Raw genomic sequence first — 255558 nt, 5'->3', positions numbered from 1 at the left:
CAAACTCTATGGGATGTGGTAAGGCAGTCCAGGGCCTATTTCAAGAAATTAGAAAAAGCGCAAGTGCAAAATCTTGACAACTCACCCTGAAGGATCTGGTGGGAGTGCAATGAGACCACCCCAAATCCAGTAGGAGAAGAGAAATAATAAAAACCAGGGCAGAAATAAACAATATAGAAACCAAAGAAACAGTTGAACAGATCAATGAAAACAAGAGTTGGTTTTTGAAAAAATAAACAAAATTGACAAACCTCTAGCCAGGCTTCTCAACAGAAAAGAGAGAGAGCACTCAGACAAAATCATAAATGAAAATGGACTTACTACAACCAACCCCTCAGAAATACAAGCAATTATCAGGGAATACTGTGAAAAATTATATGCCAACAGATTGGACAACTTAGAAGAAATNCAGAAAAAGCATTTGACAAGATACAGCATCCCTTCTTAATAAAGACCCTCGAGAAAGTCGGGATAGAAGGAACGTACTTAAACATGATAAAAGCCATCTATGAGAAGCCCTCAGCTAACATCATCCTCCATGGGGAAAAACTGAGAGGTTTCCCCCTCAGATCAGGAACACGACAGGGATGTCCACTCTCACCACTGTTGTTTACCATAGTGCTGGAAGTCCTACCATCAGCCATCAGACAACAAAAAATAATTAAAGGCATCAGAATTGGCAAAGAAGTCAAACTCTCACTTTTCGCAGACAACATGATACTCTACATAGAAAAGCCGACACACTCCACCAGAAGCCTAGTAGAACTGATCCACGAATTCAGCAAAGTTGCAGGATACAAAATCAACGTACAGAAATTGGTTGCATTTTTATACACCAACAGAAAGAGAAATCAAGAAATGGATCCCATTCACAATTGCACAAAAAAACCATAAAATACCTAGGAATAAAACTAACCAAAGACATGAGATCTGTATATTGAAAACTATAGATAACTTATGAAGGAAATTGAAGAAGACACAAAGAAATGGAAAAACGTTCCATGCACATGGATTGGAATAATAAATATAGTTAAAATGTCATTACTACCCAAAGCAATCTACACATTCAATGCAATCCCAATCAAAATTGCACAGCATACTTCTCAAAACTAGAACAACCTATCTAAAATTTGTATGGAACCACAAAAGACCCCAAATAGCCAAAGTAACACTAAAGAGGAAAACCAAAATGGGAGGTATCACCATCCCATACTTTAGCCTCTACTACAAAGCTGTCATTATCAAGACAGTATGGTATTGGCACAAAAACAGACACATAGACCAGTGGAATAGAATAGAGAACTCAGATTTGGACCCAAAAGTGTACAGCCAACTAATCTTTGACAAAGCAGGAAAGAGTATCCAATGGAAAAAAGACAGCCTCTTTAACAGTTGGCACTGGGAGAACTGGACAGCAGCATGCAGAAGAATGAAACTAAATCACTGTCTCACACCATACACAAAAATAAACTCAAAATGGATAAAGGACCTGAATGTGTGACAGGAAACCATCAATATTCTAGAGGAGAAAGCCGGAAACAACCTCCTTGACCACCACCGCAGCAGTTTCTTACTTGACACATCCCCAAAGGCAAGGGAATCAAGAGCAAAAATGAACTATTGGGACCTCATCAAGATTAAAAGCTTCTTCACGGCAAAGGAAACAACCAATAAAACTAATAGGCAAGTGGTGGAATGGGAAAAGATAGTTGCAAATGACATATCATATAAAGGGCTAGTATCCGAAATCTGTAAGGAACTCACCAAACTCCACACCCGAAAAACAAACAATCCAGTGAAGAAATGGGCAGAAGGCATGAACAGACACTTCTCCAAAAAGGACATCCACATGGCCAACGGACACATGAAAGGATGCTCCGCACCCCTCAGCATCAGGGAAATACATATCAAAACCACACTGAGATACCACCTCACGCCAGTCAGACTGACTAAAATGAGCAAATCAGAGGACTCTAGATGCTGGCGAGGATGTGGAGAAATGGGCCCCCTCCTACACTGTTGGTGGGAATGTAAACTGGTGCAGCCCCTCTGGAAAACAGTGTGGAGGCTCCTCAAAAAATTAACAATAGAACTCCCCTAGGCCCCGGTAATAGCATAATAGCACTGTGAGGAATTTACCCAATGGATACAGGAGTGCTGATGATAGGGGCACATGGACCCCAGTGTTCATAGCAGCACTCTCAACAATAGCCAAAACATGGAAAGAGCCTAAGTGTCCATCAACAGACGAATGGATCAAGAAGATGTAGTTTATCTGTACAATGGAATACAGATGGAATACATGGCAATGAGAAACAACGAAATCTGGCCATGTGTAGCAACGTGGATGGACCTTGAGGGTGTTATGCTGAGCGAAATCAATCAGGCAGAGAAGGACAGATACCATATGTTTGCACATATAGGAGGATTTGGAGGAACTTAACGGAGGACCATGGGTGAGAAGAAGGGAAAAATAGTGGGTAGAGGGAGGGAGGCAAACCATGAGAGATTCTTGAATGGTGAGAACAAACTGAGGGCAGATGGGGTGGGGGGAGGGGAAGGGGGTTGATGGGCATGGAGGAGGGCACTTGTGGGGATGAGCACAGGGTGTTATATGGAAACCAACTTGACAATAAACTATTAAATAATTTTAAAAAGGTGGTGTATGTGTGAGGGTATATATATTATCTCACACACACACACACACACACCCACACACACACACACACCCNACTTGACAATAAACTATTAAATAATTTTAAAAAGGTGGTGTATGTGTGAGGGTATATATATTATCTCACACACACACACACACACACACATCCCACACACAGTAATATTATTCAGTCTTCAAAAAGAGTGAAAAATTGCCATTTGCAATGACATGGGTGACGTGGATGGAGCTACAGTGTATTATGCTATGTGAAATAAGTCAGTCAAAGACAAATACCATATGATTTCACTCATTGGTGGAAAGAAACAAAACAGATGACCATAGGGGAAAGGAGGAAAAATAGAGAAAGGGAGCCAAACCATAAGAGGCTCTTAACTATAGAGAGCAAACTGAGGGTTGCTGGATTTGAGGTGGATGGGTGGTGCACTAAATGGGTGATAGGTATTAGGAGGACACTTGTGATGAGCCCTGTGTGTTATATGTAAGTGATAAATCACTAACTTCTACTCCTGAAACTAATATAACAACTCCATTTTAAACTAACTAGACTTAAAATAAAAACTTGAAGTTTTTAAAAACAGAAAAGAAATCTGTGAGCCAGAATCTCTGATGATCCAAATTTGGTAAATCAAAAAAACAAAAACAAAAACCTTATAGTTAGAATTATACTTTAGAGGCTTAAATCTGTATCATTGGCGTTTAACATTTCCCCAGTGATGGGTATTCACATGTTCTCTCTAACAGTATGTATAGTGGTAATGTTACTTATGCTTAAAATTAGTGTGGCTTCATCTGTGGGACTAAATGAGAGGCAGTATGTAATATTCAACTAAACTTGGTGAGGCCTTGCTCTATTCTATATGTCTGTATAGAATAAATAATCAAGACTAAAAAATTAATTATAATGAAGACAAAACAGAATCTCTGACCTTTAACATTCTTATTTTTATGCCTGTACAAGTTTACAGTAGAAAATTTGCTAAAAAGAGAATGATAAGGAGTAAAGGTATTGATTATAATTCCTTTGCCTAATGATCAGTGCCAGTTTCAGAGTATTTTCTTTTTGGATGGTGACTTATATGTATACACACACACACACACACACACACACACACACACACACACATATGTATATATCATATGCATTGCATTGTTTTGTAAGTTGTTTTGAAGCTGTTTCTTCATTTAATGGTGTATTATGAATACTGCCTATGTGATTAATGATCTTCTGTACTATCATTTTGAGCAACTATAACATCATCATTTGCATAGATGTATAACATGATTTAACCTTTCATCTGTGTTAGATGTTAAGGTTACTTCCATTTTTCTTTTTTAACCATGAATACTATATGTAATCTTTTGCATAACTTTGTGTGTTTCTCAGATTCCTAAAAATTGTTAATTACTAAGTCAAAAGGAATGAACTTTTTTTTTTAGAGCTTATTTATTTTGAGAAAGGGAGACAGACAGGGAGGGAGGGAGGGATGGGGAGGGGCAGAGAGAGAGGGAGAGAGAAAGAATCCCAAGCAGGCTCTGTGCTGTTAAGGAGCCTGATGAGAGGCCATATCTCACAAACTGGAGATCATGACCTCAGCTAAAATCAGGAGCATATGCTTAACTGACTGAACCACCCAGCTGTCCCAAAAGGAATGAACATTCTTAAAACTTGATATATATTGTCAAACTACTTTAGGGAAAGGTAATTTCAGTTTACACCCTCATTAGAAATCCCAGCTTGCCTCATCTCTAGCAAAATGTGTCTCCCTGTAGGTCTCAACTTGAAATATTTCTTTTACCTTTGCTACTTTGATTGCTGGGACTGATACTCTTCTGAAAAGAAATGTGGATAACTAAGAAATGAGTAGAATTGTCTTGTTGAAAATTGTGGACTTTCTTATTTCATTCTGTACTCAGTTAAACACTAGTTGAATCTTAATAGAAAAATAATAACTGGTCAGTAAGTGACTTCAATAAATATTGTTGTCTATGTTTTGAAAATACAATAACCTTTTTTCTTATTTAGTTTAAGAAGCAGAGTGCCGAATGTTTAAATAAAAGCCCCAATGTGGATCACTTGCTGTCCATTAAAAAGACACTGAAAAACTTAAAAGCTCGACTGAGATGGAAATTGGTTGAAAAGAATAATTTGGAAGAAGTAAGGAAACAGTTGATTCTTGCTGAATTCTGTGTGTACCTCATTTTACTCTGCTTCATCCAAGTAATGTGTAGATATATTCTTTAAAATAGGAGAACCATTATTTACATTTTGTTTTATATATTTTATCTTTTTCTTTGTATGTAAATAAAATTACATCAATAGTGTAAACATTTTACCATGTCATTAAATGTTCTTTAGAAACATTTTACATACCTGCCTTGGTTTTTAGTAACCATAAATACTTGAGAATAATTAAAAAATTCTTTTGGTTTAGACTGTTATAATACCTGTTATCATATAAACCTATTAATGCAAAGTTGTTTTCATATGAGAGTAGAACTGGAAGAATTAAGACACTCTAATATGGACTAATAACCTTCTTTAGGTTTGAAACTGAATAAACTTGTAATTCCTTGGGTTCCCTTGAGGATTTGATTTATAGACAAAAAGAATCCTCATTATGTCTTAATCCAACTGGAACTGGCTCTCTTCCTCTTTGGACCACTTTATTGTACTTGAAGTGAAACCAATTTAATGGCTTAAGATTTTTCTAGCTTCTTATTCTCTTCTAGGCTGTGGGGAATAGGGTCTTTTTTAGTTGAAATTTTTTTTAACTTTTGGAGAAATGTTGAAAACATATGTACTTTTTAAGGTGGCTAATTTATTGTCATTGGAGTTTTGTTGAGTCTTTGTGACTCCTACATTATTTTTCCTTTAATAGACATACCATACATTTACTAATTTTTTTTAAACCAAATCTCATGTAGAAAACAATTCCAGGGAATTTAATTGTATTCTTGTTCCTATTCTTGACATTTACTTCATCATGGCAATTGGTCATCTTCTTAGAGAAAATGTACAGGATATTAAGAGACCAGTAAAATCTGTGTTGATTTATGTCTTTATTTTTTATTTCTTTTTGTTGGTTTGGGAAAAGTCAGTGGTAGAATAAAGTAATAATTATTAATTCAGCAGGTGTTATGAGGGTCTGTTATGTGCTAGATACAGAAGGATAATCACCGGAGTGATTTGCTGTAGAAGTTGTATTCTTGCTAGGAAGACTTGTTTTCAGTCTACTTTAATAAGCCTGTAAGGTCACTTTTTTCTTTCTGATTAAAGTCTGATGACCATGATGGATCTGAAATTGAGAAAATAAAACAAGAAATAACTCACTTGCGCAGTAGTGTCTTTCAGGAAGTTTATCGTGAGCAGGAGGAATATGTAAGTATTTAATTCTTTTAAGTTTTGAATTAGTTTTTACTCTAGAAATTGAATTCATGTATCCATTTTATGAAGTAGACTATAATGACAAGGCTGGAGATTATACTGGCTCAGTTATGTTTGCATAGCAATGTTTATGTGAATTTAGAAATTAATTTTTGATGAGAAAATAACTCATAACCATTGTACCAAATGTTGAACTTACAGAAAATTTTAAAGAGGAAAAAGCATCATCTGTAACTTTTCCATTCAGTTATAACAGTAGTAATCACTGTTTACTTTTTACTTCTTTTTAGTCTTCTTTTTCCCTGTTTTTACAAGATTCAAGATTATAGCACAAACATACTTTTACATACTGCATGTTTTCTGTTTCACACAAAGCTAAATATTTTTTCCTTTATTAAAATCTGAATAGAACACTCATAACGTAATGCTGCAAAGAAAACATGAGGCGACATCATTTAGTTGAAGAATATAACAAAATGCAACTACTTGTTTTTGGGGGGAAATTACATCTTTAAGTCTCTCTTCTTATGCTGATATTTTGTGACTTTAGGCGAGTCTCTCAGTGTATTTTCTATTTAAAATGGAAAGATATTTTCCATTTTTTTCTTAGTTTATTGTCAAGTTGGTTTCCATATAACACCCAGTGCTCGTCACAACAAGTGCCCTCCCCCATGCCCATCACCCCCCTTCCTCTCTCCCCTACCTCCATCAGCCCTCAGTTTGTTCTCAGCATTCAAGAGTCTCTCACGGTTTTCCTAGATGTTTTCCATTTTAAAATGGAAAGATACTTTTCCGTTTTAAAATGGAAATAATATTATGTTTCATGGATGTTATGGGGAACAAGTAAGGTAGACACTGCTTTGAACAGTAAAAATACAATGAAAATAATACACATTTTAAGTGTTACACTTTATAGTAAAATCATCTGACTATGTAATTACTCACCTTCTGAACCTTGGATAAATAGCTGCCTCCCAGTGACTTGACACGTTTCCAAAAGTTTTACTTAATAAATGTGACAAGTGACTTTTCTAGGGATCTTGTTTTTACATTTGCTTCACAGTGGCTTTTGTAGAGCTGCATTTTTGTTTCTTCTTTCAAGGCTTTTATGATTTTTTTCTCTCCTAAATAAAATAGCAGTTATTTTAAAATAGCTATGTGTGTGTCCTTAATATTTTGAGAAATAATAATTTTATGATACAAATTGATGGTATCAACACTCATTTTCATTTTAGCTTAGAAGTGATTGTGTACTTTGAATTTAGGCAAGATATTGTGCCTATGTATGTATACAAAAAGTGAAATTGGTAACTAAGTTTTTCTTCTGTTAGTAAGATGGTAATTTAGATCCAAGATGACTCCTGATTTTCATTTGATATTTCTTGTAGTAGAAGGCAAAATCAGTGATTTAATATCTTAGAAGGTTATCCAGATAGAATAGATAATGTATTTGTTAGAGATACAATAAAGGGGATACTGGTATGTTAATTTTTCCTGAAGACCAACATGTCACAATTGAATATATATGACTGTTATATATGAGCATATATACTGATCCATAATAAAAACATTTTTTAATTTTAGGCAAAGCTGAATAGCTTGGTACATAAATGGTTCCCTGAGCTGCCTCTCCTTTATCCTGAAATAGGATTACTTAAGTACATGGTAAGCTTTGGTCCCTGAGAATTACTGCTCTGTAGAGAGGGTTAAAAGTGATGTTAAAATTGTGTGTTAGTGTTAAATTTATCCTTACTATGAAAATGTTCCTGATGAATAGTTTCTGGGTCTTTTTAGAACTTTTCTTCAAGACTGTCTTTAGTATTGGCATATTGTATTTTAATGCTTATATTAACTTGTATGTTTGTTTTCTCTTTTCCTCATATCTATTTAATATATTGCATGGCACTTGTTTGAATGACAGGTGTTTACTTTTTGAAATGATAAAGCAGTTTTAGCTGTTGTTTCAAGAGTGGTGCCTAGTTGGCTCAGTGGGTTAAGCATCTGACTCTTGATTGTAGCCCAGGTCGTGGTCTCACAGTTCTTGAGATCGAGCCCTTCTCAGCTGTGCTGACAGCTGGTGCTGGCTTGGAATTCTCTCTTTCCCCTCTCTCTCTGCTCCTCCTCAACTCACATGCTCTCCCTTTCCCCCACTTTCTTTCTCTCTCAAAATAAATAAACTTAAAAAAAGGAGTTAGAATAAAAGCAGAACACTGCCAGTCATGAGAATTTAAGCAGAATACATTTTTTTAAACATTTACTTATTTTTGAGAGACAGAGAAAGACAAGAGTATGAGCAGAGGAAGGGCAGATAGAGAGGGAGCCACAGAATCTGAAGCAGGCTCCAGGCTCTGAGTTGTCAGCACAGAGCCCAGTGCGGGGCTCAGACTCACAAACTGTGAGATCATGAGCTGAGCCGAAGTTGGATGCTTAACCGACTGAGCCATCCAGGTGCCCCAGAGAATACATCTTTTAAATTAAAGCAGGTAGTAAAGAATTCTAGAGACTGGTTAAATAGAGATGTTGACATGGTCATAGTTTTTTTTTAGGTAGGCAGGATTCAAAGCCTGAGAGATCAATGTATTAGAAGGGCAGTATAGAGCAGGATAGCTAAACTCTGGCTCTTAGGGCAGAGTCTGTTAGCTCTGTGTTTTATATTGCCTGCTAAGGATAAGGGGCTAGACAAAATATCTATTCTATAAAACTGTCATTAAATTCATGATAGTAGCTTAAATGTAGTACAGAAAGGGTTGTACACATAGACTTATGAACTATGAATATGTAAAATTAAAGTCTCCTTAAATTGTTAAAGCAGTTACTATAACATTTTTCCAGACTAGACTTATTTTAAAATAATGTGGGGTTTTCCACACATTTGTTTAATTCTAGCTTAGACACTCTCTCATATAGGATGCATGGTGAGTGAGTATGTGGTGCTGTGTAAGACCTGAAAATTAGTTTTGAAAAATGTGTTGATCTCTTTATTGTGGAAGATTATAAAACATTTTAATCATAGCTGATGGACTCTTTTATTGATTTTAAGTTGTTTGTGATGTATGCCAAGGAAACCCATGTCAGTTTATTATGTTTTGTGGTTTATGTAAATATATTGACAACACATAAAAACCAGAAAACACTTGTGCAACCCTTCTTACTAAAAGAATTTGGGGCACCTGGGTGGCTCAGTCGGTTAAGCATCCGACTTCGGCTCAGGTCATGATCTCACGGTTTGTGGGTTCAAGCCCTGTGTCAGGCTCTGTGCTGACAGCTAGCTCAGACGCTAGAGCCTGTCTTCAGATTCTGTGTCTCCCTCTCTCTCTGACCCTCCCCTGCTCATGCTGTCTCTATCTCTCTCTCAAAAATAAATAAAACATTAAAAAATTTTAAAAAAAGAATTTAATTTTTAATTAAATTTACCTTGACCTAAAATGTTGGTCGTCTGGTTTTAGTGCAAAAGTTTTATTTCTTTTAAAAAGTGGCAGAAATATCTAATAGAATTAAAATATTTGAAAGCCATTTTCACTTTTGAGGATTCTACTTCAGAGGCAGAGATGTTAGAATTACTTCATAGGAATCATAATTTTTAGACTTCTCATTCTCATTCTTCAACCTTCTTTGTATTTGTCATCATTTTAATATTTTTAGGAAGGACAGGTTTTCCAAGTAAACACCAAGGTTTTTGGATGCATGTCTGATTAATCCAGTCATATTTAGAATTTTTTCAGGAACTGTAGCAACCATTAAGTGTATGTTGATTATATTTTGGGTGAGATGATATCAAGACCCAGGGAGTAGAAGAACTAGGAAGCTTTCAGTATTTTTATTTTATTGGTTTCTCCGGTAGGGTTGATGATGTTCAGACCATCTCATAGCATGTAGTTCATTATGTTGATGACTTAAAAGTAGTGGGATTGTTTGCATTCTTCAACTGGAACAAAAATTTGTGCCTAGAAATCTGGTGGTCTTCTTACTATGAGTTTGGAACGGGATCTTCTTGATGCTGAGCCCATGAAGGAACTTAGCAGCAAGCGCCCTTTGGTTTGTTCTGAGGTTAATGGACAGATAATTCTTTTAAAGGTAAGTTTAAGTTTTGACTTACGGGAGATTCAGACGTATAAAGGGGAGTGACGGTGTTACTTTTCAGGAAAGTGAAAGTCCACTGCTTGTTTTCTTAATTATATGAGTTGACTAGCGTGATGGTTATGCTTCCAGTTTGGCTGCCAGAACTAATTTTGAATTCAGAGTTTCCCTCATTTCCCTAAACAACATATGTCTTTAATTGGATATACTTGGTTTTGTTTTTTTTTGGGTGAGCTTATTACTTTCTGTCCAATTCTAGCCTTTTAAAGATCTTGTTTTTCTTATGCTTCTCTTAGAAATCTCAACAATTTTGCCAATACAGTCTTCTCTTCTTTGATTTCTTTATTGATCTGGGAAACTGTTTATCCTAATAGGATAATTAATATGACCATAGTGGCAATGTGTTATAGAATGTTTATTAAGGTATAGGTAGAATTGTTCTTTCCTTTCTAAATTATAAAGGAAAACATATATTCAAAGCAGATAGAAAAGGTACTGATATGATTAAATAAAATTAGATGTAATTTAACTCATACTCACTATGTTTAAGTTAGAATGATGTATTCTAGATGTAGAATAGGATTTTTAATGTTGAAATTACCATTGCCTCATTTTTTTTTCTTTTTTTTTTTTTTGGTACCAGGGCTATTCTGTAGATGTGGACACAGAAGCCGGGGTGATTCAGAGAGCAGCTGCTTATCACAGAGCTTGGAGAGAAGCTAAGGAAGAGTCTGGGTTACTACCACTGATATTCCTATTTTTGTGTAAGGTAAAGTTTTTATGCTAATCTCTTGCACAAAATATTTTATTTACAGTAAGTTTTAGCTCCAAGCTTTAAAGAGGTAGTTCATTCCTTTAACATAAAGAAAAAGTTATTTTGTATAGTCAATGTATACTGAAAATACATTGAAGAATTTTTCACTTTGAGTCTCACTCTGTTTTGCTTTTAGTCTGATCCTTTGGCTTATTTGATGGTCCCATACTATCCTCAGGCAAACCTGAGTGCTATTCAAGCCAGTGTGCCTTTAACTTCAGAAGTAAGTAGAAAACACTGTTTCTAGCAAATGAGAAAATAACACCTAATGTTAGAGGGCATACTATATATATGATTTATATATAATGTAAAAATTTGCCTGGTATTATGCTATTTCACTGTCATAAGAACCCTGTGATGCCATTATATACAGATGAGAAGNATATATAATGTAAAAATTTGCCTGGTATTATGCTATTTCACTGTCATAAGAACCCTGTGATGCCATATACAGATGAGAAAAATGAGGGTCACAGAGATTCAGTGACTTGCACAGGGTCCTCAGCAAGAGACAAAGATGAGAACTGAAATTAAGTCTTTTGGTACCAAAGCTCATGCTTATAACCTTTAAGCTGTGCTGTGTATAAACTGCATTGTATAGTGTATTTGATATTGTAAGTACTGAAGTTACAGCTTTAATTTCTATTGCAAATTTGAATTAGTAATAAAAATAGAGGATTTCCTGATTCTTCTTACCTGGTTATATTATTTAGTCTCTCTTTTCTAGGTGCTTTATGTGGTCATTATTTGTAATCTTAATCTTCTTAGAGACTGTAGTGGCTTAAATTATATGTGTATGATGTTACATAATCAGGGCTTTAGGTCTTTAGTTCTTTCTCTATGCTGTATTCTGTTCTTTCTCTATGCTGTATTCTTATTAAAGGTTCATTTGGTGGTATTCTCCTGGAAAAATCCTTTAATTAGAGAAAAGTTTCAGTATTAAAATGATTTGCCTATTTTCTGACTTTTGTGTGTGCTTATCTGTAGGAAGCTTTAAAGGTCATGAAAGGTGTTGCCCAGGGCCTGCATACATTGCACAAAGCTGACATAATTCATGGATCACTTCATCAGAACAATGTATTTGCTTTAAATCGTGAACAAGGAATTGTTGGAGATTTTGACTTCACCAAATCTGTGGTAAAATATTGTGGTTTTACAAATAGGTTTTAGACCTCATTTAATATCAGACATTAATTTAGCCTTTTACATAATATGGTAATATATTACAAGATCTTTGCCTTGGTTAAGGCATGTAGTGTCATGTAATGTAAACAATTAACTGTTACCAGCTAGGTGCTAGACCAAGAGTTTCTAAGTCTGTGCATTATATTTTTTAACTCTAAGTATTGGGAGCAACCTAACATTACATTCAGTGGCGTTGACAACACTAATTGGTAGTTATTTTTTCATCATCAAGAAATATTTAATTACTTGGAAATACACAAGGAAAATTTCTATCTCCCTTTTCTCCTGGTGCCTTCCCCGACAGTAGATTAAATGTAGTCATAGATACTTTGCTAGTTTTTGATTAATGGACATTTTTAGAAACGTGGGAACCTTGGACTTTTCTGTTTATTTTTTTGCTTATTTATTTAAAAGTCTTTATTTTAAAGTTTATTTATTTTATTTTGAGATTAAGAACATGTGCACAGGGGAGAGGCACAGAAAGGGAGAGAGAGAATCCGGGGCTGATAGCATGGAGCCCGACGCGGGGCTTGATCCCATGAACCGTGAGATCATGACCTGAGTTGAAATCAAGAGTTGGATGGTGAACTGACTGAGCCACCCAGGCACCCCTGGACTTTTCCATTTAGTTTAAGTGCTGGTTCAACTACGTTAGTTGCTAATTTGGTGTCATATTACTTCAGAACAGGCAGTTAGTAGAGATAGGAGATATCAGACAATTAAAGAGCATATTGTGATCTTTTTTTTTTTAATAGACTAGGTGGCCTCAAAATATATATGATCACAAGGGAGCAGGATTTTTTTTTTTTTTTTAAAGAGAGAGTGCACGTGCACATGAGCAGGGATGGGGGCAGAGAGAGAGAGAGAGGATCTTAAGCAGATTCCATGTTCAGCATGGAGCCCAATGCAGGGCTTGATCCCATGACCCTGGAATCATGCCCTGAGCTAAAATCAAGAGTTGGACACTCAATCAACTCAGTGACCTAGGTGCTCCAGTTTTCTTTTTTAAAACAACAGCTTTATTGAGATGTAATTCACATATTATAGTGTGTACAATTCAGTACTAGCTTTCAGTCTGTTGACAAAGTTGTGCATTGATCTCCTCTATATAATTCCAGAACACTTTTAACCTCCTTCAAAAGAAACCCCATACAAATTTGCAGTCACTCCCCATTTCCTCCTTTACTCAACCCCTTGGAAACTGCTAATTCACTTTCTGTCTCTGGATTTACTATTCTGGACATTTCCTATAAATGGAATCATTCCATACGTAGCCTTTGTGATTGGCTTATTTCATTTAGTGTAATGTTTGCAAGGTTCATGTGTCTTACAGCATGCATTTGAACTTCATTCTTTTTTAAAAATCCCCAAATAAAATTTTTTTGTGTGGATATACCATATTTTGATTTTACATTAATCATTTGATAGACATTTGGGTTGTTTTCACTTTTTGATTATTGTGAATAATGCTATGAATATTAGTATACAATTTATTGTTTGGACATATATTTTCATTTCTCTTGGGAGTGGAATTGTTTTGCTAGATAGTAACTCTTTCACTTTTTTAAAAAATTTTCTTTTAATGTTTGTTTTTAAGAGAGACAGAGACAGATCCATAAGCAGGGGAGGGACAGAGAGAGAGGGAGACACAGAGTCTGAAGTTGTCAGCACAGAGCCCCATTCTGGGCTCAAACTCACAAACCACAAGATCATGACCTGAGCTGAGGTTGGATGCTTAACTCACTGAGCCACATGGGTGCTCCTCCCTCCTCCCACCCCCCATCATTTTCTAAGTATACCATTTCTAATGATTTCTAATGTCAAAGGATGATCCATAACAAGAACATGAACCCTGGAGTCTGACAGACCTTGAGTGCATTTCTTTCTTTTTTTTTAAATTAATTNAAATAAATTAAAAAAAAAAAACAGCTCAGACAGTAAAATGTTAGCAAGAATGTAGAGAAATTGAAATCCTCATACATTGCTGATGAGAATGTGAAAAGATAGAGGAGTCACTTTGGAAAATAGTTTGGTTCCTCAGAAAAATGAAACACAGGGGTGCCTGGGTGGCTCAGTTAAGTGTCCAACTTCGGCTCACATCCTGATCTTGCGTTTGTGTGTTCAAGCCCTGTATTGGGCTCTGTGCTGACAGCTCGGAGCCTGGAATCTGCTTCACATTCTGTTTCTCCCTCTCTCACTGCCCCTCCCCCATCCCTTTCTGTCTCTCTCTCTCAAGAGTAAAAAAAAAAACATTAAAAAAGAAAGAAAGAAAGAAAATGATGAGTGTGCCTGTGTGGCTTAGTCAGTTGTGTCTGACTTTGGCTCAGGTCATGAGTTCACTGGTTTGAGCCCCTCTTCAGGTGCTGTGGTGACAGCTCAGAGCTTGGAGCCTGTTTCTGGTTCTCTTTCCCTCTCTCTCTGTCTGTCCCCCGCTCATTTTCTGTCTCTCTCTCAAAAATATACATTAAGACCAATAAATTAAAAAATAGTGATCAGTAAGGAAGGAAAGTACTTCCTTACTTCCAGGTTTTAAAGTTTAGAATTTTCAGAATTAGAAAAAGCACTCCTTCTTGCCCTAATGAACTTTATTTTTAAAAGAAGTACCAAATATTTAAATAATTGGTGTTTCTTGGTTTTGAATCTGTAATGTAAAATGTAACCAAAGTCTCACTATTAATTTTAGGAGATTAATTTTTAAGAGCAATTTATAATAGCAGAAATTGGGTAAAAATATTTTAAAGCAAGAGAGAATGAAATATTTCAAATGAATTTGTTTTTTCTGTTGTTTAAATGCACAATACTTAAGAGAAAGCCACCTCATCTGTATTGCCTCTAAAATTTTTAACCCATTGTTTTTGTAGAGTCAGCGAGCCTCAGTGAACATGATGGTTGGTGACTTGAGTTTGATATCACCTGAACTGAAAATGGGAAAGCCTCCTTCTCCAAGTTCTGACTTGTATGCTTATGGCTGCCTTTTATTATGGGTATGTAATTTTTTATTGTAATAGATTAGTTATATATATAAATATATACAAATATATTTTCTATATTAATCTGTAAGCAGTTCATCCATATGTGGAAAGTAAATGTTAAATGAGCCTTGAGTAAGTGTTCCTGTTTTCATTATAAACCAAATAGCTGTTTTTAATCCATGGCTTAAACCTATTCTTCCCTGCGAATTATGAGGGATTAAATATAACAAAGGAGGGATAACTGTTTTTACTCCTTTTTTTGCTTTTATTTTTATATTTTTATGTTTTTTTCTTTTGCTTAACATTGTTCTGGAGGTTCTAGCCCAGGGGTCAGCAAAATTTTCTATAAAGGGTCAGATGGTAAATATTTTAGGCTCTGTGACTCATATGGTCTGTGCTGCTCTAGAAGGTAGCCATAAAATATGTAAATGAATGAATGGCTCAGTTCCAATAAATAAGTAAGTAAAACTGTATTTATGGAATTGGAATTGGAATTTGATATAATTTTCATGTGTCCTGAAATAGTATTTTTTTTCTAAAAGTTTATTTTTGAGAGAGAGAGAGCAGGGGTTGGGGCAGAGAGAGAGAGAATCTCAAACAGGTTCTGCATTGCCAACACAGAGCCAGACACAGGGCTTGAACTCATGAACTGGGAAACCATGACCTGAGCCAAAATCAAGAGTTGGATGCTTAACTGACCGAGCCACCTAGGTGCCTCAAGATAGCATTCTTTTTATTTTCTTTTATTTTTTAAATGTTTATTTATTTTGAGAGAGAAAAAATGTGAAGCAAGGGAGGGTCAGAGAGAGAGAGAGAGAATCTCAAGCAGGCTCTGTGTTGTCAGTGCAGAGCCCAATGCGGGGCTTAATCTCATGACTGAGATCATGACCTAAGTTGAAATTGAATTGGATGCTTAACTGCCTGAGCCATTCAGGCACCCCTGATTTTCTTTTAAACATTTAAAAATGTGAAAAGCATTCCTGGCATGCAGGCCATACACAAATAAGCAGTGGTATAGGTTTGGCGTGTAGGCAAGAGTTTCCTGATCCTGGTTTTAACCAGTATAATAAGTCTACAAAAACAAATAAAATGCATACGGTTTAAAAATGAAGAAGTAAAGCTGTTTTTTTTCTAAGATGACATGATTAATTTTGTACAGTCTTGAAGAATATACTTAAGAGCTACTACAACTAACAAGTTTAGCAAGGTTGCAGTATGCAGTCAGTATAATAATTGTGTTTCTGTGTACTGGCAGCAAACAGTAGGAAATTAACATTAAAAAATCATTCATGAGTTACAAAAATATGGAGTTTTTACGGATAAATGTGACAAAAGATATGTAAGACCTATATCTTGAATACTGTGATATATTGTTGAGCAAAATTAAAGAAGACATAAATAAATGGAGAACTTAATCATCATCATGGACAGAAGACTCATTGTATGGATGTGAATTCTTTTTTTTTTTTTAATGTTTGTTTTTGTGAGAGGAGGGAGGGGGGCAGAGAGAGAGAGGGAAATACAGAATCTAAAGCAGGCTCTAGGCTGAGCTGTCAGCACAGAGCCTGACAGAGGCTTGAACTCATGGACTGTAAGATCATGACCTGAGCTGAAGTCAGATGCTCAACTGACTGAGCCACCCAGGTGCCCCCGGATGTGAGTTCTTAAATAGGTCTATGGATTCAATACAGTTCGAACAAAAATGCTTCTAGGTCTTCTCTTTTTTTGAAAAAAATTTTAATGTTTATTTTTGAGAAATACAGAGCATGAGCAGGGGAGGGGCAGAGAGAGGGAGACACAGAATCTAAAGCAGGCTCCAAGCTCTGAGCTGTCAGCAAAGAGTCCTACATGGGGCCTGAACTCACAAACGACAAGATCATGATCTAAGCGCCGACTGAGACACCCAGGTGCCTTTTTTTTTGAAACACTAATTGACAATCAGGTATAATTTATATAAAAATACATAGGATCTGGGGTATATAAAATTTTTGAAGAAGAATTTAACCTGATTTTAAGACTTAATAACATTACAATAAATCAAGACATTGTGATGTTGATGGAATTGATTTCATTATTACAGAGTTGGATGCAGGAGAATTAAGGGTACCAGACTGGATGGACCCACTAACATCTTTAGTGTTTTCCTCTGTACAGGAATTTCCTGTGTTTGTATGTAGTATGTTTGTAAAGCATGTAGACATGCTTTAGGACCCAGTCAATAACCTGAGACTTCTCATTCCTTTTGAAGGAGTTCACCTCTCAAAATGTGTTATTTTTGAGGATAGTCTATTCTATTTACCCATATATTTACTCTTTTTATTGTTCTTTTTTCATTCCTGACATTTAAGTATTTCTTCTTTGATCATTTATTTTATATCCTGCCACTCTTTTCTGACCTGCCAAGTTACTGTGGATCAGTCTGCTGCAAACCTGGTCTGTTTTCCCTTATAGGGAATTTGTTTCATAATTCTTTCCTTGTCTGTGTATTTTGTGAATTTGACTATTATACGCCTTGTTGATGGTCAGTTGTTTTTTCTTTTAATCTACTGGGAGTTCTCTGTGCTTCTTGAATTTTGATGTCTATGTCTTTCCCCAGGTTATGTAAGTTTTTCTGCTGTGATTTGTTCACATAAGCCTCTCCCTTTTGCTTTCTCTCGATCTTTTGGGACTTCTGTGATTCAGATGTTATTCATTTTCAGTGAGTCACTGAGTTCTCTAATGTTTATACCATGCTTCTTTCCTGCTTCATTATTCTCCATAATTTTGTCTTCTGTACCACTGATTTGTTGCTCTGCTTCATCCATGCTTGCCGCTGTGGCATCCATTCAGGATTGCATCTCAATTGTAGCGTTTTTAATTTCATCCTGACTAGATTTTACTTCTTTTATGTCTGCAGAAAGGGATTCTATACTTTCTGCAACCTCAGCTAGTATTCTTATTATCATGGTTCTAAATTCTGGTTTAGGTATCTTGCTTATATCTGTGTTGATTAAGTCCCTGCCTGTCATTTCTTCCTTTTCTTTCTTTTGGGGATGAATTCCTTCATTTTGTCATTTTGGAGGAAGACAAAGAATTAATAAAATAAAAAATAAAAATTAAAAAGATGAAAAACAACAGAAAAAAAATTAAATAAGGAAGCTACGTCCTATGTGTATTTTGCTCAGGTTGTTGAAAGAAGCTTGAAATCAGACTGAAATCTGAATGAAATTACATCCAGTTTCCCCTAGAAGTCAAACTGTGAAGCACTTTATAGCCTGTATACTAAGCAGACAGAGAAACTTGTGATTCTTTAGGGGTTGGTTGGCTTAGTTAGACCAGGCTTGGTGTAATGACTCCATTCTCCATTAGGTGGTACTGCTTAGCTTACTGAGGTGGATCGGTATGGCAAATGTGTGCAGGTGTGCACAGGCTTGGGAGAGGTAAAAATGGCATCACCCAGCTTCCCAGTAGCACCAGGACTCCGTGCTCTTGCCAGTGGACAATCAGGCACCTCCTTTGTCTCTGGCTTCCACCCACTCCCTACTTTTACACTGTCCGTGTCCGTGTCGTCAGCCTGCCAGGTGGCACCTGCCTCCCAAATTTTATCTCAGATGAGACTGTGTTTCCAAACCCCTCACTTCTGAATGTCCTGCAGCTTGGACCTGCATGGACCCTCTTGGGGAGGTCTCACCAAGCAATAGCCAGTTTCTGCTTGCCCTCGGGAATGTTCCTGTGATCGTGTTGCTGCAGATGCTAAGAGGTTGTGGCTAGGTGCTGCCTTGCCCCAAAATAAGTTTGTGCAATTTCATAGTGGCAGAGGTTCAGGGATTATGGTAAATCACAACACACAACCAGGTTTCACCACACCATGGTGTCTTTGTTCCAGTACCAGCAGTTGTGTGTTTTCTGGGGTCCACTGGGACCTTTGCCTATGGTGAGGCCATTTGGCCTTTACCAAACGCCCTCCTAGCAAGGAAACTGCTTCTCCCTGTGTGGCCCGCAGACCCTTCAGACCTCGCTGCCAGCTGCTGGGGATTCGTCCTTCCCACCAGAGTGCCAGGAATTTCCATCACTGCTCTCCCTTTTTACACAGTCTTAATGGTATTGAAACCCTTTCCTTTCTCCCTTCTCGCTTTCATGCTCAGTCGCTTTTAGGTGTTTCCACTCTTTCTCTTTCTCTCCAACTATTTTCAGGGGGAGTGCTTTTCCTGTACTTTTCCCTCTTTCTCTGTCCTCTTTTCACAAATACAGCTCCTACCCTCCACGTCGTCTCTCTCCCCCCAGTTCATCTCTCTGTGCTGTGTACCTACCAAGTTCTGTGGCTCAAGTTATGCAGATCATTGTGTTAATCCACAAATGAATCTTCTAGGTGTGCAGAATGGTTTGATGGTGATCTAGCTGCAGTTAAGGGGGCAAGAGAAGCAGAGAACTTTCATGTTATCTTATCGTTTGTTTTAAGAACTTCCTTTCACCATTCCTTAAAGATAAGTCTGCCAATGACAGATTCTTAATTTTTCTTCATTGGAGAGCATCTTGATTTCACCTTTATTTCTGAAGAATACTTTTTACTGTGTATAGAATTCTGGGTTTATATTTCTTTTAGCACTTGAAGAATGTTGTGCCTCCTTCTTTGAGCCTTCATGGTGTCTCATGAGAAGTGCACTATCATTTGAAACCTTATTCATCTCTAGATAATGTGATGTTTTTATCTAGTTGCTTTCACCATTTTTTCTTTTTTAAAAATTTTAAATGTTTATTTTTGAGAGAGAGAGTGAGAGACTGTGAGCTCAGGAGGGCCAGAGAGAGAGGGAGACACAGAATCCAAAACAGGGTATAGGCTTTCAGCTGTTAGCACAGAGCCCAACACAGGGCTGGAACCCACGAACTGTGAGATCATGACCTGAGCCGAAGTCGGATGCTGAATCGACTGAGCCACCCAGGTGCCCCACCATTTTTCTTTGTCTTTAGTTTTTTGCAGTTTGATTATGATGTGTCTTGACACAAACTTATTTGGGATTTCTGTCTTTGAGTCTTGCTCATTTTCCAATTTCTAGGTTTATGTTTTGCCCCAAATTAGTGAAATTTGGTTCAGCATTTATGTATTCACATATTTCGTTGGGCCTACACTCTGTCTCCTTTTTTTATGAAACTCTGATGACACAAATTTTGGATCTCTTTGTTATTGTCCCAATCCTGAAGCTCTGTCCATTTTTTTTTCAAATTCAGTATTTTGGGTTTTTTTTTCCTTTAACTTGTTTCTTTTATTGTATTCATTATGCTGTTGAGCCAATCCAATGACTTAAAAAATTTTTTTTTTCTGTTCTTTTTCACTTCTAACATTTCCTTTTGGTTTTCTCTATACCTTCTGTTTCTTCTTTGCTGAAGCTTTCTGTTATTTTATTTATTCCGTTTATGTCTATAATTGATCTGTAAACATTGTTATGATGACTTTTAAAATCTTTGTCAGAAAGGGGCACCTGGATAGCTCATTCAGTTGAGCATCTGACTTTGGCTCAGGTCATGATCTCGCGGTTTATGAGTTTGAGCTCCACATTGGGTTCTGTGCCGACAGCTCAGAGCCTGGACCCTGCTTCAGATTTTGTGTCTCCCTCTCTGCCCCTCATCCACTCACACTCTGTCTCTGTCTCTCAAAAAGTAAATAAACATTGAAAATAATTTTTAAAAATCTTTGTCAGATAATCCCTACATATGTATCATCTTGGTATCTGTTGATTTTCTCTTACTCAGGTTAAGATTTTTTTGGTTCTTAGTTTGATGTGTGATTTTTCATATCTTCAACATTTTTGGTATTATATTCTTAGACTCTGCATTCTGTTGAATCATTTTTGCAGACAGGCACCGTTAGGTGTAGTGTGCAGTTTCAGATACTGTTAGGTATTCATCTCCCCACTGGCCTCTGCTGATACCACTCCAGCAAAAGCAGAATGTTCACTTGCAGTGAGTCCTTGCGTCTTATCACTGCTGATGGGTTGGGTATGGAAATGCATCTCTATTGAGTCCTGTTGACACGGGGGAGCAGGAGCTAGACTGAAATTACTGCTTTACCACCACCACCTTATTCTACCTCCTTGTGCCTTGTTGCTGCCTGCTAAGTGTAGATGTCACAGTTACCACTGGGTCCTGCTGACACTTGGGGAGTGGGGAAGGAAAAATATAGAGCTCACTAACACTGCCTCACGTTGCTTGTTTCACTTTGTTGCTGCTGAGTGGGAGTGGAAGTTAGCTTCCCTGCTGGGTCCTACTGACAGAGTGCCACCTAGAGCAGCCTCACACAGCCTTGTTCTGCTTCTTCATTGATGAGGTTGGAAGTTCAGCTTCCCACTCAGCCCCACTGATACTGTGGATGAGATGGGGTCAGTTTTTCTTTTCGTATTTGTCTAGAATATTACCAAAAAGTTTTTTTCTACTGTAGAGTTAGACCACAGTTCTTTGGCTAGAGGGAAAAGGCTTTTCTAGGGGCATTTTTTGATCTGTGGCTTTCGGTGTTTTTGAGTTGTAGGTTTCTCTGGCATCAGGGATATAGGAGGAAAACCCAGGACATTTACTATTGTGTCATCCCTCAAGTCTCAAGGTCCTTAGCCACTTCACCTTCTCTTTCCACTTTTCACAGTCTTCCTATGTTTTTGTATGGTGTGATATTCATATTTTCTTTTTAAAAACTTTTTTTTAACATTTATTCATCATTGAGAGACAGAGCGTGAGTGGGGAGGGACAGAGAGAGAGGGAGACAGAATTGAAAGCAGGTTCTGGGCTCTGAGCGGTCAGCACAGAACCCAAGGCAGGGCTCGAACTCAGGAACTGCGAGATCATGACCTGAGCTAAAGTCAGATGAGGTGCCCCAGATTTTCTAAGACTGATGCTGAATAGGTCTACTCCATTTTGGCTGGAATCTTTTGGAAGCTGAATGCTTTTGTAGAATGTCACTCCCATGTCAGTTTAACTTCTTTTGTGTCCTTAGCTCTTTCTTTTAGTCCTTTTATCTGCCCACAGCCAGGTCATTCTCCTATTTCCCTCAGAGATTACTTGAAACCTTTTACCATTTTCCTCAAGTCCCTGCCTGAAATCATACCATCATTCTTTACAGTAGACCTGCCTTTTGTTTTCTTAAAAAAAAAAAAAGATTATATATGCTTTCTATCCAGTTTCAGTGCTTCTGTTTACAAACTAATCATCTCTTTACCAAGTCTTCTGTTAGTCCATTCTTAGAGAATTACAGTGCTCCTTCTTCAGTGTAAGCCATCCACATGGCCTTGACCCCATTCTATCTTATGCTATTCTGTTACATCACTTTTACCTCTGTTTTATCTTGGTTGTGTCCTCAGTGTATTTCTTTTTATTGTGCACCTCTCCTTCAGCCTAAAAGTATGGTTAAGTCTGGTGTATCAAAAAAATAAACTGGGTACCTGGGTGGCTCAGGCAGTTAAGCATTGGACTTTGGCTCAGGTCATGATCTTGCAGTTTGTGAGTTCTGCAGTTTATGAGTTCTCTCTGTGCTGACAGTTTAGGGCCTGGAGCCTGCTTCAGATTCTGTGCCTCCCTCTCTCTCTGCCCATCCCCTGCTCATTCTCTCTCTGTCTCTGTCTCTCTCTCTCTCTCTCAAAAATAAACATTAAAAATTTTCAAAACAAAAAATCCACAGTAATTTCTTCTTTTTTTTTTTTTTAATGTTTTANCTGAAACAGGCTCCAGGCTCTGAACTGGCAGTCAGCACAGAACCCGACGTGGGGCTCGAACCCACAAACCGCGAGATCGTGACCTGAGCAAAAGTCGGACGCTTAACTGACTAAGCCACCCAGGCGCCCCTTTCTTTTTTTTTTTTAATGTTTATTTTGAGAGAGAGACAGAACACAATCAGGGGAGTGGCAGAGAAAGAGGGAGACACAGAATATGAAGCAGGCTCNTTGTTGAGAGCGCTAGCAGGCTCTAGGTTTTGAGCTGTCAGTACAAAGCCCAACGTGGGGCTTGAACTCCCAAACGGTGAGATCATATGACCTGAGAGGAAGATGACCACTTAACTAACTGAGCCACCCAGGCACCCCCACAGTAGTTTCTTTACTCATTGTTTTCCATGGCACATCTTCTAAGTTCTTTTTATGTTTGTGACTGGGCCTTTGTTTTTTACTCTTCTTTAATGCCTGATAAGTGTTAGTGTCCCCACCAGTTTTGTTTACATTCTACTAAAATTTTCACTGTATAGCCTTTCCTTGTTTTTTTTTTTTCCCTCTCATAGTATCTGGTACCATTTATTTGTTAGTAGCTCTCACATTTGTGACAGTAACCCAGTCCTCTTGCCGAGTTTCCAGTGATGTGTACATTCCTGCTACCTAACTTCACCTTAATTTAATAGATACCTTATGTTGTTCCAGAAAGGACACAAGGCAATTAATTCACAGAAGTACTTTAAAATAGAACAAGACATGATGAATTGAAAGTAGATAAGAAGGAAAAAGAGGGTGTGAACATAAAGTCAAATCATGAATGAGAGTAGTACCAAATGTCCACCACAGAAACCTGTTTAGTACTGATAAAACACAGTTCATGTGTTGCCCTTCTTTCCTTATAGCAGACACTGCAAAATGATCATGGTCATGTTCGTTGAGCTCAGATACGGCCTCAAAGTAGCACCACAGTGCTGATTGAAGAACAGTACTGATTGAAAGAATAGTACTGATTGAAAAACAAGCCTATTTCCTATCCTTGATGAATACATTTTCGATAGATAAGCCACTAGGATAGCTCTAACCTTTCTTCTAGCACTTATAAGAAAGAAAATCTAGTCTGTCAAACCATTATCCCTAAGATCAAAGCAGGCCAGTTAGGACAAGCACAACTATTAATTTTTGTTTTGTTGTGGAAAATCTTACACAAAAACAAAGAATAAATAATGAAACCCTTTATAGTTTTCAACCAGATTCACCTGTTGTTAACATTTAATTACCAAACTATTCTTAGCGTTTAGATTAGAGGTCCTCAGAAAGATAGTGTTTCACATTGCTAACCCTATGTCCCAAGTTACCTGAAATTTAAAAAACAAAATAGGTAACACTTATTGAGTGTTTTCTATGTATCAGTTACTTTCCAACTATTTATCCAACTTAATTCTTGCTGTGGCCTTATGTAGCAGACTGTGGGTCTGGAGTTTCCTCTTGTCCAGCAAGAGAGTGGACACAGGATTGAAATGCAAGAGAGGCTAATGTCTGAGAGGAGACAAGAGTCCCAAGTAAGGGTCCTTGCTCCGTTTTTTTACTAGATTCAGAAGTGTTAACAAGTATGATGGAGGTGCACAAAAAGTGAAATCGTGAACATTAACTCATAGGTTTGAGGGAAAGGGGGTTTTGAAGATACGTGGTGTTAGGGTTTAGATCAATACAAAACGAAGTCCTGGTGCCAGGCGGATGGTTGTTTGGCAGGCATGAGGCACCATGTCTGTTTATCTTAGCTAGCCTATGGGAAAATATAGAGCATGCTCCCTCAGAGTCAGTAAGGCACTTCTCTTTTGCTAATTAGCTCCACTCTGGGCAGCTTCACCCTGCAGCAGTCTATAGCCCTGTTTACCTGTTTACCTATTTTGGTCCTTCCTTCCTGTGAAAGTAGCTTTCTGCTGTTGTACTAAATTGGAGGGCACTTCTGCCTTGAAAACCTAATCTTTACCTAATTTTAGATGTTTTCATCCTTAGATTTCCTATTCCTGTACCTTTATAGGCCTTTACTGGGGGCCTTTGCCCTATTTATGTAATCTTATTTATCTAATCTTGGATGCGTACATCCTCTGGCTTTCTATTTCTTCATGTCTTGTTAACCTTTTGGAGCAAGCTGAGGGAATTCCTAAGCTTATTCCCCACAGCCTTATAAGTGAGGAAACTGAGGCAAAGAGAAATTAGATGATTTGTCTAGTATCCCATGGCTGCAAAGAAGTGGAACCAAGATTCAAACCCAGTCAGTCTGGCTCCAGAATGTGCACTCTTTACCACTATCCCAGCTTTCCCCCAAACAGTCTTTTCTAGTCATTTGAGCCAACAACTTGTATTCTTTGATTCTTCCATCTCCCTCATCTTGCCTTCTAGTTAATCATGCTGGCATTTTTACCTGTTATGAATTCTCAGATTTTTCTAATTATCTCTTAACTCAGTATGCTAGTACAGGCTAATAAGTAAGAGGCTAATTATCTTGTTGGTAAGAGGCTTGTTAGAAGAAAAGTCTTTGTTAAATAACAAAAAGTCAGCTGAATAAATTTTTAAGATCTAATTAGCTTTATTAATCGATTCATGGGTCTGGTAGTGTCCCATCTAATAAGTAGAAAGGAGCTCCAAAGGACTATAGAAAAGGAAATGTTTTTAAAGGTAAAGGGGAAGTAGAATAAAAGAAATTATTTGCAAACAATCCATTGTTTTAGGCAAGATCGTTCTTCTAAGGGGAATAAAGGGGACTTGTCAGTAAATTTCCTAAGTGCTGACCTGGAAATTCCCATGGTGATTGGTTGGAGGTTACAATCCAGGGGGAAGTAATAAGTCTTGGTTTACTGACTTGGGACCTTAACCTGAGCAGTACCATTTTTGGGCCTATAGTTTTCTTTTTAATAACTTCTTATAATCTGCAATTTGTTTTGCTTTGATGCAGGATAGGATGTAATTTCGAGGACTCTGTTAGGGTTCAGTCAGGAAAACAGAACCCACACTTAACATATTTCACTTCTAAAGGGTTTTAATATAGGAATTTAAAGCTTTTGTTGGAAATTGTAGGGTAACAAAGATAAGGGAAGTAGTAATCTATTTCATTGTGTAGCACTTGAAGCAGATGGTTCTTAAGAGTTTGTCTGGAAGCTGCTGGGAATCTCAGGAATCAGTAAGAAAATCTTAACCTGCCATTTCATTTTGTTTTATGTATGTTTTAACTTTCTTTGAGATTTTCTTCTTGGCTCATGGATTATTTAGTAGTGATGTTTAGTTTCCATGTGCTTAGAGGTTTTCTTACTGTATTTCTCTATTTCTGCTTTTGTTTAATCATGGCCAAAGTGTGTAATACATGTGATATCATACTTGAACATTGGTTGAGGTTTGTTTTATTGCTAGGATATGGTCTGTGTTTGTGAATTTTTCATGAGATCTTGAAGAAAAATATGTATTCTGTTATTTGGTTGAATTTATTATATTTATATATATACTATAATATATAAATATAATATAATTTATTATATTATAATGTAAATTAGATTTGTTGATTAATCACGTTCTTCGTATCTTTTTATCCTTACTGTTTTTCTGTCTAGTAGTTTCATTAGTTATTGAGAGAGGGCTGCTGAAGCCTGCAACTCTGATTTGAATTCGTGTATTTGTCCTTTCAGCTTTACCATTTTTGCTTCCTGTGTCTTAAGAGCTTATTGTTTGGTGTGTACATGTTAGGATTGTCATGTCTTTCTGGTGTATTGATCCTTTAGTAATTATGTAATATCCTTCTGATTTTTCTTTGCTCTAATATCTACTTTGTCTTAGAATTAATATGGCCATGTCTGTGTGTTTAAAAACTAATTTTGCCAGCTGTTTTTTTTCTGCCATCCATTTATTTTAAAACTATGTTGAATTTGAAGTCAATTTCTTGTAAATATGGTTGTACATATTATGGCATTGTGTTTTATATTTGTTCTGCTAAGTCTTTGCTTTTTAATTGAGGTAGTAGATACTTATGGTGGTTTAAGACATAGTTTTAAAACATGGCAATTTTCTAGTTAACACTAGGAAATTTTATTATTATTTTTTATTGAAATATAATTGACTTACAATATTATATTAGTTTAGGGTGCACAGTATGATGATTCGGCATTTATATACATATACGTTATGAAGTGAATCTAGTTACCGTTGTCACCATATAAAGTTGCTGCATTATTACTAACTATATTCCCTATGCTTTTCATTGTATCCCAATATCTTGTTTATTTTATAACTGAAAATTTATGTCTTTTAATCCCTTTCTCCTTTTTGCCCATCTCCCCTAACTTCCACCCCTTTAGCAATCACCAGATTATTCTCTGTATCTGTGAGTCTGTTTTGTTTGTTTGTTGTTTAGATTCCACACTGAAGTGAAGTCATACGGTATTTGCCTTTCTCTGTTTGACTTTCCTTTAGTATAATACTCTCTAGGTCCATTTATGTTGTTGTAACACTTAAGGTAATTATTGATTTTTTGAGAGGTAAGTCTGTCATTTTTTTTTTTCTTCTGTTTGTTATTCATTGATTTTTCTTGCCTTCCTTTGGGTTACTTGAATATTTTTAAAGAGTTGACCTTAATTTACTTACGGTGTTTCTGAGTGTATTGCCTTCTATAGTTTTCTTAGTTCTTGGTATGGATGTTATATGTATGTGCTTATCGTGTTCTACTGGTATCAGTGTTTCAGCACTTTGAGTGAAGTGTAGAAGCCTTTTGTCTAGGTTCCTTTACCCTACCTACTTTTAACTATCATTGTCTTGAGTGTGAGATAGTGTGATAACTTTTGTTTTAGTCACTGTATATGATTTAGGAAACATGATGAGAAGGATATTCTTTGGCATTCCCTCATATTTCTGTTCTTTCTATTGTTATTCCTTTCTGGTGCCCCAATATTCTTTTTTCTTTTAAATGTTTATTCATTGAGAGAGAGAGACAGAGAGAGAGAGAGAGAATATATCCCAAGCAGGCTCTGCATTGCAGAGTGTAATGCAGGGCTCAGTTCCATGAACTGTGAGATCATGACCTGAGCCAAAACCACAAGTTGGATGCTCATCTGACTAAGCCACCCAGGTGCTGCACCCCATACGCTTTTCAAAATTCGTTTCCTTTTTGGTACTTCCAAGAGTACCAAAAGTACTTCCTTTAGCCAGTCTTTAAGAGTATGTCTTCTGGTGACATACTCTTTTAGTTTTCCTTTGTCAGAGAACATTTTGATTTCACCTATTTTTTTTCCTGATGGATAGTTTTGCTGGATATATAATTTGTGGTTGAAACTTCTTTTATCAGGTGAAAAGTTTTGTGCCACTTCCTTCTTGTTTCACATAAGAAATCTCTGTTATTCAAATTGATATTTCTCAGGTAATGTTTTTCTTTGGTTGCTTTCCAGGTTTTTTTGTTTTGTTTTTAGTTTTCAGAACTTTCATTAATGGAGTTTATCCTGTTTGAGTCACTTTCTCTTTCTTTCTTTCTTTCTTTCTTTCTTTTTTTTTTTTTTTAGAGTGGGGGTCTTAAGACTCTGTCACTCTCACTCCCCCAGTTTCAGAGTCTGTAATCAGTTTGTTTTCCTCTTTTGACCTTTCAGAGATCTCCTTTGGTTGTTATATTATGTGTGACATAGTTTTACTTAATGGTGAGGAGCAGGAATAAACCAGAAGTCCTTTTGCTCATTTTAAAAAGATATTTATTTATTTTTGAGAGAGAGAGAAAGAGAGAGAGGGGGGAGGGAAACAAACAAGTGAGGGAGGGGCAGAGGGACAGGAGGACAGAGGATCCATGCTTACAGCAGTGAGTCCAGTTGGGACCCTAACCCCTGAACCATGAGATCATGACCTCAAAGTTGGATGGTTAACTGACAGAGCCACATAGGCACCCTGTCTTTTTGCTCATTTTTAAATTACACTGTTTGGTACTTATTTGGGTATGGATTTAAATAAACTTTATAAAAATAATTTATGATATTTATGAGATGATTAAAAATTTGAAAACTAGGGGTGCCTGGCTGGCTCATTGGGTGGAACATGCAACTCTTGAATTGGGTTGTTAAGTTTCAGCCCCATATTGGGTGTAGAGATTACTCAAAAATAAAATCTTAAAAAAAATGGAAAATGATATTTTAAATAGGCATATCTAGTTTCATTGTGCTTTACTTTATTGCATTTTGCAGATGCTGGATTTTTTTTACAGATTGAAAGTTTGTAGCAGTCTTGTGTCAAGCAAGTTTGTTGGTGCCATTTTTCCAACAGCATTTGCCCACGTAGTGTCTGTGTCACATTTTGGTAATTCCTGTAATATTTCAGGCTTTTTGATTATTATTAAATTTATTATGGGGATCTGTGATCAGTGATTATGACTTACTGAAGCTTAGATGATGGTTAGCATTTGCTACCAGTAAGATATTTTTTAATTAAGAGAGGTATATATTGGGTTTTTTTAGGCATAATGGTATCATACACTTAATAAACTACACTATGATATAAATGTAACTTTTATATGTACTGGGAAACCAAAAGATTCATTTGACTTGCTTAATTGTGTTATTTGTTTTAATGCAGTGGTCTAGATCCAAACCCATAATATCTCTGAGGTATGCCTGTATTAATGAATTACTAAAAAACATTTACTGTTTTAATATGATAATATTGTGTGAAAATAAAAGATTTTGTCTTTTAGAAATATGTACTAAAATATTTACAGATAAAATTATAAGATACTAAAAAATAATATATATGGATTTCTGCATAGGACAGGAGTGATCATTGGTTGATGATTGTTGAAGCTGGGTGATGAATATATAGGATTCAGAATTCTTTGTGTATGAAAGAATTCTCCATATTTAAGAGTTTTAAAAGTTTAACACATTTCTTGATTTATGTAAGTTAAGTATTAGGGAGGAAAAACATGCTCACTTTATTTTCTTTGTACTTAATGTATACAACCAACATGATATAAGCTGCTGAGTTTTAATATATTTATTCAAAAGGTAAGGAAGTATTGAAATTGCTTGTAGTGTATTGATCAAATCTGATTGATACTTGAGGAAACCCAGGAACTGTTCAGTTATCTGTAAACAAGTAATTATTAACATGAAAGTGTTTTTATCCATTAAGAGCTAATATGTATTCATTGAGCCCTTCTCTTTTCTCCAAAATCTGAAGAGGTCCAGATTTGACTGTGCTGTAAGGATTGGTATTTTGTTACATTGAGAATTTATTTGTTCTCATTTTCTTTAATAGCTTTCTGTTCAAAATCAGAAATTTGAGACAAATGAAGATGGAATCCCAAAAGTGGATCAGTTTCATTTGGTATGTGACCTTTTTGTCATTTACTGGTTGGAAACATATGCTGTAGGTATAGCAGTAATGTAAATATAAATATTTGAAAATGTCCTCTACTTTTTGTTAAGAATGCAAAACGGCATTCATAGTAGAGAAATATTGAAAAATTTCAAATGCCTTACACCACTGCCAGAGAATTACTGCTAGAGAATACTACTGGATTGTCCATTTTCCACGCAGATTATATAAATAATATCAGTAATAATTAAAAATAGTCTTTGCTGTATCTTTCAAGATTGTATTATATTAAAATTAATGTTTTACTGCTTTTTACAATTATCTAGCTTTATCTTTTCTTTGTCATGTATCTGTCATTCATCTTGGTTTGTCATTTATGCTGTATGCAGCCAACGTATTTTGAGTATCTCTACCCTAGGAATTGAACTGGATGCTAGATTACCAGTATTGCCGCATTGAATAAATGGATAATTTAGAAATGTGAACAGGTAAACAACCAAGATCTCTAAGTAGGGTACTAAAAAAGTACTTTGGAGGAAGTTAATTTTTAATTCTTCAGAGAAAGGGGGAGGGAAGGGGTAGGTAGAAAATGCCACCAAGTGGTTTGACAAGAATCTTCAGTATTGAATTAGGAGTTCATAAGAGGTAAAATGAGACGATGGTAGTCTAGGTAAAGATAATAACCTGCATTAAGACATGAAAATATTAAATTCTTTTGAAATGAAATAGTCCAGTATGACTAGATATTAAGCACTTATAAATATGGCAGTAAATGAGTTTATGGAGGTCAAATAATCAAGCTCTAAAAGTTCCCATGCCATTTAAAAAAAAATTTAGAGCACAAAATTTATTTAAGAGAGAAAGAGAGCAAACAGAAGAGAGGGTGAGAAGAGAGGGAGAGAGAGGATCCCAAGCAATCTCCATGCTGTCAGTGCAGAGCCTGACATGGGGCTCAAATTCATGAGCTGTGAGATCATGACCAGAGCTGAAAAAATCAAGAGTTGGACGTTCAGCTGACTGAGCCACCCATGAACCCTTCTCATGCCATTAAAAATATGTATTTATTTTAAAATATTTTATACAACTATTTTTATGACTTTATTTTTTTTTTAAGAGCAGTTTTAGGTTCACAGCAAAATTGAGAGGAAGATACATAGATTTCCCATATACCCCCTACTCCCACAAATGCATGGTCTGTCCATTAACATCCCCCACCAGAGTGGTCCATTTGAATAACCTACATTGACAAACCATTATCACCTAAAGTCTGTAGTTTACGTTAGGGTTCCCTCTGGCATTGCATATCCCTTTGGGTTTGGACAAGTGTATAATGACACGTATTCACCATTATATTATCCTATAAAATATTACCATGCCCTAAAAATCCTCTGTGTTCTGCCTGCTTATCTCTGCCTGCTCTAAGCCCCTGCTACCATTGACCTTTTTACTCTCTCCATGGTTTTGTTTTTTAAAAAAATGTTACATACCTGGAATCACACAGTATAGAGCCTTTTCAGATTGGCTTTTTCCCCCTTAGGAATATGCATTTAAGGTTCTTCTAGGTCTTCTCATGGCTTAATAGCTCATTTATTTTTAGTGCTGAGTGATATTCCATTTTCTGAATGTACCATAGTTTATTTACCTGTTTAACTACTGAAGGTCATTTGGGTTGTGTGTAGGTTTTGGCAGTTATGAATAAATATCCACGTGCAGGTTTTTGTGTGAACATAAATTTTCATTCCCTATAGTCAGTACCAAGGAACACAGTTGTTGGACTGCATGGTAAGAGAATGTTTAGTTTTGTTAGAAAGTACCAAACTGTTTTCCAAGGTGGCTGTACCATTTTGCATTATCATTCCTGTTGCTCCACATCCGTGCTAGCATTTGGTATTGTCAGTATTCTAGGTATATAGTGGTATCTTGTTTTTATTTTACATTTACCTGAGACATGGTGTGGAACATTTTTTCATATGCTGATTTGCCATCTGTATATATCTTCTTTGGTGAGATGTCTGGCAAGGTCTTTGGCGTATTTTTAAGTCATGTTGTTTTCTTATTTTTGAGTGTTAAGAATTCTTTGTATATTTTGAAAAACAGTTCTTTACCTGAAATGTCTTTTGCAAATATTGTCTCACAATCTGTGGCTTATCTTTTAATTTTCTTGACAGTGTCTTTTGTAGAGCAGAAATTTTTAGTTTTAACAAAGTCCAGTTTATCAGTTTTTTCTTTCATGGCATTTGGCCTTGTATATAGAAAGTCATCACCAAACCCAACTTCATATAGGTTTTCTGCTATGTTATCTATTGTGAATTTTTTAGTTTTGCGTTTCACATTTGGATCTGTGATCTGTTTTGGGTTAATTTTTGTGAAGAGGAAAAGGTCTGTGTCTTGATGTATGTGGATGTCTAGTTTCATCGCCATTTGTTGAAAAGCCTATCTTCATTGTATTGCCTTTTCCCTTTTGTCAGAGATTAGTTGACTATAATTAACAGGTTCTGTTTTTATCCATTAATCTATTTGTTTATTCTTTAGCTAATACCACAAAGTCATCTTGATTAGTATAGCTTTATAGTAAGTCTTGAAGTTGCTAATGTCAGTCCTCCTACTTTGTTCTTCAGTTTTGTGTTGGCTATTCTGGGTCTTAACTGCCTCTCCATATAAGCTTCAGAATCAGTTTGTTCATATCCACAAAATAACTTTCTGCGAATTTGATTGAGATTGCATTGAATCTATAGATCAAGTTGGAGAGAATTGATACCTTGACAGTATTGAGTCTTCTTATCCATGAACTTGGAATATCTCTCCATTTATTTAGTTCTTTAATTTCTTTCTTCAGAGTTTTTCACTTTTCCTCATATAGATCTTAAACCTTTTTTGTTAGATTTATATGTAAATATTTTTTTTCTGTTGTGCTAATATAAATGGTATTGTGTTTTTAAATTCAAATTCCACTTGTTCATTGCTTTATATAGGAAAGTGACCTTTATATATTAACTTTATATGTGGCAGCCTTTCTATAATCACTTAATAGTTCCAGGAGTCTTTTTCTGGTGCTTTCAGATTTTCTAATATAGACAATTGTGTTATCTGTCTATGAACAAAAACAGGTTTATTTCTTCCTTTCAGATAACATGATCTCATGCCATTTTGACTGTGTGGACTGAAATGAAGGAACACATACAGTTTTATTTAACTCTGTAGTCCTTTAACTTATTTGGCCACAGAAATATTGCATTTTATAACATCTAATATCTCATGAAATTAGCTTTTAAAAAACACTCATTAGAAATGATCACTAAGGAGCTTTGCCACACTTCTTGGATAATAGTAAAAGTCACTGACGACAACTTTTAGGAGACTATGAAATATTTTATTACACTTACTGGCAGTAATATAGAAATGGATAACAAAGTTTATACTTTTTAAAAACCTATGATGCAAATTTCTTCCCATTAGAAAAATATCAGTACTGCTATGTTAGAGGTTACAGCTTCACCCAAAGTGAACACTTGAAACTCCTCTTTTAGGCTTAATATAAAAAGTACATTGCAACAAATTATCCTGAAATTTAATGATTTAGCGCAAACTTACTGTGTTATAGTTTATGAGTCAGGAATCTGGGCATGGCTTTTTTGGGTTCTCTGCTTCAGGGTCTTTCACAGGCTGCAGTCAAGTTATCTGCTAGGCCGACAGAAGAAGATCTGCTTATAAGCTCACATGATTGTTGATAGAATTCAGTTTCCCTCTAGTGGACCAGCAGTTGCCTTCAGTTCTTTGCCATATTCCCATCATGGCAGCTTGTTTCATCAAAGTGTATAAGCAGAGGAAGTAGTAGACAGAGTCTTTTAGCTAGACTGAAGTCATAGTTTTTCATAACCAACTCACTAGATCAATCCTACACCCAAGAGGAAGGGATTGTATAAGGACATGAATACCAAGAAGTAGAAATCATTGGGGAACATCTTAGAAGTTTATCAACCACAGGTTGTAATCTATTTGCTGTGTGCTAGGCACTCTGCTAGATGTATGCATAAAGAAGGTGAATAAATAGAAGTTTTTATTTAATGTGGGTAGCTACTTGTGGAGATCAAATTAGAAGAATACTTGGCTTGCGTAGTATTTGTTTGTGTGATCTGAGGCAAATGTTAGTGCTAATAATGAGGTTGTCTTTATCTATGTTTTCCAGTCACAGTAGTTATCAACCAAATGAGGGAACTGTAGTTTAGACCTTACAGGGGCCATATCACAAGTGGAGAGAAATCATGAAATTATGTAACTGACAGAGGTATTAGAGGATAATTAATTCACTAGTTCCCAACCCTCAGAAGAATTTCTTCAGTAATAGATCCAACAGAGGCCTTCAGCCTCTGCTTAAGTACTTTTAAGTTCAGAGAAATTCATTTTCTATTTGTACAGCTCTTCTGTTTATGCCGGGATAGATCTTAATATATCGTGTGTATGATAAAATATTCAAAAGTTACAAAAAGAAGCACATCTTTATCAATATGTGCTGCAGCTACCCACAAACACTATTGTTATTGCTAGTTTCTTATGAATCTTTCTAGAAAAGTGTATGTATGTATCTGTTTTCTTAAGAAATAGATTATTGTGGGGTGCCTCGGTGGCTCAGTCAGTTGAGTGTCTTGACTCTTGATTTCAGTCACAGTTTGTGAGTTTGAGCCCCGTGTTGGGAAGCCTCCTTGGGATTCTCTCTTTCCCTCTCTTTCTGCCCTTCCCTTGCTTGTGGTTGCTCCTTTCCTCTCAAAATAAGTAAACGTTAAAAAAATAAAAATAGATTATTGTTTCATTAGCTTTTTAAAAAATTATATTTGCTCTGTATGCTCAGTAAGGGCAGGGACTTTGTGTTATGCATCATTGTATTCTTAGTGTCAATAGCAGTGTTTGATATATAGTAAGACCTTACTAAATATATTTTGAATGAATGAATGAATCTTTACTATTGTGGTAAGTGTTCTTCATCTGCCATTTTTTGGACTCACTTTTTCCTCTGTTTCCCCTCTGTGTTTTTAATCTCTCTGGAATTCATTTTTTGTACATACTCAGTAAGGTTTAGTTGTATCTTTTTATATGTGGATAAATAATTGACCCAGCACCATTTATTCAATAGTCAGTCTATCCCTACTGATGAATGATGCCACTCAATGCTGTGCCAAATTTCCATGTACTCATGAATTCCGGGGCTCTGTTCTGTTCTTTGGCTTGTTTATTGATTCCTGTGCAGACACTATGCAGTTACATGTAACTAGTCAATTAATTATCCTCTGATACCTTTGTTAGTTACGCACTAACAGTTAAGAGTCTGTTTCTTGGCTTGTCTCTTTTTTTTGTGCTCATTTGTTTTGTTTCTTAAATTCCACATAGGGGTGAAATCATACGGTATTTGTTTTTCTCTAATTGACTTATTTCACTTAGCATTATATTCTCTAGGTCCATCCACATTGCTGCAAATGGCAGGATTTCATTCTTTTTTATGGCTGAATAATATTTGTGTGTGTATGTGTGTGTCTGTGTACTTACCACATTTTCTGTATCTATTGACCTATGGGTAGACACTTGGGCTGCTTCTATAATTTACACATTTTCTTCATTCATCTGTTGATGTATACTTAGGTTGTTTCTATATCTTGGCTATTACAAAACAATACTGCAGTGAACGTGGGGGTACATATATCTTTTTGGGTTAGTGTTTTTGTTTTCTTCCAATAAATACCCAGAAGTGGAATTTCTGGATCATATGGTAGTTTTATTTTAAATTTTTTGTGGAAGTTCATACTCTTTTCCACAGTGGCTGTACCAGCTTACCTTCCCAGCAATAATTTTTATTAAAATTTTTTTAACATTTATTTATTTTTGAGAGAGAGAGAGTGCGAGTGGGAGAGGGACAGAGAGAGAGGGAGACACAGAATCTGAAGCAGGCTCCAAACCCATAACTATGAGATCATGACCTGACCCGAAGGTAGACACTCAACAGACTGAAACACCCAGGCGTCCCCCACCCCAGAAATAATTTTTTAATGTCATGTTTTAGTTTCCTAAGTTTCTCAAATACATTTATATATATGTATTTTTTCTAATCAAGATCTTAGTAAGATCAACTTGTATTTGGTTAATATATCTATTAAATTTCTTGTGATCTGTAAAGTTCCCTCATACCTACATCCTTTTTTACATATCATTTATTTGGTGAAGAAACTTTAATTTCACATTTTGGAGTTGATTGATTATATCTGGTTGGTATTACTTCATATTTGCCCTTTCTCCAATTGAAATAAAATTTGTAGATATGGAGACATAATTAATTCAGATTCAGTTTTTACACCAAGTATGTATTATAGGTGATGCTTTCTACATCTGTTGTATCATGTGTGGGGTGTCATATGGTGTCTGGTGTCACAGTAAGATTGATCAGTGGGTTCAGGTGTTGTCAGCCTAATCCATGCGTTAATTCATTTTTCCATTTCCTGCTTAATAGTTTGATGATTTTTTATTTTATTGAAGAATGGTGATTTTTCAGTTCTGTTACTGCATCTATGTTTATTAATTGGAATCCTTCTCTAAAGATAAACTTTGCCTCAACACATATTTGGTTACCCTAAATTTTAGTTCATTCAGGGGAAGCAATTTTAACAAAAGTGTGTTAGTGTCTTTGTAGCCTCCAAAACGTATCAGTCAGATTTCAAAATTTTGTTTTTAATATTTTAAAATCTTAATGGATTTAAACATATTTTCATGTGTCTCAATTTAAAAAAGTCATTATTTTTGCTCAAATTGTCCCATTTTTTGGAGAACCTTATTTAAGATGCATCCTTTGACTTTTGTCACAGTTCTGTCTTTTAAAAATTGATTTTTTGCATGATACTGTATACCTAATTATCTTCTAAAATCCTTATCCAATAACTAGAATCAGTCAGTTTTCCAAGGAACCCTGAATCATTTTAGTTGGAAATTTGTAGACAAAGATACGGGTTTAAAGATTGCTCATTGTTATTGGGTCTTTTCAAAAGAAGATGTGTATTTTTTTAGAAAAATAAAAATGAGGGGCACCTGGCTCAGTTGGTTGAGTGTCCAACTTTGGCTTCAGGTCATGATCTCACAGTTTGTGAGTTCGAGCCCCACAGTGGGCTCTGAGCACAGAGCCTGCTTCAGATCCTCTGTCTCCTCTCTTTATGTCCTCCCCCTCCCAATACATAAACATTAAAAAAATTTGTTTAAAAAGAAAAGTAAAAATGAATACAGACATTGTGTAAGTATTTCAAGTCAAATTCAAGATTATAGACATTTTACTTAAATTTAAATATCCTCTTCCTTTTATACTAATGATCTTAATATCTATGATATAGCAGTTACATAATTGGCTTATCCTACAATAAATGTAATAATTTAATAATAACAATGATATTATTAGAAACACTTAATGTTCTTGAATATAGTTTTTAAAATTTTTTTTATGTCTTTATTTATTTTTTTTATTTTGAGAGACAGAGACAGAGAGTGAGCAGGGGAGGGGCAGAGAGAGAGGGAAACACAGAATCTGAAGCAGTTTCCAGGCTCTGAGCTGTCAGCACAGAGCCTGATGCGGGGCTCAAACCCACGGGCGGTGAGATCATGACCTGAGCCGAGGTCGGACGCTTAACAGACTGAGCCACCCAGGCGCCCCTTGAATATAATTTTTAACATTTCTTTGTAGGTTTTTCTATTTGACCTTAGGATAAATTTCATTAGAACTTTATCCCACTAAGATTCCACAGTCAAAATACATGTTTTAAAGTTACTTGAATTATTTTCAATGTGATTATATCATCAGATATATAGTTAATTTGTTTCATTTTGCTTTTGATTTTTTAAAATAATTTTTAATTTATTTTATTTTTGGAAGGGAGAGAGAGAACCAGTGGGGTATGGGCAAAGAGGGGGGACAGAGGATCTGAAGAGGGCTCTGTGCTGACATCAGAGAGTTGGATGCAGGGCTCAAACTCACAAACCAAACCATGAGATCTTGACCTGAGCGAATTTGGACACTTAACCAACTGAGCCACCCAGCCACTGGGTTTGAGTTTTAGAGACGGTTTTTCTACTTGTTCCTTAATTGTGTTTTAAGATTTTGTAAAATTTAGTAGTCTATGAGAGGGAAAAGCTTAAGGAAGAATTTTTTGTTTGTAATTACTTTTGGGAATTGAGTAATTAAATAATCTTTTCCAAGTACATATGGGATTTACTTTTTACTTTTAGATTTTTGATACATTTGGAATTATCCTTTTTTTGGTGTGAGGAATAGATCTGATCCTATCTTTTTCCATGGGATATCCCTTTGTCCCAGTGCTTTTTATTGAGAAAATCTCCTCCCTTCAAATCCCATTGTTTTGCATACTAAAATTTCATTTGTGCTGGAGTATATTTTTAGTTTCTCTATTTTGTTTCATTGTTGTTTTTTTTTTCATATTCCAGTGTCATATTCTTCTAATTAACAGATTTTTACCTTTTAACACTTGAGAGGGCTAATTTCTTCCTCACTGCTATCTTTTTATTAGAGCTTTCATGTCACTTTTTGCTTACTGTTTTTCTAAAAGATCTTTACCGTTAACTACATCTAGTTCTAAAAAAATGATTATATTTAAGTGTATAAATTAACTTAGGGAAAATTGACACATTTGTGATGAGAGTCTTTTTGTTCAAGAATATGATACGGCTTTCTACTTGTTTTAAATCTACTTTTGTGGTTTTCACAACTATGTGTTAATTTTTTTGCATTTAGATTTTGTAATTTTTAGTTGTTTATACCTACTGAAGGTGCTGTCTTTAAATGTTTTTAAAAACATATTGTGTAGAGTTCAGTGTGGGCATTGGTATTCATTAATTTAGCAGGTATTTACTGAATGTCTGCTATATCCCTGCCACTGTGCTAGGGGATGTGTTGGGGATGAAATGATAAACTAAAATTTCTTATCTTAAGGACCTTAGAGTCTAATGAGGACAGTAGCAATAAATAGGTGATTTTATTCAGTGTGAAATATGTTCTGTTAGGAGTCATTATAGAGAGGGAAAAAAAGTCACACCCACATGCTTTTGTCAGGTGGAAATAATGGAAGAGCACTATTATAGTGTTGTTTAAATGTGATAATACAAATAGCTTTGAAATAGTGGTACCTAATAAATTCTGGCTCCCATGATGATGATATAAAAATTGGAAAAGAATTGATAATAATGATAATGGTAGTGGTGGTAGAAAAGTTTCTAGAGGAGATCATGTCAAAGCTGAAACCAGAGTCATTTGACCAGTAAAGGAGATTACCCTTCCAGACAAAGGAGTTTCAGTGTAATATTTTCATAGTGTCAGACTCTAAGCAGAGCCCTAAAAAGAGGAAAAAGGAGTAGTCTTAAAGTGTTCTTTTTTGGAATTTCACTTTTTTTGCGAATCTCTCCTATTACAGTTTTTTCCTACAATTTAATGTCATTGTTTTATTATTGGAGTAATAATTCCTTTCCAGTAAAAGGTAGTTGAATTTTATAAAAATTGTAAAAACTCTAAATAGGATAAATTGATTTTAGCTCTGTATGTTGATTAAAGTATTTTCGGATGGATCCTCCTTCCTTACTAGAGGTTTGTCCTTTTGTTTTTATTTTATTTTATTTATTCTTTATTTTATTTTATATTACTTTTATTTTATTTTATTTATTTTGTTTTGTAACCTTTTTCTTTGCAGGATGATAATGTCAAATCCCTCCTCTGTAGCTTGATCTATTGTAGAAGTTCAATGACTGCTGAGCAAGTTTTGAATGCTGAATGTTTCTTGGTACCAAAGGGAAAATCACCTGCAAACCCAGAAAAAGATACTGAATATACCCAATATAAAGAGGAAGAAGAATTAAAGATGGAGAACTTGAATAAATATAAGGAAAAGACAAAAAATGGTGAAGCCAATTTTGATTAGTATTTTTTTGTTGTTGCAGATGTTCCTTTTGAAACTTTGTTTAGTTTGGTTAAATAAACAGAAAAATCTAGAAGTGTTCTGGAGCTAGTTGGGTTGTGTCTGGTATTCCAGTTGTGCAAAATAAAAGATGTTTGGCTGTGCAAAATATTGTATACTTTGAAATTTCATTTAACTGGAGTTGTTATGGAAAGATTTTTTTTGTCTGTAGCTATTTTTTGAAATTGCATAATTAGATTATGATACTTGTAATAGAAAAGTTTATTAGATTTTTGGACAAATCATATATAGATTTTCAGTTATATGAGCCAGCTGATGATGAAGGGTGATACATACAACAAATGATAATTGGTTTTGCACCCAGCTGTAGGGATATAAAGGTAATTACAACATTGTCCTTACACTTAGAAAGCACACAATCTATTGAGAAAGTCAGAGATGTAGATGAATCTTCATAATACAATGTAGAATATCCAGTGATAGCTCTGTACAGGGCTTTATGAGAGTGCACAGGAGGTATACTTATACTGTGAAGAGGGATGTCATGGAAGGCATTCTGGAAGAGGTGGTACCTGAGTGAAATGTAAAGAATGAGTGATAAAGTTGAGGGAGGGCTAAGAGTATCTTAATTGGCAGAGAAAGCATTATAAAAGCACTGAAGGGAGAAACAGTTTGTTGTGTTTAATAGTATAGGCAGGGAATAGTCCTATAGTCGGTGGGTGAAGGCTTTGTACAAAATAATAAAATACTCAGGCCTAATCATTTTATAGAAAATGTGGAGTCATTGAAGAATTTTAAATAGCTTTAGCTCCTTCAAAATCCATCTTCTACTTACTACCAAGATAAGAAGTAGGGAGGCTGTTAAAGTAGGTGAGAAATGATGAAAACAGTGTTTAGAGAAATAGAGATAGTGATGAAACACATGGGACAAATTTATGAAATAACTAGAAGACAGAGCAGTTGAACTTGGTGATTGAAGTGTATATGGCCTGAAGTAGTATGCTAGAGTGTCTAGTTGCCTATTTAAAACCCAGCCTTTCTTTCTTCATTACTAATAGATTCCAGTTTCATTTGGGATGGTAATGTATTTGCCTAAAAGACTACATTTATCACTTCCTACATTAGTTGACGCCTTTACAGAAGTTCTTGCTGTAAGAAGGAGCTGACTTAGCTAGGAGATGTGCCCTTTTGCCTTTACCACTTTTTTTTTTACTTTTTTTTTTTTTTTTCTAAGAGAGAGAGAGAGAGAGACAGCGTGAGCAGGGCAGGGTCAGAGAGAGAGGGAGTCACAGACTGAAACAGGATCCAGGCTCTGAGCTGACAGTCAACACAGAGCCCGACACGTGGCTCGAACCCACAAATCCGCAAGATCGTGACCTAAGTGAAAGTCAGACGCTTAACCGACTAAGCCACCTAGGCGCCCCGCCTTTACCACTTTTTTATTGCTTAGAAGTGTACCTGGTGGTTAGAATTTAGGCAGCCTCCTTAGATCATGAAGTGACTTTGAGGATGAAATCCTTACTGGGATGATGGAGCAGCAAGTTAGAAGGGGCTGATGTCCTTAACATTCTGGAGTCTCTATACTAGCCTCAAGCTTTCGTATTACTTGAGAGAATAAATCCTTACATCAAAGTGTGGTACCTGTACTACAAAGTGTGGTCTCAGCATCACCTGAGAACTTAATAGAAATGCAGATTCTTGGCTTCACTCCAGATTTACTGAGTATCCAGTGGTAGAGTCTGAAAATCTCTTTTAACAAGAAGCACTTTTAGTCATATTCTGATGCATACTAAAGAGAACCATTGCCACACAGTCAAGCCATTGCTACTTTTTGGGTTTCCTGTTTTATAGTAGAGCTTAATTTTAGCTGATTCAGTTATAAAGACACAGTAGTTAGGTTTAAAGTAAACTTGGATAATTAAAGAGAACAAAGAATAGATCACTTTACTTATACCCAATGTGTAAAGAATTAGACCAGCATTTTCCAAATGTGTTTTGCTGAACACTAGTCCCTTGGGATGTTCAGCACAAAAAGAATTCTGTGGTTAGTTGTTTGGAAGATAATACTAAATTGGAGATTGATTATGCACATTAGATGGTAGCATTTCTAAATGTCTAGAAAAGAAACCTGTTTAGTTTTAAGCCCAGTGTTTGCCAAAATTGATTAGATCCTTATTTTCACATAATGCCTAGCAATTTCTCTCTTGTGAAACTGGGGTGGCAATCCGATTTTGTGGGATACAAAGGTAGTATTTATTTTTATTGTTTTAAAATGACAAATAATGTGTGATGAAAGACAAAATCTTAAGTATCTTTTTAATGCCACATATGTTCCTTGAAATATGTGTGTATGTGTTTAAGGCAATGCAAAGGCAAGCAAATATGTTCACTGTCCTGTGGGCAGTTTGAGAATGATGCAGTATATAATGAGCTGTAAGGAAAGCAATAATATATGTCATTACAAGAAAGAAAGCAAGAGAAGAATGATAAGGTTGAGGAATAGACATTTGAACCATTTTAGAAGAATAGTGGAATTTCACTTGTTTATCAGTGGAGAAGGTATTTCAGGCAAAGGGGATTGAAAGAGCTCAAAGAGTAGATTTGGGAAAAGGCAAGAATTTGGCTGGAGTATAGGACATTAATGGGGGAGCTGAGAAATGGGCTTGGAAAAGTATTTTGCAGATAGATCATAAAAGGGTTGTGAGTTCTATAAGAGATGAAACCATTATAAACCTATGAGCAGCTGACTCACACAGTCCTTTAGAACAAAATAGCTAACCAGAGAGTACAATTTGGTCAGGGAAATAATGGACGTGAGGAAAAAGCCAAGGATGGCACATTTCACTAAAGTAATTGGCAAAGAAAATGTCCTGTATTAGATCGAGGTACTGAAAAGGAGAGAATTAAGAGTGTAAACTTTTTGTCAAAAGAAATTTATGGAAGCCTCTGGTTCATTTCATAGTGTCAGTGCTAAGTCATTTCGGGGTGTTTTTAAATGTCAACATCTGTTAACTCAGCAAATGACTTACTTTATCATTTCGTAGTTGTTGGTATAACATATCTTCTGCCATTAAAACTACATGTGGAAGCAGTTCTGGATTGGCCAGAGTCAGGACTTCTGGAAATATCCTCCATGAAAGCAATAAGAATACTGGCAGAATATTGTCAAAATCAACTTTTTCAGAACTCTGGGAATTAACCAAGGGCTTGCAACAAATTGAAGAACATTTGTTCAAGGAAAAACAGCTGACTCTTGGTAAGAATTGCAAGAATTGGTAAGAATTGGTAAGTTTTGTCATATTTTAACTTGCCCTGTTCCTATGCCCCTGCCCTCAGCTCTGCAGTAGCCTCATAAACCAGCAGCCTTACAGTAATGTTAGATGTGAAAGCCAATGGCTTAATAGCCATTCAAGATCTTAAAAAAGCACCATTGCCAGGAATTGCCACTATTTGACCTATTTGGGAGCTCTCTGGGAAAGCCCCATACACAGGACTGGTCTTTATTTGACCTGACTCAGAGTTTGCTCAGTAGACAAACTCTTTTCCCAGGCCATTTATTGAAAAAAATCATGGCATTCATGTTACCTCACAGCTGCTTGAGGTGATACCACCTGTTGAGGGAAAACAGTTTAATAGGAAAATCTGGGAATGATGTTCATAGGCTGCATTGAAAAATTCTAATGAATTCCTTGAGTTCTTCAGGCTGTGAACATGTTCAAGTCTGTGTGCATGTCCTGCAAAGACCTTGATCTTTCATCTCTGGCTGATCTTGAGGTTCTGGAAAACAGGACGTGAAGGCTAAGGCAGAGTTGTAAGCTGCCAGGGTGTTGAAAATGTGTTCCACAATAACAGCCTCTCAGCAAAGGTTCTGAGACTTATTTGCTTTAGGCATTTTAAGGAAATGTCTGTCCAATTATTAGCTGACCACTAAGCTAAACTGAACATGGAAAGAGTACACATTTCATAGAATTAGCCCAGGAAAGTCCCTAAGTAAACATCAATATCATTGTTAATAAAAACTGGTAGTAACGATAAACTCTGGATTGAGAGCGGAGAAGTCTGATTTCCAAAGTTGGAAGTTAAAATACCCAGTTTTGAACAACAGCAGCAACAACAAAAGTGAGCTGTGCAAAGAAATAGGAAAGTATGGTCTGCGTGTCAGAAAAAATAAGCCATCAAGAAAAACTGTCCAAAACAAGCCTGACTGTTGAACGTAGTACACAAAGAGTTTATATTGTCTATTATGAATATGTTCAAAGAGCTACAGGAAGCAATATATAAAGAATTAAAGGAAAGTATGAAAATATCTCCCCAAATAATATCAAAAGAGAAATTAAATGAAAGAATCAAATAGAAATTAGGAAGCTGAAAAGTACAGTAACTGGAATGAAAAATTCATTAGGCTCAAGAGCAGATTTGGACTGACAAAAGATCAGTGAATTTAAAGATGAGTCTATTGAGATTTATCTTGAATGAGGAACAGAAAGAAAAAGAATGAAAAAAACTGAAAAGACCAAGAGGCTTGTGGGGACACATTCAAGGATACCAACAGCATAATGGGAGTCCCAGAAAGGAAGGAAAGAGGTGGAAAGAATAAAGAAATGGCTGAAATTTTTCCAAATTTAATGAAAATAATGAATCTGCATATTTAAGTTTAGAAAACTCCTAGTAAGATAAGCTTGAAGAGATCTAACAACCAAACATGTCATAATCAAATTATTAAAAGATTCCCTAAAGAGGGAATCTTGAAAGTAGCAAGAGAAATGACTCATTGAGTATAAGATATCTTTAATAAGAGTAACAGCTGACTTTTCATCAGAAATAATAGAGGCTAGGGCTGCTTGGGTTGCTAAGTCAGTTAAGGCTCCAACTCTTGATTTCGGTTCAGGGCATGATCTCGTAGATTGTGAGTTTGAGCCCCGTATCAGGCTCTGTGCTGACAGTGTGGAACCTGCTTGGGATTCTCTCTCTCCCTCTCTCTGCCCCTCCCCCACTCTTGCTTGCTCATTCTCTCTCTCTCTCTCTCAAAATAAATAACCTTAAAAAATAGAGGCTAGAATTCATTTGGATGGCATATTCAAAGTGCTAGAAGAAAATAAAAGACCTCTCAACCAAAATTTTATATCTATCAAAAATGAAGGTGATTCTAAGACATTATAACGTTAAGACATTCTTACACAAAAATTGAGAGAATACCTGCCGTACAAAAAAAAAATTACAGGCCAAAGTGAAGGCACACTAGATAGTAAAGGTAACTACATAGGTAAATATAAATGACAGTATGTTTTTTTGTTTGTAGCTCTTCTATCTGATTTAAAAGAAAACTGCATAAAGCATTAATTATAAAACTGTATGAAGAGACTTACAATGTGTAAAGATACAATTTGTATGACAATTGTAGCACAAAGGAGAAGGGAGGAAATGGAGATATATTGGGGCAAAGCTTTTGTTTCTTATTGAACTTAAAACTAGCAAACTAGATTGCTTTAAGTGAGATTTTAATTGTAATTACTGGGGAAACCATTAAGTGAAAAAATGTAAAGGGGAAACAAGGGAATGGTATATTAGAAATATCTCACACTAAAGAAGACAGTAATGGGGATACAGACAGACAGAAAAGATATGAGACATAACCAAAAACTGCAAAATGTACCATAGGCAATACAGAATGTAAGAGAAAGCTTAATATATTTTGTGGTACATAAAATGATATGTAAAATGGTACATAAAATGTATTTTATGGTACATAAAGTATATTAGGCTTTCTAATCAAAAGCTACAAAACTGGAAAAGTATATGTAAAAATATCAAATTATGTGCTGTCTTTAGGAGACAAATTTAGAGTCACTACCACAGGGTAGTGTTGACAGCTTCAGATCAGTAAGAGGAAATGCCTTTCTGTTACCATTGGCAAAGCTGGTATTCAGATTGGGAGCACTTTCTGGGAACACAGTTGCCTGGAATATGGAATCCAGCCAGGTGACCTCATTCTTGACAATAAAAAGCATCAGTTGGAAAAATTAAAATGGAGATTATGAGTATCTTCTTTTGTGAGGCAAGAGTTGGGAAGAATTGTGCCCAAAGAACTCCTCCCAGACCAAGAACCAACTGTTATAGATGGGATTCTTACAGGGAAGTACCATTCACTCTTCCACCCAGAACAGCTTCTTAGCATAAAGGAGAGAAGATGCTGCAAACAACCACACCTGGGTTCACAACTGTGTGGGGTCAGAGATTGTCAGTCTTGAACTAGAGATGACCCAAAAGCTGGCAGAACACTGTAGAGGACTTAAGGGATTTCTAATTTTCTTAAGCTTTGTAGGAGGTGTTGAATTATGATTTATATCCCTCTTAATAGTGTAGCTTTTGATAGAATATAGCAGGAAGATTAAATTGGAGTTCTTTGTATATCCAGCCTTCAGGATCTCCACTGCTGCAGTAGAGCCTTACAGCTCTATCCTCACCACTCATAACCATCTATGACATGTGCCATCATGTACTTGGTGTAGAGTACCTCTCTTATTTCTGCATAAATAGGCTGATAAGTCTTCCATTATTTTCTCCCTCTGGTTTGAGGGGCTCTACTTGAGTTCCAGACTAACATTGTACCTTATCTGAGAATACATTTCCCCATGACAACCTTTGCCCTCTCTGTGTCAATCATACCACTGCTTTCTTTAAGTTCTCTAATCAGCCAGTGAAGTGTGATTTTCAGTTTGGCAAGTGTATGACCTACTGCTTACTATACAGAAGGGATGTGATCCCTAACGATGTGAATACTGCAGTTGCAGCCATAAGTCAAGGAACTCTGTTCAGTTTGTAGATTAGTTTCCAACTAATTTCAACAGCCATCCAGGCTTGATGCCAGGAGTCAATGTGACCAAAGTCCAGTGGGCTGTCTGCTTGATGAGCAACACCATGGAGGCCTGAGACTACTGGACAACAAGCTACTTGAAAAAGATGTCAGTCAATAACCTAACCTAACCTAATCTTAGTTTCTACCTAGTTCACAACTAGAAAGAGATGAGCAAACTAAAGCCAAAATGAGCAGAAGAAATAAGATGAGAACCCCAATAAAGAGAAAAACAATAAAATCTGTGAAACCAAAGTTGGTTCTTTGTAATCATTAACAAAATTGAGAAAACTTCAACTAGACCAAGAAAAAAAAGATTCCAGTTTTCAAAATCATAAATGAAAAAACTTCAGTATAGACCTTACAGAATTAAAAAGGGTGATAAGGGAGTACTATTAACAACTGTATGCCAACAAATTAGATAACCTAGCTGAAATGGACAAATTCCTGGAAAGTCACAAACCTGTAAACCTGTCACAAAACTGACACTAGAAGATGCAGAGAATTTGAATAGGTAATGAGGAAAGAGAGCAATTAGTAATTAGAAAATTCTTACAAAGGAAAGCTCAGGCTAAGATGACCTCATGGTGAACTGACCAAACATTTAAAGAAGGGGTTTCAGTTTTTTCCTTGTAATTGATTTCCAGTTTCATTGCATTGTGATTTCAATTTTCCTAAATTTAGCGAAGCTTGTTTTGTGACCTAAAATGATCTGTCTTGGAGAATGTTTCATGTGCACTTGAAACAAATATGTATTCTTTTTTTGGGGATAGAATGTTCTTTATCTGTTAGTCTATTTGGTCTAATGTATTGTTTAAAGACACTCTTTCCTTATCGATTTTCTGTGTGGGTGATCTATCCATTGATGTAAGTGGCATGTTAAAGTTTCCTACTATTACTATATGACTGTCAACTTCTCCCTTTATGTCTATTGATATTTACTTTTAAGTATTTAGGTGATTCTATGTTGGGTCTGTAGATCTTTACTACTGTTATCTCCTTTTATTGGATTAATCCCTATATTATTATGTTACATCCTTCTTTGTCTCTTGCTACAGTCTTTGTTTCTATCTCCTTGGTGAAGTTCTCATTGAGTTCGTCCAGTCTTCTTAAATCCAGTGTGTAGCTTTATGACCATTACTTTGAAGCTTTTATCAGGCATATTTATCTCCATTTCATTTAGTTCTTTTTCTGTTGATTTTGTCTTGTTCTTTCATTTAGGACACATTCCTTTGACTCCTCATTTTATCTAACTCTCTGTTTGTTTTATGTATTAGGTAGATCAGCTACATTTCCTGGTCTTGAAAGTAGTGGTCTTATGTAGAGGATGTCTTGTGGAACTCTGTAGTGCAACACCTGCCAATCAGCAGAACCAGGCACTCCAGGGGTGTCCCCTGTGTGGGCTCTTTGCACCCACCTGTTGTTTTTAAGCCATGATTGTTTTTGGCCCAGCTTGCTTCAATGACCTGCTTTGCCCTCTGTGGGTGCATCAGGCATGGTTTGCTCTCTCTATTGTTGAACGGCCTGGTGAAAGCTGCTACAGGCTCATTGGTAGGTGAGGCCAGCAGTCAGCATAGCCATCTGTAGTTAGCCTTTCTGTCATAGCTGCATGCCCACAGAAGGACAGGGCTTGTTCCCTGCACGGCCAGCTAAGAGGCCTGGCTGCAGAAACTGGGTGTATTGGTGTGTGTAGTTATCTCCTCTGCCTCCTCAGTGTGGAGTCACTTTGGAGTGGCACTGATACTGGTTGATGCTTCCAGCTCGGTGTAGTGGGGTAGGAACCGCTTTGGAGGAATACTGCTGAGGTGAGAGGCTTGGATGGGGTGGGGCCATAGGGGAACAATGGACGCTGCTATCAAGGTAGATGAAGAATTTTGGCACTGGTGCCTGCAAACATCTGGCTATCTAGGCTTGGGGAGAGGAGGAGAAGTGGTGCCCACTAGCACTTTTCTTCCAGTAGAAATCTGCAGGTCTTTGCCCCTCTGGCACACATTCTAATATTAGTCAGTAAGTGTCCCTTATGTATACCCCAGGTGCTGCTTTTGTGCTCTGTCTTGGGCTGAGTTATTTAGTATGCTGGGTTTTAAGGGCAGAAACTTGGTATCCTATTGTCCTTCAGCTCTCCTGGAGTTAAGCCCACTGATTTTTATTATTTTTTAATTTTTTAAAAGGAATTTTAGAGAGTATTCATGAGATGGGGACAGGGACAGAGGGAGAGAGAGAGAATCTGAGCATGGAGCTTGAACTGGGGGGTCGATTTTGATTCTGGGATCACGATCTGAGCCAAAATCAAGAGGACACTCAAATGACTGAGCCACCCAGGTGCCCCCAGCCCACTGAGTTTTAAATATCTGAATTAAGCACTGTTGGTTTTCTTTTCTTTTTTTTTAAAATTTTTTTTTTAATGTTTTATTTATTTCTAGGAGAGAGAGAGAGAGCGTGAGCAGGGGAGGGTCAGAGAGAGAGGGAGTCACAGACTGAAACAGGCTCCAGGCTCTGAGCTGGCAGTCAGCACAGAGCCCGATGCGGGGCTCAAACCCACGAATCGTGAGATCATGAACTAAGCGAAAGTCGGACTCTTAACCGACTAAGCCACCCAGGCGCCCCAAGCACTGTTGGTTTTCAAAGACAGACATTATGGGGGCTCATCTTCCCAGTTCAGTTCCCCAGTACTGGGAGTGCGTAGTGTGGACTTTGATTCCCTTGCTTCTCTTTGCTTGTGTTGTCCTTCCCATCTGTGGTTGGTCACTCAGGAGGTCTAGTTCCCAACTGTGTCTCTGCCTCACCTACCCTTTTTGATGTGGCATTTTCTCTGCAACCAGCTATGGAAGGTCTGTTCTGATAGTCTTCAAGTCATTTTCAGAGTTAGTTGCATAGAGGTAGCTGTTATTTCAGTGTCTCTTTGGGATAAGGCAAGCTCAGGATCCTTCTCCTTTGCCATCTTTCCTTTCTCCATATATAGCAACATTAAAAAAGGATTATACCCATGAACAACTAAGATTTATCTCAACAAAAAGCTGGTTTAATATTTGAAAATCAATATAATATACTATATTAACAGAATAAAGACAAAACTCCATGATCATGTTAATAAATACAGAAAGAGAATTTGACAAAATCCAGCACCCTTTTATAAAAACACTCTACAAACTAAGAATAATAAGGAACATCCTCAAGCTGATAAATAATATTTATAAATAACCCACAGCTAACATTATACTACATGGTAAAAGATTATGGATGCTTTCCAGTAACAAGACAAAGATGTCCACTCCTGCTACTTTCATTCAACACTGGACTATTTTGTTCTAACACAAGTCAGTTAGATAAGAAAAAGATATAAAAGACATTCAGATTGAAAAGGAAGATGTAAAACTGTCCCTACTTGCAGATGACATGATCTTGTACATAGATAACAAATCCATTAAAAGTCTTTTAAAATATGTTCAGCATGGCTGCAGATACAAGATCATTACACAGAAAATAAATTGCATTTCTATACCTTAGAAATGTCTAAACTGAAAGCAGAATTAAAACAATTCCATTTACAATAACATCAGAAAAAAAATAATTAGGAGTAAATTTAACAAAAGAAGTGTAAAACTTGTACACTAAAACTATGAAACATTGGTAAAAGAAAGTAAACAAGACCAAAATAAATTCAAAGTAATAATGGATTGGGAGACAATATTGTCAACTTGGTAATACTTCCCAATCATTTAACGATTCAACACAATCTCTATCAAAATCTCTGCTTCTGTTTTTTAATAGAAATTAACAAGCTGATCCTAAAATTCATATGGAAATAAAATGGGCTAAGAATAGCCAAAACAATGCTGAAAAAGGAGAACAATTTAATTTTTCTAGGAACATATTCTTGATTTTAAAACTTGTTATAAAGCAACAGTGATCAAGATGGTGTGGGTGCTGGTATAAGAGTAGACATATAGACCCATGAAATAGGATTGAGAAGTTTTTTTAAAAAATGTTTTAAAATTTATTTTTGAGAGGGAGAGAGAGAGTGTGTGCATGCACAAGCGAGCACCAAAGGGTGGGACAGAGAGAGGGAATCCCAAGCAGGCAGAGCCCACTGTGGGGCCTTATCTCATGACAGAGAGATCATTATCTGAGCTGATATCAAGAGTCAGATGCTTAGCTGACTGAGTCACCTAGTTGCCCCCAGGATTGATAGTTTCTTTTATAAATTTCATAATGGTCAGTTGATTTTTGAAAACTGTATCAGAACAATTCACTAAGGAAAGAAGTATTTTCAACAAATCATACTGAGACAACTGGATATGTAAAAGAATGAAGTTGGACCCCCTATCTCATACTGTATGCAAAAATTAAGTCAAAATGGTTCACAGACCTATTGTAGAGTGAATATTATAAACCTCTTAGAAGAAAACATAGTTGTAAATCTCTGTGGCCTTGGGTTAGGCAAAGTTTTCTGAGATATGATGCCAAAAGCACAAGTAAGACCAGAAAAATTAGATATATAGGAATTTATTAAATTATAAATTTTTGTGCTTCAAAGGACACTATTAAGAAAGTAAAAAAACAACCCACAGAATGGGAGAAACATTTTCAAGTCCTATATATCTCCTAGAGGACTTGTATTTAGTTTAAAGAACTCTTACAACTCAATAATATTAAAAACTTTAAAAATGGGCAAAGGATCTGAATAGACATTTCTCCAAAGAGATACATATGGCCAGTAAACACATGAGAAAATATTAAATATCATTAGTCATAAAGGAAATGCAAATCAAACTATAATGAGATCCTTCATACCCACTAGGACAGTTAGAATCAAAAAGTCAGATGACAAATGTTGGGGAGGACTGGTAGAAACTGGGAATGCTGGTGGAAATGTGTAATAATGCAGCTGCTTTGAAAAACAGTTTGACAATTCCCCTAAATGTTAAACATGGAGTTATCATATAGCCTGGCAGTTTAACTCTAGCTAATTACCCAATAGTCATGAAAACTTACATTCACACAAAAACCTCATACATGAACATTCATGGCAGGGCTTTTATAATAGCCAAAAAGTGAAAACAATCCAAACATCCATCTACTGATGAAAAGATAAATGTAATATGGTATATCCATACAATGGAATGTTATGGGGCAATGAAAAGGAATGAAATGCTAATACATGCCACAACATTGATGAACCTTAAAAACATTACACTCAGTGAAAGAAATCAGCCACAAAAAAACCTGTATACTGTCTGATTTCACTTATCTGAATATTTCATTTTGGGTATTATGAGATGTCCAGAATAGGTAAATTTGTCAAGACAGAAAACAGATTAGAGATTGCCTGAGGATGGGGAGTAGTAGGGAGAAGGTGTGACTACTAAGAGGTGTGAAATGCCTTTTTTGGTGTGATGGAAATGTTCTCTAGTTGATAGTGGTGATGGTTTCACAACTCTGGATATAATAAAACCACGGAATTGTTCACTTTTTTTAAAGAGTGAATTTTCTCTATCATATGAGGAAAAAAGTGCGTGTATTATTCATTCAGAACGTATTTGAGTGTCTTCTGATCGTCAGGTATCTTAATAACCCCACTGTGTGACTCACCTAGAATCTTACTCTTGGTTTATGATTTTGAACCTAAATCAGCATGAAAATCACTTGGTTATCTTTTTAAAAAATGAAAGTTACCCAGTGTCCATACCTAGAGATTCTACCTTAATATAACAGAGATGGGATTTGAGAATCTATGTTTATAACAAGTGCCCTTAAGTATCTCTGATGCAGCTTCTTGGGAGGACCACATTTAAAAACAGTTCTGGGGGCTCCTGGGTGGCTCAGTTAAGTGTCCAACTTTTGAAGTTGGCTCAGGTCATGATCTCACTTCTTGTGAGATTGAGCCCCATGTGGGGCTCCATGCTGACAGTATTGAGCCTGCTTGGGCTTCCCTCTCTCACTTGTTCTCTGCCCCTCACCAGCTTATGCACATGCACAAGTGCACACGCTCTCTCTCAAAATAAATGAATAAACTTAAAAAAAATAAAAGCAGTGATATGGTAGAATGAAGTCTCAGTTTTACCAGCTACATTTTTATTTCCTTCTTCTCTTCTTAAAGGGAAATTTACTTTTTTTTTTTAAATTTGAGAGAGAGAGAGACTCAAGCAACCTCTATGCTAAATGTGGAGACTCACATAGGGCTCGAGAACTTTACCTTCTGAATTGAATGTGTATAGATTAAAATTAAAACATTTTGTTTTTAAGGTTTATTTTGAGAGAGACAAAGTATGGGTAGGGGAAGGGCAGAGAGAGAAGAGAGAGAATCCCAAGCAGGCTCCGAGCTGTCAGCACAGTGCCCCACATGGGGCTCCACCCCACGAACCATGAGTTCATGACCTGAGCTGAAATCAAGAGTCCCAACGCTCAACCAACTGAGTCACCCAGGCACCCTGAAAACATTTTTTTTTCATGTTTCTCATTGACTTTGATCAGGTCTTTATTCAAAATTAGCTGTCCAAAATGGTTTGACATTTATGGAGTAAACAAAGTTTATGCAGTAGGCTTCGCTTCTTCCGTGGTGGGTTGCTTTTCTGCAGGCTTCTTCTCAGCTTCTGGTTTCTTGGTAGCTGCAGCGTTTTTCCCACCAAAGATTTCTTCTGCTTCTTCATACCAACAGCCTTCTTTCCTTTTTTCCTATAGGCTTCTTGGCTAGAAACCCTTCTTGTCTGTTTTGGCTTTTAAGGCTGCTCCTGCTTTATCCATCTGGAGTTTATGATTCCTGACCTGGTAAAGAATGGTTTTTCCAGCACATGGTCTTTGCATATGGGTTTATCTTCAACGTGATTCTTGGGTTGTTCAGTGGATTCTTTTTTAGGACTCTGTGTGATGACTCTTCTTGCATGGTGCTCAGAGAATTCTTTGGATCTCTGGGCTTTTCAGGCTTCTGCCAAGGTCTGTATTAAGCATCTTGTGCATGGGAAGGTTGTAGTCACTCTTGAGAGGCAGCCTTATGCCAAGTGCCATACAGATCGTCTAACTACAGAAAGCACTTTCAGTACAAACGGAGAAACATCCCACATGCCCACCAGGAGCAAGTTTCAAAATGTTCAGTTTGCTTAATTAATAAAGTAGATTAATTCCAGGGATGTTTCTGCAGGCTTTGATGATACCGTTGTCCTCATTATAGATAATATAGGATCCCCTGCATTGGGTACGACTTTTTTTTTTTTTTTTGCATTTTGCTCTTGCCATTTCTCATGTACAGAGAGGCATAGACCTTTTTGACGTCATTACTGGCTTTAAGTGTCTTAAGAAGCAAAACAGCCTCCTTGGTCTTTTGTAGCCTTCAACTTTTATCTTCAGCCACAAAGGTAGTTCAGGAACTTCCTCAGTAGGATGATCTTCAAGACATTAGCAGTGCTGGTAAGGCTAAGGAAGCCAGGACAGAGCAGATTACATATCACTTGTGTTGTGTTCACTCTGAGGTGCCAGTGGTTGGTGCAAGCATGTAGCTGCCATGACACATATTTCCAAAAACACCCTGGCCAGAAGAGTGAGTCCCACCACCTCAAACTCTGGGAATTCAAGCCACTGCCCTGCCAGTACTCCAAGACTCAGCATTGGTTTGATGACCGACTAATTCACTGACAACATAGTACTATCTGTTGTTTGTGTGCAAGTTGGTGTGAACAGAGTTCACAGGATCAGGTCAAATGGGAGCCTTGAACCCCGTAGGCAAAGTAACATTTTTGCCACATGACTCCCTCTTTTTTTTTTTCTTAATTTTTTTTAAATTTATTTATTTCTAGGAGAGAGAGAGATAGACCACGTGAACAGGGGTGGGTCAGAGAGAGAGGGAGACACAGACTGAAACAGGCTCCAGGCTCTGAGCTGGCAGTCAGCACAGAGCCGGTCGCGGGGCTCGAACCCACGAACCGCGAGATCATGACCTAAGCGAAAGTCGGACGTTTAACCGACTAAGCCACCCAGGCGCCCCGTGACTCCCTCTTTTTAAAGTACACTGATATCAATGGACAAGCATATGCACTGGCAGGGACAGGAGAAAGCCCTGCTCTTCTCAACTCCACAGCTCCTACTCGAAAAATATAACAAATACATTTTAGAATATTTATTATATTTCTGGAAAAATCGTCTATTTCTTAGTTCCAAATGGACTGAAGAAATCACAATAGATGAGACTGACAGATTAGAATATATAAGAATAAACCATGAAAACGGTAAAATGTGATAGCTGATGGGAAAAACTTGCCTGAGTTTAGGAGAAAGTGGGTCAATAGTTATAACAAAGTGGTTATTCAAATTTATAAGAAAATCATTAAGATTCCAGTAGATGAATGCAGAAATAAATATGTAAAAACTTTTCAAAAATAAAAGAAGTGCAAATTAACTTCTGGATTATATTTTTATGCTTAGTAAAGCCGCAAGATATTGAAATGGCTAGGGCCTATGGTTGTGGTTAAATTGGTGTGGGGTTTCACTTAGGAAAGCAGTGTGAAGGTATAAAGTAGTTTGATCATGTCTCTGAGCCATAAAAATAATTATCTCCTTTGATTCCAGTGATGTCATAAAAATTTGTGTAAGAAACATGATTTAACAGAAACAAAAACGTGAATTTATAGATATTCAGTTGGAAATTGAATAAATGTGGAACAAGTAAATTGATAATTCATTATACATCAGTATAATAGACTGTTACACAAGCATAAATTATATAGACATACATTATGCTCATACATAAGGGAAATAATACCTAAAAAGGTGTTTGTGCTAAACATAACAGTGGTGGAACATTTTTAAAAATCCTTAATTTTTTTGAACATTTTATTGTAAAGATTTCCCAACATACAACAAAGTTAAAAGAATTTTACAGTGACTATCCATATGTCATCACTTAATTGCTGCCACTCACATGTTGTTATACTTTATCATATAGTTATATATTGTAATCTTTTTATATTTTTCATTAAATTTTAAAATTTTCCCCAGTTTTGCATATTTTTGATTAACAGAGGCATAACTTATATGTTTCCATTAAAATACTTAGGACAGTTTCTTGTAAGTTTGTAAACTGGCCACCAGGTGTAGCTCTGGACCCACAGCATCCTGGGATAAGCATCTGCAAGGAAGGTTTTAGTAAAGGTAACTACCAAATGCAGTCAGACTTGTTCATTCAGTAAGGGTACAGTGAATCAATCTCTTTTTCATTAAGATCTAAAGTAATTTAGGTTATATGTTTATTTTATTGTTGATAAAGTCTTTGCCACAATTTCTTTGACCTGGAACTTAACTTTCTGACTTCACAGCATACAGGTCAAAAGTTTTGGGTTATATTATTTGAAATGATTATGTTAAGAAGGTTTAAATTAGTTATTGAAATGGAAATGTTCATATTTTTTTGCACAATGAAAACTCACCCTAAGTATAATTTTTCTTTAGTGTGATTTATGTCTTTATCTCTTTAAACATAAACTCCATAAGGTTTGGAACTATGCCTAGCATAATGACAGGCATTCAGTGAATATTTGATGAATAGATACACATAAAGAATAATTTGAAACATTTTTCTGAAGGCTGTTTTGAAGGAACTGGTAAATCTTTTCTTTTTAAACATTTTTTTAAATGTTTATTTATTTTTGAGAGACAGAGCACAAACAGGGGAGGAACAGAGAGAGAGGGAGACACAGACTCTAAAGCATGTTATAGGCTCTGAGCAGTCAGCACAGAGCCCGATGCAGGCTCAAACCCATGAACACTGAGATCATGACCTGAGCAGAAGTCAGGTGCTTAACCAACTGAGCCACCCAGGTGCCCTGGTAAATCTATTCTTTAAGAAATGTGATTGTTTCATTTTTATTTCCTTTTAATAAAGGAGAAAGGATTAATTTCAAATATTCTTCAGAGTTTAAAAATAGCTCCCAGATAAAAATATTTTTCTGTTTTTAATTGTAAAAAAGAACATTGTCACTTTTGAAGAAAAATAGAGCCCAACTACGCTGAAATCCATTTTAAACAAAAATGTTTTCTTCTTTTTCTTCCCTTTAAAGGAATCCACAATTTCTCTCTATGTTAGATGACATAACTATCAATTTGTTTCTACACACAGAAAATAAAATCATGAAGGCAAGAATCTAATGGTATGGTCAAATAAACTGTCTACTAGAATAACCAGGGGGAAGGATTTTCCAATTTAAAGCCCCCTCCCCTTTTTTAAAGAAGAGAATATTTGATAAGCAGTCTATGAAACATAGTAGCTTTTTTTCCCTATAAATTGAAGCCATTCAGAATAAAAGGTGTTGAGAAAATTTCAGTGTAAGTAAAGATGTCTTTCTCAAAGAATTTAATATCATGTTTTGGAATTTTTGATACCAAGATGGAAAAATTCATCATGAATAAATATTATAGTTGTTTTGGAGACCTGGGTGGCTCAGTTGGTTGTGTGTCTGACTTTGGCTCAGTTGATGATTTTGTGGTTCATGAGATCAAGACCTGCATGGGGCTGTGTTGACAGCTCAGAGCCTGGAGTCTGCCTGGAATTCTATGTCTCCCTCTCTCTCTGCCCATCCACCACTCATGCTCTGTCTCTCTCTCTCTCTCTCTCTCTCTCAAAAATAAATAAACATTAAGAAAATTAAACAACAACCCCCCCCAAAACATTATAGTTGTTTTCAGAAGTATTTTTGTTGTACAGAAAAAAAGGAATATTCTAAGAAATAGTACCACAAAATTACTTAGCTCAAGAATTAAATTACTAACAAACTTTATGTTTTATCACTGTATTCTGCTTTCACATGCATTCATTCTGTTAATTATACTTGACAAGGAAGAGTCATTTCATATATAGCCTGAAGGGCTGGATCTTTGATTGTTCTTCATTTCCTTGAAAAGTAAGTAGTGTCTATCTTGCATACCTGTCTTGCATACCTTCTCTCCCTTCCTTTGTGTTCTCTCTCCTCTTTCCCCTCTTTTCTCCTCTGTGAGTAGCTAACTCACACTTTTTTTTGTAACCATTACTTGTTTGTTTAGAGAAGTTTAGTTATTGCTGAAGAGTTTTACAACATATATTTTGTGAATATAAAATATTTCTGGGTTGTTTTTTTTTTTGTGGCGCAGAATTTATTTATTTATTTATTTTAATGCCAAAACATCACATAATTTTATTTTACTTTTTTTTTTTTACAAATAGTTTATTGTTAAGTTGGTTTCCATATAACACCCAGTGCTCATCCCCACAAGTGTCCTCCTCCATGCCTATCTCCCCCCTCCCACCCCGTCCCACCTCAATCAGCCCTCAGTTTGTTCTCAGCATTCAAGAGTCTCTCATGGTTTGCCTCCCTCCCTCTCCCCCACTATTGTTCCCTTTCTTCTCCCCTATGGTCCTCTGTTAAGTTCCTCCTAATCCTCCTATACCTGAAAACATATGGTATTTGCCCTTCTCTGCCTGATTTATTTCACTCAGCATAACACCCTCAAGGTCCATCCATGTTGCTACTCATGGCCAGATTTCATTCTTTCTCATTGCCATGTAGTATTCCATGCTATAGATAAACCACATCTTCTTGATCCATTTGTCCGTTGATGGACACTTAGGCTCTTTCCATGTTTTGGCTATTCTTGAGAGGGCTGCTATGAACATTGGGGTCCATGTGTCCCTCTGCATCAGCACTCCTGTTGCCTTGGGTAAATTCCTAGCAGTGCTATTGCTGGGTCATAGGGGAGTTCTAGAGTTAATTATTTGAGGAACCTCCACACTGTTTTCCAGAGGGGCTGTACCAGTTTACATTTCCACCAGCAGTGTAGGAGGGTGCCCGTTTCTCCACATCCTCGCCAGGATCTAGAATCCTCGGATTTGCTCATTTTAGCCACTCTGACTGGCGTGAGTTGGTATCTCAGTGTGGTTTTGATTTGTATTTCCCTGATGCTNAATAGTTCATTTTTGCTCTTGATTCCCTTGCCTTTGGGGATGTGTCAAATATGAAATTGCTGCGGTTGGGGTCAAGGAGTTTGTTTGCTGCTCTCTCCTCTAGGGTTTCGATGGTTTCCTGTCTTACATTCAGGTCCTTTATCCATTTTGAGTTTATTTTTGTGTATGGTGTGAGAAAATGATGTAGTTTCATTCTTCTGCATGTTGCTGTCCAGTTCTCCCAACACCATCTGTTAAAGAGGCTGTCTTTTTTCCATTGGATATTCTTTCCTGCTTTGTCAAATATCAGTTGGCTGTATACTTTTGGGTCCACTTCTGAGTTCTCAATTCTGTTCCATTGGTCTATGTGTCTGTTTTTGTGCCAATACCATACTGTCTTGATGATGACAGCTTTGTAGTAGAGGTTAAAGTCTGGGATGGTGATACCTCCCGTTTTGGTTTTATTTTTCAGTATTACTTTGGCTATTCGGGGTCTTTTGTGGTTCCATACAAATTTTAGGATAGTTTTTTCTATTTTTGAGAAGTATGCTGGTGCAATTTTGATTGGAATTGCATTGAATGTGTAGAGTGCTTTAGGTAGTAATGACATCTTAACTATATTTATTCTTCCTATCCATGAGCATGGAATGTTTTTCCATTTCTTTGTGTCTTCTTCAATTTCCTTCATAAGTTTTTTATATTTTTCATCATATAGATCTCTTATATCTTTGGTTAAGCATATTCCTAGGTACTTTATGGTTTTTTGTGCAATTGTGAATGGGATCAGTTTCTTGTTTTCTTTCTGTTGCTTCGTTGTTGGTGTATAAAAATGCAACCGATTACGTTGATTTTGTACGCTGCAACTTTGCTGAATTCATGGATCAGTTCTAGTAGGCTTCTGGTGGAGTCTGTCGGGTATTCTGTGTAGAGTATCATGTCGTCTGCGAAAAGTGAAAATTTGACTTCCTCTTGCCAATTATGATGCCTTTGATTTCCTTTTGTTGTCTGATGGCTGATGCTAGGACTTCCAGCACTATGGTAAACAACAGTGGTGAGAGTGGACATCCCTGTCGTGTTCCTGATCTCAGGGGGAAAGCTCTCAGTTTTTCCCCATTGAGGATGATGTTAGCTGAGAGCTTCTCATAGGTGACTTTTATGATGTTTAGGTAAGTTCCTTCTATCCCAACTTTCTCGAAGGCCTTTATTAAGAAGGGATGTGTATTTTGTCAAATGCTTTTTCTACATCTATCGACAACATCATATGGTGTTTATCTTTTCTTTTGTTGATGTGATGTATCACATTGATTGATTTGTGAATATTGAACCAGCCCTGTAACTGAGGAATGAATCCCACTTGATCATGGTGGATAATTCTTTTTATGTGCTGTTGCTTTCGATTTGCAAGTATCTTGTTGAAGATTTTATGCATCTGTATTCATCAAGGATATTGGCCTGTAGTTTTCTTTTTTTTTTTTTTTTTTTTTTTTGCTGGGTCTCTGTCTGGCTTGGGAATCAAAGTGATATTTGCTTCATAAAATGAGTCTGGAAGTTTTCTTTGATTTCTATTTTTTGGAATAGCTTGAGAAGAATGGGTATTAAGTCTGTTTTAAAAGTCTGGTAGAATTCCCCAGGGAAGCCATCTGGCATAGTGCTCTTATTTGTTGGGAGATTTTTGGTAACTGATTCCATTTCTTCACTAGTTAGGGTCTGTTCAGATTTTCTATCTCTTCCTGTGTGAATTTTGGTAGTGAGTGTGGGTTTAGGAATTTGTCCATTTCTTCTAAGTTGTCCAATTTGTTGGCATATGATTTTTCATAGTATTCCCTGATAATTGCTTGTATTTTTGAGGGGTTGCTTGTAATACGTCCATTTTCCTTCAAGATTTTGTCTATTTGGGGGTCGCCTGGGTAGCTTAGTCGGTTAAGCGTCCGACTTTCACTTAGGTCATGATCTTGCGGTTCGTGGGTTCGAGCCCCGCGTCGGGCTCTGTGCTGACTGCCAGCTCAGAGCCTGGAGCCTGTTTCAGTCTGTGATTCTCTCTCTCTCTGACCCTGCCCTGCTCACGTNTTAGTGATTTTCTGTCTAGTTGATCTATCCATTGCTGGAAGTGGAGTATTAAAAACTCCTGCTATTAGTGCACTATAACCTATAAGATTGTTTCTGTTTGTGATTGTTTTAAATATTTAGATGCTCTCATATTCGATGCGTAGACATTTATAACTGTTAGTTCTTCCTGATGGATAGACCCTGTAATTATTATATATGCCCTTCTTTATTCATCCCTTGTTACTGTCTTTAATTTATAGTCCAGTTTGTCTGATATAAGTATAGCTACTCTAGCTTTCTTTTGACTTCCAGTAGCATGATAGATATTTCTCCATCCCCTTACTTTTAATCTCAAGGTGTCCTCCAGTCTAAAATGCATTTTTTGTAGACAGCAAATAGGTGGGTTTTGGTTTTTTATCCATTCTGTTACCCTCTGTCTTTTGATTGGAGCATTCAGCCCATTTACATTCAGTGTTTTTATTGAAACATACGGGTTTAGAGTCATTGTGTCATTTGTGGGATTCATACTAAAGGTGGTGTCTCTAGCATCTTGCGTTCCTTGCAACATTTCCCTCAGAGAGTCCCCCTCAGGATTTCTTCTAGGCATGGCTTAGTGGTGACAAATTCTTTCAATTTTTGTTTATTTGGAAAGACTTTTATCTCTCCTTCTATTCTGAATGACAGGCTTGCTGGATAGAGGATTCTTGGCTGCATATTTTTTCTGTTCATTACATTGAAGATCTCCTGCCATTCCTTTCTGGCCTACCAAGTTTCAGTAGATAGGTCTGTCACCACTCTGTTAGGTTTCCCTTTGTATGATAGGGCCCTTTTCTCCTTACCTGCTTTCAAAATTCTCTCTTTGTCCTTATTTTTGCCAGTTTCACTATGATATGTCGTGCAGAATTTTGATTCATGTTACATCTGAGGGGAGTTCTCTGTGCCTCTTGCATTTCAACATCTACTTCTCTCCCAAGCTTGGGGAAGTTCTCTGCTATAATTTGTTCCAGGACTCCTTCAGCACCTTTCCCTCTCTCTTCATCTTCTGGGATTCCTATGATACGGATAGTGTTCCGTTTGATTGTGTCTCTGAGCTCTTGAAGTCTTCTTTCATATTCCTGGATCAGTTTATCTCTCTTTTTCTCAGCTTCCTCTTCTTCTATAATTGTGTCTTCTAAATCACTTATTCTCCTTTCTGCCTCTTCAAACCGTGCATTGGACGCCTCCATTTTATTATGAATCTCATTTATAGCATTTTTAAATTCATTGTAACTCTTTTTGAGCTTCATAGTCTTTGTAGCAATAGTTTGTCTGATGTCTTCCATGCTTTTTTCAAGCCCAGCAATTAATTTTATGACTATTGTTCCAATTTCTTGTTCAGTTATGTTGCTTATATCTTTTTTGAGCAGTTCTTTAGCTGTCATTTCTTCCTGGAATTTCTTTGGAGGAGAGTTCTTCTGTTTCATCATTTTGGTTAGTTTTCTATCTCCTGTTAATTTTAAAAGCTTGTTGTATGCTCTGCCCCTGCGATTTCTGCTGTATTAAAGAGGGCTCTCTGACTGTTCAGGGCCTGTCCATTCAGGAAGTGTTCTTTGAATGGTGTCTCTTGGTTTCACTTGTTTAGAGTTTGGCTATTTTGTTTCCCTACTCGTAGCGGTATTTGGGACTCTCCACCATGTGTACTTTGGCTTGTTTCTTGAGGTAGCCACACTTAAGAAGTTTCCTTCCCAGTGTATTCTGTCTCTTTCTCTTCCCAAACCTCTGTGGTTTAGTGTCCTATGGCTTCAGGCCTTCTCTGTTTGAAAGATGGGTGCAAGCCAAATGCACGGAGCTCCCTACTTCACCATCTTGCTTATGTCGAATATAAAATATTTCTTAAAGTTATACTAAGGTGCAGATTTAGGTCATTATCATCATGTTTTATAATTGTCCCAGAATATTATACAGATGAAGATTTTAACATTATTTGCTTTTAGTTGAACATCACAGTTCATTTTTATCTAGCATCAGCTCCACTTATGATAATCAGCAGATAACTACAAATTACAATTGCTATTGCAAAGTGTATATGAAAAATGCATGCATAATTTTGATCATGATTATTGACCTCGCCTGAGTCATGGGTTGCATCATCTTCTGCAATCTGATTTATGATTCAGAAAATTTTCCTTCCACTGTATCTTTTTAATCCCTATATAAGCATCAGTCATAGTGGGTAAAAATGTGATTACAGTTTGCTTTCGTAGAAAAATCTGGATAATTTCTTGTGGGCTGTTGTAAGAATTTTCAGCTTTTTCTTTAAACAATAAACTTTATGCCCTGCTAAATGACAATTTTTTTTTCTGTTTCTTAATTCTTAGAGGTTATTTTAAATTTGTTTTTTTACTAATTAATGAGCTTAACAAAATCATTATATTTTGCCAATTGGGAAGTGGTTTTGTTATATTCACAGTAAAAATCTGAGCCAGAGTAACCATAGATAACTTGAATTTCTAGAGGAAGAAAACTTTCCCCTTCTTTTCTTCTAGGCTCTTTGGCTGAACTAGTAATCACATTGAAATAAGACAGATTGACTAAAAAAACAAATTTAATTTTGTATGTATGGGAGCCTGACATAGGCATTAGTGGGTCAAAGCCAGTCACGCCATTGAAGCTTATATGCCATCTTAGGCTAAAGAGAAACAGGTAGGCATCTGGGCTCAAAGGGAAGGAAGACCATTCACAGGAAGACGCAAAGAGCAAAAGTTTGGTAAACAAATGCACATAAGTCTTTCTGATTAAAAAGTTATATCTGGTAATAGCTCTCTTCCTGATACGGGTCCCAGATCTGAAATTTTTTAGGTAGTTAAGGGGGAGGTAAAAAGCTCTTCTTGAGTCTGAAAGAGGCCTTGATTGCCTTCCACTCAAATAATCCATATGCCAAAGTGACACATTCTAGGGTGGCCTGTCCTGAACCCCATCAATATAATTAAATAAACCTTCAGACCCTGATATAACAATTGTTTTAAAAATATACTTTGGTTGTTAGTTTAATTTACTTGCTTTCAATTTTCACTTTCTTTTTGTGTTAAAAATTGACGAATATGGAATTGTTATTTTGTTTCATAAAGGCGATGTACAGTCAATGATCACAGTGCACAGGTGGGGTGGGTGCTAGGCATTATGTCCACATTATCTCACTGAATCTTTACAATAACCCTATAAAGTACACGTAGTTTTGCAGGATGTTTTACTGCAATACCTAGGATTCATTGTCTTCCCGCTTCGAAGAATGAAGAGAGGAACGAAACTGAGTAGGAGGCAAAAGTTTATTAGAGTATACAAGCAGAAAGAATAGTATGAAAGCTCCCTTTACAAAGAGGGAGCATTGGAAAGTGAATACCTGCGACTATAGGCAAGGGTACTTGTTTTATAAGGTTCTGGTCGCCCTCATTTCCCTTCCCCCTTGTTCCTTCTCAGGTTTTACCCTTACTGGCTGGATAACTCTAGGTGCTGTGTTTTCCATTCCTGTTTGGCTCATTTCCGTTATGTGAGTGGTGGTCTATGACCATACCCTTCCTTGTGGGTCATATGTTTTATGGTCTACTTATTTTTATTTAGGTTTTTTGTCAAATTTCTGGGGGGAAACTGAGGGGTAGTAGGTGGTACCTGTTACATTCTTTTTTTTTAATGTTTTATTTATTTCTGAGAGAGAGAGAGAGAGCCAGTGTGAGCAGGGGAGGAATCTGAAGCAGGCTCCAGGATCTGAGCTAGCGGTCAGCACAGAGCCCGACGTGGGGCTCAAACCTACAAACCGTGAGATCATGACCTGAGCTGAAGTAAGACGCTTAACAGACTGAGCCACTCAGGTGCCCCGGTATCTGTTACATTCTTAAGAGGAATTTTAAGCCTGAGGGAGTTTGCTGTGGTCAGACACGCACAGCCTTGTTCTAAAATAGTGTTTTTCCCCACCCAAGGACCTCAGGTCCTAGCCTTTCCCTACTGAATCCTATCTTTTCCTATCATAGTAGTAGTAGTCTTTTACAGAGGAGGAAGGAAAATGGGCACAGAAGCTAGGTTTTTAGCAAGGATCACATTCATCATCGTTGAAATTAATGTGTGGGGCACTAGGAGAGATACTGAAGACACTAAGAGGTATGGATTTTTATTCTAGAAAATCTTCAGTATGGTTGTTGAGACAAGGCATATCTGAAAAAAGGTGAGATAAGAATTTAATTTTTTTGGCAAGTGCCATAAATCCTACAGTAGTCTCTCCTAGGAGAAGTGAATCAATTTTGTGGTCGGCAAACTAATCCGAGACTATTCTTGAGAACAAAATGAAGTGCAACGCCCTGTTTTTGCATGAATCTGTTACTGCCCTTACATTTTTAAGAGCTAAAATGTATTTCCTCTTATTATTTTCTTGAAACAAGGTGGAAGGATAATTTCTGTATAGGAAATAAATTTTCTTTGCTAACAAGCCATATATTACTTCACTGCTTTGTAAATTAGAGGCTTATTATTCTTTCTTTCTTTCTTTGTCTTGTTAATTTTTGGTGTAAAGATAATTTTCTTGAATGGGTGGTAAAAAGATTCACTCTACCTGTAAAGAAATAAATTTTAATTTCTGTAGAGGTTTAATTTTTTAATCAAAATACTCTATTGTGGGAGATGTGATCCCTTTAATAGAAACAGTTTATAATTGGGGCGCCTGGGTGGCTCAGTCGGTTAAGTGTCCGACTTCGGCTCAGGTTATGATCTCACGGTTTGTGGGTTCGAGTCCCATGTCGGGCACTGTGCTGACAGCCAGCTCAGAGCCTGGAGCTTGTTTCAGATTCTGTGTTTCCCTCTCTCTCTCTGACCCTCCCCTGCTCGTGCTGTCTCTCTCTCCCTCACAAATAAACATTTAAAAAATTAAAAAAAAAAAGAAACAGTTTATAAAATTGAAGCTCATTTTTCAGGCCAAAGCCATTGCCAGGGACCATCTATGTAGAACAAATAAATAATTTAATATGGAATGCAAAACTGTCAGTTCTGGTTTGAGTAAGAGATTAAAGTGGATTTATTAACTCTCACACCATTTTGAGGGAAATGTCTCTCAATTTGGTGGAAATCAGACACAGGCTCAATAGTTTTTACTTTCATTCTTTATTATCTGTGTCTGAGAGAACGGGAACAGAGGCATTACATGTGGAGAGAATAGAAAGAAGTGTTACTATCTCAGTGTTCCCGAAGTATTTGTGTCCATTATACACTTTTGAAGAGTAGAAATTACAGCAGGTCATTGGAGAGATTCAGAAGATGGATGTCTTTTGTTTTCTTCCTAATAAAAGTTTTGGGAAGTTGAAAATGCATTTCATAGTTACTGTATTCTTTCTTCACCGTTACTGTTTAAGATTGTTGATGCTTTTGACTGTGCTCTCCTGCATATTGAGAGACAGATGTTCCCTCATGGCTCTTATCATGAATTTATGGCAAGTTGTATCTTCTCTGTACTAATCTTTCACATAGCCTATAAGTCTCCTACACATGTATCAGTGTATATCTTTATATTCTTATTTGTAGCAAAATAAATTTTGTATATATCCTTGCTCAGCTATGAAGGGTTTGTGGTACTGTACTCTGTGAGCTCTGGCTTACATTAAGTCAAGCCTACACAGCAAGAGGTGAAGAGACCAATTGGTGCTGGGACAGAAAAGACAACTGGCCTTTAGGAATTATGAATATTGGGGGGCGCCTGGGTGGCTTAGTCGGTTAAGCGTCCGACTTTCGCTTAGGTCATGATCTCCCGGTTCGTGGGTTCGAGCCCCGCATCGGACTCTGTGCTGACTGCCAGCTCAGAGCCTGTAGCCTATTTCAGAGCCTGTGTCTCCCTCTCTCTCTGACCCTCCCCTGCTCACGCTGTCTCTCTCTCTCTCTCCTAGAAATAAATAAAAATATTAAAAAAAAAAAAAAGGAATTATGAATATTGGGACCTTTGAAGAATGTGGCAGTCTAGAAGTTGAGAATCAACTCCTAGACAGAGCTTTTGACAATTTTAGGATTCTGGTTGAATTGACAAAGGAAAATTTGATTATTTATGTATTGCTTTTTAAAAATACATGAGAGGTATTAAACTAAACCTTAGACTTTTGTTGCTTCTTAAAGTTTTATTTTTTTCATAATGGTTATTTTTTTATTACTAAAAAATTACACACATGGGAAAACCCAGAAGAGTTCCAATATGAGGAAATAAAATACCACATTTCAATCATTAAATTTTTTTTTAATTTTAGTGTTTTCCATTACTTTTTTTTCTGCAGAAGTTAAAAAAATCTGTTATTTTAATGTTGTATGTGCAATAATTTTTTCAGTTTAAAATCTTATAACTTTTTCATGTAATTATAAAGTCTGCATAGACCTTTTAAAAATGGCTTTATAAAATATTCTTTTGGGATACCTGGCTGGTTCAGTTGGAAGAAGACAGAACGTGAGACTCTTGATCTCGGGGTTGTGAGTTCAGGCTCACATTGGGTGTAGAGATTACTTAAAAACATTAATTATTTTTTTTAAAGTATTATTTTAAGTAAATATATCACAGGTCACTTAACTTCATGTTTTTGTTTTTGTTTTTTCCAGTTCATTTTGGGAGGTAGGAGGAGATAGCGTTAAGTTAATTAGGTGGACTGGACTTAGAAGGTGTAACAGAAGCTGGATTCTGAAGTTAATGATTAAAGTTACTCCAATTAGAAAAAGCTTAAAGATCCAGGACAAGATTAACAAAAACTATAATGCTACCTTCCAGCTCCATGGTTGATCCTTTAGTAGATCATGGCATTCTTTTCCGTGAACCAAGTACTTTTGCCATCGCAAGCTAGAGATTTAAGATATTCGGTTTTAGGTAAAAGCCAAGGGTCGAGATTAGAGATTGCAACAACCAGGTCTAATTTGTGAAAGAGAAAATATAAAGATCCAGGAAACAGGATCAGAAAGTCATAGTAATCAGTATTCAGAACATAGGAATTTGAATTGGGAGTAAAGATAATTTTCCTACCAACTGTCTTACACTTATTTGCTAAATGCAGTTTCTCTAAATGTGTTCAAGAAGTTTCTGCATTGTGACGTAGTGTTAAAGGGAAGATAATAAGGTCATATGTTAGAATAATAATATTAGTAATTTTTTCTTTCTCTTAAATTTCTAAATTTTTTGTGGTATGATTATATTTATTGTTATAGTTAAAATATTTTAAAAGTATTCAAATAATTTAAAGACTATCAATTATCATAATAAATTCTAACCAAAAATTTCATGGCAGATAATATGTGTTTCAGATGCATGTGTATGAATTAGCACTGGACTTGGGGATTGAAGAAATTGGGTTTTAGGCCAAACTGTTCCATTACTATGTGTGCTTTTTATTCCAATTTTGATGTGTATTTTCCTCCCACACCATCAAGCACTTCTTGATCACCAGCTAGGTGTACTACAATTCCACTCATTTCTGATACTGTCTACATGGCAATAGTGTCAGACTCCACAAGTTAATTACTCAGTTCCATAAGACTGGCCCTACTTCAGATGCCAATCACAAGTTCAGGTTGTTATCTATGCTTCTGACCAACTGACTGTAATTTAGAGATTCCCAAGGCCCCCTCCTTAGGTTTAATTAATTTGCTAGCATGCCTCAAGACCTCCAGAATCTAGTTTACTTAATAGAATACCATTTCGCTGTAAAAGGATATAACTGAGGAATGGTCAGATGGAAAAGATGCACAGGATGAGGTATGTAGGAAAGTATGTGGCTACAGAGTTTCCATGGTCTCTCTGGGTGTACCACTGTCCTCAAATCTCCACATGATAACCAGCCTGAAGTTCCCCAAACCCAATCCCTAGGTGTGATTGATTAAATCATTGGCCGTTGACCATTAATTTAACCTCCAGTTTCTCTTCCCTTCTGAGGGATCAGGGTGGATGGGATCGAAAGTTCCAATCATCCAATTTAATGGTTGGTTCACCCGGCTTTTTAAAAAGTCACTACATTAACATAAACTCTGTTGTATTTAAAAGAGGTTTGTTGTGATATCAAAGCCCCATCAAGGTTCTTGTCACTTCAGAATTTCAAGGGTTTTAGGAGCTCTGGGACAGCAACAGGTACAAAGACCAAATGTATATAATTCTTATTATAATAACAATATTACACTGTGCAAGTCACTTTTCTATCTGGTTTTCTACTTTCTTTTCTGTAAAATTGAGATGAAATAGTATCTACCTTTTAGACTTATTGAAGAGATTATGATAATGTCTTTGAAAATGCTTCCTAATGTGCCTCGCAAATGTAAGGTATTGTGGAAGTTTTAGAAAGATAAAACAAAAGCAATTTCTTTTGAGTTTTGAAAATTATTTAAAAATACAAAGTGAAAGTTAAATGTTGTAATCAAGGTAGATGGCCTTTTTCTAAATGCTGCCTCTTCCTAAAAGTATTTGGAAGTATAGGTATAAAAAATCTAAATAGTTGGGATAATACTGTAGATGAAACAAGTAATGAGATATAGCTACAGAGTGAATTAATAAGTTGTAAGGAACACTCCTAGAAGGCACATTCCTAGAAGGAAAACTTGAGATATGGAAAATGAAAATGGTAGTGTCAATAATAGAAGTTTCAGAAACAGAGATAAAAATGGAGAGGAGGAAACAATTGAGGAATACAGGAGAAATATATTTCTGAGAATTAAAAAAAATTTTACCTCAGATCAAAAAGACACAAAGAACACCAATCAGGAGAAAGAAAAGGATTGCTGTATTATATGATATTTCTTAAAAAAAATTTTTTTAATGTTTGTTTATTTTTGAGAGAGGGAGGGAGAGAAATAGTGCTCACACGTAAGTGGGGGAGGGCCAGAGAGCTGGAGACAGACTCCAAAGCAGGCTCAAGATTCTGAGTGGTCAGCCCAGAGCCTGACATGTAGCTGTAACCCACAAACCGTGAGATTATGGCCTGAGCCAAAGTCAGACCTTTAACAGACTGAACCACCCAGGTGCCCCTGGTATTTCTATATTTAATGTTTTAAGGAACTTTCATGCTGTTTTCCACAGTGGCTAAACCAATTTACATTTCCACCAACAGTGTGTGAAGGCTCCTTTTTCTCCATATCTTTGCCAAAATTTGTTATTTCTTATCTTTTTGATATTAGTCTTGAGTGATAGCTCATTATGGTTTTGATTTGCATTTTCCTGATGATTTGTGATGTTGAACTTTTTTTTTTCTTTTCTGGCTTCTTTATTTTTTTCTTCCAAGATTTTATTTAAATTCAAATTAGTTAATGTATTCAGGAGTAGAATTTAGTGATTCATCACTTACATGTAGCACCCACTGGTCATCACAAGTGCCCTCCTTAATACACATCACCCATTTAGCCCATCCTTCCCTCCCCTTCCCTCTAGCAACTCTCAGTTTTTTCTCTATAGTTAAGAGTCTTTTATGGTCTGTGTCTGTTCACTATTTATGTCTTCTTTGGAAAAACGTCTGTTCACATCCTCTGCCCATTTTAAAATTAGTTTATTTGGGATTTTTTTGGTGTTGATTTGTATAAGTTCTTTACCATGTTCTGAATATTAACCTTATCAGATATATCATTAGCAAATGTCTTTTCTCATTCACTAGGTTGTCTTTTTGTTTTGTTGATGTTTTCCTTCACCATGTAAAAGTTTCTTATTTTGGTGTAGTCCCAATAGTTTAATTTTGCTTTTGTTTCCCTTGCCTGAGGAGACATATTCATAAATATGTTGCTAAGGCTGATGTCCAAGAGATTACTGCCTATGTTTTACTTAAAGAGTTTTATGGTCTCAGGTCTCATAATTAGGGCATTTATCCATTTTGAGTGTATTTTTGTATATGGTGTAAGAAAGTGGTCTTAGTTTCATTTTTCTGCATTGTAGCTTCCGGTTTCCCCCAAGCTATTTATTTAAAGAGACCATCTTTTCCCCACTGTGTATTCTTTCCTCTTTTGTTGAAGATTAATTAACCATACATGTGTGGGTTTACTTCTGGGCTCTCTATCCTGTTCCATTGATCTCAGTGTCTATTTTTATATCAGTACTATATTTTTCTAATTACTATGGCTTTGTAGTATAGCTTGAAATCTGAAATTGTGGTACTTGAAATCTGAATTTGTTGTTCTTTCTCAAGATTGCTTTGGCTATTTGAGGCCTTTTATTGTTCCATACAAATTTTAGGATTATTTGTCCTAGTTCTGTGTAAAATGCTATTGGAGGTAGTGCCTGGTGGCTCAATTGGTTAAGCATCTTATTCTTGATTTTTGGCTCAGGTCATGATCTCATGGTTTGTGGGTTCAAGCCTTGCATCGAAGGTTCATACCTCAAGGTTCGAGCCCTTCTTCTTTCTCCTGGTTTATTCCTAGGTATTTTAGTCTTTCTGGTGCAATTGTCAATGGGATTGTTCCCTTAATTTCTCTTTCTGCTTCTTCATTATTACTGTATGGAAATGCAATGGATTTCTGTATATTGGTTTAGTATCCTGTGACCTTACCTAATTCATTCATCAGTTATAGTCCTTTATTGGAGTCTTTAGGGTTTTCTATATATACTATCATGTCATATGCAAATAGTGACAGTTTTACTTCTTCCTTACCAGTTTGGATGCCTTTTATTTCTTTTTGTTGTCTGATCGCTGTGGCTAGGACTTCCAGTACTATATTGACTATGCGAGAGTGGATATCCTTATGTTGTTCCTGACCTTAGGAGAAAAGCTCTCAGTTTTCTCTCATTAAGGATGATGTTAGCTGTGGGTTTTTCATATATAGCCTTTATTATGTTGAGGTATGTTCCTTTTAAACCTACTTTGCTGAGGGTTTTCATTATGAATGTATGTGGTACTTTCTCAAATGCTTTTTTGCATCTATTAAAATGATCAGATGGTTTTTATCCTTTATGTTGTTGATGTGATATATCATGTTGATTGATTTGCAAATATCAAACTACCCTTGAATCCCAGGATTAAATCCCAGTAGGTCATGGTGAATGATTTTTTTTAATGTTTTATTGAATTCAATATGCTAATATTTTCTTGAGATTTTTGCACCTATGTTCATCAAAGATATTGGCCCATTGTTCTCTTTTTTGATAGGATCTTTATCTGGTTTTGGTATCATGGTAATGCAAGCCTTGAAGAATGAATCTGAATGTTTTCCTTCCTTTTCTGTGTTTTAGAATAATATGAGAATATGTATTAAATCTTCTTTAAAAAATTTTTTTTAAATGTTTTATTTATTTCTAGGAGAGAGAGAGAGAGAGAGAGACAGCATGAGCAGGGGAGGGTCAGAGAGAGAGGGAGTCACAGACTGAAACAGGCTCCAGGCTCTGAGCTGGCAGTCAGCACAGAGCCCGATGCGGGGCTCGAACCCACGAACCGCGAGATCATGACCTAAGCGAAAGTCGGACGCTTAACCGACTAAGCCACCCAGGCGCCCCTTATTAAATCTTCTTTAAATGTTTGATAGAATTCACCTGTGAAGCCATCTGGTCCTGGACTTTTGTTTGTTGAGAAGTTTTTGATTACTGATTCAATTTCATTGCTGATTCATTCATAAATACATAAAACAAATATTAAGAGACAAAAGGGAGAGATAGATAGTAATACAGTAATAGTAGGGGAATTTAACACCTCACTTGTATCAATGGATAGATCATCCACAGAGAAAAATCAATAAGGAAACAGTGTCTTTGAAAAATACATTAGACCAGAGAGACTTAACAGGTATATACAGAACATTCCATCCTGAAACAAAATCAAAACACAACACTCCAAAATCTTTAAGACACATCAACAGCAGTTCTATGAAGGAAATTTATAGCAATACAGACTTCAAGAAACAAGAAAAATCTAAAAAAAGAAATCCCAAAAAACAAAAAAAACAATCTAAACTTGCATCCAAAGGAACTAAAAGAAGAAGCACAGACAAAACCCAAAGTTAGTAGAGGGAAAGAAATAATAAAGATCAGAGCAGAGATAAATGAAAAAGACTTAAAAAAAAAAAAAAAAGGACTTCCAAGAAAGGTGGCAGAGGAGGAAGATTCTTTTCTCACTTTGTCCCACAGATACAACCAGATAACACCCACACCAATGTAAATTATGCAGAAAAATGGCCCAAAGACTAGCAGAACAGACTTTCCACAGCTAAATGCAGACAAGAGGTCATATCAAAGGAGGCAGGAAGGGTGGAGACACAGGAGTTATTTCATTGATTTTGCACCGAGCTTAGAGCCCTAGCTCACAAGCTTCGAGTGGGCAAGTCCTCAGGAGAACTCATGAACAGGACACACTGCTCGCAGGGTAGGTAGCAAGTTGTTTGGGCAGCACCATCTCCCTCACGTGGGTTCGTTGTTTATGCTGAGGGGGAGGAGAGGAAAATGGTTTTTTGCCAGCTTCTTTGTTCCCAGAGAAGTTCCCCAATACCCTCTAAAATCCTTATAAACAGATTTCCCTTCTGTGTTGCTCAGGCATTGTGCAAACTGTTGATTTTATGTTGCCTTTCTGTGGGCTGTTGTCTCTATAAGGGTTGGGACCTAGCTATCACTTGCTCTTCCTGCTCACCTAGTGCTGAGTCAGCAGACTTAAAAAAAAAAAAAGTTTATTTATTTATTTTTAGAGGGAGGAAGGGTGAGAGAGAGAAAGAAAGAGAGAGAGTCAGAGAGGGGTGAGGGAGAGAGAGAATTCCAAGCAGGCTTCACGCTGTCAGTACAGAGCCCAGTCTGGGGCTCATACTCACAGATCATGACCTGGGCTGAAATCAAGAGTTGAATGCTAAACCAACTGAGCCACCCAGGCACCCTGAGTCAGCAGACTTTTAAAGCTCCAGGCTCCAAGTATCACTGGTTGTACGAAGTCACAAAATTCAGCCTCTTTTCAAGCCCAGATTTGTTTTCTCTGTGTGGGCTCCCTGGTGCTTTTCCCTCTCTTTAAGAGTAGCTCCCTCCCTCTTGTGGGCAGCTCCCAACCACAGTTTCTGCCCTTCCCAACTTCTCCAGTGTGGCTCCTTCTCTGCATTTAGTTGTGGTATGTTCTGCTAGTCTTCCCATCACTCTCCCGTTTATTGAGTTGGATGGGAGTGATATCTAAACATGGGTTGGGATGAGTTTAGGGTCCTCCTACTCCACCATCTTTCTGGTACCACCGCTAGTACCTACACTGTGTCTTTTGAGTTGAGTATTTAGGCCACTTACACGTAAAGTAATTATTGATGGTTATGTACTTTTGTTACTCACCTTTATAATTTTAGGCAGGTCTTTTCTGTTCTTCCTTTTGGACTCTTTCCTGGAGATTGATGACTCTTTTTTGGCAGTGCAGAGGGGGAGGATATGCATGGTTTTCTTTCTCTTTATTTGTTTTGTATCTTTTATAGGCTTTTGGTTTGGGTTACCATGAAGTTCATATATAGCATCATAAGTATATAGCAGTCTATAGTAAGTTGATCACTTAAGTTTGAACACATTTTAAAATGAATTTTCCTCCACCTTTTATGTGTATGTTGTAATATTTAACATCTTTTTATTTATAATTTTCATGCTGCTAATTATGGCCTTTCTTTTCTACTTGAAGAAGTTGCTTTAAGATTTTTTCTAAGGCTAGTTTATTGATGATGAACTCCTTTGACTTGTTTATCGGGGAAACTCTTTATCTCTCTTTCAAATCTGAATATCCTTGCTGGGTAGAATATTTTTGGTTGTAGGTTATTTTTCCCCCTTCAGTTCTTTGAATACATAATACCGTTCCTGCCCAACCTGCAAAGTTTCTGCTGGAAAATCAGGTTGTAGCCTTATGGGACTTCTCTTGTATGTAACTATTTGCTTCTCTCTGGCTGCTTTTTAAATCTTCTCTCTCTCTCTTTAAGTTTATTATTTTTGAGGAGGAGAAAGAGGATGAGAGAGAGCATAAGCAGTAGAGGGGCAGGGAGAGAGGGAGACACAGCACCTGAAGCAGGCTTCAGGTTCTGAGCTGTCATCATGGAGTNTGAGAGACTCTTGAATGCTGACAAAAACTGAGGACTGATGGATGTGGGGGGAGGGGGGGGATGGGCATGGAGGAGGACACTTGTGGGGATGAGCACTGAGTGTTATGTGGAAACTAATTTGACAATAAACTATAAAAAAAAAAATAAAAGCTGACAAATAAGGTAAAAAAAAAAAAGAAAGAAATAAAACATTAAAACTTTCTTTGTTGAAGTTTTCACTGAAATTATCCACTCGTCTCTGAAGTCTGGTCATCAGATTTATGACCATTACTTTTAACTCTTCATTAGGTAGATTGCTTTATCCCTATTTTGTTTAGTTTTTTTTTTTTTTTTTTGGTCTCAAGTTTTTCCTTGTTCTTTCATTTGGAGTGTATTCCGCTGTCCCCTTCTTTTATTTGACTTTTTATGCTTGTTTCTATGAATTAAGTGAAACAGCTGCCTTTCCCAGTCTTGAAGGATTGGTCTTGTGTAGGAACTCCCACTCTATAGACTGTGTGTGGCTGGGGGCTTTGGCTAACTGGCTGGAGCTAGGGTGCGTGGGGTGACGTGTTCTGTGCAAGTAGTGTCCTAGTGAGATGGGTGGAACTGAAGTGGATCAGCTGGGGTGTTGCAGGGTGTTTCGTACCTGGGCTGCCTTGATGATATGGACTTTAGTGGGTGTGGGGTGTACGTTTCCTGGTGTGCACTGTGCTGGGACAGCCTTGGTGGGACAGCGGGAGCTGGGGTGGACGCTGGTAGGTGAGACACCTTGGGAGGACTATTGGACCCGGTTTGGGTTAGGTACCTGGGGCTCACTGAGATGCCAGGCCAACTGGAGCCCCTGACTGTGTTCTTATCTGTACTATGAAGATGGAGGGGGACTGTAAACCATGGTGTTGCCAGCAGCTATGACTCTGGAGGAGTTCCAACAGTTCCCTTATCATTTGGTGAATGCTCTAGGATTACTAAATGGATTTCCTTCACTTATAGTCTAGTTGCCCTTTAAATTGTTTTTAATGTTGTGCCTCCCACTGAGATTTTTAGTATGTCTTTGTATTTTACAGAAGTTTTCTCTTTGTTTATTATAGGAGTTGGTAATGCTTATTTAGTAAGTGCAACAAAAAGGTTGTTTTGTGCTCCCAAAGTTATTTGCATATCCCAGAACCTGGGTATCTCTTGTAATCTGAGATGTTCTGCTCCCTAACCTACCCAGGCTGAAAAACTAATGGGGATAGTCCTTAGAAATAGCCTGGAAAGTCTTTGAAGGATAGAGCAATTTCAGCATTTGCAGTCTTTGTTCTCTCTATGTAAAACCTTTGATTTTTACATAGTCTTAAAATGGATAGAATTTGTTATATCTCACAATTAATGTAGTTGAGTTAGTATAATTTTGACAGTTCTATCATGTTTTTCATAGTTACAAATTCTTCCCTTTGCACGGGAAATTAGGGATATACACTTATGGCCATTACTAATGAGATTTCCTGACATTTGGACTTAATGGTAATACGTGTCTCTAGATTATAGGTAACACAAAGATGAACATGAGTGGGTGTCAGAGAACCAAGGTCCTGAAGATGGGACCCAGGGAAGATGGCTCACAATTTTTCCACTACCATCAAAAAGGAGAGACATACCTTCATATTTCCTGTGGGACTTAAAGAAGCAGTATTGGAGCAGAAGTGGGTGAAAAAACTGAAGGCAGTAAAGATAGTAATTCCTGATATATATAGAGTGCCTTTTATTTTATTTTATTTTTATAGAGTGCCTTTTAAATATATTATCTCTAGAGGTGCCTGGGGGGTTGTCAGTCAATAGAGCATCTGGCTCTTGATTTTGGCTTAGGTCATGATCACAGGGTCATGGGATTGAACCCCATGTCGGTCTCCATACTGAGCATGGAGCCTACTTGAGATTCTCTCTCTCTTTCTCTCTACCCCTCTCACTCACAACCTCTCTGTAAAATTTTTAAAAAAATCATTTTCTCTATTAAGTTCACACAGTGATCCAGTGACATAATATAATAATCCACTTTTACAAACAAAGAAATAAAACTCAGAAATGTATCTCCCGTGGCCACATAACTGATAAACTAGTTTCAACACAAAAACTTAGAAATAAGGGAAAATATTGCCTTCTAAGATTAATGTTTAAGTTAAAAAATATATTGGAATACACACACACACACACACACACACACACACACACACATCTAGGGTTGCTTCTAGGTCTGGAATGGTTGACTATAATTTGTTTGACTGTTTTAATCTCCCTTAAGACCAGATGTGTGACATGGAAAGGGGCTTAATCAGCAAGTATGGGGAGAATCCTGCCTGGTTTGCTGCGTTGGAAGACCGTTGGCCTTTTGGGGGACACACTATTCCTGTGCATGCCTTGTGAGCTTTTTTCTTTAATTACTCCAATCTCCATTGCACTATGCTGCCTGTCCTCTTTGTCATCGTGTATATTTAAAATATAACCCCAAAATTTATGAGGCATCTCCCTATCATGTGCATAGCAGTAGACCAGACACTAGAGACATAGAATAGAACAGACTGTATGTAGTTCCTCCTTACATTAGAGAGGACAGACATTGTATTTATTCATTAGGTACATAAATGTATTGTAAGCGCAGTAGTATGCAAAACTAATACCTTATTTGGACTGAGATGAGAGAGGAAGGCAGGAAATTATCTTTTCCCACACCTAATTCATCACATTCCACCTCCACCCCTTTAGTCTGTGCTGTAATACTACTTGGAATTGCAAAATGAATATCTTTGCAGTAGGAAATAGCCACTGGGCTTTCATAGACCATCAGTGTTTTCTAGACTTTGGCTTTTAGGCAGCATAAAAGTATTTCATAATTGATTTTTGATCAGTTTATGATCAATTTTGGTCATGATGCCAAATTCCATTTTATGATATTCTGAATTCTGGTTCACCTTCAATCCCCCCCTTTTTTAAAATGTCTTTTTTCTTCCTTCTCTCTGTCTTGTCTTGTCCTCCGTACTCTCCCCTTTTCTCTCTCTCTCTCTCCTTTCTCTCTCTCTGTATCTGACTATCTCTGTTTCTATTAAAGACTAGAGAAAAGGTGATACAATTGGAACAGAGTATTTGTTGTGGAAGAAGCATTTACACATTTAAAAGATAGTGTTAAGAAGCAACAGTAATGAAAACAGCAACAACATGTGGAACATTTTGTTTCCTGACCCTTTGAAAATTACTTCACTCCTGAGGTTCCAGTAGCCTGGTTATGACAAACTGAAATATGAAGCTACACTTAAAATATAAAGACTATGGAGGAAAAAGATAGGTTGTAATATAGTAGTTAAGTCTTACTGCTTCTTTTAAACACTTTTTCCCTTTTTCCCTTGCATATTTAATTATGAAAAATTTAAATCATGGAATCAGGTTGCATTTTGCAGAAAACACCAAAATACACAGCTCTAAATTTTGTAATTGTCATGTTACCATACTTTTTTAAATCTATCAATCCTTTTAATCTACCTTTTTAAAAATACATTTCAAAGTAATTGTTTAAAAATACTTTTGCTATGATTTCATGGGAGTGACTAGAGAATTTTTAGTCTCCAGCGTTAAATGTCCTCTCTTTATTAATTCAGATCAACTCCCCACCCTTCTACTCTTTATGCCATGAAAGCTGTCTACATCAGTGGACTTCCCTAATCTCTGGTTTCTGGTTGGGTTCAGATTGTGGAAAATGCTGGTAGAAATCAGAGGAAGGAAGGAGTGTAAGGTTGGATTATTTAATCTCCCAGTCTCTCTCTCAGTATGGTTTCTGGTAACTGGCTATATTCTTTAGTCTGAAGGCCTTGACTCTTGACTATTGATTTGACTTCCTAATTAGTTCTTTAATTAAACTTTCCTCAAATTATCCTAATTCCAGTGTTTCATCTGTTTCCTGTTGGGACCTTGATAAGAGACTTTAGAGGATTAAGAGCTTACTTTGGTTCGGGTCATCCAGGATGATTCCACAAGTAAATTGTATTTTATTTTATTATTATTTTATTTTATTTTATTTTTTTCTGAGAGAGGGGGAGCACAAATTGGCAGGGAGGAGAGGGACAGAGAGAATCTCAGCAGGCTTTGCATTCTGAGTGCAGAGCCCTATGTGAGGCTTGAACTCCTGAATCAGGAGATCATGACCTGAGCTGAAATCAAGAGTCTGATGCTTAACTGACTGAGCCACTCAGGTGCCGCAGTAGATTGTATTTTAGATGGGTCTCCACAGAAGGGAGTAAGGTAGATAGATAGGAGTGGAAAGTGTTCAGACAGATGGAATGACAGGAACAGTATCACAATATGAAGGGGTGGAGAGTACCGAATATGTTTGGGGGTAATTTAAAAACCACTTTGATTAGGGGTGCCTGGGTGGCTCAGTTGGTTGGGCATCGGACTTTGACTCATGTCATGATCTCACCGTTAGTTCAAGGCTTGCTTTGGGCCCTGTGCTGACTGACAGCTCACAGCCTGGATCCTGCTTCAGATTCTCTGTCTCCTTCTCTCTCTTTACCCCTTCCCCCACTTGTGATCATTCTCTCTCTTTCAAAAATAAATAAATAAACTTAAAAAAACCACTTTGATTAAAGTAAAAGGTTTTTAAAGGAAGATTATTAGTTGGAATCAGATCATACATGACCTTGAATACCAGGCTAGGAAGCCTGATCTTTATCCTGCAGTCTTTGAGGTCCCATTTAAAAAGAGTTGCAACATAGTCAAAAAAACGTATTTTCTGATCCTTAACTTGGCCTTGGGTAGATTAGAATGGAGATGTTCTAGAAGTAAGGAAAAGACTCCAGAGGGAACAGTTGAGACTTGAGGTGATTAAGATGTAATATAATGATATCATAGAAATAAAAGGGAAGAGACAGATTCTAAAGGACAGAATGAGAGATCATGGTGCCTGGTTGATGGGAAGGAGGAATCAAAGAAGGTTTACTTTGGAAAACAGTAATACCATGGAGAGAAACAGTAAGATGATGAGGAAGTGATTTTGAGAGGACCATGGTCTTACCTTTAGGCAGGTTAAATATGTAATGTCATAACACCTGAAGGGAAATGACTGTCAGGCAGAGAGAAAGGCTAAACTTGAGTGTGGATAGAGAAATGAGAGCTAAAGGCCTCATCCTGGGTGTCATCTACTTAGAAAACGAAATTGGAGAGAGAAACATTATTATTTAAAAACACTTTTTTAATGTTTATTTAGTTTTGAGAGAGACACAGACAGTCAGAGAGTGAGCAGGGGAGGAGCAGGGAGAGAGGGAGACACAGAATCTGAAGCAGGCTCCAGGCTCTGAGCTGTCAGCCCAGAGTCCGATGTGGAGCTCAAACTCAACAAACAGCAAGATCATGACCTGAGCTGTAGTTGGATGCTTAAGTGACTGAGCACCCATGTGCTCCAAGAAACATTATTTATTACATGCTTACCATGTTCTAGGCTCAAATCATTGACTTACTCAGTAAAGTATATTTTATTGCTCCATTATATTGATGAGGAGACTACAGTCTCAGAGAGGTTAAATAAATTTGCTCAGGTGCTAATTAGCAGAGTTTGGGCTTAAAGTGGAGTCTAAAAGTTTCCAAATCTAACATCTTTCTAAACTAGTACCTCAGAGATAGAATTAAAGCTAAGAGCTAAGACAGTAGGTAAAATCTCTCAAAGTGTATAGCAAGAAGATCAATGGACTAAAAACTAGCCCATGGAGGGTTATCCAGGACTTTTTTTTTTTAAATTTTATTTCTAGGAGAGAGAGAGAGAGAGACAGCATGAGCAGGGGAGGGTCAGAGAGAGAGGGAGATACAGACTCTGAAATAGGCTCCAGGCTCTGAGCTGGCAGTCAGCACAGAGCCCGACGCGGGGCTCGAACCCACGAACCGTGAGATCATGACCTAAGCGAAAGCCGGACGCTTAACCGACTAAGCCACCCAGGCGCCCCTATCCAGGACTCTTTTGGTTGAAGGCTAAAGAAACCAAATGGAAGTAGTCTGAACAATTAAGTAAGTTTTATTGGTTCTTAAACAACTATGGGGAGGGCAAGAGGTCACAGAGATCAAAGGCAAGGATGATGGGAAAGACCACTGGATTTGGTGATTAGGATGGTGATTTTCATCTTTTGAGAATTTGATAACCTATCACCATAGCCAAACACCTAAAACTTCAGATGCAGTTAGGGTTTCATAGTCTCCAACTTAACTCTAGTATTAGGGCGACAGTTTATGTAGAGCTGAAGGAACAGAAATGAGATTTCATGGAAATAAGGGAGTAGAGTGTGCTGATTAATTTTATGTCAACATGGTACCCATATCATTGGTCAAACAGCATTCTAGAGGTTTCTGTGAAGGTATTTTTAGATAAGATTTACATAAAAACCTATAGACTTTACGTAATGCAGATTACTTTTGGCAGTGTTGGTGGGCCTTATCTAATTAGTAGAGGCCTTAATTAAAGAAAAAACAAAACCCTAACCATCCTCAGACGAAGAAAGAATTCTATTAGCCAACTGCCTTCAGACCCAAACTGCAGCCTCAACTCTTCCCTGGGTCTCGAGCCTGGCAGCCTACCCTGCAGATTTTGGGTATGTCAACCTCCATAATCATGTGAGCCAATTCCTTAAGCTCTCTTTCTTTCTGTATGTATATTACACACACACACACACACACACACACACACACACACAAGTATATTTGTAGATATATGTAAATATCTATTCTGCTTCTGTTTATCTGAGAAACCATAGCTAATACATCCTGGGAGAATTGAGGATATCATTTGTAGCTTGCTCTTTTGAGAAGTTTCATAGTGAAAGGAAAGAGAAAAACAGACCTATCACAAAAAGGGAGATGCTGTTTTCAGGAGTATGCTAAGGAAGAGAGAAATAAAAACACTATAAGAAGTTGTGACAGTAATTAAGTTTGGCATACACTTGTACTGTACTGATACGAAGTGGAAGTGCTGGGTCTGTTGAATAAGAGAGCCTTCTGAGTAATCTTAATGTTAAAGGATCTTATCAACAGAGGAGGATGTGTGATTGCTAGAGATGTCTGTAAAGGATGAGATGGTAAGCAAACCATTTCCTGGGAAGCTTGGAAGTGGGCTGATTGGGAAAAATCTGGTATAAGATGGCCCACAGAACGGATAGGGAAATTCCAGTCCCCTACCCAAGACTCCCCTTCTGGGTTCGTGTTCCTACCCTGCTTGCTGCACGTGCCAAATTACTACTAATGTGGAATGTGGAAGTAGCAGACTATAAATTGTTCCCTCTGCTTACACTCGGGGCTCCAACCTCTGGAGAGTGATCTCCTCTGCACCCACCAGTGTAAAATAAACCTCCTGCCTTCCAAGATTTCTGAGTGCCACTTGGTTCTTACGCTGAGTGACCCGGACCAGGTTCCATAATAGATCAGATAGTAGGTCAGGGGAGTTTTGGTGATGGTATATTACCTGGGGTCTAGTTCTGATTGCCATAATGTAGACCAGAATCACAATGACTTGAACAGGACAAAGTTTGTTTTCTTTTACATAGTCTGAGCATGAATAGCTTAGAGGTGGCATGGCAGTTACATGGCATTAGAGACTCAAACTCCTCTCTTGTTGCCTAGCTATCCCTGGGCCAAGCTTGTTCTTCAGCACATTCAAAGATGGCTCGCTACCCCCATGTCCACATCTGAGGAAGAAGGAAAAAAGAAAAGGGAAGGGTAAATCCTCTCCTTTTAAGAGGATGTTTTAGAAGTTGTACACTTAACCACTAGTCATAGGGCCATGCCTAGCTACAGTGGAAACTGAGATTATGTTCTTTTCCTAGTGATTAGGTGTCCAGCTAAAGCTAAGTACTCTATTAATAAAGGAGGTTACAGAAGGACAACTGACAGTATTCCCCAAGTCATGGTAAGCAGTGGCTGCAGTGATTTGATGAGGATGATATACAAGAATGACTTCTAAGCAAAGAGATCAGATATATGTGCCAATTGCATGGTTCCAAAATGGTGTTAAGAATGAGCATGAAACCAGCTCCCTTCTCTCACCCTTTTTCATTAACTTAGATCACATGGTACCTCTGTAGATAATGGTAGTGAGAAATGATAGTATCTTCATGGATAGCCAGGAAAGGAGTAGAAAAGATAGTCAGATGAGTAGTAGTGAATGAGTACCATAGGGCATATGTTCTACTCTTCCCCCAAAAAACTTTCCCGAGGGAATTTAAAACTTTGTGGTCACAATTAAAAGAATGGTCATGAAAAAGTGAAATCAAATATGTAAATGATAAAATATAAGTCATGGAACACCTACCAGAATGGTTACAATCAAAGTAACAATCACAAATATTGGCAGAGATGGTTGGCAGGGAAACTGGGACCTTCACACATTGCTGGTATGAATGTAAAATGATGTAGCCACCTTGGAAAATGATTTGGCAGTTTCTAAAAAGGTTCAACAGAGTTACCATATGACCCACTCTAGGTATATACCCAAGAGAGATAAAAACCTATGTCCACATAAAAACTTGTTCATAATGTTTATACCAGCATTATCCATGATAACTAGAAAGTAGAACACCCCAAATGTCTATCAACTGTTGAATGGATAAATAAAGTGTGGTATATCCAGGGGCACCTGGGTGGCTTAGTTGGTGAAGCACCTGACTCTTGATTTCAGCTCAGGTCATGATCTCATAGTTTGTGAGCTCAAGCCTTGAGTCAGGTTCTGTGCTGACAGTGTGGAGTCTGCTTCGGATTCTCTCCCTCTTCCTCTCTGCTCCTCTCCCATGGACACATGATTGTGTCTCTCTTTCTCTCTCTCTCAAAAATAAATAAGCGAGCATTTTAAAAACTGTGGTATATCCATAAAATAAAATATAATTTGGTAATTTGTCTATAAAAAGAAATGAAGTACTGATACATGTTACAATGTGGGCTAAACTTGAAAACATGCTAAGTGAAAGATGCCAGTTACAAAAGACCACATATTGCATGATTCTACTAATATTAAATATCTGGATTAGACAAATTCATAGACACAGAAAGTAGATTAGTGGTTGCCAAGGGCAAGAGCAGTTGTGGGACAATGGGGATAATCCATATGGAATTTCTTTTTGGATTGATGGGAATGGTTTAAAATTGACTGTGGTAATGGTTGTACATCTCTGTGAATATGCTGTAAGTGAATTATATACTTCAAATGGGTGAGTTTTGTGGTATATAAATTGTGTGTCAATCGGGGCGCCTGGGTGGCTCGATCGGTTGAGTGTCCAACTTCGGCTCAGGTCATGATCTCACAGTGTGTGAGTTCAAGCCCCACATTGGGCTCTGTGTGGACAGCTCAGCACCTAGAGCCTGCTTCAGATTCTGTGACCTCCTCTCTCTCTGTCTCCCACCCCTCATGCTCTGTCTCTCTGTCTCTCAAAAATTAATAAAACATTTTTAAAAATTGTATGTCAATAAAGTTTTATTTTTAACATTTATTTATTTTTTTGACAGAGAGAGAGAGACAGAGACAGAGACAGAGCATGAGTGGGGAGGAGCAGAGAGAGAGGGAAACAGAATATGAAGCAGCCTCCAGGCTCTGAGCTCTCGCACAGAGCCTGATGCAGGGCTCAAACCCACGAACTCTAAGACAATGACCTGAGTCAAAGTTAGATGCTCAACCAACTGAGTCATGCAGCCATCCCATAAAGATGTTAAAAGTAACTCATGGTTCATCTATTTGCAAATATTCTCATTATGATAAAAAGTAAAGGCAAAGAAGACACTATGAGCATTAGGATTGATTGGTCGAAGGTTACCAGTGAACCAAGGTACACTGGCTTGTAATGGCTATTGAAGAGCATAGACATCAATCAGCTCACTGTCCCACTTCAGTGACAATATACTTAATACTGTACAAATGCAAGTAAGCTAGAAGAAAAAAGAATGTGTTAAAAGAAAATATTTTTAAAAAGGTAAAATCATGGTTCTTGTACAGATTTAAAAATGAACATATGTTGAAGATTTTAGTTAATTCATTCATTGAGGGAACTAGACAGATGTTATAACCATTTCAAAAGAGAATTAAAAAAACTGACATATTTGTACAGAGTTGTAAAACAAAGACAACAAACAGGCCCAGAGCCAGATAACCTGGCTGATTGTGCTGTATGTGAAACTATTTAAAACTGAGGTGAAGACTCCACCAGAAGCCTACTAGANTAAAATAAATAAATAAATAAATAAATAAAAATGAGGTGATGCCTGGAAGGCTCAGTCGGTTAAGCATCTGACTCAGCTCACGTCTTGATCTCAGGGTCAGGATTCTGAGTCTTGTTTTGGGCTCCATGCTGGCCTCCTTTAAAAAGGAAAAAAAAGTGTTCAAAAATGAAAGGTTAGAATCGTATGATCTGGAGGGATATCCTCAAGACAATGCATCGTTGTCTATTGAAGCGTATTTTTTTTCTCAGTAACTGTTTACCTCCAATAGGCCATAGTGTGGATGGAAAGTTAGGGTAGAACTAGGGTGAGAAGAAATAAGAGTTGAAAGGACAAAAATATTCAACAGTTTGTGCTCAGAGCAGTAGACCTGTCAGGAATGATGGAGACATATACCAGAGATAAGAGAAAGGGAAATTTATTGTGACAGGAGGAATAGCTACAGGAGTAGAAGGACACATAAAAGCGAAGGGAAGGGTCACTTAGGTGAAGGAGGAGGAGAACTTAAATAGATGGACTTTGACATACGACTTGACCAGATGGACACTGCCACAGAGACAGTCCAGGCTAGATCCCTGGTTTTAAAATGCAAGGCTCAGTCATTGCTCAAAAAGTGCTTTAAAAACAATGACCAATCTTTTAAGTGACTAATTTATGTATAAAGTAGTTTGCCAACATCAACTTACCAAATGATTAATTTGTCAATCAATTCACCAATTTATTTCAGTTTTGCTGTATCATTGGCAAATTGCTCCTTCAATGAATTGATTTTAAGTGGATTGTTCTACTTCCAGATTCTCATCCCCTAGGCAAATGAGTTTGCCGAAATTGAGCTACCTTTTGTAAGCCATACTCTACATTCATTAATTTATACATCGATTTACTAGCAATTTCTTAAGTACCTACTGTGTGTCAGGCACTATTTTATTTTATTTTTGCANGATATGTTATTTGCAACTGTCTTTTCCCATTCTGTTGGTTGCCTATTAGTTTTCTGGGTTGTTTCCTTTGCTGTGTCTGGCACTATTTTAAAGAGAACTTTCTGCCAATAGAGCTATGGACAGAAATGCTTTCATTCACTGTTTATAATACATAATTGACAAAGATGTCATATTTCTGTAAAAAAATATTTTTACCAAATATTAGAAAATTACAAGGATTTACCAAAAGTAGGAGTCTAAATGTACAATATTAAGACACAGAACCTGATTGGGTCACCGGGGTGGCTCAGTTGGTTAAGCATCTGACTTTAACTCAGGTCATGATCTGATGTTTCAAGCATTCAAATCCCACATCAGGCTCTGTGCTGACAGCTCAGAGCCTGGAGTCTAATTTGGATTTTGTGTCTCACTCTTTCTCTGCCCCTCCTCCACTTGTGCTCTGCCTCTCTGTCTCCCAAAAATGAATAAGTGTTTAAAAAAAAAAACACCTTAAAAAGACATGAGAAACTGGTAAAAAACCCAACAGAAAGTTATGGAGTGTTTTCCTGCATTGTGCTAGCTAGGACATAAGGAGTAACAAATTTGCTGCAGGAAGAACCCAAGGAAAGACTATATTGGGTTTTTAAAATTAATGTGTAGGTTGCTTGACATAGGTCACCCTTTCTTTCCATAGAATTGATGTCATGAACAGGGATTATATTCCTGGGTTGGCACACAGCACTTTAATTCTCAGTGTAGCAGTGAGCATGGAAAAAGAGGCAGTGTGTGATACAGTGTTAAAAATAAGAAGTTTGGAATCTGTTAGACCTGAATATGAGTAACTGGGTAACCCTGGGTAAATTACTTAAGTTCTTTGAATCTCATTTGTAACATGAGAATGATAATGTCTACCAAAAGTGGTAATTAAATGAGATGATGTAATACAAAAATCTTTCTCAAGATATTCTTTACCTTTTTATATGTAAATAAACCCTTCCCCTTCCCTTTTTTCCCCTGCTTTCTTCTTCTTTTTTTTTTTTTGCTGTTATTGCGTATTATTTCACAGAATTCTCTTTTTTTCTGGTTTTTTTTTCTTTTTCTTTTTTTTATTTCCAAATTTCTTTTTTTTTTTTTTTTTACAAATAGTTTATTGTCAAATTAGTTTCCATATAACACTCAGTGCTCATCCCCACAAGTGTCCTCCTCCATGCCCATCCTCCCCTCCCCCCCACATCCATCAGTCCTCCGTTTTTGTCAACATTCAAGAGGCTCTCCTGGTTTGCCTCTCTCCCTTTCCCCCACCATTTCCCCCCTTCTTTTCCCCCTTGTTCCCTGCTTTCTTAAAAGAACAAAGTAACCATAATTTAGTCACTAAAGTGACTCTGGTTTATCAGCTACTTATGTTATGGTAAGTGGTGCCCTCAGGTACAGTTTACTTATATAGGTCTATTTCTCCTACATTAAATGGTTTTAGGGTGTTATTTTATGTTTTTATCATTTAGATGCCTCACCTTCACTGTAAAGCATCACTTCTGGCTGTTATTCTAGCTTTATTTTATACTACTCCAAATCTTCTGGGGAGAGAACCCAGAGGACTTTATTCATTAGAATTGCCTGTAAGCCAAACATAGATAGGCTCTGAGAATTTAGAAGCTTTGTCATGAAGAATGCATGTTTTTTTTGTTATTGTTGTAGAAACTCCTTTACTCATAGTTTTACCCAAAGTTATGGATCAGGAACAAAGCTACATTCCAGAGCCAAAACATGTCATCTCTGCCCTCCTTCAACAAAGATATGATGGCTACAGTGGTTGTGTGCAGTCACAACATGATTGCACACAGTCTTCTTCTGTGTTTGCATCTAGTTTTGAGATTGTACGTGAACATTATTAACCTCATGTTTCTTAAGTGCAAAACAAAGAATTTTGACAGTGCTAGTTAAAATGCGTGTGATTAGGATGGAAATGAAAGCAAAGAAGAAAAATAATAGAATATCAAGAAAATGGGCATCTGGGGAGAATTGTTTAACAGGATTAATTCTGAAGACCCAAGAGCAATTCTGCAAATGTTACATCTGTGCAATGGACAGAACTAGGTAAGTGTCAGAGTGCGTGGGTGGCTTAGTCGGTTGGGTGTATGACTTGATTTCAGTTCAGGTCATGATCTTACAGTTTGTGGGATTGAGCCCTATGTCTAGCTACATGCTGACAGTACAGAGCCTGCTTGGGATTCTTCCTCTCTCTCTGCCCCTCCCTGTGCTTTCTGTCTCTCAAAATAAATAAAAAATAAATAAATAAAAAAATAGGTAGATGTTGCATGTACAAAATGACTTAGCATAAGGCTATTCACTGCAGCTTTGTTTTGTAATAGAAAAAGCCTGCAAACAACCTAGTTGCACAACAAAAGGGGAGTGGGTAAATAATTATTATATACTCCTGCAATGGGAAACTATGACCAACTGAACAAATGAGGATACATATTGTTTATGTATTGATATAGAATGGCTTCAGTTTAAGTTAAAAAGCAGAAGAACATTTATAGTATACTACCATTTCTGGAAGGGAAAGAATGAAAATATATACTATATATATATACTATATACATATACTATTTTAAATGTGCAGAATATCTCTGTAAGAATATCTGTAATATTACAACTGACACCACAAAAATATAAGGGATTATAAGAGGCTACTATGAACAACTACATGCCAACAAGCGGAATAACTTAGAAGAAATGGAAATGTTTTTAGAAATATACAATCTACCAAGACGGAATCAGAAAGAATAGAAAATCTGAATGGATCAATTGCTGGTAAGGAGCTTGATTTAGTAATAAAAATATCACAACAAAGAAAAGCCTGGGACAAGATGGCTCAACAGATGAATTTTACAAAACATTAAAAAGAAGAATCAATACCAGTCCTCCCTAAATCCTTCCCAAAAAATCAAAGATGAAGGAATAATCCCAGTCTCCTTTTATGAGGCCATCATTACCCTGACATCAAAGCCAGACAAGGACACTACAAGAAAAGGAAACCATAGGCCGATATCCTGATGCAAAGATTCTCAAACAAACAGAACAGATTGAGTTCAGCAGCACATTAAAAGGATCATTCACCATGATCAAGTGTGATTTACCCCTGGAATGCAAAGGTCCATCATATGTAAATCAATAATTGTGACATATCATAGTAATAGAGTGAAAGAAAAAAATAATGTGATCACCTCAGTAGACACAGAAAAAGCAGTCAGAGAAAGACCAGTATCATATGACTTCACACATATGTGGAATTTAAGGTACAAAACAGATGAACATAAAGAAAGGGAAGCAAAAATAATGTAAAAAGAAAGAGGGTGACAAAACATAAGGGACTTTTAAATACAGAGAACAAATTGAGGGTTGCTGAAGCAGAGATGGATGGGTGATGTGCTAAATGAGTGATAGGTATTAGTAGGGCACTTGTTGGGATGAGCACTGGATATTACATGTTGGGGGATGAATCACTGGATTCTAATCCTGGAATCATTTTTGCACTACATGCTAACTAAAAAATATAAATTAAAAAATTAAAAAGAAAAAGCATTTGACAAAATTCAACATCTGTTCATGAAAAAGTTAGGGATAGAAGGAGCGTACCTCAGCATAATAAAGGCCATATATCACAAGCCCACAGCTAATATCATACTCAATGGTGAAAGGTTGAAAATTGTCTCTAAGATCAGGAACAAGACAAGGGTGTCCACTCTCACCACTTCTATTCAACATAGTACAGGAACTCCTAACCAGAGCAATCAGGAAAGAAAAAGAAATACAAGACATCAGAATTGGAAAGGAAGAATATATTGTTTTTATTTTCAGATGACATGATATTATATATAGAAAATCCTAAAGGCTTTAACAAAAACTGTTAGATGTAATCAGGAAATTCAGGAAAGTTTCAGCATACACAATTAACATACAGAAATCAGCTGTGTTTCTATATGCTAACAATGAATTATCTGATAAAGAAATAAAATAATCCCATAAAATAACATCAAGAACAATAAAATACTTAGGAACAAATTTAACCAAGGAGATGAGAGACCTCTACACTGAAAGCTGTAAAATAGGAGTGAAAAGAATTAAAGAAGACACAAATAAATGGAAAGGTATTCTGTGTTCATGAATTGAAAGAATTAATATTGTTAAAATGTCCACACTACGCAAAGCCACCTTTGTGCAACCTTGTCAAGATTCCAAGTGGCATTTTTTTTTTTTTTACAAAAGTAGGGGAAAAAATCCTAAAATCTATATGGAACTGCAAAAGACCCCATAGAGCCAAGCAATCCTGAGAAAGAAAAAGCTAAGCAGGAGACATTCTATTTCATTATTTCAAATTATATCATAAAGTTATAGTAATCAAAAACAGTATGGTACTGGCACAAAAACAGACACATAAACAAATGGAACAAAATTGAAAGCCTAGATGTAAACTCATGCATATATGGCCAACTCATATTTGACAAGGGAGCCAGGAATATTCAACTGGAAAAAGACAATCTCTTTTATAAATGGTACTGGGAAATTTAGATATTCACATGTAATATGTTACACTAATCTTACACTACTCACAAAAATTAACTCAAAATGTATTAAAGACTTAAATGCAAGACCTGAAACCATAAAACTAGAAGAAAACATGGGAAAAGCTCCTTGACATGGGAATTGGTGATGGTTTTTTGGATATGACACCTAAAGCATAAGCAACAAAAGCAAAAATAAGCAAATATTACTATATCACTCCAAAACACTTCTGCACAGCAAAAGAAATAGTGAAATGCAAAGGCAACCTCCAGAACAGGAGAAAAATATTTGTAAATAATTATCTGATAAGGGGTTAATATCCAAAATATATGAAGAACTCATACAACTCAATAGCAAAAAGACCAAATAATCCAAAGTTTCAAGGAGGAAATAAAGTGGATCTTGAGGGGTGAATAAGAATTATCCAGAAGGATGAGGAGAATATAAAATAAGGAGAAACTACATTTCTGGGGAGAGAGAATCTGATATAAAAGCATATTTTAGAATTAATTTGGTTAGGGTATGTGTTGGGAAGTGGTATGAGTGGTCAGAGAGGTAAGAATGGAAAAGTGGATTGGGGCTTTGTGCTGAGACTTATAAGCTCAGGAGTTTGGAGTTTATGCTCCTGTTTTATGTCTGTTCTGATTTCCCCTCATGATGCTGAAAACTCTAGGAGGCTGTATTTCTTTTTTTTTTTTTTAATGTTTTTATTTATTTCTAGGAGAGAGGTAGAGACAGCATGAGCAGGGGAGGGTCAGAGAGAGAGGGAGTCACAGACTGAAACAGGCTCCAGGCTCCGAGCTGGCAGCCAGCACAGAGCCCGACGCGGGGCTCGAACCCACGAACCGCGAGATCATGACCCAAGCGAAAGTCGGCCGCTTAACCGACTAAGCCACCCAGGCGCCCCTAGGAGGCTGTATTTCTTATTGACGGTTCAGAAGCCAATGGAGGTGTTTCAGGGAGAGTGAGGATCAGGGTTGCCTTTTGGAAATATCATGTCAGCAATAGAGTTGAGGGTGGACTAAAGGCTGCAACAGATGAGAGGAGAAATTATGAGGATTAGAGAAGGGTGAGGGGCTTACAGGAGATGTAGGGTGTCTTAGTCTGTGCAGGCTGCCATAATAAAATACCATAGACTGGGTGGCTCAGACAAAAATGTATTTTCTCACAGTTTTGGAGGCTAGCAGTCCATGATCAAAATTCCTGCCAATGGGGTTTCTGGTTAGTGTCTACTTTCTGACTTGCAGATGGCTGCCTTGTCACTGTGTGCTCACATGACCTCTTTTTTGTGCACCCTTAGTGGGGGGAGCTCTCTTGGTATCTCTACTTACAAGAACAGTAATCCTTTTGTTTTTGGGTTTTTTTAATTTATTTTTTTTATTAAAAAAAATTTTTTTTTAAGTTTTTATTTATTTCTAGGAGAGAAAGAGAGAGACAGCATTAGCAGGGAGGGTCAGAGAGAGAGGGAGTCACAGACTGAAACAGGCTCCAGGCTCTGAGCTGGCAGTCAGCACAGAGCCCGACGCGGGGCCCGAACCCATGAACCGCGAGACCATGACCTAAGCGAAAGTCGGACGCTTAACCGACTAAGCCACCCAGGCGCCCCAAGAACAGTAATCCTTTTGGATCAGGGCTCCACCAGTATGGCCTCATTTATTCTTACCTCCATAAAGGTCCTATCTGCAAATACAGTTACACTAGGATTGGGACCTCAACATAGAAGTTTTAGAGGGACACAATTCAGTCCACAGCACAGAGTGTCTTTTTATCCCCCAGTGCCTATGATGGCACCTGTTCTTCATGTTCACAGTTTAGAGGAACTGTGTTTAGAGTTTAGGAATCTACCAGAAGTGGGCGTTTATCATTTACCAACAAAGTGACTTTAAGTTGCTGATTTACTTAAACTCTCTAAGTTCTCTTACCTGTAAAATTAAGACAATACTGTGTTTTCACAATGTTGTGAGAATTACTTAAGACAGTATATGTAGAGACTTCTGGCTCTTGGTCCGATGAGTGTTCAGAAATGGATATTTTTGCATATTGGTATATACTTTACCTGCTGATTTATAATTTCTTTTTCTGTCATTGATTTCATGGTTTCCACTTATAACTGTAGGGTCATTATCTACCAGCAAAAAGAGAATAAATGTAGGATTCAGTGCAAAGGAGAATAAATTTGCTTTTTTTTCATGTGATTTCACAGAATACACTACATTGAAGCAGGGCTGGACTACCTACATGCACGTAAGTGTGGCGTATGTGAACCTTTACTGTTCAACTCTTCATTATTTTGTGGTCACCATTCTTGCTAGCCTAGTTCTTTATCTAATATTTATGAGATGTTTTAAGTAAACATTGGAATATAATACAGTGCAATGCACTGCTAATAGAAAACAGCAGGGGGAAAGAGAGAAGTCCTTTTTAATTTTAATTTTTGTTACCAATCTACTTCTATTAGAGTTCCCATCTGAGATTAAGGTTATCTGGGAGAAACACAGAGAGGAAACCTGAGCTAACAACATGAGCATTCTATACAGTAGATCTTCAACTGGGGCTTTTTGTTCTTTGAAGAATCTGTAGACACATCCTTTTTTGACTGCAATCATACATTTGTAAAACTCAAAATAGAAAATACAGTGCACATCAATAACAGCAGCACATCAGTCTCAGTCTTTTAAAAATTGAGGAGTTATATGGTTTTGGTGGTTTGTTTGTTTGTTTGTTTTTAAATATTCTAGACTTAAATGTAAGTAAGCATTTGCTAACTCCTAAGGAGAATTTTTTATTTAAGTGGAACTAGGTATTTTTTCAAATTCAAATTCAAAAGTTTCAATTTGCTTTCTGTTTTTGTCTTTTCACTAAATAAGATGAGTGCAGGTTGCCTCCAGTAGGATTCTTGGTGCTTTAATCAGAGACCTGGTAACATATGTCGGGGAGGGGATATGGAAAGCAATTGCTTCCCTGGTGGTTGGTAAGGTTTTGAATGGAAACAAGTATCATTTTCATTTGTGGGTTTCTGTTCAATCTGTATCAGAGATTGGTAAGGAAAGGTGACAATAGGGACTCTCAAATTAAAAAATAATGTTTAAGGTGGGTACTTTTATGAGAATCCCAGTACTGGAGAGGGACCTGAAGATCACTGAGTCCAGCTCCTTCCCTGTTAGGAGAAAGTAGGTGAAGTGACTTGATCAAAGTCCATCATAGTTTGTTATAGAGCTGGTATTAGTATCTACTATTCCTCATGGATTTTTCCATGAAATGTGAGTTTTGCCCCTGAGAATCAATCCTACCCTTCCCTTCCCTTCCCTTCCTTTCCCTACCTATCCACCCCTCCTTTCCCCTCTCCTCCTCTTCCCTGTCCTTCTCTTCCCTTCCTCTTTTTTTTTTTTTTTTTAAACAAACTAATCATTTAAGAAATGTCTCCTGGGGGCACCTGGGTGGCTCAGTCAGTTAAGCGCCCGACTTCGGCTCAGGTCATGATCTCACAGTTCGTGGGTTCGAGCCCCGTGTTGGGCTCTGTGCTGACAGCTAGCTCAGAGCCTGGAGCCTGTCTTCAGATTCGGGAACTCCCTCTCTCTCTGACCCTCTGCTGCTCACACTCTCTCTCTCTCTCTCGCTCTCTCTCTCTCTCTCAGAAATAAATTTTAAAGAAAAAAAGAAATATCTCCTGGAGCACCAGGGTGGGTCAGTTGGTTGAGCATCCAATTCTTGATTTTGGCTCAGGTTGTGATCTCACAGTTTGGGAGATTGAGCACCACATTGGTTTTACAATGAGAGCATGGAGCCTGCTTGGGATTCTCTCTCTCCCTCTCTCTCTGCCCTCCTTTGCTCTCTCAAAATATGTAAATAAACATTTAAAAATTATAAGAAAAATGAAAAATGAAAAGTATCTCCTGAAAACTTTTTGTTTGCCCTCTATTGGGTAAATTATGAAAGATTGTTGCTATTATGGATGGAATATTTGTGCCCTCCAAACCCCGATTCATATGCTGAAAACCTAACCCCCAATGTGATAATATTTGGAGATGGTGCCTTTGGGAGGTAATTAGGTTGAGGTAGTCATGAAAATGGGTCCCTCCATGATGGGATTAGTGTCCTTGTAAGAAGAGAAAGAAAGAATTATTTTTCTTTCTCTCCTCCCTTGTGAGGACAGAGCTAGAGGTAGCCATCTGCAAACCAGGAAGAGATCCCTCACTGGGGAACTGAATTGAGTGACACCTTAATCTTGGACTAATGTCCTTCAGAACTGTGAAAAATAAATTCCTGTTGTTTAAGCCACTCAGTCTATGGTATTTTGTTGTGGCAGTCTGAACAGACTAAGATAGTAGCCAATGAACTAGATATGTATTACGAGTAAACACAGTAATTTTTAAAAGTTAAAAAAAAAATAGTTAAACTATCCTGACTTCTCCTTTTCTTTTGAAAAAGTATAAATTTTTATAAAGTGTTGACATCAGTCACTCATTCATTTCATTCAACAGTTTTTTGTTTTTGTTTTGTTTTGTTTTTTGAACACCTATATGCCAAACTTGAAATGAAGAATATTTGGCTCTGACTCTGGAGTCTAATGGAAGAGGCGGCATATCTATAAATATATCATTAGTCCTTCAGGGCAGGGCTCATATCTGCTTTGCTCACCATTTTATCCACATTGCCTAGTAAGGACAAGAGGGCATCCAATTACTGTTTCTAAATGGCTTCAGAGAAGAGGTGATTTTTAGCTGGTTTTAATCACTCAAGTAGACTTTGTCTGAAAGTAAAGATACAGAATCTGAACAGGAATTTTCATCTGATTTTATGTTCTTTATTTCACATTGATTTTATCTGATTACAACATGCAATACCCAAATGGCCATATAGTAAGATGTTGAAGTCCAGGAACCAAGAAATGGAACTGGAAGCTGAGCTCTCTGCTCTCAGAATAAAAAACAAAACAAAACAAAGCCAAAAAACTACTTCTACTTTGATCAGAAAGAAGAAAAGAGAGTGAATTAAATAAAAAATCTTTCCATTTACATTTATTTCATTCCTTTATATTTATTGCCTTATTTAATACAACTCTGAAAAACAGATATTGTTATTTCCATTTTAGAGATGAGAAAAATGAGACTTAGAATGATTGAACTATTTGTCCAGAATTGTATAGCTATTAAGTGGTAGAGCCAGGATTAGAATCTAGATGTTTCTGACCCCCAAGTCCAGTAGCCTCCAAAGCTCATGCCTTCTACTATATATTTCCATACCAGTGGAGCTTGCTGCAATCCTTATGCAGTCAGTAAATTCCTACAATGTTACTATCTGCCATGTTTCCAACCTCATAAAAATCTGGGCTTTAATAAGCTCACTGGAAACACAAGAAATGTTAACTTCAAATTTCTTTTAACTCACTGGAAATCCATTTGGATGAAGCTTCACATGGTATGTTTGTCAATGTGATTCACCTGAATTTTGTCAAATAAAGGAGAGGAAGTTTAGGGAATGGGTGGTAGGAAGAAGAGAGGAAGAGAGAGAGGCAGAGAGCAAACATTTGTTACGGAGTGGCTGGAAGGAGAATGAAGCTTCCTAGGAGGGGCACTGTTGGTTTTAGATGGGAAATTGCTAGGAGCGAAAGGCCATTGATGAACAAGAACTGGCATTACAGAGCTGATGAGAGTTTAGCATTACATTTAAAGAAAAAATTTTAAAAGTTAGTGTTGCATATGAAGACACTTTCAGCTTTATCTCATGGAGCTCTGAATACCATGACAGACATGAGGACCTGGGCTGGACCAGGGATTTACTGAGTTGCATAGAAGTTCTAAGAGTTTTCTTATTCTTCCCTCTGCCAGATTCCCACATAGTCATCCAGCAGAGCTGACAAACTCAACTTCTGCACACTAATAATGCTTAGGTGTTCTCTATTCATGGAATTTTTATAAGGGTACATTTGACTATATTATATGCTAGAAATTATTTATTATGGTAGAGTTTAGGCTTTATGATAGGCTAGTTTGAGTTAACACAGCTGCATCCTTAAAATTCTATCACATACAACTACCAGTGTATTATGGGCAAAGACGGTCCTATGTGTGTTCTAAGATAACTGGTCCTTGGGGGAAATGCTGGGTTGCAGTAAGGTTTTTTAATACTGTCACCTACCTATAGTGCATTCTCTGTGAGAGGTGGGAAAGTGAACTAGGTAAAGGCATATAGGAAAAGAAACAAGAATACAACCGAGTGTCCCCTGAGAAGCAGTTATTAGTACAGGGAAAGCCACTTAGAGTATAAGGAGAGAGAAATGTAGGCCACATGCAGGCCCCTGGGGCAGAGTAAACAGCATGCAGAGAATTCATATTCACTGTAGTTCACGGGTGGATCTGACAGCACAGACTCATTTTTCCAGGGCCTTGACTGTTGAGAAGGATATATTTCACCTTCCAAGTAAGAAGCATTCCTAGAAATATAAGAATGGCCACCAGAGGGAAGATCAGAAGCTGCAACCTGTAGAGGACCTCCTTTCAGTGTCAGGAGAACTCTGCATCTGTGTTTCTTCTCTATCCACATCATAACACCTGAACAAGAAGGAAAATGGAATTTTTTTCCATTTTGACAGACTCTTCAGGGTTTGGGTGGAGAGCAGTTTTGTTTTGCTGAGGTTACAGGAGCAGTGATTAATTATACCTCAGAGCTCTGCACCTGTTTTTACCAGCAGTATTACCTCCCTGATGCCTTATGTATATGCCATTTATGTGTGTGCACATGTAGAACTCTTTTTCTCTCAATTTGCTTCCTGGAATGTTGCTGATACCTCTTATCTGAATGTTTCAGTCTGACTACTGATTCTCCCTTTTGACAGACACAAGGTTGAGGTTTTCTTTAATTGACAGTTCTTTATCAGTAGATAGAATATTAGAAATGGACTGGGAGATAGGCTATCCCTGTTATACTTTTAGTTCAGATAATCTTACCTGCCTCCAGCCCCTGGCATTCACTGCTTCCAAGAAACATAAATTGGTCTACTTGCTGGCTTTTTTTCCCACCTTAAATAAAATCCTTTTCCTTTGTGATAACCAGCTCCTGGAAAAAGGCAAGCAACTATGACTGAATCCACCAGCGCTTTGATGTGGCAGCCACAGAAAAAAGGAATAGATGAGGTCTGAGTTACTGATTTTTTCTTCTTTGACTTCTAATAGGTCTAAATGAGTATTTGGTGAAACCATATGGATTTTGAAAAGGACCTTACAGAAGCAGAGCGGAAATCAAAGAGGGGTTGGAATTTAGCTTCCTTGTTGTTGAGTCTTCAGCTTGAGATACCTTCTTGCAGCCACCTGGGTCAGTAGGAGGAGGATTCTGTCAGAAGTCTCTGTCTCAGCCTCTTGACAAACTCACTCTGGGAAATGCTTCTTGACAAAGCGGCAGTGGAAGTGCTGCCCCTTATCACCTGCAGGGCACATAATAGAAGGCAGAGATTTGATAAGGGGAGGGTGTTTTTATGTTTCTCTTTTGGCTTGTTGACTTCTGGCACCCCACCTCGGCCTGGGCACAGATCCTGGGTCTGCAAGTGGTCCTGACCTCACCCCAGGGCTGGCAGAGGTTGGGAAGCATCATGTTGCCAGCTGCAGCTTTGCATCCAAGCTCAGAGGAGCTGACAGTGCGGACATAGGTGAGAGCTCTCTGTCCACCTCTGGTTATGGGGAGGGAAACCCTGTTGGCCTTCCTCTTGAGCATGACTGTGCATTGTGAATACTGGAGCTCTCTTCACCAGGGATTACATGGCTGAGCCTGTTGCACCGCAGGCTTGAGAGTCTTGCTTTTATGACATTCCCCAGGGTCAGTTTGTAGTCTGATGTCTCCTGGTTTTAGATCAGTACTTTCCAGATACTGTTTCTGGGCCTTTAAAATTTCAAAAGACATTGAGATTGGGCTGTGTGACCTTTTTCTCTAAGCCACCTCACTCAGTGTCTCTGGTTGCTCGTTATTCTTTCTCTTATTATGGTCTCCCCCTCCCTACCCAGCTCCTAATTTGAGTTTCTCTGTTATCTTCCTCAGCATGGCACTGCTTCTTTCAGTAGAAATCAAGCAATCAAGGAAGTAAGCCAGCAAGCATAATTTCCATTTTATAAATAATATGTACTCAGACTAAGACAAAAAGTTTTCTGAAACATGTAAAAGTAGAAAGAAACATTTAAGAGGCCTTGGAAAGATCAGAGGCAAGATGGCGGAGAAGTAGGGAGCTCTGTACATTTCACTCACCCCCTTCTCTCAGGAGAAGGCCTGAAGTCATAGGACACTGAACCACAGGAGTTTGGGAGGAAAAGGAGACAGAGTCTGCTGAGATAACAACCTTATAGGTGTGTGGAGTGTGAACTGGGGAAGGTAAAAATGGGCCGGGATCTGGAGACACAGAGAGAGGGGAGGGAGCCCCCTTTGTGGGGAGCCGTGGTGAATCGAGGGGAAAAGAAAGAACAGCTGAAACTGCTCAAAGAACTGTCCCTGAAGAAGAGAAAGACCTCGGCTCCGGGACAGAGAGTGATTCTTTTTCCAGCTGTGGTGCTGACTTTGAGCTGGGTGCCCCAGTCCCAGGCGGTGCAGGAGAAACTGCTTCTCTGCTCTCCAGCTCAATCTGGAGTGGAAGTGGCCTGCCTGAAACCACTCCGCTGCTCTCCCTGCTCGATTCCCAGTGGGGAAGCCAACGGCTTGTAACTGCTTGGAAGGACTTGGCCTGCGGGTTTATATTTCAGGCAGTATCAATAAGTGTGGGCACTAAGGTCTGGAAATGAGGTGTGGCTTGGGACATAGAACACGGCCACCTTGGCTACCCGCGGCACAGGGAGATCGAACCCAAAAGAGTGACTTGCAATNAGTCACATTTAATCCATTCTCTAGATGTATATTCTACACCTCCACTGCTACCTTTCTATCTCGCTCTGTCTGGAGTAATCACACTATATAGTTTCTCTGAGTAACATTATCTTTGTTTCTTTCTCCTTGCCTCTTACCATATTCTCCTCTTTCTCTCTCTGATTTAAGCTTCTTAGTCTCTCTGCCTGGTCATTGTCCAATTTCATTTCTCCCTGCCCTGTCATTTCTCTCTTTGTATATGCTCTACCATCAGCACTGCATACACCTTATGCTTTATTTGTAGCTTAGGATTCTGGTTTTATGCCTTTAGACTGTCCCTTGTCTTTGGGGTTTTTTCTTTTTTCTTTTCTTTTCTTACTTTTTAAATTTTTATTATTTGTTTGTCCTCTTTTTTTCCTTCTTTTTTTTCCTTTTTCTTTTTCCCTTTTGGTTTGTTTGTTTGTTTGTTGGGTTTGTCTGTGTGTATGTGGGCCTTTGTTCCTTGTGTGTTTGTCTGTCTGTTTTCTTCTCCAGGGCTACTTCAAGAAATAAGCCAAAGTACACATGGTGGAAGGTCCCAAATACCACTACGAGTTAGGAAATAAAATAACCAAAGCCTCAACAAGAGAGACCAAGAGACACCATTAAAAGAACACTTCCTGAATGGACAGGCTCTAGACAGTCAATGAGCCTCCTTTAATACAGCAGTACTCGCAGGTGCAGAGTGCATAACAAGCTTTTAAAACTAAAAAGAGACAGAAAGCTAGCCAAAATGACGATATGTAAGAATTCTCCTCTAAAGAAATTCCAGGAAGAAATAACAGCTAAAGAACTGCTCAAAACAGATATAAGCAACATACTGAACAAGAATTTAGAACACTAGTCATAAAATTAATCACTAGGCTTGATAAAGGCATGGAAGACATCAGAGAAACTGATAGTCTACAAAGACTATGAAGCTTAAAAATAGTTGTGATGAATTAAAAAATGCTATAAATGAGGTGCATAATGGAGGCAGCCAATGCTTGGATTGAAGAGGCAGAGAAGAGAATAGGTGAATTAGAAGACACAATTGTAGAAAAAGAGGAAGCTGAGTAAAAGAGATATAAACTGATCCAGGAACACAAAAGGAGAGTTCGAGAGCTGAGTGATACAATCAAACTGAACAATATCTGTATCATAGGAATTCTAGACGAGGAAGAGAGAGGGAAAGGCACTGAAGGAGTCCTTGAACAAATTATAGCTGAGAACTTCCCCAGTCTGGGGAAGGAAACAATGAAATCCATGAGGCACAGAGCACTCCCTTCAGATGTAACTTGAATCGATCTGCACAACATATCTTAGTGAAACTGACAAAATATTAAGGACAAAGAATTCTGAAAGCAGCTAGGGATAAAAGGGTCCTAACATACAAAGGGAAACCCATTGGAGTGGTTACAGACCTATCTACTGAAACTTGGCAGGCCAGAAAGGAATGGCAGGAAATCTTCAATGTGATGAACAGAAAAAATGTGCAGCCAGGAATCCTCTATCCAACAAGCCTGTCATTCAGAATAGAAGAGATAAAAGTCTTCCCAAATAAACAAAAATGGAAAGAATTCGTCACCACTAAACGAGCGCTACAAGAAATCCTAAGGGAGACTCTATGAGGGAAATGTTGCAAGGAACACAAGGTACCAGAGATACCACCACAAGCATGAATCCTACAGAGAACACAATTACTCTAAACCCACATTTTTCAATAACAACACTGAATGTAAATGAACTAAATGCTACAATCAAAATGAGGGTGGCAGAATGGATAAAAAACAAAATCCATCTATTTGCTGTCTACAAGAAACTCATTTTAGACCTGAGGACACTTTCAGATTGAAACTAAGGGGATGGAGAAATATACATCATGCTACTGGAAGTCGAAAGAAAGCTGGAGTAGCTATACTTATNAACTTAGAAGAAATGGACAAATTCCTAAACACACACTCACTACCAAAATTCACATGGGAAGACATAGAAAATCTGAACAAACCCAAAACTAGTGAGGAAATCGAATCAGTGACCAAAAATCCCCCAACAAATAAGAGTCTTGGACCTGATGGCTTCCCTGGGGAATTCTACCAGACTTTTAAAACAGATTTAATACCCATTCTTCTCAAGCTATTCCAAAAACTAGAAATCGAAGGAAAACTTCCGGACTCATTCTGATTCTGATGAACTAAGCATCACTTTTATTCCCAAGACAGACATATACCCAGCAAAAAAAAGAGAATTACAGGCCAATATCCTTGATGAATACAGACGCAAAAATCCTCAAGAAGATACTTGCAAATTGAATGCAACAGCACATAGAATCATCCACCAAGATCAAGTGGGATTCATTCCTGGGTTACAGGGCTGGTTCAATATTCACAAATCAATCAATGTGATACATCACATTAACAAAAGAAAAAATAGAAACCATATGATCCCCTTAATAGATGCAAAAAAAAAAAAAGCATTTGACAAAATACAGCATCCCTTCTTAATAAAGACCCTCGAGAAAGTCGGGATAGAAGGAACTTACTTAAACATCATAAAAGCCATCCATGAGAAGCCCTCAGCTAACATCATCCTCAATGGGAAAAAACTGAGAGCTTTCTGTCTGAAATCAGAAACACGACAGGAATGTCCACTCTCACTGCGGGTGTTTAAATAGTGCTAGAAGTCCTACAATCAGCCATCAGACAACAAAAGGAAATAAAAGGCATCAGAATTGGCAAAGAAGAAGTCAAACTTCACTTTTCACAGACGGCGTGATACTCTACATAGAAAACCTGACAGACTCCACCAGAAGCCTACTAGAACTGATCCATGAATTCAGCAAAGTTGCAGGGTACAAAATCAATGTACAGAAATCGGTTGCATGTTTATACACCAATAATGAAGCAATAGAAAGAGAAATCTAGAAACTGATCCTATTCATAATTGCACACACACAAAAAAAACCAAAAAACAGAAAATACCTAGGAATAAGCCTCCCCAAAGATGTAAGAGAGTTGTTTGATGAAAACTATAGAAAACTTCTGAAGGAAATTGACGAAGACACAAAGAAATGGAAAAACATTCCAGGCTCATGGATTGAAATAATAAATATAGTTAAAATGTCATTACTACTCAAAGCAATCTACACATTCAATGCAATCCCAATCAAAATGGCACCAGCAATCTTCTCAAAGCTAGAACAAACTATCCTAAGATTTGTATGGAATCACAGAAGACCCCGAATAGCCAAAGTAATATTGAAGAAGAAAACCAAAATGGGAGACATCACCATCCCAGACTTTAGCCTCTACTACAAAGCTGTCATCATCAAGAAAGTATGGCATTGGCACAAAAACAGACACATAGACCAATGGAACAGAATAGAGATCTCAGAAGTGGACCCAAAAATGTACGGCCAATAAGGGTGCCTGGGTAGCTTAGTCGGTTAAGAGTCCAACTTTCGCTTACGTCATGATCTCACGGTTCGTGGGTTCGAGCCCCGCGTTGGGCCCTGTGCTGACTGCCAGCTCAGAGCCTGGAGCCTATTTCAGTCTGTGACTCCCTCTCTCTCTGACCCTCCCCTGCTCATGCTGTCTCTCTCTCTCTCTCCTAGGAATAAATAAAACATTAAAAAAATTGTACGGCCAATTAATCTTTGACAAAGCAAGAAAGAGTATCCAATGCAAAAAATACAGCCTCTTTAACAGATGGTGCTGGAAGAACTGGACAGCAACATGCAGAAGAATGAAACTAGATCATTTTCTCACACCATACACAAAAATAAACTCAAAATGGATAAAGAATGTGAGACAGGAAACCCTCAAAACCCTAGAGGAGAAAGTAGGAAACAGCCTCCTTGACCTCAACTGCAGCAATTTCTTACCTGACACATCCCCAAAGACAAGGGAATCAAGAACAAAAATGAACTATTGGGACCTCATCAAGATAAAAACGCATCTACATGGCAAAGGAAACAACCAACAAAACTAAGAGCAACTGATGGAATGAAAAAAGATAGTTGCAAATGACATATCAGATAAAGGGCTAGTATCCAAAATCTATAAGGAACTCACTAAACTCCACACCCGAAGAACAAATAATCCAGTGAGAAATGGGCAGAAGACATGAACAATCACTTCTCCAAAGAGAACATCCAGATGGCCAACAGACACATGAAACGATGCTCAGTGTCCCTCATTATCAGGGAAATACAAATCAGAACCACACTGAGATACCACCTCATGCCAGTCAGAGTGGCGAAACAAATCAGGAGACCCTAGATGTTGGCGAGGATGTGGAGAAACAGGCACCGTCCTACACTGTTGGTGGGAATGTAAACTAGTGCAGCTCCTCTGGAAAACAGTGTGGAGGTTCCTCAAAAAATTACCACTAGAACTCCCCTATGACCCAGCAATAGCACTGCTAGGAATTTACCCAAGGGATACAGGAGTGCTGATGCAGAGGGGCACATGGACCCCAATGTTCATAGTAGCACTCTCAACAATAGCCAAAACATGGGAAGAACCTAAGTGTTCATCAACTGATGAATGGATCAAGAAGATGTGGTTTATCTATACAATGGAATACTACATGGCAATGAGAAAGAATGAAACCTGGCCATGGGTAGCAACATGGATGGACCTTGAGGGTGTTATGCTGAGCGAAATAAGTCAGGCAGAGAAGGACAGATAACATATGTTTTCAGGTATAGGTGGATTAGGAGGAACTTAACGGAGAACCATGGGGGAGGAGAAGGGGGAAAATAGTAGGGGAGAGGGAGGGAGGCAAACCATGAGAGAGTTGAATGTGGAGAACAAATTGAGGGCTGATGGAGGTGGGGGAGAAGGAAAGGGGGGTGATGGGCATTGAGGAGGGCTCTTGTAGGGATGAGCACTGGGTGTTATATGGAAACCAACTTGACAATAAACTATTTAAGAAAAAAAAAAAAGGAGGCCTTGGAAAGAAAAAAAAGTAGAAAGAAAAAGTTTTAAAAACGCATAATTCCATCATCAAGTAATGACCCTGTCAGTCCTGAATCTTTTAACTAGCTAGTCTAGATATTGGTATTTCATTAATAAAAATAGGCATGTCAAATACCTGCAGGCAGGCACAGCTTTAAAACCAAGGGAGATAGGGAGGACAATGGATATTATAGATTGATTTATGCTTGAAACTTAACCTCTTTGAGCCGCAATCTCCTCCTGACTAGACAGGGATGATAAAACAGGGATGGTTGTTGGGAGTATTAAATGTTACAATAAAAACTGCAAGGGAAGCCTTTCTTAGGACAAATGTTCAATAAATGGTGAAATGTTAACATAACTTAAATAGTAGAAAAGTGTTTTGAGGTTGTTGAGTGAAGAGGAGACAATGGAGGCACTTAAGGCTGGTGTGAGGGAGAGATGTGAGGAAGTAGCCAGCTGGGTAGAGGAGTCTTCAGAACGCATTTGGATTCCATCCAGATGGAGGCTCACTTTGCTGCTGCAAAACCCTGAAAACCGCTTTATCTGGGAAACCTTTGACAGTTCTTCCTGTGAGGAGCAAGGAATCCTTACTCTCTCTCTACAGTACTTTGTAGCTTTATAAATGGATTTATCACATTATAAAGTTATTTAAAAATTGATATCTCGATTCCTCACATGTCTGTGATTGCTCCAGGGTAGGAACAACATTACACTCATCTTTGTATCCTCAGGTGCCCAACTTAGTGATTGTTAGGTGGGGAGATGGATGGGTATGTCCATGTGTAATACACATTATCATCAGTGCAAGTAAAGTTTTGTTGAATCAGAATGCTTGGGGACAGTGGGAATATGTGCATGAGTTTCTTTTTTGCAGGGATTGGGTTGGTACTGTGGTGCAAAAGAAAACAATGGACAGACTCAGAATGGAATGATGCTATGTTCTGATTAGATGAATTTTCTGTACAGTTGAAGTACACAAAAATATCCTTTTTGATTTCAGCTCTTATTCTATATTTATGAACATCTATAGGGATTCAATGCTTCTTAAACTTTTCCATTGCAAAATAGCCCCAAAGCAAAGGGGAGTGATTATCAAACTAGTTGGGGTTGGAGAAAATGGGGTGTGGAGTTAGAACCTGAAACTGCTTACAGTAAGCTCACACTCTTCATTTTTCATTTAATCTTTAACATTAATGAACATTTTGCGTTAGGTATTATATCTAACTTGTTTTTATACCAAATTATGTTTTGAGCTACTTCCCATTGTAAAAGAGAAAAATTAAACTAAGTAAATGTAAAGATTTAATTGGCTTTATTTATTCCGTGATTCGTAAATCAGGTAGCATTCCATCTAACAAATATTAGAGTCTTCCCAGGAGCTGTACAAAATAGAAAGCTTTTACAGGCAGACACATGACAGGACAAAGGAGTTATTAGCAAAAGAAAAGAAAGGATTGTTTTAGCCCAAAGGCAAAGACACCTTCTCTTGGGGCAAAAGAGCTAGGGGTCTTATCATATAGAGGACCTCACTGGTGCTGAGGAGGAAATTCCAGACTGATTAGTTTTTCCTTTTAATTTCTTGTTTAAATTGTAGTTAACATACAGTGTAATACTGGTTGCAGGAGTAGAATTCAGTGATTCATCACTTACATACAACAGCCAGTACTCATCACAAATGCCCTCCTTAATAGCCATCACCTAGCTAGCCCATCTCCCATTCACCTCTCTCCATCGACCCTCAGCTTGTGTTCTATCCTGAAGAGTCTCTTGTGGTTTGTTTCCCTCTCTTCTCCAACCCACCCTGCTCCAATCCCTTCCCATATGTTCATCTGTTTAGTTTCTTAAATTTCACATTAGTGAAATCATGTGGTATTTATCTTACTCTGATTGACTTATTTTGCCTAGCATAATACGTGCTAGCTTTGTCCATGTCATTTCAAATAGCAAGATTTCATTCTTTTTGATGACTGAGTAATATCTATATCTATATCTCACATTTTTCTTTATTCATTTATCAATCAATGGACATTTGGGCTCTTTCCATAGTTTGACTGTTATTGATAATGCTGCTATGAACATTGGAATGCATGTACCCCTTCATGTATGTATTTTTGTATCCTTTGGATAAATACCTAGTAGTGTAATTTCCAGATCAGAGGGTAGTCCTATTTTTAGTTCTTTGAGGAACCTCCATACTCTTCTCCAGAGTGGCTGTACCAGTTTGCATTCTCATCAACAGTGCAAGAGAGTTCCCATTTCTCTGCAACCTTGCCAACACCTGTGTTTTGTGTGTTGTTAATTTTAGCCATTCCGACAAGTGTGAGGTAGTATGTCATCATGATTTTGATTTGTATTTTCCTGATGATGAATGATGTTGAGCATCTTTTCATGTGTCTGTTGGCCATCTGGATGTCTTCTTTGGAGAATTGTCTATTCATGTCTTCTGCCCACTTCTTAACTAGGTTGTTTGTTTTTTGGGTGTTGAGTTTGATAAATTTTTTACACACTGATTGCTTTAAAATTCTACTGTGGGAGTGGCTAAAACTGTGGTTAGGTTAGGTGTTAAGTCTTGGTGGTACTTAATGTAAGTGACTCCATCTTGGACCTATCCATTTTGGAAAAGAAATGTTGTTTCTTTTCAACATTTCCTCCCTTTCAATTAATCTTTCAACCTAACAGAGATGTGGTTAAAATTAAAGGCATTAGTGCTACTCTCAGTTACTGCTCTGTAGTTCTTGAAGTTCTTTTTAAATAACAAAACTTCAACTGAGTACATTTTAAAGACTAACTGGCTTTATTAAACAATTCATAAATTAGGCAGCATTCCATCTAGCAAGTAGAAGAGTAGAAAGGGAAAGATTTTTAAAGGTAGGTCAAGGAAGTCTTAAACAGAAAAAAGGGATTGTTTCAGGTAAGGTCACCTTCCTTTTGGAAAAAAAGGGTCTTGTTGGTGAATTACCTCATCTTTGTTTGGGGGATGGAGAGGACCCATGTAGCAGATTACCTTAATTGGTGCTGACCAGAAAATTCTTGACTGACTGGCTAAGACAACATTTCTGGGGGAGGTTGAAACTGCAATTAGGTAAGGTATTATGTCTCAGTTTGGTGATGTGGCCTAGCATAAGTGACTCCATTTTGGGCCTGTGGTTTTCTTTTCAATACATTGATCCTGGTTTTTGTTTGTTTGTTTGTTTGTTTGTTTTTAATCAATTGCTGTGTTATTCAGAGATCACAGATTCAGGTCACAGTTTTTTAGCTGGTCATATTCTTTGTTCCATTTTTGATGTTCCATTTCTTAAGGGAGGTCATTTGCTTGGTGGTTAGTGGCTGTCAACATTCATTTAAAGCTTGTGAGTCAATACAATGCATGAAGGAGATTATTATGATAACCATAAGCAAGATAATTCCTGGTGTTTGAACTGTATTTCAGAGCCATGGTCCCCAAATCCATCAAAGAAAAACCCAATGGATAGAGCCACCCTTTAAGCCAGTTGGCTTGCTTGATGATCTTATGTAAATTTGTTTCAACTTTCCTAGAAATAGTAATCCAGGTACAACAGGTGGTGTTGGCCATAGCACAGATATCTCCTTGCTCACCCAAAAGATAATATTGTTAGTGAGAACAGCTTTGGCCACAATCTAGGGATCATTGCTGGGTATCTAGTGTCCTAACAATGAAATCTGCAATGTCTCCAAGAGTTACGAAGAACTTTCTGATCATTTCTCATTTGTATTTACTCCTAAACCAAGGGTCTATCAGGTTTTTAGCATATATGGGAAGAGAATATCCTAACCTGAAATAAAAAGTCCTGTTAAATGATTTACAAAGATGGGTGTTGTTGGTGAAATCTCTTGGTACATGAGTGAAAATCTGATCTAGATAATCATGGGAATGTAGGGATGCAAAAGTACTAAGATTCACATAGGTAAATGTGTCTAGTAAATGTGTCTAAGGGGGTCAATTGTAGTTTGCAGTGATATTGGCAATAGAAGAGAAGTTGGTCACAGAGAGGACAAGGGGACCTCTTGCATAATGACCAATTCAGCATCTGAAAGGTTACTCTCATTAGCAGTGGCCTGGGATATATGGCAAAGGCATTATCTTTCCAGGTTAGTGCCAGAGTAAATTTAAAAAAAAATAAAAAAGGAGAAAGGGTTTCATGGTGAGTTAAAGTATAAAGTCTTGGTCCAGCATTTTGGGTGGAAGCCATCTACTTTGATGTCAGCTACTTTTCTTCCTCATCAATTTGATTTGTAGGTTTCCATTGTCTGTATAGGACCAGATGTTAGGTGAAGCCTTCTTTAGTTGTGAGATGTATATCCAAGGTTCAATGCCTTCTAGTTTTACAGCAGTGTCAGTGGTCAGGAATACCTACCAGGGACCTTAGCCAGGTATCTCCCAATGGGGCTAAAGGGCTGTCTTCCTTTCATGACACTTTCAGAATACCCAGTAACCAGGCTCTGGATTGTGACCAACAGGATCCTTTGAATTAGGATCTGGGCAAACTTCTTTAATCGTTGATGATACACTTAACCATGAGACATTGAAGGCTTATAGTAGCTGGTCATACTGATATGAGACAACAAGGGATTAACAGAAAGTTGTATACCAATAGACATTGGTCTGCTGATAACTGTCTCATGTTGAGTGAATTTATGTTTCCCAAAGTGGGTACTGTTAACAGTTAGCAACACCAAAGTCAAGACCTTAGGTCAGGGGAGTCCATGGTTGATTTCGGTAAGTTTAGAAATTTTAAGTTGAAGGATCCCATTAGTTCTCTCAATCTTGTCCAATGATCGAGGGTGTTAGGGACAGTGATAGTTCCAAAAAGTTTTCAAGGTTTTCATTAAGGCTCATATGATTTTCCCAGTGAAGTGGGTACCTTGATCACTAGAGACTGTGGAAGGTATACCTCAAATGGGAAACACATTTTCTAATAGTTTCTTTGCCAGTGTGAGGGCATCAGGTTTTGGCAGGGGAAGGCTTCAGCCCATCCAGAAAACATACATACAAGGGTGCCTGGGTGGTTCAGTCAGTTGAGCGTCCAACTTTGGCTTAAGGTCATGATCTCATAGTCTGTGAGTTTGAGCCCCATGTTGGCTTTGGGATGACAGCTTGGAGCCTGGAGCCTGCACTGGCTTCTGTGTCTCCCTCTCTCTCTGCCCCTCCACTGCTCATGCTTTGTCTCTCTGTCTCTCAAAAATAGACGTTAAAAATTTTTTTAAAAATTAAAAACATACATACAAAACCAAAAATTATGGATAACCCATATTAAGTGGTGGTTGAATGAAGTCCAGCTGCAGGTGTTCAGAGGATCCAGATGGAGGAGGCCTGAGGCCTTGGGGAGCAAAAATAGCTTTTCCAGGATTGTGGACCTAGCAGGTCAAACATTGCTAGTAGTCTGTTTCTGCAATTTTATAGAAGTCTTCCTATCAATGTCGATTCATAATTCGAGTAATCTTAAATGCACTATGATAAGTGAAAGGATGCAAAAACTGAAAAATGGAGTTTTCCAGGGAACTGGGAGAAACCAAGCAGCTGTTTTGGGTTTCCCATAACCCTGATTGTTTAACTTACAGCCATTGTTTGCCCATCATAATTTCTCTGATTCAGGAGCAGACTGTCAGGATGGCAAAAATCTGGCCAATTTTTGCAGAAGAAGCAGAATGGACTTCATTCACATGTGCTACAGTCTTTATAGATTCTGGTGCTGTTATGTCTTTGCATAAAGTCAGCCAGAGCATTTCCCTGATACTCAGGTTTCAGTCCTTTTAGTGTGAGCCTCAGTTTCAATGCCAGCAATTTCAGAAGGTAAGAGAGTGGCATTAAAACCATTTACCTATTGCTCACAGGATGTAAGAAAATCTCTTTGTTTCCATAACATCCCCAAACCACGGATGACCTCAAAGGCATACCAACTATCAGGATACTATATTAAATATTAACCGTTTGTTCTTCTTATAACTGCTATGGACAAGTAAGGGCAAGGAGAGCTGCTTATGACATTGATTTAGCTTGTGAGAAGTTTTCCCTCTTGAGCAGATCATATTGAGTAGAAATATCATAACTGGGTTGAAAATTCTCTTTTTATATTCCACAGTATGATTCATCAACAAACAAGATTAGATCAGGACTAGTTAAAGGGGTATTTCATAATGGAACGGTATTACCTTCTAGTCACGGGGCTTGTCTGGGGCTTGTCTGCATCAGGTAGAGTTAGTAACATAGCAGGATTAAAGACACTACAATGTTTAAATTGTAGATTAGGTGGTGAAAACAGAAGGATCGCATAGGGAGTTAGTCTATTTGCAGAGAAATGTTGAATCAGTTCAGAGTTAATACTTTGGACAGTAAGTAGACTTTGCAAACAAATGTCATTTCCTAGAGTCTGATCCGCTGAGGCTTTCATTAACTTTGCAGCTGTGGCTATAGCCTTAAGACAGCAGGGTCAGGCACTAGCAACTGAATCCAGTCTTGTGCTATAAAAGACGATAGGCCTCTGTTTATTATTACTTGTGTGAGTGTTTCCAAGGCTTGATTATCCCTTTCATGTACAAATAAAGTAAAAGGTTTTGAATAGTTTGTGGCCCTAAGGCAGGTGGTTCTTGTAGTGCTTGTTTTAGTCTCATAAAATCCTGCCTATGTTTGTCTTCCTAAGGAAAGAGTTCAGGAACGAATATTTTAGTAAGTTCATACAGTGGGGAAGGTAATAGGGAAAAATTAGAAACCCCTAATCTTCAATAACCAGATAAGCCTCGAAATCCATGAAGCTGTCGCTTAGTTGTGGATCTAGGAAATTCCTGGATTAGCTTATTTCTTTTTAGAGGCAGCTGAATTCCTTTCCTTTAGCACTTAGATTATGACCTAGGTAAGAGACAGTACCTAGAGATAATTGTAATTTTTTCCTTAGAGACTTTGTGTCCCTTTTTAGCTGTGGCAGCAAATAAATGAAATCTGTTTTGGATGCCTCTTTGGTAACTGAGCATAGCAAAAGATCATCTACATATTGTTAAAGTGCCTATCTCCCTGGGGAATGAGATGGAGGGTGCTTAAATCTCAATGAAGTATTTGAGAGAAATAAGGAGCCTCAGTGAACTCTTGAGGCATAACTGTCCATGTATATTGTCAGTTATTCCATGTAAAGGCAAATAAAAATTGGCTGCTGGGGTCTACCGGGATGCTGAAAAGGGCTGAACAAAGGCCTGTGACAGTGAACTACTTTGAGTCTGGTGTCACTTGTGACAGTGGGTATTCTGGTTTGGAACAGTTGGGAAATGGTGAATATTTTCTTAACATCTCTCAAATCCTGGAAAAATCATTATCCCTATACATTGGGTGTCTGGACCAGCAAGATCAGTGTGTTGTAGGAAACTCTTAGCCCCTGGGCAATTAGACCTTCTTCTGTGGTGTCCTCAGGCTTTAATGGATACTGAGGTAATTTAGGAAGAGGTTTAATTATATGTAACTGAATCTTTATAGGTTCCATGCTTTTTATTCTTCTAATGTCAGTATTAAAAACAACCCCCAGTTTTGAGGCACCTCAATTAAATTCTGGGACTGTTGCTGGAATCCTTCCTCTTCTATGTCAAGGACAGACTGTAAGGAACATAAAAGATCAGATTCAGTTGGTTGGGAAATGCTAAGGTGAGATTTCCACTGGAGCCAAAATGTATTAGCTCTTTTAATTGCCCTAATAGATTGGTTGGGGCTTTATTATATAGCAAAAAGGAGTGTTTTTTAGGAGAGGGTCCTAGATTCATTTGTACTGGTTGAGATAAATATTAGATACCCCTAGTGTTGAAAGCTTACTCTGAGGGATTTGTTGTCCTACGAAGGTAGAGTATAAAGTAGAATATGTAGCCCTGGCATCAGGTAAACTTTGGAAAGGTTTCTTATTAATTTTACTTTTAGCTTCCTTTTGGCTGTTTATGAAATTACTGGTAATAGTTTACCAGAGAACCCCCCTGGAGTCCTGTCAACTGTAGGAGGGGCTCATATAGAGGCTTTCCTTTGGAGATAAGTATGAGGGTGTTTGAGAAGAATTTGCATAAGACCTTTGAGGACAATCTCTTTTAGTGTCCCAGTTGACTGCAGCCAACACTTCCATTTTTAGACCAGGGATTTGATGATAGACCCCAAGGGGGTGCAATGTGGGAGACCTAGGTGTTGTTTTGGGTCTCTGGTTTTGGAGCTGTTGTAACTGTAAAGCTAATAACTTGGCAGATTTTTGTTTATGATGTTGCTCCAGAGTCCTCTCAAAATGTTTGGCTATAGTCATGAGTTCAGTCAGGTTGGTGGCTTCCCATTTTATTTTCAGCTCAGGTCATGATCCCAGGGTCATGGGATTAAGCTCAACATTGGACTCCACACTAAGCATGGAACCTGCTTAATATTCCTCCCCTCCCCCGTCCCACCCCCCACTTATGCGCACTGTCTTTCTAAAATAAAACAAACAAACAAAAAAAAAACCCCAAAAACAAAGAGCACAGCTTAAGCAGGCTGGATGAACATATTATTGGATGGAACTCCAAATATAGAAAAAGGGCTTCTGAATGGGCTTTAAAGTCTGCTACAGGGGCGTCTGGGTGGCTCAGTCAGTTAAGCGTCCAACTTCGGCCCAGGTCATGATCTCAAGGTTTGTGAGTTTGAGCCCCGTGTCTGGCTCTGTGTTGACAGCTAGCTCAGAGCCTGGAGCCTGCTTCGGATTCTATATCTCCCTCTCTCTGACCCTTCCCTGCTCACAACTGCCTCTCTCTCCCTCTCTCTCTCTCTCTCTTTATCTCTTTCTCTCTCTCTCTCTCTCAGAAATAAATAAAACATTAAAAAAATTAAAAAAAAATAAAGTCTGCCACAGATCCATTCATTTTTTATTTGCATCTTTGTATAACTAACCAATCAGTCCAGGCAGGGAAAACTCTAGGAATGGCTTGTACAAGTTCAGTTGCTATTTTGTGACCTTTTCCTAGTCCCTAAGATGTTGAAGATGGAGGATATTGAATATCTTCCTTGGGTTTTTGCCATCTTGCTTCCTGTCTTCAGTTTTGTGCTGCAGCAGGTGCTGTCACCATGTGTACAGGCTGATAAATATCTGGCAGCTGGGGTCATAAGCCCTGATAATAACTCTGAATTCTTCAAAAAACTTTTGAGCTTCTTCCCTACGTTTAGGAAATCTTTAACTATGGCCCTTAGTTTAGTCTTTGACCAAAGGGTGAAGGATCCTAAGGAAGTTTGCCTGAAACCTTGAGTAGTTTTATTTTAAACGATAACTGCCTAGATGGGGATTAAGGAGTGCCCTTGTTGTGATGAGCACTGGGTGATGTGAGGAATTGTTGAGTCACTATACTGTACACCTGAAACTAGTATTATACTGTATGTTAACTATACTGGAATTAAAAATAAAAATAAAATAAAATAAACCTGTCTAATAGTCTCAGAATGGAAAGGCAGCTCAGACAGGGATTAATGTGAGTACTCAGGTAGAAAAGGATAAGGGGGAACAGTAGGAGTCATAGCAGTCTTTTTGTTTTAGGTATTTCTTGTGTCTTTAATTTATTATGAGCCTTTTGTGAGGAGTCTTTTAATGAAGCTATTTTAGAATCTTGAAGCCTTTTGGAAGCTCTGCATACCAATTAAAATAGACATCCTAATCTGTTTAACTTGGGATCCCTTCCTCTCAAGTGCATTTCTTAAGTGACTGATCTTGTCTAATTGGAATGTTCCCCATAATGGCTATTGCAATTCTAGGTTGTTTTTAGTAAAAATTTTCCATTTTGCTAGATATCCGCAACTTCTGGGACTATAGTTCTTAAACATAAAATAAGCAAGTGTCCCAGAAGGTGGCATACTCAACTCTTTGGATTAAAGGATATCATTCCTTTTAGCTAAGCCTTTGGGTTTGCCGGACCGAGACTCATCAAACAGGGCCTATCTCGGGAGTTATCTTGAGGTGGAAAATGCTCTAAGAACCACTAAATGCTTGACCCATGTTCATCAATGTTTGTGGGCTTTTTGGTTTTCAAGATTCCCATTAACAACTTGATCTTATTTAGTATTCATCTTAGGCCTTCCATTGGAACCAATCCAGCTCAAATTAGGCCCATTCCTATCCTGGACACAGCCTGGCTTTTAAGTTGGACCCATTCCAATTCTGGCTGTTACCCATGAGTAGTTTTCTACATGATATCCGGGGACTGGGGAAAGGATTGAACCAGAAGACCCCAAAGAATGGGGACTGTGGACTGATGCCAAACAAATGGGGAAATGCACCAGCCACCAGCAGTTCCCAATTTGGAATCTGGGGATAGAACCAAGGGCTGAGGTTTCTAAACAAATAGGAAACTTTGGAAAGCAAATTAGGTTAGGAGCTCAGTGCAAAGAGAGTAGAGTTTGGATCCTCAGGAATGATGAGAAAGAACTCAAAGGCCTCACGGGCATCATGCTTGTGTTTCTCATCATCTCTGAAGCTGCAGAAATTCTTTAGTCCACTCCTGTCACCAGACCTGTTAAAGAACAAAAATTCAACCCAATAAATTTAAAGATCAAATTGGCTTTATTCATTGATTCATGAACTGGGCATCATTCCATCTAACAAATAGAAGTGTACTCTGAGGAGCTGTGCAGAAAGAAAGGCTTTTATATGCAGAAATGGGAGCTGGACAAAGAAGTTAGCAAAAGAAAAAGGATTGTTTCAGGCAAGTTCACCTTTTTTAGGGGGAGAAGAAGGGTCTTATTCAGATGACCTCATTAGTACCGATCAGGAAATTCTAGACTGATTGGTTTAAAATTCCACTCTGGGGAGAGGTTGAAACTGCAGTTAGATTAGGTATTAAGTCTTGGTAAGACTTAACATAAGTGACTCCATTTTGGACCTGTTTCTTTCAAACACTCTTCTTAAACATCACTTCTTTCAAATTTCTCAGTAAAATTGAACTTTAGGAAGATATGCCATATTTATCCCTTGACTTGGTACTTTCCTTAGTCCCCCAGAGTCCTTCTACCAGGTGGTGTTAGAGGAGAAGGATGGCCCAGTAGATGGTATACTTTTCTGCCATAGTAAATTCAGGTTTTTGATTATCGGAGGAGTGAGGATATTGTGCCTCTAGGTGACCAGTTCTCTCTCCTGAAGTCTTGACATGTGGAGTATAACTACAGAAATGAAACTAATAAGCTGCATGAGTCTTGAGAAATCTGTCTCCTTGTTTTATGTTCTTACTGTATGGCTCTGTGTCGCATCACTCTTCAATGGTCTTTGAAAGATGTTTGTTATGGGACCATTAACCTGTTGACCTATAATTTTTTTTATCATTTCCTTTTTTCTCTGATATCAAGAAGAAAAATTGAGCTACTATAAGTTTTAGAGGGTCAAATGCAGGGAGCCTGTGTGTCACAGAGTCAGGACACTTTCTATCATACTGCATATCCTTCCTATCTCTAGGAAATAAAAGAGGATGGAAAGGAAATAGCTTTGTTTAGAAACTATGTAAAGTATCACAGACCTGGGAAGGAGACTTAAGAGTCCTTTTTCCTCCCTTTTTAGTTTAATGAGCAGGATTAAATGACTCATATGTATACTTCTCTCTTTAAGAATAAGAAGTTATAGGGGTACCTGAGTGGCTCAATTGGTTAAGGGTTCAGCTTCGGCTCAGGTCATGATCTCACGGTTTGTGAGTCTGAGCCCTGCAAAGGCTCTATGCTGACAGTGTAGATGCTGCTTGGGATTTTCTCTCTCTCTCTCTCTCTCTCTGCCCCTTCCACATGGCTCTCTCTTTCTCTCTCAAAACTTAAAAAATATGAAAGTTAGGAAAAAAGGGAAAGAAATTACACATTGTAGGTTATAGCTTTCAATGCATGTGAGGTGTGTGTGTGTGTGTGTGTGTGTGTGTATGTGTGTGTAAATTATAATTTTCAGCCCCAGCTCTGATTTCAGTATCTTACCATAGTAACCTATAAGAGCTGCCTATGTCCAGTGGAAGAAAGCACCAGCACATCTTATTAGGAGCAACATGTTAGGGCTGTCTAATTTATGTATATGTAAAATTCCAGCTAGATAGATGGGAGCATCAGAAGAGTCTACTCTAGAAGTATACTTAAACACATTGAGAACTGACATACAGAGTAGCCTATTTTGTATATACATAAAAACTAAAGCTAAAACCAACACCTTAGTGTTGCTTAATTTATACATACATAAAATTTACAACCATATGGTTGGAGCAACAGAAGCAGCACATATAAGTGTAGGACTGACATATTGATTTCCACTAATTATAAGACTCTCAGATATTCACAGCCCCGTGATACTGCTGTGGGGGTGCATGCTCTCCTTTCCCTTGTCTGATCCTGAAGGTTGGGTCTTTGGAGAATGGTTCTAAACATTGCTCCAGTGAAAGTACTGCTATTGGAATCCATCCCCAGGTTGGGCTTAGGCATCTGTGGATATTGGGGAGCACATACATACCTATAGGGTGATAGTGGATTATCATAGGTCCCACATAAAGATTGTTACTGTGGCCTTTTATTTCTATTTCAAAGAAGTGCAGTATGTGTGTTAATAGGAAGGCTTAGTTTAGATAAATTAGGTGATTTCATATCATCTGTTGCATTCAATAACTTTATAATAAATATAAATAATTTGAAAAGGTTACAACTAGTAGGTTTCCACATTATTGCATCAAAGCCAGTGGAATGGATCTAAGAGGGTCAGTGCAGACGTTGACTCCCTTGACTTTGATACAGTGTTTCTCAGGCCTCATTCAGAGTTTTCTTCTAAATCTCATTAAATCTGAAACATATCAGTGGAATCTGTCCTTGTTCATTTAAGCTAGTTCTCTCTTTCTTTTCTTCCTCTTGTTCTTTCCTTCCTTTCAGACATATTTGGAGGTTTCCTATTCATTTATTCATCAACCGGTTATTGAATATCCACCGTGAGCGGGATGCAGATGTATAGTAACTAACATGGCCTCAGTTCATGACCTCAGCATCCAGGGGAGTAAATGGGAGTAAGAAGACACATAGCTAGAACAGTGAGATACCTTTTTGATAGATGCAAGCACAGAATTCCCAGCACAGAGGAGGAACTTGTGGCTTGATAAGGGTGGAAGGAGGTAGGTGAAGGCTCTTCCTGAAAAACGTAGTGCTTGACTTAACAGTTGAAAGTCATGGAAGATTCAGCTAGGTGGGGAAAGTAGGACTTGGGTCTAGGGGTGGGAACAGCGGAGGCAGGAATAATATGTTCAAAAGAATGACAGATGAAACAGCATGCATGAGTAGAGACTTCAAAAAAAAAGTAGATGAACCTGGTTGAAGCAAAGCATGAATTGGAGGAAGGATGAAAAATGAGAGAGAAGGAGGAGAAGAGAAGAGAGGGAGACAGAGGGACGGAGGGGGGAGAGAGATGGAGAGATAGAGGGAGAGAGACAGGGAAAGAGAGAGGATCATGTAGGGCATTACCTGTGAAGTTGCAGGTTCAAGGATTCATTTATTCACTTGTTTATTAAGTACCTTCTATATGGTAGGGATTGTTTTTAGGTATCTGGGATGCTGAGGTAAGCAAGATGGTACCCCATTCCCATTCTAGTCTAGAAGATAATTTTTAAACAATAGGAAAAGAAAAGAAAAGAAAAAAGAAAAACAGTAAATATGGAAAGTGCTATGCAAAAACTAAGACAGGGAGATATGAAAGTGACTACATTGGATGAGATTATTAGTGAACCCTCTTGCTCAACTACAGACCCTAACAGTTAAAATCAGAAATAGCCAAGACCACTTAGCTCATGCTCTAACTAAAACCTATTGTGCTTATTTCTTACTGCATTTTCTTGAGGCATTAATGAAGGTGTTTTGCAATGACTGGAATATCCCAACCACCAGACTAGAAAAATCCTGATAGTACTGGAATACCTAGAAGACCACATCCTGAACATCCCTTTCCCTGCCTTTGATCAGGGGCTAAACACATACTGACCCATACCCATGATCAGGAGCTCCTTGTCTGCTCTTTTGCATATATCCCCACACCCTCTCCTTATAATACTCTAGGTGTCCATCTTGCAGGCAGAGAGGTTGGTTGTTAAGGCTTGAGGCTACCACCTACCCTGGCTACCGACGCCCAAAATAAATTTCTCCCTTTCTCTTTTCTAAACCCTCATTTCTTGCATTACTGGCTTCTCTTGTAACAAGTTTATCTGAGTTTGTTCAGCAACATTGTTGGCAAATCTAGCCAGGATTTGTCCAGCCTCCCTGGGATTACCTGGGTAGAGCTGTTGACCAGGGCAGCACTCTGGGGCTTACTCATTTGTTTCCTCAGTTAGTGGTTATGATAGATCTTTTGGTAATGATATGTCCAAAGAAAACCTCTCTTAGGAGGTGGAATTTAGGACAAGACATTTTTTTTTCTTTTTAAAGTTTATTTATTTTGAGAGAGAGAGAGAAAGAGAGACAGAGGGGTAGGGGTGAGGGGGGGAGAGAATCTGAAGCAGGCTCTGCACTGTCAGGGCTCAAGCTCATGAACCATGAAATCGTGACCTGAGCTAAAACCAAGAATAGGGTGCTTAACTGAATGAGCCACCCCGGCACCCCCAGACAAGACATTTAAGGTAAATAACAAGAGAGAGAGACAACCATGCTGAGATTGGGGCAAGATCATTTTAGGCAGAAGGAACAGCATGTGCAAACACCTAAGCTGGAATGGAATATGGCCGGTGAGTGGAACAGAGAGGGAGCAGAGTGAGGAGAAGTATGACACAAAGTCAGGGAGGAATGCAGAGTTTATGTTGGGCATAAATCTGAATGAATATATAATGTATTGTTTGTGCCCAGGTGTTTTATATATGAAAAGCAGGGGGGAAAAAAGAAAAAACAAAAGCAGAGATTGTAGATGCCCATAAGAGAGAGCCTTGCCTCTATTCTGGGGCATGATCCAGGAGCAAGGATTTAAATCAGCTGAAAACACTGCATGAACCAAGGTGATGCTCCCTCTCACCCCTGTTTGCTGGCCTGACACAGGAGTTTGCTGCTCTGGATGAGTTGTGAATCCAGAGAGGTGATTGTCAGTGGAATCGTTAGGAATCATTATATTTGGTTATTTTATTATTTTATTCAAGTGAATATAGCAGACATTAACAAAAGAGGTTTCATAACCAAAAGTCCAGTTTAGGAAGTAAAGGGTAAGGTAGAGAGGGCAGGGAGGCAGGTGATGAGAACTGGTGAGACTGTAGATGTGTGTCTGTGGGGTCCCAGCCATCTCAGGTGCCCATTATGTTCTATCTTAGATTCTGGGGAAAAACATGAACCACTAATATGCTTGCCCTATGTGTGTTTCTGTCAAACTCAGAAGAGAACAGTCTTGGTTATCCTGGTAAAAGGTTGGCTAAGAACCGGCAAACCCAATTTAAATACGTTTTCTTTTTCTTGCCCTACTCTCCCTTGGCTTGAACTTGTGGGAAGTAGCTGTCCATCCCTTCCAGTTTCCTAGACAGAAAAAGCAGGAAATGGAAAGGAATTTGTGGAGCAGAGTGTGGCTTAGGCCTCCCCACTTTGAGAAGAGGATCCCAATGAGGACTTGGACTGCATAGTGTTGGAGTGTTGCTTACCTCAAATCATTGCTGTTATCTGACACCCGATGGAAGTAAGACGTCTTCTTCAGGAAGTCTTACAGCCTTATTCTAACTCCCAGAGTGCCTCTTCTCTTCCATGTCTGTTTGTAAGAACGCTCTGTTGCCTGGTATTTACCCTTTAGAGAATGTGGCATTTTCTGTGGAATTGCTGGTACCGTGTACCATCAATTTTTCCTGACAGGCTAAGTTGTACTTTTCTTTGCCCTGTTCTCAGTTTCCTAAAGCTAATAGGTCTCTGGCTTCCAGGATCTTGAAACTGTCAGTAATCACAGTGAAGACAGAGAGTGGGGGTAGAATGTACTATGGCCCCATATGTTCTGTGGTTTCATATATATGTATAAAAATGCAAAGGAAAAAGTCCGGAAGGTTATGCATCAAGTTGAAACCCCTGGAGAGGCAAGAGAAGACTCAGAATTGAGCCTGTCAAAGCAAATGTTAGCCTATTACTTAAGTTTTCATAAGAAGAATGGATTAATGTGTTGTTATATAATTAAGTGAATAATTAAAATGAACTTGAAATTCCAGACCTGAAAAGGAGCAGGGGAAGGATGAGGCTGCCGTGGTTGGGATCTGAGATGAGTCCCCAGGGATAGGAGTGGATAATGAGTCTGAAGTGCAGACTGGGTTAGGGGGTTGTAAGAATTGAATAACTAGGGAAGGGTCAGCAAGATGGCTTTGAAAGTCAAGCAGAAGAAATAAGCCTTGCTATGGTTGGCATTTTAATTTTTTGGGCAGAGGTGTGAAACCATATAAAATGTTTGTGGATGAAGTAAACATATGATTTAACAGATGCATATTGACTTGATTTGGAAAAAGAAGTTAATACATGATTGTGTTCATATTGTCAATCCAGAGCATGCATCTCAAGCAGAGAATCTGGGGCTTAAGGGTTAATGTTGTATGTTCTTAACTCTAGTTTTTTAGTGGCTGATTGCTCTTCGGAGGAGAAATTGTTGGTGTCAGAAACCCTAAAATGACCATAGCGCATGTTTCCTAAGCTGGTTCCATGGAATGCTAGTCTTCGAAAAAAGTAGGGCTATTTGTTTCAATATGTTTGGAAAGGACAGTATATTATACTCTTCTCTTAAAAGAAGTGTATTTTGGAATATTAAAGCCTCTGAGAAGTCTTTCAAGAAAGAAATTCAGAAGTCAGGTAGTCTTCAGAAGAGGTAGGATTAGTGGCTCAATAATGACGTCAAGAATCCATTCCTGATATTTTCACAATTTCACGCTAAAGATAGTTCTCCTTATGGCCACAAAGAGGCTGCCACTGACCACTGAGACCTCATGGTTCCCTACTCCTGTCTGCAGACAGAAGAGAGAGTAAGAGAACTTTTTTTCCAACCATGAGCTACAAGTCTTTCTCTTCAGTCCGATTGGATCAATTCAAGTCATGATGGTCAACAGAAGAGTGCTGTCTCCTTATTTGCTCAGATTCACCAGATCCACCACTTGAAGCAGGGGACTAGTTTCCTTGAAGCACATGCTTGTGTGGAGGAGTGGATCCTTAAAAAAAAAAAAAAAAAAAGGTCAGGACTCTGTGGGGAAGGAGAGGGTGATGAGGCTAATATGAATACAGTGATGAGACAAGCAATAGAGACCGAAGTGATGGACCAGAAGGCCCAGGTGAGTGTAAGGAGCAGGCTGCTGTGGTCAGTGGAGAGGGGCAGATGGTGCCAGCTGAGGGCACCAAGCCAGGACAGAAGAGAAAAGACGCCTGACAAAGCCACCGGCTGCTGTTTTCAGCTGTGGCTCAGGACTTTATATTTTGAGAACTTGAGGATTTATTCAAAATTCTGTCACGTATAGAGTGGTTTAGAATTTTGGAGAATTTGAGAAAGAATTAAAATGCTGCTGAACTTTAAAGAGAACTAAATAAAGAACAAAGCAGCAGGAAGTGCGATGTGCAGAATAAGGATGGGGTTCTTTCTTCCTTAAGGGTGCCAGGCATGAAAAGTTCCAAATGGCAATTTATTTTCTTTACATACAGTTTCCCCTGAAATATTTGTCTATCAAGGCTGTCAGAAGTGAACACAGTTGCAATATGAGTGACTAACTTAATTTGAAGGCTTAAAGTGTTTTTCTTATCTTTCTGCCTGTGACTCAGCATAGCTGTTTTCTCTAGGCCCAAGTAAATGTTAGAGCAGAGCCTTTCAGCACCTGAGGTACCTAACTCCTAACTCACCTAATCAGACACTTAAAAGTGTTTATTCTGAAACTGACATTTCAGCTCAATCTTTTGTGATGTGATGTGATGTGAAAAACAGGCTTCCTTGCAGCAAGCACCCAAATAATAGCTAGAAATTATGTTTATATACTTATTCATATTCTGTGTCTACTGGGACATTCATGACTATGATACTGAATATATAGATAAAGGTATAGAATGTATAGAGAAAAATTGGTTAATTTGTGGGGAAAAATTCTTTATGGGTATCAGTACACTTACCCCCGCCATGTGTGTATAAATCAGAAGTTCAAATAAATTTAATCATTTTCAAAGGTACCAGAGAAACTGAATGGGTACAATGATTTTACAAGATGAATATAACATTCATTTTTCTTTTAGGTAATATAATTTTTATATAATGGTCTTGCTTAAATGAGGAGTACTCTTTTTTTAAGTTGATTTGTTTACTTTAAGAGAAAGAGAGAGAGAGAGAGAGAGAGAGAGAGAGAGCGCAGGGTAGGGGCAGAGAGAAAGGGAGAGAGAGAATCCCAAGTAGACTCAGCACAAAGCCTGACAAGGGGCTCTATCTCACAAACTGTGAGATCATGACCTGATCATGAGTCAGACATTTAACCAACTGACCTGCCCAGGTGCCCCTAAAAGAGGAGTACACTTGGTAAAACTGTATCATTCTGAAAACCAAAGGTAAAAAACTACAGGAAGGCTTTAAGTCTGTCATAAATTTGATAGGGCAGCATTCTTCCAAGCTCTTAACAAAGCACACCATTTTTTAGGAGATGTGAAAGGCTTAGTAGAATGTAGAATGAATCTGATCACAGTGTTTGAGGTATAGTTTTTGCTCTTCACAAATGTAAAATTTGGTTCTAATGAGGTGAACATTAGGTTTGTCTGTAGGGTCCCTCCTAGGTATTAACATCTTGTTGGGCAGAGAAGGAAAAATGAAAGCAGACATTAATGTGACCCCAGGATTTGGACTTTTGAGGGTGTAGTGGGGTTTGTAATAAATACTTACAACTGAATTCTATAAGGGCTGAAGGATTTAAAAAAAAAAGTAGGTGAGTTAGGGTATTTAAGGAATTTATTTTTATTTGAGGGGGAAATGAAGATGAGAGTGGAAGTGTATTGTAATTACCTTTTCATACCAAACAACTTTCTTCTCAAAATTGTTGCTATGTCTCTATAAAGTTTGTGTACTGCACCCTCCACCCCCAAAATGAGAATTCTTGCCATGGTTTGTGAGGTGCTGTTACTGACAAAGTTTATTATCTTCCTTGGGTGTATTGGGGCAGAAAAAAACGTTGACAGAGCAATAAAAATATGAAGATTCTGTAAAGGTCAGAAGGAAACAAAAAAACATCTGTGTCTGTTCTCTACTTTGAGATAGGAATAGAACTTTTGTGATGGAACTAGATGGAACCCCTGATATATTTTTTTTAAGCCTTGAGGGCTAGAATCAGTAGCTGGGATGGAGGTGGGAAATAGCTATAAAAAATTTCCAGCATTTTTTCTGCTCTGTTAGAGATAAATGTTTGACTTGGCTTTGGGGACATATTGCTCTGTTAACAACAGAAGCAACACTTCAGTAGGCCTTCTGGTTAGATTAGATAAAGGCAAGAACCTATTCTGGAGTAGAAAGTTTAACGCAACCAGATACTAAACTTCTGTTTTAAGCTAAAGCTTACTTCTGTTTAAAGTAAATGTCCAGAGGGCTTTTATTAAGAAAGGATGCTGTATTTTGTCAAATGCTTTTTCTGCATCTATTGACAGGATCAAATGATTCTTATCCTTTCTTCTATTAATGTGATGTATCACATTGATTGATTTGTGAATATTGAACCAGCCCTGCAGCCTAGGAATGAATCCCATTTGATCATGGTGAATAATTCTTTTAGTATACTGTTGAATTTGATTTGCTAGTGTCTTGTTGAGAATTTTTACATCCATGTTCATCAGGAATATTGCCCTATAGTTATTCTTTTTAGTAGAGTCTCTGTCTGGTTTGGGAACCAAGGTAAAGCTGGCTTCATAGAATGAATCCAGAAGCTTTCCTTCCATTTCTATTTTTTGGGACAGCTTGAGAAGAATACGTATTAGTTCTGGTTTCGATGTCTGATAGAATTCCCCTGGGAAGCTATCTGGCTCAGGACTCTTGTTTGTTTGGAAACTTTTGATAACTGATTATGGGTCTGTTCAAATTTTCTATTTCTTCCCATTTGAGTTTTGGAGGTGTGTGTGTATCTAGGAATTTGTCCATTTCTTCCAGGTTGTTCAATTTATTGGCATATAATTTTTCATAGTATTCTCTAATAATTGTTTGTATTTCTGTAGTGTTGGTTGTGATCTCTCCTCTTTTATTTATGATTTTATCTATTTGGGTTCTCTCTCTTTTCTTTTTAAAAGCTGGCTAGGGATTTATCAATTTTGTTTATTCTTTCAAAAAGCCAGCTCTTAGGTTCATTGATCTGTTCTACTCTGTTTTTTTTTTTTTGTTTTGTTTTTTTGTTTTCTTGGATTCTATATTGTTTATTTCTGCTCTAACCTTTATTATTTCTCTTCTTCTGGTAGCTTTGGAGTATCTTTGTTGCTTTGCTTCTAGTTTCTTTAGGTGTGCAGTTAGGTTTTATATTTGGGATTTTTCTTATTTCTTGAGATAGGCCTGGATTGCAATGTAGTTTCCTCTTAGGACTACCTTTGCTACAACACAAAGGGTTTGGACTGTTACATTTTCGTTTTCATTTTCTTCTATATATTTTTTAATTTCTTCTTTAATTGCTTGGTTAAACCACTCATTCTTTAGTAGGATGTTCTTTAACCTCATGCATTTGTAGGCTTTATAAATTTTTTCTTGTGGTTGATTTCAAGTTTCATAGTGTTTAATCTTAAAATATACATCACATGATCTCATTTCTTTTATATTTATTGAAGGCTGTTTTGTGACCCAGTATGTGATCTATTTTGGAGAATGTTCCATGTGCACTCGAGAAGAATGTGTATTCTGCTGCTTTTGGATGAAAAGTTCTGAATATATCTGTCAAGTCCATCTGGTCCAGGCCATCTGGTCCAAGGCCATTGTTTCATTATTGATTTTCAACCTAGATGATCTCTCCATTGCTGTAAGTGGAGTATTAAAGTCCCCTGCAATTTCCATATTCTTATCAATAAGATTGCTTATGCTTGTGATTAATTGATTTATATATTTAGGGTTTTCAAGTTGGGGGCATAAACATTTACAATTGTTAGCTCTTGATGGATAGATGCCTTAATTATGATATAATGTCCTTCTTCATCACTTGTTACAGCCTTTAGTTTAAAATCTAGTTTGTCTGATATAAGTACAGCTATTCCAGCTTTCTTTTTACTTCCGGTAGCATGATAGATGGTTTTCCATCCCCTCACTTTCAATCTGAAGATGTCCTCAGTCTCTTGTAGACAGCATATAGATGGATCTTGGTTGGGTTTTTATTTTATTTTTTTAATGTCTTTTGTTTGGGCCATTGAATCCATTTACATTCAGAGTGATTATTGAAAGATATGGATTTAGTGTCATTGTGTTATCTGTAGGTTTTGTGCTTCTGGTGATGTCTGTGGTCCTTTGTAGTCTTTGTAGCATTCCACTCAAGAAAGTCAGGATAGAAGGAACATACCTTAACATCATAAAAGTCATATATGAAGGGCCCACAGCTAATATTATCCTCAATGGGGAAGAACTGAGAGCTTTCTCCCTAGATCAAAAGAATGACAGCGATATCCATTCTTACCACTGTCGTTTAACATAGTGTTGGAAGTTCTACCCTCAGCAATCAGACAACAAAATGAAATAAAAGGCATTTAAATTGGTAAAGAAGTCAAACTTTTACTTTTCGCAGATGACATGATACTCTACATGGAAAACCTGAAGACTCCACCAAAAAGCTGTTAGAACTGATACTTTAATTCAACAAAGTCGCAGGTTACAAAATCAATGTACAGAAATTGGTTGCATTTTTATATATCAATAATGAAGCAATAGAGAAATCAAGAAATCGATCCTATTTACAATTGCACCAAGAACCATAAAATACCTAGGAACAAACCTAACCAAAGATGCTAATAACTATAAGGACTATAGAAAACTTATGAAAGAAATTGAAGAAGACACAAAGAAATGGAAAAACTTTCCATGCTCATGGACTGGAAGAACAAATATTGTTAAAATGTTGATACTAACCAAAGCAATCTACACATTCAATGCAATCCCAATCAAAATTGTATTGGCATTCTTCTCAGAGCTAGAACAAACAATCCTAAAAACTTGTGTGGAACCAGAAAAGACCCCAAATAGCCAAAGTAATGTTGAAGAAGAAAGCCAAAGCTGGAGGCATCACAGTCCTGGATTGGCTTGTACTACAAAGCTATAATCATCAAGACGGTATGGTTAGCACAAAAACAGACACATAGACCAATGGAATAAAATAGAGAACCCAGAATTGGACCCACAAATGTATAGCCAGCTAAGTTTTGACAAAGTAAGAAAGAGTATCCAATGGAAAAAAGACCATCTCTTTAGCAAATGGTGCTGGGAGAACGGGACAGCAACGTGCAGAAGAATGAAACTGGACCACTTTCTTACACCATACACAAAATAAACTCAAAATGGATGAAAGACCTGAATGTGAAACAGAAAACCATTAAAACCCTAGAGGAGAAAACAGGCAACAACCTCTTTGGCCTCAGCTGCAGAAACTTCTTACTCAACACATCTCTGAAGCAAGGAAAATAAAAGCAAAAATGAACTATTGGGACCTCATCAAGATAAAAAGCTTCTGCACAGCAAAAGAAACAACAAAACTAATAGGCAACCAATGGAATGGGAGAAGACATTTGCAAATGACATATCAGATAAGGGTATCCAAAATCTATAGAGAGCTTACCAAACTCAACACCCAAAAAACAAGTAATCCAGTGAAGAAATGGGCAGAAGACACGAATAGACACTTTTCCAAAGAAGACATCCACATGGCCAACAGACACAAGAATAAGTGCTCAACATCGCTCATAATCAAAGGGAAATACAAATCAAGGGAAATACAAATCAAAACTACACTGAGATACAATCTCACATTGGGCAGAATGGCTAAAATCAGCAACTCAGGAAACAACAGATGTTGGTGAAGATGTGGAGAAATGATGCTGCACTGTTGGTGGGGATGCAAACTGGTGCAGCTGCTCTGGAAAACAGTGTGGAGGTTCCTCAAAAAATTAAAAATATAATTACTCAATGACTCAACAATAGTACTACTAGGAAATTATCCAAAGAATACAGGAGTTCTGATTCATAGGGGCACATGTATCACAATGTTAATAGCAGTGCTATCAACAATAGCCAAATTATGGAAAGAGCCTAAATGTCCATCAACTGATGAATGGATAAAGAAGATGTGGTTTATATGTATAGTGGAATACTACTTGGTAATGAGAAAGAATGAAATCTTGCCATTTGTAACCATGTGGATGGAACTGGAGGGTGTTATGCTAAGTGAAATAAGTCAGTCAGAGAAAGACAGATATCATATGTTTTCACCCATATGTGGAACTTGAGAAACTTAGCAGAAGACCATGGGGGAAGAGAAGGGGAAAAACTAGTTTACAGAGAGGGAGGCAAACCAAAAGAGACTCTTAATTACAGAGAACAAACTGATGGTTGATGGAGATGCAAAGGGGGAGGGGAAAATGGGTGATGAGCATTAAAGAGGGCATTTGTTGGGATGAGCACTGGGTGGTGTATGTAAGTGATGAATAATGGGAATCTATTCCTGAAAGCAGGAGCACACTGTATACACTGTTATGTTAGCTAACTCCACAATAAATCATATTTAGAAAAAAATAATTAAAAATAAAACAAATGTCTAAAATAAACTGAAATAAAGATGAAAATGAGTATCTTCTTACTTGGGCAGAATAGAAAAATATTTTGATTGGGAGGGGAGCATAAAATCCTTTTTCCTTTGAAAGAACCCTGGAGAAGGAGATTTAGGATGTGAGCTCTTGGTATGGGACATGGTAACAGGCTGCAGGTCGGTGACTAAGGAGGGAGATGCCCTGGCCAGAGCTGGTGAGGCTTGGTCTGTAGACCTGGGGCATCCAAATGTAACATTCAGGCTGATGGTATTTTGCTGTAATGGCCTTTTGGGCTTCCCAGTGTTCAGTGAGATTCTTGTTCACTGTTCTTGTGTGGGTGCTGAGGGTGGGCCTATGCTTTTGTGGAGCTAGGGAGCATTAACAAAGAGAGGCCTGGGAACACCAGTGAAAGGAGTGAGCCAAGGTGGCAGCATGTACATTTTCTTTTGTATTCTCCCTGAAGACAGGAACTTTTGCTCCAATATTATCACCTCCAGCTTTTAGAAAGAAGGGATTTTTATCCTTATCTCAATCTGGGGTTGTCCCCCTGAATCCTGATTTCTTCCCTGGGTCAATCTCTTCTCAGGATTGGCAATAATAACATTTAATCCCTTCAGGGGAAGTGTTCCTCTCCTACTTAGAGAAATATAATTGGATCTGAAGACTCCACTGGGGAAAATCTTAGAAGAGACTGACTCCCCACATGGATGCAGTGAGTTACCTGGTTGGCTGACAATAGCTTTTGGTCCATGTTTTTGAACTGGGGAGCTAATCTATCTAGCCAGGTTTGGACAGCAGAGGATTTCTCCTCCTACCTCTGTCCAAGAGGGGGCAGTGGGGGTTGTGAGTGGCAGTGACTCAGTCAGCTCTCCCTTTCCTTTAGGTTGTCTATCCTTGAGGTTGACTATAAGGGAGTTAGCCAAGCCATTTGTCTTCCAGCCTAGCTTTATCTGTAATAAATATGGTATTCTGTGCTCCATCTTTGACTCTGCCATTAAAAACAAAAAACAGACAAACAAACAAAAATGGTTTCAAGACCCAGGTAGGAAAAAGGAATATGTTAGGTTGTCTCAAAACCCCACAAGGTCTGTCAATGACTTAGCCCTGTAAACTGGGGCAAGCTATTTTATATTTCTCCATCTGTAAATTGGAGCCATAACAATGGCCACTCGGTAAGGGTAAAAAAAATAAAAGTGCTATAAATCATTGGCTGAAAGATGTAATTGCTGGCCCCATTCCCCTGGTAATATTATAATCATTGTTTGACAACACTTTCTAAATCTTATCCGAGAACCTTGCTGCTGTGACACATTGATTCATTTTGGCTGGCACCATATGCTCCCATCTGCTATGAGTGGTATAATTGCTCTCAGTCATCAACATCAAGCACCCACAGCTAAGTTGTGGGGAAAGGTTCCAGCACTGCAGACCCAAATGCAACTTGTCTGTCAATTCACTCAAGTGAAAGGGAGGTAGGCACACTCTATGCCTCTCTTTGTTGTCTTGAGGATTGGTCATGATCCGTCCAGGTATTCAGCTCTAGATTTTCCTGGCTATCAGTAAGGACAAACATTCTAATTTTGTTAAAAGAACTTTGTCCTGAGTCTCAGAATGAGATCACTTGTGAGATCTTTGTTGCATATACATTTGGCATGGTATTTTTACTACTGGTTGGTCTGCCTTCAAATCCTAGTTCTGCCTCTCAGTAGCTTGTGTGATCTTGGGCCAATGACTTAAACTCATATGGCTTTTTAAAAAATCTGTAATTGAGGGCTAATACCTACCCTGAAGATTTAACTTAATTAGCTGAGGTCAGTGAAGCACTTCCCACAGTACATGTCTGATAGTAAATGTTCAATAAATGGCAACGATTGTTTTCATTGGAGTACCTATTCTTTGTTCACAGAGCAATTATGAAAACTAATGATTTTTTCTAACTTTCTCCACATGAATTTCTAGCCTCTAGAGGCTAGCTTCTCAAATTACAGTCTCTGGAACAGCAGGTGATTGTGATCCGCAGAGAAAACACATGTTGCTAATAAAGCATGCTAGAAACAAAAGCTTTCAGGTGTATGAGATTTAGATTCATTCTTGCTGGGATTAGCTGTTGTTGGAGCCAGTGTAAGGAGTATTCTTGTGGAAGGAATTTCAAGAAAGCCAGGCTGGGAGGAGATTGCCATGTCAAAAGTGAGTTCCCAAGTATGAACACTTCTTAATGCAAATAAATTTAAAATAATTTAGTCAAATTGTGGAGATGAGGAAACTTGAACACAGAGACTAGTATTTCAGTAAACAGGATGAGTTGGCAATTTGCTTGTTTGAGTATGTGTGTGTGCAGGTGCATGTTTGGTTAGGTTATAGGATGACAACTGATTTTCCAAGTGTGAGGCACTTGGTTGGGATGGAAATGGCAGTAGGAAAAGTCTCTGCTCTTAAAGAGATAATTAGCAGATAGATAATTATATGTTAGCAGTTGGAGAGTTAAAACAATATACACCTGAAAAGTAGTAGTTTAGGATGCAGGCTAAATAGGCCATCCCAGTAATGAACATTATTGGAATTCTGAACAGAGGTAGCACTTCTCAGTGGGTCACCTCTGGCCACTTTGACCTCCTTTCTGGGCTTGGAACAAATGTCAGGTAAGCTTCCACCTGATGGGTCCTTGTGCTTGCTTTTCTCACCGCCTAGAACACCCTTCCCTATCTGTTTGCCTGGCTTTCTTACCTTCTCAGGTCTTTGTTCACATAGCCTCTTCTCAAAGAGGTCTTTGACTATTCTATTTAAGATGACAACATTGACCACCTCCCACTCCCAATCCTTCTTTCTACTGATTTTTTTTTTTTTCTGTAGCACTTCCCATCAACTGCATGGTATATGTTTTCTTATTTATTTGTTCACTTTGTTTTCCCTGCTGGAATGTAGATTCATGAGGGCTGGATTTTTCTTCTGTTGAAGGCTCTATCTCCAGCCCCTAGAACAGTTTCTGCCATGGAGTAGACTCAATACATATCTGTTGATTGATGGTAACTATATGCTCTCTTATTTTTATAGAGCCCTGCAGAATGTTTATTATTTGCATTTTTGAGATGAAGAAACTAAAACAGGGAGACGCTAAGTGCCTATCCACCGTCACAGAAGCTAGTAAGTGGTGGAGACAGATTTGATTTCTCCCTGAGCCCTAGGTTTGTATATGATCACCTGCCTGGTGAGATGGTGGAGACACCCTATGAAACTTATGTGCCTCCAGTACCAGAAAGCTCTTTCTTTACTCCTAAAATCTTTGAAATTTTAGGGGTGACAGGAGAATTTTTTGTTATAATGAGGTGACTCATGGTAGGCTTTTAGATAGCTTCAGGATGGGATCTGGTCACGAGAAATATCAAGTATTGATTAGAAGCTTTGAACTTTCAGCCCTACTCACCAACCTTCAGGGAGCCTGAGAGATGGAGTTGATTATCAACAGCCAATGATTTAATCAATCATGGCTATGTAATGAAACCTGCATTGAAACTCCTAAATAATGGAGTCTGGAGAGCTTCTGAGTTGGTGGAGACTTCCATGTGCTGGGAGGGTGGTACATTCCAACTCAATGGGGACAGAACCTCTGGGGTTGAGACCTTTCCAGACCTTCCCCATGTCCTTTCTCAATTGGCTGCTTATTTGTATACTTTGTAAAAACTCAGAAATGTATGTAATATGGCTTCCTGAGTTCTTTGAACTCTTCTAGCAAATTATTGAACCTGAGGATGGGTTGGTGGGAACTCCTGATTTATAGTTGGTTGGTCAAAAGTTCAGGTGACCTGATACTTGCAGCTGGCCTCTAAAGTGAGGGTAGTCTTGTGGGACTGAGACCTTAAACCTGTGGACTCTGATACCAACTCCAGGTAATGAGTGTAAGAATTAAGTTGAATTGTAAGCCACATCGATGGTGTCAGAGAGTTGGAGACGTGGTATTGGAAAGATTACCATGTATTTGGAGTCAGGAAGGGAAAAACCTCTCAGTGTTGAAGGTAGAACTGTGGATTCTCAGTCACACCCCCATTGTTCTAACTCATTTAGGAAAATGCTGCTTCCACTCACCCAGTTGCTCAAAACATTGGTGCCATTCTCAACTCCTTCCTTTCATTCATCCCCTCCATTTGATCCATCAAGAAGTCTGGCAATTCTACTTCCAAAATAATCCCCAGTCCAAACACCTTTCCCTATTCTTCATCTCTCACCATCATTACCTCACATCTGGATTATTCCAGTAGTCTTAATCGGTCCCTCTCCCTCCTTAGATGCCCACATAATTTATTCTCCACATCACAGAATAAAAAATGGCAAGAAACTGTGCATTGCTTATCCTGGGAACATGAACAGGAGTCCTACATTCATGGTGCTAGTCCTTGATGTTCTTAGAATATCCTTCATAGTGTTGCAGTCTCTGCAAGGACATCATTATTTCAACTTCTAGATTTTTGTGGCATCTAACTCTAGGCTGCTGAGTGAACCTTCAGGACTTCTAGACCAATTGTCTGTTTTAGATAAGCCCTGTGCTTTATTAACTTAGCAGGGCCCATCTGTACAGAGCACCTTGATTGTTCCTGCTTCATCACAAAATGAAAAATAAAATGATATAAAAATTATTATTCAGGAACTAATCATTTAATCTGTTCCAAATTGTTTTATTTAACTATAGCTGTGGTTGCAGTTTACATTTGTGTTATAAGTCCCTAAAGACTGACTGGCTAACCCCTGTGTGGGCAGGGCTAGCAGCTTTAGGCAGGCAGCCTACAAGAACTAAAGGACTGGACAAGGGCCACTGGGCTGTCAAGGTAATTGTACTAAAGACAGCAATCTGGCTGGCCACTTGGGACAGGAAAGGGCATATGAAAAGAATACAAAGAATAGTAGAGAATTGACGAGTTCCTCCCGCTGGTTTCTTTTCACATTTGGCCCTACAGGCAACTGACAAATGCCAAGGTATGTGCTCTGGGCACATGGAAGTGTTCTGGAAGTATTGAGTAGTAAGACCTCCTATTTGGAGAATACCTCACCTCTATAGAGCTCTACAATTTTCAAAGCGTTCTTTAATACATTGGCACTTTGAGTCTTGCTACAGTGCTGGCAAAGTCATTACCTCTATTCAAAGCTCTAGAAAGTTGTGGTTTAGAGAGCTGGGGATGCTCTTTGTTGTGTAGCTAGTACCAGTCTGAATATAGGTTTAAACCCAGATTCTGTAGGGGTGGGTTCAAGCCCCACATCGGGCTCCGTGCTGACAGCTAGCTCAGAGCCTGGAGCCTGTCTTCAGATTCTGTATCTCTCTCTCTGACCCTTCCCTGCTCACGCTGTCTCTGTCTCTCTCTCAAAAATAAATAAAACAGTAACAAAAAAATAAATCCAGATTCTGCAGACTCTAATTTCTTTTTCATTATTCTGAGAACGGAAAAGAGATTTTTTTTTTTTGTGAGACAATTTTGATTGCTTACTAGTATTATTTGGGGTGGTAAGTTCAGAAATGACTTGAGGTTGTTGCTGGGTTCTCTGGGAAAGAATGTTATGATTGATGGGTTATGTCTGCCACTGGTGAGGTATGAAATATAATGGCAAATTGCTTTCTGTTTTTTTATTATTATTACTTTTATGAACATTCTCTGATCTAAATTTTAATTTGTTAATGTACAGTGCAATATTGGTTTTGGGAGTAGAATTCAGTGATTCATTATTTACATACAACACCCATGCTCATCACAAGTGCCATCCTTAATACCCATCATCCATCTAGCCCATCTCCCACCCACCTACTTACATCAACCCTCAGATTGTTCTCTGTCATTAAGTGTCTTTTGTGGTTTGTTTCCCTGTCTTCTCTTTCCCCTACCCCCTGCCTTTTCCCATATGTTCATCTGTTATGTTTCTTAAATTCCACATATGAGTGAAATCATATGGTATTTGTCTTTCTCTGATTGACTTATTTTGCTTAGGAAAAATACATTCTAGCTCCATCCACATTGCTGTAAATGGCAATATTTCATTATTTTTGATGGCTGGGTAATAGTGCATTACACACACACACCACATCACAGACACCAATCTCTGTGATACTACTTATCAGTCCATGGACATTTGGGCTTTTTCCATAATTTGGCTATTGTTGATAATGCTGCTATAAACATTGGGGTGTGTGTACCTCTTCAAATATGTATTTTTGTATCCTTTGGTAAATATTTAGTAGCGCAATTGCTGGATGGTAGGGTAATTCTATTTTTAGTTTTTTGAGGAATGTCCATACTGTTCTCCAGAGTGGCTGCACCAGTTTGCATTTCCACCAGCAGTGCAGGAGGGTTCCCCTTTCTCTGCGACCTTGCCAACATCTGTTGTTTCTTGTGTTGTTAATGTTAGCCATTCTGGCAGATGTAAGGTGGCATATGGTCAACTACTTTTTGACAAGGCAGGAAAGATATCCAATAAAAAAAGACAGTCTCTTTAACAAATAGTAGTGGGAAAACTGGATGGCAATTTGCAGAAGAATGAAACTGGGCCACTTTCTTACACTGTACACAAAAATAAATTCAAAATGGATGTAAGACCTAAATGTGAGACAGTAAACCATCAAAAGCCTAGAGGAGCACAGAGGAAGCAACCTCTTTGATGTCAGCCAAAGCAACTTCTTACCACACATCACCAAAGGCAAGGGAAACAAAAGCAGACGTGAACTATTGGGACTTCTGCACAGTGAAAGAAACAATCAACAAAATGAAAAGGTATCCTACAGAATGGAAGAGGATATTGTCAAATAATATATATGATAAAGTGTTAGTATCCAAAATCTATAAAGAACTTAACAACTCAATACCCAAAAAACAAACAACCCAATAAAGAAATCGGCAGAAGACATGAATAGACATTTTTCCAAAGAAGACATTCTGATACATGAAAAGATGCTTAGCATCACCCATTATCAGGAAAATACAAGTCAAGGGTACACAGATTTTTAGTTGCCTACTCTCCCCTTTCTCTCTCTATTTTGCCATAATTCCTTTCTTTGTATACCTCCCCCTTTTTTTTTTGGCCAGTGGTTAAAATAGTAAGAAATACTTCCCATAGAACTTAAATGTGCTTCTGTCTTCTGTCCTGGTTGCTGTGGTTGTCTTTCCTAATCTGATTACAGACAACTCAGGCAACGACTTCATGTTCCTGGGGCTCCTATAAAGGAGACATTTAATGTATTTATGTAAAGAATCAATAGTAGAGGCCAATCACAATTACTTCTGTGAAAGAGTAGGCAATATTGACCTGTTAAGCATTATAATTGGATTCTTAGGTGTCCATCTAAATACTGTGAAGATCTAATTTAAAATACAGATTTGCAGGCACATCTCCTTTTTAAGTGTGCTGTGAGAAATTATGGACAACTGATTGCATATAATATGTCATCAATAAGTTTCTTCTCTGTTCATTCCCACGTCTGCATAAAGTGATGTAAGTCTAAAGCTCTCCCTCACCTTAGGTAAGTAACTAAAAAACGTAAATTCCAACTAAAGAAAAGCCATTTGGGAAGAAGCATCCTGTATTTGGAGATCTTACCATGTCACAGTGAACTTCTTCTCCCAGTGAACTTCCAATGACTCTTCCATTCCATCTCTCTCTCTCATTAGTCTATGCTTAGCCAGGCTGAATTATTTTTTTCTATATTTTCTATCTTCTGATTCTTTGCTTAGAAATCACTTCCTTCCAGAATCTACTTACTGCTCATATACCCTATTTCCATATGTTAGCACCATCTCCTTTAGGAAGTGTGTCCTAAAAATTCAACTGGATGTGATTTCTCCTTCCTTTGAACTACATTTGCCTTCTGGGACAGGGAGGATGATCCTTTTGCTTATTGATACTTTTTTGTATTCTGCTTTGTATTATTGTCATTGACTGAGTGCTCCTACCACTTTCTAGATTGTGAGCTTTTTGAGGAAAGACGCACTGATCATCTTGTCTCTAGTGCCTAAATCAATGCCTAGAAACACAAAAAATATTTGTTGAATGATTAGAATTTTTTTTTTACAGTGGTCAGTCCATGGAGTCTTGTTACCTCTAGGCATTCATTCATTCACCTGCTTACTTGCAAAAGTGCTTGGACATGAACCACTTGCATTGTATGGAGTGGTTGATCGATCAGGAGTCCAAACAAGGCATGATAGCAGGTTGGACTAGAGATGGCAATAGATACAGAAAACTGTGGACTGATCTGGCATGTAAAGAGGAAGCAAAAATGCAAAACTTGGTTCTGAAGTGGAAATGTAGACAAGGGGGTGTCAGAGAGCAAAAATGGCTTGAAAATACTTATTTTGTCTAACCAAATTGATAGTGATATTAGTAATTGAGATGGGAAACACTGGAAGAAGTTTAATTTTTTAAAATTGTTTTTTATTGAGAAAATTTTCTTTAAAGAAGGGTGATCTAGAATTTGATTTTGGGGTAGGGGCTTATATGGTTGCCAGGGCTGGATGTCTAAATTAGGGAGTCATCTGTATACAGCTGGCCCCTAGAATCATGGGCATAGATAGAATAAAGAGAAGAGAAGGTTGTATGAGACCAAGGCTTGAGGAAGTTCCACAGTTAAAGGCTGAGAAGAAAAGAATGGGGAGTTAAATGAGCTAAGAAGGAATATAAACAGTAGATAAATTATGAGTCTGGGGAAAGGAAAAGGAAAAGAGAGTTATAAGAAATTTGTGAAGTAGAGGAGAGGGCAGTATGAGGAGAGGAAAATGTAAGCTGATGAAGGTTATTTTCCCATTTTTTTTACTGAGGGAGGAACTTAGGAATGTTTGCCTGTGGTCAAGAAGGACCCAGTAGTTTTGGGGAAGTCAAAGATAAGGATGATCAGAGCAGTGGCTGACTGTATGCAGTCCCCTAAGGAGGCAGGAGAGGATATATCCAGAGCAGAATGACTGGCACCTTCTGACAGGAGTAGAGAATACATAGTCTAGTGGGTATGAAGGTTTGATAGCAGGAAGTCAGGGGTATTCCCATTTGAAGGTTCCTTTTTCTTCTGTGATATTGGTTTATTTGCTGAGAGTAATAGTGGGTTTTGATGGAGTCAGAAGTGAGAGAAGAGAGAAGGTTTGAAATACATGTGTGGTAAGGGACAGAACTGTCTATAGCCGTATAATGAGATTATAGGGTCAAGTTGAGGATCTGGTTAAGATTGACCTTCAATAATTTATAATGACACCAGTTGGTCCCACTGTGAGGTTTTCCCAACAGCCCTCAGATGCCCAGGTGCAGGTTTGGAGAAAGTTCTAGTTGATTTTATCTGGGTTGTGGATTTTTCCAGACAGTGAGATTTAAAGACAAAGAGGCAAGGGAATACAGAATATTTGCAAAAATATTTAAGATAATAAAAAATGGAATCAAAGATAAGGAGGGAAGAGAAGACAGGAATGATATAATGAATATAGAAAAGGCAGAAAGATGTCTCAATGTATAGGGAAGAAGGAGATAAAGGACTACTTGGTAGTTTTACCAATTAGTAAAAAGCATTATTGGAGTATTTTAACAAGCTAGAAAAAAGAGAGTATTATGCAAGAGCTAAATGGTTGAAATGCTGACTTTGAAGGTAAAGCAGGCCCAGAGTAGAGAATCATGGAGAATCATAGAGAAAGCAGCAAAACTAAATTCAGAAACCTTAGGAGAGTTGAGGTGAAGGCAACTGTAGGTGTATCATTACTAAAATGTAGTGGGGACACAGATTATTTGGACAAGGTAATGATGGTTAAATTTTTCTATCTTGATGAAATATTTGCAATTTGACCATCACAATGATAAACGGAACCATGTTTAATTATTATAACTTACCTAAGTGATGTTATGCACTTAGGACAGTTCTATGATTCTCCCCATAGCTAGTTTTCATGTTACCTTTACCATTCTTGAGGACTTGGAGAAAATACGGTTTTTCCTGATACCCTTTTTAAACCCCCAAATGGGGGTGGACACCTGTATCTCCACAGTCCCTTATGGGAAAGTGCTGGTTTGTCAGAATTTCTTGTCTATGGAGATGAATCCCTTACTCTGATGCCTTTTGTACCTGAATTCAACTTCATATGTAAGAGCTTATAGTCCTAGGTGATGAATTGCTTGCTTGACTAAATAAGAAGGAACCAGGAGAGGATGAGTTTGGATTCTAGATGACTAGGAAACTCTGGAGGACTTCCAGAGACAAGCTCTCTTGATCTTCACCTAGTTGTTTTAGGGTTATTCTATAAGCTTGAGCAGTCACAGCAGGTCTTGTCCTTCTATGCATCCAAAGTGGTCATGAACAATATTAAAAGCTAATTTTCAAGAAAGTGTAAAATCTCTACTCTCATACAGTTATAAAAATGAACATACATTAAAGATTTTGTTTAATTCATGATGCTATAACTGGTTCAAAGGAAAAAATTTAGAAAGCACAAATTTATATGGAGTAAAGGAAAGTTGCTGTCAATGTGAAAAAGGAGACAAAACTTTTTTCCACAGAAGGGAGACAACTCAATAGAATCTCCACTGGACAGGGCAGAATTTATTTGTCTATAGACAAGGATTATTTTGCATTGTTATTCGTTATCTATACTTTAAAATGTCAAAGAATAGCTCCAATAAACTGAGAATCAGAAAACATAGAAGAGTGAGTTATAGATCATACAGTTTTCTATGGAGCATAAATTCTTCCCTGTAGAAAGAAAAGCGATTCTCTTCTTCTTGCTCCCTGTTCCCTGTTCTGCTAATAGCTTGCAGAACTGTTGGCTTGAATTGTGGGCTCCTTGGTTAGATAACAACTTTCTGTGGAAAAGACCAAAAATGTAAACTTTTCAGATATTTAAAGCCATGGGAGTAGAGGACATGTTGACTAGTAAATGAGCATTAACATTTTTTTCTTTAACTTTACTACTTTGGTATTATGGGGCTAGAAGAAAGTTTGTGTGGGAGCCAGAGAAGAAGAGAAGGAAATAAATTCCTCTTCAGAAAGAAGGATGGGATTTGGGGTAAGAGGGTTGCTTGGGGTGAGTGGCTTTATTCTTCAGTGCTTAGCGCCCAAGCTGGGTGCTGCACGGGTTCCCCTGGCTGGGGCAGGAACGCCTGTGGGGTGTTTTCTGAAGCACTTTCATAATTGCCTAGTGTTTCAAGGGCAGGGCCCATTCATTTGAAGTGAGGCCCTGAAGGGCATCTTCTGAAAAGGACAGCAGCCCAGATAGGCTTAGTTTAATGGGTGGCTTACCTGAGTTGGTTAAATCCCATCTAACTCACTTACCTGGCCCTGGAGAGGCAAAATCAGTAGTTCTCACGCTTCGCTGCACATTAGAATCATCTAGAGAGCTTTGGCAAATACCCACCTCAAGAGAATCAGATTGAATTTGTCTGAGTGGACCTGGGAGTCAGTATTTAAAAAAAAATCCCCCAAGTGATTACAATGTGCAGTGAGGGATGAGCACTGCTGGTCTAAGCAGTGTTTCTCAAACTTGTTGCATGGATAGAATTCCTAGTAGAATTACCAAAGTGTGCCTGTTAAAAATACAAATCCCTAGACCCTTCTGTGGTGACTTGGATCCCGCAGTGTTCTGGGATATAGCATAGAAATCTGTTTGACAGGCGCCCCACGTGGGTAAGGGCTATGTGAGTCCTTACTGGGAGGAAACTTCAGAGTCCTTGGGTTTGGCTAACAGAGCAGTTTTTGAGATTTCAATGCTTCTTTGCTGAAAATAGGTTTTGAAGGATGGCTCTTTGTTCACTATATCTAGAGATGGTATTTATACAGATCACTTAGGTAGTTTGGTTACATCACAGTTAACAAGTGGAAATAAAACTTCTTAGATGCAGGGCAGTGATAGGTGGGGAAATGGTTCCCCAAAAGATATCCACATCTTAATCCCTGGAAGCTATAAGTGTTACATTATGTGGAAAAAGGATCTTTGAAGATATGGCTTAAATTAAGGATTTTGAGATGAGATTATATAGGATTGGCCATCACAAATGTCCTTTGTGTTGGAAGCCGGAAGAGCCAAGGAACAGATTCTTCCTTCAAGCATCTGAAGGGAGTGCAGACTTGCCAACACCTTGATTTCAGCCCAGTGAAACAGGTTTTGGACATCTGGCCTACAGAACTGTGAGAGATTAAATTTTTGTTGTTTTAAACAGCAAAGTTTGTGGTAATCTGTTAGAGCAGCCACAGGAAACTAACACAGTGCTTCTTAAAATTTACAGTGGATATGAATACCCTAGAAAATGAAGTGCAACTGGGAATCTTATTCAGTGGGTCTAGGGTGGTGCCCTGGATGTGGCTGCATTTCTAAGAAGGCTCTGGGATGATGCTGATGTTTTAGATCTGAGGGCCATATTTTGAGGAGAAGGTTTAAGTGGTAGATACAGAGGAGAAATGGGCATGAACATGTTTACTGAAGAGAGAAACCTGGCAGTTTTATAAACATTTTCTAAGTCCACTCTTGTCACATCTAACTCTTCCTATCATGTCATATTTCTACTGACAAAGGGAAGATCAGGATTCAGGCAGCTGCCCAGATAATAGAGATAAAAATTAATTAGACGATGGCCTCATTTCCTGCGCTGGCAATGAAGGCCTGGCTAAAAATGGTGTGTGGCCATTTTAAAGTAACAAAGGGATAATTGCTTCAGCAGTCACATCTGTAATATGTCATCGTTTTCTAGAGTGTCAGTGGAAATTTCTGTACCTATTGAGAATGAGCATGGGTGCAGAGAGTTGATTTATTTTCAAAAGCTATAAGAGCTGAAAATTAAAAAAAAGAACCCCCCACTCATCCCATGGGTGATTCTAATGCTAGATGTAGGTGAAGAGTTTTTGCCCTGTAGTCTAGGGCTGATTTAGCAGCAATGTTTAGTTTAGCTTTGACCTTGGGGTGGTTTTTAATTTGGTGTTTATCTTCCACTTAAGGTATTGTGTTACGGAAGAGCAAAGGAGGAAGAACCAATTTACTTAAATGCAGACTCTTTTGATAAGGGACAAGGTGCAAATGAAGAGGGCACAGAACAATTATGACACCTGGGTGATGCTGAAATGTACAACTTCCGTTAGAGAACTGTCCCCAGTCTTTTTAGAGGTGACACTATTTTTGGAAATATGATTTCAGGCTCTCTCTTCTTTCTTCTTTATCATTCTCCCTCCAAAAAAGATGGAGGGTGTTCAGTAGCATTTTGTTCTTTTGTTATTGTGGCAAAATATATGTAAGTTAATGTTTACCTTTTGAACCATTTTAAAGTGTACATTACAGTGGTGTTAAATATATTCACATTGATATGTAGCCATCACCACTATCCATTTCTAGAACTTTTTCATAATTCCAAGTAGAAACTCTCTACCCATTAAACAATAACTCTTCATCTTCCCTCCTACCCGTCCCTGGTAATCTTATTTCTGCTTTCTGTCTCTGTAAATTTGACTATTCTAGGTATCTTATGTAAGTGGAATCGTAAGGTATTTGTTCTTTTGTGTCTGACTTATTTTACGTATCATAATGTCCTCAAGATTTGTTCATGTTGTAGCACGTATCAGAATTTCATTCCTTTTTTATGGCTAAGTAATATTTCAATATTTCATGTATATATCATATTTTGTTTATCCATTCTTCTTTTGGTGGACATTTGTGTTGTTTTTGGCTATTGTGAATAAGAATTTTATCTTTTAAGTCAAGATTAATTTTAATCATCATAAAAATGATTTTTTGAAGATTCCATGCCTTTCCTTTCAAGATAATGGAAGCATTCCCATGAAAGCAATGTTGGGGATTATTAAAATAGGACAAAGTAATTTTTAAATTTTTATCTGCATTACAGATGAAAAAAGTTTTAATGAATGGGTTTTGCCAGCCACAGGAACTGAGAGCAGATACTTGGAGATGGAGAAGCACAAATAATCATGGACAAAGCTGTCCTTAGACTAGGGGCGTTGGTCTGTTGCCTGGATCTACACTTTAAAAGCCCCACTCTGGCCCTCTTGCAACATTTCCTGCAAGACTAAATGGATGTGCCCCTTTTCCAGAGGTTGTTGTGGTATCTGAGACCCAAAATTTCCTACCCCTATTGGTCCTGAGCCAATTTCCAGATTTCTTCTGTGTTTTAGCTGCTGGTATCTGCATGCCTGGTGTTAGGACTGAGGGTGGTCAAGGGGTGCTTGTTCGTTTTTTTACAGGTAGGGGTGGGTGGTGGTTGTGAGACAGAGCGAGAGCCCTAAATCGGAAGACAAAGAGGATGAGCCTCATTATGGTTTTCTAGCAATGCTGCCCATATTTAAGGTTATTTTAGGTCTTGTAGAGTCTCAGAACACTTGATAGGATATTGAGTCTTGTTAGGGAAGGAGAATGTGCAGAGGTACAACTGTGAAATAGATAAAAGTATTTATTCTATTTATACTGTAGAGGTAGAAGACTGACCATACCAGACTCATTTGAGAGTTGAGAAAATCAAGGACCAAATAGGTGAAGATCTTAAAAGTCTCATCAGCCTTCTCTGGCAGAGGCAGGGTTTGAAATCTGTAGCTCTTCCATTTCTGCCCCAGCTTCATGAAGTGGAGACTTCTTACCCCAGTTCTTGTGACATAGAGACTTAAAGGCTTAGAGTAAAGTTTGAGTCCTGACCCACTATCTTGGAATGTAGAGTCAAAGAGACTTGAGTCCCAAAGTGGCCTGTTTCCTGACTAGCAGTTGGAATTTGGGAAAGGGCCAACATTTTTGGACCATAGTCTCCTCATTATTTTAAATGGGGATAGTCCTACCTCCTCTGTTCACAGTCTGTTCACACATCTATTCTGAAAATCAAATGTTTTCAAAACATGAAATGCCATGCAAGAAGCTAAGGAGAACTTGGAAAATAGTGAGGGATAAAGTTTTATAGTCCTTTGGTTTGGAAGTATTATACTGCTTGTGCAGGAGGAGTGAGGAGAAGGAGTAAGATTCTGACCTACTTTTACCTGTGCTCATCTCTCTCCATCTTTCCTCTCATTTCTTTTTCCATCCTTGCTTTGTCATCTCAGTAGAGAAAAGAGAAGGGAAGGGTTTTTTTTGTTTTTGTTTTTGTTTTGGTGGGAGGTACCTGGGCTGGATGGGAGCAGAAAGAGCCTGTACTGAGAAGTCTGGCTGAACTGGGGCGAGCTGACAAGACAACCTGACAAATGCATCTTGATGTCTCAGTCCACTGTGAGTATGCCACAGGCAGTAGCTGGGTGACTGTCAGTGACAGTCCAGCTGCTACCAGAGCCCACGGCACAATGACAAAGTGGGCCAAGTTTGCATGTAATGGCCTTCTGCTTCTCTACCAGAGTCCTTGTCCTTCCTCTAGCCTTCTTCTATTCTTGTACTTTCCTTTCCCTACTATCTAACCCTGACCTTCACACACGCAGTTGCTGTGTTCTGAATGTCCAAACTTCCTCCTTGCCATTTGCTTCCTTCCTAAATAGTTTTTTTTTTTTTTTTAAATAAACTTGCTCCTTTGTATCGTAATCACAAAGCTAAAATATCAAACTCTGGAAGGTACTGATTTGATTTAAATAATTCAATAATTCATATGATGATGGGAATTGATAAACTTAATGCTCACAGTGGTGATTTGCATTATTAAAGGTTGTTGACACAAGTGAATTTATTATTGGTATATTAACATGAAAGAAAAAAGCCTGTTTTAACTTCTTTTTTTGATTATTCATTATTATTTTTTAAAGTTTATTTATTTTGAGAGAGACAGAGAGAGAGGGAGAGGCAGAGAGAGAGAGAGAGAGAGAAGTCATGTGATCTGGGGAAAGGCAGAGGGAGAGGTCCCAAATAGGCTCCACACTCAATGTGGAGCCCAACACAGGGCTCCCTCCATCTCACAACTGCGAGATCACAACCTGAGCTGATATCAAGAGTCTGACACTTAATCGACCAAGCCACCCAGACACACACACCCCAAAAATGTTTTTAACAGGAAGTTTATTTCTCCCTTGTTCTTACTCACGTCTAACCTAGTGGGGAGGGATGGACATCTAGTGGGGATTTTCTGTCATTCACATATCAGACACTTACTATGTGTCATCTCATTTAACCTTCATGTGAACCTATGAAGAAGATATTATCATCCACATTTTACAACTTAGGAAACTGAGGTCCCAAGAGGTTAAGAGATTTGCCTAAGTCACACAGCTTATAAATGGTAATGCTGGATTCAAATTCTGCTTCCTCCCCCATTTTCAGATGTCACACGGCTTCACGTAAAGGACTAGGACCTAGAGAGGATTCTAGGGTCTAAAGTGTGTTGTGGTAGCAAAGAGGGTGAAAGATGGGGCTGGAAGTGAAAGTTGGGGTAGATTGTGGGGACCTTGTATTCTGAGTTAAGAAAGGATATTTGACTTCACTGTGTATAATAAGTAGACTGTAGGTATCTGGTATCTTTTCTGGTACCAGTATCTTTTCCCCCAGCATCCAGATGATTCCCTGCTCATGGTGGGAACTGATGTTGTATCTCCACTTTTCTTCTTTTGTTATTATGGGTCCTAGGCCTGGTTCTCTTTCATAGAATTATGGTAAGTGATCTGCCTGTCTTGGGGAGTGTGAGGGAGTGGGGGGCAGTGTAGGAGTAGGAAAAAAAAATTATTCATTGAGAACAGAGCTTCCCAGGACTTTTGTTGGAGGATGAGAGCAAAATCAAGCCTCCTCTTTACCACTTGGCACAGATACCTTCCTATTTATATCTCTAAGGGAAAAGAGAATTTGGGAATGGAGTTAAGTAATGAGCAATTACTGAATATCATGTATGCTTAGGGCCTTACAATGTCACTGGTTATAAGGATCCCAAAGTCAGGAAAGAAAAATTCAAAAGTTAAAAATAACATCACCAAAGAAATAGTGACAATTCAGTATTTTCTTTTCCTGACATTTTGATTGGTGTCATTGCTTTATGAAGCATAGGGACTTTGCTGTGGTGAGCAAGGATGTGCACAGGGAGGGTGGGGGACGGTCTGTTGTGGGATGTGACATGTGACAAGAGATCTGTTCAGACTCTGGGAATGATGTCTGTAATTGACCTCCTGTGCATGTCAGTTCTCATCTCTTCCTCTGTGCTGTGCTTAATGAATAAGTTGTTTTTGTATTACATAAAATTACCTTCTAATCATCCCTGCATTATCATTTATTTCACAGTAGCACTGAACCAGCTGAAATGCCTTCAGCAATATGGTCTCTCATTTTGATTTCTTCCTTCCCTTCTTTGTATCTTGATTTGCCTCACCTCCATTTTCAGACACTGTGTTCCTCTTTTCAACTCTTGTGGTTCACATTACATAGTTAAATTTGCTGTTTACTGAGTACCTACTGTGTGCCAGGAACTTTATCTATAGAATCTCTAGTCCTCATAGTACCTCCACAGCAACAGCATTGACTTTATTTAACAGATGAGAAGAATTGAGGCTGGAAGAAAATTCACTTGTTGAAGTTCATCCAGGCGGTAAGCGACTGAGCTGACATGAATCCAGGCCTGTCTGACTCCAAGCCCACACTAGTCTTGAGAATGCATTGGGGGTGGGGGAGGCAGTGTGGGGAGGTGGTGGTTATAGTTGGAGAATGCGCAAAGTACTGAGATTGGCCCCTGGAAACGACCTCTATACTCTCCCATCTTCTACATGGAAATTCTTAAAAAATCCCTGGGTTATAGGACAGGTTAGGGTGCGTCATTTTGCTTATATGGGGTATTTTTGGCCATATTCCAGAACAGTCTGAGTTCCCTCTTTCTCCCTTAAAGCAAAGCCACTATTCCACTGGCTGGCAGCAGAGTCTGGCCCTTATAATTGAGATAGGGATAGAAGGCTTCTTATCTTCTTATTGAGAAATCTTATCTTTTCAAATGTAGATATTTGGTTGAAAGCTCATGGCTAGGAAACTTAAAGCCAGAAAAAAAAAATAGAATTGTTGAAAGTGAAATGAACTTTGTGAAGCAAAGCCTACTTCCTCATTCTTTATACTTCTCTCAGCAACTTCTGCTCTACCTGAATGCCCCTCTTAGTAATTACTTTCCATTTGAAGAAACATCTAAGAGAAGACAGCTAACATTAATTAAACGAAAGTGTGTGTTCACTTAATCCTCATCATGACTTCATAGGGGAAGCCGATTACCATGTAAATGTGAGGCCCTGAAAGTAAAATAACTTGACCTGTCTCACTTGCTTGTAGACCTCCAGGATGCCAGTTCAGGCCTGGGTAATCCTGATTCCCTCCCATCCAAGTATGTGGCCTGACAGGAGCCAAAAGGAGACTGACCAGAGAGCAGAGCAAAGGTGGCCAGCGGTGCTGATTAGTCAACTTCAGGAAACTGAGTGTGGAAGTCCTGCTGGATACTGAAGCTGTTATTAGAGGAAGGGCATGAGGCAGAGATGGGCGAACAGAAACTTCAACAGCACTATGGGTGACATCCCCTAAGTGCACACCAGCTTTCGTAAGTAAGTCCATCAGTGCAATTAATCCTGATGCCCATCCTGTGAGTAGAAGGTCTCAGCCTTGTCTTACAGGTGAAGCAGCCGAGATTCCAAGAGGCTAACAGTTGCCCTGGACCAGAGTTAGGCAGTGACAGAGTCAGGCTTATATAAATCTGAAGTTCACGCTTCCCACCAGTGTGTATGATGCTTGAATAGAATGCTTTTAGTTTTAAAGCATCAGCAATATCCTTACCTGCTGCTCTCAGACTGCAGTGGAAAAGGAGCATTGAGGCATTCTCAACCCTCCACTCTGAGGAAAAAGGATAAAATTGAGGGGTTAGATTCTTACCTAACATAGAGACTCTTAACCTGGAGTCCATGGATGTCAGGAAGTGAATAGAATTCAAAGGAGTCTGTGAACTTGGTTGGGGAAAAAATTATCTTTATTTTCCCTAATCTTTAACCGAAATATAGCATTTTCTTCTATTAGGAATAGAGTGATATTAGCAACACCTAGGGCTCTTTCACCCATAAGTATTACAAATATTTTGGTATCACCTTATAGTTTGACAGATCTCTCAATAAAGCATAGTCCTAGAACTACTTCAAAATTAGGGAAGTTAGACTCACCACTAGATCTTGTTATTTAGTGCATTAATAAAAAGTGCTGGGGCACCTGGGTGGCTTAGTCAGTAAGTGTCCAACTCTTGATTTCGGCTCAGGCCATGATCTCACAATTGTGAAATTGAGCCCTGTGTGGGACTCTGCGCTGAGCACAGAGCCTGCTTGAGATTTTGTCTCCCTTCCTCTACCCCTCCCCCTGCTTGTGTTCTCTCTCTCTCTCTCTCTTTCTCTCAAAACAAATGAATAAACATTAAAATAAAGTGCTATATTACCATACACAATTCTAAGAAAAATTTGCCAAATGTAATTACATGTAATGAGTTTCCTTTGCAATTCCATGAATATTATTTTATGCATTATATGATTTTGAGAAATGATCTATGGGTATCACAGACTACCAAAGGGTTCTTGGCCCAAAGATGATTAACACCCTGCACAAAAGCAGCCAGGACCTAACATGATTTACACTTCCCAGGGGAGTACTAGAAGTAAGGTGGGTCTTTGCTTTCTAAGAAGGCTTAGTACAAAGGAGGGAAGAGAGGGATCTAATGGATTCATTTGTTCATTCATTCCTTCACAAATATGCACTGTGTTAGGCTCTGGAGATACTATCAGGTTATCACCTCATGTGGATTATATTCCAATGGACAGTGATATCAGTTAAACAACTAATAGGCAATAAATAATATGGGTTGGAGATCTGAACAATGGGAAGGTACCTGTTAAAGATGGAGCAAATATTCTAGGCCAGGAGAACGGGAAGTGTAGAGAGACAGGGAGAAAGAGAGAGAAAGAGAGTATGAGCTTTCCTGAGATAGAGAGAGAGGCTCTTGAGAGTTTTAAGGTGCAAGAGTTGCCCTGTCCAGTATAGCAGGCAACTAGCCATATGTACCTATGGAGTGCTTGAAATGTGGCTAGTCCAAATTGAGATGTGCTGTGAAGGTGAGACGTATTGAATTTTAAACAGAACTGAAAAGAAAAAAAAAATAGTAGAGGATCTCATTGATAGCTTTTAAATATTTATTGTATTTTGGTAATATTGTGAATATACTAGGTTAAATAAATAAAATACATTATTAACATTAATTGTTCTTGTTTCCTTTTCCTTTTTAAAATGTACTACTAGGAAATTTAAAATGACTGTTAGGGGGCTACTAGTGTATTTCCTTTGAGTAGCACTGTGCTATACTAGAAAGAGGAGAGGAGAGGGAATTTTTATGGTAATTGTTCTGGATTATACAGTTAGACACTCTTACATGTTTTTCAGAGATGAGGTGTAAATAGAGATTGGAATTTCACTCTCTTTTATTTAACAAATATTTATTGAAAATCTAGTAGGTGTTGGGGATATGTGCTTTTCTAGAGAGGCATGTGTGACAAGAGACAAGTTACATGAGAGATTTAGGGATTGTGTTACATGAATGAGAAGAGCAGGGTGAGTGGGGGGATCTTAAAGCAGATCCGTGTTGCTTAAAGTAACCGTGGTTGTTGACGAAGGCCCCTCTAAGATGGAGACATTAGGTTTTGAGGAGGAGGAGCCCGCAGGCGGAAAATCCTCAAAGCCTCCATTCAGCCTTGTAATCCTTCTTATCCCTTCTGACTGAGTTTAGCATTAAAAGCAGGCTTCTCATTGCAATATACGGCTTTTCTAATTAGTTTTATTTTCTTCTCCTTAAAAAGGATGCGGCAATTCCTTGATTCATCAGGTAGGGAGGTGGAGATGGCAGAGATGAGTGTGCTGCTAATCTCCTGCTGACTGTGTTCCAAATGGTTTTGGGGCTTTTATGGGGGAATTCCCTCAGTGGTTGGTCTGCAGTGCTATTGAGCTCCCTTGACATTTATTGAACTGCTTGTGTAAATGGGATGCTTAAAAAAAGTGCCATCCTTCTAGATTGGGGTTTAAGATCCTGTCTTGCAAATAGTGTTTCCTTTTTTTTATAAGACAATTCTAAAAATGTTGGAAGTCTGCTTTTTGGTGTTCTGTTGTTATGTCTGTTTTAGATGCTATCTTCTACTTCAGTCTTTAAATGATGATGATGATTACAATAAAAATAATGGCATAGCATTAACTGAGTACTTACCATGTACCAGGTACTGTGCTAAAAAATACATGCATTATCTCATTTAATCCCCATAACATGAAGAACCTGTGTGATTTGGTGGTGAGACATTCTCAAATTGCTTGGGTTTGAGTCTCAGCTCTATTATTGCTAGCTGTGTGACCTTGGGCAAATGATTTAACTATCTTTACCTCATTTACTCTTCTGCTATATTGGGATAATCATAAGCCCTATTCAGCCTTTCCCATAGGGTTGTGGAAATGATTAAATGAGTTAATATATATAATGTGCTTAGAATGGTGCCTAGTCTGTATTAAGCCCTATATAATGGTAGGATATTATTGATATGAAGTAATACCACCATTAGCCCCACTGAACACATGAGAAGGCAAAATTTATTTATTTATTTATTTATTAAACAAAAAATTTTTAAAAATGTTTTATTTATTTCCAAGAGACAGAAAGGCAGCATGAGCAGGGGAGGGTTCAAAGAGAGAGGGAGACACAGAATCCAAAGCAGGCTCCAGGCTCTGAGCTAGCTGTCAGCACAGAGCCTGACGTGGGGCTTGATCCCACAAACCGTGAGATCATGACCTGAGCCGAAGTTAGACGCTTAACCGACTGAGCCACCCAGATGCCCCAGAGGAGGGTAAAATTTAAGTTAAATTACTTGCCCAAGGTTACCTACCAAGGAAGTTACACTCTCCTACTACTGCACTGAGGTACTGAGAATATTTTCTGTTGGCCCATAATGCCCCTACATGTGAGAGGGTTTCAAAAATAAGTGATATAGACTTTTTTTGGCCCTGGGCTCCATAGGACCATATGTTGTATTTCATATAGGATAACTTTATATGGCTGGAGAACTTTGGTTTTTGGCAGTTCCACCCTATAACTGTAAAGTAGACCTTGTTCCGGCATCTTTCCAGATACCATTTCTTAGTATGAAGTGACAGTATAGATGGGATAATCAGTAGCTAATTAGTTCTTTTGCCTTGGATATTATTTTCTAAGCCTTAGGAAAAGAAAAAGACCACCTGTTAGGTTAACTTTCTGGAAACTTGTTGTCTGGATTAGGAGCAGGGCTTGGTCCGACAAGTCTGGTTTTGCATCATGGCATTTCCATTCCTTCCTTGATTAATCTTGGGCAAGTCCTTCACTTTTCTGAAACTTAGTTTCTTGATGTATAAAATGGATCATGTCTGCCATATCATGTCTAGCACAAAGAGTTGTCTTGAGAATTGAGTGAGATCATGCACAACAATAACCGAGGGGTATATAACTACGAACAGTGATTATCCCTGTGTTACAAGTTTTCAAGGGCTTATCACATAGTATTGGTTCAATAAATAGAAGCTGCTATAATTCAGTTTCACAATGACATGTGGATCTTTGTTTGATAAGGCATTTTTTTCTACTGTTAGAGAACACAGGATAGGTCATGTCCTGGTTGTCATTAGCCAAATGAGAGGACCTACTAAGGACTATAAGCCTCTTTGCTTTGAAGGAAACTTATAGCACTTCCCACCATAAAGGCCAAGTTGCTGACTTTTGGATTAATACTGGCTCTTAGAATCTTCTAGAATCTTGTAATCTTCATCTTGTCACCTAGGAGACAACAGAGCCTAGACTTTTACTGAGCTTCAGTCCTGTTTATCCAACTGCCTATTTGGCTTCTCTACTTGGATGCCTACTTGGTCCAAGTTGAGTTTACCATATGTTTCTTCAACTCTGATTTTCTCTGTAGTATGCTGATCTCAGTAAGTAACAATATCCATCAAGTTGCCAAGCCTTCTTTGCAAATTGTTCTTTTTATCTTCTGTCACCTGTCAATCACCAGGTCCTGCTTATTCTTCAGGAACGCCACTACTGCAACCCTGGTCCAGACTGTCCTGCTCCTAGATTATTGCTCCAGCTTTCTAACTGGTCTGCTAACCTCAGTGTCACCTTCTTCCCATCCCTTCTCAATCTGTCCTGCAGATGATCTTTCAATGATACCCTCTTCCCCACCCGCCATTGAAATCCCTCCAAAGGTTTCGCCCTGCACATAAGATAACATCCCAGATCCTTGCCATACTGACAAGGCCCTGCATGATCTGGCTCTGCCTACCTCTTCTGCTGCACCTGCTACCCTCTGAATCTAACATGAAGGGCTTTCTTCCACCCCAGTGTTTTGAATGCTGCTCTCTCTGCTGACAGTGAGTCTTTCCCAACCTCACTCCATTATCCCCCTTTATCAGCTACTTCAAGTCTCAGCACAAATATTTAAAACGTCTTCTTCAAAGCAGAGTTTTCATAACCACATCTGCCTCCCAACTCGATTGAGCCCTCTGTTATATTCTTATAAGCTCCATGCAAATATTTACCACACATGTGATTATTTGCTTAATGTCTATCTCCTTTGTTAGAATATAAGGTCCATGAGAGTTTTTTTTATTTTTGTTCAAACCAGAAGGGCCTGTCATTCAATATCTAGTCCAATTACCACAGTTTACTTATTAGGGGAATGGAGCCCATGGAGAGGAGTCTCCACCTTCCTAATTTGTAAATTTGTTAAGAATATAACTGAAATATGACTGAGAATTTAGTTCCTCTGTAAATTAATTAGTTTACATCCAACAACTTCATTCAGAAGGCCAATTTGTTCACCTGCTCAAGTCTATTTTATTTTGCCATTCATTTATTTATCAGATATTTATTGAACATTCTAAGATGCCCAGAATTATTCTGGGTGTTGAGGATATAGTTGTAAACAAGGTAGACAAAGCCTCTGTCCTCAGAAAGCTCTCATTTTAGGGTTGGGATGCGGACTATAAATCTATAAGCAAACAAGATAATCTAGGTATTAATGAGTGCTAAGAAGAATACAAAATAGTGTACGTGGGTAGGTTGGGCATCTTCAAGATGGCATAGTTGGGAAGACCTCTTAGAGGAGGCAACATTTGAGTTGAGACCTGGATAATGAGTAGGCAGTCACATGAAGTCATTCATTCATTCAGTGAATATTTGTTAAGCACCTACTATATGCTAGGTACTATGATAGGTAACTGAGAATACAATAATGAGGAAAATAGACAAAAAAGATTAATAAGTAAAATATATGGTATACTAGTGGTAAGTTCCTTATGGAAAAATAAAGTGTGGCAAAGGGTTAGGAAGTACAAGCATGCATGGGTGTGTATGTAGGTTGATATTTTAGAAAGTGTGATGAGGGAAGTCCTCACTGAGAGGGGGATATTTGAATAAAGACCCAAATGAAGTTAAGTAGAAACTATACAGATATATGGGATCAGAACATTCTAGGCAGAAGTAACAGCAAGTCCAAAGGCCATGAGGCAGCATATGTGTGGGTATTGTAAGAACAGCAAGAAGATTGGAGTGTCTGGAGCAAAGTGAATAGAGTTTTGGGGGGAAGAGAACAATAGAAGACAAAGACCACCTTATGGAAAGGGTTTATATTTTATTCTAACTGGGAAGCTAGTGGTGGGTTTTAAGTAGGAGAGTAGCACAGTCTGATATTGTAGCTGCTTGAGGGAGATGGCTGATGGGAAAGCAAGTCAGGGAACAGGAAACCAGCATAAAACTTCAATCTCCATTTTGAAACAGCCTAATGATCAAGTTTCCTGTCAGGAAGTAGCCCTTAGAGGCTTCTTAAAAAGCGTTCCCAACCCCTGAAATAGACAAAAGTTTATCTTACATAAACGGAGAAAGGAAATGTTAATCTCAATAAAATGGCAGATCCTGAATGTCTTATTGGACACACGGTGTCCTCTTTAAGATCTTGCTGTCAACACCCCTTAAAAATAGCTCTTTTGTGAGTTGCTGAGGTATGACCAGAGGGCACCTCCTCTTCCCTCCCTGTAGTATCAAGTCACCTTCCTTTTCCCTAGGTTTTCAAGACCCTCCTCTGCCAACCACAAACCTATTCTTCAACAGATACTAAATTGATACCAGAATGCAAGAGAAAGTCTATAATTTTGCTCTGTTAAGGAACTGGGTATACTGCTTGTTCAGCCTCTGGCTGAGAGAAGTTTTGATCTTCTTGCCTCCCAGTCATTTTTAGAAAATGACTGTTTGTTTACAATACTGAGTCTGTGGTCTTATGTTCCATATACCTGGGCCAGGAGTCTCCATGAATCCATACAGAACAGAATCCAACTCAAAGCTGGAACTCTAGGCCTAGGCTACAGTTTCAGGGAGCAGAAGCTACTTTGGACTGGAGCCCATGACCTTTGCACTGGGTGCCTTGTTAGTTGGGGAAACTCTAAGATCCCAGAGAGGGGAGTAAGTCATCGGTATAGTGACAGTGATGAAGTTCCTGCCAGTGCTTGGTGGGTGAGCGTTCAGAGCAATTTACATTTGATTTAGAGAGCTATAGAAATGTGACATTTTAAAAATCTTAAGTGTTGCAGAGTTATATCCATGCCTACTATGGTGGCAAAGCTTGTCTAGGCAGAAGTGTGTTGGTTTCACTTTAAACTCCACAAAGTTCAGCAGTCACCTCAGGGGTGTGACTGGATGGCCATGCGTTTCCAGGTTCCTGGGGCTCAGCACACATCATGGGGTTGAAATGCTGCCAAAGTTACTTCTTTGTTTTGACAGTGATGAGGAGAGTTGAAGGCTCTAAGCCTCTTTGCTTTCTTAAAAATTGCAAGCAGTGCAGCCCTGTTCCTGGCTCCTATACAGTCATTGTGGGGGTAGTGGTGGTGAGTGGATCAAATTTGACAGAATGGAATAAAACAAAAAATTTTGTAAAAATAATTACTGACATGTGCATAGTGCTTTAGAGTTTTTATATATTGTCTCAGTTGGTGCTGAGGTGAGAGAGGCAGGTTTATTATGATCATCCCACTCTTATTAAGGAATCTGAAGCTCAGAAAGGCTGAGGTGTGTCCCGGGTTGAACAGCTCTCAAGTGACAGAACAAGGGCTGAAAACCACTAAACTCCAACCAAATCATCTCTGTCCCCTGGGGTAGATTTTCTTCTCACCGTCACTTAGGAAACTGAGGCACAGAGGTATTAATACGCTCAAGTTCACATTACTTGGATTCCAAGACTTCTGACTCCAGAGTCCATATTCTTAATGACTGTTTGGGCTTTGGAATGAGAGAATCCTATTGAATGAAAGATTTTGAAATGTATTTTTTTCTTTTATTTTTATATGTGTGTATTTATCTGTAGAACAGACAAATGGAAAATCCTGTGCCCTGAAATCTGTTTGTTTGAGATATCCTGCAGTTTTTAAGAAACACAGCTCAGGGCTCCATGCCCAGTTCTACAGGAATCAATGTGTGATTACATCTGATGGCATATGACTTATGGGCCCAAGAAGAAAAATTGGTGTGATACGGAAGAAATGGTGGGAAACACATGAGTGTAATAGTCATGTCAAAGATGTAAAACTTTTAATAATACATTATTTTTACATTTTGTTGTTTTGCCCAAAAGCAATACATGCTCATTGTGTAAAAGATAGAAAACATAGAAGCTTATGAAAACATAAAGAAATAAAATTCACCTGAAATCCTATGATCCAGAGAAAACCACTATTAATTTGGTACATAGCCTTCTATACCTTCCTTTTATGCACATATAAAGGCTATGGACATTGTTGAGGCTCTTGATACATACTTGAAAGTTTCCTTCCCCAAAGGTCATAGAGTTTGACTTCAATCTGGAATAAATGAGAGGGCCCTCACTCCTGTTTTCTCACCGATACAGCATTGCCAGTTTGGTAAATAAACATAGTGTCTTTGCTTACTCAGTATTTCTTGCCATACGTTTTACAATTTTTTAAAGGAAGGAAAGTAACAGTTCTGGGCTATGAACCTTTTATCCTTAATTTTTTTTTTAATGTTTATCTGTTTTTGAGAGAGAGAGAAAAAGAGAGAGCAAGTGGAGGAGGAGCAGAGAGAGAGAGAGAGAGAGAGAGAGAGAGAGAGACAGAATCTGAAGCAGGCTGCAGGTTCTGAGCAGTCAGCAGAGTCTGACACTGGGCTCAGACCCATGGACCTTGAGATCATGACCTGAACTGAAGTCAGACACTTAACCAACTGAGCCGCCCAGGCACCCATGAACCTTTTATTTTTGACCAGCTTAGCTCCATTCCCCACCCCAGTCTCTCCCCTTCCAGCTTCCAGTGTTCCACTCTTGAGTATGTCTTCTCAGCTTCTGGTGCCCAGTCTTTTCCTCGATGAAGAAATCTGAAAGACTCCTTGTGTTTCTCAACCATGGCTGCACAGTGGAACCACAGAAGAGCTTTAAAACATCCCTTGTGCTTTGCCACACTCTAGACCAATTAAATTAGAATCTCTGGGAGGAGGGTGGCTTGGGCAGACCTCAGTATTTTTAAAACTTCCCAGATCATCTAGATAAAGCTCTAGATCAGTGCAAGGGTGATTCAAGTCAGATCAGTCTTTCCACTATGTTTCTTGTTTGTGGAACATAACCTTTTCTGGTTTCTTCTGGAGACTGAGTCTTATGTTGATCCCCTGTGGAACCATGCATGGGCTTCTGGGTTGTGTTTCTTGAGTACTGCAGGATTCTCTCAAGTAGGTTTGGGGGCACAGCATTCTCCATTTTACTGCCTATACACACACACACACACACACACACACACACCCTCCTCAAGTATGGGATTGAAACCATTTCTTTCTTATCTGTGTGAACTTAGATCTAAGTATATCCTAATTTGGAGACGATAGTGCTTCATAGGGTTGTTGAAATGATTAAATGAGATAACATATGCCAAATTCTTTTCATAACTCCTGGGATCCTCACTCAACACCTTCTGGCCTTGGTTTCCTGAGGAAGATTTCACTCCTCCTGGAGTAGCCCTGCATGTCTCTGGGGTGGTGCCGGGGTGATCAGGTTTGGTGTGAAGTGCTCCCAGGCTGGTCTGGAGGCATCTTCCTGCACCCAAGTCCACTATGGCCTCTGCCTGCTGCACTAGTGTTCATAAAACCTCTGGATCTAGGCCTGAGCAGGCTCTCTCCTGGATAGTGCTGACCGCACACTGATGAGGTATTTCTTTTTGACTCCTTTTTATAAATAACAAACAGATATAACAGTCTTCTTTTTGTCAGCATATTCTTTCCTCACATACCATGATGCAGTTACTGAGTTTCAGTTTGTTTGTCCAATTACCATTCAGTCATGTTTCCCTTCAGTTGCCTTGGGCCGAGGTTGTATTGGGTATTTGGGCAATCCCTAAGCTTACTTACATCAATAGTTGCTTGATCTGATCAGTTAAACATCCTGCCCTCCCCAGTTATGATATTCAAGCCAGAAGTAAAGAATGCAGGCTTTGGTACCACTGCTTGGATTTGGATTCTGGCTATACTACTCTGGGAACATGCATTCCCTTTTTTGAGCCTTCAGATAGTTAATGTAGAATGATCATAATAGTGTTTGTCCCATTGGCTTTTTTTGTAATGCTCAAGTGAGATCAATCTTATCATTTAGCTGAATTATCACAACTAGGAGATGTTTAAGAAAAACAGTGAAGATTTTGCATATTTCAGATAAATAGAATAGCTACCCTTATTAACACAGTAAAGTCCAGGAAATACAAAAATTCATACTTACATATGTGTCTAATGAGACTAACAAGGTATGTATTGGATGATGCAGCTTTGTCTAGGAAGGAAGATGGTTTGTTGGGGGAATAAATGAACAGAGATTCTTAGAAACTGAGGCTATATCTGCTAAGAAAAGCCATCTAACTTGGAGAAAGAGTTGTCAGAATGCTTGCAAAGTGAGAAAAGAGTAATTTCTATCAGATGGATGATGTTCGTGGGACAGTTTGCCAAGATAATTGTCTCTTTGCTACATGCTATATGCTATGCCAGTAATGAAACTAAAGTAGTAGAGAATCAACAAGCAAATAAAGAGGACTTGAATCAAAAAGAAATTATAAACCGGTAAAAAAGTGTTCCAAAGAATTTAGGTGCCCCTTTTCCTGAAATTAAGTGTTCTCAGAAGAACTAACTTCCAAGAAGAGCAAAGAAAAAAGCACTTTTGGGGCACCTAGGTGGCTTAGTTGGTTAAGCATCCGACTTTGGCTCAGGTCACTAGCTCATGGTTTGTGGGTTTCAGCCCCAGTTGTCGGGCTCTGTGCTGACAGCTCAGAGCCTGGTGCCTGTTTCAGATTCCTCTCTGCCATTTCCCTGTTCATGCTCACTCATTCTCTCTCTCTCTCTCTCTCGTTCAAATAAATAAACATTAAACAAAATTTTTTTTAAAAAGAGAAAAAAGCACTTTTTCCTCAAGGAAGATAATACTAGGAGATTCTGCTTTAAGGAATCCTTGTATACAGAGAAGCCAACTTTCAAAGTTGGCAAATGGGGCATGTATACTTGTGTGTGTGTGTGTGTGTGTGTGTGTGTGTGTTTTCACAGCACAAAATGACCTTTTAAGGAGATCTTCAAGTATACTTCAAATAGGACCTCTTTGATGCATTCACAGGTCCATTTTCCTTTTATCTAAGGGGTAAGCTAGTAATGTAGAGTCCAGAAACTGAAAATTGAAGTTGAGAAGTGATGACAAACTGAATATTGGCCAAAACTAGGAATAATATTTAAAACTATAATGGAAATCCAAGGAAAAATGAGGAGAGAAATTATGGAACAAAATGAGGCCTGTTTAAAATTTAATGTAATTTAATGTAGAACACTTTAAGAAGTAGAAGTTGTTTAAATTGGGGGCACCTGGGTGGGGCTCAATTGGTTAAGCATCTGACTCTTGATCTCAGGTCAGGTCTTGATCTCAGGGTAGTGAGTTCAAGCCCCATACTGGGCCTTGCATTGGATGTGGAGCCTACTTAAAAAAAAAAAAAAAAGAAACAAACCACCAAGTTGTTTAAGTTAAAAAGAAGTCACTTGACAGGTGAAGTAGGGGCTCATATAAGAGACCCTGTTGGGATCTAATGGCAAGAAGTTGGCCTAGCTATGAACCTGTCTTATGACTTGTTCCTTCTGGGAAGTCAGGAAAGTTTTGTGCAAATCTTATGAAACAATACTTTGGGAGATTAAATATGGTAATGACTCTGCTGTGTGTGTCTCTTTTAGGCTGATATAGGATACCGCCATACCCCTCCCGCCTCCTTATCCCAACTCCAGCACCAGAGCAGAGGTCACTAGAACTTATGTTTGACTGGAAGATAGTTTCTGGTTGGTAAATGTAGACAAGTTTGAGTCTGATGGTTCTTTCTGTCGCTTGTGGCTTTGCCCTATAAGATAGTAATGTGGTTTTGTAAGAAGCTGTTAGTGTTGTAGAGTGACTTTAGGGTCTGCAGTGGGGGTCCCCTTCTGGAGGCAGAGCCTGAATGGACTTGTGTGTGACGGGTCTCTGAGGGATTCTTCTCTCAGGCCCTCTTGTCATTTGTGAGGTGGGGGCCAGTTCTCCACAGCACTGGGCTGTTTCTGTCCACTCCCCCAGCTTTTCTTGAGTTCCAGGGATGATGACAGAATCTTTAGAGGGTCCTTCAGCTTAAAGTTCTCAGAAGTAATTTAATTGGCTTTATCTCTCTTTTTGCCCCTGATGAACTAAGGATTATGGGACACCTCCCCATCCCCCATCAGCCCAGATGGAGCATTACCCTGGTTTGTGAAATAGCTGTCACTTTAGTGATTGAGTTCAGATCGTTCAAAGTCTTGTAAACACCCAAGACACCTTCTAAGGCTGGTAGGGATTCCTTATATTTATGAGCATGTGCGGCTCAAGACATCACAGTGGGAATACCAGTTCTCCTCATATAGTGAACACTTTTAAAGTTTCTCACTCAGTCTTTCTTCTTCAACAACAAAAAGAATTAGTATTCTCCAATTTGTATGTCAATACAATGCTTACTTATAGTATAGGGACCACTGTATTAGTTTGCTAGGGCTGCCATAACAAAATACCACAAACTGGATGGCTTAAACAATAGATATTTATTTGCTTACAGTCTGGAGCCTGGTTTCCAAGATCAAGGTGTTGACAGGTTTGGTTTCTCCTGATGCCTCTCTCCTTAGCTTCCAGGTGGCTGTCTTCTCACTGTGTCCTCATGTGGTCTCTCCTCTGTGTGTATATCCCTGGTGTCTCTTTCATGTGCCCAAATTTCCGCTTTTTATAAGGACAGTAGTCAGCTGGGATTAGTGCCTACTCTATTGGCTTCATTTTAATGTAACCACTTCTTGAAAGTCCCCATCTACAAATACAGTCATATTGGGTGTTAGGACTTCAACATATGGATTTTGGGGGAACATAATTCTGTCCCTCACAGGCACCCTATTTTCTTTTAGTCACAATGTGAAGGGTCAGGCTCATGGTTCAGAGCAGGAAGGGAAATGGACCCATCTTAAGTCACTCTGAGGAGGAAAGAATTCCCAGAAGAGGTGTTGAAGTTTGACTGCTAGGGCATGGTGGAGCAGGTGCAAAGGGCCAGATGAAATTGCTCACTCCTGGGAATACCCTTTCATTCCCATCTTTTCAAGGAAAAACAGCAATCTAAATCAAGCGCCATATTTTATTTGTCTTGACACTGTTTAATTTAACACCCTGCTTTGTAGTCTGACTAGGTCTCAGGTGTAGCTGCACAGTCTGGCATTGCCTGGGGCACCATCTAACATTGAGCATCTGCCTTTGGCAATTTACACTTTGTTGGCAGCTGAGCTGTCTGTCAGCAACTTCGAAAGCCCGGAAAAGCACATATATCTTAATTACAGTGGAGAACGCATGGAGGGGCAATAGGCTGGGGCAGTGGATCCCAAAGGGCATCTTTTGGGAAAATATCTATGTAAACTGTTTCGCTAACCTTGAATGCCTCCTTCTTTGAAAAAGAAAACAGAATAATGGTACATTTTTCTTTTTAAATTTATTGTCTGGCCCACATCATCCCCTGCCTCTTATAGTATTTTGTCTGACAACTGAAAGCCAGGGGGTTGCATTAATATTCTCGTACTTTCTGTTTAATTTCTGGCTGGGGTGTGATTTCAGTAAAAGAGGCATGGTGATCGTCCTGGATGTTCATGTGGTATCGTTAACATTACTTCCAGGGTCTAAGTCTATCTAGCAGCAGGGGAAAGTGATACTTAATTAGATTTTTGCAATCTTAGAGACACCAACTTCTCATTTCTTTAGAAGCTGGATATTGAGTTCAGAGTTGAACCAGCTCAACTCCAGCATTGCATCTACCTATTAACTTCACAGGCAGTTAAATAGAGGGATATAAAAACCCATGACTAACTGTGCTCATAGCAGCTGACAACCAGATAAGGCATTCTCAAAATCCTGTTTTCAGCACATTGTGGGCGCTAAATAAATTTTCAATAATAAGTAATGCAAAATTTCCCTTTGTCCATAGTCCTCTCACTGTTCTGTACTCTCTGTGAAAAACCTCAGATTTACTAATTGGAAAGAATCTTGAGAAGGTCATTTTGGAAGGCCTTCATAGAAGGAATTATCAGAGGGAACTTGAGAGGACAGGCCCCAAGAGAGGCAGAGAAGTATTTCTTACCATTAATGGTGGCTGTAGGCCAGGGATACCTGTGAGCCAGTGGTTCTCAGCCCTGGCTGACCATGAGAATCATCTGAGAGGTTTTTAATAAATATTGATGCCAGGGCCCTACCCCAGCAACTTTTGGGAACTGGACATTTGTATTTGTTAAAAGCTTCCCAAGTGATCCTCACGTGTAGCCCAAGTTTGTGAACTTTTGCTTTAGAGAGATAACAATGGCTATATCAAAGGTTTGGGGCATCTGCTAGGAGTCCAGGTCTTTAAAACTGTGAGAGTGGAGGATCTTGCCAAGGTGAGCACCCAAGAGCCCTTGAAGCCAGTTGTATGATTTTCCGAAGCATTGTCATCAATTTGAAATTTCCAGGCACTGAAGTGCTGTTCCTGCCTTACCTCCAAATGTCCTTGATTCCTCCAGCTGTGTATGTTTCATTAAAAAACAAAATAAAATAAAACTGAATTGGTATAGATGAAAAATAATTATAAATTTCCAGATCAGTGAGGATGTGTGTCATTGATTGGTTGAATGAAAGTGGATACTTCTTATCTCTAATGTTCTCATCTATAAAATGTAAAAATACTTCTAAGGGAACTTCTTGAAGTGTCATGTGAATGACATCCCCATTGACATTTTCCTCACTGAGTTCCTGTAAGTATTAACTGATACATGAACTACTACTCATTTGAAGGTTTGTCATTTGCAGGTTGTCATTATTTTAGGAAGTCCTGAAAGCTTCTAGCTATTATCTTTTCATTGAAGACCACATCTGTTGCTTTTATAGATCCCAAGATCACACTGAGATTGTCCAGGGTGTGTAAAGAAATGCATAAGACCTAAAATTCCAATCCAGTCATCATAGATCTGAGAAAGAGTTGGGAGGGAAATAGAATTATGACCTTGAAAATAGAATGATAGGGCGATTGAGGATTTATCGGGGTGCCTGTTAAAGATACCAATATACATCCCCCTTTCCAAGGAAACTTGGAACTAGTTATAGCTATATAATTATATACATATATAATTTATAAAATACAATATATACAAAATTATAGTTATAGTTCATCCATGTGAGGTGTGGGAAGCACAATTACCTAATTATGGATTCAGTTGTCAGCATACAGAGAATGGGGCACATAGGACAGTCTTGTCTTGGTAGAGAAATAGAGGAAAAAAGGAAAATGAGGGAATGCCTAGTATCTAGTCTTACTTTAGAAAAATAGTATTGGATGATTGAAGAGCTATGGATTTGTAAGTCATAGAGTTACTCTTTTACCTGCATCTGAGCTCAAATAAGAGGAATTAAAAGAATACAATAGGATGTTCACAAACACACCCCTCCCCCACCCTGCTGGAAAAAAAAGTTTGCAGCTTGTGCTTCATCTTAGCCTTGGCTCATAAAACTTTGTTGGTTGGGTATGATCCAAGATTGGTAGCCTTTATACTATGTGAAGAGGTGAGGCCCCTTAAAATGTTTTTTGGGATTTTCTTTTCTTTCTTTCTTCCCTTCCTACATCCTTTAAATGCCATAGTTGCTAAATAAACTAAGAAACTAAAAACAAAACAACCAACAACAAACGCCAAACAACAACAGAAAACCAAGCATCTACTACTGTGTGTTAAAGATTTTATTGCTGAGAGCATTCCCTCTCTCAGATAGTTCTCTGAGATGTACAGGACACACAGGAAAGGTGCAGCCTCCAGGGGTATCCTGTGAACAACCAACTTCTTGCTTGTCATCCACATTTCTTTGTTTATTTTAAATGAATTATGTCCTTGGAAATAGAGTCACAGGGCTGGCCAATTTTCTCCTAGAAGAGTGGCAGTAAAGGAAAGCTGGAATGCATTAATCAAAAATGAGTCAATTAATTACAGCTCTCCTTCCCCTGTGGGGTCAGAACTAGTAACAGTAGGCCTCGAGTTATTTAGGGAATTAGACACCGAAGATGCCCTTTATAGAGCCAATTATGTGGAAATAAATTACTCTTTCAGATGACAATATGCTATTCTCTTGGAACATGTGGGGAGGGGTATCTTTTTGTCTCTGAACAGTCTGCATGCAGTTTCCCATGATAATTAATGCCCTTAAGCCATTTGTGGAAAAGCAGAGGTTTCTTCTGGGTCTGGTTCTTTGGATATATTGATACCGGATGCTTAGAAAATGTGTAGGGGGTGGGGGGGGGCGTTGTTTTGCTCAGTGATGTGTTGACATTTGAGTAGGTTTCAAAAAGGTGTGACAGAAACTCCCAGCAGCTCCAAGAAGGTCTGGAAGGCAGGCAAGTGGTGTAAATCACTTCCTAAGCCCTTTATTCACCCCATGAGAATAGCAGGGTGGAAAGTCTAACAAATAGGTTTCAGAATTCACACTGCTCTGTTGTAAATGCTTGTGGCATGAAATGGTCACCGCTGTGAGGGGAAAGAGGCACCTACAGTTGATGGCAACTAGGCCTTAAAGAGGGCCAAAGGAGGAAGCTGAGTCTCTGCCCTCCCGCAAGCACATTCGTCTCTGGTCCTTAGTGTCCCTTAGCCTCAGCTCCACCTGAGACCTAACCCAAATGGGGAGAAGGGAACAGGTTAGGATGCTCATTGCAGCATGGTTTATAAAAGGAGCCTTCTCAGCAATGAATACCTTATAGCAGCTAGAAAAGAATCAGATGGAGCATACTTTAAAGAAAAAAGAAAGTCATAGGATAAGACATATGGTCTAATACATTTATGTAAAACAGCCACAGACAAAGCTATATGTTTCCATGTGTGTATAAACACATATATTAGGTTGTACCATATAAAATTGCTTTTTTTAAGGTTAGAATTGTTTAAACATTGGTAGTTTCATGTAGTTTAACTCAGGATTTCTCAGCCATGGTACCAGTACATTTTGGGCCAGGTAATTTTTGCTGTGGAGGCTGTCTTGTGTATTATAAGATGTTTAGCAGTATTACTGACATGTACCCACTAGATGTTATCACTTCCCAGTTGTGACAACCAAAAATGTCCCCAGGTATTGCCAAATGTCCCAGGGTGGTCATGGGGAGAAAAATCCTCTCCCCATTTGTTTAACTTAATATATGTAAATAGAAAAATGTATACCAAACTGATTTGCTGTCAGCTATTTATGGGGAGGGGGCTGGAAATGGGATGTTGCAACTTTAGCCAATCTATATTGTTTTAAATTATTTTATAATGAGATTACATTCATGTATTACCAGTGTAATGGAAAAAAAAATCTCCCTAGAATTATGTTTACACTGCTAAAGAGTAGTGGGAGGAGCCTCTTGGTCCTCATAAAATCATAAAAAGTAACAGGAGGCAGCAAGAGTTAGGTCTCTGCCTCCTGCTCCTTCAGGCTTGCTTATAGTCCTGTGCTTTGTACTGGAGTTTTGATAAGAACATTAATTGACTCTACTTGAATGCCTTCCTCTCCTTGGAGTGAAGAAGGGGTATTTTGGATCCATGTTGCTCTAGAGGGCCAAGAAGGCAGACTGGGGACTTCATCCAAAGGTTACAAAAATGCTGATTCAGAGGGACACATGCACCCCAATGTTTATAACAGCACTATCAACAATAGCCAAATTATGAAAAGAACCCAAATGTCCATCAATTGATGAATGGATTAAGATGTGATAAATATATATGCAATGGAATACTACTCAGTGATGAAAAAGAATGAAATCTTGCCATTTGCAACAACATGGATGGAACTGGAGGGTATTATGCTAAGTGAAATAAGTCAGCCAGAGAAAGATATCACATAATTTCACTCATATGTGGAGTCTGAGAAACTTAACAGATGCTCATGGGGGAAGGGAAGGAAAAATAAAACAAAAAACAGAGAGGGAAGCAAACCACAAGAGACTTAAATACAGAGAACAAACTGACAGTTGATGGGGGTGGGTTAAGTGGGTGATGGGCATTAAGGAGGGGACTTGTTGGGATAAGCACTGGGTGTTATATGTAAGTGATGAATCACTGGGTTCTACTCCTGAAACCAATACTACACTGTATGTTAACTAATTTGAGAATTAAAAAACAAAGGTGGGAAAGGGGTGCCTGGGTGGTTCAGTTGGTTAAGAATCCAACTCTTGATTTTGGCTCAGGTTGTGATCTCATGGTTGGTTGTGGAATCGAGCCCTGTGTTTGCCTCTGTGCTGGATGTGGATGGAGCCTGCTTGGGATTCTCTCTATCCTTCTCCCTCTGCTCTTCTGCTCACTCACTTTTTCTCACTCTCAGAAAAAAAAGGTAGTGGAAAAATAGTATATGGATCATGGTATTTCCCAGTAGGTTCCATATTCTGCTTTCTCAGACAAGTAGGACTGATGTGATAACGATCAAGGTAGAAGAGTGGGTTTTATCTTAATTCAGGCTGCTATAATAAAAATACCATAGGCTGTGTTGCCTAAAAACAAACATTTATTTCTCATAGTTCTGAAGGCAGGGAAGTCCAAGATTAAGGTGCTGGCAGATTCAGTGTCTGGCGAGACCCCACTTTCTGGTTTATAAAAGGCTGTGTCTTCACATGGTAGAAAGGGAGAGGAAACTGTCTGGGATCTTTTTCATAAGGGCACGAATCCCACTCATGAGAGCTCTACCCTTATGACCTAATCACCTCCCAAAGGCCCCACCTTCTAATATAATCATAATGGGAGTTAGGATTTCAATATATGAATTTGGGGGAAACACAAACATTCATCTATAACAGACTGGTTGTGAGATGAGGAGGCCTTTCATCAATTTCATTTTTTAAAGTGTGTAAAGGAGCCAAATTTTTATTACCAAGTCATAATGAGACATTGCTCTTATTCCAAACTGGTGTTTCAAGATAGTAGAAGAAGGGAGAAGCACTTCTTGACTCATCTGACAGCTGTTTATTGAGCATCTCTAACTATGGACTAAGGTATGAGAATTGAAGATGAATGAGATAGTCTCTATCTACAAGGGGACTGGAGATTCCTTGAGGACACAGGTGTGCAAACATCTCCTTATACATAGGGCAAGATCACACTGGGGCTGGGAAGGCAATAGAAGCAGTGCACTGTGGGCCTGACAGAAAGGGCAGTGAGCTGCCTGTGTGAAGTATTACCAAGGCTAAAGTGTGAAAACTCTACTTATTTGTATCATTACTACTCAGTGCCCTACTGAACTGTTTTGTTTTGATTTAGTATGTAGGTGGCCAGAACATTCAGAAAAAACTGGACCCCTTCTAAAGTATTTTTTAGATATTATGAAAAGTTTCAAACATATGGGTTTAAAGAGTAGTGGTGGTACAGTGGATAGGTATAGTGAACACATATGGGCCTTACATGTAGATTTAACACTTACTAACATTTTACCATATTTGCTTTATATATTTTTTTGGAGTGTACAATTTGAATGTAATTTATAAACATTGTAACACTTTATCCCTAAATATTTTTGTATACTTCTCCTAAGATTGAGAATTTTCTTTTCATAATTATCTTATCTTTGGAAGTTAATGGTAATTTCATAGTATCCTTTAACCTCTCCTTCATATTTAAGTTTCCACTATGCCCAAAATGAAGCCTATAGAAGAAAGCCTATAACTTCTTTTCTTCTTTTGGAAGCCAGGTTCTAGACTAAATTCAAATACTGCATTTTGTTGTTAAACTTTATTAGTTCTTTTTCTTTTCCTTTCTTTCTTTCTTTCTTTCTTTTTTTTGGAAGAGTTAAGCTAAATTGTCTTATAGATTCTTGACTTGTCTGACTGTTTACTCATAGAACATTTCACTTGTTGCTTGAGTCCTTGTTATTTCCTGAAAACTGGCACTTAAATGAAGAGGCTTAACTACTAATAGATTCAAGTTAAAAGTTTTTGATGAGAATTCCATGCTCATTGATCAGAAGAATAAACATTGTTAAAATGTCAATACTACCCAAAGCAATCTACACATTCAATACAATCCCAATCCAAATTGCACCAGCATTCTTCTCAAAGCTAGAACAAACTATCCTAAAATTTGTATGGAACTACAAAAGACCCTGAATAGCAAAAGTAATATTGAAGAAGAAATTCAGAACGGGAGACATCACAATCCCAGACTTTAGCCCCTACTACAAAGCTCTAGTCATCAAGACAGTATGGTATTGGCACAAAAACAGACACATAGACCAATAGAATACAATAGAGAATCCAGAATTGGACCCACAAATGTATGGCCAATTAATCTTGACAGAGCAGGAAAAAGAATCCAAAGGAAAAATGATAGTCCTTTTAACAGATGGTACTGGGAGAACTGGACAACAACATGCAGAAGAATGAAACTAGACCACTTTCTTACACTGTACACAAAAATAAACTAAAAATGGATGAAGGACCTGAATGTGGGACAGGAATCTATTAAAACCCTAGAGGAGAAAGCAAGAAACAACCTTGACCTCAGCTGCAACAATTTCTTACTTGATACCTCTCCAAAGACAAGGGAATCAAGAACAAAAATGAACTAGTGGGACCTCATCATGATAAAAAGCTTCTGCACCGCAAAGGAAACAATCCATAAAACTAATAGGCAACTGATGGAATGGGAAAAGATAGTTGCAGACGACATATCAGATAAAGGGCTAGTATCCAAAATCTATAAGGAACTCACCAAACTCCACACCCGAAAAACAAATAATCCACTGAAGAGATGGGCAGAAGACATGAACAGACACTTCTCCAAAGAGGACATCCAGATGGCCAACAGACACATGAAACGATGTTCCACATCATTCAACATCAGGGAAGACAAATCAAAACCACACTGAGATACCACCTCACGCCGGTCAGAGTGGCAGAAACAAATCAGGAGACTCTAGAAGTTGGTGAGGATGGGGAGAAACGGGCACCCTCCTACACTGTTGGTGAGAATGTAAACTGGTGCAGCCCCTCTGAAAAACAGTGTGGAGGTTCCTCAAAAAATTAACAATAGAATTACCCTATGACCCAGCAATAGCACTGCTAGAAATTTACCCAAGGGATACAGGAGTGCTGATGCAGAGGGGCACATGGACCCCAGTGTTCATAGCAGCACTCTCAACAGTAGCCAAAACATGGGAAGAACCTAAGTGTTCATCAACTGATGAATGGATCAAGAAGATGTGGTTTATCTATACGATGGAATGTTACATGGCAATGAGAAAGAATGAAATCTGGCCATGTGTAGCAACATGGATGGAACTTGAGGGTGTTATTCTGAGCAAAATAGATCAGGCAAAGGAGGACAGATACCATATGTTTTCACTCATATGTGGAACAGGAGAAACTTAACAGAGGACCATGGGGGAGGAGAAGGGGAAAAATAGTTAAGGAGAGGGAAGGATGCAAACCATAAGAGACTTTTAAATACTGAGAACAAACTGAGGGCTGATGAGGGTGTAGGAGAAGGGAAAATGGGTGATGGGCATGAAGGAGGGCACTTGTTGGGATGAGCACTGGGTGTTCAATGGAAACTAACTTGACAATAAGCTATAAAAAATAAAAACTAAAAATTTTTTGATGAGAATACTTAATAGATTATGTGAATTTTAAAATTATATAATATCAATTATTCTGTTTTTTAAGTTTTGATGGAAATTGGGGATCTAGTCAGTGGCTAAAGGCAAATAGATGTTTTGTGGTATTGGACTCATTTTAATGCAGAAAATGACCAAATGGAAGGTCAGTGTCTCTTTTTACATTATCAGGTTTAGAAAGCAAGATGGTGACTAGTGGAAAGCCAATAGATGGACATTTCATTTCATTCTTTAACTCCAGACTAACTGCATAAAATGTAGTTGAGTTCACACTGGGCTACAGAAAGTTATACATATTTTAAAGTGGTCTGGAAATGAACAAAAAGTCAGAGCAATAAAGGGACCTCTTTTGAGCCCTCTAGTTAGAAAATAGGAAGGACCAGAATAACTATTATATAAGACTACTTGTAGGGACTTGGTAATTAAGCAAACCCTCCTCCACTATGGGTTTTGATCAACTTTAGATACATAGTTCTCATGTGAAGATAAGAAGCAGAGCATCAGTCATATTACTCCAATCTGGAATTCACTAGGAAAGCTGGATTAGAGAATATGGTTTGTACTGGAGGTGGAAATGGGGCTTTCTACACAGCAGTGCCCCTGAACTGAACGGACTTAGCCTTTGTGATGGTTAATTTTAAGTGTTAGTTTGACTGGGCCATGAGGTGCCCAGATACTTGGTCAAACACTATTCTGGATGTGTCTGTGAGGGTGTTTTTGTATGAGATTAATATTTGAATCATTAGACTGAGTAAAGCAGATTGCCCTCTCTAATGTGCTTGGCCCTCATTCAATCCTTCGAAGGCCTGAGCAAAATAAAAGACTGAGTAAAAAAGAATTCTTTCTCTTATAATAACACCAGCTCTTCTGGTTCTCAGGCCTTCAAACTCTTGAGCTGTACCATTGACTCTCCTGAATCTTCACTTTCTCACTACAGACCTTGAAACTTCTCAGCTTCCAAATTGTGAGCCAATTCCTTATAATGAACTTCTTTATAATATCTATATCTATCTCTTTATCTCTATATATCTCATCAATCCATCCATCAATCAATCAATCAGTCAGTCAGTGATTCTCCTACCGGTTCTGTTTCTCTGGAGAATCCTGACTAATGCAACTTCCCATTTCCAAGTGGGGCAGCTGAAGAGATTTTCCTGGTCTGCTTCTGCAAGGTCGGAGGGAAGTGAATCATGAGCAGTGACATTTGTCCTTCTTCCACAAACCAGATATGTCATTCTCAGCCTATAGAGATCAGGGAGTGAGAGAGGGAACCTCAGAGAATGTAAAAATTCCTTCATTAACATTCTCCAAGAGGATGGAGAATTGGACTTAAGAACCAACATAAGGGCTTAAAGGAATCTGAGGAGAGGAAGTCCATATATCAATTGGTTGTGTTAAGTTTTAGAACCCACATATTGTGAGATCTTAAATGTTGTTTCAAAACATAAGCTAGCCTGAGCTAACTCTAATAAGAAAAGCTAACTGAGGCTAGATTCAGCCAGTAGATCAAGACAGACACTGTTTTAAGACACTATTGTATCTTAGATTCACTAATAAACACCACAAATTGTTTTAAGTTATTTGTCCTACATGGACAAATTAAGGGCACTTAATCCACCTTAGTAGTATAAATTTATAAGCACTCAAAAATTACAAAGAGCATTAATGATATAAAACATAGCTTTTGATTAGGATAAATTTGATTCTGTTACACATGGTAAAATCTGCCTTATTGTGATAGATTATCAGGAAAGTTCAATTAACTGGCAATTTTGTGTAAGAGCAGCTTAAATATGTCTGGTCTTTTCTCTGTTGGACATAATTAACTAGATAGCCAAGAATCACTGCTAAGGACATTTAGTTTATGGATGAAATATTTTTTTTTAACACAGGTGATAATAATAACAAAAGCACCCATATTTTTGTTTCTAGTTCTGAGCAGTTCATTCAGTAGCGCTAGAGTTTTTAAATGACCTTGTATTTGAAAGTAGTGTCTTGTGTCTCTGTATTTACTTACACTAGCCCTTCTTCCTGAAATGCAGTTTAAAAAAATTGCTGCAATTTTACTCATCCTCACCAGGCTTTCCCCAAACATCCATTAAAAACCTATAAAAACATGGTTAATGTAATTATTTAATTCACTGAAATCTGCTCCTATGAAGTGCAAAGCCCTATGCCAGTTTTTAGAGACACAGATGTTCAAAATAGTCTCTTCTCTCAAGTTGGGCCTGATCTAATCTGTAATTGATCTTAAAATTAAGGATGAGAGCAGACCATATTTCATTATCCAGGACGAGTTTTTACCACTTCCTTTGGTGGTTCTGGAGTAAGAAACTCCTGCCGTACTGTCTGGCATGGCTGCTCCAATACTAAAGCAACATTTCCAGGTATCATTTGGAGGTGACCACCCCTGGTCTCTCCCCATAAAAGCTCTAGAAGCCTAGAAAGTCAGATTCTTGATGTGGTCAGAATGTGTCTCTGTATCATAGCCCTTTAGTTGGACACTTATTGATTATCTATTATTGATGAGGCACTATGCTAGGTATTGAGTCATAGCCTCAAGGGACAATCTAGTAGGGGATACACATGTTTAAATTAAAAAATTAATAGAGTAGATGTATGTACACGGAAAGGAGTACTACAGATTAGTTTTATCTGAATGAGAGGTTATCCAGGAAAGTGTTCACAGAGGAAGGATCACTGAGCAAATTTGGAATTTAAGTTGGAGCTTTATGAATGCGTCATGACAAGGCAGTTCAGCCAGTATATAAAGCATGTGAAAAACAGTCATAAAAATAGTCATAAAAATAAAGTCATTAAATAAGAAGGTGTGATGTCTGCATTATTAGTAGCAGCTCTTCTTTTGAGCTGCACAGTTTTCAGATGTAATGTGGCTGGAAATGGAGGGGAATGGAAGGTGGAGCATCACATCCTTCAGAGACATATGTTGAGAACTCTCAGATGTGGGGATGTTAAAAGGCATAACTCTTCCTTTCCTTACTTTTCTCAGTAAAGAAGACTAGCCCACAGATGGCCTCAGTTTTCCTGGGAACTGTATTCCCCCCCCCACCCCCCATCACTAAGGAAATGATGGGGATCGTCCTCCATTTAATTTGATAAAGGATTCTAGTTGAAAGACCTGTTGGGAACTGGACTCAGAGCTGTACATATCAGCTTGCTTTTGGCTTTACATTTGATGGATGATTCTTCCGCCTCTGGAAGAGATAGTAAGTACCTTAGGGAGAGCACACCTGTAGAGTCTATTCTCCAATAATGGGGTTAGGATTGGTCCTCCTAATGACAACAACCAACTAAAAAAACAGTCCATAAAGCATCAAAGAAGAGAAGCAATGTTTTTTTTTGTTTTTTAGTGTTTTATTTATTTCTAGGAGAGAGAGAGACAGCGTCAGCAGGGAAGGGTCAGAGAGAGAGGGAGACACAGACTCTGAAACAGGCTCCAGGCCCTGAGCTGGCAGTCAGCACATAGCCCGACGCGGGGCTCGAACCCACATACCGTGAGATCGTGACCTAAGCGAAAGTCGGACGCTTAACCGACTAAGCCACCCAGACGCCCCAGCAATGTTTTAAGACATAGAAGAAAAGTATAAAATATAAATTAATTTGATTTATTGTGAGAATCAGAAGAGAATTTTAGAAAATATTTTGGTGGGTTTTATTAACATGCAGGAGGAAGGAAATCAACCTCTATGAACAAGAAGAAAGCTTTAGGAAGGAGCATATTGAAACAAAAAACATAGTAGTTGAATAAAAATCCCTACTGAAGGCAAAAAAGAACAAATTAATAAGTAGAAAAAACTGAATAAATAATATACAAGAGTGGCTTTAAATGTTTTTAAAAAGCTGTTAATCTATTTCTTTAATGAAACTATATGTAGACTCTCACCATTTAAAGGTAATGAATGAGTTTCTGGTTGAAGTGTAGGTATGATCCCAGAGCTCTCTCTATTACACTTTCATCCTTGACCCAAATAGTGGATCTTAATAGGCTTCTCCAGAACTTTCACTGAAGTTTCTCTAGAACACTGAAAACCACTGAGGTAGAGGGTAAAATTGAGAGGGCATTCCCAGAATACATGATAAAAAGTTGTAAATTATGGGAGAAGATGATAGATATGATGGAGTCATCACAAAAATCTAGCCCATGAATAATAGATATTATTGGAAGGGAATGCATGATTAATTAAGGTAGAATTAATTTGTAATACAAGTATAAGAAAACTCTTTATCTATCTATATATATATATATAAGCAAACAAATAAAAAAACCAAATCTGAACCAAAAGTTGAGAAGTTCTTCTTTCCAGGCAAGATTAAGAGATCTATCATTGGATATATCCTGGTGAAATTTATGAATTTCAAGGGTAAGCAAAAATGTTATCTATCATTTATTATGTGTTTGACACTAAACATTATCATTCTCTACAAAAATAATGTAAGATATAAACAGCTTTATTCAGCAACAAGATAGTGAAGTTGGGGCTCTGAGAAATCACATAATCTCATCATCATAGAGCAGTGATACTCAGTAGTTGAGTTTAGATTTAAATATTGGTATGCAAAAAGATAAAACAAATTACCTAAGAAAGACACAATTTAAGTTTGTTTTCAACTTTTTGGGAATCCAGAACACCAGAAAAATGGAAGCAATACCTATGACAATACTTCTTACCACTGTCTTCTAATCAGAATCACTTTTTAAAAATAGTTTATTGTCAAGTTGGTTTCCATATAACACCCAGTGCTCATCCCCACAAGTGCCCTCCTCCATGCCCATCACCCACCTTCCCCTCTCCCCCACCCTGATCAGCCCTCAGTTTGTTCTCAGCATTCAAGAGTCTCTCTTGGTTGAAGCTTTATAAAAATCACCGATGAGTAAACTCCTACTACACTCATAATATCTGGAAGTAGTATTACACAGCCAAACACTGAGATCTGCTGTTCCATAGAATTTTTCAGGAAAAATAAGACTGTGACACAGAAATTCTAAGCCCACCCAGATTTGTGTGTGAAGACAATAAAATGGCATTTTGTATCTTTAAGATTTTTATAAAATATACTGTCTAGGTATTCTTCCTGAAAGAAACATTTATGCATCTTTCAGTTCAATGAGAAATGAACCCATATAAATTGTGAGGAGTGCTAATGGAAAAGATACACTGGAGAGCACTGACACCAAATATGCACAAATAGGTGTGGTAACTGGTGTGAATATGGTTGCAAGGTTGAATGTAACAATCTTTTTTTTCAAACACTAAAAAAATGTCTATGTATTTATTTTTGAGAGAGACAGTGCAAGCAAGGTAAGGGCAGAGAGAAAGGGAGACACAGAATCTGAAGCAGGCTCCAGGCTCTGAGCTGTCAGCATAGAGTAGGATGCGGGGCTCAAACCCACCAATTGTAAGATCATTACCTGAGCCAGTGGGATACTTAACCGACTGAACCACACAGGCACCTCTTGAATGTAATAATCTTAAAAGGTCATAAAAGAGTGTGTTAAAGAAAACAGTGATGATGGGATTCAAAACCCAAGATTAAATTAATAAAGACCTGGAAATTGTAAAGGACGCAGAGAAAGAGGTCTCAGTTCCTTGTCTTTCATAGTGGGAAATGGAAAGTTCTTGATATTTAATATCTAGATAAATTTTTAAACATTTATTCATTTTTGAGAGTGAAAAAGACAGAGCATGAGCAGGGGAGGGGCAGAGAGAGGGAGAGACAGACAGACAGACAGACAGACAGACACAGAATCTGAAGTAGGCCCCAGGCTCTGAGATGCCAGCACAGAGCCTGATGCGGGGCTCAAACTCACGGACTGTGAGATCATGACCTGAGCTGAAGTTGGACATGTAACCAACTGAGCTACCCAGGCACCCCTTTAATATTTAGATAAATGCCAGTTTAGGAATGTTTTTGAAAAGTGCAAAATAAATCACTAATGCAATTAAAATCAGGCTATATTATGTCAGTGCAGAAAACCAGAACTGAAGTGGGTTAAGGAGAGACTGGAATAAGAAAAAGTGAAGATAAGTAGAGACAACTTTTCTAAAGATTTCGACTGTGAAAATTACCAGAAAACCAGTGCAGTAGCTGGAGGGGAGTGTGGGTCAAGGGACAATTTCTCTTTTGTTCCTAAAGATGAATGCCAGTAGGCCTATTTGTATGTCAACAGGAAAGATGCAGTAGGGAAGAAGAAACTGATGATGTGAAAGGGAAAGAAGACAATGGCTGGAGTGAAGTCCCTGAGGAGGTGAGAGTGATGGGATCTAGGACGTAGGTAGAATGATTGCCTTAGAACATAGACAGTTTATCCATTGAGGGGAAAGAGAGAATATGTGACTATAACAATTACTTCATTTGGACCCTCAGACTATTACTCAACTTTTTTGTGCCTTATTTTTGGTTCTGTATAATGCAGAAGATAATACCTTATGGAGTAATGGTTTGTAGTGATTAAATGAGTTCTTGTGTATGGATTGTTTAGAGCAGTGCTTGGCAGATAGCAAGTAGTCAGTTAAATGCCAGCTATTATTATTTCCTTAAAAAAATAAGTACAGATGCAAAAAAGTTCTGCAGATGGATAATAGTGATGATTGCATAATGTGAATGTGCTTCATACCAGTAACTGTACACTTAAAAATGTTTAAAATGGTAAATTTTATGTTATGTATATTTTACTGCAATAAGAGAACAAATGTAGGTAAGTTGATGGAGTTTGGGATGGTGAGGTAAGGTAGATTTTGTCTGATTGGAACGATTTTTTTCTATGAAATGATGTCTTTATAACTGAAAATGAGGTGGGGAAGGGGTTTGATGATTTGAGGAAAGAGAACAGATGTGAAATAATTCTCTCAGAGATTAGAATGTAAGTTTACTAGGAAAGTATAGTACGAGTATCTGGGCGTGTAGGGTGCCGATTTGAAATCTGTGGTTGTAAACTGGAAGTAAGTTCAGTCACCAGGTGCTGCTTTGGCATAGAAGTGGAGTGAGTGGGTTGCTGAGTTAGCTAGGGCTGGTATCTAACCGAAGTGAGTATAGTAAAGGGGGAAAGGGCCAAGGCAGCCAGGGTGTTTGCAAGGGAGAGTGCTGAGCCATGGAACTTAGCACTGTATAATAAAATAAAATAGTCTCAGGCAAATCTGATCATGAAGAAACATAAATTAAGAAATGAGAAATACTGGGGCACCTGGGATGCTCAGTTGGCTGAATGTCCCAACTCTTGATTTTGGCTCAGGTCATGATCTCACTGTTGGTGAGTTCAAGCCTTGCTGTCAGTGCAGAACCTGCTTGAGATTCTCTCTCTTGTCCTCTCTGCCTCACCCCTGCTTGCACTCTCTCTCTCTCAGAATAAATAAATAAACCTAAAAAAAAAAGAACTAAGAAAGAGTAACATAACAATAGACATTGAGGAAACTATTATCATTTTCTGAGATGGAAATGGCTATGGGATATTTAGATAATTGCTCAAGAATTCAGCTTACCCCAATTTAGTATACTTTAGTGGTTCAGAGCTGGGCTTAAGGAAGAATTTGGAAAGGATTTTCTTTTGTATGTGACAAGAGTCTATTGAGCTATTTTCTCTTCTCCTTTTGCTGTCATTTCAAACTCTGAGACATGAAGGCCTTGTTAATCTTCATTCTGTCCTTCAGAGGTGAGACTTGAAATACAACTTCCAATTTACAGAAGAGTAGATTCAGAGGTGACATCTTCCAGTCATAGTTTATCTCCTATGTCAGCACCAGGACATCTATAATGAGGCGCTGGAATAGACTTAGAACGATGGCTCTGGGAATAGGTCTTCTAGGTGCTTGCCAATTGAATGTTGGATGATTTGTTCTTGTTTCTTCCCAGAAAGTGAAGTTAAGCTCAGTTTGTAATTTTCAGGATACTACAACTCAACTGCCCTCAACTGACTTGGATTACTTACAAGCAATTGATTTCTTTATGTTTTCAAAAAGGAGGCAGCTGCTTGCAAGGTGGGTTGAAAATTTTACATGAGTAAAGACTTCACAGAGGACTGAATAAATCACTAGTGTCAAAAACCATCCAGTTATCAGAGGTCATGCAGGTCTGTCATGTCATCAGCGAATCTGTCATATGTCATAGGAGGTAAGAAGAAGAGCTGCAAAACGTTATGGAGTCCCTGGACTCTGACTCATGNTTAAGATGTAATTGACATATAACATTGTATAAATGTAAGGTGTACAACATAATGATTTGATATACATACATGCTATGATGTTGAGCACCACACAAGGTTAATTAGCTCATTCACCACCTCACAAAATTTTTGTGTGAAAACTTTTAAGATACACTATCTTAGCAACTTTCAAACATATAAAACACTTTTGCCAAATGTAGTCACCATACTATACATTATATCCCCAGAATTTACTTATCTTATAACTGAAAATTTATGTCCTTTAACTACCTTCACCCATTTCTCCCACTCAACTCTCACCTCCTGCCCTGGGCAACTGCCAGTCTACTCTCTATTTCTATGATTTTTTAGATTCCACATATAAGTGAGATGGTACAGTATTTGCTTTTCTGTGTCTGACTTACTTCACTTAGCATAATATCCTTCAGGATCATTCATGTTGTTGCAAATGGCAGGATTTCCCTTTTATTTATGGTTGAATAATATTCCAGTGTATGTGTGTGTGTGTGTGTGTGTGTGTGTGTGTGTGTGTATCCATCTCACATTTTCTTTATCTGTTCATTTGGTGATGGACACCTATGTTATTGCTTTGTCTTGGCTATTATAAATAATGCAGATAACTCTTGAAGTTAGGGATTTCATTTTCTTTGGATATATACTGGATGTGGAATTATTGGATTATATAGTACTTCCACTTTTAATTTTTTAAAGTTTATTTATTTATTTTGAGAGAGAGGTGAGGGAGGGACAGAGAGAAGGAGAGAGAGAAGCCCAAGCAGGCTCTGTGGCTGTCTGCATGAAGCCCAATCTGGGGCTCAATTCATGAACTGTGAGATCATGACCTGAGCCAGTACCAAGAAGCAGATGCTTAACTGACCTGAGCACCCAGGTGACCCAGGCACCCCTCCACTTTTTAATTTTTTAAGGAATGTTCATACTATTTTCCATATTCGCATTGTAAAATGACATTCCTACCATTAGTGTACAAGGGTTCCCTTTTCTTCACAACCTTGCCAGCTCTTGTTATCTTTTGTGTTTTTTAAAATTTTTAAAAATCGTTTTAATGTTTATTTATTTTCTCTTAAATAGTTTATTGTCAAGGTGGTTTCCATATAACACCCAGTGCTTATCCCAACAAGTGCCCTCCTCCATGCCCATCCCCCCTCCCCCTACATCCATCAGTTCTCAGTTTTTGTCAGCATTCAAGAGTCTTTCATGGTTTGCCTCCCTCCCTCTCCCCAACTGTTTTTTCCCCTTCTCCTCCCCATGGTCCTCCATTAAGTTCCTCCTAATCCACCTATACCTGAAAACATATGGTATCTGTCCTTCTCTGCCTGACTTATTTCGCTCAGCATAACACCCTCAAGGTCCATCCATGTTGCTACACATGGCCAGATTTCATTCTTTCTCATTGCCATGTAGTATTCCATGGTATAGATAAACCACATCTTCTTGATCCATTTATCCGTTGATGGACACTTAGGCTCTTTCCATGTTTTAGCTATTGTGGAGAGTGCTGCTGTGAACATTGGGGTACAATCGCCCCTCTGCATCAACACTTCTGTATCCCTTGAGTAAATTCCTAGCAGTGCTATTGCTGGGTCATAGGGGAGTTCTTGGCTCCCTTGCCAAATATTAGTCGACTGCATGTACATAGGTTTATTTCTGGGCTCTTAATTTAGTTCCATATGTCTGTGTATCTGTTTTTGTGCCAGTACCATACTGTTTTGCTTACTATAGCTTGTAACATAGTTTAAAATCAGGAAGTATGATACCTCTGGCTTTGTTTTTCTTTCTCAGGATTGCTTTTGCTATTTGGGGTCTTTTGTGGTTCCATGTGAATTTTAGGATTGTTTTTTCTATATTTGTGAAAAATGCTATTTGAATCTTGACAGAGATGGCATTGAATCTGTAGCTGGCTTTGGATACTATGGACATTTTAACAATATTAATTTTGCTAATCCATAAACATGGGACATCTTTCCATTTATTTGTGTTCTATTAAATTTTTAAAAATCAGTGTCTTATAGTTTTCAGTGTATAGATCTTTCACAATCTTGGTTAAATTTATTGCCTAGTATTATATTGTTTCTGATGCTATTGTAAATGGGATAATTTCTTTATTTCTTTTCAGATGTTTTGTTGGTGTGTAGGAATGCAACTAATTTCTGTAGGTTGATTTTGTACCTTGCAACTCTACTGAATTTGTTGATTATTTCTTTTCTTTTTTTTTTTTTTTTACAAATAGTTTATTGTCAAATTAGTTTCCACATAACACCCAGTGCTCATCCCCACAAGTGTCCTCCTCCATGCCCATCCCCCCTCCCCCCCACATCCATCAGTCCTCAGTTTTTGTCAGCATTCAAGAGTCTCTCATGGTTTGCCTCTCTCCCTTTCCCCCACCATTTCTGCCCTTCTTCTCCCCCTTGTTCCTCTATGATGTTTCCTCTTTTAATTTGCAGAGAGCCATTTGGGATCTCTGCTTGGGCACTGTGGCAAGCAGGAATGTGATCTGTTAAGATTTAAATGCTTGTTGCTGTAAATACCACTCTCCTTCTCTATTTTTGACAAGTGGTCAAGCCTACAGCTGCCCCTAGTGATTCCCATGAAGTGAGACCCAAGAAGGCTTCCTGGGAAGCATCCTGTAACACTGTGGGGGCTGGATATCCACCTTGGGATCTCTTTTTCCCCTCTCAAAAAACTGTAGGCCCAAGGGGCCTTTTTAATGCAGTGCTATGGCAGCTCCCGGGGATGAGGGAGTTTGGGTCAGAGTGTAGTCACTCTTCTTATTCTTCTAATGTGGTCCTTCTTGATGTCTGTAATCTAGGGGGTCCTTCAGCCTTACTCTTATGTTCTTGGATTTTTACAGTGTTGTTTTGTGTATGGATAATTGCTAGTTGGTTTTCTTGTGAAGAGGACTGAAGTTGGGAATGATCTGTGTCACCATCTTGATGATGCCATTCCCAGGCTTATGGATTAGTTTGGGATAAACATGAGTCTTTTCAACTATAGTTCTGCACATATTTTTATGGCAAGAAGAATTCCTGTCCATCTAAGTTCACAAAGTGTATCTGTACTTATGGCTTCTAAAGTCCTTGGGTTAAAAAAAAAAAAAAAAGAAAAAAGAAAATAGGCTAACATTGCTTGGCAGACCCTTAATCATTTTTATTGCCTTCATAATCAACCTCAGGCCCTAAGGATCAAGCAATATCCTGGGCCAAGTCTTCCTCAGAGATGAAGCTTTTGCAAAGATCTCATGACTTTCAGCAGTAGGTCAGCTTCCCATCACCTAACTGTATATTTTATACCTCTCCAACATATCATCATAATCACTTATGTCCACATGAAAGACACAAAGAGAAGGGAAGGTTAGAAACTCTATGATGTTTCCTCTTTTAATTTGCCTTCAGTCCAGGAGATCATAAATGTAAAGGACTATAAATGCTATAAAATAACACAGATATTCTAGGTCATGACCCTGCTAGAAATTCTTGATTTCTAGCTCAGTAGATCAGACCATACCTGATATAAAGTGAGGTTCTGTTAGCGTATATGACTTTTTAAGAGTACATGTTCATCAGAAAGAAAGAGGGAGAAGAAGAAAGACTGTGCTGTGATTGGGAGACAATACCATATAGTGGGTGATAATTCTTAAATTTGGAGTCAAAGAGACCTGGATCTGAGTCCCAGCTTTTCTATTTTCTATCTGTGTTACTTTGAACACATATTTAACCTCTGAACCAGATGGGGGCTCATAATACCTACTTTACAGGGTTGTTATAAGAATTAAGTGAATTAGGGTGTATAAAGTTTATAGTTCATAATCTGAAATATCGGCGTATGATAAGAATTCAATAATAAGCAGTTTTTTTCTAGCTTTACAGTAAATATCAGTGCTTCAAAGTTAAATATACTATCTCCCAAGTCGGTGTTGAGTACACTGTGCTTATTGCCCTTTAGCTCTTAGTCAGTCAGTACCATATGTTTGCTCAGCCCTGAGGTGGAGAGAGTAGCTCATACAGAAATGGAATGCACTAATCTTGCCTCAGTAGTAGCCTGGGGAAAACCCAGCAGTGAGGCTCTTGCAGCTTTGTAGAATAACAGTACAAAGAAAACTACCCTTCAATCTGAGGGTGTGTCAAATTTGAACATTTCTATAATAAAATGAATGATCTGTATTTTTGAGCACTTGGTCCAAGCTGAATGAATCATTGCTTAGTTCTCAAGGAATGTAAGTTCTAGCTGAGTAGATACAATCAACACACATGAAAAAGAAAATGGATAATGCTGGAAGGTGAAACGTGACAAGTGAGTGGTAGAGCTGATGGGTGAAGAAAGAGAATAAGATTCCTGTGTTTTAGAGTGGTCAGTGGGATTGCTTGGCCTTGGATTGGCCAAGTTAGATTCAGATAGAAGGATAGAAGTGGGGGCATTCTAGACAGTAGGAGGTAGGGGGCATAAGAAAACAACAAAGTCTGGATAGCCTTGTTTGATTATGGTAATGGGGCTAGTGAAAATAAGAATTTGCAGATAAATTGAAGTGTGATTTTGAAGAACATTGAAGTCCTAGGGTAAGGAGTTTGGAGTTTATCCCATGGCTAATGGGAAACTATTGAAGGTTTTCAAAACAGAGTAGTGATTGAAGAAAAGATGTTTTTGAGAGATGTGTAAGATAGCTTGGAGCAAGTAAATCACTTAGCAAGTGATTACAGTCATCCAAGTTTGATGTAATATAGGGTAAAATATGCACATACGCATGCACAGAGGGATGATGACTTTAGCAAGTGTGGATCTTGAAGAATTTACATCATAATTTATCTGTGCCAGATCTTGGACTCTCAGCTTAATCTAATAATGGGAACAGCAGTCCTCCACAGGTTATTCTTAGAAAAATGGAGGTACAATTCTCTGAATACTTCTTTTTAACAATTAAATAAGACTTTAAAATGAGATAGAATTACTTAGACAAGATTGTTTGAGGAAATTACAGCCCCCTAGTTAAGTACAACATAGGAACAAGAACAAATGAGTATGGAGATATGGGACTAGGTCCATCAGTTCAGATACTAATGACATATCAAGGTGATTCATAATTAAATGTTAAGTAAGTAGTAGAGGGGATTATCCAGCCAAATTCCATTTAGGAAAATTATCCCTCAAGAATTAATGAAAGACTCTCTAATTTTGAAGTCTATAAGAGGATTTATGAGACAAAGATTTTTACCATTTATAGAATAAATCCTATCTTTAAAAATCCTTTTTGTATGTGTATAAATATAAGGTTTACTCTTTTTAGCACACTTGATCTTTATAATATAACTGAAACATTTTATTTGTGTTTCTTCTGGAATAGAAGTATGCATGGTCATTTATTAACTGCCCGCCTCTCTCCAAATCTCTGCTAACACACAGATTTGTGTCTCTCTTCCTTTTCTTCACATTTTCTTATTATGTACAATGGTTCGACTTCCCATAGAGTCCTCTTGGAATGGGGAGGGATGTACTCACTGAAAAGGAAATAGTGGTGATGGTGGGGGCTGTGAATATTAATGCCAAGGTTTATTCTAATACCCTTGGAATCTGCTGTTTAATCTCACCTCTGGGGAATAGTTTCTTTAATATTCTTTTAGAATATATTTTGGTCATGTTAAACTTTCAGATTTCTTTGCTGATGCATATGAGCACATGGACCCCAATGTTCATAGCAGCACCCTCAACAAGAGCCAAAACATGGAAAGAGCCTAAGTGTCCATCAACAGATGAATGGATCAAGAAGATGTGGTTTATCTATACCATGGAATACTACATGGCAATGAGAAACAATGAAATCTGGCCATGTAGTAGCAACATGGATGGACCTTGAGGGTGTTATGCTGAGCGAAATAAGTCAGGCAGAGGATGACAAATATCATATGTTTACACGTATAGGAGGATTAGAAGGAACTTGACAGAGGAACAAGGGGGAGAAGAAGGGGGAAATGGTGGGGGAAAGGGAGAGAGGCAAACCATGAGAGACTCTTGAATGCTGACAAAAACTGAGGACTGATGGATGTGGGGGGGAGGGGGGGAGATGGGCATGGAGGAGGACACTTGTGGGGATGAGCACTGGGTGTTATGTGGAAATTAATTTGACAATAAACTATTTGTAAAAAAAATAAAAATTTAAAAAAAACCTTTCAGATTTCTTGTCATGTTATTGTACCCAGTCTTGCTCTTAAGCCTTCCTTTTGTTTGTTTTAACTCCTGGTTTGCTGCTTTGTCTGCCTGGGACACTTTATCCCCCTACCTCCTTTTTGCTGACTCTCTTCCTTTAGATTTTAGGAATAATCCTACTTCCTCCTGAATGCCTTCCCTGGTCCCAAGCACTGGTTACAAAACCTTCCTATGTACACTCATGTGTCCTCCTGATTCACCTTCCCAAGCATTTGTGACACTACATTGTAATTGTCTTTTTACTTGTCTATATTCACAGATCCTTCCCTCCTAGTTGTGTTTTTAAAATCTGGCAGAATCTCTGATGCTGGATATAGTAGATATTCAATAAATATTTCCTGAAGATATAAATGAGCTATATGCATACTGTTTTTCATGGTTGAGGTCATGGTATGCATACATTTTTAAGTTAACATTATATTTCCTCTTGTCATTAAAATTTCTTTAATAAACATAATTTTACATAGCTGAATGGCTGAATTATATTTTTGTATATGGATATACCATAATTTCAGCAAGGTGTTGGGAGACTGTAAAGGGCCTGATAGTGAATATTTTTGGCATTGTGGACCATATAGTATCTATTGCTACTACTCAACTCTTCTAACTTGGCTTAAAAGAAGACATACACAATATGTAAACAAATGGGCATGGCTGTGTTCCAATAAAACTATTTACAAAAGCAGGCAATGGATTGGATTTGGTCTATAGGCTGTCATAATTTGCCAATCTCTAAGTTAAGTAATGATCTTTTATTTTTGAATTTATTTCTTTTCCTATTATAAATTATGTTTCAATAAGTCTATTGAGTACATTTTCCCTTTGACTACATTTTTTCCTTAAGTATAGATTTCCCCAAAATGTACCTGAAATTATCTTATGCATTAATTTGTTTTTTTATTTTTTTGTGCCCCTCCATTAAAGCATAAGGTTTACAAAAACAAGTGTGTTGTCTGCTTATTTTTTTACTTTTTTTTACAAATAGTTTATTGTCAAGTTGGTTTCCATATAACACCCAGTGCTCATCCCCACAAGTGCCCTCCTCCATGCCCATCTCCCCCTCTCCCCCACACCCATCATTCCTCAANCTAGTATTAATTTTTTGAGGTACCTCCACACTGTTTTCCAGAGGGGCTGCACCAGTTTACATTCCCACCAAGAGGGGAGGAGTGTGCCCGTTTCCCCACATCCTCACCAGCATCTAGATTCCTCTNTCATCAAGGATATTAGCCTGTAATTCTCTATTTTTTGCTGGGTTTCTGTCTGGCTTGGGAATCAAAGTGATGCTGGCTTCGTAGAATGAGTCTGGAAGTTTTCCTTTAATTTCTAGTTTTTGGAATAGCTTGGGAAGAATGGGTATTAATTCTGTTTTAAATGTCTGGTAGAATACCCCAAGGAAGGCATCTGGCCTAGGGCTCTTATTTGTTAAGATGGGATTTTTGATAACTAATTCAGTTTCTTCACTAGTTATGGGTCTGTTCAGATTTTCTATCTCTTCCGGTGTGAATTTCGGTAGTGAGTTTAGGAATTTGTCCATTTCTTCTAAGTTGTCCAGTTTGTGGCATATAATTTTTCGTAGTATTCTCTGATAATTGCTTGTATTTCTGAGGAGTTGGTTGTAATAAGTCCTTTTTCATTCATGATTTTGTCTATTTGGGTGCTCTCTCTTTTCTCTTTGAGAATCCTGGCTAGAGGTTTGTCAATTTTGTTTATTTTTTCAAAAAACCAATTCTTGGTTTCATTGATCTGTTCAACTGTTTCTTTGGATTCTATATTGTTTATTTCTGCCCTTATTTTTATTATTTCTCTTCTACTGGGTTTGGGGTGCTCTTGTTGCTCTCCCCCTAGTTCTTTTAGGTGTGCTGTTAGATTTTGCACTTGTGCTTTTTCTAATTCCTTGAAATAGGCCTGGAGTGCAATGTACTTTCCTCTTAGGACTGCCTTTGCCACATCCAATAGAGTTTGGACTGTTGTATTTTCATTTCCATTTGTTATATTGTTCGTTTGTTTCCATATATTTTTAAATTTCTTCTCTAATTGCCTGATTGGCCCATTTGTTCTTTAGTAGGGTGTTACTTAACTTCCATATTTTTGGAGGTTCTAGACTTCTTCCTGTGGTTGATTTCAAGTTTCATAACATTGTGATCTGAAAGTGTGAATGGTATGATCTCAGCTCTTTTATATTTATTGAGGGCTGCTTTATGTCCCAGTATGTGATCTATCTTGGAGAATGTGCCATGCACACTTGAGAAGAAAGTGAATTCCCGAGCCTCAGGATGTACAGTTCTAAATATATCTGTCAAATCCATCTGGTCCAATGTGTCATTCAAGTCCACTGTTTCTTTAGTGATTTTCTGTCTGTTTGATCTATCTATTGCTGTAAGTGGAGTATTAACGTCCCCTGCTAGTAGCACATTCTTATCCTTAAGATTGTTTCTGTTTGTGATCAGTTGTTTTATGTATTTGGGTGCTTCCATATTCGGTGCATAGACATTTATAATTGTTAGCTCTTCCTGATGGATATACCCTGTAATTATTATATAATACCCTCCTTCATCCCTTGTTACTGCCTTTACTTTAAAGTCCAGTTTTTCTGATATAAGTAGAGCTACTCCATCTTTCTTTTGACTTCCAGTAGCATGATATATGTTTCTCCAACCCCTTACTTCCAGTCTGAAGGTGTCCTCAGGTCTAAAATGAGTTTCTTGTAGACAGCAAATAGATGGATTTTTTTTTTTAATCCATTCTGCTACCCTATGTCTTTGATTGAAGCATTTAGTCCATTTACATTCAGTGTTATTATTGAAAAATATGGGTTTAGGGTCATTGTGTTCTCTGTAGGATTCATACTTATGGTGGTGTCTCTGGTACCTTGTGTTTCTTGCAACATTTCCTTTATAGAGTCCTCCTTAGGATTTCTTGTAGGGCTCGTTTAGTGGTGACGAATTCTTTCAATTTTTGTTTATTTGGGATGACTTTTACCTCTCCTTCTATTCTGAATGACAGGCTTGCTGGATAGATGATTCCTGGCTGCATATTTTTTCTGTTCATCACATTGAAGATTTCCTGCCATTCCTTTCTGGCCTGCCAAGTTTCAATAGATAGGTCTGTCACCACTCTGACAGAAGCCCTTTTATCCCTAGCTGCTTTCAGAATTCTCTCTTTGTCCTTATATTTTGCCAGTTTCACTATGATATGTCGTGCGGAAAATCAATTCAAGTTACGTCTGAGGGGAGTTCTCTGTGCCTCTTGGATTTCTATGTCTGTTTCCTTCCCCAGACTGGGGAAGTTCTCAGCTATAATTTGTTCAAGGACTCCTTCAGCGCCTCCCCCTCTTTCTTTCTCTTTTGGAATTCCTATGATAGGGATATTGTTCTGTTTGATTTTATCGCTCAGCTCTCGAACTCTCCTTTTTTGTTCCTGTATCAATTTATCCCTCCTTTTCTCAGCTTCCTCTTTTTCTAAAATTGTGTCTTCTAATTTACCTATTCTCCTCTCTGCCTTTTTAATCTGTGCCTTGGCCACCTCCATTTTATTATGCATCTCATCTATAGCAGTTTTTAATTCATCACAACTATTTTTAAGCTCAGTAGTCTTTGTAGCAATAGTTTCTCTGATGTCTTCCATGCTTTTTGCAAGTCCAGCGATTAATTTTATGACTAGTGTTCTAAATTCTTGTTCAGTTATGTTGCTTATATCTGTTTTGAGCAGTTCTTTAGCTGTCATTTCTTCCTGGAATTTCTTTAGAGGAGAGATCTTCCATTTCATCATTTTGGTAGCTTTCTATCTCTTGTTGGTTTCATTTATTTATTTATTTAAAACAATTTTTTAAATGTCTTATTTACTTCTGAGAGACAGAGAGAGAGACAGCGTGAGCAGGGAAGGGCCAGGAAGAGAGAGAGATATACAGAATCTGACGCAGGCTCCAGGCTCAGAGCTAGCTGTCAGCACAGAGCTTTAAGCGGGGCTCGAACCCATGAACTGTGAGATCATGACCTGAGCTGAAGACAGATGTTTAACCAACTGAGCCATCCAGACGCTTCTCTTTTGTTGGTTTTAAAAGCTTGTTATGCACTCTGCACCTGCGAGTCCTGATGTATTAAAGAAGGGTCTTTGACTAAAAAAGTCTTTGACTTTATTATTATATAGTGCCAGGGTCTGTCCATTCAAGAAGTTCTTTGAATGGTGTCTCTTGGTCTCTCTTGTTGAGACTTTGGTTATTTTATTTCCAACTCATAGTGGTATTTGCGACTCTCCACCATGTGTACCTTGGCTTGTTGCTTGAGGTAGTCCTGGAAAAGAAAACAGACAGACAAACACACAGGGAACAAATGCCCATAAACACACAGACAAATCCCACAAACACACAAACTGAAAGGGAAAAATAAAAAGAAAAAAAAAGAAGGGAAACGAAAAAAAGGAGGAATGAGGAAAAACAAATAATCAAAAGAAAAAAATAAAAAAGAGAAAAGAAAAGGAAAAAAAAGAAAAAACCCAAAAGACAAAGGATAGTCTAAAAGTATAAAATCAGAATTCCCAGCTACAAATGGTGATCTGGTTGTATGCAGTGCTGATGGAAGAGCATATACAAAGAGAGAAATGACAGAGCGGCAAGGAAGTGAAATTGGAAGAGAAATGACCCGGAAGAGAGACTAGGAGGCTTAATTGAGAAAGAGAAAAATATGGCAAGAGGTGAGGAGAAAAAAAACAAAGATAATTTTACTCAGAGAAAGTATATAGTCTGATTGAGAAAGAGAGAGAGAGAGAGAGAGGTAGCGGTGCATTAAATCTAGAGAATGAATTAAATGTGACTGTTTAAGCAAACCTGTGATCAGAGTGCCCAATCCAGCAGAGGGGAGGGATACGAATGTGACAAGGGAAAATATATCTGAATAGAAGAAATTGATCTAGAATTAATCACGGCAGTGCATCCATGTTGGTCTTGCCTAGGACGCTGGTAAAAAAAAAAAAAAGCAGCTCTCTAGGGGGGATGGGCGTGGTTTGTTGTAGGCGGGTCTTAGCCTCACTGCATACCCGTGGTGGCTATCTGAGGTCCCACCTTGGTGGTTGTGGGAAGAAAAATGGTTCCCCAGTCCCTTCTCAAACCAAGTGTTGAAAACCACTCTTTTGTGTCTGATTTCCCTGTGCTGCAGGTGTAGTCAAGGCAGGCTGTGTTCTATGTCCCAAGCCGCGCCTTGTTTCCAGATCTTAGTCTGTGTGCCCCATTGAGGCCGCCCGAAATATAAACCCGCAGGCCGAGTCCCTCTGAGCAGTTTCAAGCTGAGGCTGAGTCCGAAGAGCGGAGGAGGGCAGCTTCAGGCACACGGCTTCCTCTCAAGGTCGAGCTGGTGAGCAGAGGAGCGGTTTCTCCCATTTTTGCATGGGACCAGTGCATCCGGCTCAAGGTCAGCTGCACAGCTGGAAATCGGATCCCTCTGTGTCCTGAGAGAGTTTTTCTCTTCTCCAGGGATAGGGACAGTTCCTTGAGCAGTTTCAGCCACTCTTTCTTTTCCCCTTGACTCACCACAGCTCCCCGCTAAGGGGGCTCCCTCCCCTCCGTGTCTCGGGTCCTGGCCCGTTTTTATCTTCCCCAGTTCGCACTCCCGCTATAAGGTTTTTTTCAGCGGACTCTGTCTCCTTTTCCTCCCAAACTCCTGGATTCTGTAAGGGTTCCTATGGCTTCAGGCCTTCTCTGTTTGAGAGATGAGGGCAAGTGAAGTGTACGGAGCTCCCTACTTCTCCGCCATCTTGCCTCCTCCCCTTCCTTTGTTTGTTATTAACTGTCTTATGTATTTGGGTGTTTGAATGTTGGGTGCATAAATATTTACAGTTGTTATATCTTCCTGTTGAATTACCTCCTTTATTATTATATAGTGCCCTTCTTTGTCTCTTGTCACAGACTTTGTTTTAAAGTCTGTGTTGTCTTATTTGGCTTTCTTTTGACATCTATTTGCATGATAAATGCTTCTCTTTCCCCTCAGTGTCAATCTGCAGACGTCTTTAGGTATAAAATAAGTCTCCTTTAGGCAATTTATAGATGGATCTTATTTTGTAATCCATTCTGATAACCTAAGTCTTTTGATTGGAGTGTTGAGTCCATTTACACTCCACATAATTATTGATAGATATGTATTTATTGCCATTTTATTACTTGTGGTTGTTTCTGAAAAATTTCATTGATTCTTTCTTGTCTTTTTCTCTTTCATGGTTTGCTGTGTTGTTCTTTTTCATATATTTGGATTTCTTTCTCTTTATTCTTTGCACACTTATTAGTTTTTGATATTTGGTTACATTTGGGTTTGTGTATAACCTCTTCTGCATATAGCAATCTATATTAAGTTGATGGTTGTTCAAGTTTGGACCCATTCTTTTTTCCTCTCCACTACACCTTTTAAGTATACATTGTTATATTCTACATCCTTTTATTTTGTCAGTTCTTTTTCTGCAAAAATATCCATTTTTATTGTTTTTGTGTTTCCTACCTTCATACTGTCATTTTTGGTCTTTCTCTTCAAGCCAAACTGTCCCCTTAATAATTCTTGCAGGGATGGTTTAGTGGTCATGAACTCTGTTAGTTTTTGTTTGTCTGGGAAACTATCTCTTCTTCAATGACATAAACAAATTATGATTGCTAGTTTTGCTAGATAGAGTATTCCTGGCTGCAGATTTTTCTCATTCAGCTTTTTCTATACCATCGAATTTTAGTTCTCTCCCCAGTGTCCATTCTTTCTCTACACTCTCTCCTCTGGGGGAAGGCAGCAATGTACTTAGCTAAAGCATCTATATTTCCCAGTTTTCTTTGCCACCAATGATGATCAGTGAAATATAAACGGAAGCCATCAGTTGAAATTTCTGAGGAATCTTTGTAAAGAGGTCTGATCTAGCTAGGAAGTGTGCTATTTTCACCCTGCCTACCATCTTCTTTCTTCTGGATTGGAAGACGGTAATGTATCTATAGCCATCTTGAACCATAAGCCATCCTTGAGGATGCGCAAAGTACACTAAGAGTGATGGCATAGTGATGTAATAACTATGTCCCCGATGACCTTTCCTTTCCAGCTCTGGACCACCTATTGCTGAACTTCTTTTATTTCTTTAGGTACTGTTCATTTGAATTTTCTGAAATATGCACAAAACTTAATCCCAACTGTATATCCTTTCTGTTTGTGTATGATGAGATATTTTGATTACATTTGTTTTATCCCCATTTATGTTTGCCCAACACAGGGAAATCTATTTTACAATTCACAACAGATAATTAATATTCCACTAATATTGTCCAAGTGCATAATTGCATCTAAAGTATCCACACTCCTGTTAATAACTATGTAACAATTAAAGGGCCAGATAAAATAAGAAGCAAGACACATTGCATGTGTGTTATTCCTAAGATAATTTCATCCCATTAATTTCTTTCCTTTTTTGAAAATTTAATTTAATTAAGAAGATTTATAATGTTAGAATTCTACCTATGCCACCCATCTGGCTTCCTGTAGCTGCTTGTCAGTACTAAAAGCTCAAAAGTGGAGCCATATGGGCCACTTCTAAAATAAGTCTTTGCCTTTTAGACAGAACTGTGGCTCAACTTTGAGGCCTGAGATTATGCCTGCTGCATGTATTTTCTAAGGCTCACAGAATAAATAATCAGTTACTACCTAGAAATTTTTTCCCCCAGTATATAAAATAAAATATTGTTATTGCCAAATATACTTTGTCTTTATGGCTTACAAATTGAGATGGAAAGACCTGGAGACCAGAACCTGAAAGATGGATTCATAGAATACAAACTCTTTATGCTTTACACACACACACACACACACACACACACACACACACACAAACCAAGACATCTTTGTTTTAAGGGAAATCTTGTATTAGTTAACTAGAAAACAAAAACTGAAAATGGAAATTTATTCCCTTTCAATTTTTTCTCCATCATAATTCTCTAAGTTAATATTCATCTTAGTGAGTCACAGCATCCAAAAGTCATCATCCACAGTTTAGAAAATTGTTTTTGCAGTGATTTCTGTCATTTCGGTTCACCTTCTTATACTCTTTAACAGTTGCTTATCTACAAAGGGGATTGTGTTTTATTGTTATTGTTTGTTTTTGGTGAAGCATTAAAAGATAAAAGGAAACTCAAGAAAATCACACACACACACACACACACACACACACACTGCAGGAAAAAAAGATGACAGTCTGTTTAGTTTCCCTAAATTGAAAGATTTTGAGAAAAAATTACCTTATACCAATGATAACTCCATAAAAATTAAACTACCAGTAAGCTACCAAACATAAAGAAAACATGGAGGGAACATATTTGTTCTGAATTGGTATCAAGGTAGTAACATTTTTAAATTTTCCCCTTGAGACAAGTTGGTAGCTGCTGGAAAAAGTGTGTCTATGTGACCAGTCGTCTGATGAGTCCATCCACCTCCAAAGCAGGCACAGATGATTTTAGCACTGCTCTTTTTTGTTTGACACAAGAGATCCATGTAGATGGTGAGTGGAAATTAGGTAGGAAAGAGAAATAAAAGGTCTACAATTTGAGATGCATTCCCCCTCAAAATAATGGACAATTACCTATAGTAAGTGTCTTTGCTTCAGTTGAGTATGACAGATTTCAAAGAGACACTGTTATCTTGGTGAGGATGTGATACTGCTATGGTTGACATAAAATAATTCTTTTGCGGGGAGCCCTGAGGCTTATATGTCTCTGAGACCCCACCATACCTCCACCAAGTTCCATCTGTTCAGCCTGGGTGTCTGCATACCCTGCAGCAATCACTGTACTCTGGGCATCCATCTTGTTCCTGGTGAGTCATCAGATTAAGGGGTCTTAACAAATCATTGTGGCTCCTCCAGCTGGGCAGATTGCATTAGGGGCTCAAGCCCCAGGCATACTCTATCTGTCTGTCTCTGTGGTGCCCCAGTTGTGGGATGTTGTATTCTTTTAGAACAAGTTTTAATAAAGATGCATGGCTTTTTTACTTTTTTTTCCACACACAATTGGCTGGTTTCAAATGCAGAAAACTATATTCTCATGCCATGCCTGGACCCTACAGCTGGGCGTCTGAACCTAGCTTTGAAAACTGGGGAATAGTTGCTTCCAATCCTGACTTTTGAGAATTACTGGTGGTAGCATAAAGGCTTTGGCACCCTATGAAGCAAGCAACTCAGCTTTCCTTTGTGTTTTGAAGGTGACTCACCCCATGTAGCTATTGGGTTAAGTTTCAAGATGACACATGATATTTAAGTGCCCTCTCCTGTGGGGTGAACAGGCTGGTCCCTGAATAATTGTGCTTTTGTACTCAGGGGCTGAAAGAAATTGTTTCCCTTCTGGGCCTAGGCTTGAGTCTCTTTAGTCAGTCACTGCATTTGGGTGGAGAGATCAAAGAAGCCCATAAAAATGGAATGCTTTAGAAATTGCTAGCAGAATTTTGCAGATGCAAAATAGACTCATGTGAAGCAATTTGGAAGGAAGCAACAAATGCCCAAATGTAAGCATTAAATGTAGAAGAATCAAATTTCAAGCATGGATGGTGGTAGCAGGGAAAAGTAAAGAGCAAGTAAAGCTTAAAAAATAAGGGAAAGTCTGGGATGCTATTTATGGAGTGGAAAATAGCATGAACAAAGTACAGAGGCAAGGATAAGCAGCATGCCACAGGTATAACTTGGGGGTTGTCAGCATCAGGCAGCATTGTCATGGATTATGGTGGGAGATAATTTAGGGATATTCTGCAACATGGGGAGGGAGGTGCCTTTGGGAAGAGAGTGCTTCTCTAGGTAGCAAAGTAAATGTCATAAGAGAGAAGAGAGCACGAAAGCAGGATGAAGAGGAAAAGATGCTTATTGCAGTAAAAAGAAATAACTCGCTTTGGTTCCCCAAGCCCAGCAAGTGTTTAGGTCCTCTGATCTGAGGGTTTCACAGTAAGAAGTCACGGGTCACTAAGCTGATTGATGGGATAGCATTCCAAGAAAGGCCTGAAGCATAGCCATCAAGAACAATCCTCCAAATCAGGGCTCAGGAAGACACTCTGCCTCCTATCTCCCACATAAGCACACTTCAGGCATCACAGTAAGTGAAATCACGCACGCTGCCAGCTTTATAAGCCGGCTACTGCATTAATGTTGCATTAGGTTAATTCAACTTATTGCTATAAATATGTATATGAGTTCTCATCTAATATTTTATATGTCCTCAGGGATGTAGGTAGGGAAAAGAATTGTTAAAAATTTAACCTGAGGAAATTAAGTGACTGGTTACTCAAGTAATAAATGAGAGATTAAGACTGGACTCTCATCTTTGTGACTCTAAATCACAGGTGGCTGGTAAAACAAGATAGTTTTGAGGCAGGAAGATCAGTCTGGTGGTTTTTTCAAGTGTGGTGGTATTAATTTTGTTTGCCAAATATTTTCAGCCTCGCCAACCCCCTGCCCCCATCAGGCACATGGCAAAATTCCACTTCCTGGCTCCCTTGTTGTTAGGGAGGCATGTGAATAATAATTCTGGTCAATGTGTTACAAGCAATTGTGTGTTACCTCTAGTTGAAAGCAATTGCATGCCAACTCAAGATCGTTCTGATCTCTTTTCCCTTTGCCCTAGAGATTGTAACATTCTGGATATTGGCTGCTTCATCAGATTGGGTCCTGGAGCGATGAGACATGGAGCACAACTTTCAAACAACTCATAAGAGACATGTAACATGAGAGAGAAATAAATCCATTCCATTGTATGCCATTAGGATTTTGTATTGTCTGTGCCCCAGCAGAACATAGCCTAAACTGGCTGATGGGCCAAGTGTGAGGTTTTTGTACTCTAGGCCAAAAATGGGGGCAGATCAAATGGGAAATTGGGGAGTAAGTCTAAGGGAAATTGTGAAGGTGGAGGCTGCAGGACTGCATAATTGATAGGATATGGTTATTCTAGGAAAAGTAGGCTTTGAAGGGAATGCCAGTGTTTAAAACCCAGATATGGGGAGAATGAAGGTCATTTTGGTTTCAAGATAATAAATGTAATACTTATTTCCTTTAAAAAATGAAAATAGCTCCTGACTAGATTTTAAAAGCAATATATACTAATTATAAATACTCAAGTAATGTAGAAAGTTATAAATAATAATATGATTTTAACACAGACTGATAATTGTTTACATTTTGGTTCGTGTATACACATGAACATGAACATACTTGACATGAGCATGTTTACTTGTGTGTGTTTACAAACATGTTTAGAAAAAACATTAATGGTTGGACATATTGAATGTGGAGATACATTTGAGTCATTCATTTATTTAAAAAAATATTGAGTGGCTATTACCTAATATGCAGTTGATTAGGTGCTGGAGCACAAGTGTTAATGAGTAAGTAAATTACTATTCCTTTTTTAAAAATTTTTTAAAGTTCTATTTATTTGTGACAGAGAGACAGCATGAGCAGGGCAGGGTCAGAGAGAGAGGGAGACAGAGAATCTGAAACAGGCTCCAGGCTTGAGCTGTTAGCACAGAGCCCGACATGGGGCTCGAACCCACGAACTGCGAGATCATGACCTGAGCTGAAGTCAGACGCTTAACCAACTGTGCCACCCAGGCGCCCCTATTATTCCTTTTTTTAAGAAGTCTTGTAAGCTGGTAGAAAAATTTCCCCTTCTACTAGGGGCCAATTGGAAATATGGAATTGGAGTTCAGTGTGGGGCAGATTTTGGAGTTATAGGCAAAAAGCACTAGTTACTGCCTGAAAATGACTGATTTTTCAAGTGAAAAAGAAAGAGAAAGAGATAAGGCTAAAATTAGAGAAGGCCCAAGTGGTGAGAAGGAAAAGAAGGGCCTGTGGAGAAGGAGGGAAGTAATGGTCAAAAGAGGTACATATGCTCATTTAAAGTTAAGATTAATACATCATAGAGAAAATGATTTTTGGAATACAGAAATTGATGCTTATTTGGAAAAGGGAAATAAGTCCTTGGAGGGAAATTAAAGATGTTAGGGAGGGAAGGTGTGATGTGGGAGCAAGCTCCACTGGGAATTAGTACATCTGGAGGCTGGGTCTCCTATCATCTGCCTGGACTGGATGCCAGGGGTCATTCCATTCCATTTGGAATATAAGGCGCTTAATCTCTCTGTCACTCTCCTCTTTCTCATGCTTAGTCACGCTTAAAATGTAAGCCCTTGGTCACTTCTCTCTCATGTGCTCTAGTCCTTGGTTTTCTATCTCTTCAGTGTCTTCATTGAAAGTTTCCTCCTCTTTTTTGACTTAACAGAAACCACCTTCCACCTGTAAAGACATTCTTTCTTTTCCTATATGACACAGGTCATGGCGCAGGGAAGATGGGATGACATCCATCTTCTAATCTCATTTTTTGAATTCCTGTAAAATAGGGAGTTCAGACTGGTGGCCACTGTGTCAAACATGGTTTGCTAACATTTTGGACTGTACAATATTTTATAAATGTTAGCCTACTTTTCATAACTAGGAGATGTATTTATATTATTTTTTCTAATTTTTGAAAAATTTTAATTCAAGTATATCTAACATACAGTATTATATTAGTTTCAGATGTAGAATATAGTGATCCAACAATTCCATACTTCACCCAGTGATCATCAAGACAATTGCACTCTTTAATCCCCATCATCTACTTAACCCATCCCTTCCCTCTGGTAACCATCAGTTTGTTCTCTATAGTTAAGAGTCTGTTTCTCGCTTTGTCTCTCTTTTTCTCTTTTCTCCCCTTTGCTCATTTGCTTTGTTTCTTAAATTCCTCATATGAATGAAATCACATGATATTTGTCTTTCTCTGATTTGTTTCACTTAGCATAATACTCTCTAGCTTCATCCATTTTGCTTCAAATGCAAGATTTCTTTTTTTTTTAAATGGCTGAATCATGTTCCAAAGAAGGTTTGCTTATATATATATATATATGCCTGTGTTCCCTTCTACCCTTCTAGAATTTTTATTTAGATCTCACGTTTGGGTTCCTGTCATTTTGAGTTTATTTGTGTGTGTGTGTGTGCGCGTGCATGTGTACACACACACACACAATTTGCATTAATTATATATATCACCCACATCTTCTTTATCAGTTCTTCAGTTGATGGACACTTGGGATGTCCATAATTTTGCTACTGGAGGTAATGCTGCTACAAACATCAGGATATATGTATCCCTTAGAATTAGTATTTGTGTGTGTGTGTGTGTGTGTGTGTGTGTGTGTGTTTGTTTCTGCTTTTGTTTTGGTAAATACCTACTAGTGCAATTGCTGGATTGTAGGATAGTTATATTTTTAATTTCTTGAGGAAACTCCATACTGTTTCCCAGAGTGGCTGCACCACTTTGCATTCCCACCGACAGTGCAAGAGGGTTCCCCTTTCTCCACATCCTTGACAACACCTGTTATATCTTGTGTTGTTGATTTTAACCATTCTGACAGATGTGAGGTGATATCTCATTGTAGTTTTGATTTATATTTCCCTGTATTAAGTGATGTTGAGCATCTTTTCATTTTCTCTTGGCTGCCTGCATGTCTTCTTTGCAGGAGATGTCTGTCCATGTCTTCTGCCCAGTTTTAAATTGGATTATTTGTATTTTGGGTTTTGAGATGTATCAGTTCTTTATGTATTTTGGATACTGACCCTTTATTGGATAAATCATTTGCAAACATCTCCCATTCCATAGGTTGGTTACCTTTTAGTTTTGTTGATTGTTTCCTTCTCTGTGCAAAAGCATTTTATTTTGATATAGTCCCAATAGTTTATTTTTGCTTTTGTTTCCTTTGCCTCAGAAGACATATCAAGAAAGATGTTAATATGGCTGATGTCAAGAAAGCTACTACTTGCACTCTCTTCTAGTATTTTTATTCCGGTCTCACCTTTGGGTCTTTAATGCATTTTGAGTTTATTTTTGTGTATGGTGTAAGAAAGTGGTCCAGTTTCATCCTTTTACATGTGGCTGTCTAGTTTTCCCAGTGCCATTTGTTGAAGTGACAATCTTTTTCCCATTGGATACTTTTTCCTGCTTTGTTGAAGATTGACCATATACCTGTTGGTTCATTTCTGCATCTTCTATTCTGTTCCATTGATTTATGTGCCTATTTTTGTGCCAGTACCATATTGCTTTGATTACCACAGCTTTGTAATGTAAGTTGAAGTCCCAAATTGTGATGCCTTCAGCTTTGCTCTTCTTTTTCAAGATTGCTTTGGCTATTTGAGGTCTTTTGTGTTCCTTACAAATTTTAGGATTGTTCTAGTTCTATAAAATGCTTTTGGTATTTTGAGGAGATTTCATTAAATGTTTGTTTTGGGTAAGATAGACATTTTAGCAATATTTTTTTTCCAACCCATGAGCATGGACTATCTTTCCATTTCTTTGTGTTATCTTCAATTTCTTTCATCAAGGTTTGATAGTTTTCAACTACAGGTCTTCTACCTTTTTGGTTAGGTTTATTCCTCAATATCTTATTATTTTGAATGCAATTATAAATGGAATTGATTCCCTAATTTCTCCTTCTGCTTCCTCATTATTGGTGTATAGTAATGCAACAGATTTCTGCATATTGATTTTGTATCCTCTGACTTTACTGAATTTGTTTATCAGTTCTAGTAGTTTCTTGGTAGAATCTTTTGGGTTTTCTATATATAGTATCATATCCTCTACAAATAGTGGAAGTTTTACTTTTTTCTTACCACTTTGGATGGCTTTCATTTCTTTTTTAAAAAGTATTTTTAATGATATGGTAAACTGCTAAAGATATATTGCTAAGTAACAAACATTATCTACCAAGTAATATTTTAATATGTACATGTAAATTTTGCAAATATATGTTTATACATACATACATACATACATAGAAAGAATGCCCTCTGGTTAGGTGGTGAATCTGGGGCAATTTTTGTTTCTTCCTCTGTTTTTTTTTAAATGAATTTATTTAAATTCCAGTTAGTTAATATACAGTGTAATCATGGTTTCAGGACTAGAACCCAGTGATTCATCACTTACGTATAACATGCAGTGCTCATCCGGAAGAGTACCCTCCTTAATGCCCATCATGCATTTAACCCATTCCCCCACCACCTCCCCTCCAGCAACCCTCAGTTTTTTCTTTATTGTTAAGAGTCTCTTATGGTTTGCTTCCCTCTGTTTTTATATTATTTTACTTTCTCTTCCTTTATGTTCATCTGTTGTGTTTCTTAAATTCCACATATGATACAGCATAATATACTGTAGTTCCATCCATGTTGTTACAAATGGCAAGATTTCATTCATTTTGATTGCCAAGTAGTATTCCATTGTGTCTGTGTGTCTGTGTGTCTGTGTGTGTGTACCACACCTTCTTTTAAAAACTTTATTAATTTAATTTTATTATTTATTTACCTATTTATTTACATCCAAGATAGTTAGCATATTGTGCAGTAATGATTTCAGAAGTAGAGTCCAGTGATTCATCCTCTATTTGTAACACCCAGTGCTCATTCCAACAAGTGTCTTCCTTAATGCTTCTTGCTCATTTAGCCCATCCCCCCACCCACAACTCCTCCAGCAACCCTCAGTTTGTTCTCTGTATTTGAGAGTCTCTTATGTTGTCTTCCCCTCCCTGTTTTTGCATTATTTTTACTTCCCTTCCCTTATGTTCATCTGTTTTGTATCTTAAATTCCATCATATGAGTGAAGTCATATGATATGTGTCTTTCTCTAACTGGCTAATTTCACTTAGCATAATACCCTCTACTTTCATCCACATTGTTGCAAATGGAAAGATTTCATTCTTTTTCCATACCTTGGCTATGGTTGATAGTGCTGCTATAAACATCAGTACACATGTGCTCCTTTGAATTAGCATTTTTGTATCCTTTGGATAAATACCTAGTAGTGCAATTGCTGGGTCATAGGGTAGTTCTATTTTTAATTTTTTGAGAAACCTCCATACTGTTTCCTAGAGTGGCTGCACCACTTTACATTCCCACCAACAATGCAAAAGTGTTCCCCTTTTTCCACATCCTTACCAACATTTGTTGCTTCCTGAGTTGTTAACTTTAGCCATTCTGACAGGTGTGAGGTGGTATATCATTGTGGTTTGATTTGTATTTCCCTGATGATGAAGGATGTTGAGCATCTTTTTATGTGTCTGTTAGCCATCTGAATGTCTTCTTTGGAAAAGTGTCTATTTTGATTTTTGGGTCTTGACTTTGATAAGTTCTTTATAGATTTTGGATACTAACCCTTTATCTGATATGTCATTTGCAAGTATTTTCTCCTATTCTGTCGTTGCCTTTTAGTTTTGTTGATTGTTTCCTTCTCTGTGTGGAAGCTTTTTATCTTGATGAGGTCCCAATAGTTCATTTTTACTTTTGATTCCCTTGCCTTTGGAGATGTGTCAAGTAAGAATTTGCTGCGGCTGAGGTCAAATAGGTTGCTGCCTGTTTTCTCCTGTAGGATTAAAAAAAATTTTTTTTAATGTTTTATTTATTTCTAGGAGAGAGAGAGAGAGAGACAGCGTGAGCAGGGGAGGGTCAGAGAGAGAGGGAGTCACAGACTCTGAAACAAGCTCCAGGCTCTGAGCTGGCCGTCAGCACAGAGCCCGACGTGGGGCTCGAACCCATGAACCGCGAGATCATGACCTAAGTGAAAGTCGGACGCTTAACCGGCTAAGCCACCCAGACGCCCCTCTCCTGTAGGATTTTGATGGTTTCCTGTCTCACATTTAGGTCTTTTATCCATTTTGAATTGCATGTGTGTGTGTGTGGTGTAAGAAAGTGGTCCAGTTTCATTCTGTTGCATGTGGCTGTCCAGTTTTCCCAGCACCATTTGCTCAAGAAATTTTTTTTTTCCATTGGACACTCTTTCCTGCTTTGTCAAAGATAAGTTGGCCATATATTTGTGGTTTCATTTCTGGGTTCTCTTTTCTGTTCCATTGATGTATATGTCTGTTTTTGTGCAAGTACCTTATTGTCTTGATGTTTACAGCTTTGTAACACAGCTTAAAGTCTGGAATTGTTTTATTTTTATGTTTTATTTATTTCTGAGAGAGAGAGAGAGAGAAAGAGAGAGAGAGAGAGACAGACAGACAGTATGAGCAGGGGAGGGTCAGATAGAGAGGGAGATTCAGAATCTGAAACAGGCTCCAGGCTCTGAGCTGGCTGTCAGCACAGAACCAGATGTGGGGCTCGAACCCAGAAACCATGAGATCATGACCTTAGCCGAACTCAGACGCTTAACTGACTGAGCAACCCAGGCGCCCCAAAGTCTGGAATTGTGATGCCTCCAGTTTTTTTTTCAACATTACTTTGGATATTTGGGGTCCTTTCTGGTTCCATACAAATTTAAAATTGTTTGTTCTAGCTCTGCGAAGCATGCTGGTGTTTTTTTTTTTTTTCTCTTTTTCTTTTATAGTTTATTGTCGAGTTGGTTTCCATATAACACCCAGTGCTCATCCCCACAAGTGCCCTCCTCCATGCCCATCGCTCCCTTCCCCTCCCCCCACCCCCATCAGTCCTCAGTTTGTTCTCAGCATTCAAGAGTCTCTCATGGTTTGCCTCCCTCCTTCTCCCCAACTATTTTCCCCCTTATTCTCCCCCATGGTCCTCCGTTAAGTTCCTCCTAATCCACCTATATGTGCAAACATATGGTATCTGTCCTTCTCTGCCTGACTTATTTCGCTCAGCATAACACCCTCAAGTTCCATCCATGTTGCTACAAATGGCCAGATTTCATTCTTCATTGCACAAGAAATGAACCTAACCAAAGATATAGGAGATCTGTATGATGCAAACTATACGAAAGCTTATGAAGGAAATTGATGAAGACACAAAGAAATGGAAAAACATTCCATGCTCCTGGATCATAAGAATAAATATTGTTAAAATATCATTACTACCCAAAGCCATCTACACATTCAATGCAATCCCAATCAAAACTGCACCAGCATTCTTCTCAAAACTAGAACAAACTATCCAAAAATTTGTATGGAACCACAAAAGACCCCGAATAGCCAAAGTAATACTGAAAAATAAAACCAAAACGGGAGGTATCACCATCCCAGACTTCAGCCTCTACTACAAAGCTGTCATCATCAAGACAGTATGGTACTGGCACAAAAACAGACACATAGACCAATGGAATAGAATAGAGAACTCAGGATTGGACCCACAAATGTATGGTTAACTAATCTTTGACAAAGTGGGAAAGAGGGAAAAACGACAGCCTCTTTAACAGATGGTGCTGGAAGAACTGGACAGCAACATGCAGAAGAATGAAACTAGATTTTCTCACACTATACAAAAATAAACTCAAAATGGATGCTGGTGTTATTTTGATAGGATTGTATTAAATGTGTAGATTGCTTTGGGTAGTATTGACATTTTAAATATATTTAATCTTCCTTGACGATAAACTATCTGTAAAAAAATAAATAAATAAATATATTTAATCTTCCTATACATGAGCATGGAATGTTTTTTATATTTCTTTGTCTTTTTCAATTTTCTTTATAAGCTTTCTATAGTTTTCAGCATACAGATCTTTTACTTTTTGGTTAGGTTTATTCCTAGGTATCTTAATGGTTTTTGGTGCAACTGTAAATAGGATTGATTTCTCTTTCTATTGCTGCATTATTGGATATAGAAATGCAACAGATGCCTTTTATTTCTTTTTGTTGTCTGATTACTGTAGCTAGAAATTTCAGTAATTTGTTGAATAAAAGTGGTGAGAGTGGACATCCCTGTCTTGTTCCTGACTGGAGAGGAAAAGCTCTCTGTTTTTCCATATTGAGGATGATATTAGCTGTGGATTTTTCATAGATGACCTTCATTATGTTGAGGTGTGATCCCTCTAAACCTACTTTGTTGAGGGTTTTTATCATGAAGGGATGTTGTATTTTGTCAAGTGCTTTTTCTGCATCTGTGGAAATGACCTGTGTCTTTTTTGCTTTCTCTCACTGATGTGATGTGTTAATGTTGATTGATTTGTGAATATTGAACCACGCTTGCATCCAGGAAGTAAGTCTCACTTGATTGTGGGGAATGCTTTTTAAAAATGTATTGTTGGATTTGGTTTACTGAGGATTTTGGCATCTGTGTCATCAGGCATATTAGCCTATAATTCTTTTTCTGTTGTGTCTTTATCTGCATAACTGAGAGATTTAATATAAAAATGAGAATTTATGGCTTCTCTTGTAAAAAGTAGAAGTTTTGATGACACAGGGCTTACATTGCTGCAGGGCAATGGCTGGCTCAGAGTGTGGTGAAGTGGCTCCTGTTAGCTCACCACAGTCCCCACTGCTCACCCAGCACACTCATAAGGACTCCCCAGTCTTGTCCAGCTGTTTGTGTTACTTGCCCAGTCTTTGTGGCATTGTTTACCTACTCCTTTGAAGTCCCTGCTTTCTCGTGACATCACCGTCATGTTTTGAGCTGCCTGAGGGGCTCATGCTTTTGAATTCATGAAGTCTTTGGAATGTTGTGCATTATTAGTATTAAAGCAGTACTTATGTGCCAGGTAGTGTTCTAATGGCTTTACAACTATTAACTCATGTAAGCCTCATAATCACTCTCTAGGGTAGGTACTAATAGTACCCTTATTTTTTAGACAGAGAAACTGAGGCATAGATGTTTAATAACCAAGTCATATGGCTGGTATGATAAATTTTTACTTTATTCCAGCTTCTTCTGGGAACCCGAGGTACTTCAGTGTCTATAGAAATGCCTCATTCCACACTGCAGTTTCACTTTCTCATTTATAGTGAACTTTTCTGTTTCATTTCAGTCACTGACATCTGGACACATTGGACCTCATCAAAATCAATAATAGATAGAGCTCTGATATTTGAACTCTGAATCTATTCTGTGACCACAGCCCCTTATCGTTCTAAGTCTTTAATCCAATTTTCAACCTCATAGGGCTCTCCATACTCTAAAATACTTTATTTTATTTGGTCTATCTGTTCTTTTTGTAGAATCATTTCCCCCCCTTACCGAGACTGGTTTCCATGGTGATCCCATGAACCACTTTATCACTAATAACCACAACACTCATATACTCTCCTTTTCCAACATGCTTTTTCAGCAAAACTTCAACCAGTTCTACAATCTCACCTTCTCTGCCTTCATAAGCTAATGAAAAAACATGAGACTATACATTTAGCCATTCCACTTACAGCTAGGTGTTGCGTACCTTGTTAATTTACTCATTCAACAAATATTCATGAAGTACCTACTATGTGTGAGGCTTGGAGCTGGGCACTTAGATATATTAGTGAAAAAAACAGACAAAAATTCCTGCCTGTATAGAGCTAATGTTCTAGAGGGGACAGATATAAAAACAAGTAAGTATCATATATAAGATGTTGAATGTGGTGTGGAGAAAAACAGGGTGAGGAAAGGATGCAGGGAGGCCTGGTAAACAGATAGAATAGAGAAGACTAACTGAGAATGAGTAGTTTGAGTGAATAATTGAAAAGGTGAGGATACCATGCAGGTAATCTGGGGTAAGAGAAATCCAGGCAAGGGGAACATCAAGTGCAAAGGTCCTGAGGCAAGAGCATACCTGAAGTATTCAAAGAATAGCCACTTTGGCTGGAATGGAGGAAGTGAGGTAGCTAAGAGGAGTAGATATGGTTAGAGACATATGAGGGTCATTTTGTATAGAACCTTTTCAGTCATTGTAAATCACTTTTTCTACTCTGAGATGCAAAGTCATTGGAGGATTTTTGAACAGAGATGTGATATAATATGGTGTGATTTATTTAAAAAAGATTGCTTGGACTTCTGTGTTGAAACTAATGCTCGGGGGGGGGAGGTGTAGGAGCAAGGGTTTGAAACTGAGGGACCATTTAAGGGGTCATTGCAATAAGCAAAGATCATGCTTTGGTCTAGGATGAGTGGGGTGAAGGTAGTGAGAAATTTCTAGTAGTGGATATGTCTTAGAGGCATAGGCAGGAGAATTTTCCTATGGGGATGTATGAAAGAAATAAGAATCTATGATGAAGCCCAGGATTTTGGCCTGAGCACTAGAAAGGGTGGAGTTAGATGAACTGAGATGGGAAAGACTGAGGAAGAGCAGGGTTTGGTGAATTCAGGAGTTGGGTTTTAGATGGTAGAGTCTGATGATTTTACTTATTTATATATTTTTAAGTTTATTTATTTACTTAGAGAGAGAGAGAGAGAGCACACGTGTCCATGCACATGCGCACGCACACACACACGCGCGCGCATATGTGAGTGGGGGAGGGGCAGGGAGAGAGAACATGTGAGAGAATCCTGTGTCAGGCTCTGCGCTGACAGCACAAAGCCTGCTTGGGATTCTCTCTTACAAACCATGAAATCATGACCCGAGAGGAAATCAAGAGTTGGTCACCTAACCAACTGAGCCACTAGGCAGCCTGATGTAGAGGTAATTTAAAGCCACAAGACTATCAGCATTCAAGAGTCTCTCATGGTTTGCCTCTCTCCCTTTCCCCCACCATTTCCCCCCTTCTTCTCCCCCTTGGTCTTCCGTCAAGTGATGGATGTGGGGGGGAGGGGGGTGGGCATAGAGGAGGACACTTATGGGGATGAGCACTGAGTGTTATGTGGAAACTAATTTGACAATAAACTATTTGTAAAAAAAAAAAAAAAGCCACAAGACTAGATGTGATCCCTAAGGGAATGAATGTAGGTAGAGAAAAGAAGAGATCTAAGGACTGAGCTAATGGGCACCTGAACATTTAGAATCAGAAAGTTAAGAAGAAACCTGTAAAGGACATCCAAGAAGAATGACCAGCGAAGTAGAAGGAAAACTGGATGATGTGGGGTCCTGGAAACCAAGCGAAGAAAATTTTTCAGGGACGGGGATCGCCTGTGTTAAATACTGCTGGTAGATTAAGTAAAGCGTTGTCTGAGACTTAGTCACTAGATTTTGTAATGAGAAGAGGCCTGACTATAGGTTCTGTGGAGGGAAAAGCCTGATTGCCGCAATCTCAAAAAAAAAAAGACTGGGAACTAAAATCTTAAAATATGGAGAGAATGAACTAGAAGTTATGGCTGATTGCACTAAGGAGGGGATGGTAGGTGATAGTCTGTTGACATGAGAGAGAAAGATCAAAAGCTGATTTTTGTTCTTGGTTTTGCAGGGAAGAAGCAGAGGAACGGTCTTGAAGCAGCACTGGGAGCAAAGAGGAGTGTATTCTCTCTCCATGTTTGGTGTAGAGGATGGATAGGGTAGTTAGAAAGTAGCCACCTCTTGCAGAGGAAGTAGGTGTTCAGGGGAGAGCCAGTTTTGGTAAAGCAGGCAGTGAGGGAAATGTTCCAAGAAGGGGTTTTGATGATGACTGAACACAACTGAAGGGTTAGTGAAGGTGTAGGGAAGGATCTTAAGAGATGGGGTCAGAATAGGGGCTGTTGAGAGCTGTATAGGGCATGAGAGTTCAGAGCATGAGGAATGAGTTGGGTTTCTTGGCTGGACTTTTGTGTTACCTGTTGCAGTCAGGCATGGTGGGCATAACTGCAGGTCAGGAGTGTATGTTTGTGGGCATGTGTGGGGCTCTATGATTTTGAATGATTCTCTGTTTTTGCTCTTGCTGCTTGCTCTTTCTAATCTACCTGTCATAGCCTTCTTCATTTGGCCAGCTCCTGTTAATTCTTCAGCTACAGGAAGTCAGTCCTGACCCCTTCTGTGCTCCCATAACACTTTGTAAATAGCTCTATTAAAACACTTGCAACTTTAGTTGCTATTATGTATTTATTTTTTTATTAAATATTTTTTAATGTTTATTTTATTTTTGAGAGAGAGATACAGAAAGTGAGTAAGGGAGGACCAGAGAGAGAGGAAGACACAATCTGAAACAGGCTTCAGGCTGTGAGCTGTCAGCACAGAGCCCAACATGGGGCTTGAACTCACAGACCATAAGATCATGACCTGAGCCAATGTCTGACACCTAACTGACTGAGCCATCCAGGCACCCTGCTATTAGTTATTTATATATGCCTCCATAAACAGACTGTATGCTTCCCAGGGGACAGGGCTGGTCATATTTACCTTTGTCCCCTTTGTGCTTAGCACAGTGCTTAGACCATGGTGCATGAAAGATATCTGTTTGTTGAACTATACTCTGCATACTTGGGAAGAGGTGTGGTTTAAAGAGGAAGGGGAAAGAAGAGTAGAGAAAGAATGAGGTGGAGATGTGTCGAGGAAAAGATGAAAATGAGCTAGGTACTGTGGGGCAGATGATGAATCACCGTAATATTCTCACTAACACAGAAGACAAGGCCATCTATTTGGAATCTAAGTAGGGGTTATTGGGAGAAAGGAGAAAGTCTAAAGTAGCCACTGTGGAGCGTTGGCTTGGGGGGTTAGAGAAAATGAATAATAGGTGGACCAGATCTACATGGATGGCATTTTGTGGCCTGAGAAAGAAGCAGGGAAATCTTTGCTTACAGATGGGTATAGGAGTAGTAGATAAAACAAGAATAATGAGACACAGTATGACCAGGGAATCACAGAATCATGTTAAAAACGTGACAGCTATTAAAAAAAAAAAAGAGGTCTTTTAATTCACTGGCATAGCTCAGGCAATTGAGGTCTTAAGGGAGGTGTCCCAGGGTCACATGGCTAGCTTGTAGCAGACCAGGGACTAATGATGATGGTATGTCAGAGTTTGACTGTGGGCAGTACAAATGGACTTTGGCTTGGTTGAGCAAAAAAGAACACAGTGGATGCGGGCAACTTTTAGAATCAAAGGAAACGCTGAAGAAACAGGCTCACAAAGTTAGGGAACAGTTTGCTCTCTGAAGATTCAGTTTGCAGGAACAAATACAACTCTTCAGGGTTCTGTTGTGGAGTGAATGATCCAACTATTTCCCTGTCTTTGTTTTTGTCCACTCAAAATACAAATTCTTGGGAGATAAGAGCAGACTGACCAAGTTTTAAAGGACAACTTGATAGGGGGTCTCACCAAGACTAACTACAACATGAGAGAGATAAGTTTCTCCAAAATGGTGCTACTCTAGATGGATGTAGAGATGTGAAAGTAACAGATATCCTCTCCACCACAGTGATGACAATACAATATAGTGTAGTAGATAAGGTCAGGGACTCTGAGGCCAGACTTCGTATTCTTTCTTAAGGATTTTGGGCAAAATACCTAAAAACTATGTCCCAATTTCTCCATCTGTGAAATGGGTATGTATAAGAGAATTTGCCCATAGAGTTGTTGAGATGATTAAATGAATTAGTATATGTGAAGTGTACAGAGCCCACCAAGTGGTAACCTAAGGGTTAGCTCTTATAGCTATTTTATGCAAATGCACGTTCTTTCCACCCCACTATGTAGTAGCCATAGGGGGAAGATCATGAAGTCTGCTTCAACTGCCATTGACTTTCCGCCTCCTTATTCTCATGTTGGTTTTTAGCAATTATCTACTTTCCTTCATCCCTCAGTCATCTTCAGGCTGGCTGGTGCAATCTAAAGTCTAACTTTTGGCTAATGATAGTATCTCTATTCTGTATCCTTGTAGCAAAGACTGTCCTTTGGGCAAATTCAGTCTAGAGGTGTTATGGGAAAACATATAGATCTTAGAGTTTGAAGGCCTAAGTTCTAATCCTGGCCCTGGCACTTGTTTTTATTCATTAATTTGGGCAAATTAGTTTACATTTCTGGGGTTTGTTTTCCTCATCTCTAAAATGAGTATAGTATTGCTCTTCTCATAAGGTTGTTGTGAGATTTAAATGGCGTGATGTGTAAGAGAGGCATGTAAACTGTAAAGCCATATACAAATAATAGGTGTTCTAATCCTGGTCATGACAGATACTCTCAGGTTGAAGACTATCCTTCCATAATGAGGTTGTTCCCATAGGAGAAGCCAGTTTTGAACAGGTAGGGTAGATTGCAGATGATTAGTGCATACCAACTGGATACACTTCAGGAGACTGGTATTTTTGATGGTCTCTGTAGGGGAGAAAAGGAGAAAGGTCCTGTTGGTCAGAATGTGCTCACCATTAGGGTCATTAAACCCAATTAATAAGCAGCAGTCCGGAATTGCCCCCTGGCTAGATAAATAGAACCAAGTGATGGTGACTGTTTCCTGTGCACTGTGATATCACACAAGAATAACATTAGAATTTCAATTAGAATATCATAAGAATGTCACTATAACGCATTTGAATCAGGATTATGAGCAATTTGGTTAATGATAAAATTCTGCTTTTGGGTTGAATGCAGTTTTTTAAAATATTTATTTCTGACACAGAGAGAGAGACAGTGTGAGTAGGGGAGGGTCAGAGAGAGAGGGAGACATAGAATCTGAAACAGGCTCCAGGCCCTGAGCTGGCTGTCAGCACAGAGCCCAGCGCGGGGCTCGAACCCACGAACTGTGAGATCATGACCTGAGCTGAAGTCGGACACTTAACCGAGTGAGTCACCCAGGCGCCCCAGAATGCAGTTTTGATACATTTCCTTACTTGTCAAGGAGGGGATTAGATGGGGATTGTACGTCCTTGGGCAAATCATTTCTCCACTAGGAATCTGTTTCCTAATCTATAGAGGGGGGAGCTGAATGATCTATATGCTGTTTTGATTTCTGAATCCCTTCCTTATTCCCTTTGAGTTATTTATCATAACTTTTGATTATTTCATTTGTTTTACTCTATTTAATTCTTTGGATTATTGTACTCACTTGAATGTAAGTTCTGTGGAGGTAAAGACCATGAATGTTTTGTCCACTGTTCTTCTAGCTAATTCTTGGTACATAGTTGATGCTCAGTAATGATTTCATGGATAATGAGTATAATTCCTTGTTTCAGTTAGGAGGAGGTTGGTGGGTTTAAACTTTATTTTTATGTACATGGTCTTGATACTTTCTGACATACATGGTACTGTTTAGTAGTGATATTAACTTGATATTTAAAAAAAATACCCAGCCTTGAGTACAAAAGGACACACCATGATTCTCTGGTGCATTGGTACATTTGTATAAGGTATATTTTAAAGATAAAGAGGTTAAAATATACATGTCTTGGCCTGGGTTCACTTCACTGAGCACACGTGTGTCAGTGGCTTCTGCACCTTCCCTCAGCCACTGATATTTCAAGGACATTACTTACATCCTGCCTTTATGTCTTGTGTGAGCACTTGAGTTTGCACCATTGTTTTGTCTGTAAAAGGGAAAATGAAGCATAAATACATTGACTTTGACCTTGAGATCATCAATTAGACTTAAACAGGTTTACAAAAGAAGCTTTTAGTTTCGTAAAGATATTAAAATTGCTTAAAGCACTAAAACAGCAGAGGCCCAGACCAATTACATCTCATTTTATGAGCCCTGGCAAGGAAATATATTTGATTCTTGTTGTTTGTCCTCACAGAGTCCTTCATAAATTAAGACCAATCAGTCATAGGAACATGAAATTCCATTTATATTCTCAAATGACTAATGGCTTGGCTTTTGGTCTTTTAGTTCAAGTTCTGATGAAACAGAGTAGTAGCTATGTATAATTAGCAAATGGACCCTGTCAGGTTTGATCACGTGTGTGTCTACAAGGGCTGAACTTGAGCCCCAGCCACCACTTAATTTTTTTAAAGGAGCTAATGATAAACATGGCCATCATAGGAAAGAGACTGAAAGACTGCCCCCAACTTCCTAAGATCTACCTCCAAACCAGCAGCTTAAGAGTCTTGATTCAGAGTGACTGCTGTAGGACTTTGCCAGCCTATAGTTTGAGGGTATCCTTTTTCATAGGAGGAAGAACTCTTTGATGCTCTCTCTGATGTCTTGAAATGTATATCCTTTTCAATGCACCCTTATTCCAATGTCAACATTTACGTAATTGGTTTCTTAATAGAACTGTGTAGGTTGATTCCAAACCTAGAATATTCCAGACTGAAAAACAGGAACTATGGGGTAAGATGGAAAGACAAGTGGGGTGGAGGGCCAGCCATGTAAGGTTAACATTAGAAAATAATCTTCTAGTAGTAAACTTACTTCTTTGTTGCTAAGTATTCAAAGCAGTAGAACTGCCTTTTTTTTGGTTAAATACACTCCGTAATAACAGCTTTCTAAACTGTCACATTCTAGAAACCTTCAATCCCAACTCTATTTCTTCAGCTTTCTCCCAGCAGGAAACTTCCTTTAGGGTGGAAACAGAAAGCTCTTGGCTCACAAGGCTGCAAACTGAGTAAGCAGAGCTGTTCAGTGATGGGTAGTTAGAGAAGAGGTTAAAAACATTCCTTTTTGGACTTTATAACCCAGTATCTGCAACTTGTAGATTCTAGATACTCTTTTTTCACTTGCTTGTGAGAGATAGTTCAAGCTAATTTGTCATATTTATGGAACACCTTCTAGGCATATAACAGTTTGTGGAGAGGGAGATGATACAAGGAACTAGCTCTAGAAATGATCAGTATGGTTGAGTGAAAGCAATATCTAAGCCTGTTAACAATGGATAGTCATTGGGGGTTTTCCAGCAACAGAGGGCGTGATTAGATCTGCATTTCAGAAAGGTCACCCGGGAATAGAGGTGAGCACAGAAGCATGATGATTATGTCAGAGGCAAGAATAAATGGTGATTTGGGTTAATACAGCAGCAGAAGGGATTAGCCTGACCAGAAGTGGAACAGCCTGATTAGACATTTTGGGGATAGACTCAACAGATGTGATGATTCTCTGAAAGTGAAAATAAAAGAGAGGGAGAGTTGCTGGAGTTTTCTAGCCAAATCATACTCTAAGATGATAGAGAAAGTAGAGTCAGTTTGGGGGGGTGTGGATTTTGATTTTGATGTGACAATGAGACATCTAGGCAATGCCCACCAGGCAGGTGGAAATAACTATCTAGAGCACAGCAGAAAGTTGAGGGTGGGAGAGAAAGATTTAAGCATCACCAGGGCAAAGGTAGATCAATGAAATAGCCATATTCAAAACTATTATCATCAGAGTGTCTTCCCAAGATGGTGGCTATGCTCAAATTCCCACCCCACCCCATTACCAGCTATTGTTCTGAAAAAGAGTAAATTTCCACCCCCCCCTCCTATTACCAGCTATAGTTCTGAAAAAGAGTAAATGGAGAAATGGATAAACTAAATCACACAAGCTAGGGGTGTGATTATTTACCTGTGCACGATGGCAATAGAACTGATGACTTTATCTGCATAGCCCTTGATGGGTGAGGACACTGTAAAGTATATATTACATTGGAACCTGCCCTGGATTAAGATCACATCTGTGGAATAATTGTTTTGTGAAAATACCGATGCTTTGGCTAGAGTTTCCATTCTTGGAGGAGGCTAAGCCATTAGGCAATCAACTGGTGAGAGCCACTTCCCTCCTTCTGGTTTGGGGTTGTGTTGTCCTTCTTACACATGCAAGCAGTGCTGAGATTCAAAGTAGTGTGCACAAGCATTCAGCCTTTGTGTGTTAAAGCATTTCTACATGCATCAACTTCTGAAGGTGAGAATAATGTCAAATTCTAAATAGGTGCAAATCTGCACCACAGTTGAAAGTGAAAATCCTCTCCTAAGTACAGGTGACAAACAACTTACTATTTCTCTCTTGGTCTTAGAATTGAAGTGCATTCAGTGTGTTTTCAAAAGAAAATGAAAAATTGCTTTGGGGTCTGCTACAAGTTTGGGGTCAGCAAACCTGCTTCCTGTGATTCATACAATGCCTACACGCAAAGATCTCTCGTTGCTGCCATCCATTTGAGAGACACCTTAGATGAACATAGAGGATTATGTATCTATCAAGATTATAAGTACTCTGTGGGATTTATATTGCTGCATTGATGATTGATTGATGCCATATAGAATACCACCTAAGGTTCATGAGGTATCTCTAGCTGTATCAAATGAGACCTTTGAGAAGGCTTTCCAGTGAAGGCACTGCCCTACCCCAAAAACCAGCATCTCTATGTATTGTAGAAATTCAAGGAGGGGCACTTCTAATACAAAGACCATCCACTGTTTGCGGGTAACAAAGTCCAAAAACATGGGAAATGGTGCTGTCCATTAGCTTTCATGGAGCATACTGGGTAGATTACTGGAGTTGTCTCTTAAGGCTATGGGTGACTGACTTTGTTCTGGAGATGTGAGACTGAGGAGCAAATATCAGGGCTGTTTCTTCTGAGGGGCCCAGGCAGTGCTGCCCTGCGGGTGGCCTTTCTGAGACCACAAACAGTAGAGAATTTGTGTGACTACCAACCCCTGAAAGCCACAGAGCTTTCTTAAAAGATTAAGGAGGAAACAGGAGACCTGGATCAATCTTTATAGAATAGACCGTCTGATTTAGAAGAGACATCAGAGATCACCATGTTCTAACCTTTTCATTAACCAGAGAGATGAAGTGACTTGTCTGCCACCGTCTAGACAGTGGCAGACCTGGGACTGGAGCCACAAACGTGGCTCCTTTGTAAGCCCGAGGCTGTCCTGCTCCTCTAAACTTGGTTATGGCAGGAAGGTAGAAAGTAACAAGTATAGGATTAAAATCAAGAAATTTGTGTTGGGTTCTAAGCTAGACCTTTGGTACGAAGGTGGACTGTATTTGACTTTGTGAATTGGTACCTCATAGATTCACCAAATGGAGACAAGGAGATTATTTCAGGGGTCCCATTTGCTGACTCTCCCTCAAATCACTTCTTATCCTTGGCATTATAACAAGCCTTTACAAATAGTACTAAACTATGGTGGCAAAACTGTCTGCCAGGGGCCAGAGTATGATGGCCAAAAGAGCTCCCCAGAGGGTGGTGCTGGGGTGGAGGTGGGATAATAGGATCTGCTGAGGGTTGGAAGTGCACAGCTCTTGCTGGAGAACAAGCAGCCAAGTGATTGTTCTGATTCAGTCAGTCATGACCCAACGTTTCCTAACTCTGGGAAATGTTCAGAAAGATTCAGGAAAGAAAAACGGTTTTCCTCTTTCACACTGAGTTTATTTGGAATAGATGGAGAAAGTGCACAATTATAAAAATCAGAGTATTTTAATGTGCTGGGAAGACACCCCAGAATATGCTGGAACATTGTATCAATGCTTTTGTGTTTCTTGTGACTCTAAGTGATCTGCTCTTCCTCTCCAAGCAGGCTCCGTGTTAAGCTGCCCTTTTGCGGTGGCTGAATGCTTGTTTCTAAATGATATATTTTCCTCATGATCCAAGCTGATCATTGCTATGCTTGCATGAAAACACCTGTGCCAAGTTCAAATGCACTATTTACTAAAGCCCATCAATTATCTCCATGGATGCAGCACAGATGCAGACTCTTTTAAAAGCCTAGAGTTTGTGCTGTGCTTGCCACGAGAGAGCTGTCCAGATCTGTGCAGGTGATGATGGCGGGGTGCTAACAACTGTGAGTCAGTTGTGTCATTCTACGGGGGCGGTGGGGGGGAAGGGGTTGGTTGTCAGGAGACAAGGACCTTGTGTTGAATTGTATCTGGACTTTTATGAATTCATACCACTGGAATCCGTAAGAAGTTCTACCATGTTCTAAAAGTCATGTTTTCATTTTGGCCTGAGGCAAGCCCTCAATTGCCCTTATTTTTTAGCTTAGGTTTTGGGACATTTTATGATAATCTTTATTTCAGACTTACTTGGAATTTATAGCAGCAAAGAAGGAAGGAAACTTACAGTCATTGGGTATCTGCCATTTTGCTAGTCCACAGTTGATAAATATAGGGCATACTTTCTACTGCTTTCTTTTAATTGGTCCTTGGCAGACATTGCTAATCTATCACAGCACTTTTTGAACCTAGATAAGCCCTCACAATCTTTTTCAGAGTAACACTCCTGGAAACCACCATCTATTGGTCTGAATTGAACTTAAGATGAAACCTCTTTATTTGTTGCAGTGCTAGGCATTTAGTATTTGTTATTTCATTTTATCCTTGCAACAAAGATTCAAGCAGTCCATATTATTCCACAGAGTGGTGCAAATTGAAGCTAAAATTGTTTAAATAGCTAGCCATTCAACTAGTCTAAATCTAAGTTTCTTAGATATAAATTCTGCGGTGTTTATACTACTCTATACAGATTATTATCTAAAGACATGGTTTATATGACTTCTGGATCAAAACATGTTATCACATACTGATATTTCATAACTTCTGATGAGAGTTTGTTCCACAAGTTCTGATAAAATAGTGATGATAATAATCAACATCTACAATAGCATTTGGGACTTTGGGAACAGGCAATTGCAGCATAAATCAAATACAACACAGTCTCTTGTTCCTTAGCTAGTCTGTTCATTCATTCTACAAATATTTACCAAGTACTTCACACTGAGGCTAAGGCATTAGGCTGGGCATTAGGTAGACAGTGGTGAACTAAATAGACATGTACTTTCATAGAATTTAAAGACTAATGAGACAGACTGACATTAAACAAATAAACCCAAATAAATATACAATAGATTTTTTTTTTAAATTTTAGAGAGAGAGAGAGAGAGACAGTGTGCGCAAGTCAGAAGAGAGAGAGGGAGAATCGTCAGCAGCCCAGGGTTCAGTCCTAGACCCTGGGATCATGACCTGAGCTGAAATCAAGAGTCAGACGCTCAACCAACTGAGCCACCAGGTACCCCAACCCAAATAAATAAATTATTACAAACTGTGCTACATTCCAAGAAGGAAAGGAACAGAGACCTCTGAAGGAACATAACAAAGAGAAACTTCAATTTCATGGGATGATCGGTAAGTACATCTCCAAGGCAAAGGCATTTAAGCTGATCACTAAGGGACCAGTAGGAAGTAGCAAGGAGGAAAACTGGGGACAATCATTTAGGAAGAGGGAACAGTATGTCGGAAGGCCCTGAGTTGGCAAAGAGTTTGGTTTGATCCAAAGGATCCTCTTTGGCTCTCTGGGAATCTTGTCCTCACTTTGCTAGTCCTGGTACGGAGAAAGTGACAAATCTACTAAGCGGTATTTTCTTTCTTTTCTTTTTTTTTTTAATACTTTATTGTCAAGTTGGTTTCCATATAACACCCAGTGCTCATCCCCACAAGTGCCCTCCTCCATGCCCATCACCCCCCTTCCCCTCTCCCCACCCCATCTGCCCTCAGTTTGTTCTCAGCATTCAAGAGTCTCTCATGGTTTGCCTCCCTCCCTCTCCCCAACTATTTCCTTCTCCTCCCCCATGGTCCTCTGTTAAGTTCCTCCTAATCCTCCTATACGTGCAAACATATGGTATCTGTCCTTCTCTGCCTGACTTATTTCTCTCAGCATAACACTACTAAGGGATATTTTCACAGACGTTGGCAAATAGCAGCAAAGATGGCTGTGTTTAGAAAACACACGTGACTTTACAAAATATAACAAACACTAAGAGCCTGCAGGGCTATTCTGTAGAGTGACTTCTCAGTAATAGGGTCAGGTAACCCCAAAGTAGGGAAGACATCTTGAGCCAAACTGCATTCCCCACTTTATCCCTTTGCAAAGGACGGGGCCCTCCCCTCCAGCTTTGTAGGAGTTGATCTTATATAGTGGTGCAACAAAAAGGCAGAGAGAAAAAGTAACCTTGACTGTCCCCAGCCTCAGCTCTCTGTTCACTCTACTTATCATACTGAATTGATCAAGCAAACCAACCCTCTCTAGCCCTCCAGCTTGAAGGCCAAGGGGTCTGAATGGTGCCCGGATTAACAGAGAGGAAAGCCAGGCAGTTAACCAATGTTATTTTTTGGGTGCAGGTGCTACTAATAGACCAGCTCTTGAGTAAATGAGTTGAAAGGGAAAAACATAGGAAATATGCTAGACATTTGCAAAAACGTAAAGGACAGCATAATTTTGAAAAAGACTCATAACATTAAACATAATGAAAGCACAGGGAGCAACTAGGTGTCATCCCACAGGCAATTAAATAAGAGATCAATAAATAATAAATAATTTATTTAAGTCATTACATAAGAGACAAATAATAATTGACAAAACCAGAGATATAGATACAAAGTGAACCTTCAGCGCTAAGAAAATAATTTAGGGAAGAGTGCATTTTGTAAAACTATGGCACGATATCACAACCAGATTTTGACATTGGTATAATCTACGATCTCACTCAGATTTCTCCAGTTTTACCTGTGATAATATGGGTTTAAGGGCTCTGGGACCAACACACGAAAATGAGGCTAACTTACCTGGACTGCTTCCAGAACTAACTACTTCCACTAAACTGATTATCAAACAGTCCTGTCAATATATCCATTCATGACTGTGTAAGTGCTTAGGAAATTGCTGGCTTGGAGAAGGCACTTCACGAATGCCTGCTCAGTCTCAACCTGAAATTCCTCCTTGGGCAGGCATGAAACATGTACATGATAAATAGCGGTCAACAAGAATGCCCCAGGCCTTAAAACTGTACACATTGTCCAAAACACTGTGAAATCACTGTGTTCTATTCAAGGTTCAAAGCATAACATGGGGTGGAAAACAGAAGGCAGCATAATTTTGTCTTTCCCCAGAGATATAATGGGCTGTTTATTGTGGCCCAAAGCAGGATATAAACACTGATCTAAGAATAATTGCCCTCATCTTTGCATGGTATTAAATAATTGTAATCAAAGGGCACCACAAGGACAGAGTGGTCAGTGGCTTAGTTATACTGTACAAATATGGTTACGCGGCAACTTGAGAAACAATATACAGGTATTAGGAGATGAGCTCTTTACACTGCTCTGTTATGGTCAGCCAAGAAGAGGGATGGAAATTTAATGTTTGAAAATGGCCTTTATTCAGGTACCCAGTATGACTTGTTCTGAACATTGAAAGGAAGAAAACATTGAAAAAAAATTCTAACACAGGAAATCACCAATATGCTTTGGAGCTCATGGATTCTGGATACAGGGAGGCAGTGTTAGAAACCAAGCTCTTGATTTATGTTCTTAGGAGTTGAATCATGAGTTTCCAGGGTGTACCTCTGTTTCGTATGAGGTGCATACTGACTTTGTGCTCTTTTCACAGGTTTGGATCTGTGGTTGGTCAAAAACCGAACCAAATTAAACACAAAGCCTTTTAAGGAACAATTTATTTTATCTTTCTAAAGCAATATTTCCAACCCTTTTAATTCATGCTTTCTTGTAATAATCTTTAAAAAAACTCATTTCCTCCTGAATCCATCTAAATCTTTTAAAAATTTTAAAAATTTTAAAAAATGGTTTTAATTTTTTAAAATTAAAATAATTTTTAGTGTTCATTTTGGAGAGAGAGAGAGAGACCGTACATGAGTAGGGGAAGGGCAGAGATAGGGGGAGACACAGAATCCGAAGCGGGCTCCAGGCTCTGAGCTGTCAGCATGGAGCCCAGTGTGGGGCTCAAACTCACTAACTGCAAGATCATGGTCTGAACTGAAGTTGGACGCTTAACTGACTGAACGACCTCCCCATTTCTACCTTTCTCCATGAGCCAAGAAGCTTATGATTGTTATTTGTTTTATAAAAAGAAGTATACTTTGAAAATTTTTACACAAAAATTACATTATAATACTGCATGTGCTATTTGGCCCAGTTCTAAAGATTATGATTAGGCTGTCGAGTTTTGGGTTTTGTTATAGCTTATTGAGCACAGCAGAAGCAGTCTACTCCATTGGAAACTTAAGATACTTCGCTGCTTTCCTTGTCTGGCTGAGCTGAAAGGTGATATTTCAACTCATGTCATCGCAGAACTTTTCCCATGAGTCATTCTCTGATCAAGGAGCAGCACCCAGACAGCGAAGTTTAATATAACATCTCACTGTGGCCATTATTCTGATGTCAAGGAAAACATGACTACAATATAAGGTACAACTGTTTTTATTCATCTCCATAAATATTCTCTCTGGGTGGTACTCACACAGAACAAAAACTGCAACATCAGCTTCAGTTCTGAGGTCCATGCAGGTAGAGTCCAAGAGGATCAGCGTTGGAAGCAGACTTATAAATCATCTAGTTAAGTCTCCTCATTTGACTGCTGAGGAAACCAAGGTAAAGATAAAATTAGAAACCATGTTTGTTTAAAAATACTTCCACTATATCAGGGACTTCCATGTATATTTTTGATGCTTCAATTTGTTTAATAAATAGACAAGATATTTAAAAAATAATTTTTTTAATGTTTATTTTTGAGAGAGAGACAGAGAGAGAGGCAGAGCATGAGTGGAGGAGAGGCAGAGAGAGAGGAAGGCTTCAGGCCCTGCCCTGTCAGCACAGAGCACAGTGGAGTCTCAAGCCCATGAACTTAGAGATCATGACCTGAGCTGAAGTTGGATGCTTAACCGACCGAGCCACTCAGGCACCCCAATAAATAAACAAGATTTAAATAAATATATAAAATTTCAAAACATGAAAATTTTCAAAATGTAAATGTGCTTTCACAGGAACTCTGTGAGGTAGATACTATCATTACCCTCATTTTAAAGAGGAGAAAATGAGGCCTGTGTGGTTTTGTGACTTGTCTAAGATTCAGCTCTCTAGGAAGTGAGAAAGCTGAGACTGAATTCAGGTTTTTCATTCCCAAAACCATACTCTTTCTACCTTACTGTATAGTTACAGAAAAATCAAGCAGATTGTTGCAGGCATCTTTGAACACGTGTGTGTTTTCATTGACAAACTAGTTTCTTTTGGAAAAGAAGCAAGCAACTCTTCAACACGACTTTGTTCGCACTTCCATCTCACTGTCCCAACAAACTGCAAAGTCGCAATAGAATCATGCTGTTAAATAGTTTGAAATCCAGAGCTGACACTTACTTTTTTTTCCTTTTACTGTTTTTTATTTATTTTTTGAGAGAGAGAGAGACAGCATGAGCAGGGGAGGGTCAGAGAGAGGGAGACACAGAATCCGAAGCAGGCTCCAGGACGCTTAACCGACTGAGCCACCTAGGCACCCTGTGAGCTGACACTTACTAACTGCGATTTTGGGCAAGTTCTTTAAGCCTCAGTCTTCTCATTGGACAAAGTGGAATGTTAATGTGTACTGCACAGGATTGTTAGAAGGATAAATGAGATGATAAGTTTCTTTCTTTTTTCTTTCTGAGAGAGAGTGAGAGAGTGCATGCACATGTGAGCAAGTGAGGGGTCGGTGGTGGGGGCTGAGGAGAGGTGCAGAGGGAGAGGGAGAGAGAATTTTTTTTTTTTTTTTACAAATAGTTTGTTGTCAAATTAGTTTCCATTTAACACCCAGTGCTCATCCCCACAAGTGCCCTCCTCCATGCCCATCGCCCCCCTCCCCCCAACTCCCATCAGTCCTGAGTTTGTTCTCAGCATTCACGAGTCTCTCATGGTTTGCCTCTCTGAGAGGGAGAGAGAATCCTAAGCAGGCTCCACACTTGAGGCGGTCTGCAGGGCTGCATCTCACAACCGTGAGATCATGACTTGAGCAGAAATTAAGAGTCAGACACTTAACTGACTGAGCTGCCCAGGTTCCCTGAGATGAGGAGTTTAAAGGCTTAGCCCAGTGCCTGCCATGTAGTAGAGCTCAACAAATGGAACTTATTTCTGGTGTGCAGGGGAGAGAGGGAAAGGGGGAATGGGAGGTTGTAGGCGGGAATTGTGCTTTGGGGCAAACTTTTTCTTGAGGCTATGAATTCTTTGTTACTAAGTCTACTGATAAAGGGATCCAAAGGCAACATCATAAGAATGTAAATAGGATTTGTATCCATTAAATCAGCAGAAGAAAAGTTGATCTATCCACTAAAAGGCAAGAAAGAAAGTATGGTAAATGGAAAATATAAAGAAAGTATATTAAAGAAAATGTGGAACATGGAAACCATGATGTAAGATGGGAGAAATAAATCGTAATAGGATGGTAGTTAAATACAGTGGATGAAACTCACGACGGTAGGCTGAAAAATAGCCCCTCTGAAGATATCTATATCCTAATCTCTGGAACCTGAGAGTGTTACATTGTCTAAAAAAATTTTTGTTTTTTTAGTTTTGCGGATATGATTAAGTTAATGGTTTTCAGATGGGGAGATTATCCTGGTGGGCTCTAAATGCAGTTATATGTGCCCTTATACAAGGGAGGTAGAGGAAGATTTGATGCAGACAGAAGGGGAAAGGCAATGTGACACGGAGGCAGAGTTTGGACTGGTGTGGTTATACGCCAAGGACTGCCAGCAGCCACCAGAAACCGGAAAAGGCAAGAAACAGATTCTCTGTTGGAGGTTCTAGAGAGAGTATGGTCCTGCAACATTTTGATTTTGGTTCGATGAAATTGATTTCAGACTTCTAGCCTCCTGAGCTGTGAGAGAATAAATTACCAATGTGTTAAACCACCAAATCTTTGGTAATTTGTTCTAGCAACCATGGGCAACTAAAATACTCAGAATAGGGGCACCTGGGTGGCTCAGTTGGTTAAGCATCCAACTTCCACTCAGGTAATGATCTCACTGTGAGTTTGAACCCCACATTGGGCTCTCTACTGTCAGCATGGAGCCCCCTTCGGATCCTCTGTCCCTCTCTCTCTCTATCCCTCCCCTGCATTCTCTCCCTCAAAAATAAGTAAACCTTTAAAAAAAAGCTTTAAAAATTACTCAATAATGAAAATAAAGAGTACCATAAAATTCCCAAAAAAGTCTTTCAAATGTTGAGAGTATACCAGGCTTAATAAAATACAAAGAATCAATATTATGCAGCCTATGTTTGTTAAACAATAGTAATAGAAACTAGTAACACTTACATGGCTGAAAATATTTCCTTTATCTGGAAACCTATGACCAAATAACCTTTGGGTTAAAAATGAGTGGTAAGAAAAATTACAGAATAGTTAGAACTGGAATGCAATAGAAATACTATAGATTAGCTTTTGTAGAACATGGCTAAATAAGTACTTACAGAGAAATCTATAGGCCTAAATATTTTTACCGGGAAGAAAACATAATCTTATAATTCAATTCAAGAATTTTTTTAAGTAAACCAAAAACACAAGAAGCAATCAAGGGCAAAAACAAAACAAAATTAAAAGAAACCAATGAGTAAGAGAACAACAACAAAAATAAAAACAGAGAAGTTCAACACAATAAAAAGCTCTTTATTTGGAAGAATTAGTAAGTAAATGAATATGGTAACTTTGATCAAAGAAATCAGAAAATGATTAAAGTTGAGATGCAGAATGTATAAAGAAAAATAACTATAGACAGAACGAGAGTAGACAATAATAAAAGAATTATAGACAACAAAATCAATGAGGAGAGTATGGATCATTTAATAAATCATGTTAGGAAACTTGACTTACTATATGGAAAAAATAAAACTGGATCTCTTCTAATATGGTGTATTTGGACTCCATATTTTCTTTTTTTAAAATATTTTTTAAATTTATTATTTCTAGGAGAGCGAGAGAGAGACAGCGTGAGCAGGGGAGGGTCAGAGAGAGAGTGAGTCACAGACTGAAACAGGCTCCAGGCTCTGAGCTGGCAGTCAGCACAGAGCCCGACGCGGGGCTCGAACCCACGAACCGCGAGATCATGACCTAAGCGAAAGTCGGACACTTAACCGACTAAGCCACCCAGGTGCCCCTGGACTCTATATTCTTAACTTCTTATAAAGGTAAAAGTGTGAAGATACTAGAGATTATATTTTTATAACCTAGGAATGAAAGAAGGACTTCTTAAACCGCAGAAGGTGATCCATAAGGCAAAATCTCCAGATTTTTGATTCTATTAAAAAATACAGATTTCTGTCCTAAGGAAGACACAATGGACAATATTAACAAATGACAGATTTGGAGAAGATATTTGCAATGTCTAAAACTGGCAAGAAACTAGTATCTGAAATAAACAATTTAGTGAATTAACAAGAAAAAACGTAATAGAAAATGGAAAAATAGGCAGTTTATAAACATGCAGTCACAGAAGATGTACTACACATGGCTGAAATGCTTATAAGAAGATGCTCAAACTTTTTAGTATTTAGGGAAGTGAAAATGAAGTGCAATGAGGTACGGTTTTACTTGTATCAGGTTGGCAATAACTAGAAATTTGGATAACATTAAACATAGATAGGAATGTGGAATCCTTGTATGCTGCCTGGTGGTTGTACAGACCAGTAGAGGTATTCTGCAATGTAATCTGGCATCAGCCAAGTTAAGTACATGTATCTTCTATGACCCAGCAGTACTGTTTTTGATTACATACTGTTCTACAGAAAATCTCACACAGATCCCTAAGAGGATGAGGATGGTCATTGCAGCCTTGTTTATAGTGGCAAGGAGTGGTAGGTAACCTCGATGGCTCTCACTGGGGTAATGGGCAAGGTAAATGTGGTTGATGCATGCAGTATCTGAATGATGCACAGAGTAGATATACGTTCAGAAATATGGAGAGGCTTTCTTACCTAAAATGCTCTTAATTATTCTTCTCACTGCTGGTTACTTCTCATGGTTCAGTCTGAGTCTTATCTCCTCAGAGAGGCCTCCTGTGGTGGATTAAAAATAGTCACAAATTCTCTGCTTCTCCTTACATTGAGAAAGGATATCCACTCCCCTCCCTTTGAATCTGGACTGGCCTTAGTGGCATGCTCACTTAATGGATTGCGGTAAAAGTGATGTTATGACAGTCTAGGTCCAGCTGTTAAGAGGACTGGCAGATTCTGCCTTGTCATCTTGGAGCCCTGAGCTACCATCTAGAAGTTCAGCTACTCTGGGACACCATGCTGTGAGGAAGCCTAAACCACATGGATATAGTGAAAGTGCCCCAGTCCCCCGTCTCAGAAGAACTCCCAGCCACCAGCTCACAAGAACAGCTAGCCTTAGGAGTGACCACATTCAAGGTCCAGCCCAGGCAGGTTTTCAGAGGACTCTAGCCCAGCTGCTATCTGACTGCAAAAACACGAAAGACCCCAAACAAGAAGAGCTTAGCTGAGCCTCATCAACCCCAACAGCCGTGTAATATAATAATAAATTCTTTTAAGACATTAACTTTGGGGTGGTTTGTTATGCAGTGATAGGTAACTGGAATACTTTCCACAGACACTTTATTTATTAAAAAATTTTTTTAATAACATTTATTCATTTTTGAGAGACAGAGGGTGAGTGGGTGAGGGGCAGAGGGAGAGAGAGATGCAGAATCTAAGGCAGGCTCCAGGCTCTGAGCTGTCAGCACAGAGCCCTACGCCAGTCTTGAACTCAGGAGCTGTGAGATCATGACCTGAGTGAAAGTCAGTTGCCCAACCGACTGAGTCACCCAGGCACCCCATCCACAGGTACTTTATTTAAATGTATACCCAGCGACTAGCAGAGTGTTCATGTTTGATGTAATATTTCTTTGATAACTGAAAAAGTTTAATTGGCAAAATAGTTTTGAACCTTCTTATCTGATCTTTTTAATCCTGATTTCTGACTCATGTCTACCACATATTCCATGTCAAACACAGAGGGATCACCAGCTGTGTGTATTTTTTATTTTTATTTTCATTTTCACTTATTTATTTAATATAATTTATTGTCAAATTGGCTAACACACAGTATATACAGTGTGCTCTTGGCCTTGGGGGTAGATTACGATGAATCATCTCTTATGTACAACACCCAGTCATTTCAACAAGTGCCTTCCTCAATGTCTATCACCTATTTTCCCCTCTCCTTCACCCCCCATCAGCCCTGTTTGTTCAATGTTTTCCTTAATGTGGTCACATCATTGCAGCTTTGTGTCAGAAAATCACAAGCCCTACTAACAATTTGTCACTGCCCACCTCCTTCCCACTTTACCTGTTACTGTTTCATTGTTCTTTTGTTACCAGAAGCTGAGGAGAGGCTTCCATTGTTTTTTAAGGATCCCATTCATTGTCTCTATTTACAGGATTACACACAGTGGTGTTTAAACTGGGGGGTGCAGTCACCTCAGCTGCTGACGTTTGTTTAAATGAACAGTTGTCAGGAATTGGTAATAATGGTTATGCCTCACAATTTGGTTAGACAAATCCCTTCTTTGAAAGGTACATTGGTGAATGGAATCCCTTGCATTAATTGGAAACAATGGAGATTTTGTTGTTTTTTATCATTTGGTGACCAGCAATTTTCTCAAACTGCTGAGCCAGAGGTTTTGTAGAAGACTCAGAATTTCTGTAATGTAGGCATGACACCCTGCGCCTCACTTTTGAAGACTTCTTTCATGCACTATGCTTGTTTGTGCACATGCCTTTTATCTTTTACCAGATGACAGAACCTTGAAGGCAGACTCTAGGATTCATTTCTTTTTCATGATCCCCAGAGAATGAGCATTGTGGATACTCTACAAATATTTGTGGATTTGAAAGGCATGCCTTTAATTTTTCATTTCTTGGTGCCCTTCGTAACTATGAATTGGGATAAAGGAGTGGCGTTTTGTTTATATTTTTAATGCGAGTTTTGAAGAGAGTCGTGGAGGCATTTCTGGTATGGAAGAGAAGCTGATAGGATAGGAATGGGGAATTCCAGAAGCATTGCTGAGGATAATGCATTCTCTCTGAGTACAGAACAAACTCAGAGTACACAAAATGCATTTTGAAATTACTCATTTCTTCCAGAAAACTTTCTCTGAACTCCTCTAAGATAGGTGAAGTTATAGCTTAAAAATGTTACATAAAGTTATAAGGTTTGCTAGGGTGGCATGTGAAATGAATGGACTGGTTTTGAAGAGGGATTTGTGGGCTGTCCTATGAATTAAGTCATGTCAGAAAGTAGCATGAAAAAGTTCATTCAGTTTTCCCATAACAGCTTTTATTTATTTTTTTAAAGTTTATTTATTTTGAGAGAGACAGAGATAGCGTGAGTAGGGAAGGGAGAGAGAGAGAGAGAGAGAGTGAGAGAGAGAGAGAGAGAGAGAGAGAGAGAGAGAGAGAGAATCCCAAGCAGGTTCCACGCTGCCTGTGCAGAGCCCAACGCAGGGCTCAAACTCACGAAACTGTGACATCATGACCTGATCTGAAACCAAGAGTCAGAGGCTTAATTGACTTAACCACCCAGGTGCCCCCGTAACAACATTTAATGAAAACTTGAACCTGCTTCTTGGCAGTGTACTAGATAGGTTGCTGGATAAAGACTTACAGGAAAGTAATTGTACCATGCTTTATCCACTGCTCCTGAAAGACATTTCTCTTCTAATAGATGAGATATTTTATGGATCTACTGGTATAACCTTCAAGGAGTTACAGGATCTGTACTGCTGTGGATAGCAGAGGGAGACTCTTCTCCCTTTTTTTCTATTTTGAGATAGAGAGAGCATGCAAGCGCAGGCCCATGAGTGGGGGAGGGGCAGAGGGAGAGAGAATCTTAAGCAGGCTCCACACTCAGCACAGAGCCCCAGACAGGGCTCAATCCCACAACTGTGAGAATATGACCTGAGCCAACATCAAGAGTCAGACATTTAACTGACTGAGCCACCCAGGTGCCCCTCTTTTCCCTTTGTAACTGGCCCAGTCACATGGCATGAAGAGAATTAATCACAGAGGTAAGAGTTGAGTTTTACTCCTGTAACATAATAGACATGTTGTATTTAGGAAATTAGTATTTTTGCTCTTAGATGATTTCCTTATTTGTAGACAGGATGCATGGTACAGGACCCATGATCGTCATCAGAAACATATAATATAGATGTCTTAATCTCTCTTTATTGGACGATGACAGATGTCTTGGCTATGCACAGGTCTGACATGGACTCTGCATAGGTCTGTAAGACTTGACATTGTTTCTTGACTGGTTTGTCTCCTTCCCTGACTGTAACTTCCTGAAGATTTTGGACTTCTAGCCTCTGGAATAGAATTTTGTTTAGGATTATATTCTTATTACTTAAGGCCACACCTGTTAAATAATAGGCATATGATAATTATTTGATGAATGAATGAAAGATTTGTCGACCTGATATAATATATGAGAAAATTGCTTTGGGGAGGTTAGGTATTTTTAATTAAGATACTTGTTAAACTTCTGTGAATTCTAAATTTTGTTCCAGGTTGTTATAATCAAACTTTCCCACTTATAACAAGATTGTGTATAAATTTCACATTCTGAAAATTTAAGGCCTGCATCAAAGAACAACAAATGAGACACATTCTTGTCCTCAAGGTGATCAGGGTCTGATGTCATGGGTTGGATTTTGTCCCCCTGAAATTCATATGTTGAAGTCCAAGTATCTCAGAATGTGGACTTATTTGGAAATGATCTTTACAGAGGCAGTTAAGATGAAGTCATTAAGGTAGATCCTAATCCATTATGACCAGTGTGTTTATAAAAAGGGGAGTTTTGCAGATAGACACACAGAGGGAAGACCATGTGAAGACACAAGAAGATAGCCATTTACACCCAGGAAAGAGGTCTGGAACAGATCTTTCCCTCACAACCCTCAGAAAGAACACGTGGAATTTGGACTTCTAGCCTCTGAACTGTGAGACAACACATTTCTGCTATTTAAGCCCCCTAGTTTGTGGTACTTTGTTACAGGGTCCCTAGGAAATTAACATATCTGGTAAAGGCGCTAGTCCTATAAGGAGAGAGTTTAAATTCTAGGAGTCAGACTCCAGGAGTCCCACTTTCAGGGAGTAGAGGTGTTCGTGGATGGATACACTTAGCAACTAAAATTAAAAATACCCTTTGTAGGGGCGCCTGGGTGGCTTAGTCGGTTAAACGTCCGACTCTCGCTTAGGTCATGATCTCGCGGTTCGTGGGTTCGAGCCCCGCGTCGGGCTCTGTGCTGACTGCCAGCTCAGAGCCTGGAGCCTGTTTCAGTCTGTGACTCCCTCTCTCTCTGATCCTCCCCTGCTCACGCTGTCTCTCTCTCTCTCTCTCCTAGAAATAAATAAAACATATAAAAAATTAAAAAAAAAATACCCTTTGTAATGAATTCATGAGGTGTAAACACACACAAATTATGTAATGGGGAAACCAAGGCTTTCTAAAGATTTAGATGGATGGTTACCTTGGGGGAGAGGGGATTGGTGAATGGTTGGTGAGGAAGACTGTGTAATTACACTTGGTCATTTCATTTGCAGATTTCATATTTGCAAAATTGTCCAGTCACTAAAATATATTTGTATCTGCAAAATCAATTCTCAAAGTGCTTCTGTGGTCATTTGCAGACATGCTCAGAGTGTGGAGAAATTTGAGCTGCTCAACACACATGTGTGTTGCCAGCTCAAGTTGAACAAGGCAGTGCGCTGCCTTCTTGTTTCAGCTCTGATATGGCAAATGAGTGTCCTTTTCATGGTTTCTTTAGTGTCATGTTTTTGCATTTGTGTGCTTTTTTTGTCGATTTCACTGTTCAAAATGAGTTCCAAGTATCTGAATTGCTAGCTAGTGTCCCTAAGTTGAAGGAGACCAAATATGCCTTATGGAGAAAAAATATGTGTATTTTGTTCAGTTTTATTCAGGCATGAGTTATAGTGCTATTGGCCATTGGTTCAATGTTAATGAATCAACAATACATCTTAAGAAGTCTTTAACAGGAACACCCATAAAACAAGGTTATGAGTTAGTTGATCAAAATGTTACCAGAGGCCTGCAGTAACATAATCCTGTATTTCCTCTTGGAGCAGTGCTTCAGTGTTTGCTAATTTGGTGTTTGAGGTGACTTTATAGAACGTGATTACTACAACTAATGAGAATCAACTGTAGATGTTAAACTATTTTCAAGCTGTGAACAGTATCACACTACTAAAAGAAAACCCAGTTAAATAAAATTGGGCCATGTATGGACCAATAATGAGGGCATGTCAAAATCATACTATGATTAATCCAATTGTGTGCAACTGGAAATACAAAAGTAAAGATTTTAAAAGTAAACAAACATGAGAGAATTTCCTATAATTGTGAGTGCCACTAATTTTCTTAAAAGTGGATTTGATCTGACACTGGAATGATGAGAAGGAGTCCCCATGTGGAGTTGTGCATGGGTGATGTTCCATGCACAGGAACCGTGAGTGCACAAGCCCTGGGAAGATGGTGAAGTGGCATGTTGGAGGTGCAGAAAGAAGGCTAGTGTGGTTGGACTACAGTGACCAGTGGGAAGGGAGCAGGTATAAGATGAGGCTTGGGAGATAAGAGGTCATGGTAAGGCTCTTACGAATAAATAAATGTCCAGGATATTCCTATATATTTGTGACAAGTTCTTTTCTGGTGCACGTGAATGTATTTGACGTGTATGAGAAAGCAGTTCTTCTCATTTCTTTGCTTTTTTGGATTTCATCGCTGCTTTTCTTTCCTTGTTTTGTTTGGATGATTTAAGACTACAGGCATGTTGAGACAGACATGTTGACTTAGCAAAGCTGCCTGGGAAAAATGTGATTGTCAACTTCTGGAGAGCTGAATGAGTGGAAGGAACGTCCTCAACCGGCTGATGTACTCGGGGGAAGCAGAGTGTGCCGTGACATCATTCGGTCTGCATCACTGACTCTTTCAATGTCTCTGTTGCCCTTATAACTTAATGTTCTAGGCAGCCCAGGTCCCAGTTTATCAGTAAGGACGATAAATTGCTAATGACTGTTGGCCTTTCCCTATTCTTAAGTTATCTGCTAGCACAAAGAGACAGAGTCATTCAATTTGGAAAATGTTAATAAGATGCCAAAATTGCATTCAGGGAGAATAAAACGGAAAGCATTTTCAAATGGCTATATCATTTTTTCCAAAATTGAATTCCAACTATCCCTGTTTGTGCAGGTGAATTAAAAGACTATCAAAACTTTAAATGTTTCTATTAATCTAATTAAACAGTGTCTGAATAGAGAAATGGTAAAGATGAAAGGCATTCATGCTCTATCAAATGAACCTCTGTGACAAAAGATAATGAACATTTGCTTTCCTTTCCTTCCTCCTCCCCCCAAACGTCAGTTCTTCTGCTGTGACTATTTGGGGAATACTAATTTTCTACAATTTTAGGAAGTTGGGTTAAGTAGGTTTAGCTCATTTTTTTACTTTACAGGGATGGACTTTAGTATTTTAAATACATAGATTCCTGATGTTGTTGCTATTTTTCTCATTACCTCACTCTCCGGTTTGTGAACCATGTAACTATTTACTGAGATCCTTCTATGAAGAGATAGGGAAATCTGGGTGGTAGAACTGAAATCAGCTCATTTTTGAAAGCTGGGAGCATTTCACATTGTCACAAAAAGGATGATGAACATAATTTTCCAAACTGAAGTTTGGGGGTTATAAATATTTCAATAATCTTCTTTGTGCCCAAGTAGAAGTGAGTATTTCTATAGAAAAAGTCCCCTAGACATTGGATCCAAAAAGAAGGATGTTGAAGATAATGTTTGATGGACTTTGTATGAGGAACTATAAGATAAAAATATCTTTTAGAGTTTTATACAGGAAAATGTTTTCCCCTCTTGAGGAACTTATTTATGGAAAGATTTATTTATGTACTTATTTAATGCTTTTTTTGGGTTAGGAAATGAGTCATTTGTAAGCCATCTTATTCTCTTTTTGCCTTTGCTGCAAGTACCATATGTAATGCTCAACAGAGTTGTTTAGTGATAGCTTATATCTCTAATATATTATCTTGTTCTACACAATGTTTTTTTTATATGTATGATTCTTATTATAAACTCCTTGATGTAGTTTTGGAAGTAGAGCAGATACAAGTAAAATACACACATCCATACATATATACAATGTTTAGATCCACGTCCTTCAGAGGGAATTTTGTACTGGATTTTGTTTGTTTCTGATATATTTCACTGTGGTAGTGATTTGTTATATTTGCACTCTCTGAGTTCTGTTATTTGTAGCATGATTCCCTCTTAGTGGTGGGAGAAACATTTATGACTGATGTATTTCCAAGTAGATTATTTGATTTGGCATCAGTCATTAGGACTTAGAAAATACCCTCAGTTCCTTTTGATTTAGTGCTATAAATTACAGCAAAGATTATTAAGGAAATTTTAGTAGGTACGCCAGGCATCAGGTAAGGCTTCAACATGTTGAATCAAGCAGTTGGGCCATAATAAAGCTTACTTCTCCTAACAGTCATGTAAATAACAATGCAATCAATGCCTTTCTGTTATAAATGACATAAAGAGTTGCTCTTCTGTAAATTGATTTTTTAAGTCAAGATGTCCTATAGTATCAGACAGTTAATATAGTTCTGATTGCTCAAAGTGTTTGATGAGTGCAAGTAGAAACCCCTCTCTATCAAACTATAGGGAGTGCATTTAGATTGGAGCTGAATGCATAGTGGCACCTGTCTAACCCATTGGTGACTCATTGGCTAAATTGTGATTTTGTAATTTTGATGTTGATACCTGGTAAGATAAGCTTACAACTCATGACAACCCAAGCAGTGGTTGTTCAACTGCCTCTAGGGTTTGGGTGAGCAATAGTAGAGCATTACAATTACTTTCTCACTAAGGGATCAGATTTCTCTCTGGATGACTCTTTGCCTTCCTCATTCTAAGGACTAATATATGTTAGTCTATACATTGTGAGACAAAAGAAAGTTCTGGCACATCTTCTTAGCTGGAGGTTAAGTTATAGGCCTTTATGGCCCCTCTCTTTGGGTTTTTACACTTTACTTCAACAAACCAAAATCACATGTCATTGACATTATTCTCAACCAGGTATGCCTTGAGATTTCAGTTTCTCTCTCTCTCTCTCTTTCTCTGTATGTGTATGTGAATATATAAAAATATATATGTATATTTATATATGTGTATGTGAATATATATATATATATAATTTGTTATGTGTGTGTGTGTGTGTGTGTGTGTGTATGTGTGTATACCTTCCCTCCATGCTTCCTCCCCCATGCCTTCTCCACATCTGTGCTCTTCCAGGTAGCTCTTTCTGGATCTTTCTCTCTAGATCTTTCTCTTTTCTTAGTAATGCAACTTATTCTTCCCTGGGCTTCTCTGAAATGTATCTCTCTATGTCCTCAGCTGAAAAAAAGAAAAAGAAAAAGGAGTCCTTTATAAAATCTACCTCCCTCACAAGGTGAGGAAGGATGAATGTAAACAATGAGTAATTTAATTCTTTATTTTGAATATTCTTCTTTTATTTTTTTGAACATTCTGAAGGGTATTAGCTTCCTACCCTATCTGTAAGATGAAACTTTTAAAACCATTCTTTCTTGGTTCAACAAAAATTATCTGTTATTCATGAACTAATAACAGAGAAAAATGTAAAGCTATGTGCTCATTCTTTTCCTCCTTTTCTCTATCTTCCAGCCCACTCTTTCCACCAATCCCTATCTTTCAGTAATGTTTCTGTTTTTCACACTGTCTCTCCTTCTTCTTGACTCCCCCTCTATTTAATCTTTCTCTCTTGTTAAGTGATGGAAATTGCAAGCTTTCCTTTCTTGACAGTTATGATTAAAGGACTGTGCACCTGCTCAGGTAGAATAAATGGGGGAAATGCTGAAGCAAGTATTTATGCTAACTAATATAGTCTCCTTTTTTGGCTTCAAAAATAAGCCTGCAATTCAGAAATGCTGCCCTTCAAACAAGCACACTAACACCTTTTACATTCAAGCTCTCTCTGATGTCGAAAAGGTCCTTGAGTTTCAACTCCATGAGGCTCATAGGGCACAGGTGCCATTTTCTCAGAGATGAATGGATGTTCAGCTTAAAGAAAAAGGGAAAAATTGTCTTTTCTCTGTAAGAAGGAAATAAGAAAAGCAGAGGAGAGGCCAAAGACAGGAATATTTTAATAATAAATGGCTTAGAAACCCTTCCTTTCCCCCCAAGATCTCATACACTCCAGGGCTTCTAGGTTGGATTTAAATACACTTTAAAAAACAGAGTACCAAATGCTCATTAAGTTTGCATTCTCATTTTCAAAGCCTTCTCCAACTCTGCTTAGGCTTCTCATCTCTCTCTCTCTCTCTCTTTCTCTCTTTTTTTTTTTTTTTAAGTCTGTGATGCAAAGAAGCAATTGTGCTATGACAACCAGTCAATTAGTAGGTAAATCTTATTGAATAAACAGTCCTTTATTTAAAGGACAAGTCACTTGAAAATAGGACAAAGATCCCATCTCCTCCCTCTGTTCTCCTCCCCTTTGCTTTTCTTCCCACTCCTTCTTTCCTCCTTCCTTATCAATAATCCAAAAAAAGTTCATTATCACAACTGGTTAATATGTCCTTTAAGACTATTAATTCTCCTCTCTGTTTTCTTTTCTTCTTCTTCTTCTTCCCTTTTTTTTTGCAATTATTATTTTGTAGAAGAAATTGGTGGTTATGTTGTGTAGAGTTGTTATAATTTGGAATTTGCTGATTGCTTCCCTGGAGTAGAGTTTAATATGTTCCTCATTCCTTGCACTTCCTGTAAACTGGTAGTTAGGTCTAGAGTCTTGATCAGGTTCAGCATGAGTTTTGAGACAAAACTACATCACAGGCGATGTTTTGTGCTTCCAATAGGAGGTATATCAGGATATCCAACTGTTTCTGTTTTGAGGCTAGAAGTCATTGATGATCACTGCCTATTATCATGCAATAATTCTTTAGTAGTTCTCATATTTCTTCTTCATTTATTAGTTGGAGGTCTTCTATAAAAAAACTTTTCCTTGTCAAATATTTGTTAAGGCTATTTCATTCTATATAGGATAGGCAGGATAAATGCTTGTTTCTTTCTCCTTTGCAAGGTTTTAAAGTAATGAGTTAGTTTCCCAGCAGCTCTGAAGGTGTCTATCTTGGATAGGCTTCTGGAAAATCAAACCCAGATACAGGGGTTTGAAGGCACATGAAATGTCAGCAAACAGAATAGAGAAATAAGACAGAGAAAGGAAGACAGCCCAAACAAGTGTGAGTGGGTAACTGCCCAGGGAAACTTGCAGGGGCTAGAGCAGGATGCTGCCCTGTTGTCCTTGAGGGAGCTAGGTAGATGGATGTGTTATACTCTAGCTCTTCTGTCCTGATGCAGGATCTGGAAGCCAGACAAAGCTGTCAGATGAAGAAATGCATGTGCTGGCATTTAGAAGTCAAGCCACTGTGCCCTGACATAGTCAGGATGAGAGGATGTGGGTGAGGAGCTGACAGAGACTGCCACAGTTCACCCCTCCCCCGACTCCTATCCCTGAAGAGCCAAAGCACTCAAAATAAAGACAGGACAGATTATATTCCTAGTGCTGTAGGGGGTGGCTGACGATGGTGATGGTGGTGAGAAAATGAATGGAGGTCCTTGATGGCATTGCTGAATCAACCAATCCTGAAGTCTGCCTAAACTTTAACTTTGAGATATGTGAGATAATAAATTATTTTATGGTTTATCCATTTTTGAGTTGAGCTTTCTGTAAACTGTATTCAAAAACATGCTGTCTATTATAGTAGTATTATTGACCCCACTTAACAGAGAGAGAACTGAGTCACAGGTTAAAGGAATTTGCCGAAGGTTAGTACAAGCAACAAACGACTAAGCTGGAGTCCAAGTATGTCTAATTCTAGAAACTTAATTACATAATCTCAATATTCTTTATAGCAAGATGTGAATCTCTAAGAGAAGGATAAGGCCTCTTTAAAAGAGTTTCCTCATTTTTTCTCCTAATTTATAAAGGGCTTCAAGGACCCATGCACTCATGAATAAAACCATTGAGGGGTGGAGCCTGCCTACCCAGCCAAGTTCTAGTCATGTGAAGCAGCCATGAGTCACCTGCTAAGAATCCTGAAATCACCATTATTGATGGGCCAGGAGTGTGCATGGCACCCTTCTGAGGCTTCTGGGTAAGAACTGCATGGAGAATGTAGCTTAGACCCAAGGCCCAATTGCTGTTCCCTACTTTTACCTCCCAGAAGTCTGTACAGAGGGACTTGTCAGGAGAGCTGACTTGGTAAAGTAGACCTTTGTCCAGCACATGGTCTCATAAACCCACTCACTAGGCAAAGCCAGTGGGAGGGAAAGAGCTGACTTTTCCTTTTGAGCAAAGTAATGCCAGCTCTCATTATGTGGGACAGAGCCCAACTTATGGTGTTCCTCACTACTCATTAGCCATTCCTTTCTCAGGAGGAGGAGTGGGGAAAAAGTGGAAGCTCTCACCCAACACTTTTCACGGAAATGGACAGGGTTGGTGGGCTGAGGGAGGAATGTGGAGAGATTTTCTCTCAGATCAGAAAATTTCTTTTTTCTGTAAACACCAAATAGTAATATTTTAAGCTTTTGGGGTCACACATAGTCTATGTTGCATATTCTTATGTATTTGCCTCCCAACCCTTTAAAACTATAAGAAACCATTCTTAGTTGATGGCCCCAGTCCAAAAGAAGGATATGGACTAAGTATGGCTGTGGGTGAGGAGGGTCTGGCCTCTTCATCCACTAATGGCCAAATCAGGTGCCAATGCTTAATGCCCTCTGACATGGGTCAGGACAGGATTTTACTTAAAGCAGCTTCAAGACCATAGGGTACCCTAGGCCAAAAATCCCTTTTCTATATCCTAAGTCCACTTATGTCCAGCCATGCAGCTCAATACAGCTCAACAGAGATGATTAAGTAAACTTAAAAGCCAGCCAGCCTAAACTTAGCTCAAATAACACAGTGCCTGTAGTATGCCAGTGCCTCACATTTGAATATGCACTCTCATTTTTAAAGTCCCCAAAGACTCAAAACTAAAAATTTTGGCTTACTAATTGAGGTAAAATATTAGTGCCCAATTCCTGCTTTCCTGTTTGCTCTCTCTGTAGTAAAAAAGGCTTCATTCTGCAAAGCCTGGCTTCCCTCTGCAGCGCTGACACTCTGAGCACACACTAGAATGTTCCATCCTCTTCAAAGCCGATGTAATCTTATGCAGTCAGTAGGATTAATAAGGTTATTACGGCACCAGCCCCAAACTCATCATATTGAAGAAACACATTTACATGCGCTCAAGTCTTTTTTTTTTTCTTTTCTGCCAACAAGGACTTCTTCCTTTTCAAGCTGGCTGTTTCTGCCTCAGACAGGCCTCATGGAATTCTCCATTGTTTAAAGAAATCCTGCTACCTCCTCTCCCTAGGTCAGTCAATTAATTTCACAATGCGCCCAGCCTGTGACTCGGGCCAGGACTCAACCTGCAAGCATTCTGCCAGGCTGTACTTTACCCTCTCGTCTTTTCCTCCGTATACCCACTCCCCTGCATATCACAGGCCTTTTTCTCTCATGGTGCAGGTCTTGACAGTCACTTACTAATTCCTGAAGTATTTCATACTGATTTTCCCAGTCTTCCCCCCTCAAGTCAGTGCAAACGTCCTGTAAGTCTCCTGTGAGTGTCCCAATCACCTAAGGGTAGTTTGCCCATTGTTCTTATCAGTTTGCTACCTGAGGCTTAAAGAGGGTGGCCCTGAAGGGTTTTCTGAGCCAGGTGTCTGCAGGTTATTATTACCTTCCTCTCTGTGGTCTTCCCATTTTCCTCTGTGGGATCACCCTGACTCCATCACCCTCTCTGATCTAGCAATAACCAAACCATCCCCGATTCCAGCTTTTTGAGCAGTTAGGCCTGAGTATAGCTTTTTTTCCTTTCAAATCTGTTTTGAGATCTCTAACCTTTGTGATCTCCAACTTTTCTCACAAGGCAAGTCTTTTCTCCCTGCAGGTTAATCGGTATGTATTTTTATTTTATATGTATTTTTCCTTTTCCTTTCCCACAGCCAGTGTTCTGATTGAAGGACTAAAACTTGTTTCTTAAGCTGATCCGATTCTCCCTTGAGTCACTGAGTAAACCTAATTTGTAGAGACAGCATGTTCCTGCTAAAGTCTTTCTAATTCCCTTCTAAGACTCTGGGTTTGAAATAAATTTCACAGACTTTTTTCCCCTGATTTTCATTCCAAGAAGATGACTTATTTCCCCTGTGATAAACCACTCCACCCCCCGTTGTGCTAGCCACTCAGTTCCTCTGTATTTGTTCATTCATGAAATCTGCCACTTCTTGTAGACTTTTTCTAGAACTTCAGGACCTGACTAGAAGGACATAATTTGGGGCAGCTGGTGATGCCTAGCACTGAGGGTTTAAAGATCAGGTTCACATGGTAATGTTCAGTGGCTCTGGGGGAACTTCAGTGCTCTTTGCTGTTTACAGTAGTTTTGGGAAAACATGCCCTAGCTGTAAAATTTATTCCATACACTTGTCACTAAAAAGCCTGTATATTAAAGCTTCACCTTTTTGGAGGTAAGCCTTCCCTGGAGTAAACACACTCCCTCCCAGGGATATACCTGCTCAGCTGAGCCCGCAGTACCCAGAGCCATGTCCAGCTGCTGTTCCAACAGGGAGCAAAGGTTTGTGTGCATCCAGCTGGCTGCTGTGGCCCCGGCATGGGACTTGGTACTTCAAATGCTGGGCCTTGTATTTGCTCACAAGGTTTCCTCTATACATTGGGTGCTGGGACTGTGAATCACTAACTTTCACAACCTTCACAAAACTCTGAGTTTTGACTAGTTGAGATCAGACACATGGAACCAAATTAGGGACAAACTACATCATCAGGTTAAGGCCCAGTGTGGCAGATCCCTTCAAGTTCATAATTGATGGGGCGCCTGGGTGGCTCACTCAGTTAAGCATCTGACTTCGGCTCAGGTCATGATCTAACAGTTTGTGGGTTCGAGTCGCACATCGGGCCCTGTGCTGACAGCTCGGAGCCCGGAGCCTGCTTCAGATTCTGTGTATCCCTCTCTCTCTGCCCCTTGCCCTCTCATGTTCTGTCTCTCAAAAATGAATAAACATAAAAAATTCATAATTAATGTGCCATTTCCTGCTTGACATGGCACAGATGCGAACCTTTGCAGCTACCAGTGCGGAAGAGAAGAGCAGCCCCTGGTATCTGGGAGCCTGACTGGCACTACTGATTAGGCCTTGCTGTTCTCTTGCTGAACATGAACAATATGGAATTTTGACATTAGGCGAGGCCACTCTGTGGTCGTGATGGAACAAGACAAAAACAAGTCCACTTTATAACCATGATTGACTCCCCACAGAATATGATTGTGTTGCCTAAACCACAAAATATGACCTATTTCCTCTTCTGGCTAATGTGAATGACTGTTGTTCTTTACCAAGTATGACTTTAGCCTCGATCTAATCTTCTCTCCTTCCAGAAAAGACTTACTAAGATACCCAAAGATAGAATTACCTTATTCTGCTTTCTACAGCAGCCAGTTCAGAGCAAAAGTCTGCTTTTCTCAATCCTCCACCAAATCACCTAACACAAGCCAGAATCCTATAGTAAGTTCTTTTTTTTTTTTTTAATGTTTGTTTATTTTTGAGAGAGAGACAGAGCATGAGTGGGGAGGAGCAGAGGGAGGGAGACACAGAATCTGAAGCAGGCTCCAGGGTCTGAGCTGTCAGCACAGAGCCCAATGCGGGGCTCAAACTCACAAACTGTGAGCTCCTGACTTGAGCCAAAGTCGGATGCTTAACCAACTAAGCCACCCAGGCACCCCCAGAATCCTACAGTAAGTTCTTAATAACCCCCTTTTAATGAGATGTGCCACAGTTCCCCGAAGTGTGGTTTTCCCCACTCTTCCAACAAGAAGTAAACTCAACTTGTTTAACTACAAATGTGTTCTGGGGGTCTTTGGCTGGTGAACATTGACCCCAGAAACAGTTTACCTCAGGGAAAACACACTTTATTCTTTAGCTTTTAAGTTAAAAAACAAAAGCGCCTTCCTTTGATGTGGTACAGTATGGATTTATGAACAGCATGGACAGACCCAGCAGGGGATTGGTAGTAGATATGCACTGAGGACTAGAGGGAATGGGCTAGAGACTGGGGTGAAGAAGAGGAATTTGGAGAGAAAAAATAGGGGCACCTGGGAGTCTCAGTCGGTTGAGTGTCTGACTCTTGGTTTCAGTTCACGTCATGGGATCCAGTCCCACATTGGGCTCCGTGCTGAGCTTGGAGCATGCTTGAGATTTTCTCCCTTTCTCCCTCTGCCCTTCTCCTCTGCCCCTCTCCTCTTCCATTCTTCCCTTCTTGTGCTCTTACTCTCTGTAAAATTAAAAATAAACCAAAAAAGAAAAAGGAAAAAAAATAACTAGGCGCTGACTTCTGACCTGTCTCCCCCAATCCTTCTGAGGTAAGCAGGGAGCAAGGGCCACGGGTTAACACAAATGCAACCTCAGCATTTGGGGATGCAGGAGTAATGGATCACTAGTTCCCTGCTGCCCACAGGGCCCTATAAATGGAAGGTCCATCTGTGCCATCACACATGGGTGATGGCACAGAGGAGTAGAGATTTGGTGCATGTAGACACGTGAAGACCACTGGCCCCTACCACGTCATAAAGAGAGATATCATTTTCTCTGTCTCCTCTCATGGAACATGGAGGTTAGCCAAGAGAGAGAACCAGCATGTCTATCTCCAGCCCTCCCTCCCTCTCTATCTCCTAGAACTCCAAGCCCCCAGTAGAGCTCTCTCTCCTCCCCTGGTTACCATACCATGGGGTTTGCCTTCTAGAACAAGTCTCACTCCAGCTTTCTTCTCTAACACTGGGCTTGTCACCTCAAACCTGGTGGAAGACAGGAACTTCTGTCATTCCTTCAGTGGGCTGTACTAGTGTGATGACATGAATTCTCACTTCCATAGACAAATGCACATGTGTGTGTATTAAATTTCTGGAACTGAATTTATTTTTTTAACTTTTTAAAATTTATTATTGAGAGAGAGAGAGCACGAGCAGGGGAGTGTCAGAGAGAGGGAGACACAGAATCTGAAGCAGGCTCTAGACTCTGAGCTGTCAGCACAAAGCACGATGTGGGAGGGACTTGAATCCACGAACCATGAGATCATGACCTGAGCCTAAATTGGTTGCTTAACCAACTGAACCACCCAGATGCCCCTCTAGAACAGAATTTAAATTCTATGCACCCAATATCATAGTTCAGGCTGTGTTTTTCCCTTCTATTTTTCTCTCCATCTGCAGCAGCAGTGACCTTTGGACTCACTTCATCCACATGCTTCTGTCACTGTCTAATCCTCTCCCATTCCCATTCCCCACCTCCTGAGTTGACTCAAATGCCCTGGGGAATTAAAAATTTTTTTAATGTTTCTTTATTTATTTTTGAGACAGATACAGAGTGTGAGTAGAGGACGGGCAGAGAGAGAGGGAGACACAGAATCCAAACAGGCTCCAGGCTCTGAGCTGTCAGCACAGAGCCTGATATGGAGCTCGAACTCATGAACTGAGAGATCATGACCTGAACCAAAGTGAGATGCTTAGCAGACTGAGCCACCCAGGTGCCCCTGTCCTGGGGGACTTTTGTAGCCACAACCAGCGAAAGGGCTGTATGTCAGTTCTCTGTCTTGGTTAGTACTACATAGATGGCCTTAGCCATCCCCTTAGTGAGAGAGAGGAAGAGACAGAGACAGGGAAGGAGAAGAAGGAAGAAAAAAAGAAAAAGGAAGAATAGGGCAGTAGCTCCTTCCTACTTGAAAATGTTGGTGGAACTTCCTCTCTGTGTATAGGCAGAGATAGAACATGGGTTGGGAGAGGAGGGAAAGGAGAATAGTTCTTCCTTTAAAAAACTAAATTTTGTCTAGGTACCTGGGTGGCTCAGTGGATTAAGTGTACGACTTTGGCTCAGGTCATGATCTCACAGATTTTAAGTTCAAGCCCCGCATTTGGACACTGTGCAGACAGCTCAGAGCCTGGAGCCTGCTTTGGATTCTATGTCTCCCTCTCTCTCTTCCCCTCCTCTGCTCATGGTCTGTCTCTCTGTCTCTCAAAAATAAAAAAAACATTAAAAAAATTTAAAAACTACTATTTATCCCCTGGTCTCACATCTTTGGGGAAAAATGTTACCTAACTTTCAACTCTAAGGACAGGGATTAGGTTAAGGGAAGGAGGATGATTTAGGTGTCACCTCAGTTGGAGGAGGTCACAGAATCCCAGAGAAAGCTTGGATCTGAAGAGATAATTTAGACATTTCCCCCTACTTTCTTTTAAAAAGTCTGTTGCTTTAAAATACATAAACATATTCTCAGAATAATATTAAAAATAAGCACCATTAAAACGTGTAGGTCCCCATTTGCCATCAGCTACATGCTAGTCCCTGTGGTAGGCTCTGTTACCCAGCTGGGTGTGTCCTTCCAGACTTTATTCTATACATTTATATTCTTATATATTAACAGATAGCATGTGTTTTCTATGTCATGTTGTTATTCTCTGCATATATACTTTCCCCACCCAAAACTCCCAAGTTGGGATTTTACTACACATTCTGTTTGCAATCTGCCTTTTCCCAGAGCAATACATTATGGACATTTCCTTTAGTCATTAAATGCTTAGAAACGTTTAAAAATTTTTATCCATGTATACTTGTATATTGTTTAAATTTTAAAGTAGTAGCTTAAGGCTTATGAAGAAGAACATCTGTCATCCCTGTGTGTCCCATTCCCCAAACTTTTGCTGTTGCTTTTGGTAATGACCTTTAAAACAGTATGCTTACACTATTTCTTAATCTGTCACTTTTAAACATGTATAATGAGTTCCTGTTGTAAAAGAAGAAGAAGGAGTGCCTGGGTATCTCAGTCGGTTAAGTGTCTGACTCTTGATTTTGGCCCAGGTCACGATCTTACTGTTCGTGAGTTTGAGCCCTGCGCACGGCTCCATGCTGACAACACAGAGCCTGCTTGGGATCTGGGATCTCCCTCTCTCTCTGCCCCTCCCCTTCTCATGCGCACACTCTCTCTCAAAACAAATAAACATTAAAAAAAGAAGAATTAGAGCTCTTCTATCTCCCATGCTTCTACTGTCCTTGTTTTCATCTACGAATATAATCATAGTCTTTGATTAAAAACATTGAATGTTTTCCTTGTTATGAAAATGTGTTTGTTGTCCACTGATGAACCAAGGCATATGCTATGATTACATTTCCTTCTTTGTATAATTTCCCCCTCACTTTTACTTAGCTTTCTATTGCATTAACCAACAGAATTTTAAAGCCTTTAAAACTTCTATACCTGGTTAAACACATCAGACATGGCAGTGACTTATAGACATCTCTCTCCTGGAGGCCTCCATCTAGACTAACTGTTCTCTCAGCCTGCTGAACAGGACTTTCCACTGGCTCTCCACTGTGTTAGCTCATCTGTGTCTCAACTATCATGCCTCCTTTTTTCTTGGTTTGCCCCCTCATTTAGTAGAGCATATCTTTCATTACACTTCTAGTTGCTTAACCAATATCCATTACTCTCTTCTTACCATTTAATGGAATTATATTATTAGGTTCAGCAAGTAACAAAACCATGTTTCCTAGCCTACTTTATGGATAGATGTGGTCAAGGAAACATAAATAGGATTTCTGAGATAGCTTTTTTCCCTCTCTGTGCTCTTTTCTTTCCTCTGGCAGGAATATGGATATGATGCTGGTGTTCTGATAGCTCTATAGTGTTCATGAGGATGAATGTACTAATAATAGCAATCATAAAGATAAAATATAGCATGTCCCTGATGATTACTTGGAGTCGCATGCTGACTTGACTCTCTATCTCTAGACCTATTTTTACTAGGGAGCCAAAGAAATGTTTATATGTTAAAGCTGACAGCAATTAGTTCTACACAATTCTAAATATATAATCCATGACTGATAAAATTGCTTCCTGAGAAAGAGTGCTTCGGGATATCTTTTTAAAAAATGTTTATTTATTATTTTGAGGAGGGGGGAGAGAGAGAGAATAGGGGAGGGGCAGAGTGAGAGGGAGAGAGAGAATCTCAAGCAGGCTCCATACTCAGCTCAAAGCCTGACTTGGGGTTTGATCCCACAACCCTGAGATCACGACCTGAGTTGAAACCAAGAGTCGAACACTTGATCAACTGAGCCACCCAGGCATCCCAAGATAAATTTTAAAAGACATTGTAGGTCTGAGGGGTGCCTGGGTGGTTCAGTTGGTTGAGTAGCTGACTCTTGATTTCACCTCAGGTAATGATCCCATGGTTTGTGGGTTCAAGCTCCGTGTTGGGCTCTGCTCTGGCTGGGTGGAGCCTGCTTGAGATTCTTGCTCTCTCTGCCCCTTCCCTCTCTTCTGTATCTCAAAATAAATAAATGAACTAAAAAAAAAATGTAGGTCTGAAACGATTTTATTTCCTCATACAAACTGGCTGATGGTTTAAAAAAAAAATTTTTTTAATCTATTTCTGAGAGAGAGAGAGAGAGAGAGAGAGTGTGAGCAGGGAAGGGTCAGAGAGAGAGGGAGTCACAGAATCTGAAACAGGCTCCAGGCTCTGAGCTAGCTGTCAGCACAGAGCCTGACTTGGGGCTCGAACCCACAAACTGTGAGATCATGACCTGAGCCGAAGTCAGCCGCCCAACCGACGGAGCCACCCAGGCCCCCTGGCTGATGGTTTAAATAGGTGTAGAATCATCTATGAATGATCACTCTAATAAGACTTCTGAAGGTGTTGCTTGATTGCCTGCAAACATTCACTGTTTATGTTTGGAGAATCTTTCTTTTATAACTAGTTTCAGAAACTTCACAGTCATGTGTACGAAAGGGCATCTCTTCATTAATTGTGCTGGACACTCAGTGGGCCCTTCTACACTGGAAATTTATGCTCTTTTGTTATTTTCTTGTATTATTTATGTAATAGTAATTTGTTGTTTTCTATATTTTCTCTTTCTGGAACTATGACTCAGATTTGGTCATGGGAATAATTCTCTACTTTTCTAGTCTTCCCCCTCACCCCTGCCCCAATTTTCCTTTTCTTTGTTTTTTGCTTCTACTTTCTGAGAGGTTTTCTCAACTTCATCTTCCAACTCATTCTTTCTAATTTTTGAAATTTCAGGGGATTTTCTTTTTTTTTTTTTGGTCAGAGTTTTTCTTGTTCTTGTGTATCCTCCTTACCACTCTTTACCCTTCATTCCTTTATCCTTCCTTTTTCTACTTTCTTGTCTCCTTTTTCTCTCTCTTCAACACACTGACCTTGTTTTGGGGATCCAATATCTTCTCTTACTGGTCTGATATTAATTATAGTTGATGTTAGTCTGTTATTCATATTTCACTTTTTAGTTATTGAGTTTCTTCCTTCTCTTTGTATGTTTGGTTCTTGGTCTTTCACATTAGGCTCTCCTCAAATATCTGAGGATGCTTTGATGTTTTCATATTTAGGAGCAAAGTCCTAATAAATTGAAAGCTGTTTTTATGTAAACTTGTCATATGATAGAGTTCATGTAGAATGATAGGCCATCTGTATGGGAAGCCCAAGTCCTCAGCACTTATGGACAATTAAAAAAAATTTTTTTAAATGTTTATTTAATTTTGAGAGAGAGAGACAGGGCAGGAGTGGGAGAGGAGCAGAGAGAGAGGGAGACACAGAATCTGAAGCAGGCTCCAGGCTCTGAGCTGTCAGCACAAAGCCCAATGCGGGGCTTGAATCCATGAACCATGAGATCATGACCTGAGCTGAAGTCGGCTGTTTAACCAACTGAGCCACCCAGGTGCCCCAACTTATGGATCATTTTTATGGGTCATACAGGGTATCAGAATGGGTTATATAGGGTATCCAAAATATGACAATTTGGCATGAGGATTATTTTGGGGTGAAGGCAATTGGGAAGAAGCAGATAAAAGGAAAGCTCGCTACCTTCCCCCTATTTGCCCAAGAGCTGGGCAGACATTTGTAAAGTTCTCTCCTTTTCCTAAATCAGGAAGTGAAGAACACTTTTTTAAAATAAAACAGAGCAATTTAATGAATTTGAGATAAATAAAATCTTCTGAAAGAAAATTTTGTTCAGAAAGCTAGGAAAGGAAGAATTCTTAATCACTAGGAGGGAACTCTAGGCTCTTATTAACCCAGAGACAGACACCAAGAAGAATCTACATAACAAATAATTAAATAGTTCTTATTTTCCATTAGTTTCCCCCATTTATTAAACCTTCCCACAGTCTGCCATTCCTAAAAGCATAAACCTCTTTTCCTATGTCCCCTCACTTCTCCAAAAATTTACTGTTGTTTGTTAAGATGCTACATAAACCTCACATTCTGACCACGCCTTTGAGTGATTATCACTGAGTTCTCCCACATGTATGTGTGATACACATGTTAATAAATTCTGTTTTTCTTTTGTTAATGTGTCTTCCTATCACTTTATTTCACAAATCCAGTCACTGAATCTGAGAGAGTAGAGGAATTTTTTTCTCTCCTACAGTCATTTTTCTGGGAGCATTTTATTTCTCTAGAGAAGAATCTACCAATGTCCTTCTGGTTGGTTACCCTCTGATTAGCTGGAAAGTTTTGAAGTTGGGTGGTGATCTTCTGGTTCGGTGGGTAAACTCCCAATTACCTATTTCGCTGCACTCTTTAGCAGATGCCTCTACTCTGGCTGGTGCACTGGAGTTTGGAGATATTCTAATTCAGTTCCCCACTCCACCCCAGAATAAAGCTCAGTGTCCTGCAATGGAAGACAGAAGCAGGGAGGTATGTAGATTGGTTGGTGGGCAGGGAGCTGGGATTCAACCTTCCACTGATAACTTTATTTTTTTCCTTCTATTCTTTTTAAAAATACGGTTTTATTTTAAATAATCTCTATATCCAACATGGGGCTCAAACTCACGACCCCAAGATCAAGAGCCAGATGGTCCACTGACTGAACTGTCCAGAAGCCCCCTGCTGATGGTTTTCAATGCCCTTCCCTTCCTTAAGGCCTTTTCAGCCTCCTGTCTTGTCCCCACCTTCTGTGGCTATTTGTCTCCAGTTTATGAGTCCTTTGAGGGTCTTCAGTGTGAAATGACTAGTTCTCACTTTCATCCCTCTCTGGTGAAATCCTCACTTGAGATTTACCTTCTCCATTAATTCCTTGATCCACATCCCAGCTTCTAAATTTTGTGGATATCTCTTGTGTGTTCTTCCTGTATTTTCTTTGTCTCTTTTCCCATGTACTCATTTTAGTGTGCGTTTGGAATAAATAGAATAGGTTTGTATTTTTAGCTCTAAGTTACACAGAAGACCCCTAATCTTATAAAACTAACAAACAAAAAACTGCACTCAAATGTGATTTGACTTTACTCAAAGTCACTCAGTTACTGGCAAAACTAAAATAGAACTCTAAAAGTTTTCAGTTAGCTTCTGAGGTGAGATTTACTGATAAGCGGGTTCAACTAGTCATCTTTTATCATTGAAAAGGAGAGTCTGAATCCCCACCCTTCTCTTTTAAATTTTATTTTTAAAGCTAGAATCTGCTTTGAGGACTAGTTCCATCTAAACTGCTTGAGGGGTGCCTGGGTGGCTCAGTCGGTTAAGTGTCCGACTTTGGCTCAGATCAGGTCATGATCTCACGGTGGTTCGTGGGTTCGAGCCCCCGCGTCGGGCTCTGTGCTGACAGCTAGCTCAGAGCCTGGAGCCTGCTTCAGATTCTGTGTCTCCCTCTCTCTCTGACCCTCCCCTGCTCACGCTGTCTCTCTCAGAAATAAATAAAACATTAAAAAAATTTTAAACTCCTTGGGCCTACAGGGTCAGGAGAGTGTTTCACTTAGGACAGTTAGAGACTCCTGGTAGCAAGAGGAGAAAACTCTCATCTTCTCAGATTCCTAACATGCAAAAGTGTCTGGACCAACTGTAAAAGGCATCCTTCCTGTCAGCCGTCCACCCCCTGCAGAGTAATACAGTCTGAGACATTGTGGGCTACAGTTTTAGCAAAAGTGCTTTGGAGGGAGGGCAGACAGGAGGAAGGGGGCTGGCATGCTCCCGGAAATTAAAGAATGTCTGAACAGTGAAGCGACAAGATGGTAATCACCACTAGGCTGGCTAATTGAGACTTGGCTTACTGGGATGACAGCAGAGGAAGAGCAGCAGTCTGGTTTCAGAACCAAGATTAACAGGAGGAAAAAAAGATCTAATTGGGAGCTGCATTCACTTTTTGAAGAGGAAGATAATGGTTGAGAGGCAGGGTGACTCTATTCATATAGACAGGCTCATAATAGAAAGGAAATAGAAGATTTATCCACTGTGGATTTTCTATGCTTGGGCTGATTTAATGTCCAAAGACCTCATCTGAGGCTGCCTTCTCTTTCCTCCTTCTCATGCTCATTTAAAAAAAAAATTAATGTTTATTTTTAAGAGAGAGAGAGAAAGAGAGACAGAGTGCAAGTAAAGAAGGGGCAGAGAGAGAGGGAGACACAGAATCCGAAGCAGGCTCCAGGCTCTGAGCTGTTAGCACAGAGCCCAATGTGGGGCTCGAACCCACAAATCGCAAGATCATGACCTGAGTCGAAGTTGGAAGCTCAACTGACTGAGCCATCCAGGGCGCCCCAGGTCATTTTTAAACTGGACGGGGAACATGCTGAAAGAAGCTTGTGGGGCTGAAAAGGGATGATAACCCGCTGGTGCCAGAGAGGTGATTACATGTTATTGCCAGATGCAAAAAACAGATCCTTAGAGCTGTTCGAGGCTTTCTAGGATGGTGGGGTAGACATCCCATGGGCTGTAAAGGGGCAGCTACCTGCTAGTCATAACTGTGCCAGGGTCAGGGTATCTAAAGCAAGTTCACAAGGAGTTTGTCAAACCTACTTTCCAAGGGCTACATGTAGAAGAGCAGGGGTTTTAAATGTGGAAGGAAGCCACAGAGACAAAAAGCATTTAGAACAGAGTAGGAACTTATTTGCAAAGAGATTTCTACACAGGAGTCCAGTCTTTTAGAGACTGCTCTCCAAATAAAATATGTAACAGTTATTTAAAGAAAAGAAATTAAAGTTACCAAGACTACTGTAGTATGTTGATGAAGAAAAAACAACACTATTCTTACCTGAGTATCATCTACTCCAAGGTGATCCTGTATCTGGGGACAGCGGGACTTCAGAAGTCAGGAATAGTTTTGCTGTTGTTGTTTTTTAGGAGTAGTGATCTGATGGCTCAAGGTCTCATTTGAAAGTCAAAGCTAGATAGGACAGTCCTGGTTGCTTTCTTGTTAGTATTGCTCTCAGGTGCAGAGTGCTCAATGGCGTAGGGCATAGTTTGCAGTAATTCCTCAAAGAGGCAGAGCGAGGTGGCAATTATACTTTCATAGACCCTCCTAGTCTTTCTTCCTCAAAGGTGTTGGTTGCATCACGTATGTTTGAACTTTTATGAATCATATAATTAATTTGATGTTTTATTCGGCTGGTTTTAGAGGTATAACAAGGAATGTTGATTAGTGCACAAACACCTCCTTTTGAAGTGATTAATAAAACTAGAGCCAAAGGATACTAAGGCTTGGGAGTTAGTTTCTGTCTGAAAATTTTATAAAGGCTTCAGGGCTGAATTTTTATCCTTTGTATGTGCAAGAATGTTGTTTACCCTCTTATTAGTTTGTCTGCTGAGACCAGGTACAAAGAATCATTCAATTCTCTACTCTCAGGCTGTGACTGTAGTACCTATAAACTCCAGGGCTTTGTTATCGTTTTTCATTGTTCTGGCCAGCTAGGATACTACATTCTGTACCATCAGTAAAGCTCCGATCTCAGGAGCCACAAGACAGGTGCCAACCCAATTTTTAATAGAAAATTTATAGACATCATTTTCACCTATGATGTATAGTTTCTATTCCTTAATCATATGCTTATTATTATACCCAATGAGATGAAATTTGTTTTTCTATGTGACATTTCTAGCTTGGTAAAGGTTATAAATTTGATTTTTTCAATTATATTCTGGTAGAAAGGAGGACACATTCTTACTAAATCTATGTAAATAACATGATCTTGGAAAGTAAAAAGATTTAGTAAAGTATTTTGCATAATATTTAATCATGGTTATCCCTATTTTGAGTTATTTTATTTTAAAAAAGCCAATTTTTGTCACTTTTTCCAGAATCATAGATCTTAAATTTTTTCTGATTATTTATTAGCTTATAATTTTAAAATCTTTCATAGATTTTTTTCTGAATTTTGAGTTTGATTGAAACAAGGTACCATTTGAAGTGTATTTTAATTTAGTTTAATATATGTATATATGTATAGCCTATTAAATTGAGGTATAAAGACAGATGGAGAAGAAAGGATTTTCTCATGTTAAAATGACATCATTAATCACACCTGAGTCAGTTTCATTCTTGTTTTGCTGGTCTTCGGTTAGTTAGCAGCTTGCTTTCATGAATATGTCTGCTTCTGGATTAAGACTCTTGGTTAGATCCTTGGTACAGACTGACAGATGTCTGTTAGTGATTACAGAGTCAGTTTACCCTGGCAAGCCTATGCCCATTAGTCTTTTACTTTAATATAACTAGTTAAAAGGACATAGAATTTACTGAGGCTTTTTTGATATTTCTTCCAGAAGACTCAGATTCCTATTCTGAAGTTTGTAACTGGAACTTTTAGGCAACTTTGAGGGAAAAGCAAAAAATAGCTGTCAGTGATAAGATGAAATGACTCCGTTGATTTATTATGACAAATAATCTCACAAAGAATGATGGACTCCTCTCTTGATACATACTGTATTACGGAATTTATAAGGAGTTACTCAATGATTACCTATAGACTAAAATATGTTGTGGGCATTGACAAATTTTCAGGGCCTTTTAAGTCATACTGTAATGTTAGTATTATCATTTTTCTAATTAGCAAGGATATTTAAGGCCAGAAACAATTTTAGTTAAAAAACTTTATTTGTTGGGAGTTATTGTGCCTATATTTATACATGACTATTAATAAATTTCTATCCAATCTAAAAGATACTCAACTCCAAAACATATTCATGTTAGTAACATTTACTTGTATATAATTAACTTAGGGAGGTTGAACTTCCCTTTTGAGATTTTATCTTATTCATTATTATGGGCTTTGACAAATAATGTGGAGGTAAGTAAAATTGTGGAGACTTTCCAACGTATCCAATTATTTCTAGCAATTCTTCTTTCATAAGGTGGGAGGTGCAGAGTGGGAACAAATCTTTTATATTATCCAGTCTGGAAAATCCCAAAGATTAGGTTATAAAGGGTGAATTATTTTGAATGTGGGGACTCAGTTGGGAAAAGCAATATCCAAAATATTGGTCAGAGGAAATACAGTATTAGCTCAAGTCATAGGTGCCTAAAGTCAAGAAATGATTAGTTTCAGACCACAGCAGCCTGTGACTATAATTATTAGATGTTCTAGCTTTTTCAAAAGTGGACCTTTGTTAAAATTGATTCAAGAACAAATAAAGGAAGTACACATAATTAAGAGGTTGCTGAGTACAGAAAAGGTATAGAATGATTTTTACTATTTCTTGTTAAGAACAAACTGTTACTCAAAGATCAGTTTGTCATTTTCATAGGAAGAAAATAAAATTCTAGTTTTAGTCTTTTTATATACCACTCACGTAACATTTTTCTTTAAAGAATTCACAGCTGTCTTTTGTTTGTATGTATAATATTGGTTTCAGGTGTAGAATTTAGTGATTTATCACTTACCTACAACACCCAGTGGTCATCACAGCCTTTTATCTGTCTCTGGCCTTCACAACTAGAGCCATCTGGTCAAGTCTGGCTACATCCATTGTTAATTTGTTGTCTGTGACTGCTTTTGTGACTGCTTTTCAATAGAGGAATTGAATAGTTGCACTAAAGACAAAACTGAAGGTATTTACTATCTGGCCCTTTACAGAACCAGACCACCAATCCCTGGATTCTACCTTATAAATTAGTTCTTCAAAGTTAAGCTAATTTTGCTAAATATTTTAATACTTGTTAGTACTTCTTTCAAACTCATTATTTGCAGATATAAGACCAAAAAATATTACTATTTCTTTTCACATACTTGCATGATCAAATTTTAAGACAAAACTAATCTTTTTTCCTGTATAAACCAACAGGTAAGTCACATCCATTATTTTATAAGTGCAATTATATTCCTTTGTAATGATTATACCTATCGTAGTCTGTTTCTTAATTGGTTTCCACCTTTAACTGAGGTAATTGACTTCCCTCCACAGGTACAGGGACTTCTGGGAAACAAACAGGTAGTTGAGAGCAGGTCATCAACACAAGCTCTTTTCAGATCGACAGAGTTCCAGTTTGGGCTGCTGTGCTGCGTATGAACACATGGTAGGCATTTGCTTGTGGTCACCTACATCTATTTCACCTATCTTGAGGTAGGCAAAAGAAATATGTATGCTAATACGCCCTCAAGGTATTTGCTTGACCTTGTCTACCTATTCACTGATAGCTTCTCTCTCATGTATAAAAAGAGGCGTGTACATAAACTATGCTTCGTGTTTTTTCATTCTCTTTATTTCTATCAATTTGAATTTTTAAAGGATTGTTCAAGTAACCAAAAACTTCTCAGTTTAGTATTAGTCAAAATTCTTATGGTTAACCGAGGATTTTAGAAATTATTTATTTATGTTTATGCAATACAGAAAAACACAGTTCCTTTTGGTATTGTGAATTTACCAGAGAGGTGACGTTAAAATTTTTTGGTACATGGGTGCCTGGGTGGTTCAGTTGGGTAAGCGTCAGACTCCTGATTTCGGCTCAGGTCATGATCTCACGGTTTGTGAGTTCTGAGGCCCACATCGGAGCCCCCCTCTCTTTCTCTCTCCCTCTCTCTGTGCCCCACCCCACTTGCTCTCTCTCTTCCCCCCCATAAATACAGTTAAAAAATTATTTTTTAGTAGAGATTCATAATATTTGATCCTTTTTAATAGACATAGTTTATTCTAATTTAGAATTTATGATTTTTATTTTCCATAATTCTAAATATTTTTGGAAATGATGATTTACTTGACCCACAAAACTATTTTAGAATTTCGATAGTTTAAATGATTAGACTTTTCATGGGAAAAGAAAACCAAATATTTATGAAGTAGATTATTATGTTAACATTTTTCATGCTGAGAGAAGTTTATTTTGTCAAGGATTCACTGTGATTAGCAATATTGTCTGAACATCATTTTATAGTTGTATACTTATTTAAAAGCTCTTTTAACTTCTATTTAAAAGTACTGAAGTTCTCTTAGAACTATTTTTCCGTAACAACTAATATTTCTCTGACTCTTACTTTGGAACTTAGCAACCAAGGGCAATAATTTAATTTAAATCTCAACTCCCCTCCCCTCCCCCATCCTTTATTTTTTTCCCCCTGAGATGCTGTTCCTGCTACTCAGGAAGTATCTGAGGCTTTCTCAAAGGACTAGCTTATTTAAAAGCATTAGAAGTTCAAGTAATTATTTTCTGGAAACTTTATTTTTTATATTTAAGTTTGTGGACATTCACCTGTGGTCTTAGTTTCAGGAGTAAAACACAGTGATTCATCTCTTACATGAGACCCAGGGCTCATCCTGAAAAGTGCCCTCCTTAACGCCCATCACCCATTTAACCCACCCTGCCACCCCTTCCCTTCTAGCAACTCTGTTCTCTGTGTTTAAGAGTCTTTTATGGTTTACCTCCCTCTGTGTTTTTATCTTATTTTTCCTTCTCTTCCCCTATCTGTTGTGTTTCTTAAATTCCACATATGAGATCTATCTTTCTCTGACTTATTTTGCTTAGCATAATACCCTCTAGTTACATCCATATTGTTGCAAATGGCAAGATGTCATTCTTTTTCATCACTGAGCAATATTCCATTATATATGTATACCACATCTTCTTTATCCATTCATCAGTTAATGGACATTTGGGCTCTTTCCATACTTTGGCTATTGTTGATAGTGCTCCTATAAACATTGGGGTGCATGTGCCCCTTTGAATCAGCATTTTTGTATCCTCTGGATAATTACCTAGTAATGCAATTGCTGGGTCATATATTAGTTCTATTTTTAAATTTTTGCGGGACCTCCATACTATTCTTCAGAGTGGCTATGCCAGTTTGCATTCCCACAAACCGTGCAAAGGGGTTCCCCTTTCTCCACATCCTCACCAACATCTGTTGTTTCCTGAGTTGTTAATTTTAGCCATTCTGACAGGTGTGAGGTGATATCTCATCATGATTCTGATTTGTATTTCCTGATGATGAGTGCTGTTGCTCAGCTTTTCATGTATCTCTTTGCTGGATGTCTTCTTTGGAAAAGTGCCTATTCATGTCTTCTGCCCATTTCTTCACTGAATTATTTGTATCTTTGTTTGGTAAGTTCTTTGTAGATTTTTATACCAACCTTTGATATGTTATTTGCAAATATCTTCTCCCACTTGATTGGTTGCCTTTTAGTTTTGTTGATTGTTTCCTTTGTTGTGCAGAAGCTTCTTATCTTGATTAGGTCTCAATAGTTCATTTTTGCTTTTATTTCCCTTGCCTCTGGAAGACATGTCAAGTGAGAAGTTGCTTCAGCCAAGGTCAAAGAGATTGTTGCCTGTTTTCTTCTGTAGGATTTTGATGGTTTCATGTCTCACATTTAGATCTTTCATCCGTTATGAATTTATTTGTGTGTATGGTGTCCAATGATCCAGTTTCATTCTGCATGTTGTTGTCCAGTTTTCCCAACATCATTTGCTAAAGAGACTGTAGTGTTTACATTGAGTACTCTTTCCTGAAATTCTTGATTTCTTTTACTTTTAAACACATTTATGCTTATTAATCTTTATAAGCCAGTCAAAACAGGAAAGCTGATAAATTTTAGAGAATTTATAACCTTATTTATTTATATTTTTTTCAATGTTTATATTTGAGAGAGAGAGAGAGACAGAGAGAGAATCCCAAGCAGCTCCAGCCAGAGCCCAACAATATGGGGTTCATGAACTGTGAGGGCATGACCTGAGCTGAAGTCCAATGCTTAACCAACCAAGCCACCCAGGCCCCCCCTATAATCTAATTTATTAATTTCCACTGTAGGTAGACAAGATATACCAATGTGTTTGTTCAGAAAATATTTCCCACTCACACAGTTGAAGAATCTGATCAACTCCTGGGCAAGCTAGAGTTTATAGCTGGATTTTTCTTTATTTTATGGTAAGCTATTTCTGTGGTGTTTGTTCTGTCTGACTGTGAGTGAAGCTAAGGGCTGAACTCTAAGGTTTATTTTTCTTTATATCTTGACTTGGCTTATTTGGGTACTTCTCTGTAATTATTTTCTTTTCAGTAAGAAGAGAAAAATTGTGTATAGTAGCCTCCCCTCCCTGTCCTCCATGTGCCCTTTCACTTTCTGCAGTTTCTGTTACCTGAGGTTAACCTCTGTCAGGAAGTGGATGATCTTCCTTCTGACTTATTGTCAGAAAGGAGGTCAGTAGTAGCCTAATACTATGTCACAGTGGCTGAATCATTCACCTCCCTCCATCTCATCACGTAGCCATTTTATCATTTCACACCATCACTAGAATAAGGGTGAGATATTTTGAGAGATCATATTTATGTAAATTGTATTACAGCATATTGTTATACTTGCTCTATTTAATTATTATTAATCTCTTGCTATGCCTAATTCATAAATGTTATCATAGGTATTTCTATAGGAAAAATTACAGTATATATAAGATTCAGTATTATCTGTGGTTTCAGATATCCGCTGGGAGTCTTGGAATGTATCCCCCATTGGTAAGGGAGGCTACTGTATTCAGAACCCTTCAGTTTTCTCTGGAGGTCATAAAACACCAGACAAGGAGCAATGACCTTGCTTTGTGCATTCTAGCTCACATTCTGGGTTATTCACACAGTTGATTTCAAAATTGTACAAACTATATGAAGCTCTTTCAGAGGTCAGAGCTATCTGTTTTCAAAGCCACACAAAACCAATTTGATGAATTTGTCTTTGTGTGCCTTTTCTTCTCTTGATGGTAGACCTGTCTGATTGAATTATATACCCTGTAGTGTGTACACATTTATTTTCTAAATTTTTGAGAAAGAGCAAGCACAACCACTATTACTGGACACAGATATAGAAAGGACTATAATTATTCATAAATCGTTTAACAAGACTAATTACTTTTGTGAAGCAAGGTAAAGACAATACTCATCTACACACACACACACACACAGAAAAAGACTAATGGTCTCCATGTTACAACTACAGCGTTGGGTCTGCAAAACTCACTGGTAGGTTGCAGCTGGATAACAAGATGGCCAAGAATATACAGTGGGTCTCAAAGGCACCCAAGTTGGCTAGTCCTTGATTCTCCATTCTAGTGGGAATAACATTTTTTTCTCCTTAAGTGATTTTAACTCATGATGGTACATACACACAAAAAACCCCCCAAAACAAAACACAGAAGGCCAGGAGATGTCAGAATCCTCCAGACAAACAAATAAATATGAACAGACAAGATTTCTTTTCATCTTTCACTGAATAGAAACCAGATTCTCTGTCATCTTCCACTCACAAAGATCAGATTGTTGGACCATATAATCAAAGCCAGGTTTCCAATGAAAGTCATAAGAAATGGTGGCTGATGCAAATTCACCCAGAAACAAGATAACAAAAGAGAAACAGAAAAAGAGAAATAGTGAGACTGACAGAAGTATTGTGGCACAAGATGTGCCCCACCCCCTCCCACCCAGAGCTGGAAGATTTGCCTTAACGTACGATCTTACGTGTGGTATGCCTGTCTGGCAGTGCAATTTAGTTGGTGCTCATGGATGACACCCCAGCATATCTCAGTGAAACCTCCAAATCACATGTGCACTATGTTTTCTTTTCATGATATTTTAAATTTCCCATGCATTATCCATGGCCATGCTCTCAAAATCCCAGCATAATGTCTTTGTGCCACAGGAAACAGTTTTCTTTTTTTTTTCTTAAATAGTTTATTACCAAGTTGGTTTACATATAATGCCCAGTGCTCATTCCAACCAAGTGCCCTCCTCCATGCCCATCATCAGCTCTCATTTTGTTCTCAGCATTCAAGAGTCTTTCATGGTTTGCTTCCTCCCTCTCCCCAACTACTTCTCCCCTTCTTCTCCCACATCGTCCTCCATTAATTTCCTCCTAATCCACCTATATGTGCAAACATATAGTATTTGTCTTTCTCTGCCTGACTTATTTCTCTCAGCATAACATCCTCAAGTTCCATCCATGTTGCTACACATGGCCAGATTTCATTCTTTCTTGTTGCCATGTGGTATTCCATTGTATAGATATACCATATCTTCTTGATCCATTTGTCCGTTGATGGACACTTAGGCTCTTTCCATGTTTTGGCTATTGTTGAGAGTGCTGCTATGAACATTGGGGTACATGTGCCCCTATGCATCAGCACTCCTGTATCCCTCGGGTAAATTCCTAGCAGTGCTATTGCTGGGTCATAGGGGAGTTCTATTGTTCATTTTTTGAGGAACCTCCACACTGTTTTCCAGAGGGGCTGCACCAGCTTACATTCCCACCAACAGGGTAGGAGGGTGCCTGTATCTTCACACATGAATTAAATAATACTTTATAAGTGTTTTATGCTGCTGTGATGAATAAAGTATGAATTAACTTAGAAGTTACTGAATTCATAGTCCCGTTTTTGGATATTATCTATTTGCCACTCAGATACTAAGTCCAGATACTAAAAGTTGATGGCATTTGGCAGGAGTGAAGGGGACAAAAATGCTCTGAATATGTTCTACATGAAGATCTTGATATATACGTTGAGAGAAATTAATCAAGGTTGGGGAAGGCTATCATAAATTAGCTTATATTTTTTTCCTTATCACAATAAAAGTAGGGACAACTTACTGAAGGTGGTTACCCCTGAAAAGATGGTGGCAGAGAAAGGAACCTTGAGTTTCTTATGTGAAATTTCTTGTGAAGAGAGGTAGGATCCTGGAGAAGAAATAGTCCTTGTTCTTAGTCTTTGGTGTTGAAAATGGGGAAGCTAGCTTCAATTCCATGTTCCTGGGACCTGCTTTGTCCTGAAAGGGGCTTTAACCTGAGAGTATGGTCTCTGGAGCTTTACTTGTCCATTGGGACTCAACCCAGTTGGGATGTAAGGATTCCATGATTAGGTTTGAGTGGGATTTGCTTTTCTTTAAGGATCTGTGTAAAAGGCTTTCTCTCCACACAGGGAATACAGTGACAATAATTATATGTATTATATATTTTAATAATTGTTATTAATTATATATATATATTTAAATTTTAGTTAACATACAGTGCAATATTGGTTTTAGGAGTAGAATTCAGTGATTCATCACTTAGAATACCCAGTGCTCATTACAATAAGTGCCCTCCTTAATACCCATCACCCATCTAGCCCATCTCCCATCTGCTGCCTCCTATCAACCCTCAGTTTGTTCTCTATTGTTCAGAGTCTCTTGTAGTTTGCTTCCCTCTCTCCTCTTAGTCGCCTTTCCATATGTTCTTCTGTTTTATTTCTTAAATTCCACATATGAGTGAAATAATAGGGTATTTGTCTTTCTCTGATTTTTTTCACTTAGTGTAATTTATTCTAGCTCCATCCATGTCGATGCAAATGGTAAGATTTCATTCTTTTTTTTTT

The 255558-nt window shown here is 38.5% G+C and overlaps 1 protein-coding gene, 1 long non-coding RNA gene and 1 pseudogene across 7 annotated transcripts in view; 2 read left to right on the top strand and 1 right to left on the bottom strand.

The window, feature by feature from the left end:
* Positions 1-40201, top strand: part of STK31 (serine/threonine kinase 31) — an 85321-nt gene extending 45120 nt beyond the window's left edge. For 4 of the 5 annotated variants that reach the window (XM_077775441.1, XM_077775438.1, XM_077775439.1 and 1 more), the window contains 10 exons: positions 4701-4832; positions 5955-6056; positions 7647-7727; positions 10011-10136; positions 10783-10908; positions 11090-11176; positions 11941-12090; positions 15000-15122; positions 30047-30115; positions 39829-40201. In XM_077775441.1, coding sequence (XP_077631567.1) covers positions 4701-4832; positions 5955-6056; positions 7647-7727; positions 10011-10136; positions 10783-10908; positions 11090-11176; positions 11941-12090; positions 15000-15122; positions 30047-30115; positions 39829-40056 — 1224 coding nt within the window. In that variant the 3' untranslated portion in view covers positions 40057-40201. The remainder of the gene's footprint in view (positions 1-4700; positions 4833-5954; positions 6057-7646; positions 7728-10010; positions 10137-10782; positions 10909-11089; positions 11177-11940; positions 12091-14999; positions 15123-30046; positions 30116-39828) is intronic. The other variant, XM_077775442.1, reaches the window with a different exon arrangement.
* Positions 40202-53437: 13236 nt separating this feature from the next.
* LOC144240945 (large ribosomal subunit protein uL4-like) lies at positions 53438-191305 on the bottom strand (annotated as a pseudogene).
* A 15602-nt stretch (positions 191306-206907) lies between these two features.
* LOC144240990 (uncharacterized) overlaps positions 206908-255558 on the top strand; it is a 71685-nt gene continuing 23034 nt past the window's right edge. Inside the window, exons 1-4 of one of the 2 annotated variants that reach the window (XR_013337929.1) lie at positions 206908-207874; positions 213876-214128; positions 249144-249255; positions 251978-252080. This is a non-coding gene — a long non-coding RNA (uncharacterized LOC144240990). Of the gene's footprint in view, positions 207875-213875; positions 214129-249143; positions 249256-251977; positions 252081-255558 lie in introns of those variants that run through there. The other variant, XR_013337928.1, reaches the window with a different exon arrangement.

The sequence above is a fragment of the Crocuta crocuta genome, unplaced genomic scaffold, assembly GCF_008692635.1.
Source record: "Crocuta crocuta isolate KB4526 unplaced genomic scaffold, BGI_CrCroc_1.0 scaffold197, whole genome shotgun sequence".
Classification (NCBI taxonomy): domain Eukaryota; kingdom Metazoa; phylum Chordata; class Mammalia; order Carnivora; family Hyaenidae; genus Crocuta; species Crocuta crocuta.
This window is presented reverse-complemented; position numbering and strand designations above follow the sequence as displayed.